Source organism: Grampus griseus (assembly GCF_964374135.1).
Source record: "Grampus griseus genome assembly, chromosome: 10".
NCBI lineage: Eukaryota > Metazoa > Chordata > Mammalia > Artiodactyla > Delphinidae > Grampus > Grampus griseus.
In genome coordinates this window covers 22,281,675-22,568,483 of record NC_139004.1, presented here as the reverse complement: position 1 = coordinate 22,568,483, position 286,809 = coordinate 22,281,675, and the positions used below count along the sequence as shown (strand labels likewise).

Sequence of the window (286,809 nt, the reverse complement as noted above, 5' to 3'; positions counted from 1 at the left end):
ACTGCTTCTTAAATTTTCCACCTGGCTATACTGCATGGTAGAGAAAACATGTATCTCCCAGAAAATGTCCTGCCTTTTTCTTCCCAGGGATGAAAGATTTCAGTGTGGGTTTAAAACCCCTCCCCACCCTGATTACTCTCTGATCCCTGACCTCAGTGGATCCCAATCTGCCTGAGCCTCAGGACTGCTTGTAGGGATTCTGACAAAGTACTCAGCCTCTTCCCCGACCCGCCATCTCAGAATGTGGGCATGAGGTCCAGGAATCCCTTATGAACAAGCCCTACAGGTGAGGCTGATGCACAGCCACGTGGGAATCCTGGTCTACATCGTTGCTACTAAATATGTGATCTGAAGCCCAGCAACATCAGCACCAAACTTGTATAAAATGCAGATTCTCACGCTCCCTTCCACCTGAGGTGTGCAGGTGGTGCACTGGAAGATCGGGAGCCCCTGGTCTCTTTGCTGTCTAGACTCGGTGTTCAGAACCGTGCGGTCTGCTTGGGTGTGTGGTCTGATCAGATCGCATAGCGCTGGGGGGTCCAGGGTTCAGTCCTTGTCCTTCCTCTTCTGTAGCCAATTCTCCCGTGGTGACCTCATCTGTTCGCAAAGCTTTAAACCTCATTTATAGGGTGTCACTTTCTCCAACTATTTCCCCAGCCAGGTTATCTCACCTGAACCCCAAACTCAGTTTGTACTTTCCTAAAGCGAATGCCAGTGCTGCTGCCTCCTCAAATATGCTGCTTCCAGAGTCTCCTCATTTCTGCAGAAGGTGCCCCACATGTCTACTTGCAAATCTCAAAATTTGGGGTCTTCCTTCATTCTGCTTTCTTATAACCCAAATTTCATCCATTAGGAATTGCTGTAAAACGCCACTTTCAGAATATATCCAGAATCCAATCAGTTACTATTACTTTCCCTCTTCACACCCCAGACAATCACCACTATCTCCTGCCTGGACACTGCACCATTTCCTACAGTTTCCTCTATGGAATCTCTTGCCCTTCACCTCCTGATTCTGCCCAGCAGCCAGATGTTTCTAGAGAGTAGTCACACCAGGTCAATCTTCTGTTCAAACCATCTTGTAGGGGCTTCCCTGGTGGCGCAGTGGTTGAGAGTCTGCCTGCTGATGCAGGGGACACGGGTTCGTGCCCCGGTCCGGGAAGATCCCACATGCGGCAGAGTGGCTGGGCCCGTGAGCCATGGCCGCGGAGCCTGCGCGTCCGGAGCCTGTGCTCCACAACGGGAGAGGCCACAACAGTGAGAAAGGCCCGCGTACCGCAAAAAAAAAAACAAAACCATCTTGTAGACTCCGCACCTTACTTAGACAAAATCAAAACCCTTCTAATATTGTCTAGGTCTATATGATCTGTCCGGACACTGCATCTCATCTCAATTCCTCTCTCCTCCAGCTACGATGGCCTCCTCACTCTTCCTTGAACACGCAGACACTCTCCTGCCCTAGTGCACTGGCACTGGAGGCTCCCCTGCCTGGAGAGAACTTGCCCCAGACATCCTCGTGGACATACCTTCATGTCCTTCACATCTCTACTCAAAGGTCACCTTCTCAATCAGGCCCACACTGACCACCCTAGTAAAACAGACATCATCCCTGTCCCCACACACTTACACGCTGGGTCACCTTCCTCAAAGCACTTACCAACTTTTAATGTAAACACTGCCCTCACTTACTAGTCTCATAGTGCACACTCTGCCCTTTCCCCTAGAGCATATATTCCACATGGCTGACAAGTTTTGTCTATTGTTAGTTCCCTGAGGTTTCCTAGAGGCAAAAATAGTGTGTCATGTACCTGGCACACAAAAATATCAATTGAATGATCAGTGTAGAGCACCTCCCTATTCTAGAGACAGTGTCTTTATTAACGTGACCTCAGGCCACATGCTGTCTTGTGGCAGCTACAGCACAACGTCCATTTGCAATGACATCAATGCCGCCTGTACTTTTCTCAGAAGGGCTGATCTCCCCTCCCTCCCACACCAATCAGTCTGCACACCACACACCATGCTCCTTCTCGCTTCAGAAAAGAATATCCTGCACTTATGCGTCCTATATTCCAACGCACCCTGACTCTGTTAGACTCTGCTTTCTAAATCCATCAGTTTGGATTGGAGTCAGCACTGGGCTTAGAAGATCTAAGGGCAGAAGAGGGGCCAGGCTGCAGAGAAGAGAGATCCAGCAAGAATTAAGTCAAGATGAGAGACTATTGGGTCCCTTCTGTTTGCTAATTCCAGAATCTGGTTCCTTTTAAAAGATGGGGAAAAGTTGGAAAGAAGAATCCAGCAGACATCTCTAGAAGGAGGGCAAGAGCTGGATGAGGCTGAAAATTGCTCTCTTGATACTGAGAATCCGGGGTGCAGGGCGCCCTTGGACTTGTGGGGACAAGACAGGCAAAATGACTCCAGCTGCTGTCAGAGATGCGGACACACAGAGAAGAATGAGACCAACCTCTGCACGTGAAAAACAAGTCATTATTCCAACGACAACAACAACTAAATAAGCAAAATATAAACACGCACGATAAAGACAGGGTCCGAGGATGGGAGCAAGGCCCGAGCCAAGGCTACCTGGTTACAGGAAGCCCTTGCTGCCCACAGTCCTGGAGACAGTACGAGGCCCAGCTGATTTATGAGCCTCTGAGATCACAGGTCCTGGTGGGACAAGGTTCTACTGAAGTGACGAGGACAAAGGAACAGAGCAGATGACCTGGCAGAGCAGTGACCCCATCAAAGCCCACGATGCAGTGAGCACGGAGTGGGCACAGGCCGCGTCCACACTCAGCTCACCGCCTCCTTCTGTCCCACCTGCATCAGACAGAGCACAGCAAGCACACAGATTCTGGAGGTTTCTCAGCACTTCCATTTATTTTCTCTCTCAAACTTTAGGAATCCTTTCCTTTATTATCCCATCAACGCCTCATGGCAGGAATTAGAAAAAACAAAATTCATATACAGATTTTATTTTCAACAGGCAAGTTAAGACATTATTATTCAGTGCACCACGAAGTTAAGACAGGGATGGAGGTGGCCCAGCCCTGCCTCTGCTGGAACAGGCAACTGGATCAGGGAAGAGAACGCAGGTCAGGGTGGGGAGGGGTCATGGTGGGCAGGGGTGGGCCAGTCTCCCCACTTCCTCACAAGGAACACAAACACATTCAGATGCAGCTGCAGAAAGAGGAGTCACGGGATCTGAAGCCACACAAGTAGGACGGTGCATCACTCAGTCCCCACGAGGCTGCTGCCTCACACTGTGAAAGAAAATAATCATGAACAAATTCAGGTCAGTCATGTAAGTGCTGACCTTCCCAACAGCCCCCCACATGCTCAAATGTCCCATTCAAGGATCCCCACCACCCGGGGCATCTCCTCCACCCCAACACCTCTCCCAGTCTAGGCCCTCCAGGGTCTCACCTTTAGGATCCGTGAGAGACACATCAGAGCCCTGAGCACTGTCACTGTCTGGGGGAGAACAAAACCAGGACGTGGTCAGAACCCACAGGAGAGAAACTAGAGAAGGAACTTTAGGAGGGTGAGCCCCCTAAGGCCTCCTGTCTGCACCCTCACAAGGGTCTCAGGAATCACAGCCCCTGCACACTTACTTGCAGCCTGAGCGTAGCTCCCTCCTTTTTCACCTGTAAGAAGAAAACATCACGTGAGAGGCCAGGGAGAAGACTGAGTTGTGAGGTCCTAGAGGAACCCCCTAGTCCTGGACCACAGAGAACTTTCCAGAACTGATGACCAAAACCCATGATAGGATCAGGAACACGAAGAAAGGAGATGTGCGGGGACTGGATCAACTTCTTCCCTCCTGGGGGTCCGTCCTCAGCAGGAACCTTCCCTCTCTGACCTTTAAGTGCTGGTAACCTGGTCCCCAACTGGAATTATGAAGGTGAAAAAACCTGTCTTTCATTTCCACACGTGCTGTACAAAAGGGTAAGTGCCAGTCTGCACACTGACAAGCAATGTCTCTGAATGGTGCTGCCCAATACACACGCAGGCAAGCTTCCACCTGGGCTTGAACCCCCCTGTGACACAAGAAAACTCAGATCCCTGCCCCCCTTCCCTACCTGAGTGCTTCTTCCTCCAGATCACAGCTCCAGCCACCACGGCTCCAGTGACCAAGAGAACCAGGCCAACAATGACGCCTATGATGGCGATGGTGGGCTGAGGAGGTTCTGTAGAGGAAAGGAAAGGGGCCCTGACCTCAGGCATGAATCGCGACCTTGCTGAACGTGTCCAGAAGAGCTCCTGCTTTATCTGAGAGGAAGCTCCACCCCACATGTCCCTCCTTACCCCATCTCACGGTGAGGGGCTCCTGAAGCCCCTCGTGCTGCACATGGCACGTGTATCTCTGCTCCTCTCCAGAAGGCACCACCAGGGCCGCCCACTTCTGGAAGGTTCCGTCCCCTGAAGGCCTGGTCTCCACAAGCTCCATGTCCTGGGTCTGATCCTCCCCATCACGCTGCCAGGTCAGTGAGATCTCCTTAGGGTAGAAGCCCAGGGCCCAGCACCTCAGGGTGACCTCACGGTCAGAGATGGGGTGGTGGGTCACGTGTGTCTTTGGAGGGTCTGAGGAGGAAGAATCAGAAAATTCACACTTAGTGTTACCTTCATGGGCCACTGAAGCAGCATCATGTGACCATCCTGAGAAGGAACAGCACAACAGGTTTGAAAAGCAGCAGCAAAAACACCAGACACCAGCCTGGACTCCGGGGTCTGGGAAAATCTTCCAGTCCTTGGAAAGTTCTATAATAAGGATGAAAGCCAAGGTAGGAGGCTCCATGTAAAGGGGAGAATACAGAGCAATGGTCCTGACTTTGGTGGAGGCTGAATGACTCAGAAAAGCTGGAGTCAGGCCTCCTAAGATGTTCTCAGGCTGAGAACAGGCTTGAGAGAGAAAGTCATGGTTCACAAGATGGGGGTCAGGGTCAAAGGGCGCCGCTGGTCAGTTATTTCAGGGCTGGTTTCCTGTTTCTTCCCCAAAGAGACTGGATTCCTTCACTGTCTTTCCGAGAAGTGAGGCCACCGGCGAGTCACTGTCTTGTACCGAATATGAAAACCTGGGCGGATTCCTCCCTCTCCCGACAAGAAGTTGGGGCAGTGTTCCCACAGGGACCCCATTTCCTCCCCTTGTGGGAAGCCAGCTCCAGCCCGAGGGGAGACCAGGGAGGCCCCGCGGCCCCTCGTACCAGCGCGCTGCAGCGTGTCCTTCCCGGTCCCCAGGTATTTGAGGAGCCCCTCCACGCAGGTGCCCTCCAGGTAGTTCCTGCGTTGCTCCGCAACACCAGCCGCCTCCCACTTGCCCTTGGTGATCTGAGCCGCCGCGTCGGCCGCGGTCCAGGAGCGCAGGTCCTCGTTCAGGGCGATGTAATCGGCGCCGTCGTAGGCGTCCTGTTTGTACCCGCGGAGGAGGCGACCGTCCGGCCCCACGTCGCAGCCGTACATCTGCTGGACGGTGTGAGACCCTGACCCCGCCCCGACCAGCCGCAGCGATTAAACCCAAACTGAAAATGAAACCGGGTAAAGTCCCGCCGTTTCCTCCCGAGTCGGGGGGCCGGGCGGGTCCCGCAATGTTGGGGTTGCCCTCGGACCCGGAGACTCGGGGCGACGCCGGCCCGTCCCTGGGGATGGGGGTCGTGACCCGGACCCGGGCCCGCGTCGCTCACCGGCCTTGCTCTGGTTGTAGTATTCGAGCGCGGTGTTCAGGTTCCCTCGGAAAATCTGTGCGGCGTCCTTGAAGTTCCGCGTCTCCCGATCCCAGTACGCCGGCCCCTCCTGCTCCACCCACGCCGCCCGCGGCTCACACCTCGGATTCGGGGCGTCGCTGTCGAACCGCACGAACTGCGTGTCGTCCACGTAGCCGACGGCGATGAAGCGGGGCTCCCCGCGGCCGGGCCGGGACACCCCGGTGTAGAAATACCTCAGGGAGTGGGAGCCTGGGGGCGGGGAGGGGTGAGACCCGGTCCGACCCTCCTCCCGGCGCGGGTCCCCGGGTCCGAGGTGACGGGGCCGGCAGGGGGGAGGGGGCGAGGGGCTCGTGAGACGGAAAAGGTGTGGAGGTCGGAGAAGGGCCGGCACCCCGGGGGGAGAGAAGAGGGGGCGGGAAGCAAGGGAGGGACAGGCGGGGACCGGGGTGAGGGGGCGGGTCTGTACCGGGTGGGGGGGGCAGAGGCGTGGCTCCTTCCCTGGGAGTCCTGACCCCCGACCCCCGGGGTCTCCTCGCTCCTCCCCGCAGAGGCCGTTCCCTCCCGACCCCGCACTCACCCGCCCAGCTCTCGGTCAGGGTCAGGGCCCCCGTGAGGAGCAGAAAGAGGCTTCCCGGCGCCATGACCCACAACTTCGGCGTCTGAGGAGAAACTGCGTGCGGCGAGTCGGTGGAGACTTTATAAGCGGGAACCGCGGGGACGCTGATTGGCTTCTCCAGAAACCGGACACGCAATGGGAGTGAGAAGTGGGGACGCGTCACGAGTGTCCAGGCAGGAGGGCCCGACACAGGTTGTGAGAGAGAAAGTGAAACTCCGGGAGACTGGGAATCCCCACCGCGGAGCGTCCCCGCCCCAGAGACCGCCTGACACCCTGAGAGCCTGAGAGCCTGCCCCTCCCGGGACCTGGGACTCTGCCTGATCCCTCCCCTCCTGCACCGAGAGCTCTTTGTCACAGTGTCTCCCTGAGTCCTGGCCCAGGGACTGTGTAGTCAGCGATTTTCACAACATTGTGGTCAGAATATTTATACAGTCTTACAAACTAGTGACGACCCCCCAGATAATTTTACGTGGATACTTCTATCGGTACTTTCCAAAGTAGAAATAATAAAGTTTAAAATTTTAAATTAATTTATTTAGAATAATATTAATAACCCATGATTTAATATGAAAAATAACTACTTCCCAAAATAAACACGGTAGTGGGAAAAGTGGAGCTTTTCAGATTTTTATATTTTTGCAAGTCTCTCTGTTTCTTGTCTGTCTCATTAGAAGACCCCTGGATGTTCATGTTTGCTTCTTCAATGAATCCGTTCTTTTGATTGAAGTCTATGAAAATAAACAGGCCCACACATATGTAGGAGTAGTATTTTCAAAAACCTTTTCAGACAGTCATGGATGTTAGTCTTTGATACAAAACGAAAACTACACAAGTGGTAGTTTCTCAAAGGTTATTTTCAAAGTGGACCTGAAACAATATTATTAACTATTTCCTATTCTGTTACGTTAAACTCCATAACCCTATTTTGCACATTGAATGTCTCTTGGACTAAGGTAAGATTTTAAAGAAGTAATACGTTGTTTCACTAAGTTATATAGATCTTCCAGTGTCATTCATTCGTTCAAGTAAACATTGTACTCCATGAAGAAGAGGGTAGTTCAGGTCACACAAATTATTTTCCTTGGGACATAGTACTTTGGAATGTAGCAGAAGGGCTTGATGGGTACTTCTCATGTCATCTTAGAAGGTACTTTTAAAATGTGGATTTAAGGGAGTTCCCTGGCCGTCCAGTGGTTAGGACTCAGAGCTGTCACTGCCATGGCCTGGGTTCAAGGGTTCAATCCCTGTTCAGGGAACTAAGATCCCACATGCTGTGGGACGTGGCCCCCAAAAAAGAAAAAGTGGATCTAAGGATGATTTAGGAAACAAAAGAATTTTAATGTATTTTTTAAAGTTTTTTTTAATGAGGTATAGTTGGTTTACAATGTTGTGTTAATTTCTGTTATACAGCAAAGAGATTCAGCTATACATGTGTATATACATTCTTTTTCATTTTCTTTTCCATTATAGCTTATTAAGGAAAGATAAAAATTTGTAATGCATCAACCAGAATGTTTTAAAGCAAACCTGCTTTTTTTTTTCTGCAAGTAAGTTGTGGTGAAAATAATTATATTGCAGTTTGCTACAGTAGTCTCCATCACTGCTAAGTTATACCTCAAAGCAAATGTCAACATAATGGAAAGTCAAATAATATCTTAGTAATGCTATGAAAGTAGGTTTCACCTCATGGATCTCATGAAAGGGTCTCAGTGACTTCAAGCGTTCCACAGATCACACTCTGAGAACTGCTGTTCGAATAAACCTGGGAAAATCTCCTAACTGACCCTTGCCTTTGCCTCCTGTTCGTTTTGGAGAATCCCTCTCCCTGAGCTGGACTCCCTGCCTCCCCACACTTAGCTGAGGGCCCTGCCCCCAGGGCTCCTCTAGGAGAGAACTTACCCCTTGGAAATTGATCCCAGAGAGTGTCTTCAGTCCGGGAAGGGAGGTAGGGGGACAGGTGTTTTCCGTTTGGACCTGGAAACAGTTTGTGCCTGAAGGTACCATACCCACTCATAACCTAGTTTGGTTTTTTACACACTAGCTAAATATGTAATCATATCCCAGACAGAAATCTGACATCATCTCTAAGAGAAATAATATTGGCCATTTCATGGGTCCAGTATATCTGACTTGAGGCCCAGAAAGCATGAAGAGCAGTCCTGTCCAATAGAATGTTCTGTGGTGAAGGAATTGTTCTATATCTGTACTGTCAAAATCAGGTAGCCACTAGCTACAGGTTGCTCTTTAGCACCTCAAAAGTGGTTACTGTGCTGAGCACCTTAATGTTATTTAGTTTAAATAACATTAAATATGTGGCTAGTAGCTAGCCTATTGGGCATTGCATATCTATAATGTTCTTAATTTCCAGTCTCTTCCCCCAAAAAGATACTGTGTGACTCATAAGTTGATGCATATTAAAATAACCTTCACATGGAAATCATGGATTTGTCTATGTGGGTCTTAGATATATCCTTAAAATGCAGCATGCGCAGAAAGTTTCATTAACATGTATTTTAACAACTAGAGTGTTCAGACATTAAGGACACCATGGTTTATAACCTTAAGGTCATATGTGTTCAAGACTGCCCATCGCTGGGCTAATTCTTGTCTTTATAACCTTGAGCTCTTGCTGTTCTTTTCATTAACCTGGTAAATATAAGCAGACACTGAAGTCTTCACTTAGCCTAAGAGAAAGTATTCACTGAACACAGCATATATCAAATACCTTGCAGGACCTGTACATACTTGTGAAATGATAAAGCAGGAGATGTAAACCTTAGAATCCACCAGCTTAGAATTCTTTACTGACTGCTCCTGCTATTCGTTCCTCCCAAATTCAGTCAGTTCTGTTTCTCTTCACCCTTGCACCCCTCTCTCCTAGACAAAAAAATACATGAATTTTTTACATTTGGGGAATGAAGAGTTGTATGATCCAAAGAAGAAAAACCACTAAAAAATGATAAATTTTCTCTATGTCAACCAGACATTCACAAAGATACTGACACATGCCCTTGTCAAACTCAAAGACAAAAACATTGACAAACAGGTTGCAATGTTTTTCGGCCAAAGACCACCAGAAGAAAGTCTGTGGGCAAACAAGTTGGATTTATTACTGGATGCAGCGAGGGAGATGACACACCATCGGGGACCACGGTGTCTTAGTGTGAGGTGTTAGAACATATACAGGATGTGGGCTCTGGTTGGGTGATTTGGAGGAGGGTGTATGGAGGAGGGGCTCACTCTAGATTGGGTGTTGTCAGGAAGTGGGGCCAATTCTGTGACTGGGCATGTCGGTGAATCTTCCCTGTAAGGAGGAAAGACTAGAGTGAGGATGCAGCTGTGATTGGAAAGAAGCCGTGGTCGCTGGTATCAGCACAGGGAGAGGTTTGATACATTGTGAGGTGCATAGTGTTGCCTTGTTTGGTCTGTGCTTGGAGAAAATGATGTTGTGGTCTTGTTTTGTCTCACTGTGTCATGGTCTCAGGTGTCCTTGTCTGATGTTGATGTTCTGTGAGGTGACATATGTCCAACAGGAAAAGAACACGGCTGCGTGGTGAGCACCAGCCCAGCTTCTGGCTACGCTGAGGCCTAAGGTAAACGTCAGACCAGCTTCTGATGTTGGAGGCTGCTTTGTCCTTCCTGAATTCAGTGTTTAAAATAACTAAATCCCAAACAAAACATAATTAAAGTGTATTAGAAAACAATTTGGAAAATAAGAAATGCAAATGTCAAACAAATATATAACAAATAAATGTAAAGAAAAATGCAAATGTGGAATAAGAAATGGGAATAAATTAAAATCTATCATCTTGTCAAAGATAATAGTATGAGGAGAGTATTGACAGGAATTTAGGGAGAATATACTGTCATAAAGATTGATGGGATTGAAAACTGGTCGAAAAATTTTAAAGGTCACTATGCAGAATGTCTCAATTTCATTATATTTACATTAAAAAAATTTATTTATTTTGTATTGGTGTATAGGTAATTTACAATGTTGCGGGGCGTTTTGTTTTTTTAGGTGTACAGCAACTTGACTCACTTATGCATAGACGTATATATGTCCTTTTTGGGTTCTCTTCCCATATAGGTTATCATAGAGTGTTGAGTAGGGTTCCTTGTGCTATACAGTGGGTCCTTGTTGATTATTTTATAAATAATAGTGTGTATATGTTCATCTCAACCTGCTCATTTTTCCCTGCCCACCACCTTTCCCTTTTGGCAACCGTAAGTTTCTTTTCTAAGTCTGTGAGGCTGTTTCTCTTTTGTAAAGAAGTTCATTTGTATCCATTTTTAGATTCCACCTGTAAGTGATATCATAGGATACTTGTCTTTTCCTGTTTCGCTTCCTTCCTTGTGGCTGGAAATGGCATTATTTCATCCTTTTTATGGCTGAGTAATATTCCATTGTGTATATGTATCCTATCTTCATTATGCATTCATCTGTCCTTATACACTTAGGTTGCTTCCATGTCTTGGCTATTGTACATAGTGCTGCCATGATCGTTGGGGTGCCCGTGTCTTTTAAAACCACGGTTTTCTCCGGATCTAGGCCCAGGATTGGGATTGCTGGGTCACATGGTACTTGTATGTTTACTTTTTTAATCAACCTCCATACTGTTCTCCCTAGTGGATGTAGCGATTTACATTCCCACCAACAGTGTAGGAGGGTTGCCTTCAATATTGTCTACATTATGACAGAAATTTCTCTTTCAGAAATTTATCCTGCGAAGATAATCACACATGTTCTCAAAAATATATATTCAAGGATGTTCTTGAATTGTGGTTTATAAAAGCAAAGAATGGAAACAAGCTAAATGCTATATTCATTGTAATGATGGTAACTATGAATAGAGGAACACTTAATAAGAATTAAAGCAATAATGCCATGTGATTTACATAGTGGGTCAAATTTATTCCTCAAAGCAAACCCACGAGGGGACTTCCCTGGTGGTCCAGAGGCTAAGACTCCAAGCTCCCAATGCAGGGGCCCAGGTTCGAACCCTGGTCAGGGAACTAGATCCCGCGTGCCGCAATGAAGACCTGGTGCAGCCAATAAATAAATAAATTAATTAATTAAAACGAAAAGCAAACCCATGAGGCACCCAACATGTGATGCCTTTGTATAGACACAGAGAGAGAGACTCAGAGAGAGGAGACACAGAAGTGGAGACTCAGAGAGGTTAAGGAGTGTATATTTCAAGGCCACTTTCAATCAGGATCTGGAGACACTGGAGAAAAAATGAAGAACAACAGTTAGGACCTGGGTGATATGCGACAGGCACTGTGGTGAGGGAGATGGACAGAAATGACAAAGATAAATGTAAATCACTACTGAGCTAAGTGCTGTGAGGAAGAAGTTCATGATATCATGAAAGTAGATAACCAAGAGGCCTGACAGCTCCCCTACCACTGTTAGCAATAATATTTGAAAGATGTGAAAGATATATGGTATATTAAACAAAAACAGAATTCTATACAATTATATAAAATCATAGAACCAAAAAAGGGCTCTGTGAAATTAAAAATAATGTCATAGAAGTGTATAATTCAGTAGATGAATTGAAAAATTACAGTCATACCCACAGTAAGTAATAGGAATAGAAAAGTAATGGCAAGGAGGAGAGAAGACCTGTAAGAATATTCCTCTATCAATCAAGAGATTCCAGCGAGTAAGCAATACAAGTTTCAAAAATAAGGGAGAGTAGGAAATAATAAAAAATTATTTTCAACGAAACCTCTCGGAGTTTACAGACAAAAATTTACATCTGGAATGGCCTAAGCAAACTCTTACTGCAGTAGATGAAAACAGACCAACACTAAGAAACATCACAGTGAAATTGCAGAAAGGATGGAAAAGAAGAGAGACCTTGAAAACTTCAAGAGGCAAAAAACATGGGCCTGGAGGCTAGAAGACAGTGAATCAACGCCTTCCGAATTCTAAGGAAAATAATCAGTATTTCCAACACAGAATTCTATATTGAGTCAAGATGAGAGTAAGTCCTAGGGTAGCCTAAGACATTTCAGAGTTACAATGTTTTCCTTTCCATGTTCCCTTCTTCAGGATACTGTTAGACAAAGTGCGGGGGAAATGATGGAGAAAACCAACAGCAGGGAAACATGGGATCCAGGCAACAGGGAAGCCTTGTAAAATTATACAGTAGGAGAGAGAGGCAGAGGGCTGCCCAGAATGAGGAGAAGGAGATCCGGGACGTCAGCCCTGCCCCAGGTGTGCAGGGAACCAGTCTCCGTGTGGCAGCACAGAGGGCTGTGGGAGAGTCTGTGCAAAGAGGTGAAGTTGGTGGAATATCCGATGTGCTTGAATGTATTCAGAAAGACTTAGATTCTGCACAGAGTTTTAGAATGATTTAAAATGAGTACAATATGGGGCTTCCCTGGTGATGAGGTGGTTAAGAATCCACCTGCCAGTTCAGGGGACAAGGGTTTGAGCCCTGGTCCGGGAAGATCCCACGTGCTGTGGAGCAACTAAGCCCGTGGGCCACAACTACTGAGCCCGCCTGCTGCAACCACTGAAGCCCGCACACCTAGAACCCATGCTCCGCAACAAGAGAAGCCACCACAATAAGCCCGCGCACAGCAACAAAGAGTAGCCCCGCTCGCTGCAATTAGAGAAAGCCCATATGCAGCAATGAAGACCCAAAGCAGGCAAATAAACTAAAAAAAAAAAAAAAAAAAAATGAGTACCACCAAAGTAAGACATTATTTATTCCAGCGAAATCTTAAATATCCATTCAAGAAAAGTGATCTTAGTCTACTAAATGCTCACTTGTGACTAGCATTTCTGTCATCATCATAAGGCAAATATTGCACAGCGAGCTAATCAAAATTACAAAACTGATAGATGTATAATTATAACTATTTTGGGAAGACAGGGGTGTGTGAAAGAAAAACCAATTAACTAAAGATGATACATAAAACTGAAAGCAAAGGAGTATTAAAGGCATGCTTTTTAGAGACATAGAAGAAACAATTAGAGAATCCGCTTAAGAACTAAAAGAGCTTCTCTCTGAGATTCAAGAGACAGGGGACATGGAAGATTGGGGACATCGGTCCAGATATCAAGTCTTATAGAAGTATTTTACTTTTTAAAACTATGTGCACATATCCATTAGCTAAAAATAAAAAGACAACCTAGTAGATGAGACAATGGCCTTTGGCCTTAGGAAGTGTTCTGTTAAGAAGAGTCATAGAAATGGTGCAGTAGTTGGGAGGAAACTGTACACAGAGTGGTGGATGTTTATGGGAGAATTTTGTTTTGATTTATTTATTTTTGTTTGATTAATTTTAATGGGAGGAATTGCAGCATGTTTGTAGGCAGGGATGAAGGAGCAGTAGAGAGTGGGGAACTGATGACACAGGGGAGGATGGAGTCGGATCCTGTACCCACGCTGAGGGGCAGCCTCAGACAGGAGGGGACCATCCATCATCACTGGTGGGAAGGTGAGATACAGGTGCAGATATGGGAATAGTGGAGGAGGAGGATGTAATTCTCACCCGAGTGATTTTTTTTTCTGAGTGAAAAAAAAATGCTCATCATTAAGAACAGGGAGTGAGGGATGAGTGGCGGGGTCTGAGGGAAAAGGAGGAAATGAGAAATCGCCCTCTCAGGGGTGTGAGAGTGAGCTGACTGGGCAATGGCGTCTGCAGAGTGCAGGGTGGGGGCCACTGAGGTCTGGGCTGTTCAGCTTAGAGAAATTTCCAGCTCTTGGGCAACAACAGGAGGATGTATAAGAAACGAAAGAAAAATGCAACAAAATATCTGCAAATGTGAGGATTACATTCTTTTTACTTTGTCATTTACCACTTTCGACACTTTATTACTTACTTTACAGTGAACATACATTATATCCTATATTATACGTTACACATATACATCATAATAAGAATTCAAAAGCTTTGTTTAAATTTTTAAAAGGAAGGCAAGTGGGCAGAAAAAGTGAAGAGCTGTGGGCCCAGAGCTGGACGTGCTGGGCTCCGTGCCTGAGCTCTGGGCAGTGAACTCACACAGCCTTTTCTCCTTTTCTCAGGACTGTGTTTTCTTTGGAGGGCAAGCAGGATTTTTCCCTTCTTTTTTCAGTGTGGTCACTTATTAGGACCTTGTCACCTCTTTGATGCTTCTAAGATAGTTTTTATATTTTACATGGCATTTTCAGCTATTTTCAGTGAGCAGAATTCTCCCTACAATCCAGCCCATCTTCTCCAGTAATGGAATTTCTGTGGCAGAATAGCTCAGTTAAAAGACTTTGGGTGCCAAAGTAGGGAATGTGTTTCCTAATGCATGATCTGAAGAGGATGTGTCAGGTGTTTTACAAGTGCAAGGGATTTTAATGTAATTTTTGAAAGCATATTTACCTACACAGAAGGGGACTGAAAAGGTACTCACGGGTATACAAAATAAATAATTCACGTTCTCCCTCTCGTCCCCCATTTGCCCAAGTCCTCTACTTGGAAACCACTGCGGCTGGCAATTTCTCATTTTCCTTCTCCCCAAATATATCTCTGCATTTATGAATACTCTTATGTCAGTGAAAGAGCTCAGGCCACAGACTGGGAGAAATTATTTGCAAATTCACATATCTGATGGAGGACTTGTTTTAGAATATACATAGAATGCTTAAACTCAATAATATGAAAACAATTAAAAAATGAAGGAAAGTCTGAACAGACACCTCTTCAAGAAGATCTATCCATGGAACTGCATATGAAAAGATGCTCAACATCATATATTATTAGGAAATGTAAATTTTAAAAAATGATGTATCATCACACCTATTAGAATAGCTAGAATCCAAGAACTGGTGATACCAAGTGCTGTCCAGGATGTGGAGCGACGGAAACCCTCACTCACTGGGGCAGGAATACGAAGCAGCACAGCCCCTAGAAATGATGGTCAGCAGTTTCTTATAAAGCTGCACATAGACCCTCCATCCAGTCTACTGAGCGCTCTAGTCCTCATGCAACTCATCTGAAAACTTATATATGCACAAACCCCTGCACACCAAAGTTTATAGCAGAGCGCCCCTCAAGTGTGGGCTGCACGTAGTGACTTCCTTCTAAAGGCTACAGTACGGAAAGTAGGGAAGTAAAAATAAAAGTTCACATGGAAAAACCTGGGAAATGTACCTTCGCTAGGTGATAAGGTGAACTTATTACTGATTATCAAGTGAAGAGTATACACCCTTGTTGTGTGGAGAATGTCACTTCATCTCTGTCGTCTTCTTCCCCAAAATACTTTGCCCCAGTCAACCAACTTGAATAGAGGGACATTCTACAGTATCCCTGAGCAGTACTCAAAAACATCAAGGTCATCAAACACAAGGGACCTCTGAGAGACTGTCAGCCACAGGAGCCTGAAGGAGACATGATTGGGACTTAACACAATGTGTCTTTGATAGGATCGTAGATCAGGAAAAGGAAAAACGAATGAAGTCCAAATAAATTCTGGAGTTTAGTAATAATGTATCAACATTGCTTCATTAGCTGTGACAAATGTATGATGGTGATATAAGATATTACCACAGGGAGACTGACCGTGGGATTTACAGGAACTCTCTACTAACTCTGCTACTGTTTTTGTGAATCTCAAACTACACTGAAATGAAAAAAAAAAAAGAGAATATCTGCCAGAAACGAACAGGGAGTGAAATAATAATCGACTTTGAGTTTTCCAGAGTGTTTTCATCAATGAGCTGGAGAGATGGGTTGTGGAGAGGAAAGATGGAAACCTCAGACACAAGGCAGGGCTCCAGGGCTCTCCTCCCCTCTAATCCCCGCCGCATCCCCGAGCCCGACCCCAGAGCTGCTCAGGCAGCATCTTCATCCCCCCATTGCTGACCAGCCTCCAGGGCAGCCATCTCTGTCGGACTCAGACCACAGCCCATTCTCTCCCTTCCCTGTGCTGAATAGGAGAGGGCGGAGTGGTGGCGCCCCCGGGAGCTGGCCACAGTTGCTGATGACAGGAGACCTGAGCTCCCCTTTGACCCCCTTACAAAAGACCTGCCCAGGGTTTCCTTGGGCTCCTAGCAGTGGGTCAGTGCTGCGCACACAAGTTGGAGTTCATCCAGTGTCAAGTTCAAAGTCTGAACTGTTACCCAGAATACATGCTGACACGGACCTTTTTCTCCCCATCAAACCACCAAGGACTAAGGCCTCAGGGAGGATCAGATTTCAAGGCCATTAACAGCTGGTTCCCAAGTCCAGGGTGGACCCCACAAACAGACTGGGTGTCCTCAGTCTCCAGGGGTGGGACCTTGAACCCCAAGTCCTTGTCACTTCTTGCAGCTGCTGACAGGGTTATAGACTCTTCCTCTAGGGAATCAACTCTGGAACCTCCATCCCTAGAATGGGGTAGAAGGGGGGAGGGGGAGGGGGAGGAGATCCCCTAAGATATCTGCCTATGAAGATGGGGAGGCTCCTGGAGAAGTGAGGAGAGGAAGGAAACAGTGACATTAGGGGATGGAGGCCAACAGGAGCGGAGGGGGAGGAATGAGTGGGGAGGGGGCAGGGCGGCTCACTCAGTGGACACGTGTGCGGGGAGGGTGGGGTCTGTGTGGGGAGAGGCTCAGGGGCTTCTGGCCTGGGCGCTGGTAGAGGCTCTGTTTTTCACCTGGATGATAAGTACACAGGTGTCAGCTCTCTATTTTGCTGGTAAACTATGCTTAAGTTTTCGGTGTTTTCCTGTCCTTACAGGTATGGTATAACTCAAATACACCTGGAAGAAAGAGAAAAGAGAAAAGGAGAGAGGGGAGGTGGTTAAAGGAATTCCTCTCTTCCAGAGAAATAGCCTCACCCCCAGTCCTCACTCCACCCTACACACACATGGTGCTGGGGGCAGCAGGGAGACTCAAGGAAGGGAGAGTCCATCCCAGCTCACAGCCCGGGGCTACCTGGACATCGTCTCCCTGTGAGCTGAGACAGCGGTGACCACCGTGCCAAAAAGACTGGCTAAAGACCTTTGGAAAAAGACGGGCCCAGCTGGTGGAGGTGGAGAGCAGAGGACAGGAGAGCAGAGGACAGGTCATGGAGTGGAGCCTGGAGACCACAGTGGGACAAGGAGATCAGCCATGAGTCTGGGCCGGGGGTCCCCCTAACATTTCCCTGAGACACAAAAACCACCTCCCCCCTCCCCAGACCTACAGGACCCAGGCGTCCCAACACCGTACCCAAGGACACCAAGCATGGCCCCTCCTGTCCAGGCATGAAATCCGCCACCGTTTGAAGCCTCAAGGGTCCTCTCCTCTCCTCCCCAGTCCCGAGAGCCCAGGACACCCCAGTGTCCTGCCTCTTCTTCCCCTCCGTGGACCTAATAATAGACAGGGACCTGCTGTCTGGATCCCTCCAGCCACTTCCCAGCCTGAATTTAAAGGCTCTGTGGTCCTGGACTCAGATCTAATTTCTGGCGCTGATGTTGACCCAGGACTTCGGGGTCAGGGGTAGGGGAGGCTCCCCAGGGCCCCACAGGCTGCAGCTGAGCCAGGCTTCCAGCTGAACAGGATCGGCAGATTCTGGACATAAAACTGCGACCTGGAGGAGACACATCAGCCACACGGAGGAGTGAAAAGCTGCCTTTGTCTCTCCCCCCTTCCATCTGCAACCAGGAAACATCCACGACACACCACAGGTGACTCTGCCCAACACACCAGGACTCCGGAGAATGCCACCCAGTGTGCATGGAAAGGTGGGTGGGCTGGGACACAGAGACGAGGCAGAACCGAGGGAAGAGCAGAGGCGGAGCCTGCGATCCTGTTCTCCACCTGCAGCCACTGAGCTGGAAGCCCCAGAACACCCAGTAGCAGCCGCAACAGGACACAGGAATCCAGCCTTCCAGCCTCAGCAGTGCCCAGGGCCCCAGGTAACTAGGCAGCAGCAGAAGTGGGTCCTGGGGCCCCAGCCACCAGCCCCTGAGACGCCCATGACTTTGGCCCCTCCAGCCACCCACTGGCAGCAGCAGAGCCGGAGAACCTTACAGCACGGGACATGGCAGAGGTGCCTGCACCACCCCAGCTACCCACGCCCCCCTCTTCCCCCGTGGTTCAGGGGATCCCGGACACGAGGGAAGAGCCCACTATCCCAGGTCACAGGCAGTGATGCCAGTGGCACAGGCAGCAACAAGGCAGCAAAATCCCTGGAGGCACAAGAAGCAATAAGAGGGCATGGGACCACACCCCTGATGGGGGTGGAAAGTGCCAACTCTCCCAAGCAGGTAACGCAGGTAGTAGAACCCCAAACCTGTGCTCTAGCGCCACCTCCTGGAAGAGAAGCGAAAAGCCTCTGCTCTCTAATTTGTTGAATGGTTAGAATGAAGCAGAAAAGTGCTCCCCACTTCACCAGTGCTGGCAGAGGAACAGCACAGCAAGCACACGAAGAACCACAGTAACACTGCATCACGAAAAGTAAAGGACAGTTCTCCAGAAACCAAACTTAAGGTCATGGAATACTGTGACATAACTGATAGAGATTTCAAAACAGCTCATGAGGAAACGCCACAAGCGACAAGAAAATTCAGAAAGGCAGTATAACGAGCTCAGGAATACTATGAACGAACAGAAGGAATACTTTACCAAAGAGATTGAAACGCTAAGCAAAACTATATAATTTCAGTGTACTTATGTGGCGCACTTTCTTTAAATTGATACCTAAATATTTTATCCTGATGCTATTATAAATTGAATTTAAACGTATTCGTTTTCCGAGTCCCGCGCTCCGGTGTGCTCCCGCCCAGCCACCCGCCCCGGACCCGGCGCCACCGTGCCCAAGTGCCCCAAGTGTGACAGGGAGGTGTACTTGGCTGAGCGGATGACGTCCTGGGGAAGGACTGGCATGGCCTTGCCTGAAGTGTGAGAAATGTGGAAAGACGCTGACCTCAGGGGGAGGGGACACACTGAGCATGAAGGCAAGCCCTACTGCAACCAACCCTGCTACTGGGCCATGTTCGGACCCAGAGGCTTTGGGCGCGGTGGAGCGGAGAGTCACACTTTCAAGTAAACCCAGGTTTTGGAGACCCCATCCCCGGCTGCCCCCGGGGCCGCGGCCCTCCAGGCCGATGGCGGGCCTTCTCCACAGGCACCTGGGGCTGTCCTGTAGACCCCCATGCCCTCAATAAACCCGTACACTTGGAAGAAAACAAATTCATTCATTTTCCTAATTTTATATTTCTGGCACAGAACTCTTAAAATCCTTCGAATCTCCTAAGTGATGAGAGCCACAGAGGTGTGTTTTGTTATGTTAAAGGTTGGCTTTTGGACTGAACCTAAGGATGGGGGCTGGTTACCAGGAGAAGCAACCATGTTAATAGGCAGTTGGAATTTCCGGTACCACCGCATCCCCCACGTCCTGGGAGCTGAGAGGGGCTGGCGGTTTCAGCTACTGCAATGGCCCATGATGTAATCAATCGTGCCTATTTAATGAAGCCTCCATAACACCCCAAAATGATGAGGTTCAGAGAGCCTCCACGCTGGTGAATACACGGAGATTTGGGGAGAGTGTCCCAATCGGAGAGGACACGGAAGCTCCACACACTTCCCACACACTTGCCCTTTGTGTCTCCTCCGTCTGGCTGTTCCAGAGTTACACCCAGTAGTCAAGTAAGGAAAGTGTTCCTGTGAGTTCCGTGAGCCGCTCTAGCAAATTAATCAAACCCGAGTGGGGGATCATTAGAACATCCAATCTGTAGCCAGTCGGTCAGAAAGACAGGTGACAACCTGGACTCGAGATTGGCATCTTAAGGAGGGGGCGGGCGTGCAGGACTGAGCACTAACCTGTGGGGTCTGACGGTGCCCGCGGTAGAGTCAGAGTTGAGTGAATGGGGTCGCAGGGGAAATCCAAACATGGGAATATTGTAATCTGATGATCGCAATATTAATGGTAAGGAAAGAAGGACGGGAGGGTGGGAGAAAAAGCCTGGGTTTTGCCTGCGATCATCTGTCTCCTGCTACACAGAATGGCCAGCCTGGGAGAGATGGGAGAGCTCCAGAAAAGGGAAGGAAACAATAGTTTTACCCACTGTAATCTTATACCTTCCCCCAAGGAGCTGAAATAGACACTTTGATTTCACTCCTCCCTTCCTAGAGTTTTAGACAAAGTTTCAACTAAGTAATTGGTGTCGACCTGTGCAGGTGTACCGCATTTTATTGCATTTTGAAGATACTGCATTTTTTACTAATTGAAGGTTTGTGCCAACCCTGCAGTGAGCAAGTCATCAGCGCCACTTTTCCAACAGCATTTGCTCACTTCATGTCTCTGTGTGTTGGGCTGCACCCCGCAGGCCTACAAGGCCTGTGCTTGCCCAGCTTCAAGACAGAAGAAAGGCTCGGAGTCAGCAACAAAGGCATCAGTGGTGTAATGGATGGGGAAGCTCACACGTCTGAAGCAAGATCCTGGAGCGACACCCGGCCGTGTGCGGGGGCCAGGGGGTATATTACCAGTTATAGGGGAATTGACATCAGGTGGGCTCATTAGTTACCAGGGAAACCAGTAGAGGGCACACCCCTCACATCCTCCCTGATAAGAACAATCACCAGCTAGGGCTAGGGGCAAGTATGTAGCAGGTCAGTCATGTGTAGGTGGAGCAGGCCTTGGTGGGACAGGGGATGTACAAGAGAACAGGAGAACAGCCGTCCTGAGTGGCCTGACCATACACTGTATCAGAGTTTGGTAATTCTCACAATATTTCAAACTTTTCATTATTATTATATTTATTATGCTGGTCTGTGATCAGTGATCTTTGATGTTATTATTGTAATTGTTTGAGGGCACCAGGAACCACTCCCATAGAAGACAACAAACTTATGGATAAATCTGTGTGTGTTCTGACTGCTCCACCGACCAGACGTTCCCTCATCTCTCTCCCTCTCCTCAGGCCCCCCGATTCCCTGAGACACAACAACATGGAAATTAAGCCAATTAAAAACCGTGCAATGGCTTCTAAATGATCAAGTGAAAGGAGAGTAGCACATGTTTCACTTTAAATCAAAAGCTAGAAATGATTAAGCTTAGTGAGGAAGGCATGTCAAAAGCCTAGATAGGCTGAACGCTAGGCCTCTTGCACCAAACAGTTAGGCAAGTTGTGAAAGCAAAGGAGCAGTTCTTGAAGAAAATAAATAGTGCTACTCCAGTGAGCACACGAATGGTGAGAATGCAAAACAGCCTTATCGCTGATATGGAGAAAGTTTTAGTGTTCTGAATAGAAGATCAAACCACCCACAGCATTCTCTTCAGCCAAATTCCAAACCACAGCAAGGCCCTAACTCTCTTCAATTCTATGAAGGCCGAGAAGGTGAGGAGCTGCAGAAGAAAAGTTTAAAGCTAGCAGAGGTTGGTTCATGAGGTTTAAGGAAAGAAGCCGTCTCTGTAACATGGAAATGCGAGGTGAAGCAGCACGTGCTGACGTAGAAGCTGCAGCAAGTTATCCAGAAGGTCTAGCTAAGACCATTATTAAGGCAGCTACACTAAATAACAAATTTTCTGTATAGATGAAACAGCCTTCTATTGGAAGAAGATGCCATCTAGGACTTCCATAGCTAGAGAGGAGAAGTCAATACCTGGCTTCAAAACTTCAAAGGCCAGGCTGACTCTCTTGTTAGGGGCTAATGCAGCTGGTGACTTAAACTTGAAGCCAGTGCTTATTTTCCATTCCTCAAATCGCAGGCCCTTTAAGGTTTATGCTAAATCTACTCTGCCTGTGATCTGTAAATAGAACAACAAAGCCTAGATGAGAGTACATCTGTTTACAACATGGTGGACTAAAGGTTGTCAGCCCACTATTGAAACTTACTGCTCAGAAAAAGATTCCTATCAAAATATTACTGCTCATTGATGATGCACTTGGTCCCCCAAGAGCTCTGATGGAGATACACAATGAGACTTTCCCTTCTCTCCTGCTTTCGCTGGTTGCTCATGGACCAATGACATGGTCTTAGGTATGTTGAGTCGTGCTGATAAGGGCAACATCCCAGGGACAGCAGAAAACAAAGGTCAAGGAGACCTGGATGCTTGGACATCCTCGTGGTGCAGAGCCACCCTAGCAGCCCTGGAACTGCCTGCCTCACTGTCATGGGAGCCACACACTAGCTTCCATCCTGTGAGACCACTGTTTTTTGGGTTTCTGCTGCACATACTGAATTAATACATATCGAGAGAGTAGGACTTCCCAGGAGTGTGTGGCCATGGTGGTCTGTTCTGGAGATGAGCAGAGATATATTTCGTGTCACCTCTGTGGGCTCTTGGGACATTACTGTGAGTTAGAGAAAGGGAGAACTGGGCCAGAGGGGGCAGCACAGGGAGATTGGAGATTGTTACCCTCCTCATCTTTCTAGCCATGGGGTCTGGCCTAGGGAAGTGTTTGGGTCACCGGGTGTCAGATTTGGCAGTCCTTGTTTCTTCACTTCCTGTCCTCCTTGCGGACCAGACCTCCTGCTCATCCTACCTAGGACCAGAATCACTGCTGGTCACCTCCTCATCACCCTGTCTGATGAGAGGGACTGTGGAGGTGGAAATCTAGAGGATTAACCCCTCAGGTAGAAAAGGAGTGCAGGGTCATTCCGCCTCAGATTCCGTGAGTAGTGTGTGCTTCCCCCAACTGGTTTGAACAGCTGACCTCATTCCCTGTGCCCTGGTGATCATAAAATTCTATCACTTCACTGTATTCTCTTTATTACAAATGAGTCACTAGGTCCAGCTTATACTCCAAAGGTGGGAATTACACAAGTGCATGAACACCAGGAGATGGGAATCACATCTTAGAAGTGTGCTCACCACAAGGGGGACTCTGGCAACCACCTGAAAGTGTGGCATCTCACAGGGCTGTAGCCAGGAGTGCAGAGATCAGAGCTGAGGTCCAAGGGATTTTGTGTTCATCCCACAGGAATACAGGACAAAATTATGATGCCAGAAAGGTAGCCCAGTCTTCTAGGTAATTTGGGGAATGGAAGAGGCAAAAGGCTAGGTAGAAATATAAAGGAGAGGAAATAAAAGGACACCCAGCAGTTCTAATAGTTAATGTTCTCACTTATTTTCTTATGTTTCTGAGAATTTGCAAAAGTCATTTTGTTTAATCGTTACATGGTTTAATAATCAGCATGACCTTAAATAACTTAGGAAATATAATGAACCGAGGGATGAGGAAATCACATGACTCAGGCCTGACAAGTCAGATTACCACGTTGTACCACATCCACCTAGCAACAGGGACTGGTCCAAGGGTAGTCTTTCCTCTCCAGTACTTTATGTATGGTCAGTGTGAGAAAGATGTTTATCTTTCTGCTAAAGTTGTGAAAGTGGGTAATGTGAGGGGCTTAGAGATCATATTGTCTGTCTTCCCCAGGAACAGTGAAAGAGAAGAGAAATTGAGGTCTGATGACAAGTTTGAGTCTCCGGGTCCAATCATGTATCTAACTGGCCTCACCCCCGGCCTTCCCTGGTAAATCAACATGTTAAACCTCTTTTGCCAAAGATAGATTAATTCGACTTTTGTTAACTTGTAAGTGAAAGAGTCCTCTCACAAGAAGGCAGACTTTTCTGTGATGCTGGATATTTAGATAACACTCGTTCACATATTATTAAGACTTTATTTTTATAGAGTAGTTTTTTTTGTTTTTTGTTTTTTTTTTTTGCGGTACACGGACCTCTCACTGTTGTGGCCTCTCCCACTGCGGAGCACAGGCTCCAGGCGCGCAGGCTCCGCGGCCATGACTCACGGGCCCAGTCGCTCCGCGGCATGTGGGATCCTCCCGGACCGGGGCACGAACCCGTGTCCCCTGCATCGGCAGGCAGACTCTCAACCACTGCGCCACCAGGGAAGCCCTTGTAGAGTAGTTTTAAGTGCACAGCAAGATTGAGGGGGATATACAGAGATTTCCCATATACTCCCTGCCCCCATACATGCATAGCATGCCCCATTATCAATGTCCCCTGCAGAGTGGTGCGTTTGTACCGCTGATGAACCTACACTGACACATCATCATCACCCACAGTCCGTAGTTTATATTATGATTCACTCTTGGAACTCTACATTCTGTGGGTTTGGACAAATGTATAGGAACATGTGTCCATTATTATAGTATCAGACAGAGTGTTTCACTACCCTAAAAATCCTCTATTTTCTGCCTACTTATTCCTCCCCTCACTCCCCAACCCCTGGCAACACATCTTTTTACTGTCTCCAGAGTTTTGCCTTTTCCACAATGTCATATGCTTGGAATCATACAGTATATAGATTTTTCAGATTGGCTTCTTTCACATGGTAGTATGCATTTAAGGTTCCTCCAAGTCTTTACAAGTCTTGCTAGTTCATTTCTTTTTGACACTGCATAATATCCCATTGTCTGGATGTACCACAGTTTATTTATCCCTTCACCTACCGATGGATGTCTGAGTTGCTTCCGAGTTTTGACAATTATGAATAAAAGTGCTATAAATATTCATATGCAGATTTTTGTGTAGACAGGTTTTTAACTCCTTTAGGTAAATACCAAGGAACACAACCGCTGGATTGTCTGCTGGATTGTCTGGTAAGAGTACATGTATTTAGTTTTGTAAAAAACTGCCAAACCGTCTTCCAAAGTAGCTGTACCATTTTGCCTTCCCACCAGCAATGAATGAGAGTTCTTGTTATTCCACATCCTCTCCAGCATTTGGTCTTCTTAGTGTTCTGGATTTTGGCCATTCCAATGCGTGCGTAGTAGTATCTCATTGTTTTAATATGCATTTCCATGATGACATAAAATGGGAACATCTTTTCATATGCTTATGTGCCATGTGTATATCTTCTTTGGTAAGGTGTCTATTAAGGTCTTTGGTACTTTTTTTGTTTTTTGGCTGCATTTGGGTCTTCATTGCTGCGCGCAAGCTTTCCTCTAGTTGTGGCGAGCGGGGGCTACTCTTTGTTGCAGTGCGTGGGCTCCTCATTGCAGTGGCTTCTCTTGTTGTGGAGCACGGGCTCTAGGCACACGGGCTTCAGTAGTTGCAGCACGTGGGCTCAGTAGTTGTGGCTCACGGGCTCTAGAGTGCACGCTCAATAGATGTGGCGCACGGGCTTAGTTGCTCCGTGGCATGTGGAATCTTCCCGGCCCAGGGATTGAACCCGTGTTCTCTTCATTGGCAGGCGGATTCTTAACCACTGTGCCACCAGGGAAGTCCCTTTGGCCCATTTTTAAATGAGACTGTTTTCTTATTGTTGAGGTGTAAGTGTTCTTTGCCTATTTTGAATAAGAGTTCTTTAACAGATGCGTCTTTTGCAAATTTTTCTCCCAGTCTGTGTCTTGTCTTCTCATTCTCTTGACATTGCCTTTCTGTGAGCAGATATTTTTCATTTCAATGAAGTCCAGCTTATCACTTGTTTCTTTTATGGATTGTGCCTTTGGTGTTTTGTCTAAAAAGTCACTGCCATACTCTAGGTAATCTAGGTTTCTTCCTATGTTACTTCTAGGTGTTTTACACTTTTGCATTTTACCTTTAGGTCTGTGGTCCATTTTGATTTAAATTTTGTGAAGGGTGTAAGGTCTACATCTAGATTCTGTTTTTTTTTTTCGCATGTGCACGTCCAGTTGTCCCAGCCCCATTTTTCGTTTTAACATCTTTATTGGAGTATAATTGCTTTACAGTGGTGTGTTAGTTTCTGCAGTATAACAAAGTGAATCAGCTATATGTATACATATATCCCCATATCTCCTCCCTCGAGCTTACCTCTGGGCTTTCTGTCTTGTTCCGTTGATCTGTGTTTGTGTTTGTGCCAGTACCATATTGTCTTGATTACTGTAGCTTTGTAGTATAGTCTGAAGTCAGGGGGTCTGATTCCTCCAGCTCCGTTTTTTCCCCTCAAGTCTGCTTTGGCTATTGGGGGTCTTTTGTGTCTCCATACAAATTTTAAGATGTTTTGCTCTAGTTCTGTAAAAAATGCCACTGGTAATTTGATAGGGATTGCATTGAATCTGTAGATTGCTTTGGGTAGTATAGTCATTTTCACAATATTGATTCTTCCAATTCAAGAACATGGTATTTCTCTCCATCTGTTGCCATCATCTTTAATTTCTTTCATCAGTGTTTTATAGTTTTCTGCATACATGTCTCTTGTCTCCCTAGGTAGGTATATTCCTAGGTATTTTATTCTTTTTGTTGCAATGGTAAATGGGAGTGTTTCCTTAATTTCTCTTTCAGATTTTTCATCAGTATTGTATAGGAATGCAAGAGATTTCTGTGTATTAATTTTGTATCCTGTAACTTTACCAAATTCATTAATTAGCTCTAGTAGTTTTCTGGTGGCATCTTTAGGATTCTCTATGTATAGTATCCTGTCATCTGCAAACAGTGACAGTTTTACTTCTTCTTTTCCAATTTGTATTCCTTTTTCTTCTCTGATTGCCGGGGCTAGGACTTCCAAAACTATGTTGAATAATACTGGTGAGAGTGGACATCCTTGTCTTTTTCCTGATCTTAGAGGAAATGCTCTCAGGTTTTCACCATTGAGAATGATGTTTCCTGTGGGTTTGTTGTATATGGTCTTTATTATGTTGAGGTAGGTTCCCTCTATGCCCACTTTCTGGAGAGTTTTTATCATAAAGGGTGTTGTGTTGAATTTTGTCAAAAGCTTTTTCTGCATCTATTGAGATGATCGTATGGTTATTATTCTTCAATTTGTTTATTATGGTGTGTCACATTGATTGATTTCATGTATTGAAGAATCCTTGCATCCCTGGGATAAATCCCACTTGATCATGGTGTATGATCCTTTTAATGTGTTGTTGGATTCTGTTTGCTAGTATTTTGTTGAGGATTTTTGCATCTATATTCATCAGTGATATTGGCCTGTAATATTCTTTTTTTGTAGTATCTTTGTCTAGTTTTGCTATCAGGGTGATGGTGGCCTCACAGAATGAGTGTGGAAGTGCATCTTCCTCCACAATTTTTTGGAAGAGTTTGAGAAGGATGAGTGTTAGCTCTTCTCTAAATTTTTGATAGAATTCACCTGGGAAGCCATCTGGGTCCTGGGCTTTTGTTTGTTGGAAGACTTTTAATCACAGTTTCAATTTCCTTACTTGTGATTGGTCTGTTCATATTTTCTATTTCTTCCTAGTTCAGTCTTGGAAGGTTATACCTTTCTAAGAATTTGTCCATTTCTTCCAGGTTGTCCATTTTATTGGCATAGAGTTGCTTGTAGTAGTCTCCTAGGATGCTTTATATTTCTGCAGTGTCTGTTGTAGCTTCTCCTTTTTCATTTCTAATGTTATTGGTGTGAGTCCTCTCCCTCTTTTTCTTCATGAGTCTGGCTAATGGTTTATTGATTTTGTTTATCTTCTCAAAGAACCAGCTTTTAGTTTTATCGATCTTTGCTATTCTTTTATTTTTTTCTATTTCATTTATTTCTGCTCTGATCTTTATGATTTCTTTCCTTCTGCTAACTTTGGGTTTTGTTTGTTCTTCTTTCTCTAGTTCCTTTAGGTGTAAGTTTAGATTATTTATTTGAGATTTTTATTGTTTCTTGAGTTAGGCTTGTATAGCTATAAACTTCCCTCTTAGAACTGCTTTTGCTGCATCCCATAGGTTTTGGATTGTCGTGTTTTAATTGTCATTTGTCTCTAGGTATTTTTTGATGTCCTCTTTGATTTCTTCAGTGATCTCTTGGTTATTTAGCAATGTAGTGTTTAGCCTCCATGTGTTTGTGTCTTTTACATTTTTTCCCCTGTAATTCATTTCTAATCTCATAGTGTTGTGGTCAGAAAAGATGCTTGATATGCTTTCAATTTTCTTAAATTTACTGAGGCTTGATTTGTGACCCAAGATGTGATCTATCCTGGAGAATGTTCCGTGAGCACTTGAGAAGAAAGTGTAATCTGTTGTTTTTGCATGGAATGTCCTATAAATATCAATTAAATCTAACTGGTCTATTGTGTCATTTAAAGCTTGTGTTTCCTTATTTATTTTCATTTTGGATGATATGTCCATTGGTGTAAGTGAGGTGTTAAAGTCCCCCACTATTGTGTTACTGTCGACTTCCTCTCTTACAGCTGTTAGCAGTGGCCTTATTTATTGAGGTGCTCTTATGTTGGGTGCATATATATTTATAATTGTTATATCTTCTTCTTTGATTGATCCCTTGATCATGATGTAGTGTCCTTCCTTGTCTCTTGTAACATTCTTTATTTTAAAGTCTATTTTATCTGATATGAATATTGCTACTCCAGCTTTCTTTTGATTTCCATTTGCATGGAATATCTTTTTTCCATCCCCTCGCTTTCAGTCTGTATGTGTCCCTAGTTCTGAAGTGGGTCTCTTGTAGACAACATATATGTGTTCTTGTTTTTGTATCCATTCAGCAAGCCTGTGTCTTTTGGTTGGAGCATTTAATCCATTCACGTTTAAGGCAATTATTGACTTGTATGTTCCTATGGCGATTTTCTTAATTTTTTGGGGTTTGTTTTTGTTGGTCCTTTTCTTCTCTTGTGTTTCCGACTTAGGGAGTTCCTTTAGCATTTGTTGTTGAGCTGGTTTGGTGGTGCTGAATTCTCTTAGGTTTTGCTTGTCTGTAAAGCTTTTGATTTCTCCATTGAATCTGAATGAGATCCTTGCCAGGTAGTGTAATCTTGGTTGTAGGCTCTTCCCTTTCATCACTTTACATATATCATGGCACTCCCTTCTGACTTGCAGAGTTTCTGCTGAGAAATCAGCTGTTAACCTTATGGGAGTTACCTTGTATGTTATTTGTCATTTTTCCCTTGCTGCTTTCAATAATTTTTCTTTGTCTTTAATTTTTACCCGTTTGATTACTATGTGTCTTGGCGTGTTTCTCCTTGTGTTTATCCTACAGGAGACTCACAGCACTTCCTGGACTTGGGTGGCTATTTCCTTTCCCATGTTAGGGAAGTTTTTGGCTATAATCTCTTCAAATATTTTCTCGGGTCCTTTCTCTCTCTCTTCTCCTTCTGGGACCCCTATAATGCGAATGTTGTTGCATTTAATATTGTCCCAGAGGTCTCTTAGGCTGTCTTCATTTCTTTTCATTCTTTTTTCTTTATTCAGTTTTGCAGCAGTGAATTCCACCATTCTGTCTTCCACGTCACTTAACCGTTCTTCTGCCTCAGTTATTCTGCTATTGATTCCTTCTAGTGTAGTTTTCATTTCCGTTATTGTATTGTTCATCTCTTTTTGTTGTTCTTTAATTCTTCTATGTCTTTGTTAAACATTTCTTTCATCTTCTCTATCTTTGCCTCCATTCTTTTTCCGAGGTCCTGGATCATCTTCACTATCATTATTCTGAATTCTTTTTCTGGAAGGTTGCCTATCTCCACTTCATTTAGTTGTTTTTCTGGGGTTTTATCTTGTTCCTTCATCTGGTCCATAGCCCTCTGCCTTTTCGTCTTGTCTATCTTTCTGTGAATGTGGTTTTTGTTCCACAGGCTGCAGGATTGTAGTTCTTCTTGTTTCTGCTGCCTGCCCTCTGGTGGATGAGTCTGTCTAAGAGGCTTGTGCAGGTTTCCTGATGGGAGGGGGTGGTGGTGGGTAGAGTTGGGTCTTGCTCTGGTGGGCAGAGCTCAGTAAATCTTTAATCCCCTTGACTGCTGATGGGGGGGGCTGGGTTCCCTCCCTGTTGGTTGTTTGGCCTGAGGCAACCCAACACTGGAGCCTACCTGGGCTCTTTGGTAGGGCTAATGGCAGACTCTGGGAGGGCTCATGCCAAGGAATACTTGCCAGAACTTCTGCTGCCAGTGTTCTTGTCCCCACGGTGAGCAAGAGCCACCCCCCACCTCTGCAGGAGACCCTCCAACATTAGCAGGTAGGTCGGGTTCAGTCTCTTATGGGGTCATTGCTCCTTCCCCCAGGTCCTGATGCACACATCACTTTGTGTGTGCCCTGCAGGAGTGGAGTCTCTTTTTTACCCAGTCCTGTCAAAGTCCTGCAATCAAATCCCACTAGACTTCAAAGTCTGTTTCTCTAGGAATTCCTCCTCCCATTGCCGGAACCCCAGGTTGAGAAGACTGATGTGGGGCTCAGAACCTTCAATCCAGTGGGTGGACTTCTGTGGTATAAGTGTTCTCCAGTCTGTGAGTCGCCCACCCTGCGGTTATGGGATTTGATTTTGCTGTGATTGTGTCCCTCCTACCATCTTATTGTGGCTTCTCCTTTGTCTTTGGATGTGGGATATCTTTTTTGGTGAGTTCCAGGGTCTTCCTATCAGTGATTGTCCAGCAGCTAGTTGTGATTCTGGTATTCTCAAAGAGGGAGTGAGAGCATGTCCTTCTACTCCTCCATCTTGGTTCAGGCTCTGTATGACTTCTAATCTTCCAAATTTGTTAAGTGGGGACTTCCCTGGTGGAGCAGTGGTTAAGAATCCGCCTGCCAATGCAGGGGACACGGGTTCGATCCCTGGTCTGGAAAGATCCCACATGCCGAGGAGCAAGTAAGCCCGTGTGCCACAACTACTGAGCCTGCACTCTCGAGCCCGTGAGCCAGAACTATTGAAGCTTGTGTGCCTAGAGCCCGTGCTCTGCAACAAGAGAAGCCACCACAATGAGAAGCCCGTGCACCACAATGAAGTGTGCCCTCCGCTTGCTGCAACTAGAGAAAGCCCGTGCACAGCAAGGAAGACCCAACGCAGCCAGAAATAACATAAATAAATTTATTTTAAAAAAATTTTGTTGAGGTGTGAATTATGGCCCAGAATGTGGTGTATCTTTGTGAATGTTTAATGTGAGCTTAAGAAGACTGTGTATTCTGCTGTTGTTGGCTGAAGTAGTCTATAGATATTGATTATATCCAGTTGATTGATAGTGTTTTGAGTTCAATTATGTCCTTGCTGATTTTCTGCCTGCTTGCTCTGTCCATTTCGGAGGGAGGGATGTTGAAGTCTCCAACTAAAAGATTGGATTCATCTATTTGTCTTATCAATTCTATCAGTTTTTGCCTCACATCGTTTGACCCTCTGTTGTTAGGTGCATTCACAGTAAAGATTGTTATGTCTTTTTGGAGAATTGACTCTTTTATCAGTATGTGACGCCTTTCTTGCTATTTCTGATAACCTTCCATGTGTTGAAGTCTGCTGTGTCTGAAATCAATATAGCTACTCTTGCTTTCATTAGACTAGTGTTATCATGGTATATTTTTCTCTATCTAGAAGCTCTGTGCCATGAGTTGGGTTCTCCCCGTCATGCTGCCAGATCAGTGTTATTCTACAAGGTAGAAGCCCAGGGCCCATGTTCTTAGGGTGACCTCACGGTCAGAGATAGAGTGGTGGGTTGCATGTGTCTTTGGGGGAATACGAGGGGATGAATCAGAAAATTCAGACATCTTGCAACCCTCATGGGACATTCCAGCAGCACTCATGTGACCATCCTGGGAACAGACAAGACAGTTGAGTTGGGGGGAGAAAGACACCAGCCTGGACGTGAGGTCTGGGATAATCTCCTGTTCCTTGGATAGCTGTAAGTTCAGGTTGAGACAACTCAGAGTAAGAGGCTCCAGGTTTCTGGGTTGGAGAACACCATTTTTCGTCCTGACCTTTGTGGGGGCCGAGTAACTCAGAAAAGCTGGAGTCAGACCTCCAGACAGATTGAGGGTGAGGCAGAGAGCAAGGCCTGAGAGAGAGAAAGTCGCCCAGAGTATAGTGCCCATTGCTGCCGCCGGGGTCAAAGGGAACTGCTAATCAGTTACTTCGGGGATTGTCTTCCCCTCCATACCTGGAGAGACTGGATGCCTTAGTTGTCCTGAGAGAAGGGCGGGCCCTCAGAGTCACTCTCTTGGCACAGAATCTGGAATCCCCAGAGGACTCTTCCTGTGGTTCTACTATCAGACATAATTTCTTTTCTTGGCTTCTTTTTTCTGACTTCTTTTCTATTTATCTGTCTATTAAGTATCTTATTAACATTAATCTTTGACTTAAGAAACATTCTAAGGAGGAACAGTTTCAACATTGTCTTGCTAAATTCTGACCCTGTTCTTTAGTAATTACTCACATTTCATCTCATAATTACTTCTAACCAAAAGCACTGCAACATCCTCTATCTACATCCTTAACCTATAAAATCTGTTCCCTTCAGTCCTGTAAGTGAAACATGGACTGCACTGTCATTGAATATAATAGTTAAAACCTTTGGCCACTCACCATATAGAAAAAATCTGTTTGCACGTTGCTTTGTCCCTTCTATAGTGAGGATCTGAACATACAACGTCAGCACTCGACTTGTACTTGCTTTTATTGATAGATACAGCTATAGGGTATAGGAATCTTCTGTTGTTTGGTCATATTTTTTTGACAAAACATTCTTATACAACTGAGCTATCAGAGCAAGTATACCCACATCTCTTGAACCCAGCAATTTAAATAAGGGACGTTCTTCTTAGGCAACTAGCATCTGCTCCCATGTCTTGAGAATGCTAAACGACATGAGTCTTGATGAGACCACCTCTCATTACAGAAGCCAAAAGCACGCTTTCCTAACCTTTAATGTTTCTGGGGTACAGGCAGGCATCCTATTCTCTGGCAATCTGGTGCACTTATGCCAGATTTTTCTTTAGGAGTTACTTACATGAAGAACTACGGCCTGTTCTATCCACTAATTTCCTGAGACCATTCCCTCCTCAACTCTTCATTCTCATCTCTATGTCCAGGAGAACTATACCCATCAGCTGGGTCTATGAATCCACCAGGATAGCTGCTGCCAAACCCAGCTCTGGCTCCACCCCTGTGTGTGTTCATTACTTCTTCCTCCTCTGATCCCCACCAGATCACACCCGCTCTCCACTAGCTTGTCCTCATGCGTGGTATGTTCTGTTTAGGTGCTGCCAACCCCAACCATCCTCTCAACACCTGCGACCCCCCAGCTGCTCCTCCTTCTCACTGCAGCGCCCACAGTGACTCCCAGCTCTCTTGGGGCAGAATTTGCAAGCAGGTAGGCACACATATCCCTCCCTCTTTACACTCTACAAGCCCCAGTAATGTTTAATAAATATCCTTTTTCTAAAATTAGCCAAGTTTGTTTTCTTCTGCTTATACTTAAGACTACTAATTTAATATTAAGCTAAGTATCTATTTCTACCACCTCAAAACACAGCTGACATAAGACTGAACTTCAGGTCCAAGTGACTTCCAAAAACTCATATACACCTGAACCTCACATGGCTTCCACTCCCCCCTTCTTATTGCAAAAATTATCAGAGCATAACAGAAAGAAATAAACCAATTCCCACTCCAGATATCTCAAGTCTCATAATGTGTCAATGGTAAGCAGGTATGAGTTGCAAAACATTTACTGTTTCCTCAGCTGCTTAGAAGGATGGCAGGAGAAATTATGTGACAGAAAAGGTGCTCTAGAAATGGATATGGATGTTATAATCAATTCCTATTCGTGGCAGGGGCTGCAGTCCTATGATATAGTCACTCGTTCTCATACCTTTGTCTCCGTGGCAGGTGAAGAACCAAATCAAAGGCAACTGAAGAGAAAAATTAATAATTAACACGCATTTTAATAAGTACTTTAAAGACATTTCACCCATTCCCTTGTAGAGAAAGCAGATCAAGCGTTACTACTCCCATTTTAGAGACAAAGCGGTGAGGACAAGAGAGTCCTGACTACCGTAAGGCTCCAGTCATCTAAGCACATTCAGAAACCCAGCAGGACCACCCAGCTGAGGCAGCGAGTTGGGAATGAGGTAAAGGAGCAGAGGATCAATGCAAACACCCAGGGCTGTGCCCAGGACATCTCCTCTCAGGGTCTCAGCGTAAGTCTGGATCTCATGCAGTCAAGCCACAGGAAAGGGGAAATTCTCCCAGTGAAGGAAGCTGAGAATTCAAAGAGAAACTCTTGAGTTCTGGCATTGGTAAAGGTTACCTTCCCACCCTCATAATCCAGAGCAGCTCCAGTCAGCCTTGGACAGTAGGACAGGATCTGGCAAGGCTCAGGGCCGGTGCGTATATAGACCCCAGCTGAAGACAGCTGCGGAGTCCAGAACCCCTCCTCGGGGGTGAAGCTGAGAAACCCTCTTCTCACCACTGACTCTCCTGCCGCCCTCAGCAGGCAGAATTCTGGCCACATTCCATTGTCCTGCGACCATTCCCCTCCGACTGCTCCTTCTCACCTCTATATCCAGGAGAGCTAGACCCATCAAGGATGCCTAGAAATCCACCAAGATAGCCACTGCCAAACACACCTCTGCTTCCACCCCCGTATTTCACTGCTTCTTCTTCCTCCCCGGCTCCCTACCAGATCCTGTCCACTGTCACTTCCTGATACACTTTGCCCCGCGTGAAGCCCTTACTGCCCAGCACACCAGGCTCCGGATCAAATCGCTGACCATGCTGCTTTGTGTTCATCCACAAGCCAGTGAATATCATGCTCTTCCCATTTGGAAACACTGAGAGGTAGCCTTTGGCTGTCTGGGAATCAGGATGATCCTCATTGTGGGGACAAGGAGACGAAGGTGTGGCATCACAAGAGACAGCAATTGAGATTTATCCCATAGGTTCTGGGGCCTTTATGACAATGGGGGTGGACTCCTCAGGGGAGCAGGCCAGAAACTGCTTGTGACCTTGTGCTCATACGATTAGCAACCATATCTGGAAAATGAAGAGAACACAGAAAATTCAAGGGCACAGGCAGTGTGATGAGACTTGAGAGGGCAAAACGGTAAGGACTGAGATCACTGCAGCTGCACAAATCTGGGGAAAGGTTTGTGGGTTTGAAATCTGAATTCTTGGGATAAAGAATTTGTATACATTAGTCACACGAAGACCTTCCTCTTTAAAACGAAAGAGCTGACCCGTAAGTAATGGAGCTTCATAGGAAAGCTGCAATTAGCAAACTTCAGCCACTATCCCCTCCAGATGCTCACTTGTTTTATATTCCAGATCTCTCAACAATTTTCCTGGAATAAAAGTACCAAAGGACAGTAAGCAATTCTGACACCACATCTTCTAGGTTAAATTCTCTTACTGTTGGCTAATATAACTTTAGAAGGTGACAAAGCACCGTGAAAACTCAAGTGAAATAGAGAAATCAATTCAGGAGACACCCAGAGCTGTCCAGTCTAAAGTGGTTCATGTAAGTATCCTGGCCAACATCTGCTGAACCCACCTGGCGCTTCATTAAAGAGCACCTTCGGGCATATTCCCTGTTTTTAAACTAAGCCCTAAACTTCTAGTCCTAGACAATACTATTTCTCTCCACTCTCAAAGATACCTCTTTTAGATTCATTCTCCCAGTACTCTTTAAATTAAAAAAAAAATTTTTTTTTTAGGTACGCAGGCCTCTCACTGTTGTGGCCTCTCCCATTGCGGAGCACAGGCTCCAGAAGTGCAGGCTCAGCGGCCATGGCTCACGGGCCCAGCCGCTCCGCGGCATGTGGGATCCTCCCGGACAAACCTGTGTCCCCTGCATCGGCAGGCGGACTCTCAACCACTGCGCCACCAGGGAAGCCCCTAAATATACATTTTTTAAAGCTTTAAAGTTAAAATTAAGGAAGTGCTGGGCAGAGATGTGTAAGCTAAATACGAAATGAAAGAAATCTGAGGTCTTGATCTTATTTTCGAACAGGATTGTATTCAAAGCAAAAAATTATTAAGTGAGACTACAGAGGGTGTTTTATGCTACTAAGAAAATTATAATCCACAATTAAGATATAACTCTCCCTAAAGGTCATACAGAAAAAAAGCATCAAAATATAAAAAGCAAAAACTATAAGAATACAAGTAAAATGGGCAAAAACTCATTGCTAATAGGAATCTTTGAGTGATTTCTTCTAGTCCATAACATATCAAGAAGTCAAAAAATAAGTGTCAATACAAAATACCTAAATAACAAAACTACTAAGGAAAACTTCATGGAGATATAGCAAATCCTATTCCAAGAACACAGAGAATGTACCTTCTTTTCAAATGTTTGGAACTGTCCAAAAGTTTACAACGTACAATACTGAAAGCCTCAATAAAGTCCAGAATGGTAGAAATGGCAACAAACTTGTCTGGTCACAAGGTTTAAAAACTATGAAACATAAAACTATTAGAAAAAACCCTGCACACCACTGACAGGAAAAAAAAAAAAAAAGAGGGAGGGGAGTCCTTGAAGAGGATCTTATCCTGGAGGAGAATGTTGGACAGAGTTCTCACCTCCGTGTCCTGGACCTGGCTGTCTAGTGCTCGTTCCCTTCACCCGCTGCCTCGTGCTGGTTGGCAGCCAAACCATCAGGAGTTATGGTGTCTTGATCTTTGGAGTCGATGCTACTCAGCAAGCCCCTGTCTGAGCCCTCCCTGCTTTGTCTACCACAGAGCCTCCAGAGCACAGGTGACACACCATCCCAGCCCTGACAGAGATGTCACCCTGAGATCTTGGGCCCTGGGCTTGTACCCTCAGAGGTCACCGTGACCTGGCAGTGTGGTGAGGAGGACCAGACCCAGGCCGTGGAGCCTGTAGAGACCAGGCCTTCAGAGGACAGAATGTTCCAGAAGTGGGCGGCCCTGGTGTTGCCTTCTGGAGACGAGCAGAGACACACGTGCCATGTGCAGCACCAGGAGCTGCCTGAACCCCTCTTCCTGAGGTCTGGTGTGGAGGGATCTGAGGGGGAACCTTCTTCTCAGGGAAGTAGGAGCCCTTCTGGGGACTTTCAGCAGGGTCAGGGCTCAGGTGTGAGGTCAGGGCCCCTCCCTCTCCTTTCCTCTTCAAAGCCATCTTCCCAGCCCAACATCCCTGTCAAGGGAGCATTTGCTGGCCAGGTTCTGCTTGCAGCTGCTGTCAGTGGGGTTGTGTTTGCAGGAGTTTAGATGGGTCGAACTTTGCCTGCAACAACTGTGCTCTAGAACAACAAGAGCTCAGCTTAGGAAGGGATTCTGGGTTTCATGGTTCTGACCCAAGGGTCTCTCGCCTCAGGGCTTGAACTGCAGCTCCTGTGCTCGTGACTTCTGCAGCCAACGTGCAGACATCCTGTTGCGCAGCAAAGCCTGGAGGGACCCTGGCTGGTGGGAGGCCAGCTGAGGAAGTGCAGGTGAGCTGGGAGGCTGGGGACCTGCTGGATCCCCCGAGCCCCAGTTCCAGGTCCGGCCAGTGTACGTGGCTGCCTTTGGACTCCAGGACCTTGATCTAAGTTCAGCTCCCCTTCTCCCCTGTGAGGGTTCTAGGAGCAGGGCCACATGAGGCCCAGAAAGTACCAGATTGCCTGGGGAATGAGTCTCTCTCTAGTGGGACAAAAATTCTCAGGTCGGTCTCCAGCAGGATCCTAAATGTTTTTACAAAGATGAAGTAGTATTAAGCCCAGTCCTACAATGAACTGGCAAATCTGAAGGGAGAGTGTAACCTGCCTGTGTGTCTGTCTGTGTGTGTTCACATGCGGATAGAAATGTGTGTGGATGTCTGTGTATATGTGTGTGGGTGAGTGTACACAAGCATGTGTGGGCCTCTGTATGTGTATGTGTGTTTTTGTGGTGTGCGGGTGTGCATTGCTCTGATGCGTCTTCATCCTGGCCCCCACCCTGGCCTTCTCCAGGGTCCCCTCCCACCTCAAGGATATAAGAGACAGGACAGCTCTCCATCTGCACATGAGTAAGAAGAGGCTGAGGTGATGAGTGTTGGGGAGAAGTGGTCCTCATCCTCTCGGAAGAAAGAACAGGAGCTGCATGCGTGGACTCTCTTCCTCCCCAGGATTTTGCCTTAATAAATGTGTCAGATACCATTTTAAGGGACTTACATGAAGCAAATCATTTAAATCTCATCAGAGTCCTCTGAGATAGGGACAGCTATCAACCCCATTTTACAGACAAGGAAACTGAGGCCTCAGAGAGCTTGGCTGGCTCTCAGTTGGCTGAGCCATGACTCCAAGGAAGCGGTCTGACCGCTGTGCCCAGGTCTGTACTCACTCTGCTGTGTTGACTCCCATACACTGTTCACCAGCCTCACTAAGGGTCACCTCCTCTGGGGGCTCTGACAGCTTCCCTGTCCGCTCTGGGCTCTGAGACTGGCTGGGAGTCTATTGCGTTTCTCACACTCCCTATAGGTGTGTCCATGGGGTCTGAAGTGACAGGAGAGTTGGGTCTACATTGGCTGCTGGAGTGTGTTTGCCGGAGGTTGGGGGAAGTGAGGGTCACATCTGGGCTGGAGGGCCTCAGTGGTGTTTGCATCTGGGTGTGAGCTGGGCTTTCCAGATGCTGAAGGGTGACGACCAGCAGGGCCCATGCAGAGTTTACTCATCACTGTGTTATTCCACAGCCTGAAACCACGGCCCCTCATGGGCCTGAGAGTCACAGGGGTGCTCACGCATCTCCTTCCCATCCCTGCTGCCCTGACTGCTCTTCTGCCAGCTGACTTCCTGGGAACATCTGCTGTCCAAGGTGACACATGAGGAGGGGTCTGGCCACAGCCCTGCTCACCAGCACTTCCTCCCACCCTGCCTGCTGCTCCCTTCTGGGGCCTCCTGGATGAACTGAGAGGACAGCAACTAGGATAGACAGAGAAGCTGACATTACGCTGCTAAAGAGAAAGCAGAATGTCTGTCACCAAGGGAAGGAAAGCGTTGCCTTAGGGAAGAAGACTGAGTAGTTTCTTGTGGGCTGTTACACTGGCAGCCTCAGACTTCTGCTGCATGTCGACAGGAGGCTGACCTTAATTTCCTGCCATGTAGGACTTGCCAACGCGGCTGCTTCCTTCCTCAGAGCTTGCAAGCAGTGAAGACAGTAGAAAGTCAGCCAGCAAGATGCGGTCTTGCTCTTCTATGATCTAATCTCAGGAGTGACATCCCCGTTGTCATATTCTATTGATCAGAAGCAAGTCACAGGTCCCACCCACACTCAGGGGCAGAGAGCCACAAGGTGTGAACCCCAGGAGGCAGGGATCCTTGGGTAGCTTCTCAGAGTCTGTCTGCACTGGGACATTCCAGGTCAGAGAAACAGGAGCACGAGGTAGTGAGGACTCTGCCCTGGCCGTGTTCACACACGGATTGCACAGTCACTGAACAGTCATTGTCACTGTGGGTCCGCCTCAGGCAGGATGATCTGCAGAACTGACTTGTGTTTATCTGGGCACCGACCTGGATACAAGAATCAATGTTTTCATCGGAAAGGTTTCTCTCCAGGTCTGTGGGAATCTGAGAGGGTCCGCTCTGAATATTTCCCGCTTACTTTTCAAACCTCCTACACCTCTAGGAAAGTGCTGTCACTAAAGTCACCCACATTTTCTTCCCTGTGTCATCCTGCCAGCAAACCCTGGGCTCCCACTATTCCTCACATCTTACTTTCATACAGGATCCCAGAGTCACTGCTTGTGATTCTAGTTTGTTGGTTTCCTCCCCTTCATCCAGATTATTTCTTAGTGATTTTCTCTTGTGTTGATTACTCAGTTTCATTAGGAAATTGTGTTCTCTAACTAACCCTTTCCACTAATTTTTGGACCAAATGGGCCAAGGTCGTCTCTCCATTCCTCAGCTCACGTCCCACACAGGGACAGGATAAGAGTGGGGCTCCTGGGAAATCATGGACTGGCACAGACCCTCATCGGGGTGAGACATTTAGGTACCAAGGCATAGACCTTAGCTTTCTTTATGTCCCCGGCAGGGGGCAGCACACCCGGCACACAGTATGCTCTCAATCAGCCCCCTCCCTCCTGGAAGCTGTTTCCCCAACAACTAATTATAGACTATGTTGCATTTGCCAGGTCATTTCACTCCATCGTGAGTTCCTTGATGTGTCACTCACTGAGGCCCAGCACAGGGCCTGACATCTAGTAACCGCCTAGTAAATGATTACTAAATGAGTGTGGGGTTTTCTTTGGTCATTCAACATTTATTTCAACTTACTAATACATGCATAAAGTTAAAAAAATTCATAGGACATAGAAGACATACAGTGAAATGTAAATTTCCTCCTCCATCCCATCCAAAACCCTTCCAAATTCCCTCCCTGGACACAGTAACTGTTACCAGTTTCGACAGTGTTATAGAGAGCGATTTCATTTTATCAGGTGGTATTTATCACATATTCTATCTGCAATTTTGTTATCAATTAGCAATATATTGTAAGATTATTCTATTTTTAAACTACAAATCTGGCTCAGCTTAAGATATTGATAATAACAATTCTCCACTGCTGATTTAAAAAAATTTAAGTATAGGGCTTCCCTGGTGGCGCAGTGGTTGAGAGTCCGCCTGCCGATGCAGGGGACACGGGTTCGTGCCCCGGTTTGGGAAGAACCCACATGCCACGGAGCGGCTGGGCCCGTGTGCCATGGCCGCTGGGCCTGCGAGTCCGGAGCCTGTGCTCCGCAATGCGAGAGGCCGCAACAGTGAGAGGCCCGCGTACCGCAAGAAAAAAAAAAAAAAATTAAGTATAGCAAAAATCATCTCTCTTGCATTATAATAGAGTTCTTTTTCTGGACAAAGTCACCTAGAATAAAAACACATTCGAGACTTTCCTCATGGCGCAGTGGTTTAGAATCTGCCTGCCAATGCAGGGGACACGGCTTCGATCCCTGGTCGGCGAAGATCCCACATGCCGCGGAGCAAATAAGCCCGTGCGCCACAACTACTGAAGCCTGTGCGCCTAGAGCCCGTTCTCGCAACAAGAGAAGCCACTGCAATGAGAAGCCCCTGCAATGCAACTAAGCGGAACTAGAGAAAGCCCAGCAGCGAAGACTCAATGCAGCCTAAATTAATTAATTAATTAATTAATTAAAGTAAAAAAAAATACCATTCAATCTCCACTACTTGTATCCTTTTGATTAAGTTCTGGCCAATATGATGAAGCAGATGTGAACTTTATAATTTTGATCTTAAAGGGAAGAAACCTTTTTTCCTTCCCTGCTTTCCCTGGTTGCTCATGGACCATGAACATGGTCTTAGGTACCTTGGGTCATGCCAACAATGGTAACATCCCAGGGACAGCAAAGAAGGAAGGTCAAGGAGACCTGGACGCCTGGACATCCTCGTGGTGCAGAGCCACCCTAGCAGCCCTGGAACTGCCTGCCTCACTGGCATGGGAGCCACACACAAGCTTCCATCCTGTGAGACCACTGTTATTTGGGTTCTGCTGCACATACTGAATACATATCGGGAGAAAAGGACTTCCCAGGAGTGTGGGGCTGTGGTGGTCTGTTCTAAGATGAGCAGAGATATATTTACAGTGCCACCACTTGGGCTCCTGGGACATTATTGTAAATGGAGAAAGGGAGAGCTGGGCCAGGGCTGGGGGCGCAGCACATGGAGACGGTTACCCTCCTCATCTTTCTAGCCATGGGGTCTGATAGGGGAGCGTTTGGGTCACCAGGTGTTAGAGATTTGGGAGCCTTCGTTTCTTCACTTCCCTTCTTGTCCTTTTCACAGACAGTTCTCTTGACATTCCAGCCAGGATGAGAATCCCTGCTGGTGGTCTCTTCCTCCTCCTCCTCCTGTCTGATGACAGTGACTGTGGAGGCTGACATCTAGAGGAGAAACTCCTCAGGTAGGGAGAGAATGCAGCATCGGTTGTCATTGTGTTCCATCAGGAATCTCTGCTTCCCCAGCCAGGCCTGGACAGCCAGCCCTGAGACAGCGGACCCCAGGTCCCTCATATCTTTTTCCCTGGTGATCCCCAAATATACATTCATCACTTCCCCTATTTCATTTGTTACCAATGAGTCACTAGGTCCAGCTTATGTTCCAAAAGTATTAGACAGGGGCATAGATACCAGAGGAGGAAGCATCGGGGACCAACTTAGAGTCTGCCGACCACAGGATGACTTTTGGACCATGTGACTACATGGCCTGTTACACGGCTGAGGGTAGCAATGCAGAGACCAGAATAAATAAGGAGTTCAAGTCAAAGGTTTTGGGGCTCACTTCACAGGAATCCAGATCAAAATTATATTCCCCAAAAATTGGCCCGATCTTCCAGGTAATTGGGGATTTTTAAAAGAGAGAACTTTGTAGGTAGAAACATAAACGTAGGAAATGAAAAGCCAGGTAGCAGCGCTGAGCGTTAGCGCTGTCTCACTGTCATTGACAACGATGCTTCCAGTTTCCGCAAGAACCACAGTGGTGAGTTAACTGGTACGTGATGTGACCACCACCCCTGCATCCTTTAAGTCTGTGAGGATGACGTTAACTTCCTTCATTATCCCAAGACACAATATTGTCTTTAATGTTCTGTCATAGCTGAGCTTGGGAGGCTTTTTCAGGGGATTCCACTAAGCCTTTCTGACTAAAAGCTTTTACTTCACAGATTAAAAAAAACAATATGAGGGGCTTCCCTGGTGGTGCAGTGGTTGAGAGTCCGCCTGCCGATGCAGGGGACACAGGTTCATGCCCCAGTCTGGGAGGATCCCACGTGCCGTGGAGCGGCTGGGCCCGTGAGCCGTAACCGCTGGGCCTGCGCATCTGGAGCCTGTGCTCCGCGACGGGAGAGGCCACAACAGTGAGAGGCCCACGTACTGCAAAACAAACAAACAAACAAAAAACAACAATATGAGCTCTCTGGGTGACATTTCCAATTACAGCTCATAAGCTTGAGAAAACCAAAGGTAAGATTTTTCCAGATTTCGCTGATGCCCTAAGGATAAAAACAACTTTTCCCTCTGGGTTATTACCCACGTTTATATTTTGGCCTAAACAATTATTCTCTTGATACTGTACTTATGGAAGCTTTTTATACTTTATTATTTGTTTTCACTGGAAGAGGCAGCCTTAAAACAAGTTCTATCGCGGTACTGGGAATGGAGTCTCCATGACCTATTTTTTCACTCCTGCTATTTATCTGGCACCATGGTAGGTGTGAGAATACAAGTCCACCCAAACCAATGATTCTTTATCACTTGTGTGAGCCAGTGCTGGTTTGTGAAATGTTTGCTCTCAGCTCACAATAAGAAACACACAGACATTAAAAGTGAGTGTAAGCGAGTAAACTTCTACCTTTATCTTGTCCCAGACTGATAATTGCCAAGAAAAAGATGAGCATGTATATCATGTCATTGGATCTGCTAGGACAGTTGGATCATTAGTTCCTCATGGACCAGAGATTGAGGAACTTGGTGTCTAAACTCGTACTGATACTTTTTAAAGACTTTTGTGGGGATCACATGTAAACTGATAAGTGATATGGATACTTTCCCTAGAAAGATGTGCATGTACAAAGAAATATGAAACAGGATAAAATGTCAGTGTTTATGTATGGATCCCATGAAGACTTATAGATCTTGTTTTTTTAAGCTTAGAAAGAGACAAAGGTAGGGAGAGGACATTTTGAGTAATCATTTCATTATTGAAAAATGCACTCTGCTTATCTGAGTATAAACTGGAGTAGACAGAAGCTGGACCCCATAACAGAACATCACAGAAGAAGTTGAAAGATGTCATTTATTACTTATTCATCCATCCAATCTGATTGCTTACAATGTACCAGGTCAAGTGCTCGTCTAGATCACTGCTGCAAAAACTGAAATTTGTCATTCTTTTTCCCTTCCTCACCTTCAACCTCCACCCCTAGAATCTCTACCCTCTTCCCAAGTTAGGGGAATTTCAAATTTGAAGATCTTGGTAGGAGGTAGAGACCACCACCTTCTATAGGAGAGAAAAACCTGCTTCCAAACATTCTGGCAGGTTGAAACAGCCTGAGGCTCCACCAGGCAGGTGACCCCATGCTGGACTCTGACTCAGGACGTGGTGACACAGAGAGGCGGGAACTGTGCTGAACGCTTTGGCACATGTGGCAGAGGCGGCAGTAGTGTCATCCAGTTGTCAGGAGCAGCAGAGACAGCAGGATGAGCCGCAGGGCACGCTGTCCAGCATCCGGGCTGACAGTGCTGTGAAAAGTGGCATGTGTGCCCACCTGCAGGGGCAGCGGTTCCTCTGTGGGACCCGACCTGGGTGGGATTGTGGATTCTGTTCCTGGCTGTGTAGTCTCAGGGCTGTTCTGTGGCTTTTTCCTGAAATAAAACAAAACTACAATCAATCTCTCTTTCCCTCTCTCTCTCTCTCTCTCTCTCTCTCTCTCTCGTTCCATTTAGAACAATTTGAAACCCTTTTTTGCCCATAAAGAATTGCATGAGAATACCATGTAGCGAAACTCTGAGAGAGCAGGGGTTCAGAGACTCTTCCCCGCTGCTTTATTGAGATATGATTGATCTACAATATTGAGTAAGTTTATGGTGTACAACTTGACTTGATACACTTAATATTGCAAAATAATTACCACCGTAGCATTAGCTTACAACTGTATTATGCCACGTTATCACCTTTTTCGTGTGTGTGGAGAAAATTTAGGTCTACCCTCTTAGAACTCAAAAGATTTTCTTTATGCTGAGTGGATAACTGCTTCTTAAATTTTCCACCTGGCTATACTGCATGGTAGAGAAAACATGTATCTCCCAGAAAATGTCCTGCCTTTTTCTTCCCAGGGAAGAAAGATTTCAATGCAGATTTAAAACCCCTCCCCACCCTGATTACTCTCTGATCCCTGACTTCAGTGGATCCCAATCTGCCTGAGCCTCAGGACTGCTTGTAGGGATTCTGACAAAGTACTCAGCCTCTTCCCTGACCCGCCATCTCAGAATGTGGGCATGAGGTCCAGGAATCCCTTACGAACAAGCCCTACAGGTGAGGCTGATGCACAGCCACGTGGGAATCCTGGTCTACATTGCTGCTACTAAATGTGTGATCTGAAGCCCAGCAACATCAGCACCAAACGTTTAAAATGCAGATTCTCACGCTCCCTTCCACCTGAGGTGTGCAGGTGGTGCACAGGAAGATCGGGACCCCCTGGTCTCTTTGCTGTCTAGACTCGGTGTTCAGAACCGTGTGGTCTGCTTGGGCGTGTGGTCTGATCAGATCGCATAACGCTGGAGGGTTCAGGGTTCAGTCCTTGTCCTTCCTCTTCTGTAGCCAATTCTCCCCTGGTGACCTCATCTGTTCGCAAAGCTTTAAATCTCATTTATAGGGTGTCACTTCCTCCAACTATTTCCCCAGCCAGGTCATCTCACCTGAACCCCAGACTCAGTTTGTACTTTCCTAAAGCGAATGCCATTGCTGTGGCCTCTTCAAATATGCTGCTTCCAGAGTCTCCCCATTTCTGCGGAAGGTGCCCCACATGTCTACTTGCAAATCTCAAAATTTGGGGTCTTCCTTCATTCTGCTTTCTTATAACCCAAATTTCATCCATTAGGAATTGCTGTAAAACGCCACTTTCAGAATATATCCAGAATCCAATCAGTTACTATTACTTTCCCTGCTCACACCCCAGACAAGCACCAGTATCTCCAGCCTGGACACGGCACCATTTCCTACAGTTTCCTCTATGGAATCTCTTGCCCTTCACCTCCTGATTCTGCCCAGCAGCCAGATGTTTCTAGAGAGTAGTCACACCAGGTCAATCTTCTGTTCAAACCATCTTGTAGGGGCTTCCCTGGTGGCGCAGTGGTTGAGAGTCTGCCTGCCGATGCAGGGGACACGGGTTCGTGCCCCTGTCCGGGAAGATCCCACATGCCGCAGAGTGGCTGGACCCGTAAGCCATGGCCACGGAGCCTGGGCGTCCGGAGCCTGTGCTCCACAACGGGAGAGGCCACAACAGTGAGAAAGGCCCGCGTACCGCAAAAAAAAAAAAAAAAACCAAAAAAAACATCTTGTAGACTCCGCACCTTACTCAGACAAAATCAAAACCCTTCTAATATTGTCTAGGGCTATATGATCTGTCCGGACACTGCATCTCATCTCAGTTCCTCTCTCCTCCAGCCACGATGGCCTCCTCACTCTTCCTTGAACACGCAGACACTCTCCTGCCCTAGTGCACTGGCACTGGAGGCTTCCCCGCCTGGAGAGAACTTGCCCCAGACATCCTCGTGGACATACCTTCATGTCCTTCACATCTCTACTCAAAGGTCACCTTCTCAATCAGGCCCACACTGACCACCCTAGTAAAACAGACATCATCCCTGTCCCCACACACTTACACGCTGGGTCACCTTCCTCAAAGCACTCACCAACTTTTAATGTAAACACTTCCCTCACTTACTAGTCTCATAGTGCACACTCTGCCCTTTCCCCTAGAGCATATACTCCACATGGCTGACAAGTTTTGTCTGTTCTTAGTTCCCTGGGGTTTCCTAGATGCAAAAATAGTGTGTCATGTACCTGGCACACAAAAATATCAATTGAATGATCAGTGTAGAGCACCTCCCTATTCTAGAGACAGTGTCTTTATTAACGTGACCTCAGGCCACATGCTGTCTTGTGGCAGCTACAGCACAACATCCATTTGCAATGACATCAATGCCGCCTGTACTTTTCTCAGAAGGGCTGACCTCCCCTCCCTCCCACACCAGTCAGTCTGCACACCACACACCATGCTCCTTCTCGCTTCAGAAAAGAATATCCTGCACTTATGCGTCCTATATTCCAACGTACCCTGACTCTGTTAGACTCTGCTTTCTAAATCCATCAGTTTGGATTGGAGTCAGCACTAGGCTTAGAAGATCTAAGGGCAGAAGAGGGGCCAGGCTGCAGAGAAGAGAGAAATCCAGCAAGAATTAAGTGAAGATGAGAGACATTGACTCTCTCATCTCATATTGGGTCCCTTCTGTTTGCTAATTCCAGAATCTGGTTCCTTTTAAAAGATGGGGAAAAGTTGGAAAGAAGAATCCAGCAGACATCTCTAGAAGGAGGGCAAGAGCTGGATGAGGCTGAAAATTGCTCTCTTGATACTACTGAGAATCCGGGGTGCAGGGCCCCCTTGGACTTGTGGGGACAAGACAGGCAAAATGACTCCGGCTGCTGTCAGAGATGGGGACACCCAGAGAAGAATGAGACCAAACTCTGCACGTGAAAAACAACAGTCATTATTCCAACGACAACAACAACTAAATAAGCAAAATATAAACACGCACAATAAAGACAGGGTCTGAGGATGGGAGCAAGGCCCGAGCCAAGGCTACCTGGTTACAGGAAGCCCTTGCTGCCCACAGTCCTGGAGACAGTACGAGGCCCAGCTGATTTCTGAGCCTCTGAGATCACACGTCCTGGTGGGACAAGGTTCTACTGAAGTGACGAGGACAAAGGAACAGAGCAGATGACCTGGCAGAGCAGTGACCTCATCAAAGCCCACGATGCAGTGAGCACGGAGTGGGCACAGGCCGCGTCCACACTCAGCTCCTCACCGCCTCCTCCTGTCCCACCTGCAGCAGAGCACAGCAAGCACAGAGATTCTGGAAGGTTCTCAGCACTTCCATTTATTTTCTCTCTCAAACTTTAAGAATCCTTTCCTTTATTATCCCATCAACGCCTCATGGCAGGAATTAGAAACAACAAAATTCATATATAGATTTTATTTCCAACAGGCAAGATAAGACATTACTATTCAGTGCACCACGAAGTTAAGACAGGGATGGAGGTGGCCCAGCCCTGCCTCTGCTGGAACAGGCAAGTGGATCAGGGAAGAGAACGCAGGTCAGGGTGGGGAGGGGTCGTGGTGGGCAGGGGTGGGCCAGTCTCCCCATCTCCTCACATTATGCTACAAGGAACACAGACACATTCAGATGCAGCTGCAGAAAGAGGAGTCACAGGATCTGAAGCCACACAAGTAGGACGGTGCATCGCTCAGTCCCCATGAGGCTGCTGCCTCACACTGTGAAAGAAAATAATCATGAACAAATTCCGGTCAGTCATGTAAGTGCTGACCTTCCCAACAGCCCCCCACATGCTCAAATGTCCCATTCAAGGATCCCCACCACCCGGGGCATCTCCTCCGCCCCAACATCTCTCCCAATCTAGGCCCTCCAGGGTCTCATCTTTAGGATCCGTGAGAGACACATCAGAGCCCTGAGCACTGTCACTGTCTCGGGGAGAACAAAACCAGGACATGGTCAGAACCCACAGGAGAGAAACTAGAGAAGGAACTTTAGGAGGGTGAGCCCCCCCCAAGGGCCTCCTGTCTGCACCCTCACAAGGGTCTCAGGAATCACAGCCCCTGCACACTTACTTGCAGCCTGAGCGTAGCTCCCTCCTTTTTCACCTGTAAGAAGAAAACATCACGTGAGAGGCCAGGGAGAAGACTGAGTTGTGAGATCCTAGAGGAACCCCCTAGTCCTGGACAACAGAGAACTTTCCAGAACTGTTGACCAAAACCCATGATAGGATCAGGAACATGAAGAAAGGAGATGTACGGGGACTGGATCAACTTCTTCCCTCCTGGGGGTCTGTCAGCAGGAACCTTCCCTCTCTGACCTTCAAGTGCTGGTAACCTGGTCCCCAACTGGAATTATGAAGGTGAAAAAACCTGTCTTTCATTTCCACACGTGCTTTACAAAAGGGTAAGTGCCAGTCTGCAGACTGACAAGCAATGTCTCTGAATGGTGCTGCCCAATACACACGCAGGCAAGCTTCCACCTGGGCTTGAACCCCCCAGTGAGACAAGAAAACTCAGATCCCTCCCTCCCTTCCCTACCTGAGTGCTTCTTCCTCCAGATCACAGCTCCAGCCACCACGGCTCCAGTGACCACCAAGAGAACCAGGCCAACAATGAGGCCTATGATGGGGACGGTGGGCTGAGGAGGTTCTGTGGAGGAAAGGGAAGGGGCCCTGACCTCAGGCACGAATCCCGACCTTGCTGAACGTGTCCAGAAGGGCTCCTGCTTTATCTGAGAGGAAGCTCCACTCCACGTGTCCCTCCTCACCCCATCTCACGGTGAGGGGCTCCTGAAGCCCCTTGTGCTGCACATGGCACGTGTATCTCTGCTCCTCTCCAGAAGGCACCACCAGGGCCACCCACTTCTGGAAGGTTCCATCCCCTGAAGGCCTGGTCTCCACAAGCTCCATGTCCTGGGTCTGATCCTCCCCATCACGCTGCCAGGTCAGTGAGATCTCCTTAGGGTAGAAGCCCAGGGCCCAGCACCTCAGGGTGACCTCACGGTCAGAGATGGGGTGGTGGGTCACGTGTGTCTCTGGAGGGTCTGAGGAGGAAGAATCAGAAAATTCACACTTAGTGTTACCTTCATGGGCCACTGAAGCAGCATCATGTGACCATCCTGAGAACGAACAGCACAACAGGTTTGAAAAGAAGCAGCAAAAACACCAGACACCAGCCTGGACTCCGGGGTCTGGGAAAATCTCCCAGTCCTTGGAAAGTTCTGTGATAAGGATGAAAGCCAAGGTAGGAGGCTCCATGTAAAGGGGAGAATACAGAGCAATGGTCCTGACTTTGGTGGAGGCTGAATGACTCAGAAAAGCTGGAGTCAGACCTCCTAAGATGTTCTCAGGCTGAGAACAGGCTTGAGAGAGAAAGTCATGGTTCACAAGATGGGGGTCAGGGTCAAAGGGCGCCGCTGGTCAGTTATTTCAGGGCTGGTTTCCTGTTTCTTCCCCAAAAAGACTGGATTCCTTCACTGTCTTTCAGAGAAGTGAGGCCACCAGCGAGTCACTGTCTTGTACAGAATATGAAAACCTGGGCGGATTCCTCCCTCTCCCGACAAGAAGTTGGGGCAGTGTTCCCACAGGGACCCCATTTCCTCCCCTTGTGGGAAGCCAGCTCCAGCCCGAGGGGACACCAGGGAGGCCCCGCGGCCCCTCGTACCTGCGGGCTGCAGCGTGTCCTTCCCGTTCTCCAGGTATCTGAGGAGCCCCTCCACACACCTGCCCTCCACGTAGTTCCTGTAGTGCTCCGCTTCACCGGCCTCCTCCCGCTTGCGCTTGGTGATCTGAGCCGCCGCGTCGGCCGCGGTCCAGGAGCGCAGGTCCTCGTTCAGGGCGATGTAATCGGCGCCGTCGTAGGCTAACTGTCTGTACCCGCGGAGGAGGCGACCGTCCGGCCCCACGTCGCAGCCGTACATCCCCTGGAGGGTGTGAGACCCTGACCCCGCCCCGACCAGCCGCAGCGATTAAACCCAAACTGAAAATGAAACCGGGTAAAGTCCCGCCGTTTCCTCCCGAGTCGCGGGGCCGGGCGGGTCCCGCAATGTTGGGGTGACCCTCGGACCCGGAGACTCGGGGCGACGCCGGCCCGTCCCTGGGGATGGGGGTCGTGACCCGGACCCGGGCCCGCGTCGCTCACCGGCCTTGCTCTGGTTGTAGTAGCCGCGCAGGGTGTCCAGGCCCGCTCGGAAACTCTGTGCGGCCTCCTTGGAGATCCGCGTCTCCCGATCCCAGTACTCCGGCCCCTCCTGCTCCACCCACGGCGCCCGCGGCTCCTTCCTCGGATTCGGGGCGTCGCTGTCGAACCGCACGAACTGCGTGTCGTCCACGTAGCCGACGGAGATGAAGCGGGGCTCCCCGCGGCCGGGCCGGGACACCCCGGTGTAGAAATACCTCAGGGAGTGGGAGCCTGGGGGCGGGGAGGGTGAGACCCGGTCCGACCCTCCTCCCGGCGCGGGTCCCCGGGTCCCAGGTGACGGGGCCGGCAGGGGGGAGGGGGCGAGGGGCTCGTGAGACGGAAAAGGTGTGGAGGTCGGAGAAGGGCCGGCACCTCGCGGGGAGAGAAGAGGGGGCGGGAAGCAAGGGAGAGAGAGGCGGAGACCGGGGTGAGGGGGCGGGTCTGGACCGGGGGGTGGCGGCGGCGTGGCTCCTTCCCTGGGAGTCCTGACCCCCGACCTCCGGGGTCCCCTGGCTCCTCCCCGCAGAGGCCGTTCCCTCCCGACCCCGCACTCACCCGCCCAGGTCTCGGTCAGGGTCAGGGCCCCCGTGAGGAGCAGGAAGAGGGTTCGCGGCGCCATGACCCACCACCTCGGCGTCTGAGTAGAAACTGCGTGCGGTGGGTCGGTGGAGACTTTATAACCGGGAACCGCGGGGACGCTGACTGGCTTCTAGAAACCGGACACGCAATGGGAGTGAGAAGTGGGGTCGCGTCACGAGTGTCCAGGCAGGAGGGCCCGACACAGGTTGTGAGAGAGAAAGTGAAACTCCGGGAGACTGGGAATCCCCCCCGCGGAGCGTCCCCGCCCCAGAGACCGCCTGACACCCTGAGAGCCTGAGAGCCTGAGAGCCTGCCCGTCCGGGACCTGGGACTCTGCCTGATCCCTCCCCTCCTGCACCGAGAGCTCTTTGTCACAGTGTCTCCCTGAGTCCTGGCCCAGGGACTGTGTAGTCAGCGATTTTCACAGCATTGTGGTCAGAATATTTATACAGTCTTACAAACTAGTGACGACCCCACAGAAATTTTATGTGGATACTTCTATCGGTACTTTCCAAAGTAGAAATAATAGAGTTTAAAACGTTTAAATTAATTTATTTAGAATAATGTTAATAACCCATGATTTAATATGAAAAATAACTACTTCCCAAAATAAACACGGTAGTGGGAAAAGTGGAACTTTTCAGATTTTTATATTTTTGCAAGTCTCTCTGTTTCTTGTCTGTCTCATTAGAAGACCCCTGGATGTTCATGTTTGCTTCTTCAATGGATCCGTTCTTTTGATTGACGTCTATGAAAATAAACAGGCCCACACACATGTAGGAGTAGTATTTTCAAAAACCTTTTCAGACAGTCATGGATGTTAGTCTTTGATACAAAACGAAAACTACACAAGTGGTAGTTTCTCAAAGGTTATTTTCAAAGTGGACCTGAAACAATATTATTAACTATTTCCTATTCTGTTACGTTAAACTCCATAACCCTATTTTGCACATTGAATGTCTCTTGGACTAAGGTAAGATTTTTAAAAAGTAATACGTTGTTTCACTAAGTTATATAGATCTTCCAGTGTCATTCATTCTTTCAAGTAAACATTGTATTCCATGAAGAAGAGGGTAGTTCAGGTCACACAAATTATTTTCCTTGGGACATAGTACTTTGGAATGTAGCAGAAGGGCTTGATGGGTACTTCCCATGTCATCTTAGAAGGTACTTTTAAAATGGATTTAAGGGAGTTCCCTGGCCGTCCAGTGGTTAGGACTCAGAGCTGTCACTAACATGGCCTGGGTTCAAGGGCTCAATCCCTGTTCAGGGAACTAAGATCCCACATGCTGTGGGGCGTGGCCCCAAAAAAGCAAAAAGTGGATCTAAGGATAATTTAGGAAACAAAAGAATTTTTATGTATTTTTTAAAGTTTTTTTTTAATGAGATGTAGTTGGTTTACAATGTTGTGTTAATTTCTGTTATACAGCAAAGAGATTCAGCTATACATGTGTATATACATTCTTTTTCATTTTCTTTTCCATTATAGCTTATTAAGGAAAGATAAAAATTTGTAATGCATCAACCAGAAAGTTTTAAAGCAAACCTGCTTTTTTTTTCTGCAAGTAAGTTGTGGTGAAAATAATTATATTGCAGTTTGCTACAGTAGTCTCCATCACTGCTAAGTTATACCTCAAAGCAAATGTCAACATAATGGAAAGTCAAATAATATCTTAGTAATGCTATGAAAGTAGATTTCACCTCATGGATCTCATGAAAGGGTCTCAGTGACTTCAAGGGTTCCACAGATCACACTCTGAGAACTGCTGTTCGAATAAACCTGGGAAAATCTCCTAACTGGCCCTTGCCTTTGCCTCCTCTTTGTTTTGGAGAATCCCTCTCCCTGAGCTGGACTCCCTGCCTCCCCACACTTAGCTGAGGGCCCTGCCCCCGGGGCTCCTCTAGGAGAGAACTTACCCCTTGGAATTGATCCCAGAGAGTGTCCTCAGTCCGGGAAGGGAGGTAGGGGGACAGGTGTTTCCCTTTTGGACCTGGAAACAGTTTGTGCCTGAAGGTACCATACCCACTCATAACCTAGTTTGGTTTTTTACACACCAGCTAAGTATGTATTCATATCCCAGACAGAAATCTGACATCGTCTCTAAGAGAAATAATATTGGCCCTTTCATGGGTCCAGTATATCTGACTTGAGGCCCAGAAAGCACGAAGAGCAGTCCTGTCCAATAGAATGTTCTGTGGTGAAGGAATTGTTCTATATCTGTACTGTCAAAATCAGGTAGCCTCTAGCTACAGGTCGCTCTTTAGCACCTCAGAAGTGGCTACTGTGCTGAGCACCTTAATGTTATTTAGTTTAAAAAACATTACATGTGTGGCTAGTAGCTAGCCTATTGGGCATTACATATCTATAATGTTCTTAATTTCCAGTCTCTTCCCCCAAAAAGATACTGTGTGACTCTGAGGTTGATGCATATTAAAATAACTTTCATATGGAAATCATGGATTTGTCTATGTGGGTCTTAGATATAGCCTTAAAATGCATCATGCGCAGAAAGTTTCATTAACATGTATTTTAACAACTAGAGTGTTCAGACATTAAGGACACCGTGGTTTATCACCTTAAGGTCATATGTGTTCAAGACTGCCCATCGCTGGAGCTAATTCTTGTCTTTATAACCTTGAGCTCTTGCTGTTCTTTTCATTAACCTGGTAAATATAAGCAGACACTGAAGTCTTCACTTAGCCCAAGAGAAAGTATTCACTGAACACAGCAGATATCAAATACCTTGCAGGACCTGTACATACTTGTGAAATGATAAAGCAGGAGATGTAAACCTTAGAATCCACCAGCTGAGAATTCTTTACTGACTGCTCCTGCTATTCGTTCCCCCCAAATTCAATCAATTCCGTTTCCCTTCACCCTTGGACCCCTCTCTCCTAGACAAAAAAATACATGAATTTTTTACATTTGGGGAATGAAGAGTTGTATGACCCAAAGAAGAAAAACCACTAAAAAATCATAAATTTTCTCTATGTCAACCAGACATTCACAAAGATACTAACACATGCCCTTGTCAAACTCAAAGACAAAAACATTGACAAACAGGTTGCAACGTTTTTCAGCCAAAGACCACCAGGAGAAAGTCTGTGGGCAAACAAGTTGGATTTATTACTGGATGCAGCGAGGGAGATGACACACCATCGGGGACCACGGTGTCTTAGTGTGAGGTGTTAGAACATATACAGGATGTGGGCTCTGGTTGGGTGATTTGGAGGAGGGTGTATGGAGGAGGGGCTCACTCTACATTGGGTGTTGTCAGGAAGTGGGGGCAAATCTATGACTGGGCATGTCGGTGAATCTTCCCTGTAAGGAGGAAAGACTAGAGTGAGGATGCAGCTGTGATTGGAAAGAAGCCGTGGTCGCTGGTATCAGCACAGGGAGAGGTTTGATACATTGTGAGGTGCATAGTGCTGCCTTGTTTGGTCTGTGCTTGGAGAAAATGATGTTGTGGTCTTGTTTTGTCTCACTGTGTCATGGTCTCAGGTGTCCTTGTCTGATGTTGATGTTCTGTGAGGTGACATATGTCCAACAGGAGAAGAACACGGCTGCGTGGTGAGCACCAGCCCAGCTTCTGGCAACGCTGAGGCCTAAGGTAAACGTCAGACCAGCTTCTGATGTTGGAGGCTGCTTTGTCCTTCCTGAATTCAGTGTTTAAAATAACTAAATCCCAAACAAAACATAATTAAAGTGTATTAGAAAACAATTCGCAAAATAAGAAATGCAAATGTCAAACAAATATATAAGAAATGTAAAGAAAAATGCAAATCTGGAATAAGAAATGGGAATAAGTTAAAATCTATCATCTTGTCAAAGATAATAGTAAGAGGAGAGTATTAACAGGAATTTAGGGAAAATATACTGTCATAAAGATTGATGGGATTGAAAACTGGTCCAAAAATTTTAAAGGTCGCTATGCAGAATGTCTCAATTTCAGTATATTTACATTTAAAAATGTTTAAATTTTGTATTGGTGTATAGGTAATTTACAATGTTGCGGGGCGTTTTGTTTTCTTAGGTGTACAGCAACTTGACTCACTTATGCATAGACATATATATGTCCTTTTTTGGGTTCTCTTCCCATATAGGTTATTATAGAGTGTTGAGTAGGGTTCCTTATGCTATACAGTGGGTCCTTGTTGATTATTTTATAAATAGTAGTGTGTATATGTTCATCTCAACCTGCTCATTTTTCCCTGCCCACCACCTTTCCCTTTTGGTAACCGTAAGTTTGTTTTCTAACTTTGTGAGGCTGTTTCTCTTTTGTAAAGAAGTTCATTTGTATCCATTTTTAGATTCCACCTGTAAGTGATATCATAGGATACTTGTCTTTTCCAGTTTCGCTTCCTTCCTTGTGGCTGGAAATGGCATTATTTCATCCTTTTTATGGCTGAGTAATATTCCATTGTGTATATGTATCCTATCTTCATTATGCATTCATCTGTCCTTATACACTTAGGTTGCTTCCATGTCTTGGCTATTGTACATAGTGCTGCCATGATCGTTGGGGTGCCCGTGTCTTTTAAAACCACGGTTTTCTCCGGATCTAGGCCCAGGATTGGGATTGCTGGGTCACATGGTACTTGTATGTTTACTTTTTTAATCAACCTCCATACTGTTCTCCCTAGTGGATGTACCGATTTACATTCCCACCAACAGTGTAGGAGGGTTGCCTTCAATATGTTTACATTATGACATAGAAATTTCTCTTTCAGAAATTTATCCTGCGAAGATAACCACACATGTTCTCAAAAATATATATTCAAGGATGTTCTTGAATTGTGGTTTATAAAAGCAAAGAATGGAAACAAGCTAAATGCTATAGTCATTGTAATGATGGTAACTATGAATAGAGGAACACTTAATAAGAATTAAAGCAATAATGCCATGTGATTTACATAGTGGGTCAAATTTATTCCTCAAAGCAAACCCATGAGGGGACTTCCCTGGTGGTCCAGAGGCTAAGACTCCAAGCTCCCAATGCAGGGGCCCAGGTTTGAACCCTGGTCAGGGAACTAGATCCCGCATGCCACAATGAAGATCTGGTGCAGCCAATAAATAAATTAATTAATTAATTTAAAAAAAAGCAAACACATGAGGCACCCAACATGTGATCCCTTTGTACAGACTCAGAGAGAGAGACTCAGAGAGAGGAGACAGAGAAGTGGAGACTCAGAGAGGTTAAGGAGTGTATATCTCAAGGCCACCTTCAATCAGGATCTGGAGACACTGGAGAAAAAATGAAGAACAACAGGTGGGACCTGGGTGATATGTGACAGGCACTGTGGTGAGGGAGATGGACAGAAATGACAAAGATAAATGTAAATCACTACTGAGCTAAGTGCTGTGAGGAAGAAGTTCATGATATCATGAAAGTAGATAACCAAGAGACCTGACAGCTCCCCTACCACTGTTAGCAATAATATTTGAAAGATGTGAAAGATATATGGTATATTAAAGAAAACAGAATTCTATACAATTATATAAAATCATAGAACCAAAAAGGGCTCTTTGAAATTAAAAATAATGTCATAGAAGTGTATAATTCAGTAGATGAATTGAAAAATTACAGTCATACTCACAGTAAGTAATAGGAATAGAAAAGTAATGGCAAGGAGGAGAGAAGACCTGTAAGAATATTCCTCTATCAATCAAGAGATTCCAGCGAGTAAGCAATACAAGTTTCAAAAATAAGGGAGAGTAGGAAATAATAAAAAAATTTTTTCAAGAAAACCTCTTGGAGTTTACAGACAAAAATTTACATCTGGAATGGCCTAAGCAAACTCTTACTGCAGTAGATGAAAACAGACCAACACTAAGAAACATCACAGTGAAATTGCAGAAAGGATGGAAAAGAAGAGAGACCTTGAAAACTTCAAGAGGCAAAAAACATGCGCCTGGAGGCTAGAAGACAGTGAATCAACGCCTTCCGAATTCTAAGGAAAATAATCAGTATTTCCAACACAGAATTCTATATTGAGTCAAGATGAGAGTAAGTCCTAGGGTAGCCTAAGACATTTCAGAGTTACAATGTTTTCCTTTCCATGTTCCCTTCTTCAGGATACTGTTAGACAAAGTGCGGGGGAAATGATGGAGAAAACCAACAGCAGGGAAACATGGGATCCAGGCAACAGGGAAGCCTTGTAAAATTATACAGTAGGAGAGAGAGGCAGAGGGCCGCCCAGACTGAGGAGAAGGAGATCCGGGACATCAGCCCTGCCCCAGGTGTGCAGGGAACCAGTCTCCGTGTGCCAGCACGGAGGGCTGTGGGAGAGTCTGTGCAAAGAGGTGAAGTTGGTGGAATATCCGATGTGCTTGAATGTATTCAGAAAGACTTAGATTCTGCACAGAGTTTTATAATGATTTAAAATGAGTACAATATGGGGCTTCCCTGGTGATGAGGTGGTTAAGAATCCACCTACCAGTTCAGGGGACAAGGGTTTGAGCCCTGGTCCGGGAAGATCCCACGTGCTGTGGAGCAACTAAGCCCGTGAGCCACAACTACTGAGCCCGCCTGCTGCAACCACTGAAGCCCGCACACCTAGAACCCATGCTCCGCAACAAGAGAAGCCACCACAATAAGCCCGCGCACAGCAACAAAGAGTAGCCCCGCTCGCTGCAATTAGAGAAAGCCCGAATGCAGCAATGAAGACCCAAAGCAGGCAAATAAACTAAAAAAAAAAAAAAAAAAAAATGAGCACCACCAAAGTAAGACATTATTTATTCCAGCAAAATCTTAAATATCCATTCAAGAAAAGTGATCATAGTCTACTAAATGCTCACTTGTGACTAGCATTTCTGTCATCATCATAAGGCAAATATTGCACAGTGAGCTAATCAAAATTACAAAACTGATAGATGTATAATTATAACTATTTTGGGAAGACAGGGGTGTGTGAAAGAAAAACCAATTAACTAAAGATGATACATAAAACTGAAAGCAAAGGAGTATTAAAGGCATGCTTTTTAGAGACATAGAAGAAACAATTAGAGAATCAGCTTAAGAACTAAAAGAGCTTCTCTCTGAGATTCAAGAGACAGGGGACATGGAAGATTGGGGACATCGGTCCAGATATCAAGTCTTATAGAAGTATTTTACTTTTTAAAACTATGTGCACATATCCATTAGCTAAAAATAAAAAGACAACCTAGTAGATGAGACAATGGCCTTTGGCCTTAGGAATTGTTCTGTTAAGAAGAGTCATAGAAATGGTGCAGTAGTTGGGAGGAAACTGTACACAGAGTGGTGGATGTTTATGGGAGAATTTTGTTTTGATTTATTTATTTTTGTTTGATTAATTTTAATGGGAGGAATTGCAGCATGTTTGTAGGCAGGGATGAAGGAGCAGTAGAGAGTGGGGAACTGATGACACAGGGGAGGATGGAGTCGGATCCTGTACCCACGCTGAGGGGCAGCCTCAGACAGGAGGGGACCATCCATCATCACTGGTGGGAAGGTGAGATACAGGTGCAGATATGGGAATAGTGGAGGAGGAGGATGTAATTCTCACCCGAGTGATTTTTTTTTCTGAGTGAAAAAAAAAATGCTCATCATTAAGAACAGGGAGTGAGGGATGAGTGGCGGGGTCTGAGGGAAAAGGAGGAAATGAGAAATCGCCCTCTCAGGGGTGTGAGCGTGAGCTGAATGGAAATGGCGTCTGCAGAGTGCAGGGTGGGGGCCACTGAAGTCTGGGCTGTTCAGCTTAGAGAAATTTCCAGCTCTTGGGCAACAACAGGAGGATGTATAAGAAACGAAAGAAAAATGCAACAAAATATCTGCAAATGTGAGGATTACATTCTTTTTACTTTGTCATTTATCACTTTCGACACTTTATTACTTACTTTACAGTGAACATACATTATATCCTATATTATACGTTACACATATACATCATAATAAGAATTCAAAAGCTTTGTTTAAATTTTTAAAAGGAAGGCAAGTGGGCAGAAAAAGTGAAGAGCTGTGGGCCCAGAGCTGGACGTGCTGGGCTCCGTGCCTGAGCTCTGGGCAGTGAACTCACACAGCCTTTTCTCCTTTTCTCAGGACCATGTTTTCCTTGGAGGCCAAGCAGGATTTTTCCCTTCTTTTTTCAGTGTGGTCACATATTAGGACCTTTTCACTTCTTTGATGATTTTAAGATAGTTTTTATATTTTACATGGCATTTTCAGCTATTTTCAGTGAGCAGAATTCTCCCTACAATCCAGCCTATCTTCTCCAGTAATGGAATTTCTGTGGCAGAATAGCTCAGTTAAAAGACTTTGGGTGCCAAAGTAGAGAATGTGTGTCCTATTGCACGATCTGAAGAGGATGTGTCAGGTGTTTTACAAGTGCAAGGGATTTTAATGTAATTTTTGAAAGCATATTTACCTACACAGAAGGGGACTGAAAAGGTACTCAAGGGTATACAAAATAAATAATTCATGTTCTCCCTCTCGTCCCCCATTTGCCCAAGTCCTCTACTTGGAAACCACTGCAGTTGGCAATTTCTCATTTTCCTTCTCCCCAAATATATCTCGGCATTAATGAATACTGTTATGTCAGTGAAAGAGCTCAGGCCACAGACTGGGAGAAATTATTTGCAAATTCACATATGTGATGAAGGACTTGTTTTAGAATACACAAAGAATGCTTAAACTCAATATTATGAAAACAATTTAAAAATGAAGGAAAGTCTGAACACACACCTCTTCAGGAAGATCTATCCATGGAACTGCATATGAAAAGATGCTCAACATCATATATTATTAGGAAATGTAAATTTTAAAAAATGATGTATCATCACACCTATTAGAATAGCTAGAATCCAAGAACTGGTGATACCAAGTGCTGTCCAGGATGTGGAGCGACAGAAACCCTCACTCACTGGGGCAGGAATACGAAGCAGCACAGCCCCTAGAAATGATGGTCAGCAGTTTCTTATAAAGCTGCACATAGACCCTCCATCCAGTCTACTGAGCGCTCTAGTCCTCATGCAACTCATCTGAAAACTTATATATGCACAAACCCCTGCACACCAAAGTTTATAGCAGAGCGCCCCTCAAGTGTGGGCTGCACGTAGTGACTTCCTTCTAAAGGCTACAGTGCAGAAAGTGGGGAAGTAAAAATAGAAGTTCACAAGGAGAGACCTGGGAAATGTACCTTAGCTGTGTGATGAGGTGAACTTATTACTGATTATCAAGTGGAGAGTATACACCCTTGTTGTGTGGAGAATGTCACTTCATCTCTGTGGTCTTCTTCCCCAAAATACTTTGCCCCAGTCAACCAACTGGAATAGAGGGACATTCTACAGTATCCCTGAGCAATACTCGAAAACATCAAGGTCATCAAACACAAGGGACCTCTGAGAGACTGTCACAGCCACAGGAGCCTGAAGGAGACATGATTGGGACTTAGCACAATGTGTCTTTGATAGGATCGTAGATCAGGAAAAGGAAAAACGAATGAAGTCCAAATAAATTCTTGAGTTTAGTAATAATGTATCAACATTGCTTCATTAGCTGTGACAAATGTATCATGGTGATATAAGATATTACCACAGGGAGACTGAGCGTGGGAGTTACAGGAACTCTCTACTAACTCTGCTACTGTTTTTGTGAATCTCAAACTACACTAAAATGAAAAAATATATATTTATCTGCCAGAAACGAACAGGGAGTGAAATAAGAATCGACTTTGAGTTTTCCAGAGTGTTTTCATCAATGAGTTGGAGAGATGGGTTGTGGAGAGGAAAGATGGAAACCTCAGACACAAGGCAGGGCTCCAGGGCTCTCCTCCCCTCTAATCCCCGCCGCATCCCCGAGCCCGACCCCAGAGCTGCTCAGGCAGCATCTTCATCCCCTGATTGCTGACCAGCCTCCAGGGCAGCCATCTCTGTCGGACTCAGACCACAGCCCATCCTCTCCCTTCCCTGTGCTGAATAGGAGAGGGCGGAGTGGTGGCGCCCCCGTGTGGCCACAGTTGCTGATGACAGGAGACCTGAGCTCCCCTTTGACCCCCTTACAAAACACCTGCCCAGGGTTTCCCTGGGCTCCTAGCAGTGGGTCAGTGCTGCGCACAGAAGTTGGAGTTCATCCAGTGTCAAGTTCAAAGTCTGAACTGTTACTCAGAATACATGCTGACACGGACCTTTTCCTCCCCATCAAACCACCAAGGACTAAGGCCTCAGGGAGGATCAGATTTCAAGGCCTTTAACAGCTGGTTCCCAAGTCCAGGGTGGACCCCACAAACAGACTGGGTGTCCTCAGTCTCCACGGGTGGGACCTTGAACCCCAAGTCCTTGTCACTTCTTGCAGCTGCTGACAGGGTTATAGACTCTTCCTCTAGGGAATCAACTCTGGAACCTCCATCCCTAGAATGGGGTAGAAGGGGGGAGGGGGAGGGGAGGGGGAGGAGATCCCCTAAGATATCTGCCTATGAAGATGGGGAGGCTCCTGGAGAAGTGAGGAGAGGAAGGAAACAGTGACATTAGGGGATGGAGGCCAACAGGAGCGGAGGGGGCAGGGCGGCTCACTCAGTGGACACGGGTGCGGGGAGGGTGGGGTCTGTGTGGGGAGAGGCTCAAGGGCTTCTGGCCTGGGCGCTGGTAGAGGCTCTGTTTTTCACCTGGATGATAAGTACACAGGTGTCAGCTCTCTATTTTGCTGGTAAACTATGCTTAAGTTTTCGGTGTTTTCCTGTCCTTACAGGTATGGTATAACTCAAATACACCTGGAAGAAAGAGAAAAGAGAAAAGGAGAGAGGGGAGGTGGTTAAAGGAATTCCTCTCTTCCAGAGAAATAGCCTCACCCCCAGTCCTCACTCCACCCCACACACACATGGTGCTGGGGGCAGCAGGGAGACTCAAGGAAGGGAGAGTCCATCCCAGCTCACAGCCCGGGGCTACCTGGACATCGTCTCCCTGTGAGCTAAGACAGCGGGGACCACTGTGCCAAAAAGACTGGCTAAAGACCTTTGGAAAAAGACGGGCCCAGCTGGTGGAGGTGGAGAGCAGAGGACAGGAGAGCAGAGGACAGGACGTGGACTGGAGCCTGGAGACCACAGTGGGACAAGGAGATCAGCCATGAGTCTGGGCCCGGGAGTCCCCCTAACATTTCCCTGAGACACAAAAACGACCTCCCCCCTCCCCAGACCTACAGGACCCAGGCGACCCAACACCATACCCAAGGACACCAAGCATGGCCCCTCCTGTCCAGGCATGAAATCCACCACCGTTTGAATCCTCAAGGGTCCTCTCCGCTCCTCCCCAGTCCCCAGAGCCCGGGACACCCCAGTGTCCTGTCTCTTCTTCCCCTCCGTGGACCTAATAATAGACAGGGACCTGCTGTCTGGATCCCTCCAGCCACTTTCCAACCTGAATTTAAAGGCCCTGTGGTCCTGGACTCAGATCTAATTTCTGGCGCTGATGTTGACCCAGGACTTCGGGGTCAGGGGTCAGGGGAGGCTCCCCCAGGGCCCCACAGGCTGCAGCTGAGCCAGGCTTCCAGCTGAACAGGATCGGCAGATTCTGGACATAAAACTGCGACCTGGAGGAGACACATCAGCCACACGGAGGAGTGAAAAGCTGCCTTTGTCTCTCCCCCCTTCCATCCACAACCAGGAAACATCCACGACACACCACAGGTGACTCTGCCCAACACACCAGGACTCCGGAGAATGCCACCCAGTGTGCATGGAAAGGTGGGTGGACTGGGACACAGAGACGAGGCTGAACCGAGGGAAGAGCAGAGGCGGAGCCTGCGATCCTGTTCTCCACCTGCGGCCACTGAGCTGGAAGCCCCAGAACACCCAGTAGCAGCCACAACAGGACACAGGAATCCAGCCTTCCAGCCTCAGCAGTGCCCAGGGCCCCAGGTAACTAGGCAGCAGCAGAAGTGGGTCCTGGGGCCCCAGCCACCAGCCCCTGAGAAGCCCATGACTTTGGCCCCTCCAGCCACCCACTGGCAGCAGCAGAGCCGGAGAACCTTACAGCACGGGACATGGCAGAGGTGCCTGCACCACCCCAGCTACCCACGCCCCCCTCTTCCCCCGTGGTTCAGGGGATCCCAGACACGAAGGAAGAGCCCACTATCCCAGGTCACAGGCAGCGATGCCAGTGGCACAGGCAGCAACAAGGCAGCAAAATCCCTGGAGGCACAAGAAGCAATAAGAGGGCACGGGACCACACCCCTGATGGGGGTGGAAAGTGCCAACTCTCCCAAGCAGGTAACGCAGGTAGGAGAACCCCAAACCTGTGCTCTAGCGCCACCTCCTGGAAGAGAAGCGAAAAGCCTCTGCTCTCTAATTTGTTGAATGGTTAGAATGAAGCAGAAAAGTGCTCCGCACTTCAGTGCTGGCAGAGGAACAGCACAGCAAACACACGAAGAATCACAGTAACACTGCATCACGAAAAGTAAAGGACAGTTCTCCAGAAACCAAACTTAAGGTCATGGAATACTGTGACATAACTGATAGAGATTTCAAAACAGCTCATGAGGAAACGCCACAAGCTCCAAGAAAATTCAGAAAGGCAGTATAACGAGCTCAGGAATACTATGAACGAACAGAAGGAATACTTTACCAAAGAGATTGAAACTCTAAGCAAAACTATATAATTTCAGTGTACTTATGTGGCGCACTTTCTTTAAATTGATACCTAAATATTTTATCCTGATGCTATTATAAATTGCATTTAAACGTATTCATTTTCCGAGTCCCGCGCTCCGGTGTGCTCCCGCCCAGCCACCCGCCCCGGACCCGGCGCCACCGTGCCCAAGTGCCCCAAGTGTGACAAGGAGGTGTACTTGGCTGAGCGGGTGACGTCCTGGGGAAGGACTGGCATGGCCTTGCCTGAAGTGTGAGAAATGTGGAAAGACGCTGACCTCGGGGGGAAGGGACACACTGAGCATGAAGGCAAGCCCTATTGCAACCAACCGTGCTACTGCGCCATGTTCGGACCCAGAGGCTTTGGGCGCGGTGGAGCGGAGAGTCACACTTTCAAGTAAATCCAGGTTTTGGAGACCCCATCTCCGGCTGCCCCCGGGGCCGCGGCCATCTAGGCCGATGGCGGGCCTTCTCCACAGGCACCTGGGGCTGTCCTGTAGACCCCCATGCCCTCAATAAACCCGTACACTTGGAAGAAAACAAAAGAAAACACATTCATTCATTTTCCTAATTTTATATTTCTGGCACAGAACTCTTAAAATCCTTCGAATTTCCTAAGTGATGATAGCCGCAGAGGTGTGTTTTGTTATGTTAAAGGTTGGCTTTAGGACTGAACCTAAGGATGGGGGCTGGTTACCAGGAGAAGCAACCATGTTAATAGGCAGTTGGAATTTCCGGTACCACCGCATCCCCCATGTCCTGGGAGCCGAGAGGGGCTGGCGGTTTCACCTACTGCAATGCACCATGATGTAATCAATCGTGCCTGTTTAATGAAGCCTCCATAACACCCCAAAATGATGAGGTTCAGAGAGCCTCCACGCTGGTGAATACACGGAGATTTGGGGAGAGTGTCCCAATCGGAGAGGACACGGAAGCTCCACGCCCTTCCCACACACTCGCCCTTTGTGTCTCCTCCGTCTGGCTGTTCCAGAGTTACATCCAGTAGTCTAGTAAGGAAAGTGTTCCTGTGAGTTCCGTGAGCCGCTCTAGCAAATTAATCAAACCCGAGTGGGGGATCATTAGAACATCCAATCTGTAGCCAGTCGGTCAGAAACACAGGTGACAACCTGGACTCGAGATTGGCATCTTAAGGAGGGGGCGGGCGTGCAGGACTGAGCACTAACCTGTGGGGTCTGACGGTGCCCGCGGTAGAGTCAGAGTTGAGTGAATGGGGTCGCAGGGGAAATCCAAACATGGGAATATTGTAATCTGATGATCGCAATATTAATGGCAAAGAAAGAAGGACGGGAGGGTGGGAGAAAAAGCCTGGGTTTTGCCTGCGATCATCTGTCTCCTGCTACACAGAATGGCCAGCCTGGGAGAGATGGGAGAGCTCCAGAAAAGAGAAGGAAACAATAGTTTTACCCACCGTAATCTTACACCTTCCCCCAAGGAGCTGAAATAGACACTGTTTGATTTCACCCCTCCCTTCCTAGAGTTTTAGACAAAGGTTCAACTAAGTAATTGGTGTCGACCTGTGCAGGTGTACCGCATCTTATTGCATTTTGAAGATACTGCATTTTTTACTAATTGAAGGTTTGTGCCAACCCTGCAGTGAGCAAGTCATCAGCGCCACTTTTCCAACAGCATTTGCTCACTTCATGTCTCTGTGTGTTGGGCTGCACCCCGCAGGCCTACAAGGCCTGTGCCTGCCCAGCTTCAAGACAGAAGAAAGGCTCGGAGTCAGCAACAGAGGTGTCAGTGGTGTAATGGATGGGGAAGTTTACACATCTGAAGCAAGATCCTGGAGCGACACCCCACCGTGTGCTGGGGGCCAGGGGGTATATTACCAGTTATAGGGGAATTGACATCAGGTGGGCTCATTAATTACCAGGGAAACCAGTAGAGGGCACACCCCTCACATCCTCCCTGATAAGAACAATCACTAGCTAGGGCTAGGGGCAAGTATGTAGCAGGTCAGTCATGTGTAGGTGAAGCAGGCCTTGGTCGGACAGGGGATGTACAAGAGAACAAGAGAACAGCCGTCCTGAGTGGCCTGACCATACACTGTATCAGAGTTTGGTAATTCTCACAATATTTCAAACTTTTCATATTATTATATTTATTATGCTGGTCTGTGATCAGTGATCTTTGATGTTATTATTGTAATTGTTTGAGGGCACCAGGAACCACTCCCATAGAAGACAACAAACTTATGGATAAATCTGTGTGTGTTCTGACTGCTCCACCGACCAGACGTTCCCTCATCTCTCTCCCTCTCCTCAGGCTGCCCGATTCCCTGAGACACAACAACATGGAAATTAAGCCAATTAAAAACCGTGCAATGGCTTCTAAGTGATCAAGTGAAAGAAGAGTAGCATATGTTTCACTTTAAATCAAAAGCTAGAAATGATTAAGCTTAGTGAGGAAGGCATGTCAAAAGCCTAGATAGGCTGAACGCTAGGCCTCTTGCACCAAACAGTTAGGCAAGTTGTGAAAGCAAAGGAGCAGTTCTTGAAGAAAATAAATAGTGCTACTCCAGTGAGCACACGAATGGTGAGAATGCAAAACAGCCTTATCGCTGATATGGAGAAAGTTTTAGTGCTCTGAATAGAAGATCAAACCACCCACAGCATTCTCTTCAGCCAAATTCCAAACCACAGCAAGGCCCTAACTCTCTTCAATTCTATGAAGGCCGAGAAGGTGAGGAGCTGCAGAAGAAAAGTTTAAAGCTAGCAGAGGTTGGTTCATGAGGTTTAAGGAAAGAAGCCATCTCTGTAACATGGAAATGCGAGGTGAAGCAGCACGTGCTGACGTAGAAGCTGCAGCAAGTTATCCAGAAGGTCTAGCTAAGACTATTATTAAGGCAGCTACACTAAATAACAAATTTTCTGTATAGATGAAACAGCCTTCTATTGGAAGAAGGTGCCATCTAGGACTTCCATAGCTAGAGAGGAGAAGTCAATACCTGGCTTCAAAACTTCAAAGGCCAGGCTGACTCTCTTGTTAGGGGCTAATGCAGATGGTGACTTAAACTTGAAGCCAGTGCGTATTTTCCATTCCTCAAATCCCAGGCCCTTTAAGGTTTATGCTAAATCTACTCTGCCTGTGATCTGTAAATAGAACAACAAAGCCTAGATGAGAGTACATCTGTTTACAACATGGTGGACTAAAGGTTTTCAGCCCACTATTGAAACTTACTGCTCAGAAAAAGATTCCTTTCAAAATATTACTGCTCATTGATGATGCACTTGGTCACCCAAGAGCTCTGATGGAGATACACAATGAGACTTTCCCTTCTCTCCTGCTTTCGCTGGTTGCTCATGGACCAATGACATGGTCTTAGGTATGTTGGGTTGTGCTGATAAGGGCAACATCCCAGGGACAGCAGAAAACCAAGGTCAAGGAGACCTGGATGCTTGGACATCCTCGTGGTGCAGAGCCACCCTAGCAGCCCTGGAACTGCCTGCCTCACTGTCATGGGAGCCACACACTAGCTTCCATCCTGTGAGACCACTCTTATTTGGGTTTCTGCTGCACATACTGAATTAATACATATCGAGAGAGTAGGACTTCCCAGGAGTGTGTGGCCATGGTGGTCTGTTCTGGAGATGAGCAGAGATATATTTCGTGTCACCTCTGTGGGCTCTTGGGACATTACTGTGAGTTAGAGAAAGGGAGAACTGGGCCAGAGGGGGCAGCACAGGGAGATTGGAGATTGTTACCCTCCTCATCTTTCTAGCCATGGTCTGGCCTAGGGAAGTGTTTGGGTCACCGGGTGTTAGATTTGGCAGTCCTTGTTTCTTCACTTCCTGTCCTCCTTGCGGACCAGACCTCCTGCTCATCCTATCTAGGACCAGAATCACTGCTGGTCACCTCCTCATCACCCTGTCTGGTGACAGGGACTGTGGAGGTGGAAATCTAGAGGATTAACCCCTCAGGTAGAAAAGGAGTGCAGGGTCATTCCGCCTCAGATTCCGTGAGGAGTGTGTGCTTCCCCCAACTGGTTTGAACAGCTGACCTCATTCCCTGTGCCCTGGTGATCATAAAATTCTATCACTTCACTGTATTCTCTTTATTACAAATGAGTCACTAGGTCCAGCTTATACTCCAAAGGTGGGAATTACACAAGTGCATGAACACCAGGAGATGGGAATCACATCTTAGAAGTGTGCTCACCACAGGGGGACTCTGGCAACGACCTGAAAGTGTGGCATCTCACAGGGCTGTAGCCAGGAGTGCAGAGATCAGAGCTGAGGTCCAAGGGATTTTGTATTCATCCCACAGGAATACAGGACAAAATTATGATGCCAGAAAGGTAGCCCAGTCTTCTAGGTAATTTGGGGAATGGAAGAGGCAAAAGGCTAGGTAGAAATATAAAGGAGAGGAAATAAAAGGACACCCAGCAGTTCTAATAGTTAATGTTCTCACTTATTTTTTTATGTTTCTGAGAATTTGCAAAAGTCATTTTGTTTAATCGTTACATGGTTTAATAATCAGCATGACCTTAAATGACTTAGGAAATATAATGAACCGAGGGATGAGGAAATCACATGACTCAGGCCTGACAAGTCAGGTTACCACGTTGTACCACATCCACCTAGCAACAGGGACTGGTCCAAGGGTAGTCTTTCCTCTCCAGTACTTTATGTATGGTCAGTGTGAGAAAGATGTTTATCTTTCTGCTAAAGTTGTGAAAGTGGGTAATGTGAGGGGCTTAGAGATCATATTGTCTGTCTTCCCCAGGAACAGTGAAAGAGAAGAGAAATTGAGGTCTGATGACAAGTTTGAGTCTCCGGGTCCAATCATGTATCTAACTGGCCTCACCCCCGGCCTTCCCCGGTAAATCAACATGTTAAATCTCTTTTGCCAAAGATAGATTCATTCGACTTTTGTTAACTTGTAAGTGAAAGAGTCCTCTCACAAGAAGGCAGACTTTTCTGTGATGCTGGATATTTAGATAACACTCGTTCACATATTATTAAGACTTTATTTTTATAGAGTAGTTTTTTTTGTTTTTTGTTTTTTTTTTTTTTGCGGTACACGGACCTCTCACTGTTGTGGCCTCTCCCGCTGCGGAGCACAGGCTCCAGGCGCGCAGGCTCCACGGCCATGACTCACGGGCCCAGCCGCTCCGCGGCATGTGGGATCCTCCCGGACCGGGGCACGAACCCGTGTCCCCTGCATCGGCAGGCAGACTCTCAACCACTGCGCCACCAGGGAAGCCCTTGTAGAGTAGTTTTAAGTGCACAGCAAGATTGAGGGAGATATACAGAGATTTCCCATATACTCCCTGCCCCCATACATGCATAGCATGCCCCATTATCAATGTTCCCTGAAGAGTGGTGCGTTTGTTACCGCTGATGAACCTACACTGACACATCATCATCACCCACAGTCCGTAGTTTATATTATGATTGACTCTTGGAACTCTACATTCTGTGGGTTTGGACAAATGTATAGGAACATGTGTCCATTATTATAGTGTCAGACAGAGTGTTTCACTACCCTAAAAATCCTCTATTTTCTGCCTACTTATTCCTCCCCTCACTCCCCAACCCCTGGCAACACATCTTTTTACTGTCTCCAGAGTTTTGCCTTTTCCACAATGTCATATGCTTGGAATCATACAGTATATAGACTTTTCAGATTGGCTTCTTTCACATGGTAGTATGCATTTAAGGTTCCTCCAAGTCTTTACAAGTCTTGCTAGTTCGTTTCTTTTTGACACTGCATAACATCCCATTGTCTGGATGTACCACAGTTTATTTATCCCTTCACCTACCGATGGATGTCTGAGTTCCTTCCGAGTTTTGACAATTATGAATAAAAGTGCTATAAATATTCATATGCAGATTTTTGTGTAGACAGGTTTTTAACTCCTTTAGGTAAATACCGAGGAACACAACCGCTGGATTGTCTGCTGGATTGTCTGCTAAGAGTACATTTATTTAGTTTTGTAAAAAACTGCCAAACCGTCTTCCAAAGTAGCTGTACCATTTTGCCTTCCCGCCAGCAATGAATGAGAGTTCTTGTTATTCCACATCCTCTCCAGCATTTGGTCTTCTCAGTGTTCTGGATTTTGGCCATTCCAATGCGTGCGTAGTAGTATCTCATTGTTTGAATATGCATTTCCATAATGACATAAAATGTGAACATCTTTTCATATGCTTATGTGCCATGTGTATATCTTCTTTGGTAAGGTGTCTATTAAGGTCTTTGGTACTTTTTTTGTTTTTTGGCTGCATTTGGGTCTTCATAGCTGCGCGCAAGCTTTTCTCTAGTTGTGGCGAGCGGGGGCTACTCTTCGTTGTAGTGCGTGGGCTCATCATTGCGGTGGCTTCTCTTGTTGTGGAGCACGGGCTCTAGGCGCACAGGCTTCAGTAGTTGCAGCACGTGGGCTCGGTAGTTTGGCTCACGGGCTCTAGAGTGCAGGCTCAGTAGATGTGGCGCACGGGCTTAGTTGCTCCGCGGCATGTGGAATCTTCCCGGCCCAGGGATTGAACCCGTGTTCTCTTCATTGGCAGGCGGATTCTTAACCACTGCGCCACCAGGGAAGTCCCTTTGGCCCATTTTTAAATGAGACTGTTTTCTTATTGTTGAGGTTTAAGTGTTCTTTGCCTATTTTGAATAAGAGTTCTTTATCAGATGCGTCTTTTGCAAATTTTTCTCCCAGTCTGTGTCTTGTCTTCTCATTCTCTTGCATTGCCTTTCTGTGAGCAGATATTTTTCATTTCAATGAAGTCCAGCTTATCACTTGTTTCTTTTATGGATTGTGCCTTTGGTGTTTTATCTAAAAGGTCACTGCCATACTCAATGTAATCTAGGTTTCCTCCTATGTTACTTCTAGGTGTTTTACACTTTTGCATTTTACCTTTAGGTCTGTGGTCCATTTTGATTTAAATTTTGTGAAGGGTGTAAGGTCTACATCTAGATTCTGTTTTTTTTTTTTTTTCGCATGTGCACGTCCAGTTGTCCCAGCCCCATTTTTCTTTTTAACATCTTTATTGGAGTATAATTGCTTTACAGTGGTGTGTTAGTTTCTGCAGTATAACAAAGTGAATCAGCTATATGTATACATATATCGCCATATCTCCTCCCTCAAGGCTTACCTCTGGGCTTCCTATCTTGTTCCGTTGATCTGTGTTTCTGTGTTTGTGCCAGTACCATATTGTCTTGATTACTGTAGCTTTGTAGTATAGTCTGAAGTCAGGGGGTCTGATTCCTCCAGCTCCGTTTTTTCCCCTCAAGTCTGCTTTGGCTATTGGGGGTCTTTTGTGTCTCCATACAAATTTTAAGATGTTTTGTTCTAGTTCTGTAAAAAATGCCGTTGGTAATTTGATAGGGATTGCATTGAATCTGTAGATTGCTTTGGGTAGTATAGTCATTTTCACAATATTGATTCTTCCAATTCAAGAACATGGTATTTCTCTCCATCTGTTGCCATCATCTTTAATTTCTTTCATCAGTGTCTTATAGTTTTCTGCATACAGGTCTTTTGTCTCCCTAGGTAGGTATATTTGTCTCCCTAGGTAGGTATATTCCTAGGTATTTTATTCTTTTTGTTGCAATGGTAAATGGGAGAGTTTCCTTAATTTCTCTTTCAGATTTTTCATCAGTATTGTATAGGAATGCAAGAGATTTCTGTGTATTAATTTTGTATCCTGTAACTTTACCAAATTCATTGATTAGCTCTAGTAGTTTTCTGGTGGCATCTTTAGGATTCTCTATGTATAGTATCCTGTCATTGGCAAACAGTGACAGTTTTACTTCTTCTTTTCCAATTTGTATTCCTTTTTCTTCTCTGATTGCCGGGGCTAGGACTTCCAAAACTATGTTGAATAATAGCGGTGAGAGTGGACATCCTTGTCTTTTTCCTGATCTTAGAGGAAATGCTCTCAGGTTTTCACCATTGAGAATGATGTTTCCTGTGGGTTTGTTGTATATGGTCTTTATTATGTTGAGGTAGGTTCCCTCTATGCCCACTTTCTGGAGAGTTTTTTATCATAAAGGGTGCTGTGTTGAATTTTGTCAAAAGCTTTTTCTGCATCTATTGAGATGATCGTATGGTTCTTATTCTTCAATTTGTTTATTATGGTGTGTCACATTGATTGATTTCATGTATTGAAGAATCCTTGCATCCCTGGGATAAATCCCACTTGATCATGGTGTATGATCCTTTTAATGTGTTGTTGGATTCTGTTTGCTAGTATTTTGTTGAGGATTTTTGCATCTATATTCATCAGTGATATTGGCCTGTAATATTCTTTTTTTGTAGTATCTTTGTCTAGTTTTGCTATCAGGGTGATGGTGGCCTCACAGAATGAGTGTGGAAGTGCATCTTCCTCCACAATTTTTTGGAAGAGTTTGAGAAGGATGAGTGTTAGCTCTTCTCTAAATTTTTGATAGAATTCACCTGGGAAGCCATCTGGTCCTGGGCTTTTGTTTGTTGGAAGACTTTTAATCACAGTTTCAATTTCCTTACTTGTGATTGGTCTGTTCATATTTTCTATTTCTTCCTAGTTCAGTCTTGGAAGGTTATACCTTTCTAAGAATTTGTCCATTTCTTCCAGGTTGTCCATTTTATTGGCATAGAGTTGCTTGTAGTAGTCTCCTAGGATGCTTTATATTTCTGCAGTGTCTGTTGTAGCTTCTCCTTTTTCATTTCTAATGTTATTGGTGTGAGTCCTCTCCCTCTTTTTCTTGATGAGTCTGGCTAATGGTTTATCGATTTTGTTTATCTTCTCAAAGAAGAAGCTTTTAGTTTTATTGATCTTTGCTATTCTTTTATTTTTTTCTATTTCATTTATTTCTGCTCTGATCTTTATGATTTCTTTCCTTCTGCTAACTTTGGGTTTTGTTTGTTCTTCTTTCTCTAGTTCCTTTAGGTGTAAGGTTAGATTATTTATTTGAGATTTTTATTGTTTCTTGAGTTAGGCTTGTATAGCTATAAACTTCCCCTTAGAACTGCTTTTGCTGCATCCCATAGGTTTTGGATTGTCGTGTTTTAATTGTCATTTGTCTCTAGGTATTTTTTGATGTCCTCTTTGATTTCTTCAGTGATCTCTTGGTTATTTAGCAATGTAGTGTTTAGCCTCCATGTGTTTGTGTCTTTTACATTTTTTCCCCTGTAATTCATTTCTAATCTCATAGTGTTGTGGTCAGAAAAGATGCTTGATATGCTTTCAATTTTCTTAAATTTACTGAGGCTTGATTTGTGACCCAAGATGTGATCTATCCTGGAGAATGTTCCGTGAGCACTTGAGAAGAAAGTGTAATCTGTTGTTTTTGCATGGAATGTCCTATAAATATCAATTAAATCTAACTGGTCTATTGTGTCATTTAAAGCTTTCGTTTCCTTATTTATTTTCATTTTGGATGATATGTCCATTGGTGTAAATGAGGTGTTAAAGTCCCCCACTATTATTGTGTTACTGTTGACTTCCTCTCTTACAGCTATTAGCAGTTGCCTTATTTATTGAGGTGCTCTTATGTTGGGTGCTTATATATTTATAATTGTTATATCTTCTTCTTGGATTGGTCCCTTGATCATGATGTAGTGTCCTTCCTTGTCTCTTGTAACATTCTTTATTTTAAAGTCGATTTTATCTGATATGAATATTGCTACTCCCGCTTTCTTTTGATTTCCATTTGCATGGAATATCTTTTTTCCATCCCCTCGCTTTCAGTCTGTATGTGTCCCTAGTTCTGAAGTGGGTCTCTTGTAGACAACATATATGTGTTCTTGTTTTTGTATCCATTCAGCAAGCCTGTGTCTTTTGGTTGGAGCATTTAATCCATTCACGTTTAAGGCAATTATTGACTTGTATGTTCCTATGGCGATTTTCTTTATTTTGGGGGTTTGTTTTTGTTGGTCCTTTTCTTCTCTTGTGTTTCCCACTTAGAGAAGTTCCTTTAGCATTTGTTGTAGAGCTGGTTTGGTGGTGCTGAATTCTCTTAGGTTTTGCTTGTCCGTAAAGCTTTTGATTTCTCCATTGAATCTGAATGAGATCCTTGCCGGGTAGTGTAATCTTGGTTGTAGGCTCTTCCCTTTCATCACTTTACGTATATCATGGCACTCCCTTCTGACTTGCAGAGTTTCTGCTGAGAAATCAGCTGTTAACCTTATGGGAGTTACCTTGTATGTTATTTGTCATTTTTCCCTTGCTGCTTTCAATAATTTTTCTTTGTCTTTAATTTTTACCCGTTTGATTACTATGTGTCTTGGCATGTTTCTCCTTGTGTTTATCCTACAGGAGACTCACAGTGCTTCCTGGACTTGGGTGGCTATTTCCTTTCCCATGTTAGGGAAGTTTTTGACTATAATCTCTTCAAATATTTTCTCGGGTCCTTTCTCTCTCTCTTCTCCTTCTGGGACCCCTATAATGCGAATGTTGTTGCATTTAATATTGTCCCAGAGGTCTCTTAGGCTGTCTTCATTTCTTTTCATTCTTTTTTCTTTATTCAGTTTTGCAGCAGTGAATTCCACCATTCTGTCTTCCACGTCACTTAACCGTTCTTCTGCCTCAGTTATTCTGCTATTGATTCCTTCTAGTGTAGTTTTCATTTCCGTTATTGTATTGCTCATCTCTTTTTGTTGTTCTTTAATTCTTCTATGTCTTTGTTAAACATTTCTTGCATCTTCTCGATCTTTGCCTCCATTCTTTTTCCGAGGTCCTGGATCATCTTCACTATCATTATTCTGAATTCTTTTTCTGGAAGGTTGCCTATCTTCACTTCATTTAGTTGTTTTTCTGGGGTTTTATCTTGTTCCTTCATCTGGTACATAGCCCTCTGCCTTTTCGTCTTGTCTGTCTTTCTGTGAATGTGGTTTTTGTTCAACAGGCTGCAGGATTGTAGTTCTTCTTGTTTCTGCTGTCTGCTCTCTGGTGGATGAGTCTGTCTAAGAGGCTTGTGCAGGTTTCCTCATGGGAGGGAGTGGTGGTGGGTAGAGCTGGGTGTTGCTCTGGTGGGCAGAGCTCAGTAAATCTTTAATCCACTTGACTGCTGATGGGTGGGGCTGGGTTCCCTCCCTGTTGGTTGTTTGGCCTGAGGCAACCCAACACTGGAGCCTACCTGGGCTCTTTGGTAGGGCTAATGGCAGACTCTGGGAGGGCTCATGCCAAGGAATACTTGCCAGAACTTCTGCTGCCAGTGTTCTTGTCCCCACGGTGAGCCACAGCCATCCCCCGCCTCAGCAGGAGACCCTCCAACATTAGCAGGTAGGTCGGGTTCAGTCTCTTATGGGGTCATTGCTCCTTCCCCCAGGTCCTGATGCACACATCACTTTGTGTGTGCCCTGCAGGAGTGGAGTCTCTGTTTCCCCCAGTCCTTTCAAAGTCCTGCAATCAATCCCACTAGACTTCAAAGTCTGTTTCTCCTGGAATTCCTCCTCCCATTGCCGGAACCCCAGGTTGAGAAGCCTGACGTGGGGCTCAGAACCTTCAATTCAGTGGGTGGACTTCTGTGGTATAAGTGTTCTCCAGTCTGTGAGTCACCCACCCAGCGGTTATGGGATTTGATTTTGCTGTGATTGTGTCCCTCCTACCATCTTATTGTGGCTTCTCCTTTGTCTTTGGATGTGGGATATCTGTTTTGGTGAGTTCCAGTGTCTTCCTGTCAGTGATTGTCCAGCAGCTAGTTGTGATTCTGGTATTCTCAAAGAGGGAGTGAGAGCATGTCCTTCTACTCCTCCATCTTGGTTCAGGCTCTGTATGACTTCTAATCTTCCAAATTTGTTAAGTGGGGACTTCCCTGGTGGAGCAGTGGTTAAGAATCCGCCTGCCAATGCAGGGGACACGGGTTCGATCCCTGGTCTGGAAAGATCCCACATGCCGAGGAGCAAGTAAGCCCATGTGCCACAACTACTGAGCCTGCACTCTCGAGCCCGTGAGCCAGAACTATTGAAGCTTGTGTGCCTAGAGCCCGTGCTCTGCAACAAGAGAAGCCACCACAATGAGAAGCCTGTGCACCACAATGAAGTGTGCCCTCCGCTTGCTGCAACTAGAGAAAGCCCGTGCACAGCAAGGAAGACCCAACGCAGCCAGAAATAACATAAATAAATTTATTTTTAAAAAATTTTGTTGAGGTGTGAATTATGGCCCAGAATGTGGTGTATCTTTGTGAATGTTTAATGTGAGCTTGAGAAGACTGTGTATTCTGCTGTTGTTGGCTGAAGTAGTCTATAGATATTGATTATATCCAGTTGATTGATAGTGTTTTGAGTTCAATTATGTCCTTACTGATTTTATGCCTGCTTGCTCTGTCCATTTCTGAGAGAGGGATGTTGAAGTCTCCAACTAAAAGATTGGATTCATCTATTTCTCTTATCAATTCTATCAGTTTTTGCCTCACATCGTTTGACCCTCTGTTGTTAGGTGCATTCACAGTAAAGATTGTTATGTCTTTTTGGAGAATTGACTCTTTTATCAGTATGTGACGCCTTTCTTGCTGTTTCTGATAACCTTCCATGTGTTGAAGTCTGCTGTGTCTGAAATTAATATAGCTACTCTTGCTTTCATTAGACTAGTGTTAGCATGGTATATTTTTCTCTATCTAGAAGCTCTGTGCCATGAGTTGGGTTCTCCCCATCATGCTGCCAGATCAGTGTTATTCCACAAGGTAGAAGCCCAGGGCCCAGGTTCTTAGGGTGACCTCACGGTCAGAGATAGAGTGGTGGGTTGCATGTGTCTTTGGGGGAATATGAGGGGATGAATCAGAAAATTCAGACATCTTGCAACCCTCATGGGACACTCCAGCAGCACTCATGTGACCATCCTTGGAACAGACAGGACAGTTGAGTTGGGGCGACAAAGACACCAGCCTGGACGTGGGGTCTGGGATAATCTCCTGTTCCTTGGATAGCTGTAAGTTCAGGTTGAGACAACTCAGAGTAAGAGGCTCCGGGTTTCTGGGTTGGAGAACACCACTTCTGGTCCTGACCTGTGTGGGGGCCGAGTAACTCAGAAAAGCTGGAGTCAGACCTCCAGACAGATTGAGGGTGAGGCAGAGAGCAAGGCCTGAGAGAGAGAAAGTCGCCCAGAGTATAGTGCCCATTGCTGCCGCCGGGGTCAAAGGGAACTGCTAATCAGTTACTTCGGGGATTGTCTTCCCCTCCATACCTGGAGAGACTGGATGCCTTAGTTGTCCTGAGAGAGGGCGGGCCCTCAGAGTCACTCTCTTGGCACAGAATCTGGAATCCCCAGAGGACTCTTCCTGTGGTTCTAATATCAGACATAATTTCTTTTCTTGGCTTCTTTTTTCTGTCTTTTTTTCTATTTATCTGCCTAATAAGTATCTTATTAACATTAATCGTTGACTTAAGAAACATTCTAAAGAGGAACAGTTTCAACACTGTCTTGCTAAATTCTGACCCTGTTCTTTAGTAATTCCTCACATTTCATCTCATAATTACTTCTAACCAAAAGCACTGCAACATCCTCTATCTACATCCTTAACCTATAAAATCTGTTCCCTTCAGTCCTGTAAGTGAAACATGGACTGCACTGTCATTGAATATAATAGTTAAAACCTTTGGCCACTCACCATATAGAAAAAATCTGTTTGCACGTTGCTTTGTCCCTTCTATAGTGAGGATCTGAACATACAACGTCAGCACTCGACTTGTACTTGCTTGTATTGATAGATACAGTTATAGGAATCTTCTGTTGTTTGGTCATATTTTTTTGATAAAACATTCTTATACAACTGAGCTATCAGAGCAAGTATACCCACATCTCTTGAACACAGCAATTTAAATAAGGGACGTTCTTCTTAGGCAACTAGCATCTGCTCCCATGTCTTGAGAATGCTAAACTACGTGAGTCTTGATGAGACCACCTCTCGTTACAGAAGCCAAAAGCACGTTTCCTAACCTTTAATGTGCTGGGACACAGGCAGGCATCCTATTCTCTGGCAATCTGGTGCACTTATGCCAAATTTTTCTTTAGGAGTTACTTACATGAAGAACTACGGTCTGTTCTATCCACTAATTTCCTGAGACCATTCCCTCCTCAACTCTTCATTCTCATGTCTATGTCCAGGAGAACTATACCCATCAGCTGGGTCTATGAATCCACCAAGATAGCTGCTGGCAACCCCAGCTCTGGCTCGACCCCTGTGTGTGTTCATTACTTCTTCCTCCTCTGCTCCCCACCAGATCACACCCGCTCTCCACTAGCTTGTCCTCATGTGTGGTATGTTCTGTTTAGGTTCCGCCAACCCCAACCATCCTCTCAACCCCTGCGACCCCCTAGCTGCTCCTCCCTCTCACTGCAGCGCCGACACTGACTCCCAGCTCTCTTGGGGCAGAATTTGCAAGCAGGTAGGCACACATATCCCTCCTTCTTTACACTCTACAAGCCCCAGTAACGTTTAATAAGTTTCCCTTTCTCTAAAATTAGCCAAATTTGTTTTCTGCTGCTTATACTTAAGACTACTAATTTAATATTAAGCTAAGTATCTATTTCTACCACCTCAAAACACAGCTGACATAAGACTGAACTTCAGGTCCAAGTGACTTCCAAAAACTCATATACACCTGAACCTCACATGGCTTCCACTCCCCCCTTATTAATGCAAAAATTATCAGAGCATAGCAGAAAGAAATAAACCAATTCCCACTCCAGATAGCTCAAGTCTCATAATGTATCAATGGTAAGCAGGTATGAGTTGCAAAACATTTACTGTTTCCTCAGCTGCTTAGAAGGATGGCAGGAGAAATTATGTGACAGAAAAGGTGCTCTAGAAATGGATATGGTTGTTGTAATCAATTCCTATTCGTGGCAGCGGCTGCAGTCCTATGATATAATCACTCGTTCTCATACCTTTATCTCAGTGGCAGGTGAAGAACCAAATCAAAGGCAACTGAAGAGAAAAATGAATAATTAACACGCATTTTAATAAGTACTTTAAAGACATTTCAACCATTCCCTTGTAGAGAAAGCAGATCAAGCGTTACTACTCCCATTTCAGAGACAAAGCGGTGAGGACAAGAGAGTCCTGACTACCGTAAGGCTCCAGTCATCTAAGCGCATTCAGAAACCCAGCAGGACCACCCAGGTGAGGCAGCGAGTTGGGAATGAGGTAAAGGAGCAGAGGATCAATGCAAACACCCAGGGCTGTGCCCAGGAGGTCTCCTCTCAGGGTCTCAGAGTAAGTCTGGATCTCATGCAGTCAAGCCACAGGAAAGGGGAAATTCTCCCAGTGAAGGAAGCTGAGAATTCATAGGGAAACTCTTGAGTTCTGGCATTGGTAAAGGTTACCTTCCCACCATCAAAATCCAGAGCAGCTCCAGTCAGCCTTGGACAGTAGGACAGGATCTGGCAAGGCTCAGGGCCGGTGCGTATATAGACCCCAGCTGAAGACAGCTGCGGAGTCCAGAACCCCTCCTCGGGGGTGAAGCTGAGAAACCCTCTTCTCACCACTGACTCTCCTGCCGCCCTCAGCAGGCAGAATTCTGGCCACATTCCATTGTCCTGCGACCATTCCCCTCCGACTGCTCCTTCTCACCTCTATATCCAGGAGAGCTAGACCCATCAGGGATGCCTAGAAATCCACCAAGATAGCCACTGCCAAACACACCTCTGCTTCCACCCCCGTATTTCATTGCTTCTTCTTCCTCCCCTGCTCCCCACCAGATCCTGTCCACTGTCACTTCCTGATACACTTTGCCCCACGTGAAGCCCTTACTGCCCAGCACACCAGGCTCTGGATCAAATCGCTGACCATGCTGCTATGTGTTCATCCACAAGCCAGTGAATATCATGCTCTTCCCATTTGGAAACACTGAGAGGTAGCCATTGGCTGTCTGGGAATTCAGGATGATCCTCATTGTGGGGACAAGGAGACGAAGGTGTGGCATCACAAGAGACAGCAATTGAGATTTATCCCATAGGTTCTGGGGCCTTTATGACAATGGGGGTGGACTCCTCAGGGGAGCAGGCCAGAAACTGCTTGTGACCTTGTGCTCATACTATTAGCAACCATATCTGGAAAATGAAGAGAACACAGAAAATTCAAGGGCACAGGCAGTGTGATGAGACTTGAGAGGGCAAAACGGTAAGGACTGAGATCACTGCAGCTGCACAAATCTGGGGAAAGGTTTGTGGGTTTGAAATCTGAATTCTCAGGATAAAGAATTTGTATATGTTAGTCACACGAAGACCTTCCTCTTTAAAACGAAAGAGCTGACCCATAAGTAGTGGAGCTTCATAGGAAAGCTGCAATTAGCAAACTTCAGCCACTATCCCCTCCAGATGCTCACTTGTTTTATATTCCAGATCCCTCAACAATTTTCCTGGAATAAAAGTACCAAAGGACAGTAAGCAATTCTGACACCACATCTTCTAGGTCAAATTCTCTTACTGTTGGCTAATATAATTTTAGAAGGTGACAAAGCACCGTGAAAACTCAAGTGAAATAGAGAAATCAATTCAGGAGACACCCAGAGCTGTCCAGTCTAAAGTGGTTCATGTAAGTGTCCCGGCCAACATCTGCTGAACCCACCTGGTGCTTCATTAAAGAGCACCTTCGGGCATATTCCCTGTTTTTAAACTAAGCCCTAAACTTCTAGTCCTAGACAATACTATTTCTCTCCACTCTCAAAGATACCTCTTTTAGATTCATTCTCCCAGTACTCTTTAAATTAAAAAAAAATTTTATTTTTCGGTACACGGGCCTCTCACTGTTGTGGCCTCTCCCGTTGCGGAGCACAGGCTCCAGACGTGCAGGCTCAGCAGCCATGGCTCACGGGCCCAGCCGCTCCGCGGCATGTGGGATCCTCCCGAACCAGGGCACAAACCCATGTCCCCTGCATCGGCAGGCGGACTCTCAACCACTGCGCCACCAGGGAAGGCCCTAAATATACATCTTTTAAAGCTTTAAAGTTAAGATTAAGGAAGTGCTGGGCAGAGATGTGTAAGCTAAATACGAAATGAAAGAAATCTGAGGTCTTGATCTTATTTTCGAACAGGATTGTATTCAAAGCAAAAAATTATTAAGTGAGACAACAGAGGGTGTTTTATGTTACTAAGAAAATTATAATCCACAATTAAGATATAACTCTCCCTAAAGGTCATACAGAAAAAAAGCATCAAAATATAAAAAGCAAAAACTATAAGAATACAAGTAAAATGGGCAAAAACTCATTGCTAATAGAAATCTTTGAGTGATTTCTTCTAGTCCATAACATATCAAGAAGTCAAAAAATAAGTGTCAATACAAAATACCTAAATAACAAAACTACTAAGAAAACTTCATGGAGATATAGCAAATCCTATTCCAAGAACACAGAGAATGTACCTTCTTTTCAAATGTTTGGAACTGTCCAAAAGTTTACAACGTACAATACAGAAAGCCTCAATAAAGTCCAGAATGGTAGAAATGGCAACAAACTTGTCTGGTCACAAGGTTTAAAAACTATGAAACATAAAACTATTAGAAAAAACCCTGCACACCACTGACAGGAAAAAAAAAAAAAAAAAAAGAGGCAGGGGAGTCCTTGAAGAGGATTTTATCCTGGAGGAGAATGTTGGACAGAGTTCTCACCTCCGTGTCCTGGACCTGGCTGTCTAGTGCTCGTTCCCTTCACCCGCTGCCTCGTGCTGGTTGGCAGCCAAACCATCAGGAGTTATGGTGTCTTGATCTTTGGAGTCGATGCTACTCAGCAAGCCCCTGCCTGAGCCCTCCCTGCTTTGTCTACCACAGAGCCTCCAGAGCACAGGTGACACACCATCCCAGCCCTGACAGAGATGTCACCCTGAGATCTTGGGCCCTGGGCTTGTACCCTCAGAGGTCACCATGACCTGGCAGCGTGGTGAGGAGGACCATACCCAGGCCATGGAGCCTGTAGTGACCAGGCCTTCAGAGGACAGAACGTTCCAGAAGTGGGTGGCCCTGGTGTTGCCTTCTGGAGACGAGCAGAGACACACGTGCCACGTGCAGCACCAGGGGCTGCCTGAACCCCTCTTCCTGAGGTCCGGTGTGGAGGGATCTGAGGGGGAACCTTCTTCTCAGGGAAGTAGGAGCCCTTCTGGGGACTTTCAGCAGGGTCAGGACTCAGGTGTGAGGTCAGGGCCCCTCCCTCTCCTTTCCTCTTCAAAGCCATCTTCCCAGCCCAACATCCCTGTCAAGGGAGCATTTGCTGGCCAGGTTCTGCTTGCAGCTGCTGTCAGTGGGGTTGTGTTTGCAGGAGTTTAGATGGGTCGAACTTTGCCTGCAACAACTGTGCTCTAGAACAACAAGAGCTCAGCTTAGGAAGGGATTCTGGGTTTCATGGTTCTGACCCAAGGGTCTCTCGCCTCAGGGCTTGAACTGCAGCTCCTGTCCTCGTGACTTCTGCAGCCAACGTGCAGACATCCTGTTGTGCAGCAAAGCCTGGAGGGACCCTGGCTGGTGGGAGGCCAGCTGAGGAAGTGCAGGTGAGCTGGGAGGCTGGGGACCTGCTGGATCCCCCGAGCCCCAGTTCCAGTTCCGGCCAGTGTACGTGGCTGCCTTTGGACTCCAGGACCTTGATCTAAGTTCAGCTCCCCTTCTCCTTTGTGAGGGTTCCAGGAGCAGGACCACATGAGGCCCAGAAAGTACCACATTGCCTGGGGAATGGGTCTCTTTCTAGTGGGACAAAAATTCTCAGGTTGGTCTCCAGCAGGATCCTAAATGTTTTTACAAAGATGAAGTAGTATTAAGCCCAGTCCTACAATGAACTGGCAAATCTGAAGGGAGAGTGTAACCTGCATGTGTGTCTGTCTGTGTGTGTTCACATGCGAAGAGAAATGTGTGTGGATGTCTGTGTATATGTGTGTGGGTGAGTGTACACAAGCATGTGTGGGCCTTTGTATGTGAATGTGTGTTTTTGTGGTGTGCGGGTGTGCATTGCTCTGATGCGTCCTCATCCTGGCCCCCACCCTGGCCTTCTCCAGGTGCCCCTCCCACCTCAGGGGATATAAGAGACAGGACAGCTCTCCATCTGCACATGAGTAAGAAGAGGCTGAGGTGATGAGTGTTGGGGAGAAGTGGTCCTCGTCCTCTCGGAAGAAAGAAACAGGAGCTGCATGCGTGGACTCTCTTCCTCCCCAGGATTTTGCCTTAATAAATGTGTCAGATACCATTTTAAGGGACTTACATGAAGCAAATCATTTAAATCTCATCAGAGTCCTCTGAGATAGGGACAGCTATCAACCCCATTTTACAGACAAGGAAACTGAGGCCTCAGAGAACTTGGCTGGCTCTCAGTTGGCTGAGCCATGACTCTAAGGAAGCGGTCTGACCGCTGTGCCCAGGTCTGTACTCACTCTGCTGTGTTGACTCCCATACACTGTTCACCAGCCTCACTAAGGGTCATCTCCTCTGGGGGCTCTGACAGCTTCCCTGTCCGCTCTGGGCTCTGAGACTGGCTGGGAGTCTATTGCGTTTCTCACACTCCCTATAGGTGTGTCCATGGGGTCTGAAGTAACAGGAGAGTTGGTTCTCCATTGGCTGCTGGAGTGTGTTTGCCGGAGGTGGGGGAAAGTGAGGGTCACATCTGGGCTGGAGGGCCTCAGTGGTATTTGCATCTGGGTGTGAGCTGGGCTTTCCAGATGCTGAAGGGTGACGACCAGCAGGGCCCATGCAGAGTTTACTCATCACTGTGTTATTCCACAGCCTGAAACCACGGCCCCTCGTGCGCCTGAGAGTCACAGGGGTGCTCATGCATCTCCTTCCCATCCCTGCTTCCCCGACTGCTCTTCTGCCAGCTGACTCCCTGGGAACATCTGCTGTCCAAGGTGACACATGAGGAGGGGTCTGGCCACAGCCCTGCTCACCAGCACTTCCTCCCACCCTACCTGCTGCTCCCTTCTGGGGCCTCCTGGATGAACTGAGAGGACAGCAACTAGGATAGACAGAGAAGCTGACATTACGCTGCTAAAGAGAAAGCAGAATGTCTGTCACCAAGGGAAGGAAAGCGTTGGCTTAGGGAAGAAGACTGAGTAGTTTCTTGTGGGCTGTTACACTGGCAGCCTCAGACTTCTGCTGCATGTCGACAGGAGGCTGACCTTAATTTCCTGCCATGTAGGACTTGCCAACGCGGCTGCTTCCTTCCTCAGAGCTTGCAAGCAGTGAAGACAGTAGAAAGTCAGCCAGCAAGATGGGGTCTTGCTCTTCTATGATCTAATCTCAGGAGTGACATCCCCGTTGTCATATTCTATTGGTCAGAAGCAAGTCACAGGTCCCACCCACACTCGGGAGGAGATCCACAAGGTGTGAACCCCAGGAGGCAGGGATCCTTGGGTGGCATCTCAGTCTGTCTGCACTGGGACATTCCAGGTCAGAGAAGCAGGAGCACGAGGTAGTGAGGACTCTGCCCTGGCCGTGTTCACACACGGATTGCACAGTCACTGAACAGTCATTGTCACTGTGGGTCCGCCGCAGGCAGGATGATCTGCAGAACTGACTTGTGTTTATCACGGCACTGACCTGGATACAAGAAGCAATGTTTTCATCGGAAAGGTTTCTCTCCAGGTCTTTGGGAATCTGAGAGGGTCCCCTCTGAATATTTGCCCCCTTACTTTTCAAACCTCCTACACCTCTAGGAAAGTGCTGTCACTAAAGTCACCCACATTTTCTTCCCTGTGTCATCCTGCCAGCAAACCCTGGGCTCCCACTATTCCTCACATCTTACTTTCATACAGGATCCCAGAGTCACTCCTTGTGATTCTAGTTTGTTGGTTTCCTCCCCTTCATCCAGATTATTTCTTAGTGATTTTTCTCTCGTGTTGATTACTCAGTTTCATTAGGAAATTGTGTTCTCTAACTAACCCTTTCCACGAATTTTTGGACCAAATGGGCCAAGGTCGTCTCTCCATTCCTCAGCTCACGTCCCACACAGGGACAGGATAAGAGTGGGGCTCCTGGGAAGTCATGGACTGCCACAGACCCTCATCGGGGTGAGACATTTAGGTCACCAAGGCATAGACCTTAGCTTTCTTTATGTCCCCGGCAGGGAGCACCACACCCGGCACACAGTATGCTCTCAATCAGCTCCCTGCCTCCTGGAAGCTGTTTCCCCAACAACTAATTATAGACTATGTTGCATTTGCCAGGTCATTTCACTCCATCGTGAGTTCCTTGATGTGTCACTCACTGAGGCCCAGTACAGGGCCTGACATCTAGTAACCGCCTAGTAAATGATTACTAAATGAGTGTGGGGTTTTCTTTGGTCATTCAACATTGATTTCAACTTACTAATACATGCATAAAGTTAAAAAAAATCATATGACATAGAAGACATACAGTGAAATGTAAATTTCCTCCTCCATCCCATCCAAAACCCTTCCAAATTCCCTCCCTGGACACAGTAACTGTTACTAGTTTCGACAGTGTTATAGAGAGCGATTTCATTTTATCAGGTGGTATTTATCACATATTCTATCTGCAATTTTGTTACCAATTAGCAATATATTGTAAGATTATTCTATTTTTAAACTACAAATCTGGCTCAGCTTAAGATATTGATAATAACAATTCTCCACTGCTGATTTAAAAAAATTTAAGTATAGGGTTTCCCTGGTGGCGCAGTGGTTGAGAGTCCGCCTGCCGATGCAGGGGACACGGGTTCGTGCCCCGGTGCGGGAAGATCCCACATGCCGCGGAGCGGCTGGGCCCATGAGCCATGGCCGCTGGGCCTGCGTGTCCGGAGCCTGTGCTCCGCAATGGGAGAGGCCACAACAGTGAGAGGCCCGCGTACCGCAAAAAAAAAAAAAAAAAAATGAAGTATAGCAAAAATCATCTCTCTTGCATTGTAATAGAGTTCTTTTTCTGGACAAAGTCACCTAGAATAAAAACACATTCGAGACTTTCCTCATGGCGCAGTGGTTTAGAATCTGCCTGCCAATGCAATGGACACGGGTTCGATCCCTGGTCGGCGAAGATCCCACATGCCGCGGAGCAAGTAAGCCTGTGCGCCACAACTACTGAAGCCTGTGCGCCTAGAGCCTGTTCTCGCAACAAGAGAAGACACCGCAGTGAGAAGCCCCTGCAATGCAGCTAAGCGGAACTAGAGAAAGCCCAGCAGCGAAGACTCAATGCAGCCTAAATTAATTAATTAATTAATTAAAGTAAAAAAAAATACCATTCAATCTCCACTACTTGTATCCTTTTGATTAAGTTCTGGCCAATATGATGAAGCAGATGTGAACTTTAAAATTTTGCTCTTAAAGGGAAGAAACCTTTTTTCCTTCCCTGCTTTCCCTGGTTGCTCATGGACCATGAACATGGTCTTAGGTACCTTGGGTCATGCCAACAATGGTAACATCACAGGGACAGCAGAGAAGGAAGGTCAAGGAGACCTGGACGCCTGGACATCCTCGTGGTGCAGAGCCACCCTAGCAGCCCTGGAACTGCCTGCCTCACTGTCATGGGAGCCACACACAAGCTTCCATCCTGTGAGACCACTGTTATTTGGGTTCTGCTGCACATACTGAATACATATCGGGAGAAAAGGACTTCCCAGGAGTGTGGGGCTGTGGTGGTCTGTTCTAAGATGAGCAGAGATATATTTATAGTGTCACCACTTGGGCTCCTGGGACATTATTGTAAATGGAGAAAGGGAGAGCTGGGCCAGGGCTGGGGGCGCAGCACAGGGAGACGGTTACCCTCCTCATCTTTCTAGCCATTGGGTCTGATAGGGGAGCGTTTGGGTCACCAGGTGTTAGAGATTTGGGAGCCTTCGTTTCTTCACTTCCCTTCTTGTCCTTTTCACAGACAGTTCTCTTGACATTCCAGCCAGGATGAGAATCCCTGCCTGTGGTCCTTTCCCCCCTCCTCCTCCTGTCTGATGGCAGTGACTGTGGAGGCTGACATCTAGAGGAGAAACTCCTCAGGTAGGGAGAGAATGCAGCATCGGTTGTCATTGGGTTCCATCGGGAATCTCTGCTTCCCCAGCCAGGCCTGGACAGCCAGCCTGAGACAGCGACCCCAGGTCCCTCATATCTTTTCCCCTGGTGATCCCCAAATATACATTCATCACTTCCCCTATTCCATTTGTTACCAATGAGTCACTAGGTCCAGCTTATGTTCCAAAAGTATTAGACAGGGGCATAGATACCAGAGGAGGGAACATCGGGGACCAACTTAGAGTCTGCCGACCACAGGGTGACTTTGGGACCATCCGACTACATGGCCTGTCACACGGCTGAGGGTAGCAATGCAGAGACCAGAATAAATAAGGAGTTCAAGTCAAAGGTTTTGGGGCTCACTTCACAGGAATCCAGATCAAAATTATATTCCCCCAAAACTGGCCCGATCTTCCAGGTAATTTGGGATTTTTAAAAGAGAGAACTTTGTAGGTAGAAACATAAACGTAGGAAATGAAAAGCCAGGTAGCAGCGCTGAGAGTTAGCGCTGTCTCACTGTCATTGACAACGATCCTTCCTGTTTCCGCAAGAACCACAGTGGTGAGTTAACTCGTACGTGATGTGACCACCATCCCTGCATCCTTTAAGTCTGTGAGGATGACGTTAACTTCTTTCATTATCCCAAGACACAATATTGTTTTTAATATTCTGTCATAGCTGAGCTTGGGAGGCTCTTTCAGGGGATTCCACTAAGCCTTTCTGACTAAAAGCTTTTACTTCACAGATTAAAAAAAAACAATATTAGGGGCTTCCCTGATGGCGCAGTGGTTGAGAGTCCGCCTGCCGATGCAGGGGACATGGGTTCGTGCCCCAGTCCCGGAGGATCCCATGTGCTGCGGAGCGGCTGGGCCCGTGAGCCGTGGCCGCTGGGCCTGCGCGTCTGGAGCCTGTGCTCCGCAACGAGAGAGGCAACAGCGGTGAGAGGCTCGCGTACCGCAAAACAAACAAACAAACAAACAAAAATACAACAATATGAGCTCTCTGGGTGACATTTCCAATTACAGCTCATAAGCTTGAGAAAACCAAAGGTAAGATTTTTCCAGATTTGGATGATGCCCTAAGGATAAAAACAACTTTTCCCTCTGGGTTATTACCCACGTTTATATTTTGGCCTAAACAATTATTCTCTTGATACTGTACCTATGGAAGCTTTTTATACTTTATTATTTGTTTTCACTGGAAGAGGCAGTCTTAAAACAAGTTCTATCGCGGTACTGGGAATGGAGTCTCCATGACCTATTTTTTCACTCCTGCTATTTATCTGGCACCATGGTAGGTGCGAGAATACAAGTCCACCCAAAGCAATGATTCTTTATCACTTGTGTGAGCCAGTGCTGGTTTGTGAAATGTTTGGTCTCAGCTCACAATAAGAAACACACAGACATTGAAAGTGAGTGTAAGCGAGTAAACTTCTACCTTTATCTTGTCCCAGACTGGTAATTGCCAAGAAAAAGATGAGCATGTATATCATGTCATTGGATCTGCTAAGACAGTTGGATCATTAGTTCCTCATGGACCAGAGATTGAGTAACTTGGTGTCTAAACTCGTACTGATACTTTTTAAAGACTTTTGTGGGGATCACATGTAAACTGATAAGTGATATGGATACTTTCCCCAGAAAGATGTGCATGTACAAAGAAATATGAAACAGTATAAAATGTCAGTGTTTATGTATGGATCCCATGAACACTTATAGATCTTGTTTTTTTAAGCTTAGAAAGAGACAAAGGTAGGGAGAGGACATTTTGAGTAATCGTTTCATTATTGAAAAATGCACTCTGCTTATCTGAGTATAAACTGGAGTAGACAGAAGCTGGACCCCATAACAGAACATCACAGAAGAAGTTGAAAGATGTCATTTATTACTTATTCATCCATCCAACCTGACTGCTTACAATGTACCAGGTCAAGTTCTCGTCTAGATCACTGCTGCAAAAATTGAAATTTGTCATTCTTTTTCCCTTCCTCACCTTCAACCTCCACCCCTAGAATCTCTACCCTCTTCCCAAGTTAGGGGAATTTCAAACTTGAAGATCTTGGTAGGAGGTAGAGACCACCTCCTTCCATAGGAGAGAAAAACCTGCTTCCAAACATTCTGGCAGGTTGAAACAGCCTGAGGCTCCACCAGGCAGGTGACCCCATGCTGGACTCTGACTCAGGACGTGGTGACACAGAGAGGCGGGAACTGTGCTGAACGCTTTGGCACATGTGGCAGAGGCGGCAGTAGTGTCATCCAGTTGTCAGGAGCAGCAGAGACAGCAGGACGAGCCGCAGGGCGCGCTGTCCAGCATCAGGGCTGACAATGCTGTGAAAAGTGGCATCTGTGCCCACCTGCAGTGGCAGCGGTTCCTCTGTGGGACCCGACCTGGGTGGGATTGTGGATTCTGTTCCTGGCTGTGTAGTCTCAGGGCTGTTCTGTGGCTTTTTCCTGAATAAAACAAAACTACAATCAATCTCTCTTTCCCTCTCTCTCTCTCTCTCTCTCTCCCGTTCCATTTAGAACAATTTGAAACCCTTTTTTGCCCATAAAGAATTGCATGAGAATACCATGTAGCGAAACTCTGAGAGAGCAGGGATTCAGAGACTCTTCCCCGCTGCTTTATTGAGATATGATTGATCTACAATATTAAGTAAGTTTATGGTATACAACTTGACTTGATACACTTTATATTGCAAAATAATTACCACTGTAGCATTAGCTTACAACTGTATCATGCCCCATAATCACCTTTTTCGTGTGTGTGGAGAAAATTTAGGTCTACCCTCTTAGAACTCAAAAACTTTTCTTTATGCTGAGTGGATAACTGCTTCTTAAATTTTCCACCTGGCTATACTGCATGGTAGAGAAAACATGTATCTCCCAGAAAATGTCCTGCCTTTTTCTTCCCAGGGAAGAAACATTTCAATGCGGATTTAAAACCCCTCCCCACCCTGATTACTCTCTGATCCCTGACCTCAGTGGATCCCAATCTGCCTGAGCCTCAGGACTGCTTGTAGGGATTCTGACAAAGTACTCAGCCTCTTCCCCGACCCGCCATCTCAGAATGTGGGCATGAGGTCCAGGAATCCCTTATGAACAAGCCGTACAGGTGAGGCTGATGCACAGCCACGTGGGAATCCTGGCCTACATCGTTGCTACTAAATGTGTGATCTGAAGACCAGCAACATCAGCACCAAACTTGTTTAAAATGCAGATTCTCACGCTCCCTTCCACCTGAGGTGTGCAGGTGGTGCACAGGAAGATCGGGACCCCCTGGTCTCTTTGCCGTCTAGACTTGGTGTTCAGAACCGTGCGGTCTGCTTGGGTGTGTGGTCTGATCAGATCGCATAGCGCTGGGGTGTCCAGGGTTCAGTCCTTGTCCTTCCTCTTCTGTAGCCAATTCTCCCCTGGTGACCTCATCTGTTCGCAAAGCTTTAAACCTCATTTATAGGGTGTCACTTCCTCCAACTATTTCCCCAGCCAGGTCATCTCACCTGAACCCCAGATTCAGTTTGTACTTTCCTAAAGCGAATGCCATTGCTGTGGCCTCCTCAAATATGCTGCTTCCAGAGTCTCCCCATTTCTGCGGAAGGTGCCCCACATGTCTACTTGCAAATCTCAAAATTTGGGGTCTTCCTTCATTCTGCTTTCTTATAACCCAAATTTCATCCATTAGGAATTGCTGTAAAACGCCACTTTCAGAATATATCCAGAATCCAATCAGTTACTATTACTTTCCCTGCTCACACCCCAGACAATCACCAGTATCTCCAGCCTGGACACTGCACCATTTCCTACAGTTTCCTCTATGGAATCTCTTGCCCTTCACCTCCTGATTCTGCCCAGCAATCAGATGTTTCTAGAGAGTAGTCACACCAGGTCAATCTTCTGTTCAAACCATCTTGTAGGGGCTTCCCTGGTGGCGCAGTGGTTGAGAGTCTGCCTGCCGATGCAGGGGACACGGGTTCGTGCCCCGGTCTGGGAAGATCCCACGTGCCGCGGAGTGGCTGGGCCCGTGAGCCATGGCCGCGGAGCCTGCGCGTCCGGAGCCTGTGCTCCACAACGGGAGAGGCCACAACAGTGAGAAAGGCCCGCGTACCGCAAAAAAAACAAAAACAAAAAAAAACATCCTGTAGACTCCACACCCTTACTCAGACAAAATCAAAACCCTTCTAATATTGTCTAGGTCTATATGATCTGTCCGGACACTGCAACTCATCTCAATTCCTCTCTCCTCCAGCTACGATGGCCTCCTCACTCTTCCTTGAACACGCAGACACTCTCCTGCCCTAGTGCACTGGCACTGGAGGCTCCCTTGCCTGGAGAGAACTTGCCTCAGACGTCCTCGTGGACATACCTTCATGTCCTTCACATCTCTACTCAAAGGTCACTTTCTCAATCAGGCCCACACTGACTGCCCTAGTAAAAGAGACATCATCCCTGTCCCCACACACTTACATGCTGGGTCACCTTCCTCAAAGCACTTACCAACTTTTAATGTAAACACTACCCTCACTTACTAGTCTCATGGTGCACTCTGCCCTTTCCCCTAGAGCATATACGCCACATGGCTGACAAGTTTTGTCTGTTCTTAGTTCCCTGAGGTTTCCTAGATGCAAAAATAGTGTGTCATGTATCTGGCACACAAAAATATCAATTGAATGATCAGCGTAGAGCACCTCCCTATTCTAGAGACAGTGTCTTTATTAACGTGACCTCAGGCCACATGCTGTCTTGTGGCAGCTACAGCACAACATCCATTTGCAACGACATCAATGCCGCCTGTACTTTTCTCAGAAGGGCTGATCTCCCCTCCCCTCCCACACCAGTCAGTCTGCACACCACACACCATGCTCCTTCTCGCTTCAGAAAAGAATATCCTGCACTTACGCGTCCTATATTCCAACGTACCCTGACTCTATTAGACTCTGCTTTCTAAATCCATCAGTTTGGATTGGAGTCAGCACTGGGCTTAGAAGATCTAAGGGCAGAAGAGGGGCCAGGCTGCAGAGAAGAGAGAAATCCAGCAAGAATTAAGTCAAGATGAGAGACTATTGGGTCCCTTCTGTTTGCTAATTCCAGAATCTGGTTCCTTTTAAAAGATGGGGAAAAGTTGGAAAGAAGAATCCAGCAGACATCTCTAGAAGGAGGGCAAGAGCTGGATGAGGCTGAAAATTGCTCTCTTGATACTACTGAGAATCCTGGGTGCAGGGCCCCCTTGGACTTGTGGGGACAAGACAGGCAAAATGACTCCGGCTGCTGTCAAGAGATGGGGACACCCAGAGAAGAATGAGACCAAACTCTGCACATGAAAAACAAGTCATTATTCCAACGACAACAACAACTAAATAAGCAAAATATAAACACGCACGATAAAGACAGGGTCTGAGTATGGGAGCAAGGCCCGAGCCAAGGCTACCTGGTTACAGGAAGCCCTTGCTGCCCACAGTCCTGGAGACAGTACGAGGCCCAGCTGATTTCTGAGCCTCTGAGATCACAGGTCCTGGTGGGACAAGGTTCTACTGAAGTGACGAGGACAAAGGAACAGAGCAGATGACCTGGCAGAGCAGTGACCCCATCAAAGCCCACGATGCAGTGAGCACGGAGTGGGCACAGGCCGCGTCCACACTCAGCTCCTCACCGCCTCCTCCTGTCCCACCTGCATCAGACAGAGCACAGCAAGCACACAGATTCTGGAAGGTTCTCAGCGCTTCCATTTATTTTCTCTCTCAAACTTTAAGAATCCTTTCCTTTATTATCCCATCAACGCCTCATAGCAGGAATTAGAAAAAACAAAATTCATATACAGATTTTATTTCCAACAGGCAAGATAAGACATTATTACTCAGTGCACCACGAAGTTAAGACAGGGATGGAGGTGGCCCAGCCCTGCCTCTGCTGGAACAGGCAAGTGGATCAGGGAAGAGAACACAGATCAGGGTGGGGAGGGGTCGTGGTGGGCAGGGGAGGGCCAGTCTCCCCATCTCCTCACATTATGCTACGAGAAACACAGACACATTCAGATGCAGCTGCAGAAAGAGAAGTCACGGGATCTGAAGCCACAGAAGTGGGACCGTGCATCACTCAGTCCCACGAGGCTGCTGTTTCACACTGTGAAAGAAAATAATCATGAACAAATTCAGGTCAGTCATGTAAGTGCTGACCTTCCCAACAGCCCCCCACATGCTCAAATGTCCCATTCAAGGATCCCCACCACCCGGGGCATCTCCTCCACCCCAACATCTCTCCCAATCTAGGCCCTCCAGGGTCTCACCTTTAGGATCCGTGAGAGACACATCAGAGCCCTGAGCACTGTCACTGTCTGGGGGAGAACAAAACCAGGACGTGGTCAGAACCCACAGGAGAGAAACTAGAGAAGGAACTTTAGGAGGGTGAGCCCCCCCCAAGGGCCTCCTGTCTGCACCCTCACAAGGGTCTCAGGAATCACAGCCCCTGCACACTTACTTGCAGCCTGAGCGTAGCTCCCTCCTTTTTCACCTGTAAGAAGAAAACATAACGTGAGAGACCAGGGAGAAGACTGAGTTGTGAGATCCTAGAGGAACCCCCTAGTCCTGGACCACAGAGAACTTTCCAGAACTGTTGACCAAAACCCATGATAGGATCAGGAACAGGAAGAAAGGAGATGTGCGGGGACTGGATCAACTTCTTCCTTCCTGGGGGTCCGTCCTCAGCAGGAACCTTCCCTCTCTGACCTTCAAGTGCTGGTAACCTGGTCCCCAACTGGAATTATGAAGGTGAAAAAACCTGTCTTTCATTTCCACACGTGCTTTACAAAAGGATAACTGCCAGTCTGCAGACTGACAAGCAATGTCTCTGAATGGTGCTGCCCAATACACACGCAGGCAAGCTTCCACCTGGGCTTGAACCCCCCAGTGAGACAAGAAAACTCAGATCCCTCCCTCTCTTCCCTACCTGAGTGCTTCTTCCTCCAGATCACAGCTCCAGCCACCATGGCTCCAGTGACCACCAAGAGAACCAGGCCAACAATGAGGCCTATGATGGCGATGGTGGGCTGAGGAGGTTCTGTGGAGGAAAGGGAAGGGGCCCTGACCTCAGGCACGAATCCCGACCTTGCTGAACGTGTCCAGAAGGGCTCCTGCTTTATCTGAGAGGAAGCTCCACCCCACACGTCCCTCCTTACCCCATCTCACGGTGAGGGGCTCCTGGAGCCCCTCGTGCTGCACATGGCACGTGTATCTCTGCTCCTCTCCAGAAGGCACCACCAGGGCCGCCCACTTCTGGAAGGTTCTGTCCCCTGAAGGCCTGGTCTCCACAAGCTCCATGTCCTGGGTCTGATCCTCCCCATCACGCTGCCAGGTCAGTGAGATCTCCTTAGGGTAGAAGCCCAGGGCCCAGCACCTCAGGGTGACCTCACGGTCAGAGATGGGGTGGTGGGTCACGTGTGTCTTTGGAGAGTCTGAGGAGGAAGAATCAGAAAATTCACACTTAGTGTTACCTTCATGGGCCACTGAAGCAGCATCATGTGACCATCCTGAGAATGAACAGCACAACAGGTTTGAAAAGAAGCAGCAAAAACACCAGACACCAGCCTGGACTCCAGGGTCTGGGAAGATCTCCCAGTCCTTGGAAAGTTCTATGATAAGGATGAAAGCCAAGGTAGGAGGCTAAAGGGGAGAATACAGAGCAATGGTCCTGACTTTGGTGGAGGCTGAATGATTCAGAAAAGCTGGAGTCAGGCCTCCTAAGATGTTCTCAGGCTGAGAACAGGCTTGAGATAGAAAGTCATGGTTCACAAGACGGAGGTCAGGGACAAAGGGCGCCGCTGGTCAGTTATTTCAGGGCTGGTTTCCTGTTTCTTGCCCAAAAAGACTGTATTCCTTCACTGTCTTTCAGAGAAATGAGGCCACGGGGGAGTCACTGTCTTGTACAGAATATGAAAACCTGGGCGGATTCCTCCCTCTCCCGACAAGAAGTTGGGGCAGTGTTCCCACAGGGACCCCATTTCCTCCCCTTGTGGGAAGCCAGCTCCAGCCCGAGGGGACACCAGGGAGGCCCCGCGGCCCCTCGTACCTGCGCGCTGCAGCGTGTCCTTCCCGTTCTCCAGGTATCTGAGGAGCCACTCCACGCAGGTGCCCTGCAGGTAGTTCCTTTCTTGCTCCGCAGCACCGGCCGCCTCCCACTTGCGCTTGGTCTTCTGAGCCGCCGCGTCGGCCGCGGTCCAGGAGCTCAGGTCCTCGTTCAGGGCGATGTAATCGGCGCCGTCGTAGGCTAACTGTCTGTACCCGCGGAGGAGGCGACCGTCCGGCCCCACGTCGCAGCCGTACATCTCCTGGAGGGTGTGAGACCCTGACCCCGCCCCGACCAGCCGCAGCGATTAAACCCAAACTGAAAATGAAACCGGGTAAAGTCCCGCCGTTTCCTCCCGAGTCGCGGGGCCGGGCGGGTCCCGCAATGTTGGGGTGACCCTCGGACCCGGAGACTCGGGGCGACGCCGGCCCGTCCCTGGGGATGGGGGTCGTGACCCGGACCCGGGCCCGCGTCGCTCACCGGCCTCGCTCTGGTTGTAGTATTCGAGCGCGGTGTTCAGGTTCCCTCGGAAAATCTGTGCGGTGTCCTTGCAGATCCGCGTCTCCCGATCCCAGTACTCCGGCCCCTCCTGCTCCACCCACGCCGCCCGCGGCTCTTCCCTCGGATTCGGGGCGTCGCCGTCGAACCGCACGAACTGCGTGTCGTCCACGTAGCCGACGGAGATGAAGCGGGGCTCCCCGCGGCCGGGCCGGGACACCCCGGTGTGGAAATACCTCAGGGAGTGGGAGCCTGGGGGCGGGGAGGGTGAGACCCGGTCCGACCCTCCTCCCGGCGCGGGTCCCCGGGTCCGAGGTCACGGGGCCGGCAGGGGGGAGGGGGCGAGGGGCTCGTGAGACGGAAAAGGTGTGGAGGTCGGAGAAGGGCCGGCACCCCGGGGGGAGAGAAGAGGGGGCGGGAAGCAAGGGAGGGACAGGCGGGGACCGGGGTGAGGGGGCGGGTCTGGACCGGGGGTGGCGGCGTGGCTCCTTCCCTGGGGGTCCTGACCCCCGATCCCCGGGGTCTCCTCGCTCCTCCCCGCAGAGGCCGTTCCCTCCCGACCCCGCACTCACCCGCCCAGGTCTCGGTCAGGGTCAGGGCCCCCGTGAGGAGCAGAAGGAGTGTTCGCGGCGCCATGACCGACAACCTCGGCGTCTGAGGAGAAACTGCGTGCGGCGGGTCGGTGGAGACTTTATAACCGGGAACCGCGGGGACGCTGATTGGCTTCTCCAGAAACCGGACACGCAATGGGAGTGAGAAGTGGGGTCGCGTCACGAGTATCCAGGCAGGAGGGCCCGACACAGGTTGTGAGAGAGAAAGTGAAACTCCGGGAGACTGGGAATCCCCACCACGGAGCGTCCCCGCCCCAGAGACCGCCTGACACCCTGAGAGCCTGAGAGCCTGCCCGTCCCGGGACCTGGGACTCTGCCTGATCCCTCCCCTCCTGCACCGAGAGCTCTTTGTCACAGTGTCTCCCTGAGTCCTGGCCCAGGGACTGTGTAGTCAGCGATTTTCACAGCATTGTGGTCAGACTATTTATACAGTCTTACAAACTAGTGACGACCCCCCAGATAATTTTATGTGGATACTTCTATCGGTGCTTTCCAAAGTAGAAATAATAGAGTTTAAAATTTTTAAATTAATTTATTTAGAATAATATTAATAACCCATGATTTAATATGAAAAATAACTACTTCCCAAAATAAACACGGTAGTGGGAAAAGTGGAACTTTTCAGATTTTTATATTTTTGCAAGTCTCTCTGTTTCTTGTCTGTCTCATTAGAAGACCCCTGGATGTTCATGTTTGCTTCTTCAATGGATCCGTTCTTTTGATTGACGTCTATGAAAATAAACAGGCCCACACATATGTAGGAGTAGTATTTTCAAAAACCTTTTCAGACAGTCATGGATGTTAGTCTTTGATACAAAACGAAAACTACACAAGTGGTAGTTTCTCAAAGGTTATTTTCAAAGTGGACCTGAAACAATATTATTAACTATTTCCTATTCTGTTACGTTAAACTCCATAACCCTATTTTGCACATTGAATGTCTCTTGGACTAAGGTAAGATTTTTAAAAAGTAATACGTTGTTTCACTAAGTTATATAGATCTTCCAGTGTCATTCATTCTTTCAAGTAAACATTGTATTCCATGAAGAAGAGGGTAGTTCAGGTCACACAAATTATTTTCCTTGGGACATAGTACTTTGGAATGTAGCAGAAGGGCTTGATGGGTACTTCTCATGTCATCTTAGAAGGTACTTTTAAAATGTGGATTTAAGGGAGTTCCCTGGCCGTCCAGTGGTTAGGACTCAGAGCTGTCACTGCCATGGCCTGGGTTCAAGGGTTCAATCCCTGTTCAGGGAACTAAGATCCCACATGCTGTGGGGCGTGGCCCCCAAAAAAGAAAAAATGGATCTAAGAATAATTTAGGAAACAAAAGAATTTTAATGTATTTTTTAAAGTTTATTTAATGAGGTATAGTTGGTTTACAATGTTGTGTTAATTTCTGTTATACAGCAAAGAGATTCAGCTATACATGTGTATATACATTCATTTTCTTTTCCATTATTGCTTATTAAGGAAAGATAAAAATTTGTAATGCATCAACCAGAATGTTTTAAAGCAAACCTGCTTTTTTTTTCTGCAAGTAAGTTGTGGTGAAAATAATTATACTGCAGTTTGCTACAGTAGTCTCCATCACTGCTAAGTTATACCTCAAAGCAAATGTCAACATAATGGAAAGTCAAATAATATCTTAGTAATGCTATGAAAGTAGGTTTCACCTCATGGATCTCATGAAAGGGTCTCAGTGACTTCAAGGGTTCCACAGATCACACTCTGAGAACTGCTGTTCGAAAAAACCTGGGAAAATCTCCTAACTGACCCTTGCCTTTGCCTCCTCTTCGTTTTGGAGAATCCCTCTCCCTGAGCTGGACTCCCTGCCTCCCCACACTTAGCTGAGGGCCCTGCCCCCAGGGCTCCTCTAGGAGAGAACTTACCCCTTGGAATTGATCCCAGAGAGTGTCCTCAGTCCGGGAAGGGAGGTAGGGGGACAGGTGTTTCCCTTTTGGACCTGGAATCAGTTTGTGCCTGAAGGTACCATACCCACTCATAACCTAGTTTGGTTTTTTACACACCAGCTAAGTATGTATTCATATCCCAGACAGAAATCTGATATCGTCTCTAAGAGAAATAATATTGGCCCTTTCATGGATCCAGTATATCTGACTTGAGGCCCAGAAAACATAAAGAGCAGTCCTGTCCAATAGAATGTTCTGTGGTGAAGGAATTGTTCTATATCTGTACTGTCAAAATCAGGTAGCCACTAGCTACAGGTCGCTCTTTAGCACCTCAGAAGTGGCTACTGTGCTGAGCACCTTAATGTTATTTAGTTTAAATAACATTAAATATGTGGCTAGTAGCTGGCCTATTGGGCATTGCATATCTATAATGTTCTTAATTTCCAGTCTCTTCCCCCAAAAAGATACTGTGTGACTCATAAGTTGATGCATATTAAAATAACCTTCATATGGAAATCATGGATTTGTCTATGTGGGTCTTAGATATATCCTTAAAATGCAGCATGCACAGAAAGTTTCATTAACATGTATTTTAACAACTAGAGTGTTCAGACATTAAGGACACCGTGGTTTATCACCTTAAGGTCATTTGTGTTCAAAACTGCCCATCGCTGGAGCTAATTCTTGTCTTTATAACCTTGAGCTCTTGCTGTTCTTTTCATTAACCTGGTAAATATAAGCAGACACTGAAGTCTTCACTTAGCCCAAGAGAAAGTATTCACTGAACACAGCATATATCAAATACCTTGCAGGACCTGTACATACTTGTGAAATGATAAAGCAGGAGATGTAAACCTTAGAATCCACCAGCTTAGAATTCTTTACTGACTGCTCCTGCTATTCGTTCCCCCCAAATTCAATCAGTTCTGTTTCCCTTCACCCTTGGACCCCTCTCTCCTAGACAAAAAAATACTTGAATTTTTTACATTTGGGGAATGAAGAGTTGTATGACCAAAAGATGAAAAACCGCTAAAAAATCATAAATTTTCTTTATGTCAACCAGACATTCACAAAGATGCAAACACATGCCCCTATCAAACTCAAAGACAAAAAAATTGACAAACAGGTAGCAATGTTTTTCAGCCAAAGACCACCAGGAGAAAATCTGTGGGCAAACAAGTTGGATTTATTACTGGATGCAGTGAGGGAGATGACACACCATCGGGGACCACGGTGTCTTAGTCTGAGGTGTTAGATAGAACACCTATCTAGATAGAACATATACAGGAAGTGGGCTCTGGTTGGGTGATTTTGAGGAGGGTGTATGGAGGAGGGGCTCACTCTAGATTGGGTGTTGTCAGGAAGTAGGGCCAATTCTGTGACTGGGCATGTCAGTGAATCTTCCCTGTAAGGAGGAAAGACTAGAGTGAGGATGCAGCTGTGATTGGAAAGAAGCCGTGGTCGCTGGTATCAGCACAGGGAGAGGTTTGATACATTGTGAGGTGCATAGTGCTGCCTTGTTTGGTCTGTGCTTGGAGAAAATGATATTGTGGTCTTGTTTTGTCTCACTGTGTCATGGTCTCAGGTGTCCTTGTCTGATGTTGATATTCTGTGAGGTGACATATGTCCAACGGGAGAAGAACACGGCTGCGTGGTGAGCACCAGCCCAGCTTCTGGCAACGCTGAGGCCTAAGGTAAACGTCAGACCAGCTTCTGATGTTGGAGGCTGCTTTGTCCTTCCTGAATTCAGTGTTTAAAATAACTAAATCCCAAACAAAACATAATTAAAGTGTATTAGAAAACAATTTGGAAAATAAGAAATGCAAATGTCAAACAAATATATAACAAATAAATGTAAAGAAAAATGCAAATGTGGAATAAGAAATGGGAATAAATTAAAATCTATCATCTTGTCAAAGATAATAGTATGAGGAGAGTATTGACAGGAATTTAGGGAGAATATACTGTCATAAAGATTGATGGGATTGAAAACTGGTCGAAAAATTTTAAAGGTCACTATGCAGAATGTCTCAATTTCATTATATTTACATTAAAAAATTTATTTATTTTGTATTGGTGTATAGGTAATTTACAATGTTGCGGGGTGTTTTGTTTTCTTAGGTGTACAGCAACTTGACTCACTTATGCATAGACGTATATATGTCCTTTTTTGGGTTCTCTTCCCATATAGGTTATCATAGAGTGTTGAGTAGGGTTCCTTGTGCTATACAGTGGGTCCTTGTTGATTATTTTATAAATAATAGTGTGTATATGTTCATCTCAACCTGCTCATATTTCCCTGCCCACCACCTTTCCCTTTTGGCAACCGTAAGTTTCTTTTCTAAGTCTGTGAGGCTGTTTCTCTTTTGTAAAGAAGTTCATTTGTATCCATTTTTAGATTCCACCTGTAAGTGATATCATAGGATACTTGTCTTTTCCTGTTTCGCTTCCTTCCTTGTGGCTGGAAATGGCATTATTTCATCCTTTTTATGGCTGAGTAATATTCCATTGTGTATATGTATCCTATCTTCATTATGCATTCATCTGTCCTTATACACTTAGGTTGCTTCCATGTCTTGGCTATTGTACATAGTGCTGCCATGATCGTTGGGGTGCCCGTGTCTTTTAAAACCACGGTTTTCTCCGGATCTAGGCCCAGGATTGGGATTGCTGGGTCACATGGTACTTGTATGTTTACTTTTTTAATCAACCTCCATACTGTTCTCCCTAGTGGATGTAGCGATTTACATTCCCACCAACAGTGTAGGAGGGTTGCCTTCAATATTGTCTACATTATGACAGAAATTTCTCTTTCAGAAATTTATCCTGCGAAGATAATCACACATGTTCTCAAAAATATATATTCAAGGATGTTCTTGAATTGTGGTTTATAAAAGCAAAGAATGGAAACAAGCTAAATGCTATATTCATTGTAATGATGGTAACTATGAATAGAGGAACACTTAATAAGAATTAAAGCAATAATGCCATGTGATTTACATAGTGGGTCAAATTTATTCCTCAAAGCAAACCCACGAGGGGACTTCCCTGGTGGTCCAGAGGCTAAGACTCCAAGCTCCCAATGCAGGGGCCCAGGTTCGAACCCTGGTCAGGGAACTAGATCCCGCGTGCCGCAATGAAGACCTGGTGCAGCCAATAAATAAATAAATTAATTAATTAAAACGAAAAGCAAACCCATGAGGCACCCAACATGTGATGCCTTTGTATAGACACAGAGAGAGAGACTCAGAGAGAGGAGACACAGAAGTGGAGACTCAGAGAGGTTAAGGAGTGTATATTTCAAGGCCACTTTCAATCAGGATCTGGAGACACTGGAGAAAAAATGAAGAACAACAGTTAGGACCTGGGTGATATGCGACAGGCACTGTGGTGAGGGAGATGGACAGAAATGACAAAGATAAATGTAAATCACTACTGAGCTAAGTGCTGTGAGGAAGAAGTTCATGATATCATGAAAGTAGATAACCAAGAGGCCTGACAGCTCCCCTACCACTGTTAGCAATAATATTTGAAAGATGTGAAAGATATATGGTATATTAAACAAAAACAGAATTCTATACAATTATATAAAATCATAGAACCAAAAAAGGGCTCTGTGAAATTAAAAATAATGTCATAGAAGTGTATAATTCAGTAGATGAATTGAAAAATTACAGTCATACCCACAGTAAGTAATAGGAATAGAAAAGTAATGGCAAGGAGGAGAGAAGACCTGTAAGAATATTCCTCTATCAATCAAGAGATTCCAGCGAGTAAGCAATACAAGTTTCAAAAATAAGGGAGAGTAGGAAATAATAAAAAATTATTTTCAACGAAACCTCTCGGAGTTTACAGACAAAAATTTACATCTGGAATGGCCTAAGCAAACTCTTACTGCAGTAGATGAAAACAGACCAACACTAAGAAACATCACAGTGAAATTGCAGAAAGGATGGAAAAGAAGAGAGACCTTGAAAACTTCAAGAGGCAAAAAACATGGGCCTGGAGGCTAGAAGACAGTGAAGCAATGCGTTCCGAATTCTAAGGAAAAAAATCAGTATTTCCAACGCAGAGTTCTATATTGAGTCAAGATGAGAGTAAGTCCTAGGGTAGCCTAAGACATTTCAGAGTTACAATGTTTTCCTTTCCATGTTCCCTTCTTCAGGATACTGTTAGACAAAGTGCGGGGGAAATGATGGAGAAAACCAACAGCAGGGAAACATGGGATCCAGGCAACAGGGAAGCCTTGTAAAATTATACAGTAGGAGAGAGAGGCAGAGGGCTGCCCAGAATGAGGAGAAGGAGATCCGGGACGTCAGCCCTGCCCCAGGTGTGCAGGGAACCAGTCTCCGTGTGGCAGCACGGAGGGCTGTGGGAGAGTCTGTGCAAAGAGGTGAAGTTGGTGGAATATCCGATGTGCTTGAATGTATTCAGAAAGACTTAGATTCTGCACAGAGTTTTATAATGATTTAAAATGAGTACAATATGGGGCTTCCTTGGTGGTGAAGTGGTTACGAATCCGCCTGCCAGTGCAGTGGACAAGGGTTTGAGCCCTGGTCCGGGAAGATCCCACGTGCTGTGGAGCAACTAAGCCCGTGGGCACTGCTACTGAGCCTGCGCTCTAGAGCCCGTGAGCCACAACTACTGAGCCCGCCTGCTGCAACCACTGAAGCCCGCACACCTAGAGCCCATGCTCCGCAACAAGAGAAGCCACCACAATAAGCCCGCGCACAGCAACAAAGAGTAGCCCCACTCGCTGTAACTAGAGAAAGCCCGCATGCAGCAATGAAGACCCAAAGCAGGCAAATAAACTAAAAAAAAAAAAAAAAAATCAGTACAACCAAAGTAAGACATTATTTATTCCAGCGAAATCTTAAATATCCATTCAAGAAAAGTGATCATAGTCTACTAAATGCTCACTTGTGACTAGCATTTCCGTCATCATCATAAGGCAAATATTGCACAGCGAGCTAATCAAAATTACAAAACTGATAGATGTATAATTATAACTATTTTGGGAAGACAGGGGTGTGTGAAAGAAAAACCAATTAACTAAAGATGATACATAAAACTGAAAGCAAAGGAGTATTAAAGGCATGCATTTTAGAGACATAGAAGAAACAATTAGAGAATCAGCTTAAGAACTAAAAGAGCTTCTCTCTGAGATTCAAGAGAAGGGGGACATGGAAGATTGGGGACATCGGTCCAGATATCAAGTCTTATTGAAGTATTTTACTTTTAAAACTATGTGCACATATCCATTAGCTAAAAATAAAAAGACAACCTAGTAGATGAGAGAATGGCCTTTGGCCTTAGGAATTGTTCTGTTAAGAAGAGTCATAGAAATGGAGCAGTAGTTGGAAGGAAACTGTACACAGAGTGGTGGATGTTTATGGGAGAATTTTGTTTTGATTTATTTATTTTTGTTTGATTAATTTTAATGGGAGGAATTGCAGCATGTTTGTAGGCAGGGATGAAGGAGCAGTAGAGAGTGGGAAACTGATGACACAGGGGAGGATGGAGTCGGATCCTGTACCCACGCTGAGGGGCAGCCTTAGACAGGAGGGGACCATCCATCATCACTGGTGGGAAAGTGAGATACAGGTGCAGTTGTGGGAATAGTGGAGGAGGAGGAGGATGTAATTCTCACTCGAGTGCTCTTTTTTTTCTGAGTGAAAAAAAAATGCTCATCATTAAGAACAGGGAGTGAGGGATGAGTGGAGGGGTCTGAGGGGAAAGGAGGAAATGAGAAATCGCCCTCTCAGGGGTGTGAGGGTGAGCTGACTGGGAAATGGCGTCTGCAGAATGCAGGGTGGGGGCCACTGAGGTCTGGGCTGTTCAGCTTAGAGAAATTTCCAGCTCTTGGGCAACAACACGAGGATGTATAAGAAACGAAAGAAAAATGCAACAAAATATCTGCAAATGTGAGGATTACATTCTTTTTACTTTGTCATTTATCACTTTCGACACTTTATTACTTGCTTTACAGTGAACATACATTATATCCTGTATTATACGTTACACATATACATCATAATAAGAATTCAAAAGCTTTGTTTAAATTTTTAAAAGGAAGGCAAGTGGGCAGAAAAAGTGAAGAGCTGTGGGCACAGAGCTGGACGTGCTGGGCTCCGTGCCTGAGCTCTGGGCAGTGAACTCACACAGCCTTTTCTCCTTTTCTCAGGACCGTGTTCTCTTTGGAGGTCAAGCAGGATTTTTCCCTTCTTTTTTCAGTGTGGTCACTTATTAGGACCTTTTCACTTCTTTGATGCTTTTAAGATAGTTTTTATATTTTACATGGCATTTTCAGCTATTTTCAGTGAGCAGAATTCTCTTTACAAACCAGCCCATCTTTTCCAGTAATGGAATTTCTGTGGCAGAATAGCTCAGTTAAAAGACTTTGGGTGCCAAAGTAGAGAATGTGTGTCCTAATGCACGATCTGAAGAGGATCTGTCAGGTGTTTTACAAGTGCAAGGGATTTTAATGTAATTTTTGAAAGCATATTTACCTACACAGAAGGGGACTGAAAAGGTACTCAAGGGTATACAAAATAAATAATTTATGTTCTCCCTCTCGTCCCCCATTTGCCCAAGTCCTCTACTTGGAAACCACTGCAGTTGGCAAATTCTCATTTTCCTTCTCCCCAAATATATCTCTGCATTAATGAATACTGTTATGTCAGTAAAAGAGCTCAGGCCACAGACTGGGAGAAATTATTTGCAAATTCACATATCTGATGAAGGACTTGTTTTATAATACACATAGAACGCTTAAACTCAATAATATGAAAACAATTTAAAAATGAAGGAAAGTGTGAACACACACCTCTTCAGGAAGATCTATCCATGGACCAGCATATGAAAAGATGCTCAACATCATATATTATTAGGAAATGTAAATTTTAAAAAATGATGTATCATCACACCTATTAGAATAGCTAGAATCCAAGAACTGGTGATACCAAGTGCTGTCCAGGATGTGGAGCGACAGAAACCCTCACTCACTGGGGCAGGAATACGAAGCAGCACAGCCCCTACAAATGATGGTCAGCAGTTTCTTATAAAGCTGCACATAGACCCTCCATCCAGTCTACTGAGCGCTCTAGTCCTCATGCAGCTCATCTGAAAACTTATATATGCACAAACCCCTGCACACCAAAGTTTATAGCAGAGCGCCCCTCAAGTGTGGGCTGCACGTAGTGACTTCCTTCTAAAGGCTACAGTACGGAAAGTTGGGAATTAAAAATAAAAGTTCACAAGGAGAAACCTGGGAAATGTACCTTAGCTGGGTGATAAGGTGAACTTATTACTGATTATCAAGTGGAGAGTATACACCCTTGTTGTGTGGAGAATGTCACTTCATCTCTGTGGTCTTCTTCCCCAAAATACTTTGCCCCAGTCAATCAACTGGAATAGAGGGACATTCTACAGTATCCCTGAGCAGTACTCAAAAACATCAAGGTCATCAAACATAAGGGACCTCTGAGAGACTGTCAGCCACAGGAGCCTGAAGGAGACATGATTGGGACTTAGCACAATGTGTCTTTGATAGGATTGTAGATCAGGAAAAGGAAAAACTAATGAAGTCCAAATAAATTCTGGAGTTTATTAATAATGTATCAACATTGCTTCATTAGCTGTGACAAATGTATGATGGTGATACAAGATATTACCACAGGGAGACTGAGCGTGGGATTTACAGGAACTCTCTACTAACTCTGCTACTGTTTTTGTGAATCTCAAACTACACTAAAATGAAAAAAAAAAAAGAATATCTGCCAGAAACGAACAGGGAGTGAAATAAGAATCGACTTTGAGTTTTCCAGAGTGTTTTCATCAATGAGCTGGAGAGATGGGTTGTGGAGAGGAAAGATGGAAACCTCAGACACAAGGCAGCGCTCCAGGGCTCTCCTCCCTTCTAATCCCCGCCGCATTCCCGAGCCCTACCCCAGAGCTGCTCAGGCAGCATCTTCATCCCCTGATTGCTGACCAGCCTCCAGGGCAGCCATCTCTGTCGGACTCAGACCACAGCCCATCCTCTCCCTTCCCTGTGCTGAATAGGAGAGGGCGGAGTGGTGGCGACCCCGTGTGGCCACAGTTGCTGATGACAGGAGACCTGAGCTCCCCTTTGACCCCCTTACAAAAGACCTGCCCAGGATTTCCTTGGGCTCCTAGCAGTGGGTCAGTGCTGCGCACAGAAGTTGGAGTTCATCCAGTGTCAAGTTCAAAGTCTGAACTGTTACCCAGAATACATGCTGACACGGACCTTTTTCTCCCCATCAAACCACCAAGGACTAAGGCCTCAGGGAGGATCAGATTTCAAGGCCATTAACAGCTGGTTCCCAAGTCCAGGGTGGACCCCACAAACAGACTGGGTGTCCTCAGTCTCCAGGGGTGGGACCTTGAACCCCAAGTCCTTGTCACTTCTTGCAGCTGCTGACAGGGTTATAGACTCTTCCTCTAGGGAATCAACTCTGGAACCTCCATCCCTAGAATGGGGTAGAAGGGGGGCAGGGGGGGGAGGAGATCCCCTAAGATATCTGCCTATGAAGATGGGGAGGCTCCTGGAGAAGTGAGGAGAGGAAGGAAACAGTGACATTAGGGGATGGAGGCCAACAGGAGCGGAGGGGGAGGAACGAGAGAGGAGAGGCGCAGGGCAGCTCACTCAGTGGACACGTGTGCAGGGAGGGTGGGGTCTGTGTGGGAAGAGGCTCAGGGGCTTCTGGCCTGGGCGCTGGTAGAGGCTCTGTTTTTCACCTGGATGATAAGTACACAGGTGTCAGCTCTCTATTTTGCTGGTAAACTATGCTTAAGTTTTCGGTGTTTTCCTGTCCTTACAGGTATGGTATAACTCAAATACACCTGGAAGAAAGAGAAAAGAGAAAAGGAGAGAGGGGAGGTGGTTAAAGGAATTCCTCTCTTCCAGAGAAATAGCCTCACCCCCAGTCCTCACTCCACCCCACACACACATGGTGCTGGGGGCAGCAGGGAGACTCAAGGAAGGGAGAGTCCATCCCAGCTCACAGCCCGGGGCTACCTGGACATCGTCTCCCTGTGAGCTAAGACAGCGGGGACCACTGTGCCAAAAAGACTGGCTAAAGACCTTTGGAAAAAGACCTGCCCAGCTGGTGGAGGTGGAGAGCAGAGGACAGGAGAGCAGAGGACAGGACGTGGACTGGAGCCTGGAGACCACAGTGGGACAAGGAGATCAGCCATGAGTCTGGGCCCGGGGGTCCCCCTAACATTTCCCTGAGACACGAAAACGACCTCCCCCATCCCTAGACCTACAGGACCCAGGCGTCCCAACACCGTACCCAAGGACACCAAGCATGGCCCCTCCTGTCCAGGCATGAAGTCCGCCACCGTTTGAAGCCTCAAGGGTCCTCTCCGCTCCTCCCCAGTCCCGAGAGCCCAGGACACCCCAGTGTCCTGCCTCTTCTTCCCCTCCGTGGACCTAATAATAGACAGGGACCTGCTGTCTGGATCCCTCCAGGCACTTCCCAACCTGAACTTAAAGGCCCTGTGGTCCGGGACTCAGATCTAATCTCTGGCGCTGATGTTCACCCAGGACTTCGGGGTCAGGGGTCAGGGGAGGCTCCCCAGGGCCCCACAGGCTGCAGCTGAGCCAGGCTTCCAGCTGAACAGAATCAGCTGATTCTGGACATAAAACTGCGACCTGGAGGAGACACATCAGCCACACGGAGGAGTGAAAAGCTGCCTTTGTCTCTCCCCACTTCCATCCACAACCAGGAAACATCCACGACACACCACAGGTGACTCTGCCCAACACACCAGGACTCCGGAGAATGCCACCCAGTGTGCATGGAAAGGTGGGTGGACTGGGACACAGAGACGAGGCTGAATCGAGGGAAGAGCAGAGGCGGAGCCTGCGATCCTGTTCTCCACCTGCAGCCACTGAGCTGGAAGCCCCAGAACAACCAGTAGCAGCCGCAACAGGACACAGGAATCCAGCCTTCCAGCCTCAGCAGTGCCTAGGGCCCCAGGTAACTAGGCAGCAGCAGAAGTGGGTCCTGGGGCCCCAGCCACCAGCCCCTGAGACGCCCATGACTTTGGCCCCTCCAGCCACCCACTGGCAGCAGCAGAGCCGGAGAACCTTACAGCACGGGACATGGCAGAGGTGCCTGCACCACCCCAGCTACCCACGCCCCCCTCTTCCCCCGTGGTTCAGGGGATCCCGGACACGAGGGAAGAGCCCACTATCGCAGGTCACAGGCAGTGATGCCAGTGGCACAGGCAGCAACAAGGCAGCAAAATCCCTGGAGGCACAAGAAGCAATAAGAGGGCACGGGACCACACCCCTGATGGGGGTGGAAAGCGCCAACTCTCCCAAGCAGGTAACGCAGGTAGGAGAACCCCAAACCTGTGCTCTAGCGCCACCTCCTGGAAGAGAAGAGAAAAGCCTCTGCTCTCTGATTTGTTGAATGGTTAGAATGAAGCAGAAAAGTGCTCCCCACGTCACCAGTGCTGGGAGAGGAACAGCACAGCAAGCACACGAAGAACCACAGTAACACTGCATCACGAAAAGTAAAGGACAGTTCTCCAGAAACCAAACTTAAGGTCATGGAATACTGTGACATAACTGATAGAGATTTCAAAACAGCTCATGAGGAAACGCCACAAGCTCCAAGAAAATTCAGAAAGGCAGTATAACGAGCTCAGGAATACTATGAACGAACAGAAGGAATACTTTACCAAAGAGATTGAAACTCTAAGCAAAACTATATAATTTCAGTGTACTTATGTGGCGCACTTTCTTTAAATTGATACCTAAATATTTTATCCTGATGCTATTATAAATTGCATTTAAACGTATTCATTTTCCGAGTCCCGCGCTCCGGTGTGCTCCCGCCCAGCCACCCGCCCCGGACCCGGCGCCACCGTGCCCAAGTGCCCCAAGTGTGACAAGGAGGTGTACTTGGCTGAGCGGGTGACGTCCTGGGGAAGGACTGGCATGGCCTTGCCTGAAGTGTGAGAAATGTGGAAAGACGCTGACCTCGGGGGGAAGGGACACACTGAGCATGAAGGCAAGCCCTATTGCAACCAACCGTGCTACTGCGCCATGTTCGGACCCAGAGGCTTTGGGCGCGGTGGAGCGGAGAGTCACACTTTCAAGTAAATCCAGGTTTTGGAGACCCCATCTCCGGCTGCCCCCGGGGCCGCGGCCATCTAGGCCGATGGCGGGCCTTCTCCACAGGCACCTGGGGCTGTCCTGTAGACCCCCATGCCCTCAATAAACCCGTACACTTGGAAGAAAACAAAAGAAAACACATTCATTCATTTTCCTAATTTTATATTTCTGGCACAGAACTCTTAAAATCCTTCGAATCTCCTAAGTGATGAGAGCCGCAGAGGTGTGTTTTGTTATGTTAAAGGTCGGCTTTTGGACTGAACCTAAGGATGGGGGCTGGTTACCAGGAGAAGCAACCATGTTAATAGGCAGTTGGAATTTCCGGTACCACCGCATCCCCCACGTCCTGGGAGCCGAGAGGGGCCGGAGGTTTCACCTACTGCAATGGCCCATGATGTAATCAATCGTGCCTGTTTAATGAAGCCTCCATAACACCCCAAAATGATGAGGTTCAGAGAGCCTCCACGCTGGTGAATACACGGAGATTTGGGGAGAGTGTCCCAATCGGAGAGGACACGGAAGCTCCACGCCCATCCCACACACTTGCCCTTTGTGTCTCCTCCGTCTGGCTGTTCCAGAGTTACATCCAGTAGTCTAGTAAGGAAAGTGTTCCTGTGAGTTCCGTGAGCCGCTCTAGCAAATTAATCAAACCCGAGTGGGGGATCATTAGAACATCCAATCTGTAGCCAGTCGGTCAGAAAGACAGGTGACAACCTGGACTCGAGATTGGCATCTTAAGGAGGGGGCGGGCGTGCAGGACTGAGCACTAACCTGTGGGGTCTGACGGTGCCCGCGGTAGAGTCAGAGTTGAGTGAATGGGGTCGCAGGGGAAATCCAAACATGGGAATATTGTAATCTGATGATCGCAATATTAATGGTAAAGAAAGAAGGACGGGAGGGTGGGAGAAAAAGCCTGGGTCTTGCCTGAGATCATCTGTCTCCTGCTACACAAAATGGCCAGCCTGGGAGAGATGGGAGAGCTCCAGAAAAGGGAAGGAAACAATAGTTTTACCCACTGTAATCTTATACCTTCCCCCAAGGAGCTGAAATAGACACTCTTTGATTTCACCCCTCCCTTCCTAGAGTTTTAGACAAAGGTTCAACTAAGTAATTGGTGTCGACCTGTGCAGGTGTACCGCGTCTTATTGCATTTTGAAGATACTGCATTTTTTACTAATTGAAGGTTTGTGCCAACCCTGCAGTGAGCAAGTCACCAGCGCCACTTTTCCAACAGCATTTGCTCACTTCATGTCTCTGTGTGTTGGGCTGCACCCCGCAGGCCTACAAGGCCTGTGCTTGCCCAGCTTCAAGACAGAAGAAAGGCTCGGAGTCAGCAACAGAGGCATCAGTGGTGTAATGGATGGGGAAGCTTACACATCTGAAGCAAGATCCTGGAGCGGCACCCCGCCATGTGCGGGGGGCCAGGGGGTATATTACCAGTTATAGGGGAATTGACATCAGGTGGGCTCATTAGTTACCAGGGAAACCAGTAGAGGGCACACCCCTCACATCCTCCCTGATAAGAACAATCACTAGCTAGGGCTGGGGGCAAGTATGTAGCAGGTCAGTCTTGTGTAGGTGAAGCAGGCCTTGGTGGGACAGGGGATGTACAAGAGAACAAGAGAACAGCCATCCTGAGTGGCCTGACCATACACTGTATCAGAGTTTGGTAATTCTCACAATATTTCAAACTTTTCATTATTATTATATTTATTATGCTGGTCTGTGATCAGTGATCTTTGATGTTATTATTGTAATTGTTTGAGGGCATCAGGAACCACTCCCATAGAAGACAACAAACTTATGGATAAATCTGTGTGTGTTCTGACTGCTCCACCGACCAGACGTTCCCTCATCTCTCTCCCTCTCCTCAGGCCGCCAGATTCCCTGAGACACAACAACATTGAAATTAAGCCAATTAAAAACCGTGCAATGGCTTCTAAATGATCAAGTGAAAGGAGAGTAGCACATGTTTCACTTTAAATCAAAAGCTAGAAATGATTTTGAGGAAGGCATGTCAAAAGCCTAGATAGGCTGAACGCTAGGCCTCTTGCACCAAACAGTTAGGCAAGTTGTGAAAGCAAATGAGCAGTTCTTGAAGAAAATAAATAGTGCTACTCCAGTGAGCACACGAATGGTGAGAATGCAAAACAGCCTTATCGCTGATATGGAGAAAGTTTTAGTGCTCTGAATAGAAGATCAAACCACCCACAGCATTCTCTTCAGCCAAATTCCAAACCACAGCAAGGCCCTAACTCTCTTCAATTCTATGAAGGCCGAGAAGGTGAGGAGCTGCAGAAGAAAAGTTTAAAGCTAGCAGAGGTTGGTTCATGAGGTTTAAGGAAAGAAGCCGCCTCTGTAACATGGAAATGCGAGGTGAAGCAGCACGTGCTGACGTAGAAGCTGCAGCAAGTTATCCAGAAGGTCTAGCTAAGACCATTAATGAAGGCGGCCACACTAAATAACAAATTTTCTGTATAGATGAAACAGCCTTCTATTGGAAGAAGGTGCCATCTAGGACTTCCATAGCTAGAGAGGAGAAGTCAATGCCTGGCTTCAAAACTTCAAAGGCCAGGCTGACTCTCTTGTTAGGGGCTAATGCAGCTGGTGACTTAAACTTGAAGCCAGGGCTTATTTTCCATTCCTCAAATCCCAGGCCCTTTAAGGTTTATGCTAAATCTACTCTGCCTCTGATCTGTAAATGGAACAACAAAGCCTAGATGAGAGTACATCTGTTTACAACATGGTGGACTAAATGTTTTCAGCCCACTATTGAAACTTACTGCTCAGAAAAAGATTCCTTTCAAAATATTACTGCTCATTGATGATGCACTTGGTCACCCAAGAACTCTGATGGAGATACACAATGAGACATTCCCTTCTCTCCTGCTTTCGCTGGTTGCTCATGGACCAATGACATGGTCTTAGGTATGTTGGGTCATGCTGATAAGGGCAACATCCCAGGGACAGCAGAAAACAAAGGTCAAGGAGACCTGGATGCTTGGACATCCTCGTGGTGCAGAGCCACCCTAGCAGCCCTGGAACTGCCTGCCTCACTGTCATGGGAGCCACACACTAGCTTCCATCCTGTGAGACCACTCTTATTTGGGTTTCTGCTGCACATACTGAATTAATACATATCGAGAGAGTAGGACTTCCCAGGAGTGTGTGGCCATAGTGGTCTGTTCTGGAGATGAGCAGAGATATATTTCGTGTCACCTCTGTGGGCTCTTGGGACATTACTGTGAGTTAGAGAAAGGGAGAACTGGGCCAGAGGGGGCAGCACAGGGAGATTGGAGATTGTTACCCTCCTCATCTTTCTAGCCATGGGGTCTGGCCTAGGGAAGTGTTTGGGTCACCGGGTGTCAGATTTGGCAGTCCTTGTTTCTTCACTTCCTGTCCTCCTTGCGGACCAGACCTCCTGCTCATCCTACCTAGGACCAGAATCACTGCTGGTCACCTCCTCATCACCCTGTCTGGTGACAGGGACTGTGGAGGTGGAAATCTAGAGGATTAACCCCTCAGGTAGAAAAGGAGTGCAGGGTCATTCCGCCTCAGATTCCGTGAGGAGTGTGTGCTTCCCCCAACTGGTTTGAACAGCTGACCTCATTCCCTGTGCCCTGGTGATCATAAAATTCTATCACTTAAGTGTATTCTCTTTATTACAAATGAGTCACTAGGTCCAGCTTATACTCCAAAGGTGGGAATTACACAAGTGCATGAACACCAGGAGATGGGAATCACATCTTAGAAGTGTGCTCACCACAAGGGGGACTCTGGCAACCACCTGAAAGTGTGGCATCTCACAGAGCTGTAGCCAGGAGTGCAGAGATCAGAGCTGAGGTCCAAGGGATTTTGTATTCATCCCACAGGAATACAGGACAAAATTATGATGCCAGAAAGGTAGCCCAGTCTTCTAGGTAATTTGGGGAATGGAAGAGGCAAAAGGCTAGGTAGAAATATAAAGGAGAGGAAATAAAAGGACACCCAGCAGTTCTAATAGTTAATGTTCTCACTTATTTTCTTATGGTTCTGAGAATTTGCAAAAGTCATTTTGTTTAATCGTTACATGGTTTAATAATCAGCATGACCTTAAATAACTTAGGAAATATAATGAACCGAGGGATGAGGAAATCACATGACTCAGGCCTGACAAGTCAGATTACCACGTTGTACCACATCCACCTAGCAACAGGGACTGGTCCAAGGGTAGTCTTTCCTCTCCAATACTTTATGTATGGTCAGTGTGAGAAAGATGTTTATCTTTCTGCTAAAGTTGTGAAAGTGGGTAATGTGAGGGGCTTAGAGATCATATTGTCTGTCTTCCCCAAGAACAGTGAAAGAGAAGAGAAATTGAGGTCTGATGACAAGTTTGAGTCTCCGGGTCCAGTCATGTATCTAACTGGCCTCACCCCCGGCCTTCCCCGGTAAATCAACATGTTAAACCTCTTTTGCCAAAGATAGATTCATTCCAGTTTTGTTAACTTGCAACTGAAAGAGTCCTCTCACAAGAAGGCAGACTTTTCTGTGATGCTGGATATTTAGGTAACACTCGTTCACATATAATTAAGACTTTATTTTTGTAGAGTAGTTTTAAGTGCACAGCAAGATTGAGGGGGATATACAGAGATTTCCCATATACTCCCTGCCCCCATACATGCATAGCATGCCCCATTATCAATGTCCCCTGAAGAGTGGTGCGTTTGTACCGCTGATGGACCTACATTGACACATCATCATCACCCACAGTCCGTAGTTTATATTATGATTCACTCTTGGAACTCTACATTCTGTGGGTTTGGACAAATGTATAGGAACATGTGTCCATTATTATAGTGTCAGACAGAGTGTTTCACTACCCTAAAAATCCTCTATTTTCTGCCTACTTATTCCTCCCCTCACTCCCCAACCCCTGGCAACACATCTTTTTACTGTCTCCAGAGTTTTGCCTTTTCCACAATGTCATATGCTTGGAATCATACAGTATATAGACTTTTCAGATTGGCTTCTTTCACATGGTAGTATGCATTTAAGGTTCCTCCAAGTCTTTACAAGTCTTGCAAGCTCGTTTCTTTTTGACACTGCATAATATCCCATTGTCTGGATGTACCACAGTTTATTTATCCCTTCACCTACCGATGGATGTCTGAGTTGCTTCCGAGTTTTGACAATTATGAATAAAAGTGCTATAAATATTCATATGCAGATTTTTGTGTAGACAGGTTTTTAACTCCTTTAGGTAAATACCGAGGAACACAACCGCTGGATTGTCTGCTGGATTGTCTGGTAAGAGTACATGTATTTAGTTTTGTAAAAAACTGCCAAACCGTCTTCCAAAGTAGCTGTACCATTTTGCCTTCCCACCAGCAATGAATGAGAGTTCTTGTTATTCCACATCCTCTCCAGCATTTGGTCTTCTTAGTGTTCTGGATTTTGGCCATTCCAATGCGTGTGTAGTAGTATCTCATTGTTTTAATATGCATTTCCATGATGACATAAAATGGGAACATCTTTTCATATGCTTATGTGCCATGTGTATATCTTCTTTGGTAAGCTGTCTATTAAGGTCTTTGGTACTTTTTTTGTTTTTTGGCTGCATTTGGGTCTTCGTAGCTGCGCGCAAGCTTTTCTCTAGTTGTGGCGAGCGGGGGCTACTCTTCGTTGCAGTGCGTGGGCTCCTCATTGCGGTGGCTTCTCTTGTTGTGGAGCACGGGCTCTAGGTGCACGGGCTTCAGTAGTTGTATCACGTGGGCTCAGTAGTTGTGGCTCACGGGCTCTAGAGTGCAGGCTCAGTAGATGTGGCGCACGGGCTTAGTTGCTCCGCGGCATGTGGAATCTTCCCAGCCCAGGGATTGAACCCGTGTTCTCTTCATTGGCAGGCAGATTCTTAACCACTGCACCACCAGGGAAGTCCCTTTGGCCCATTTTTAAATGAGACTGTTTTCTTATTGTTGAGGTTTAAGTGTTCTTTGCCTATTTTGAATAAGAGTTCTTTATCAGATGCGTCTTTTGCAAATTTTTATCCCAGTCTGTGTCTTGTCTTCTCAGTCTCTTGACATTGCCTTTCTGTGAGCAGATATTTTTCATTTCAATGAAGTCCAGCTTATCACTTGTTTCTTTTATGGATTGTGTCTTTGGTGTTTTATCTAAAAAGTCACTGCCATACTCAAGGTAATCTACGTTTCCTTCTATGTTACTTCTAGGTGTTTTACACTTTTGCATTTTACCTTTAGGTCTGTGGTCCATTTTGATTTAAATTTTGTGAAGGGTGTAAGGTCTACATCTAGATTCTGTTTATTTTTTCGCATGTGCACGTCCAGTTGTCCCAGCCCCATTTTTCTTTTTAACATCTTTATTGGAGTATAATTGCTTTACAGTGGTGTGTTAGTTTCTGCAGTATAACAAAGTGAATCAGCTATATGTATACATATATCGCCATATCTCCTCCCTCAAGGCTTACCTCTGGGCTTCCTATCTTGTTCCGTTGATCTGTGTTTCTGTGTTTGTGCCAGTACCATATTGTCTTGATTACTGTAGCTTTGTAGTATAGTCTGAAGTCAGGGGGTCTGATTCCTCCAGCTCCGTTTTTTCCCCTCAAGTCTGCTTTGGCTATTGGGGGTCTTTTGTGTCTCCATACAAATTTTAAGATGTTTTGTTCTAGTTCTGTAAAAAATGCCACTGGTAATTTGATAGGGATTGCATTGAATCTGTAGATTGCTTTGGGTAGTATAGTCATTTTCACAATATTGATTCTTCCAATTCAAGAACATGGTATTTCTCTCCATCTGTTGCCATCATCTTTAATTTCTTTCATCAGTGTCTTATAGTTTTCTGCATACAGGTCTTTTGTCTCCCTAGGTAGGTATATTTGTCTCCCTAGGTAGGTATATTCCTAGGTATTTTATTCATTTTGTTGCAATGGTAAATGGGAGTGTTTCCTTAATTTCTCTTTCAGATTTTTCATCAGTATTGTATAGGAATGCAAGAGATTTCTGTGTATTAATTTTGTATCCTGTAACTTTACCAAATTCATTGATTAGCTCTAGTAGTTTTCTGGTGGCATCTTTAGGATTCTCTATGTATAGTATCCTGTCATTGGCAAACAGTGACAGTTTTACTTCTTCTTTTCCAATTTGTATTCCTTTTTCTTCTCTGATTGCCGGGGCTAGGACTTCCAAAACTATGTTGAATAATAGCAGTGAGAGTGGACATCCTTGTCTTTTTCCTGATCTTAGAGGAAATGCTCTCAGGTTTTCACCATTGAGAATGATGTTTCCTGTGGGTTTGTTGTATATGGTCTTTATTATGTTGAGGTAGGTTCCCTCTATGCCCACTTTCTGGAGAGTTTTTATCATAAAGGGTGCTGTGTTGAATTTTGTCAAAAGCTTTTTCTGCATCTATTGAGATGATCGTATGGTTCTTATTCTTCAATTTGTTTATTATGGTGTGTCACATTGATTGATTTCATGTATTGAAGAATCCTTGCATCCCTGGGATAAATCCCACTTGATCATGGTGTATGATCCTTTTAATGTGTTGTTGGATTCTGTTTGCTAGTATTTTGTTGAGGATTTTTGCATCTATATTCATCAGTGATATTGGCCGGTAATATTCTTTTTTTGTAGTATCTTTGTCTAGTTTTGCTATCAGGGTGATGGTGGCCTCACAGAATGAGTGTGGAAGTGCATCTTCCTCCACAATTTTTTGGAAGAGTTTGAGAAGGATGAGTGTTAGCTCTTCTCTAAATTTTTGATAGAATTCACCTGGGAAGCCATCTGGTCCTGGGCTTTTGTTTGTTGGAAGACTTTTAATCACAGTTTCAATTTCCTTACTTGTGATTGGTCTGTTCATATTTTCTATTTCTTCCTAGTTCAGTCTTGGAAGGTTATACCTTTCTAAGAATTTGTCCATTTCTTCCAGGTTGTCCATTTTATTGGCATAGAGTTGCTTGTAGTAGTCTCCTAGGATGCTTTATATTTCTGCAGTGTCTGTTGTAGCTACTCTTTTTTCATTTCTAATGTTATTGGTGTGAGTCCTCTCCCTCTTTTTCTTGATGAGTCTGGCTAATGGTTTATCGATTTTGTTTATCTTCTCAAAGAACCAGCTTTTAGTTTTATTGATCTTTGCTATTCTTTTCTTTTTTTCTATTTCATTTATTTCTGCTCTGATCTTTATGATTTCTTTCCTTCTGCTAACTTTGGGTTTTGTTTGTTCTTCTTTCTCTAGTTCCTTTAGGTGTAAGGTTAGATTATTTATTTGAGATTTTTATTGTTTCTTGAGTTAGGCTTGTATAGCTATAAACTTCCCTCTTAGAACTGCTTTTGCTGCATCCCATAGGTTTTGGATTGTCGTGTTTTCATTGTCATTTGTCTCTAGGTATTTTTTGATGTCCTCTTTGATTTTTTCAGTGATCTCTTGGTTATTTAGCAATGTAGTGTTTAGCCTCCATGTGTTTGTGTCTTTTACATTTTTTCCCCTGTAATTCATTTCTAATCTCATAGTGTTGTGGTCAGAAAAGATGCTTGATATGCTTTCAATTTTCTTAAATTTACTGAGGCTTGATTTGTGACCCAAGATGTGATCTATCCTGGAGAATGTTCCGTGAGCACTTGAGAAGAAAGTGTAATCTGTTGTTTTTGCATGGAATGTCCTATAAATATCAATTAAATCTAACTGGTCTATTGTGTCATTTAAAGCTTTGTTTCCTTATTTATTTTCATTTTGGATGATATGTCCATTGGTGTAAATGAGGTGTTAAAGTCCCCCACTATTATTGTGTTACTGTTGACTTCCTCTCTTACAGCTGTTAGCAGTTGCCTTATTTATTGAGGTGCTCTTATGTTGGGTGCATATATATTTATAATTGTTATATCTTCTTCTTGGATTGGTCCCTTGATCATGATGTAGTGTCCTTCCTTGTCTCTTGTAACATTCTTTATTTTAAAGTCGATTTTATCTGATATGAATATTGCTACTCCCGCTTTCTTTTGATTTCCATTTGCATGGAATATCTTTTTTCCATCCCCTCGCTTTCAGTCTGTATGTGTCCCTAGTTCTGAAGTGGGTCTCTTGTAGACAACATATATGTGTTCTTGTTTTCGTATCCATTCAGCAAGCCTGTGTCTTTTGGTTGGAGCATTTAATCCATTCACGTTTAAGGCAATTATTGATTTGTATGTTCCTATGGCAATTTTCTTAATTTTTTGGGGTTTGTTTTTGTTGGTCCTTTTCTTCTCTTGTGTTTCCCACTTAGAGAAGTTCCTTTAGCATTTGTTGTAGAGCTGGTTTGGTGGTGCTGAATTCTCTTAGGTTTTGCTTGTCTGTAAAGCTTTTGATTTCTGCATTGAATCTGAATGAGATGCTTGCCGGGTAGTGTAATCTTGGTTGTAGGCTCTTCCCTTTCATCACTTTACATATATCATGGCACTCCCTTCTGACTTGCAGAGTTTCTGCTGAGAAATCAGCTGTTAACCTTATGGGAGTTACCTTGTATGTTATTTGTCATTTTTCCCTTGCTGCTTTCAATAATTTTTCTTTGTCTTTAATTTTTACCCGTTTGATTACTATGTGTCTTGGCATGTTTCTCCTTGTGTTTCTCCTACAGGAGACTCACAGCGCTTCCTGGACTTTGGTGGCTATTTCGTTTCCCATGTTAGGGAAGTTTTTGACTATAATCTCTTCAAATATTTTCTCGGGTCCTTTCTCTCTCTCTTCTCCTTCTGGGACCCCTATAATGCGAATGTTGTTGCATTTAATATTGTCCCAGAGGTCTCTTAGGCTGTCTTCATTTCTTTTCATTCTTTTTTCTTTATTCAGTTTTGCAGCAGTGAATTCCACCATTCTGTCTTCCACGTCACTTAACCGTTCTTCTGCCTCAGTTATTCTGCTATTGATTCCTTCTAGTGTAGTTTTCATTTCCGTTATTGTATTGTTCATCTCTTTTTGTTGTTCTTTAATTCTTCTATGTCTTTGTTAAACATTTCTTGCATCTTCTCGATCTTTGCCTCCATTCTTTTTCCGAGGTCCTGGATCATCTTCACTATCATTATTCTGACTTCTTTTTCTGGAAGGTTGCCTATCTCCACTTCATTTAGTTGTTTTTCTGGGGTTTTATCTTGTTCCTTCATCTGGTATATAGCCCTCTGCCTTTTCGTCTTGTCTATCTTTCTGTGAATGTGGTTTTTGTTCCACAGGCTTCAGGATTGTAGTTCTTCTTGTTTCTGCTGTCTGCCCTCTGGTGGATGAGTCTGACTAAGAGGCTTGTGCAGGTTTCCTGATGGGAGGGAGTGGTGGTGGGTAGAGCTGGGTGTTGCTCTGGTGGGCAGAGCTCAGTAAATCTTTAGTCCCCTTGACTGCTGATGGGTGGGGCTGGGTTCCCTCCCTGTTGGTTGTTTGGCCTGAGGCAACCCAACACTGGAGCCTACCTGGGCTCTTTGGTAGGGCTAATGGCAGACTCTGGGAGGGCTCATGGCAAGGAATACTTGCCAGAACTTCTGCTACCAGTGTTCTTGTCCCCATGGTGAGCCACAGCCATCCCCCGCCTCTGCAGGAGACCCTCCAACATTAGCAGGTAGGTCGGGTTCAGTCTCTTATGGGGTCATTGCTCCTTCCCCCAGGTCCTGATGCACACATCACTTTGTGTGTGCCCTGCAGGAGTGGAGACTCTGTTTCCCCCAGTCCTGTCAAAGTCCTGCAATCAAATCCCACTAGACTTCAAAGTCTGTTTCTGTAGGAATTCCTCCTCCCATTGCCGGAACCCCAGGTTGAGAAGCCTGATGTGGGGCTCAGAACCTTCAATCCAGTGGGTGGACTTCTGTGGTATAAGTGTTCTCCAGTCTGTGAGTCACCCACCCAGCGGTTATGGGATTTGATTTTGCTGTGATTGTGTCCCTCCTACCATCTTATTGTGGCTTCTCCTTTGTCTTTGGATGTGGGATATCTGTTTTGGTGAGTTCCAGTGTCTTCCTGTCAGTGATTGTCCAGCAGCTAGTTGTGATTCTGGTATTCTCAAAGAGGGAGTGAGAGCACGTCCTTCTACTCCTCCATCTTGGTTTAGGCTCTGTATGACTTCTAATCTTCCAAATTTGTTAAGTGGGGACTTCCCTGGTGGAGCAGTGGTTAAGAATCCGCCTGCCAATGCAGGGGACACGGGTTCGATCCCTGGTCTGGAAAGATCCCACATGCCGAGGAGCAAGTAAGCCCGTGTGCCACAACTACTGAGCCTGCACTCTCGAGCCCGTGAGCCAGAACTATTGAAGCTTGTGTGCCTAGAGCCCGTGCTCTGCAACAAGAGAAGCCACCACAATGAGAAGCCCGTGCACCACAATGAAGTGTGCCCTCCGCTTGCTGCAACTAGAGAAAGCCCGTGCACAGCAAGGAAGACCCAACGCAGCCAGAAATAACATAAATAAATTTATTTTAAAAAAATTTTGTTGAGGTGTGAATTATGGCCCAGAATGTGGTGTATCTTTGTGAATGTTTAATGTGAGCTTGAGAAGACTGTGTATTCTGCTGTTGTTGGCTGAAGTAGTCTATAGATATTGATTATATCCAGTTGATTGATAGTGTTTTGAGTTCAATTATGTCCTTGCTGATTTTCTGCCTGCTTGCTCTGTCCATTTCTGAGAGAGGGATGTTGAAGTCTCCAACTAAAAGATTGGATTCATCTATTTGTCTTATCAATTCTATCAGTTTTTGCCTCACATCGTTTGACCCTCTGTTGTTAGGTGCATTCACATTAAAGATTGTTATGTCTTTTTGGAGAATTGACTCTTTTATCAGTATGTGACGCCTTTCTTGCTGTTTCTGATAACCTTCCATGTGTTGAAGTCTGCTGTGTCTGAAATTAATATAGCTACTCTTGCTTTCATTAGACTAGTGTTATCATGGTATATTTTTCTCTATCTAGAAGCTCTGTGCCATGAGTTGGGTTCTCCCCATCATGCTGCCAGATCAGTGTTATTCCACAAGGTAGAAGCCCAGGGCCCAGGTTCTTAGGGTGACCTCACGGTCAGAGATAGAGTGGTGGGTTGCCTGTGTCTTTGGGGGAATCTGAGAGAATGAATCAGAAAATTCAGACATCTTGCAACCCTCATGGGACACTCCAGCAGCACTCATGTGACCATCCTGGGAACAGACAGGACAGTTGAGTTGGGGCGACAAAGACACCAGCCTGGACGTGAGGTCTGCGACAATCTCCTGTTCCTTGGATAGCTGTAAGTTCAGGTTGAGACAACTCAGAGTAAGAGGCTCCAGGTTTCTGGGTTGGAGAACACCACATCCGGTCCTGACCTGTGTGCAGGCCGAGTAACTCAGAAAAGCTGGAGTCAGACCTCCAGACAGATTGAGGGTGAGGCAGAGAGCAAGGCCTGAGAGAGAGAAAGTCACCCAGAGTATAGTGCCCATTGCTGCCGCCGGGGTCAAAGGGAACTGCTAATCAGTTACTTCGGGGATTGTCTTCCCCTCCATACCTGGAGAGACTGGATGCCTTAGTTGTCCTGAGAGAGGACGGGCCCTCAGAGTCACTCTCTTGGCACAGAATCTGGAATCCCCAGAGGACTCTTCCTGTGGTTCTACTATCAGACATAATTTCTTTTCTTGGCTTCTTTTTTCTGTCTTTTTTTCTATTTATCTGTCTATTAAGTATCTTATTAACATTAATCGTTGACTTAAGAAACATTCTAAAGAGGAACAGTTTCAACACTGTCTTGCTAAATTCTGACCCTGTTCTTTAGTAATTCCTCACATTTCATCTCATAATTACTTCTAACCAAAAGCACTGCAACATCCTCTATCTACAACCTTAACCTATAAAATCTGTTCCCTTCAGTCCTGTAAGTGAAACATGGACTGCACTGTCATTGAATATAATAGTTAAAACCTTTGGCCACTCACCATATAGAAAAAATCTGTTTGCACGTTGCTTTGTCCCTTCTATAATGAGGATCTGAACATACAACGTCAGCACTCGACTTGTACTTGCTTGTATTGATAGATACAGTTATAGGAATCTTCTGTTGTTTGGTCATATTTTTTTGATAAAACATTCTTATACAACTGAGCTATCAGAGCAAGTATACCCACATCTCTTGAACACAGCAATTTAAATAAGGGACGTTCTTCTTAGGCAACTAGCATCTGCTCCCATGTCTTGAGAATGCTAAACTACGTGAGTCTTGATGAGACCACCTCTCGTTACAGAAGCCAAAAGCACGCTTTCCTAACCTTTAATGTGCTGGGGCACAGGCAGGCATCCTATTCTCTGGCAATCTGGTGCACTTATGCCAGATTTTTCTTTAGGAGTTACTTACATGAAGAACTACGGTCTGTTCTATCCACTAATTTCCTGAGACCATTCCCTCCTCAACTCTTCATTCTCATGTCTATGTCCAGGAGAACTATACCCATCAGCTGGGTCTATGAATCCACCAAGATAGCTGCTGCCAAACCCAGCTCTGGCTCGACCCCTGTGTGTGTTCATTACTTCTTCCTCCTCTGCTCCCCACCAGATCACACCCGCTCTCCACTATCTTGTCCTCATGTGTGGTATGTTCTGTTTAGGTTCCGCCAACCCCAACCATCCTCTCAACCCCTGCGACCCCCCCAACTGCTCCTCTCTCTCACTGCAGCGCCCACACTGACTCCCAGCTCTCTTGGGGCAGAATTTGCAAGCAGGTAGGCACACATATCCCTTCCTCTTTACACTCTACAAGCCCCAGTAATGTTTAATAAGTTTCCCTTTCTCTAAAATTAGCCAAGTTTGTTTTCTGCTGCTTATACTTAAGACTACTAATTTAATATTAAGCTAAGTATCTATTTCTACCACCTCAAAACACAGCTGACATAAGACTGAACTTCAGGTCCAAGTGACCTCCAAAAACTCATATACACCTGAACCTCACATGGCTTGCACTCCCGCCTTATTAATGCAAAAATTATCAGAGCATAGCAGAAAGAAATAAACCAATTCCCACTCCAGATAGCTCAAGTCTCATAATGTATCAATGGTAAGCAGGTATGAGTTGCAAAACATTTACTGTTTCCTCAGCTGCTTAGAAGGATGGCAGGAGAAATTATGTGACAGAAAAGGTGCTCTAGAAATGGATATGGTTGTTGTAATCAATTCCTATTCGTGGCAGCGGCTGCAGTCCTATGATATAGTCACTCGTTCTCATACCTTTATCTCAGTGGCAGGTGAAGAACCAAATCAAAGTCAACTGAAGAGAAAAATTAATAATTAACACGCATTTTAATAAGTACTTTAAAGACATTTCAACCATTCCCTTGTAGAGAAAGCAGATCAAGCGTTACTACTCCCATTTTAGAGACAAAGCGGTGAGGACAAGAGAGTCCTGACTACCGTAAGGCTCCAGTCATCTAAGCGCATTCAGAAACCCAGCAGGACCACCCAGCTGAGGCAGCGAGTTGGGAATGAGGTAAAGGAGCAGAGGATCAATGCAAACACCCAGGGCTGTGCCCAGGAGGTCTCCTCTCAGGGTCTCAGCGTAAGTCTGGATCTCATGCAGTCAAGCCACAGGAAAGAGGAAATTCTCCCAGTGAAGGAAGCTGAGAATTCATAGGGAAACTCTTGAGTTCTGGCATTGGTAAAGGTTACCTTCCCACCATCATAATCCAGAGCAGCTCCAGTCAGCCTTGGACAGTAGGACAGGATCTGGCAAGGCTCAGGGCCGGTGCGTATATAGACCCCAGCTGAAGACAGCTGCGGAGTCCAGAACCCCTCCTCGGGGGTGAAGCTGAGAAACCCTCTTCTCACCACTGACTCTCCTGCTGCCCTCAGCAGGCAGAATTCTGGCCACATTCCATTGTCCTGCGACCATTCCCCTCCGACTGCTCCTTCTCACCTCTATATCCAGGAGAACTAGACCCATCAGGGATGCCTAGAAATCCACCAAGATAGCTACTGCCAAACACACCTCTGCTTCCACCCCCGTATTTCACTGCTTCTTCTTCCTCCCCTGCTCCCCACCAGATCCTGTCCACTGTCACTTCCTGATGCACTTTGCCCTGCGTGAAGCCCTTACTGCCCAGCACACCAGGCTCCGGATCAAATCGCTGACCATGCTGCTATGTGTTCATTCACAAGCCAGTGAATATCATGCTCTTCCCATTTGGAAACACTGAGAGGTAGCCATTGGCTGTCTGGGAATTCAGGATGATCCTCACTGTGGGGACAAGGGGATAAAGGTGTGGCATCACAAAAGACAGCAATTGAGATTTATCCCATAGGTTATGGGGCCTTTATGACAATGGGGGTGGACTCCTCAGGGGAGCAGGCCAGAAACTGCTTGTGACCTCATACTATTAGCAACCATATCTGGAAAATGAAGAGAACACAGAAAATTCAAGGGCACAGGCAGTATGATGAGACTTGAGAGGGCAAAACGGTAAGGACTGAGATCACTGCAGCTGCACAAATCTGGGGAAAGGTTTGTGGGTTTGAAATCTGAATTCTCGGGATAAAGAATTTGGATACATTAGTCACACGAAGACCTTCCTCTTTAAAACGAAAGAACTGACCCATAAGTAATGGAGCTTCATAGGAAAGCTGCAATTAGCAAACTTCAGCCACTATCCCCTCCAGATGCTCACTTGTTTTATATTCCAGATCCCTCATCAATTTTCCTGGAATAAAAGTACCAAAGGACAGTAAGCAATTCTGACACCACATCTTCTAGGTTAAATTCTCTTACTGTTGGCTAATATAATTTTAGAAGGTGACAAAGCACTGTGAAAACTCAAGTGAAATAGAGAAATCAATTCAGGAGACACCCAGAGCTGTCCAGTCTAAAGTGGTTCATGTAAGTATCCCGGCCAACATCTGCTGAACCCACCTGGTGCTTCATTAAAGAGTTCCTTCGGGCATATTCCCTGTTTTTAAACTAAGCCCTAAACTTCTAGTCCTAGACAATACTATTTCTCTCCACTCTCAAAGATACCTCTTTTAGATTCATTCTCCCAGTATTCTTTAAATTAAATTTTCTTTTTTATTCGGTACGTGGGCCTCTTACTGTTGTGGCCTCTCCCGTTGCGGAGCACAGGCTCCGCCCGTGCAGGCTCAGCGGCCATGGCTCACGGGCCCAGCCGCTCCGCGGCATGTGGGATCCTCCCGGACCAGGGCACAAACCCGTGTCCCCTGCATCAGCAGGCGGACTCTCAACCACTGCGCCACCAGGGAAGCCCCTAAATATACATTTTTTAAAGCTTTAAAGTTAAAATTAAGGAAGTGCTGGGCAGAGATGTGTAAGCTAAATACGAAATGAAAGAAATCTGACGTCTTGATCTTATTTTCGAACAGGATTGTATTCAAAGCAAAAAATTATTAAGTGAGACAACAGAGGGTGTTTTATGTTACTAAGAAAATTATAATCCACAATTAAGATATAACTCTCCTTAAAGGTCATACAGAAAAAATGTATTAAAATATAACAAGCAAAAACTATAGGAATACAAGTAAAATGGGCAAAAACTCATTGCTAATAGGAATCTTTGAGTGATTTCTTCTAGTCCATAACATATCAAGAAGTCAAAAAATAAGTGTCAATACAAAATACCTAAATAACAAAACTACTAAGAAAAACTTCATGGAGATATAGCAAATCCTATTCCAAGAACACAGAGAATGTACCTTCTTTTCAAATGTTTGGAACTGTCCAAAAGTTTACAACGTACAATACAGAAAGCCTCAATAAGTGGAGAGTGGTAGAAATGGCAAAAAACTTGTCTGGTCACAAGGTTTAAAAACTATGAAACATAAAACTATTAGAAAAAACCCTGCACACCACTGACAGGAAAACAAAACAAAAAAAAGAGGCAGGGGAGTCCTTGAAGAGGATCTTATCCTGGAGGAGAATGTTGGACAGAGTTCTCACCTCCGTGTCCTGGACCTGGCTGTCTAGTGCTCGTTCCCTTCACCCGCTGCCTATAGGACGGTCCCTGCCTTGTGCTGGTTGGCAGCCAAACCATCAGGAGTTATGGTGTCTTGATCTTTGGAGTCGATGCTACTCAGCAAGCCCCTGCCTGGGCCCTCCCTGCTTTGTCTACCAGAGCCTCCAGAGCACAGACGACACACCATCCCAGCCCTGACGGAGAGGGCACCCTGAGATCTTAGGCCCTGGGCTTGCACCCTCAGAGGTCACCCTAACCTGGCAGTGTGGTGAGGAGGACCAGACCCAGGCCGTGGAGCCTGTAGAGACCAGGCCTTCAGAGGACAGAACGTTCCAGAAGTGGGCGGCCCTGGTGTTGCCTTCTGGAGACGAGCAGAGACACACGTGCCACGTGCAGCACCAGGGGCTGCCTGAACCCCTCTTCCTGAGGTCCGGTGTGGAGGGATCTGAGGGGGAACCTTCTCAGGGAAGTAGGAGCCCTTCTGGGGACATTCAGCAGGGTCAGGGCTCAGGTGTGAGGTCAGGGCCCCTCCCTCTCCTTTCCTCCTCAAAGCCGTCTTCCCAGCCCAACATCCCCGTCAAGGGAGCATTTGCTGGCCAGGTTCTCCTTGCAGCTGCTGTCAGTGGGGTTGTGTTTGCAGGAGTTTAGATGGGTCGAACTTTGCCTGCAAGAACTGTGCTCTAGAACAACAAGAGCTCAGCTTAGGAAGGGATTCTGGGTTTCATGGTTCTGACCCAAGGGTCTCTTGCCTCAGGGCTTGAACTGCAGCTCCTGTGCTCGTGACTTCTGCAGCCAACGTGCAGACATCCTGTTGCGCAGCAAAGCCTGGAGGGACCCTGGCTGGTGGGAGGCCAGCTGAGGAAGTGCAGGTGAGCTGGGAGGCTGGGGACCTGCTGGATCCCCCGAGCCCCTGTTCCAGGTCCGGCCAGTGTACGTGGCTGCCTTTGGACTCCTGGACCTTGATCTAAGTTCAGCTCCCCTTCTCCTCTGTGAGGGTTCCAGGAGCAGGGCCACATGAGGCCCAGAAAGTACCACATTGCCTGGGGAATGGGTCTCTTTCTAGTGGGACAAAAATTCTCAGGTTGGTCTCCAGCAGGATCCTAAATTTTTTTTACAAAGATGAAGTAGTATTAAGACCAGTCCTACAATGAACTGGCAAATCTGAAGGGAGAGTGTAACCTGCATGTGTGTCTGTCTGTGTGTGTTCACATGCGGATAGAAATGTGTGTGGATGTCTGTGTATATGTGTGTGGGTGAGTGTACACAAGCATGTGTGGGCCTTTGTATGTGTATGTGTGTTTTTGTGGTGTGCGGGTGTGCATTGCTCTGATGCGTCCTCATCCTGGCCCCCACCCTGGCCTTCTCCAGGTGCCCCTCCCACCTCAGGGGATGTAAGAGACAGGACAGCTCTCCATCTGCACATGAGTAAGAAGAGGCTGAGGTGATGAGTGTTGGGGAGAAGTGGTCCTCGTCCTCTCGGAAGAAAGAAACAGGAGCTGCATGCGTGGACTCTCTTCCTCCCCAGGATTTTGCCTTAATAAATGTGTCAGATACCATTTTAAGGGACTTACATGAAGCAAATCATTTAAATCTCATCAGAGTCCTCTGAGATAGGGACAGCTATCAACCCCATTTTACAGACAAGGAAACTGAGGCCTCAGAGAGCTTGGCTGGCTCTCAATGGCTGAGCCATGACTAAAGAAGCGGTCTGACTGCTGCGCCCAGGTCTGTACTCACTCTGCTGTGTTGACTCCCATACACTGTTCACCAGCCTCACTAAGGGTCACCTCCTCTGGGGGCTCTGACAGCTTCCCTGTCCGCTCTGGGCTCTGAGACTGGCTGGGAGTCTATTGCGTTTCTCACACTCCCTATAGGTGTGTCCATGGGGTCTGAAGTGACAGGAGAGTTGGTTCTCCATTGGCTGCTGGAGTGTGTTTGCCGGAGGTTGGGGGAAGTGAGGGTCACATCTGTGTGTGAGTAGGCTTTCCAGATGCTGAAGGGTGACGACCAGCAGGGCCCATGCAGAGTTTACTCATCACTGTGTTATTCCACAGCCTGAAACCACGGCCCCTCGTGGGCCTGAGAGTCACAGGGGTGCTCACGCATCTCCTTCCCATCCCTGCTGCCCCGACTGCTTTTCTGCCAGCTGACTTCCTGGGAACATCTGCTGTCCAAGGTGACACATGAGGAGGGGTCTGGCCACAGCCCTGCTCACCAGCACTTCCTCCCACCCTACCTGCTGCTCCCTTCTGGGGCCTCCTGGATGAACTGAGAGGACAGCAACTAGGATAGACAGAGAAGCTGACATTACGCTGCTAAAGAGAAAGCAGAATGTCTGTCACCAAGGGAAGGAAAGCGTTGGCTTAGGGAAGAAGACTGAGTAGTTTCTTGTGGGCTGTTACACTGGCAGCCTCAGACTTCTGCTGCATGTCGACAGGAGGCTGACCTTAATTTCCTGCCATGTAGGACTTGCCAACGCGGCTGCTTCCTTCCTCAGAGCTTGCAAGCAGTGAAGACAGTGGAAAGTCAGCCAGCAAGATGGGGTCTTGCTCTTCTATGATCTAATCTCAGGAGTGACATCCCCGTTGTCATATTCTATTGGTCAGAAGCAAGTCACAGGTCCCACCCACACTCAGGGGCAGAGAGCCACAAGGTGTGAACCCCAGGAGGCAGGGATCCTTGGGTAGCATCTCAGAGTCTGTCTGCACTGGGACATTCCAGGTCAGAGAAGCAGGAGCACGAGGTAGTGAGGACTCTGCCCTGGTCGTGTTCACACACGGATTGCACAGTCACTGAACAGTCATTGTCACTGTGGGTCCGCCTCAGGCAGGATGATCTGCAGAACTGACTTGTGTTTATCTGGGCACCGACCTGGATACAAGAATCAATGTTTTCATCGGAAAGGTTTCTCTCCAGGTCTGTGGGAATCTGAGAGGGTCCGCTCTGAATAATTGCCCGGTTACTTTTCAAACCTCCTACACCTCTAGGAAAGTGCTGTCACTAAAGTCACCCACATTTTCTTCCCTGTGTCATCCTGCCAGCAAACCCTGGGCTCCCACTATTCCTCACATCTTACTTTCATACAGGATCCCAGAGTCACTCCTTGTGATTCTAGTTTGTTGGTTTCCTCCCCTTCATCCAGATTATTTCTTAGTGATTTTCTCTTGTGTTGATTACTCAGTTTCATTAGGAAATTGTGTTCTCTAACTAACCCTTTCCACTAATTTTTGGACCAAATGGGCCAAGGTCGTCTCTCCATTCCTCAGCTCACGTCCCACACAGGGACAGGATAAGAGTGGGGCTCCTGGGAAGTCATGGACTGGCACAGACCCTCATCGGGGTGAGACATTTAGGTCACCAAGGCATAGACCTTAGCTTTCTTTATGTCCCCGGCAGGGGGCACCACACCCGGCACACAGTATGCTCTCAATCAGCTCCCTCCCTCCTGGAAGCTGTTTCCCCAACAACTAATTATAGACTATGTTGCATTTGCCAGGTCATTTCACTCCATCGTGAGTTCCTTGATGTGTCACTCACTGAGACCCAGCACAGGGCCTGACATCTAGTAACCGCCTAGTAAATGATTACTAAATGAGTGTGGGGTTTTCTTTGGTCATTCAACATTGATTTCAACTTACTAATACATGCATAAAGTTAAAAAAAATCATATGACATAGAAGATATACAGTGAAATGTAAATTTCTTCCTCCATCCCATCCAAAACCCTTCCAAATTCCCTCCCTGGACACAGTAACTGTTACCAGTTTCGACAGTGTTATAGAGAGCGATTTCATTTTATCAGGTGGTATTTATCACATATTCTATCTGCAATTTTGTTATCAATTAGCAATATATTGTAAGATTATTCTATTTTTAAACTACAAATCTGGCTCAGCTTAAGATATTGATAATAACAATTCTCCACTGCTGATTTAAAAAAATTTAAGTATAGGGCTTCCCTGGTGGCGCAGTGGTTGAGAGTCCGCCTGCCGATGCAGGGGACACGGGTTCGTGCCCCGGTTTGGGAAGAACCCACATGCCACGGAGCGGCTGGGCCCGTGTGCCATGGCCGCTGGGCCTGCGAGTCCGGAGCCTGTGCTCCGCAATGGGAGAGGCCGCAACAGTGAGAGGCCCGCGTACCGCAAGAAAAAAAAAAACAAATTAAGTATAGCAAAAATCATCTCTCTTCCATAGTAATAGAGTTCTTTTTCTGGACAAAGTCACCTAGAATAAAAACACATTCGAGACTTTCCTCATGGCGCAGTGGTTTAGAATCTGCCTGCCAATGCAGGGGACACGGCTTCGATCCCTGGTCGGCGAAGATCCCACATGCCGCGGAGCAAATAAGCCCGTGCACCACAACTACTGAAGCCTGTGAGCCTACAGCCCATTCTCGCAACAAGAGAAGACACCGCAATGAGAAGCCCCTGCAATGCAGCTAAGCGGAACTAGAGAAAGCCCAGCAGCGAAGACTCAATGCAGCCTAAATTAATTAATTAATTAATTAATTAAAGTAAAAAAAATACCATTCAATCTCCACTACTTGTATCCTTTTGATTAAGTTCTGGCCAATATGATGAAGCAGATGTGAACTTTATAATTTTGATCTTAAAGGGAAGAAACCTTTTTTCCTTCCCTGCTTTCCCTGGTTGCTCATGGACCATGAACATGGTCTTAGGTACCTTGGGTCATGCCAACAATGGTAACATCCCAGGGACAGTAAAGAAGGAAGGTCAAGGAGACCTGGACGCCTGGACATCCTCGTGGTGCAGAGCCACCCTAGCAGCCCTGGAACTGCCTGCCTCACTGGCATGGGAGCCACACACAAGCTTCCATCCTGTGAGACCACTGTTATTTGGGTTCTGCTGCACATACTGAATACATATCGGGAGAAAAGGACTTCCCAGGAGTGTGGGGCTGTGGTGGTCTGTTCTAAGATGAGCAGAGATATATTTACAGTGCCACCACTTGGGCTCCTGGGACATTATTGTAAATGGAGAAAGGGAGAGCTGGGCCAGGGCTGGGGGCGCAGCACAGGGAGACGGTTACCCTCCTCATCTTTCTAGCCATGGGGTCTGATAGGGGAGCGTTTGGGTCACCAGGTGTTAGAGATTTGGGAGCCTTCGTTTCTTCACTTCCCTTCTTGTCCTTTTCACAGACAGTTCTCTTGACATTCCAGCCAGGATGAGAATCCCTGCTGGTGGTCTCTTCCTCCTCCTCCTCCTGTCTGATGACAGTGACTGTGGAGGCTGACATCTAGAGGAGAAACTCCTCAGGTAGGGAGAGAATGCAGCATCGGTTGTCATTGGGTTCCATCGGGAATCTCTGCTTCCCCAGCCAGGCCTGGACAGCCAGCCCTGAGACAGCGGACCCCAGGTCCCTCATATCTTTTCCCCTGGTGATGCCCAAATATACATTCATCACTTCCCCTATTGTATTTTTTACCAATGAGTCACTAGGTCCAGCTTATGTTCCAAAAGTATTAGACAGGGGCATAGATACCAGAGGAGGGAACATCGGGGACCAACTTAGAGTCTGCCGACCACAGGGTGACTTTGGGACCATCCGACTACATGGCCTGTCACACGGCTGAGGGTAGCAATGCAGAGACCAGAATAAATAAGGAGTTCAAGTCAAAGGTTTTGGGGCTCACTTCACAGGAATCCAGATCAAAATTATATTCCCCCAAAACTGGCCTGATCTTCCAGGTAATTGGGGATTTTTAAAAGAGAGAACTTTGTAGGTAGAAACATAAACGTAGGAAATGAAAAGCCAGGTAGCAGCGCTGAGAGTTAGCGCTGTCTCACTGTCATTGACAACGATGCTTCCAGTTTCCGCAAGAACCACAGTGGTGAGTTAACTGGTACGTGATGTGACCACCACCCCTGCATCCTTTAAGTCTGTGAGGATGACGTTAACTTCTTTCATTGTCCCAAGACACAATATTGTCTTTAATGTTCTGTCATAGCTGAGCTTGGGAGGCTTTTTCAGGGGATTCCACTAAGCCTTTCTGACTAAAAGCTTTTACTTCACAGATTAAAAAAAACAATATGAGGGGCTTCCCTGGTGGTGCAGTGGTTGAGAGTCCGCCTGCCGATGCAGGGGACACAGGTTCATGCCCCAGTCTGGGAGGATCCCACGTGCCGTGGAGCGGCTGGGCCTGTGAGCCGTGACCGCTGGGCCTGCGCATCTGGAGCCTGTGCTCCGCGACGGGAGAGGCCACAACAGTGAGAGGCCCACGTACCGCAAAACAAACAAACAAACAAAAAACAACAATATGAGCTCTCTGGGTGACATTTCCAATTACAGCTCATAAGCTTGAGAAAACCAAAGGTAAGATTTTTCCAGATTTGGCTGATGCCCTAAGGATAAAAACAACTTTTCCCTCTGGGTTATTACCCACGTTTATATTTTGGCCTAAACAATTATTCTCTTGATACTGTACTTATGGAAGCTTTTTATACTTTATTATTTGTTTTCACTGGAAGAGGCAGCCTTAAAACAAGTTCTATCGCGGTACTGGGAATGGAGTCTCCATGACCTATTTTTTCACTCCTGCTATTTATCTGGCACCATGGTTGGTGCGAGAATACAAGTCCACCCAAAGCAATGATTCTTATCACTTGTGTGAGCCAGTGCTGCTTTGTGAAATGTTTGCTCTCAGCTCACAATAAGAAACACACAGACATTAAAAGTGAGTGTAAGCAAGTAAACTTCTACCTTTATCTTGTCCCAGACTGATAATTGCCAAGAAAAAGATGAGCATGTATATCATGTCATTGGATCTGCTAAGACAGTTGGATCATTAGTTCCTCATGGACCAGAGATTGAGTAACTTGGTGTCTAAACTAGTACTGATACTTTTTAAAGACTTTTGTGGGGATCACATGTAAACTGGTAAGTGATATGGATACTTTCCCCAGAACGATGTGCATGTACAAAGAAATATGAAACAGTATAAAATGTCAGTGTTTATGTATGGATCCCATGAAGACTTATAGATCTTGTTTTTTTTTTTTTTTTTTTTCTTGTTTTTTTAAGCTTAGAAAGAGACAAAGGTAGGGAGAGGACATTTTGAGTAATCATTTCATTATTGAAAAATGCACTCTGCTTATCTGAGTATAAACTGGAGTAGACAGAAGCTGGACCCCATAACAGAACATCACAGAAGAAGTTGAAAGATGTCATTTATTACTTATTCATCCATCCAACCTGACTGCTTACAATGTACCAGGTCAAGTGCTCGTCTAGATCACTGCTGCAAAAATTGAAATTTGTCATTCTTTTTCCCTTCCTCACCTTCAACCTCCACCCCTAGAATCTGTACCCTCTTCCCAAGTTAGGGGAATTTCAAACTTGAAGATCTTGGTAGGAGGTAGAGACCACCTCCTTCCATAGGAGAGAAAAACCTGCTTCCAAACATTCTGGCAGGTTGAAACAGCCTGAGGCTCCACTAGGCAGGTGACCCCATGCCGGACTCTGACTCAGGACGTGGTGACACAGAGAGGCGGGAACTGTGCTGAACGCTTTGGCACATGTGGCAGAGGCAGCAGGAGTGTCATCCAGTTGTCAGGAGCAGCAGAGACAGCAGGACGAGCCGCAGGGCACGCTGTCCAGCATCAGGGCTGACAGTGCTGTGAAAAGTGGCATCTGTGCCCACCTGCAGGGGCAGCGGTTCCTCTGTGGGACCCGACCTTGGTGGGATTGTGGATTCTGTTCCTGGCTGTGTAGTCTCAGGGCTGTTCTGTGGCTTTTTCCTGAAATAAAACTACAATCAATCTCTCTTCCCCGCGCACCGCCCCCTCCCCCGTTCCATTTAGAACAATTTGAAACCCTTTTTTGCCCATAAAGAACTGCATGAGAATACCATGTAGCGAAACTCTGAGAGAGCAAGGATTCAGAGACTCTTCCCCGCTGCTTTATTGAGATATGATTGATCTACAATATTGAGTAAGTTTATGGTATACAACTTGTTGACTTGATACACTTTATATTGCAAAATAATTACCACCGTAGCATTAGCTTACAACTGTATCATGCCACATTATCACCTTTTTCGTGTGTGTGGAGAAAATTTAGGTCTACCCTCTTAGAACTCAAAAGCTTTTCTTTATGCTGAGTGGATAACTGCTTCTTAAATTTTCCACCTGGCTATACTGCATGGTAGAGAAAACATGTATCTCCCAGAAAATGTCCTGCCTTTTTCTTCCCAGGGAAGACACATTTCAATGCAGATTTAAAACCCCTCCCCACCCTGATTACTCTCTGATCCCTGACCTCAGTGGATCCCAATCTGCCTGAGCCTCAGGACTGCTTGTAGGGATTCTGACAAAGTACTCAGCCTCTTCCCCGACCCGCCATCTCAGAATGTGGGCATGAGGTCCAGGAATCCCTTATGAACAAGCCCTACAGGTGAGGCTGATGCACAGCCACGTGGGAATCCTGGTCTACATCGCTGCTACTAAATGTGTGATCTGAAGCCCAGCAACATTAGCACCAAACTTGTTTAAAATGCAGATTCTCACGCTCCCTTCCACCTGAGGTGTGCAGGTGGTGCACAGGAAGATCGGGACCCCCTGGTCTCTTTGCCGTCTAGACTCGGTGTTCAGAACCGTGCGGTCTGCTTGGGTGTGTGGGCTGATCAGATCGCATAGCGCTGGGGGGTCCAGGGTTCAGTCCTTGTCCTTCCTCTTCTGTAGCCAATTCTCCCCTGGTGACCTCATCTGTTCGCAAAGCTTTAAACCTCATTTATAGGGTGTCACTTCCTCCAACTATTTCCCCAGCCAGGTCATCTCACCTGAACCCCAGACTCAGTTTGTACTTTCCTAAAGCGAATGCCAGTGCTGTGGCCTCTTCAAATATGCTGCTTCCAGAGTCTCCCCATTTCTGCGGAAGGTGCCCCACATGTCTACTTGCAAATCTCAAAATTTGGGGTCTTCCTTCATTCTGCTTTCTTATAACCCAAATTTCATCCATTAGGAATTGCTGTAAAACGCCACTTTCAGAATATATCCAGAATCCAATCAGTTACTATTACTTTCCCTGCTCACACCCCAGACACTCACCAGTATCTCCTGCCTGGACACTGCACCATTTCCTAGTTTCCTCTATGGAATCTCTTGCCCTTCACCTCCTGATTCTGCCCAGCAACCAGATGTTTCTAGAGAGTAGTCACACCAGGTCAATCTTCTGTTCAAACCATCTTGTAGGGGCTTCCCTGGTGGCGCAGTGGTTGAGAGTCCGCCTGCCGATGCAGGGGACATGGGTTCGTGCCCCAGTCCCGGAGGATCCCATGTGCTGCGGAGCGGCTGGGCCCGTGAGCCGTGGCCGCTGGGCCTGCGCGTCTGGAGCCTGTGCTCCGCAAGGAGAGAGGCAACAGCGATGAGAGGCTCGCGTACCGCAAAACAAACAAACAAACAAAAATACAACAATATGAGCTCTCTGGGTGACATTTCCAATTACAGCTCATAAGCTTGAGAAAACCAAAGGTAAGATTTTTCCAGATTTGGATGATGCCCTAAGGATAAAAACAACTTTTCCCTCTGGGTTATTACCCACGTTTATATTTCGGCCTAAACAATTATTCTCTTGATACTGTACCTATGGAAGCTTTTTATACTTTATTATTTGTTTTCACTGGAAGATGCAGCCTTAAAACAAGTTCTATCGCGGTACTGGGAATGGAGTCTCCATGACCTATTTTTTCACTCCTGCTATTTATCTGGCACCATGGTAGGTGCGAGAATACAAGTCCACCCAAACCAATGATTCTTTATCACTTGTGTGAGCCAGTGCTGCTTTGTGAAATGTTTGCTCTCAGCTCACAATAAGAAACACACAGACATTAAAAGTGAGTGTAAGCAAGTAAACTTCTACCTTTATCTTGTCCCAGACTGATAATTGCCAAGAAAAAGATGAGCATGTATATCATGTCATTGGATCTGCTAAGACAGTTGGATCATTAGTTCCTCATGGACCAGAGATTGAGTAACTTGGTGTCTAAACTCGTACTGATACTTTTTAAAGACTTTTGTGGGGATCACATGTAAACTGATAAGTGATATGGATACTTTCCCCAGAAAGATGTGCATGTACAAAGAAATATGAAACAGTATAAAATGTCAGTGTTTATGTATGGATCCCATGAAGACTTATAGATCTTGTTTTTTTAAGCTTAGAAAGAGACAAAGGTAGGGAGAGGACATTTTGAGTAATCATTTCATTATTGAAAAATGCACTCTGCTTATCTGAGTATAAACTGGAGTAGACAGAAGCTAGACCCCATAACAGAACATCACAGAAGAAGTTGAAAGATGTCATTTATTACTTATTCGTCCATCCAACCTGACTGCTTACAATGTACCAGGTCAAGTTCTCGTCTAGATCACTGCTGCAAAAATTGAAATTTGTCATTCTTTTTCCCTTCCTCACCTTCAACCTCCACCCCTAGAATCTGTACCCTCTTCCCAAGTTAGGGGAATTTCAAATTTGAAGATCTTGGTAGGAGGTAGAGACCACCTCCTTCCATAGGAGAGAAAAACCTGCTTCCGAACATTCTGGCAGGTTGAAACAGCCTGAGGCTCCACCAGGCAGGTGACCCCATGCTGGACTCTGACTCAGGACGTGGTGACACAGAGAGGCGGGAACTGTGCTGAACGCTTTGGCACATGTGGCAGAGGCGGCAGGAGTGTCATCCAGTTGTCAGGAGCAGCAGAGACAGCAGGGCACGCTGTCCAGCATCAGGGCTGACAGTGCTGTGAAAAGTGGCATCTGTGCCCACCTGCAGGGGCAGCGGTTCCTCTGTGGGACCCGACCTGGGTGGGATTGTGGATTCTGTTCCTGGCTGCGTAGTCTCAGGGCTGTTCTGTGGCTTTTTCCTGAAATAAAACAAAACTACAATCAATCTCTCTTTCTCTCTCTCTCTCTCGTTCCATTTAGAACAATTTGAAACCCTTTTTTGCCCATAAAGAACTGCATGAGAATACCATGTAGCGAAACTCTGAGAGAGCAGGGGTTCAGAGACTCTTCCCCGCTGCTTTATTGAGATATGATTGATCTACAATATTGAGTAAGTTTATGGTGTACAACTTGACTTGATACACTTAATATTGCAAAATAATTACCACCGTAGCATTAGCTTACAACTGTATCATGCCACGTTATCACCTTTTTCGTGTGTGTGGAGAAAATTTAGGTCTACCCTCTTAGAACTCAAAAGCTTTTCTTTATGCTGAGTGGATAACTGCTTCTAAAATTTTCCACCTGGCTATACTGCATGGTAGAGAAAACATGTATCTCCCAGAAAATGTCCTGCCTTTTTCTTCCCAGGGAAGAAACATTTCAATGCAGATTTAAAACCCCTCCCCACCCTGATTACTCTCTGATCCCTGACCTCAGTGGATCCCAATCTGCCTGAGCCTCAGGACTGCTTGTAGGGATTCTGACAAAGTACTCAGGCCTCTTCCCCAACCCGCCATCTCAGAATGTGGGCACGAGGTCCAGGAATCCCTTATGAACAAGCCGTACAGGTGAGGCTGATGCACAGCCACGTGGGAATCCTGGTCTACATTGTTGCTACTAAATGTGTGATCTGAAGACCAGCAACATCAGCACCAAACTTGTTTAAAATGCAGATTCTCACGCTCCCTTCCACCTGAGGTGTGCAGGTGGTGCACTGGAAGATCGGGAGCCCCCGGTCTCTTTGCTGTCTAGACTCGGTGTTCAGAACCGTGCGGTCTGCTTGGGTGTGTGGTCTGATCAGATCGCATAACGCTGGAGGGTTCAGGGTTCAGTCCTTGTCCTTCCTCTTCTGTAGCCAATTCTCCCCTGGTGACCTCATCTGTTCGCAAAGCTTTAAACCTCATTTATAGGGTGTCACTTCCTCCAACTATTTCCCCAACCAGGTCATCTCACCTGAACCCCAGACTCAGTTTGCACTTTCCTAAAGCAAATGCCAGTGCTGTGGCCTCTTCAAATATGCTGCTTCCAGAGTCTCCCCATTTCTGCGGAAGGTGCCCCACATGTCTACTTGCAAATCTCAAAATTTGGGGTCTTCCTTCATTCTGCTTTCTTATAACCCAAATTTCATCCATTAGGAATTGCTGTAAAACGCCATTTTCAGAATATATCCAGAATCCAATCAGTTACTATTACTTTCCCTGCTCACACCCCAGACAAGGACCAGTATCTCCAGCCTGGACACTGCACCATTTCCTACAGTTTCCTCTATGGAATCTCTTGCCCTTCACCTCCTGATTCTGCCCAGCAGCCAGATGTTTCTAGAGAGTAGTCACATAAGGTCAATCTTCTGTTCAAACCATCATGTAAACTCTGCATCTTACTCAGACATAATCAAAACCCTTCTAATATTGTCTAGGTCTATATGATTTGTCCGGACACTGCATCTCATCTCAGTTCCTCTCTCCTCCAGCCACGATGGCCTCCTCACTCTTCCTTGAACACACAGACACTCTCCTGCCCTAGTGCACTGGCACTGGAGGCTCACCTGCCTGGAGAGAACTTGCCCCAGACATCCTCATGGACATACCTTCATGTCCTTCACATCTCTACTCAAAGGTCACCTTCTCAATCAGGCCCACACTGACTGCCCTAGTAAAAGAGACATCATCCCTGTCCCCACACACTTACATGCTGGGTCACCTTCCTCAAAGCACTTACCAACTTTTAATGTAAACACTACCCTCACTTACTAGTCTCATGGTGCACTCTGCCCTTTCCCCTAGAGCATATACGCCACATGGCTGACAAGTTTTGTCTGTTCTTAGTTCCCTGAGGTTTCCTAGATGCAAAAATAGTGTGTCATGTATCTGGCACACAAAAATATCAATTGAATGATCAGCGTAGAGCACCTCCCTATTCTAGAGACAGTGTCTTTATTAACGTGACCTCAGGCCACATGCTGTCTTGTGGCAGCTACAGCACAACATCCATTTGCAACGACATCAATGCCGCCTGTACTTTTCTCAGAAGGGCTGATCTCCCCTCCCTCCCACACCAATCAGTCTGCACACCACACACCATGCTCCTTCTCGCTTCAGAAAAGAATATCCTGCACTTATGCGTCCTATATTCCAACGCACCCTGACTCTGTTAGACTCTGCTTTCTAAATCCATCAGTTTGGATTGGAGTCAGCACTAGGCTTAGAAGATCTAAGGGCAGAAGAGGGGCCAGGCTGCAGAGAAGAGAGAAATCCAGCAAGAATTAAGTCAAGATGAGAGACTATTGGGTCCCTTCTGTTTGCTAATTCCAGAATCTGGTTCCTTTTAAAACATGGGGGGAAAAAAAATGATGGGAAAAAGTTGGAAAGAAGAACCCAGCAGATATCTCTAGAAGACGGGCAAGAGCTGGATGAGGCTGAAAATTGCTCTCTTGATACTACTGAGAATCCTGTGTGCAGGGCCCCCTTGGACTTGTGGGGACAAGACAGGCAAAATGACTCCGGCTGCTGTCAGAGATGGGGACACCCAGAGAAGAATGAGACCAAACTCTGCACATGAAAAACAACAGTCATTATTCCAACAACAACAACAACTAAATAAGCAAAATATAAACACGCACGATAAAGACAGGGTCCGAGGATGGGAGCAAGGCCCGAGCCAAGGCTACCTGGTTACAGGAAGCCCTTGCTGCCCACAGTCCTGGAGACAGTACGAGGCCCAGCTGATTTCTGAGCCTCTGAGATCACAGGTCCTGGTGGGACAAGGTTCTACTGAAGTGACGAGGACAAAGGAACAGAGCAGATGACCTGGCAGAGCAGTGACCCCATCAAAGCCCACGATGCAGTGAGCACGGAGTGGGCACAGGCCGCGTCCACACTCAGCTCCTCACCGCCTCCTCCTGTGCCACCTGCAACAGACAGAGCACAGCAAGCACACAGATTATGGAAGGTTCTCAGCGCTTCCATGTATTTTCTCTCTCAAACTTTAAGAATCCTTTCCTTTATTATCCCATCAACGCCTCATGGCAGGAATTAGAAAAAACAAAATTCATATACAGATTTTATTTCCAACAGGCAAGACATTATTATTCAGTGCACCACGAAGTTAACACAGGGATGGAGGTGGCCCAGCCCTGCCTCTGCTGGAACAGGCAAGTGGATCAGGGAAGAGAACACAGGTCAGGGTGGGGAGGGGTTGTGGTGGGCAGGGGTGGGCCAGTCTCCCCACCTCCTCACATTATGCTACGAGGAACACAGACACATTCAGATGCAGCTGCAGAAAGAGTCGTCACGGGATCTGAAGCCACAGAAGTAGGATGGTGCATCACTCAGTCCCCACGAGGCTGCTGCCTCACACTGTGAAAGAAAATAATCATGAACAAATTCAGGTCAGTCATGTAAGTGCTGACCTTCCCAACAGCCCCCCACATGCTCAAATGTCCCATTCAAGGATCCCCACCACCCGGGGCATCTCCTCCGCCCCAACACCTCTCGCAATCTAGGTCCTGCAGGGTCTCACCTTTAGGATCCGTGAGAGACACATCAGAGCCCTGGGCACTGTCACTGCCTGGGGGAGAACAAAACCAGGACGTGGTCAGAACCCACAGGAGAGAAACTAGAGAAGGAACTTTAGGAGGGTGAGCCCCCCCCAGGGCCTCCTGTCTGCACCCTCACAAGGGTCTCAGGAATCACAGCCCCTGCACACTTACTTGCAGCCTGAGCGTAGCTCCCCTCTTTTTGACCTGTAAGAAGAAAACATCACGTGAGAGGCCAGGGAGAAGACTGAATTGTGAGATCCTAGAGGAACCCCCTAGTCCTGGATCACAGAGAACTTTCCAGAACTGTTGACCAAAACCCATGATAGGATCAGGAACACGAAGAAAGGAAATGTGCGGGGACTGGATCAATTTCTTCCCTCCTGGGGGTCTGTCAGCAGGAACCTTCCCTCTCTGACCTTCAAGTGCTGGTAACCTGGTCCCCAACTGGAATTATGAAGGTGAAAAAACCTGTCTTTCATTTCCACACATGCTTTACAAAAGGGTAAGTGCCAGTCTGCAGACTGACAAGCAATGTCTCTGAATGGTGCTGCCCAATACACACGCAGGCAAGCTTCCACCTGGGCTTGAACCCCCCAGTGAGACAAGAAAACTCAGATCCCTCCCCCCTTCCCTACCTGAGTGCTTCTTCCTCCAGATCACAGCTCCAGCCACCACGGCTCCAGTGACCACCAAGAGAACCAGGCCAACAATGAGGCCTATGATGGGGACGGTGGGCTGAGGTGGTTCTGTGGAGGAAAGGAAAGGGGCCCTGACCTCAGGCCTGAATCCCGACCTTGCTGAACGTGTCCAGAAGCGCTCCTGCTTTATCTGAGAGGAAGCTCCACCTCACACGTCCCTCCTTACCCCATCTCACGGTGAGGGGCTTCTGAAGCCCCTTGTGCTGCACATGGCACGTGTATCTCTGCTCCTCTCCAGAAGGCACCACCAGGGCCGCCCACTTCTGGAAGGTTCCGTCCCCTGAAGGCCTGGTCTCCACAAGCTCCATGTCCTGGGTCTGATCCTCCCCATCACGCTGCCAGGTCAGTGAGATCTCCTCAGGGTAGAAGCCCAGGGCCCAGCACCTCAGGGTGACCTCACGGTCAGAGATGGGGTGGTGGGTCACGTGTGTCTTTGGAGGGTCTGAGGAGGAAGAATCAGAAAATTCACACTTAGTGTTACCTTCATGGGCCACTGAAGCAGCATCATGTGACCATCCTGAGAATGAACAGCACAACAGGTTTGAAAAGAAGCAGCAAAAACACCAGACACCAGCCTGGACTCCGGGGTCTGGGAAGATCTCCCAGTCCTTGTCAAGTTCTATGATAAGGATGAAAGCCAAGGTAGGAGGCTCCATGTAAAGGGGAGAATACAGAGCAATGGTCCTGACTTTGGTGGAGGCTGAATGACTCAGAAAAGCTGCAGTCAGGCCTCCTAAGATGTTCTCAGGCTGAGAACAGGCTTGAGAGAGAAAGTCATGGTTCACAAGATGGGGGTCAGGGTCAAAGGGCACCGTTGGTCAGTTATTTCAGGGATGGTTTCCTGTTTCTTCCCCAAAGAGACTGGATTCCTTCACTGTCTTTCAGAAAAGTGAGGCCACCGGCGAGTCACTGTCTTGTACAGAATACGAAAACCTGGGCGGATTCCTCCCTCTCCCGACAAGAAGTTGGGGCAGTGTTCCCACAGGGACCCCATTTCCTCCCCTTGTGGGAAGCCAGCTCCAGCCCGAGGGGACACCAGGGAGGCCCCGCGGCCCCTCGTACCTGCGCGCTGCAGCGTGTCCTTCCCGGTCTCCAGGTATCTGAGGAGCCCCTCCACGCACCTGCCCTCCACGTAGTTCCTGTAGCGCTCCGCAACACCGGCCTCCTCCCACTTGCGCTTGGAGATCTGAGCCGCCGCGTCGGCCGCGGTCCAGGAGCGCAGGTCCTCGTTCAGGGCGATGTAATCAGCGCCGTCGTAGGCGTCCTGTTTGTACCCGCGGAGGAGGCGACCGTCCGGCCCCACGTCGCAGCCGTACGTCTCCTGGAGGGTGTGAGACCCTGACCCCGCCCCGACCAGCCGCAGCGATTAAACCCAAACCGAAAATGAAACCGGGTGAAGTCCCGCCGTTTCCTCCCGAGTCGGGGGGCCGGGCGGGTCCCGCAATGTTGGGGTGACCCTCGGACCCGGAGACTCGGGGCGACGCCGGCCCGTCCCTGGGGATGGGGGTCGTGACCCGGACCCGGGCCCGCGTCGCTCACCGGCCTCGCTCTGGTTGTAGTAGCCGCGCAGGGTGTTCAGGTTCACTAGGTACATCTGTGCGGCGTCCTTGAAGTTCCGCGTCTCCCGATCCCAGTACTCCGGCCCCTCCTGCTCCACCCACGGCGCCCGCGGCTCACACCTCGGATTCGGGGCGTCGCTGTCGAACCGCACGAACTGCGTGTCGTCCACGTAGCCGACGGCGATGAAGCGGGGCTCCCCGCGGCCGGGCCGGGACACCCCGGTGTAGAAATACCTCAGGGAGTGGGAGCCTGGGGGCGGGGAGGGGTGAGACCCGGTCCGACCCTCCTCCCGGCGCGGGTCCCCGGGTCCCAGGTGACGGGGCCGGCAGGGGGGAGGGGGCGAGGGGCTCGTGAGACGGAAAAGGTGTGGAGGTCGGAGAAGGGCCGGCACCCCGGGGGGAGAGAAGAGGGGGCGGGAAGCAAGGGAGGGACAGGCGGGGACCGGGGTGAGGGGGCGGGTCTGGACCGGGGGCGGCGGCGTGGCTCCTTCCCTGGGAGTCCTGACCCCCGATCCCCGGGGTCTCCTCGCTCCTCCCCGCAGAGGCCGTTCCCTCCCGACCCCGCACTCACCCGCCCAGGTCTCGGTCAGGGCCAGGGCCCCCGTGAGGAGCAGAAGGAGGGTTCGCGGCGCCATGACCCACCACCTCGGCGTCTGAGGAGAAACTGCGTGCGGCGGGTCGGTGGAGACTTTATAGCCGGGCACCGCGGGGACGCTGATTGGCTTCTCCAGAAACCGGACACGCAATGGGAGTGAGAAGTGGGGACGCGTCACGAGTGTCCAGGCAGGAGGGCCCGACACAGGTTGTGAGAGAGAAAGTGAAACTCCGGGAGACTGGGAATCCCCACCACGGAGCGTCCCCGCCCCAGAGACCGCCTGACACCCTGAGAGCCTGAGAGCCTGCCCCTCCCGGGACCTGGGACTCTGCCTGATCCCTCCCCTCCTGCACCGAGAGCTCTTTGTCACAGTGTCTCCCTGAGTCCTGGCCCAGGGACTGTGTAGTCAGCGATTTTCACAGCATTGTGGTCAGAATATTTATACAGTCTTACAAACTAGTGACGACCCCCCAGATAATTTTATGTGGATACTTCTATCGGTACTTTCCAAAGTAGAAATAATAGAGTTTAAAACTTTTAAATTAATTTATTTAGAATAATATTAATAACCCATGATTTAATATGAAAAATACTTCCCAAAATAAACACGGTAGTGGGAAAAGTGGAGCTTTTCAGATTTTTATATTTTTGCAAGTCTCTCTGTTTCTTGTCTGTCTCATTAGAAGACCCCTGGATGTTCATGTTTGCTTCTTCAATGAATCCGTTCTTTTGATTGAAGTCTATGAAAATAAACAGGCCCACAGATATGTAGGAGTAGTATTTTCAAAAACCTTTTCAGACAGTCATGGATGTTAGTCTTTGATACAAAACGAAAACTACACAAGTGGTAGCTTCTCAAAGGTTATTTGCAAAGTGGACCTGACAATATTATTAACTATTTCCTATTCTGTTACGTTAAACTCCTTAACCCTATTTTGCACATTGAATGTCTCTTGGACTAAGGTAAGATTTTAAAAAACTAATACGTTGCTTCACTAAGTTATATAGATCTTCCAGTGTCATTCATTCTTTCAAGTAAACATTGTATTCCATGAAGAAGAGGGTAGTTCAGGTCACACAAGTTATTTTCCTTGGGACATAGTACTTTGGAATGTAGCAGAAGGGCTTGATGGGTACTTCCCATGTCATCTTAGAAGGTACTTTTAAAATGTGGATTTAAGGGAGTTCCCTGGCCGTCCAGTGGTTAGGACTCAGAGCTGTCACTGCCATGGCCTGGGTTCAAGGGTTCAATCCCTGTTCAGGGAACTAAGATCCCACATGCTGTGGGGCGTGGCCCCAAAAAAGGAAAAAGTGGATCTAAGGATAATTTAGGGAACAAAAGAATTTTAATGTATTTTTTAAAGTTTATTTAATGAGGTATAGTTGGTTTACAATGTTGTGTTAATTTCTGTTATACAGCAAAGAGATTCAGCTATACATGTGTATATACATTCTTTTTCATTTTCTTTTCCATTATAGCTTATTAAGGGAAGATAAAAATTTGTAATGTATCAACCAGAATGTTTTAAAGCAAACCTGCTTTTTTTTTCTGCAAGTAAGTTGTGGTGAAAATAATTATATTGCAGTTTGCTACAGTAGTCTCCATCGCTGCTGAGTTATACCTCAAAGCAAATGTCAACATAATGGAAAGTCAAATAATATCTTAGTAATGCTATGAAAGTAGGTTTCACCTCATGGATCTCATGAAAGGGTCTCAGTGACTTCAAGGGTTCCACAGATCACACTCTGAGAACTGCTGTTTGAATAAACCTGGGAAAATCTCCTAACTGACCCTTGCCTTTGCCTCCTGTTCGTTTTGGAGAATCCCTCTCCCTAAGCTGGACTCCCTGCCTCCCCACACTTAGCTGAGGGCCCTGCCCCCAGGGCTCCTCTAGGAGAGAACTTACCCCTTGGAATTGATCCCAGAGAGTGTCCTCAGTCCGGGAAGGGAGGTAGGGGGACAGGTGTTTCCCCTTTGGACCTGGAAACAGTTTGTGCCTGAAGGTACCATACCCACTCATAACCTAGTTTGGTTTTTTACACACCAGCTAAGTATGTATTCATATCCCAGACAGAAATCTGACATCGTCTCTAAGAGAAATAATATTGGCCCTTTCATGAGTCCAGTATATCTGACTTGAGGCCCAGAAAACATGAAGAGCAGTCCTGTCCAATAGAATGTTCTGTGGTGAAGGAATTGTTCTATATCTGTACTGTCAAAATCAGGTAGCCACTAGCTACAGGTCGCTCTTTAGCACCTCAGAAGTGGCTACTGTGCTGAGCACCTTAATGTTATTTAGTTTAAATAACATTAAATGTGTGGCTAGTAGCTAGCCTATTGGGCATTGCATATCTATAGTGTTCTTAATTTCCAGTCTCTTCCCCCAAAAAGATACTGTGTGACTCATAAATTGATGCATATTAAAATAACCTACATATGGAAATCATGGATTTGTCTATGTGGGTCTTAGATATATCCTTAAAATGCAGCATGCGCAGAAAGTTTCATTAACATGTATTTTAACAACTAGAGTGTTCAGACATTAAGGACACCGTGGTTTATCACCTTAAGGTCATATGTGTTCAAGACTGCCCATCGCTGGAGCCAATTCTTGTCTTTATAACCTTGAGCTCTTGCTGTTCTTTTCATTAACCTGGTAAATATAAGCAGACACTGAAGTCTTCACTTAGCCCAAGAGAAAGTATTCACTGAACACAGCAGATATCAAATACCTTGCAGGACCTGTACATACTTGTGAAATGATAAAGCAGGAGATGTAAACCTTAGAATCCACCAGCTTAGAATTCTTTACTGACTGCTCCTGCTATTCGTTCCCCCCAAATTCAATCAGTTCTGTTTCCCTTCACCCTTGGACCTCTCTCTCCTAGACAAAAAAGTACTTGAATTTTTTACATTTGGGGAATGAAGAGTTGTATGACCCAAAGAAGAAAAACCACTAAAAAATCATAAATTTTCTCTATGTCAACCAGACTTTCACAAAGATACTAACACATGCCCCTATCAAACTCAAAGACAAAAACATTGACAAACAGGTAGCAATGTTTTTCAGCCAAAGACCACCAGGAGAAAATCTGTGGGCAAACAAGTCGGATTTATTACTGGATGCAGCGAGGGAGATGACACACCATCGGGGACCACGGTGTCTTAGTGTGAGGTGCTAGATAGAACACCTATCTAGATAGAACATATAGAGGAAGTGGGCTCTGGTTGGGTGATTTGGACGAGGGTGTATGGAGGAGGGGCTCACTCTACATTGAGTGTTGTCAGTAAGTGGGGGCAATTCTATGACCGGGCATGTCGGTGAATCTTCCCTATAAGGAGGGAAGACTAGAGTGAGGATGCAGCTGTGATTGGAAAGAAGCCGTGGTCGCTGGTATCAGCACAGGGAGAGGTTTGATACATTGTGAGGTGCATAGTGCTGCCTTGTTTGGTCTGTGCTTGGAGAAAATGATGTTGTGGTCTTGTTTTGTCTCACTGTGTCATGGTCTCAGGTGTCCTTGTCTGATGTTGATGTTCTGTGAGGTGACATATGTCCAACAGGAGAAGAACACGGCTGCGTGGTGAGCACCAGCCCAGCTTCTAGCAACGCTGAGGCCTAAGGTAAACGTCAGACCAGCTTCTGATGTTGGAGGCTGCTTTGTCCTTCCTGAATTCAGTGTTTAAAATAACTAAATCCCAAACAAAACATAATTAAAGTGTATTAGAAAACAATTTGGAAAATAAGAAATGCAAATGTCAAACAAATATATAACAAATAAATGTAAAGAAAAATGCAAATTGGGAATAAGAAATGGGAATAAGTTAAAATCTATCATCTTGTCAAAGATAATAGTAAGAGGAGAGTATCGACAGGAACTTAGGGAGAATATACTGTCATAAAGATTGATGGGATTGAAAACTGGTACAAAACTTTTAAAGGTCACTATGCAGAATGTCTCAATTTCAGTATATTTACATTTAAAAATTTTTTAATTTTGTATTGGTGTATAGGTAATTTACAATGTTGCGGGGCGTTTTGTTTTCTTAGGTGTACAGCAACTTGACTCACTTATGCATAGACGTATATATGTCCTTTTTTGGGTTCTCTTCCCATATAGGTTATTATAGAGTGTTGAGTAGGGTTCCTTGTGCTATACAGTGGGTCCTTGTTGATTATTTTATAAATAGTAGTGTGTATATGTTCATCTCAACCTGCTCATTTTTCCCTGCCCACCACCTTTCCCTTTTGGTAACCGTAAGTTTCTTTTCTAGGTCTGTGAGGCTGTTTCTCTTTTGTAAAGACGTTCATTTGTATCCATTTTTAGATTCCACCTGTAAGTGATATCATAGGATACTTGTCTTTTCCAGTTTCGCTTCCTTCCTTGTGGCTGGAAATGGCATTATTTCATCCTTTTTATGGCTGAGTAATATTCCATTGTGTATATGTATCCTATCTTCATTATGCATTCATCTGTCCTTATACACTTAGGTTGCTTCCATGTCTTGGCTATTGTACATAGTGCTGCCATGATCGTTGGGGTGCCCGTGTCTTTTAAAACCACGGTTTTCTCCGGATCTAGGCCCAGGATTGGGATAGCTGGGTCACATGGTACTTGTATGTTTACTTTTTTAATCAACCTCCATACTGTTCTCCCTAGTGGATGTACCGATTTACATTCCCACCAACAGTGTAGGAGGGTTGCCTTCAATATGTTTACATTATGACATAGAAATTTCTCTTTCAGAAATTTATCCTGCGAAGATAATCACATATGTTCTCAAAAATATATATTCAAGGATGTTCTTGAATTGTGGTTTATAAAAGCAAAGAATGGAAACAAGCTAAATGCTATAGTCATTGTAATGATGGTAACTCTGAATAGAGGAACACTTAATAAGAATTAAAGCAATAATGCCATGTGATTTACATAGTGGGTCAAATTTATTCCTCAAAGCAAACCCACGAGGGGACTTCCCTGGTGGTCCAGAGGCTAAGACTCCGAGCTCCCAATGCAGGGGCCCGGGTTCGAACCCTGGTCAGGGAACTAGATCCCGCGTGCCGCAATGAAGACCTGGTGCAGCCAATAAATAAATAAATTAATTAATTAAAACAAAAAGCAAACCCATGAGGCACCCAACATGTGATCCCTTTGTACAGACACAGAGAGAGAGACTCAGAGAGAGGAGACAGAGAAGTGGAGACTCAGAGAGGTTAAGGAGTGTATATCTCAAGACCACCTTCAATCAGGATCTGGAGACACTGGAGAAAAAATGAAGAACAACAGGTGGGACCTGGGTGATATGTGACAGGCACTGTGGTGAGGGAGATGGACAGAAATGACAAAGATAAATGTAAATCACTACTGAGCTAAGTGCTGTGAGGAAGAAGTTCATGATATCATGAAAGTAGATAACCAAGAGACCTGACAGCTCCCCTACCACTGTTAGCAATAATATTTGAAAGATGTGAAAGATATATGGTATATTAAACAAAAACAGAATTCTATACAATTATATAGAATCATAGAACCAAAAAGGGCTCTTTGAAATTAAAAATAATGTCATAGAAGTGTATAATTCAGTAGATGAATTGAAAAATTACAGTCATACTCACAGTAAGTAATAGGAATAGAAAAGTAATGGCAAGGAGGAGAGAAGACCTATAAGAATATTCCACTATCAATCAAGAGATTCCAGCGAGTAAGCAATACAAGTTTCAAAAATAAGGGAGAGTAGGAAATAATAAAAAATTATTTTCAAGGAAACCTCTCGGAGTTTACAGACAAAAATTTACATCTGGAATGGCCTAAGCAAACTCTTACTGCAATAGATGAAAACAGACCGACACTAAGAAACATCACAGTGAAATTGCAGAAAGGATGGAAAAGAAGAGAGACCTTGAAAACTTCAAGAGGCAAAGAACATGGGCCAGGAGGCTAGAAGACAGTGAAGCAATGCCTTCCGAATTCGAAGGAAAAAAATCAGTATTTCCAACACAGAGTTCCATATTGAGTCAAGATGAGAGTAAGTCCTAGGGTAGCCTAAGACATTTCAGAGTTACAATGTTTTCCTTTCCATGTTCCCTTCTTCAGGTTACTGTTAGACAAAGTGCGGGGGAAATGATGGAGAAAACCAACAACAGGGAAACATGGGATCCAGGCAACAGGGAAGCCTTGTAAAATTATACAGTAGGAGAGAGAGGCAGAGGGCTGCCCAGAATGAGGAGAAGGAGTTCCGGGACGTCAGCCCTGCCCCAGGTGTGCAGGGAACCAGTCTCCGTGTGGCAGCACGGAGGGCTGTGGAGGAGTCTGTGCAAAGAGGTGAAGTTGGTGGAATATCCGATGTGGTTGAATGTATTCAGAAAGACTTATATTCTGCACAGAGTCTTAGAATGATTTAAAATGAGTACAAAATGGGGCTTCCCTGGTGGTGAAGTGGTTAAGAATCCGCCTGCCAGTGCAGGGGACAAGGGTTTGAGCCCTGGTCCGGGAAGATCCCACGTGCTGTGAAGCAACTAAGCCTGTGTGGCACTACTACTGAGCCTGCGTTCTAGAGACCGTGAGCCACAACTACTGAGCCCACCTGCTGCAACCACTGAAGCCCACGCACCTAGAGCCCATGCTCCACAACAAGAGAAGCCACCACAATAAGCCCGCGCACAGCAACAAAGAGTAGCCCCGCTCGCTGTAACTAGAGAAAGCCCGCATGCAGCAATGAAGACCCAAAGCAGGCATTGAACTAAAAAAAAAAAAAAAAAAAAAAATCAGTACAACCAAAGTAAGACATTATTTATTCCAGCGAAATCTTAAATATCCATTCAAGAAAAGTGATCATAGTCTACTAAATGCTCACTTGTGACTAGCATTTCCGTCATCATCATAAGGCAAATATTGCACAGCGAGCTAATCAAACTTACAAAACTGATACATGTATAATTATAACTATTTTGGGAAGACAGGGGTGTGTGAAAGAAAAACCAATTAACTAAAGATGATACATAAAACTGAAAGCAAAGGAGTATTAAAGGCAAGCATTTTAGAGACATAGAAGAAACAATTAGAGAACCAGCTTAAGAACTAAAAGAGCTTCTCTCTGAGATTCAAGAGACAGGGGACATGGAAGATTGGGGACATCGGTCCAGGTATCAAGTCTTATAGAAGTATATTACTTTTAAAACTATGTGCACATATCCATTAACTAAAAATAAAAAGACAACCTAGTAGATGAGACAATGGCCTTTGGCCTTAGGAATTGTTCTGTTAAGAAGAGTCATAGAAATGGAGCAGTAGTTGGAAGGAAACTGTACACAGAGTGGTGGATGTTTATGGGAGAATTTTGTTTTGATTTATTTATTTTTGTTTGATTAATTTTAATGGGAGGAATTGCAGCATGTTTGTAGGCAGGGATGAAGGAGCAGTAGAGAGTGGGAAACTGATGACACAGGGGAGGATGGAGTCGGATCCTGTACCCACGCTGAGGGGCAGCCTTAGACAGGAGGAGACCATCCCTCATCACTGGTGGGAAAGTGAGATACAGGTGCAGATGTGGGAATAGTGGAGGAGGAGGAGGATGTAATTCTCACCCGAGTGCTCTTTTTTTTCTGAGTGAAAAAAAAATGCTCATCATTAAGAACAGGGAGTGAGGGATGAGTGGAGGGGTCTGAGGGGAAAGGAGGAAATGAGAAATCGCCCTCTCAGGGGTGTGAGAGTGAGCTGACTGGGAAATGGCATCTGGAGAGTGCAGGGTGGGGGCCACTGAGGTCTGGGCTGTTCAGCTTAGAGAAATTTCCAGCTCTTGGGCAACAACAGGAGGATGTATAAGAAACGAAAGAAAAATGCAACAAAATATCTGCAAATGTGAGGATTACATTCTTTTTACTTTGTCATTTATCACTTTCGACACTTAATTACTTGCTTTACAGTGAACATACATTATATCCTATATTATACGTTACACATATACATCATAATAAGAATTCAAAAGCTTTGTTTAAATTTTTAAAAGGAAGGCAAGTGGGCAGAAAAAGTGAAGAGCTGTGGGCACAGAGCTGGACGTGCTGGGCTCCGTGCCTGAGCTCTGGGCAGTGAACTCACACAGCCTTTTCTCCTTTTCTCAGGACCGTGTTTTCTTTGGAGGCCAAGCAGGATTTTTCCCTTCTTTTTTCAGTGTGGTCACATATTAGGACCTTTTCACTTCTTTGATGCTTTTAAGATAGTTTTTATATTTTACATGGCATTTTCAGCTATTTTCAGTGAGCAGAATTCTCCTTACAATCCAGCCCATCTTTTCCAGTAATGGAATTTCTGTGGCAGAATAGCTCAGTTAAAAGACTTTGGGTGCCAAAGTAGAGAATGTGTGTCCTAATGCACGATCTTAAGAGGATGTGTCAGGTGTTTTACAAGTGCAAGGGATTTTAATGTAATTTTTGAAAGCATATTTACCTACACAGAAGGGGACTGAAAAGGTACTCAAGGGTGTACAAAATAAATAATTTATGTTCTCCCTCTCGTCCCCCATTTGCCCAAGTCCTCTACTTGGAAACCACTGCAGTTGGCAAATTCTCATTTTCTTTCTCCCCAAATATATCTCTGCATTAATGAATACTGTTATATCAGTGAAAGAGCTCAGGCCACAGAATGGGAGAAATTATTTGCAAATTCACATATCTGATGAAGGACTTGTTTTAGAATACACATAGAACGCTTAACTCAATAATATGAAAACAATTTAAAAATGAAGGAAAGTCTGAACACACACCTCTTCAGGAAGATCTATCCATGGAACTGCATATGAAAAGATGCTCAACATCATATATTATTAGGAAATGTAAATTTTAAAAAATGATGTATCATCACACCTATTAGAATAGCTAGAATCCAAGAACTGGTGATACCAAGTGCTGTCCAGGATGTTGAGCGACGGAAACCCTCTCTCACTGGGGCAGGAATACGAAGCAGCACAGCCCCTAGAAATGATGGTCAGCAGTTTCTTATAAAGCTGCACATAGACCCTCCATCCAGTCTACTGAGCGCTCTAGTCCTCATGCAACTCATCTGAAAACTTATATATGCACAAACCCCTGCACACCAAAGTTTATAGCAGAGCGCCCCTCAAGTGTGGGCTGCACGTAGTGACTTCCTTTTAAAGGCTACAGTACGGAAAGTAGGGAAGTAAAAATAAAAGTTCACAAGGAGAGACCTGGGAAATGTACCTTAGCTGGGTGATAAGGTGAACTTATTACTGAAAATCAAGTGGAGAGTATACACCCTTGTTGTGTGGAGAATATCACTTCATCTCTGTGGTCTTCTTCCCCAAAATACTTTGCCCCAGTCAACCAACTTGAATAGAGGGACATTCTACAGTATCCCTGAGCAGTACTCAAAAACATCAAGGTCATCAAACACAAGGGACCTCTGAGAGACTGTCACAGCCACAGGAGCCTGAAGGAGACATGATTGGGACTTAGCACAATGTGTCTTTGATAGGATCGTAGATCAGGAAAAGGAAAAATTAATGAAGTCCAAATAAATTCTGGAGTTTAGTAATAATGTATCAACATTGCTTCATTAGCTGTGACAAATGTATGATGGTGATATAAGATATTACCACAGGGAGACTGAGCGTGGGAGTTACAGGAACTCTCTACTAACTCTGCTACTGTTTTTGTGAATCTCAAACTACACTAAAATGAAAAAAAAAAAAAATATCTGCCAGAAACGAACAGGGAGTGAAATAATAATCAACTTTGAGTTTTCCAGAGTGTTTTCATCAATGAGCCGGAGAGATGGGTTGTGGAAAGGAAAGATGGAAACCTCAGACACAAGGCAGGACTCCAGGGCTCTCCTCCCCTCTAATCCCCGCCGCATCCCCGAGCCCGACCCCAGAGCAGCTCAGGCGGCATCTTCATCCCCTGATTGCTGACCAGCCTCCAGGGCAGCCATCTCTGTCGGACTCAGACCACAGCCCATCCTCTCCCTTCCCTGTGCTGAATAGGAGAGGGCGGAGTGGTGGCGCCCCCGTGTGGCCACAGTTGCTGATGACAGGAGACCTGAGCTCCCCTTTGACCACCTTACAAAAGACCTGCCCAGGGTCTCCTTGGGCTCCTAGCAGTGGGTCAGTGCTGCGCACAGAAGTTGGAGTTCATCCAGTGTCAAGTTCAAAGTCTGAACTGTTACTCAGAATACATGCTGACACGGACCTTTTTCTCCCCATCAAACTACGAAGGACTAAGGCCTCAGGGAGGATCAGATTTCAAGGCCATTAACAGCTGGTTCCCAAGTCCAGGGTGGACCCCACAAACATACTGGGTGTCCTCAGTCTCCACGGGTGGGACCTTGAACCCCAAGTCCTTGTCACTTCTTGCAGCTGCTGACAGGGTTATAGACTCTTCCTCTAGGGAATCAACTCTGGAACCTCCATCCCTAGAATGGGGTAGAAGGGAGGGGAGGGGGAGGGGGAGGGGGAGGAGATCCCCTAAGATATCTGCCTGTGAAGATGGGGAGGCTCCTGGAGAAGTGAGGAGAGGAAGGAAACAGTGACATTAGGGGATGGAGGCCAACAGGAACAGAGGGGGAGGAATGAGTGGGGAGGGGGCAGGGCGGGTCACTCAGTGGACACGTATGCGGGGAGGGTGGGGTCTGTGTGGGGAGAGGTACAGGGGCTTCTGGCCTGGGCGCTGGTAGAGGCTCTGTTTTTCACCTGGATGATAAGTGTCAGCTCTCTATTTTGCTGGTAAACTATGCTTAAGTTTTCGGTGTTTTCCTGTCCTTACAGGTATGGTATAACTCAAATACACCTGGAAGAAAGAGAAAAGAGAAAAGGAGAGAGGGGAGGTGGTTAAAGGAATTCCTCTCTTCCAGAGAAATAACCTCACCCCCAGTCCTCACTCCACCCCACACACACATGGTGCTGGGGGCAGCAGGGAGACTCAAGGAAGGGAGAGTCCATCCCAGCTCACAGCCCGGGGCTACCTGGACATCGTCTCCCTGTGAACTAAGACAGCGGTGACCACCGTGCCAAAAAGACTGGCTAAAGACCTTTGGAAAAAGACCTGCCCAGCTGGTGGAGGTGGAGAGCAGAGGACAGGAGAGCAGAGGACAGGACATGGAGTGGAGCCTGGAGACCACAGTGGGACAAGTGTCTTGTCTTCTCATTCTCTTGACGTTGCCTTTCTGTGAGCAGATATTTTTCATTTCAATGAAGTCCAGCTTATCACTTGTTTCTTTTATGGATTGTGCCTTTGGTGTTTTATCTAAAAGGTCACTGCCATACTCAATGTAACTAGGTTTCCTCCTATGTTACTTCTAGGTGTTTTACACTTTTGCTTTTTACCTTTAGGTCTGTGGTCCATTTTGATTTAAATTTTGTGAAGGGTGTAAGGTCTACATCTAGATTCTGTTTTTTTTTTTTCGCATGTGCACGTCCAGTTGTCCCAGCCCCATTTTTCGTTTTAACATCTTTATTGGAGTATAATTGCTTTACAGTGGTGTGTTAGTTTCTGCAGTATAACAAAGTGAATCAGCTATATGTATACATATATCCCCATATCTCCTCCCTCGAGCTTACCTCTGGGCTTTCTGTCTTGTTCCGTTGATCTGTGTTTCTGTGTTTGTGCCAGTACCATATTGTCTTGATTACTGTAGCTTTGTAGTATAGTCTGAAGTCAGGGGGTCTGATTCCTCCAGCTCTGTTTTTTCCCCTCAAGTCTGCTTTGGCTATTGGGGGTCTTTTGTGTCTCCATACAAATTTTAAGATGTTTTGTTCTAGTTCTGTAAAAAATGCCACTGGTAATTTGATAGGGATTGCATTGAATCTGTAGATTGCTTTGGGTAGTATAGTCATTTTCACAATATTGATTCTTCCAATTCAAGAATATTGATTCTTCCAATTCAAGCCCATCTGTTGCTATCATCTTTAATTTATTTCATCAGTGTCTTATAGTTTTCTGCATACAGGTCTTTTGTCTCCCTAGGTAGGTATATTCCTAGGTATTTTATTCTTTTTGTTGCAATGGTAAATGGGAGTGTTTCCTTAATTTCTCTTTCAGATTTTTCATCAGTATTGTATAGGAATGCAAGAGATTTCTGTGTATTAATTTTGTATCCTGTAACTTTACCAAATTCATTGATTAGCTCTAGTAGTTTTCTGGTGGCATCTTTAGGATTCTCTATGTATAGTATCCTGTCATCTGCAAACAGTGACAGTTTTACTTCTTCTTTTTCAATTTGTATTCCTTTTTCTTCTCTGATTGCCGGGGCTAGGACTTCCAAAACTATGTTGAATAATAGCGGTGAGAGTGGACATCCTTGTCTTTTTCCTGATCTTAGAGGAAATGCTCTCAGTTTTTCACCATTGAGAATGATGTTTCCTGTGGGTTTGTTGTATATGGTCTTTATTATGTTGAGGTAGGTTCCCTCTATGCCCACTTTCTGGAGAGTTTTTATCATAAATGGGTGTTGTGTTGAATTTTGTCAAAAGCTTATTCTGCATCTATTGAGATGATCGTATGGTTATTATTCTTCAATTTGTTGATATGGTGTGTCACATTGATTGATTTCATGTATTGAAGAATCCTTGCATCCCTGGGATAAATCCCACTTATTCATGGTGTATGATCCTTTTAATGTGTTGTTGGATTCTGTTTGCTAGTATTTTGTTGAGGATTTTTACATCTATATTCATCAGTGATATTGGTCTGTAATATTTTTTTTTGTAGTATCTTTGTCTGGTTTTGCTATCAGGGTGATGGTGGCCTCACAGAATGAGTGTGGAAGTGCATCTTCCTCCACAATTTTTTGGAAGAGTTTGAGAAGGATGAGTGTTAGCTCTTCTCTAAATTTTTGATAGAATTCACCTGGGAAGCCATCTGGTCCTGGGCTTTTGTTTGTTGGAAGATTTTTTAATCACAGTTTCAATTTCCTTACTTGTGATTGGTCTGTTCATATTTTCTATTTCTTCCTAGTTCAGTCTTGGAAGGTTATACCTTTCTAAGAATTTGTCCATTTCTTCCAGGTTGTCCATTTTATTGGCATAGAGTTGATGTAGTAGTCTCCTAGGATGCTTTGTATTTCTGCAGTGTCTGTTGTAACGTCCCCTTTTTCATTTCTAATTTTATTGGTGTGAGTCCTCTCCCTCTTTTTCTTGATGAGTCTGGCTAATGGTTTATCGATTTTGTTTATCTTCTCAAAGAACCAGCTTTTAGTTTTATTGATCTTTGCTATTCTTTTATTTTTTTCTATTTCATTTATTTCTGCTCTGATCTTTATGATTCTTTCCTTCTGCTAACTTTGGGTTTTGTTTGTTCTTCTTTGTCTCGTTCCTTTAGGTGTAAGGTTAGATTATTTATTTGAGATTTTTATTGTTTCTTGAGTTAGGCTTGTATAGCTATAAACTTCCCTCTTAGAACTGCTTTTGCTGCATCCCATAGGTTTTGGATTGTCATGTTTTTATTGTCATTTGTCTCTAGGTATTTTTTGATGTCCTCTTTGATTTCCTCAGTGATCTCTTGGTTATTTAGCGATGTAGTGTTTAGCCTCCATGTGTTTGTGTCTTTTACATTTTTTCCCCTGTAATTCATTTCTAATCTCATAGCGTTGTGGTAAGAAAAGATGTTTGATATGCTTTCAATTTTCTTAAATTTACTGAGGCTTGATTTGTGACCCAAGATGTGATCTATCCTGGAGAATGTTCCGTGAGCACTTGAGAAGAAAGTGTAATCTGCAGTTTTTGCATGGAATGTCCTATAAATATCAATTAAATCTAACTGGTCTACTGTGTAATTTAAAGCTTTTGTTTCCTTATTTATTTTCATTTTGGATGATATGTCCATTGGTGTAAATGAGGTGTTAAAGTCCCCCACTATTATTGTGTTACTGTTGACTTCCTCTCTTACAGCTGTTAGCAGTTGCCTTATTTATTGAGGTGCTCTTATGTTGGGTGCATATATATTTATAATTGTTATATCTTCTTCTTGGATTGGTCCCTTGATCATGATGTAGTGTCCTTCCTTGTCTCTTGTAACATTCTTTATTTTAAAGTCTATTTTATCTGATATGAATATTGTTACTCCAGCTTTCTTTTGATTTCTATTTGCATGGAATATCTTTTTTCCATCCCCTCGCTTTCAGTCTGTATGTGTCCCTAGGTCTGAAGTGGGTCTCTTGTAGACAGCATATATGTGTTCTTGTTTTTGTATCCATTCAGCAAGCCTGTGTCTTTTGGTTGGAGCATTTAATCCATTCACGTTTAAGGCAATTATTGATTTGTATGTTCCTATGGCGATTTTCTTTATTTTTGGGGTTTGTTTTTGTTGGTCCTTTTCTTCTCTTGTGTTTCCCACTTAGAGAAGTTCCTTTAGCATTTGTTGTAGAGCTCGTTTGGTGGTGCTGAATTCTCTTAGGTTTTGCTTGTCTGTAAAGCTTTTGATTTCTCCATTGAATCTGAATGAGATCCTTGCCGGGTAGTGTAATCTTGGTTGTAGGCTCTTCCCTTTCATCACTTTACGTATATCATGCCACTCCCTTCTGACTTGCAGAGTTTCTGCTGAGAAATCAGCTCTTAACCCTATAGGAGTTACCTTGTATGTTATTTGTCATTTTTTCCTTGCTGCTTTCAATAATTTTTCTTTGTCTTAATTTTTGCCCGTTTGATTGCTATGTGTCTTCACATGTTTCTCCTTGTGTTTCTCCTACAGAAGACTCACAGCACTTCCTGGACTTCGGTGGCTATTTCGTTTCCCATGTTAGGGAAGTTTTTGACTATAATCTCTTCAAATATTTTCTCGGGGCCTTTCTCTCTCTCTTCTCCTTCTGGGACCCCTATAATGCGAATGTTGTTGCGTTTAATATTGTCCCAGAGGTCTCTTAGGCTGTCTTCATTTCTTTTCATTCTTTTTTCTTTACTCTGTTTTGCAGCAGTGAATTCCACCATTCTGTCTTCCAGGTCACTTACCTGTTCTTCTGTCTCAGTTATTCTGCTATTGATTCCTTCTAGTGTAGTTTTCATTTCAGTTATTGTATTTTTCATCTCTGTTTGTTGTTCTTTAATTCTTCTATGTCTTTGTTAAACATTTCTTGCATCTTCTCGATCTTTGCCTCCATTCTTTTTCCGAGGTCCTGGATCATCTTCACTATCATTATTCTGAATTCTTTTTCTGGAAGGTTGCCTATCTCCACTTCATTTAGTTGTTTTTCTGGGGTTTTATCTTGTTCCTTCATCTGGTACATAGCCCTCTGCCTTTTCATCTTGTCTATCTTTCTGTGAATGTGGTTTTTGTTCCACAGGCTTCAGGATTGTAGTTCTTCTTGTTTCTGCTGTCTGCTCTCTGGTGGATGAGTCTGTCTAAGAGGCTTGTGCAGGTTTCCTGATGGGAAGGAGTGGTGGTGGGTAGAGCTGGGTGTTGCTCTGGTGGGCAGAGCTCAGTAAATCTTTAGTCCCCTTGACTGCTGATGGATGGGGCTGGGTTCCCTCCCTGTTGGTTGTTGGGCCTGAGGCAACCCAACACTGGAGCCTACCTGGGCTCTTTGGTAGGGCTAATGGCAGACTCTGGGAGGGCTCATGCCAAGGAATACTTGCCAGAACTTCTGCTGCCAGTGTTCTTGTCCCCACAGTGAGCCACAGCCATCCCCCGCCTCTGCAGGAGACCCTCCAACACTAGCAGGTAGGTCGGGTTCAGTCTCTTATGGGGTCATTGCTCCTTCCCCCAGGTCCTGATGCACACATCACTTTGTGTGTGCCCTGCAGGAGTGGAGTCTCTGTTTCCCCCAGTCCTGTCAAAGTCCTGCAATCAAATCCTGCTAGCCTTCAAAGTCTGTTTCACTAGGAATTCCTCCTCCCGTTGCCAGAACCCTAGGTTGGGAAGCCTGATGTGGGGCTCAGAACCTTCACTCCAGTGAGTGGACTTCTGTGGTATAAGTGTTCTCCAGTCTGTGAGTCACCCACCCAGCGGTTATGGGATTTGATTTTGCTGTGATTGTGCCCCTCCTACCATCTTATTGTGGCTTCTCCTTTGTCTTTGGATGTGGGATATCTGTTTTGGTGAGTTCCAGTGTCTTCCTGTTAGTGATTGTCCAGCAGCTAGTTGTGATTCTGGTATTCTCAAAGAGGGAGTGAGAGCACGTCCTTCTACTCCTCCATCTTGGTTCAGGCTCTGTATGACTTCTAATCTTCCAAATTTGTTAAGTGGGGACTTCCGTGGTGGAGCAGTGGTTAAAAATCCGCCTGCCAATGCAGGGGACACGGGTTTGATCCCTGGTCTCAAAAGATCCCTTATGCCGAGAAGCTTGTAAGCCCGTGTGCCACAACTACTGAGCCTGTGCTCTAGAGCACGTGAGCCACAACTATTGAAGCTCGTATGCCTGGAGCCCATGCTCTGCAACAAGAGAAGCCACCACAATGAGAAGCCCGTGCACCACAATGAAGTGTGCCCTCCGCTTGCTTCAACTAGAGAAAGCCCATGCACAGCAAGGAAAACCCAACGCAGCCAGAAATAAAATAAATAAATTTATTAAAAAAAATTTGTTAACATGTGTTTTATGGCCCAGAATGTGGTCTATCTTTGTGAATGTTTAATGTGAGCTTGAGAAGACTGTGTATTCTTCTGTTGTTGGCTGAAGTAGTCTATAGATATTGATTATATCCAGTTGATTGATAGTGTTTTGAGTTCAATTGTGTCCTTACTGATTTTATGCCTGCTTGCTCTGTCCAATTCTGAGAGAGGGATGTTGCAGTCTCCAACTAAAATAGTGGATTCATCTATTTCTCTTATCAATTCTATCAGTTTTTGCCTCACATCGGTTGACCCTCTGTTGTTAGGTGCATTCACATTAATGATTGTTATGTCTTTTTGGAGAATTCACTCTTTTATCAGTATGTGACGCCTTTCTTGCTATTTCTGATAACCTTCCATGTGTTGAAGTCTGCTGTGTCTGAAATTAATATAGCTACTCTTGCTTTCATTAGACTAGTGTTAGCATGGTATATTTTTCTCTATCTAGAAGCTCTGTGCCATGAGTTGGGTTCTCCCCGTCATGCTGCCAGATCAGGGTTATTCCACAAGGTAGAAGCCCAGGGCCCAGGTTCTTAGGGTGACCTCACGGTCAGAGATAGAGTGATGGGTTGCATGTGTCTTTGGGAGAATCTGACGGGATGAATCAGAAAATTCAGACATTTTGCAACCCTCATGGGACACTCCAGCAGCACACATGTGACCATCCTGGGAACAGACAGGACAGTTGAGTTGGGGGGAGAAAGACACCAGCCTGGATGTGGGGTCTGGGATAATCTCCTGTTCCTTGGATAGCTGTAAGTTCAGGTTGAGACAACTCAGAGTAAGAGGCTCCAGGTTTCTGGGTTGGAGAACACCACTTCTGGTCCTGACCTGTGTGGGGGCCGAGTAACTCAGAAAAGCTGGAGTCAGACCTCCAGACAGATTGAGGGTGAGGCAGAGAGCAAGGCCTGAGAGAGAGAAAGTCGCCCAGAGTATAGTGCCCATTGCTGCCGCCGGGGTCAAAGGGAACTGCTAATCAGTTACTTCGGGGATTGTCTTCCCCTCCATACCTGGAGAGACTGGATGCCTTAGTTGTCCTGAGAGAAGGGCGGGACCTCAGAGTCACTCTCTTGGCACAGAATCTGGAATCCCCAGAGGACTCTTCCTGTGGTTCTACTATCAGACATAATTTCTTTTCTTGGCTTCTTTTTTCTGACATTTTTTCTATTTATCTGTCTATTAAGTATCTTATTAACATTAATCGTTGACTTAAGAAACATTCTAAAGAGGAACAGTTTCAACATTGTCTTGCTAAATTCTGACCCTGTTCTTTAGTAATTACTCACATTTCATCTCATAATTACTTCTAACCAAAAGCACTGCAACATCCTCTATCTACAACCTTAACCTATAAAATCTGTTCCCTTCAGTCCTGTAAGTGAAATATGGACTGCACCGTCATTGAATATAATAGTTAAAACCTTTGGCCACTCACCATATAGAAAAAATCTGTTTGCATGTTGCTTTGTCCCTTCTATAATGAGGTTCTGAACATACAACGTCAGCATTCGACTTGTACTTGCTTGTATTGATAGATACAGTTATAGGAATCTTCTGTTGTTTGGTCATATTTTTTTGACAAAACATTCTTATACAACTGAGCTATGAGAGCAAGTATACCCACATCTCTTGAACCCAGCAATTTAAATAAGGGACGTTCTTCTTAGGCAACTATCATCTGCTCCCATGTCTTGAGCATGCTAAACGACATGAGTCTTGATGAGACCACCTCTCGTTACAGAAGCCAAAAGCACGCTTTCCTAACCTTTAATGTTGCTGAGGCAAAGGCAGGCATCCTATTCTCTGGCAATGTGGTGCACTTATGCCAAATTTTTCTTTAGGAGTTACTTACGTGAAGAACTACGGCCTGTTCTATCCACTAATTTCCTGAGACCATTCCCTCCTCAACTCTTCATTCTCATCTCTATGTCCAGGAGAACTATACCCATCAGCTGGGTCTATGAATCCACCAAGATAGCTGCTGCCAAACCCAGCTCTGGCTCCACCCCTGTGTGTGTTCATTACTTCTTCCTCCTCTGCTCCCCACCAGATCACACCCGCTCTCCACTAGCTTGTCCTCATGCGTGGTATGTTCTGTTTAGGTGCTGCCAACTCCAACCATCGTCTCAACCCCTGCGACCCCCCCAGCTGCTCCTCCCTCTCACTGCAGCGCCGACACTGACTCCCATCTCTCTTGGGGCAGAATTTGAAAGCAGGTAGGCACACATACCCCTCCCTCTTTACACTCTACAGCCCCAGTAACATTTAATAAATTTCCTTTTTCTAAAATTAGCCAAGTTTGTTTTCTTCTGCCTATACTTAAGACTACTAATTTAATATTAAGCTAAGTATCTATTTCTACCACCTCAAAACACAGCTGACATAAGACTGAACTCAGGTCCAAGTGACCTCCAAAACTCATATACACCTGAACTTCACATGGCTTCCACTCTCCCCTTCTTTTTGAAAAAATTATCAGAGCATAGCAGAAAGAAATAAACCAATTCCCACTCCAGATAGCTCAAGTCTCATAATGTATCAATGGTAAGCAGGTATGAGTTGCAAAACATTTACTGTTTCCTCAGCTGCTTAGAAGGATGACAGGAGAAATTATGTGACAGAAAAGGTGCTCTAGAAATGGATATGGATGTTGTAATCAATTCCTATTCGTGGCAGGAGCTGCAGTCCTATGATATCGTCACTCGTTCTCATACCTTTATCTCAGTGGCAGGTGAAGAACCAAATCAAAGGGCGTGAAGCCCTTACTGCCCAGCACACCAGGCTCCGGATCAAATCGCTGACCATGCTGCTATGTGTTCATCCACAAGCCAGTGAATATCATGCTCTTCCCATTTGGAAACACTGAGAGGAAGCCATTGGCTGTCTGGGAATTCAGGATGATCCTCACTGTGGGGACAAGGAGACGAATGTGTGGCATCACAAGAGACAGCAATTGAGATTTATCCCATAGGTTCTGGGGCCTTTATGACAATGGGGGTGGACTCCTCAGGGGAGCAGGTCAGAAACTGCTTGTGACCTTGTGCTCATACAATTAGCAACCATATCTGGAAAATGAAGAGAACACAGAAAATTCAAGGGCACAGGCAGTGTGATGAGACTTGAGAGGGCAAAACGGTAAGGACTGAGATCACTGCAGCTGCACAAATCTGGGGAAAGGTTTGTGGGTTTGAAATCTGAATTCTCATGATAAAGAATTTGGATACATTAGTCACACGAAGACCTTCCTCTTTAAAACGAAAGAGCTGACCCATAAGTAGTGGAGCTTCATAGGAAAGCTGCAATTAGCAAACTTCAGCCACTATCCCCTCCAGATGCTCACTTGTTTTATATTCCAGATCCCTCATCATTTTTCCTAGAATAAAAGTACCAAAGGACAGTAAGCAATTCTGACACCACATCTTCTAGGTTAAATTCTCTTACTGTTGGCTAATATAACTTTAAAAGATGACAGGGCACCATGAAAGCTCAAGCGAAACAGAGAAATCAATTCAGGAGACACCCATGTAAATATGCATGCCTACATCCGCTGAACCCACCTGCTGCTTCATTAAAGAGTACCTTTGGGCATGTTCCCTGTTTTTAAAGTAAGCCCTAAACTTCTAGTCCTGAACCACACTATTTTTCTCTACTCTCAAAGATACTCTTTTAGATTAATTCTCCCAGTATTCTTTAAATTTTTAATTGTGGTAAAAACACATAATGTTTACCATCTTTACCATTTTTAAGTGTACAGTTCATTAATATTAAGTATATTTAAATTGCTGTACAACCATTTTCCAGAACTTTTCCATTCGGTTTTTTTGGTATTTTAATTAATTAATTAATTAATTATTACATCTTTATTGGAGTATAGTTGCTTTACAATGGTGTGTTAGTTTCTGCTTTATAACAGAGTGAATCAGCTATACATATTCATATATCCCCATATCTCCTCCCTCTTCCGTCTCCCTCCCACCCTCCCTATCCCACCCCTCTAGGTGGTCACAAAGCACCAAGCTGATCTCCCTGTGCTATGCGACTGCTTCCCACTAGTTATTTTACATTTGGCAGTGTATATAGGTCCATGCCACTCTCTCACTTTAAATAAATAAATTTATTTATTTATTTTTGGCTGCGTTGGGTCTTCACTGCTGAGTGCGGGCTTTCTCTAGTTGTGGCAAACGGAGGCTACTCTTCGTTGCGGTGCACAGGCTTCTCACTGCAGTGGCTTCTCTTGTTGCGGAGCATGGACTCTAGGAGCATGGACTTCAGTAGTTGTGGCTCACAGGCTCTTGCGCGCAGGCCCAGTAGTTGTGGCGCACGGGCTTAGTTGTTCCGCGGCATGTGGGATCCTCCCGGCCCCCGGCTGGAACCCGTGTCCCCTGCATTGGCAGGGAGATTCTTAACCACTGTGCCACCAGGGAAGCCCCAGAACTTTTCCATTCTTAAAAACTCCAACTCTATACCCATTAAACAACAGCTCCTCATTTCCCCGTCCTTCCAACCACTAATCTACTTTCTGTTCCTATGGATTTGACTACTTTAAAGACCTCAAAAAGGAATCATACAGTACTTATCTCTTTGTGACTGGCTCACTTCACTTAATATAATGTCCTCAAGATTCATCCATCTTGTAGCATGTGTCAGAATTTCCTTCCTTTCTTAAGCTGAATAATGTTCCATTGTCTACACATTCCACATGCCACATTTTGTTCATCCATTCATGCACTGATGGACATTTGGGTTGCTTCTACCACCTGGCTATAGTGAATAATGCTGCTATGAACATGAGTGTGCAAATACCTCTTTGAGATCCTGCTTTTAATTCTTTGGAAAGTGGAAATGCTGGATCATATGGTAATTATATTTTTAATTGTTTGAGGAAATGCCACACTGTTTTCCATAGCCTTCCAATTTTCTTTTACCTCACTGTTAAAGGTGAGGTATCTTTTTACCAACTCTGAGACCTATTGACTATGATTCTACTTTAGTCTAGGTAACATTGTTAGACTCTCATGTGGAATCCTCTCTGGTTTGGACTTGCTTAGATTCCCTCCCCGATGTCCCTGCATGGTGTAAGTGAGGTGCACAAGAGCAAGGAACTCTGAGAAGCCACCGCCACAATCAAAACCTAAGGAAACATTATAGAGAAAGTAAGAAGTTTTTCTAGGCTCAAACCCCTTCCTTTACCATGGAATCCTTTGAGTCCTTTCTCTAAAGAAAGAAGTTTATCTGAAAATTCTTCTGTCTGCTTTTTGATTGGAGGACTGGTAGACTTTTCAATCCAGAACTTCTTCCGGGGATATCTAGAGAAAATGAAGTCACAGTTAGAACTCCTGAGAGAGAGGCATGATTTCCCATCGTCAGCACGTGCATGTGCACAAACACCAACAATAGACCAAAGGGGCAGAGAGTAAAAGCTTCATTTCCAAGTGCTCAGTTTCAACATCAGACTCAAAGAGTAGATATATAGAGTTCTGAAGAATGGGCCATGATCCAAGGATTCTCTACCCACCAATATGTCATTTATAGACAATGTTAAAAAAAGAAAGAAAGCCATTTTCTGCCTTTGAAAGTCTTTGAAACAGGCTACTAATACTACAACCTCTAAAGAAATTACCTGAGGATATAAACTAGATAAATAAAATTAAAATGAAGCCTTTTTTGTTTGTTTTTTTTAGCCGCACTGTGCAGCATGTGTGATCTCAGTTCCCTCACCTGGGATCAAACCCGGGCCCCCTGCTATGGAAGTGTGGAGTCGTAACCACTGGACCACCAGGGAAGCCCCAAAATTAAGCTTTAAATATACATTTTTAAAAAGCTTTAAATTTAAAATTAAGGTATAGCTGGGCAGACATATATAAGCTAAATACAATATGAAAGAAATATGAGGTCTTGATATTATCAAACAGGATTAAATTCAAGGCAAAAAAATATTAAATAAGACAACAGAGGATATTTTATGTTACTAAGAAGATTACAATTCACAATTAAGCTATAACTCTCTTTAAATGAAAAGAAAGCATCAAAATATAAAAAGCAAAAACTATAAGAATACAAGAAAAATCAGCAAAAATTCATTGCTAATAGGAATCTTTGAGTGATTTCTTTTAGTCCATGACATGTCAAGAAGTAAAAAAGTAAGTATCAATACAAAATACCTAAATAACAAAATTACTAAGGAAAACCTCATGGAGCTATATCAAATCCTATTCTAAGAACCCAGAGAATGTACTTTCTTTTTAAGTGTTTAGAACTGTACAAAAAATCTACAACATACAATACAGAAAGCCTCAATAAAATCCAAAATGGTAGAAATGGCAACCAACTTGTGTGATCACAAGATTTAAAAACTATGAAGGCTGAAACTGCTAGAAAAAGAACCCAGCGCCACTGACAGATATCCTCTTTCTTAAATCTTATGTTAAATAGCAAATCAAATTTAAAATTTCAAAATAGCTAGAAAACAATAAAAATACCAAATACTAGAAATTTTGGCCTATGACAAAAGCAGGGCTCATAGATATACACACACAAAAATAAAAAAATATTAAAAATGGAAAAAAGGGAGAGGCAAGTAGAGGAGTCAAAAGTAGAAATACACAAAACAAACAAATACATTGACATAAAAAAATTAAATTTAAGGACATTATTTGGCAAATTATGTAACTATTTTTGAAAATATAAATGAAAATTGTGATATTCCAGGAGCTATAAATACTAAATATTCCAATTAAAAAGTGTCAGAATGAAGTTATTTAAAAAGAAAAAAAAATTATGTTCTTATAAGAGGTACATAAAAATAACAACCGAGAAAGGTTGAGAGTTAAAGGATAAAAAGTTAAATAGCATGCAAACACTAATCAAAAAAAAACTAGGATACCTCTACTAATATCAGACAAAATGCTTTCAGGCAAGAAGTCTTACCCATTCTGTATCACTCTCATTTCTTATATAATTACTCATCTCTAATTGTCTCTGTCTAGTCTCCCCAGCCAGAATCTGGTAACCTATCTCATTACACCCCTTTCTACCAGTAACTGGTCCACAGTAAACGTTCAGTATATGCCAATAGTCCTGGATGTCTCTGGGATGAACAGTGTATTATCAAATACCTCCCTTTTATCTCTGTTCAAAGCTTCTGAGTATCGTGTGGGTATAATTTTTGAAAACTGTCAATGTTAAATGCCTAACACACATTCCCTCAGACCCACTGTTCAAGAACCCATTATCTCTATGACTCATATAAATGTCCCTCTTCTTACGGTCAGGCAGAGAGCAGGAAACCATCACTAGCAAGCATGGAGGACAATCTGATGATGAAATGTGCTCTACAGAATATGAGGGAAGCTGTGGCCAGGAGAAGCAGCTGGGAATCAAGTACAGAAAGAACAAGAGGAAATCGGGTTTTAGAAACAAATGTGTATTCTAAATTTTCTCTAATACTCTCCCATAATCTCCTCCCATTTCATTTCTCCCTAACCCATTACCATCCTAACATAAGTTCCATGCCAATAATTTTTCTAGAACTCCCTCCCTCATTCTATGGAACACCTTTCAACTTACCCTTTCTAGAAGAACCTCTCTTCCTCCAAACAACCCCTTTCCAGCCCTTGCCAGATTTCAATAAGTTATGGTGACAGAAAGAAAAAACAAAGGAACACATAAGTGGTTAAAAAAAAAAAAAAAAGCAAGCAGCACTTACCTGCTTATTATGTTGCTTGGGTCCTAGAAAGGAAGAGAAGACAGACTGTCATGGAAATAAGGTTCCCAGGATCTGACACCATTCCCTACGATGGGCTTGCTGGGGAATGGGTACACAACAGGACTGTACAGAGAATTTTCTGATGAGCCTGGACCTGTTCTGTTCTCCACTGTAGTATCAGTTTATGTGGACATATGTTTCCCCATCCTTTTCTCTATTTGAGTGCTAGACTATCCCCTCCAAGAAACCTTCCTTGATCTGTCAAGAATCCTATTGTCTACCAGGTTAAGACTGAAATCTCAGCCTGCCTTGGAAAGCCTCTACTCATTTGACCCCATCTTACCTGTCTCATCTTCCCTCTAACTTCTTCCTCACTTAAGCTGACTCCTCCAGAAAGGTAGCTCCGTTCACTCTATGTACCCTTTCTACCTTCCAAACTATCTTCCTCAGCACCCACACCCACCCTTTTATTATCACACTCATTAAGTTTATTATCACATTCATTTATTTCATTCTAACCAATGCACCTCCACCAAATGGAATGTTCAACTCCTCCTTCCTGCTAATCCAAATCTTTACATTTTCTTCAAGGCTGCCATTAAGAGCTGCTTCTTCCTTGAAGACTTCCCTGACTAAACCTAGTCTTTTCCAGAATTCCTGGGGCTTCCTGTCTGACCACAAGATTTAACACGCGATTATTTCTTATAATTATAAATGTATAGATCTTACTATCTCATTGTAAGATCTGGGTCTATTACAGTCCCTTGCCCACCGCAATTTGGGACTTAAAACCTATTGCTTTGCTGATTAACTTATTAAAGAACTCAACAAATGAGAACAAAACCTTGTCTCTCCTGACTCCTTGTCCAAATCTCATGCTAATGGAGGGCTACACCGCATCCTGGAGCAAGGGGACCCAGGTATAGTTTAGTTGGTCACTCACCTGCAAAAGTTCAAGTGCTGGCTGCCGAGCCTTCTTCTCTAACTCAGAAATCAGGGTCTCAAGCTGGATGACCTCCTCAGAGCCCTTGGTGACATGGCTGTTCCTCCCTTCAGTGAGCTCTTGCTCCATCCCATCCAGCCACTTCAACAGGTACTGCTCCCTTTCTCTCAGGGACTGATGGCCCTGCTCAAACACTGATGCTATGTCTTGCTTGTGGTTCTGGAATTTTGCCTGCAGTAAAGGCAGAAAGGGGAAGAGGATTTCTTCTGAGAGGCTAGGAAACACCAGAACATTTGTGAGATCTGGAAATGAGTTCAGAACAAGAATCCCTTTCATCACACCCTCCTTCTCCCCATCCTTCAATATACCCCCTCCCCCTGACACACACACACACACTCTCCCACCCAACAGAGGTACACAGAACATTCACTTGAGACTTCTCTTACCAGCAGGGCCTGAATCTCATCTTGTCCCGTAGACTAAAAAATTCCGAATCCTGTCCCTGTCTCCCTTCAGAATCTTCAGATGGTTTAGAATTTTACCCTATGGAAATAAACATGGGTAATATTAAGATGAAGATGAAAATGCCCTCAATAAGAAAAGAGATCTGCAAAATGATTCCAGAGTGAAATCAGATAGTGTTTGACCTTATGTAGTATAATAAGGTAACTAGGATGGAATAGTTTCTATCCTACTTAATGAAGAAGAAACAAAGTGAGTGCTATGTTAACTTAGAGCAGTTTCTCAGAAGTGAGATAAAATGAATATTAAACTTATACTGTACCGTATGTTAATTACATCTCAATAAAACTGGAAGAAATTAAGTGAGATAAAATAATGATTTATTATCATTGCAAGTACTAAGACTTATAGTGTAGTATTTATTTATACTTACTCTTTCCACCACAAATATAGACAATTTATATTAAAATTAATTGATAACATGGAAGTAAAAAAGAAAATCAACACAAAAAGTGAAGGAAAGTATATGTACTAACTCCAAATCATTAAGAGAATGACTAAACTGGTTTGAAGAGTCCCATCAACCAAGGAGAAAAGGGAAATACTGAATCACATTAATTATTCAGCTGACAGGAGAAAAAATACTACTATGTCAGAAAAAATAATAGTTTCCCTGAGATTAAATTCTGAAAGAAAACTTATACAAGATATATTCTCAAATATTCTCAAAAATATTTTTATAACAATAATGTGCTAGAAACACACAATTCGAAGCTACGTATCCAGAGGGCTATCAAGAGCGCTGGTATTCTGTACTGCTGGTTGAGACTTGATTGATTGCCTCAGAAACCAAAACATCAAGGCAATGGGACAGACTTGCTATTATAAAAGATATGAAAACAAACCAGTTTATTATCCAAATGCAAAAGATAACATGTTGCCAAGAACTTTCCATGCTACAGAATTTGAACCTTCACCTACACCTGTTACAATGGCTATTATTTAAAAAACAAAAGATAAGTATTGGTGAAGATGTGATGAAAAGGAAACCCTGGTACACTACTGATGGGAATGGAAACTGGCACAGTCATGGAAAACCCAATGGATGTTTCTCAAAAAAATTAAAAATAGAACTACTATATGATCCAGCAATCCCACTTCTAGATATTTATCTGAAGGAATTGAAATCAGGATCTCGAAGAGATATCTACCCTCCCATGTTCATTGCAGCATTATCCTCAATAGCCAAGATATGGAAACAACCTAATATCCAATGGATGAATGGATAAAGACAATGTGGTATATACATACAATAGAATATTACTTGGCCTTAAAAAAGAAGGAAATCCTGCATTTGCAACAACACAGGTGGACCTGGAGGACATTATGCAAAGTGAAATAAGCCAGACACAGAAATTCTACAAATACAGTAGAATCTCACTTATATGAGAAATCTAAAAATAGTCAAACTCATAGAAGCAGACCATAGAATGGTGGTTGCCAACAGCTGGAGGTGAAGGAAAAGGGTAATAGTTTGGTCAAAGGGTAATGGTTTCAGTTATGCAAGATAAATAAGTTCTGAAGATCTACTCTACAGCATAGTGCTTATAGATAACAATACTGTGTTATATAATTAAAATTTGCTAACAGGATAGATCTTATGCTAAGTGTTCTTATCTCACACACACACACACACATACACACAATAACATAATAATAATAATAAAGCGGGTGGGAGGAAACTTTGGGAGGTGATGGATATGTCTATGGCCAGCTACTGAGCTCGTGCGCCCCTAACTAGAGAGCCTGCGTGCCGCAAAACTACTGAGCCCACGCACTCTGGAACCCACGCACCACAACTACAGAGCCCACGGGCCCTGGAGCCCGCGCATCACAACTAGAGAGAGAAAACCTGCACGCCACAACTAGAGAGAAGCTCGCGTACCACAGTGAAAGAGCCCACATGCCTCAACAAAGATCCCACGTGCCGCAACGAAGACCCAACGCAGCCAAAAATAAATAAATTAAATAAATACATAATAAATCTTTAAAAAATTGGACTGCAATTTTAAAAATCAGTATATTACATATAATAAAGAGTAAATGGTATTTAACAAAACTTGTGTTTTAGTGTGTGTGTATGCGTGTGTGTATGCGTATGCATGTATATTAGACTGGATTGTGAATTAATTTCTTACTGTGATGTTTCAAAAAAATGTTTGAAAACCCTTAGTTTAAACCATGATGATGAGCTTTTCCAGGCAGAGTATGAATAACAGACCTATGATTGAACATAGTGGTTTCTAATAATCTAACTCTCATACTCTCAAATGAGTTTTAAAATATAGCCCTAAATTTTTGTAATTCTTATTCTCTACTGTTGAATCATTTAAAGCAATTTATTTTTATTTTTAATATTTTATTTATTTATTTATTGGCTGCATTGGGTCTTAGTTGCCACATGCAGGATCTTTTGTTGTGGTGTGCAGGCTTCTCTCTAGTTGTGGCACCCGGGCTCCAGAGTGCATGGGTTCATTAGTTGGCGCACTGGGTCTTAGTTGTGGTACATGGGATCTTTCGTTGCAGCATGTGGGCTTCTCTCTAGTTGTGGCACGTGGGCTTAGCTGCCCCACGGCATGCGGGATCTTAGTTCCCTGACCAGGGATAGAACCCATGTGACCCGCATTGTAAGGTGGATTCTTTACCATTGGAAAGTCCCTATGGTCCATTTTTTAAAAATGCCGTTATAACCCACAAAATTGATGCCATGATACAAGGTATTGCAGTCTACACTTTGAAAAACATTGATTTAAACCACAACAACTTTATCACTAACCCTGACCTCTACCCAGAAATGCAAACTCTAGGGAGCTACAGAAGTCTACTGTATTACCACTTGAATATACCACTTGCACCTCAAATTCACACCTCCAAATGCATTATCTTCCTCATTGTTCCTACTCCTCAGTAAAAGGTACCAACAACCACTCTATGACCCAAGCCAGAAGCTAGGTGTGATTTTAGACAGCTCATTCTCTTTCACTACTACCTCCGATATCTGGTCACTGAATTAAATAATACAATGTCTGAAATAAAAATTTCACTGCATGGCCTTAACAACAGAATGCAGATAATAGAAGAAAGAGCCAGTGTCCTTGAAGATAGTGCAATAAAAATTATCAAGTCTTAATAAAAGAGAAAAAAAAAAGATTTTTTTTAAAAAAGGAGAAATTCAGTGACCTATGAAATATTAAAAGGTCTAACATTCATGTCATTAGAGTCCCAGAGAAGGGAGAGAAATTGGTAAAGGAAAAAAATGTTTAGAGAAAAAATGGCTGAAAACTTTTCAAATATGGCAAAAGACATAGATTTATAGATTCAAGAAGCCCAGCAAATGCCAAACAGAATGACTTTAAGGAAAACCGCCCCAGATACATCATAATCTAACTTCTGCAAACCAAAGATGAAGAAAAAATCTTGAAAGCAATCAGAAGAAAATAACATATCACAATGAGGGGAAGAACGATTCAAATCGTTCAGATTTGAATCCGAACAGATTTCTCATTAGAAACCATAGAGGCCAACAGACAGTGGGGCAAACATCTGTAAAGTCCTGGAGGAAAAAAACCTGTCAGCCCAGTGAAATGTGCTTCAGAAATGAAAGCAAAATATAAATATTTTTAGATGAAGGTAAACTGAGAGAATGTGTCACCAGCAAACCTGCCCTAAAAGAATTGTTAATGGAAGTTCTTCAGGCTGATGTGAAATTCCAAAGGGACATTTGGAACTTCAGCAATAGCAACAGAACAGAAGAAAGAGCAACAGAAATGGTAAATATTTGGATAAATACAGTTGTCTATTTTATACCTCACACATTCTTCAAAATATGTAGGACTGTTGGAAGCAAAAATTGTAACATTGTTAGTGAGATAATGTATGTAGATGTAATACATATGAGAACAATAGGGAAAGCAACCTATATGGTTGTAAGGCTTCTACATTTTACTTGAAGTTGCAAACTTTTAACTCGAAGTAGATTTTTAACTCTAAGGTATGTATATTGTAACCCAGAGACCACTACCAAAAAGGTAATATGAAGAGATATAGCCAAAAGCCAATAGGTAAGTTGATGTGGAATATTAAAAATATTAGAATAAAAGAAGAGAAGGCAGGAAAAGTGAAATAGAAGATGGTGGACCCAAGTTCAACAATGTTAATAATTACATTAAATGTGAATAGTCTAAACACACCCATTAAAAGAGATTGTCAAATTGGTTTAAAAAAAGACCAAACTATATTTTATCTCCAAAAAAACCCACACTAAATATCAATATAATAATATACTAAAAGTAAAAGCAAAGTATACTAAAAGTAAAAGAATTGAAAAAGATGTACCATGCAAACACTAACCAAAATAAAGCTGAAGTAGCTATATTAATATTAGATAAAGTAGACTTCAGAACATGGTATGTTACAAGGGATAGATAGGGCTATTACTTAATGATAAAGGGGTCAATTCTCCAAGAAAACATGCTAATCACAAATGTGTGTGCAACAACAGAGCTGCAAAACACATGAAGCAAAGACTGATGGAACTGATGTGAGAAATAGACAAACCCAAAATTGTGTCGGAGACTTCAACACTCCTTTCTCCAAAACTGAGAAAAATTAGACAGAAAATCAGTAAGGATAAAGAAAACCTGAACAACATATCAACTAGCTGGACCTAATGGCAATGACGAAACACGCTGCCCAACAAAAACAGAATATACATTCTTTTCAAGTGCATATGAAATATTCATATAAAGGAACATATTCTGGGCTGTAAAACAAACCTTAACAATTTAAAAGAATTGAAATTATACAAATTATACAAAATATGTTCTTTAACCATGATGGAATTAAACTAGGAATAGAGAACAGAAAAATATTTATAAAATCTCCAAACATTTGGGGATTAAACAATGCACTTTTACATAAGCCATGGTCAATAGTATTGTATCAATGTCAATTTCTTTGTCTCCTAAGATGTTATCACTGGCAGATGATGGGGAAAAGGGTACACAGAGGTCCTCTGAGCTATTTTCATAACTTTTTGTAAATTTTAAAACTATTTAAAAATAAAAACTATTTAAAACTTTAAAAAAGAGAAATAAATAAAAATGAGTGAAGAAAGCCTATGTGATCTATGGGACACCATCCAGAGAAACAAAATCTGAATCACTGGTGTTCCAGAAGAAGAAGAAAGGGAGACAGGGACTGAAACACTATTTAAAAGAAATAATGGCTAAAATTTTCCCAAACCTGCGAGAAATTTGAATATTCAAGTTCGTGAAACTATTAGATCACTCCATTATTTCAGTCTAAAATGATCTTCTCTTAGACGCATTATAATAAAACTGCCAAGAATATAAGATAAAGATAGAATCTAAAATAAGCAAGAAAGAAGATTGTAAACTACAAAGGCACCCCTATTAGGCTATCAGTGGATTTCTTAGCAGAAATCCTACAGGCCAGGAAAGAGTGGGATGATATATTCAAAGTGCTGAAAGAAAAAAATTGCCAACCAAGAATTCTCTATCTGACACAGTTGTCCTTTATTTAGGAGAAATAAAGACTTTAACAGACAAACAAAAATTGAGGGAGTTCATCACCACTAGATCTGCCTTACAAGAAATGCTAAAAGGAGTTCTTCAAGTTGAAATGAAAAGATGCTAATTAGTAACATGAAAACATACATATATATACAACACACAGGTAAAGGTAAGTATACAGTCAAATTCAGAAAACTCTATTACTGTAATATGATGGTGTGTTAACCACTTAACTATAATGTAAAGGTTAAAGGACAAGAGTACTAAAAATAACTATAGCTACTATAATTTTTAATGAATATACAATATAAAAAGAGGTAAATTTTGGCATTAGAAGTATAAATGGGTGAGAAGTAAAAGGGCAGAGTTTTTGCATGCTAGTGAAATTAAGTTTTTGCATGCTGATACATCTAATAAGAGGTTTTATGTAAGCCTCATGGTAACTAAAAAGCAAAAAAAAACTTACAGTAGATTCACAAAAGGCAAAGAGAAGAAAATCAGAGCATACCACCACAGAAAATCACCAATTCACAAAGGAAGGCAGCAAGACAGGAAACAAAGAGAACTACAAAACAGCCAGACAGAAATCAATAAGATGGTATTAGTTAGTAAGTCTTTACATATCAATGATTACTCTAAATGTAAATGTATTGAATTCTTCAGTCAAAAGTCACAGAGTGGCTAGAAAAAAAGATCCAACTATAAGCTGCCTACAACATACTCACTTTCAGCTTTAAGGACACTCATAGGCTTAAAGTGAAGGGATGGAGAAAGATATTCCATGCAAGTGGAAAACAGGAGAGCAAAGGTAGCTTTACTTATATCAGATAATATAGACTTTAAGCTAAAAACAATAACAATAGACAAAGAAGGTCATTATATAATAATAAAGGGATCAACTCATCAAGAAGATATAACAATTATAAATATATATGCACCAGGGACTTCCCTCGTGACCCAGTGTGTAAGACTCCACGCTCCCAATGCAGGGGGCCCGGGTTCGATTCCTGGTCGGGGAACTAGATCTCACGTGCATGCCGCAACTAAGAGTCCACATGCCGCAACTAAGAAGTCCACATACCCCAACTATGAGCCCACATGCTGCAACTAAAAAAGATCCCGCATACCGCAACTAAGACCCAGCACCGCCAAAATAAATAAATAAAAATATATTTTAAAAATATATATATATATATGCACCCAACACCAGAGCACCTAAATATATTAAGCAAACACTAACAGATCTGAAGGGAGAAATAGACAGCAAAACAATAACAGCAGGGAACTTCAATACTCCACTTCAAGCAATGGACAGATCATCCAGAGAGAAAATCAACAAGAAAACGTTCGACTTGAACCATACTTTAGTCTAAATGGAACTAACAGACATCCAACAGCAGCAGAATACACGTTTTTGTCACCATGCTGTATAATACAACTCTAGAACTTATTTGTCTTGTAACTGGAAGTTTGTACATTTTGACCACCTTCACCCATCTTGCCCACCCCCACCCCCACCTCTGGAAACCGCCAATCTGTTCTTCATATCTATGAGTTTGGGTTTTTTAGATTTCTCAAACAATTAGAAATAGCACTACCATACAATCCAGCAATCCCATTTTTGGGTATATATTCAAAGGAAATAAAAACAGGATATCAGAGAGATACCTGCACTCCCGTGTTCATTGCAGCATTATGCACAGTAGCCAAGATATGGAAACAACTTACAAGTTCATCTATGAATGAATGGATAAAGAAGATATGATAGATCTATATAATGGAATATTATTCAGCCATGAGAAAGAAGGAAATTCTGCCATTTGTGACAACCTGGATGGACCTTGAGGCATAGCGCTAAGTAAACATAAATCAGACAGAGAAAGAGAAATACTATATGATATCACTTACGTGGAATCTAAAAGAAAAACAACTCACAGAAATAGAGAGTAGAATTGTGGTTACCAGGGGCTAGGAGAGTGGGGGAATTGGGAAGATATTGGTCAAAGAGTACGAGCTTCCAGTTATTAGGTGAACAATTTCTGTGAACCTAATGCATTGCATTGTTCTTATAGTTAACGGTACTGTATTGTATAATTGAAAACTGCTAAGAGAGTAGATCTTAAATGTTCTCACCACAAAAAATAAATGGTAATTATGTGATGCGATGGAGGTGTTAGGTAACACAGTGGTGGTAATCATATCGTAGTATATGTGTTTCAAATCAACATGATGTACATTTTAAACTTACACAACATTATGTATCAATTATATCTCAATAGAGTTTGGGGGAAAAAAAAGAAATGCCAAAGATTCTACAAACAGGAGCAGAACTAATAAATGAGTTTAACAAAGCCACAGGATACAAGGTCAATATTTTAAAAATTGTTTGTTAATACACATAAATAAATAAACTACTGAAGATTGAAATTTAAAACAGTATCATTTACAACAATACCATAAAATGTGAAGTACTTAGGTATAAATCTTACAAAATATCTGTAAGATATCTATGCTGTAAGCTAAAAAAAAAAATGGAAGAAATCAAAGAAGATCCAAATAAATGGTGAAATATATTAATGGCTTGAAGGACTCAGTATTCTTTAGATGTTATGTTAAACCATGGAAAGGCCAAGGAGGCACCACTGTAGAGCTGTTCTTAGGGCATCAGTTGGCCTTAACCCAGCCATGAAGCTCCTTCCAACACCACCATCACCCCCATTATCTCCCATAAAAGGGAGATAATAATAATAACCCCCACATCCCAGAGGACTGCAGAAAGGATTCAGTGAGATCAGGTAAATAAATGAACCTCACTCTGCAAAGCAAAATGCCCTATAGAATGTTGGTTATGGGCTTCCCTGGTGGCGCAGTGGTTGAGAGTCCGCCTGCCAATGCAGGGGGCACGGGTTCGTGCCCCGATCCGGGAAGATCACACATGCCGCGGAGCGGCTGGGACCGTGAGCCATGGCCACTGAGCCTGCGCGTCCGGAGCCTGTGCTCCGCAACCAGAGAGGCCACAGCAGTGAGAGGCCCGCGTACCGCAAACAAACAAACAAAAAAAATTCATGAAGATCGGGATAATTATTTAATAAGTACTTCAAGATAGAGAATGTGTCCATACTGAGTGGAGAGGAAGGAGGTGGGGTGAATGGCATTGTCTACAGCATCATATTCCCGCAGCTTGCTCTGCTCAATTACATTTGCTACTTTGCATTCAGCTGCTGCTACTCAGAGCAAAACATTCACATACTGGGACAGTTGCATGCGACACAATGCAGCTTCCGCATTATGCTGACACCATTTCCTTATTTATCCATTTGTCTGAAGAAGCGCTCATTGCCACAGTAGAGACAGTGAAGGCTCTTGCTCCCAATCCCGCCCACCATCTGCCTAGTTCAAGCCTCATCCCCAAACAGGGAACCACCTTCTTTAGTTTCTTGTGTACCTTCCAGTTTATGAAAATATCAAGTGATTCTTGGTTCCCTCCTCTTTTTTTTTTTAAACACAAAACTAGCCTATTATACACAATGTTTTTCACCTTGCTCTTTCCACTTGCAATATATCTTGGAGATCTTACCAAAAGTACACAGAGAACTCCTGCATTGTGATTAGTTTTTCATTGCATAATATTCCTGTGTGTGTGTGCGTGTGTGTGTGTGTGTATAAAATTTTAGCCAGTCCAAAACTGATGGATGCATGGATTATTCCCAATCTTTTGTTAAAGACAAACTGCAATGAACAAAATAGTACAATTTTTTTGCATGTGTATAAGCATATCTGTAGGATGAATGCCAACAAATGGAATTGTGGAATTGCAGGGTTTAAGAGTATATACACCTACAATTTTGACACACATTGCCAATTGTTTTTCAAAAGGTTTGTCCTAAGTTGGATTCTACAAGCAATAAATGAAAGGGCCTGTTTCTTCACAGTCTTGCCAATCAAGCGTATGCCAAGCTTTTCGATTTTTGCTATTCTGACAGGTGCAAAATAAAATCCCTGTGTAGTTATTTGCTCCTTCTTTATTATGAGTGAGGTTGAGCATTTTTTCATGTTGAAGGCTATTTTGTTTCCCTTTCTGTGTGAACTGTCCATAGGGATCCTTTATCAACGTGTAACATAACAAATATTTAATTTATTTATTTTGTCCATTATTTGTCTTCCCCCAGTAGAATGTAAGCCCCCCTGAAATTTTTGTCTCTCTTGTTCTGCTGGAGCCCCAGCATCTATAAAAGTACTTAGCACAAAGTAGGTGCTCAATAAGTATTGGAGGATGAATAAATGGATAAAGAGCATATGCAATAGATGATCCTGGGATAATCAGATAACCATCAAGAAAAGAGAAACAAATCCATATCTGGCTCCAAACATAAAAATGAATTAATCAAGGTATACTAAAGGCTTAAATTTGAAACACGAGACTTTTAAGTGTTTATAAAATAATACTGGAGATTAACTATGTGATCTCGGGACAGGCAGAATTTATTAAACTAGACCCAGAGTCCACAACATAAAGAATGATAAATTTGGCTCCTTTAGAATGAAGAACTTGTCTTCATCAAAAGACACCATCAAGACAAGCCAGAAACTCTGAGAATATATGTGTAACACATACAATCAACAAAGAATTAGTCCCCAGAATATATGAAAAAACAAATATCTCCCATAAATCCACAAGATAAATTTAAAAACAGCCCAATAGAAAAATGGATAAAAGACATAAGAGGCATTATACAGAAGGAGGCATACAAATAGAAAAAAAAAAGGAGAAGGAAAAATGAAAAATTCTCATCCTCATTAATAATTAGGCAAATGGAAACTAAAACTAAAATGAGATAACATTTCACACACATCAGATTGGCAAAGAGTTGAAAGTCTGACAATACCAAGTGATGCTGAGGATGTGGTTCAATTGCAACTTCATCTGCCAGCGGAGGAACAGTAAGAAATACAACCCCTGGGGGATAGTCTTGCCTCACTGAGTAACATGACATATATGCACATTCTAAGACTCAGAAATTCTACTCTTGGTCACGTACCCTAAAAAGTCTTGCAGGTGTGTGCCAGGATACATGTATGAGAATGTTTATAGCAGCATTACCCATAATAGCAAAAAGATGGAGACAAACCAAATTCCAGGAACAGTAGAGTGGAGAAGAAAAAAATGTAGACTGTTCATATTTGAAATACTACACAGCAGTGAAAATGAATGAGCCAAAGCTAAATGCATCAAGATGGTGGATCTCAAAAACAAAGACAACGAGTCACAGAACACATACAGTGTGATTCCATGTATATAACGTCCGAAAACTGGCAAAACTAGGTAATGTACTGTTTAGGGATATCTACATGTGTAAAACAATTACAAAGAAAAGCTAATGACTATCACAGAAAAGCACATTGAAGCTTACCTCTAGAGGAGAGAGGGAGTGATACATCCGTTAGGGGCACACAGTGAAAGATGATGGAAATCTGATTTCCTAGAATGAGAGATGAGTGCAAATGTCTACTTTATTATCTTCTTCTTATTTTAAAACATATACATGCATTATATGTACTCCTTCTAACAGATGATATATTTTGATATATTTCACAGTCTTTGGGAGGAAGGAAAAGAAATGAAGCAATCAAGTACAAACAAGATTTCCAGTCATGGGAGCAGAGAAATGGAGGGAGGGGTTGGCTAAGCAAAAATCCTTGAAAAACTTATCAAGGAATTTTTTTTTTAAGTGAGGGATATTATAATATGTGTGTATGCTTATGAGACTAAGTCAGTGAAAAGGTAAAAAGTGATGATACAGGACGTGGGACATCACAGAGGCATAGTCTTCGAGAAAACAGAAGGGATGGGATCTGGCCTTGTTAGTGAAGGTGCCAACGAGGCTCACTGGACAGGAGGGAAGTCAAGGTGGTTCTGCCACAGTAGAACTTGCTGGAAATATGATGTCTAGAGTTTCCTGGAAATCTGCCCTCTGGAACTTCCCAGAAATCCACCCTCTTGGGTGCAGGAGAAAGCTGTTCACACCAGGGTGAACAATATAAGATCTCCCGAGGGGTTGCTGCTGGCGCTGTTTGTTGATGACCACCATGCATGGCAGAAGCTGGATGGTAGGGAGATTTCCTGTGCTTCAGGAGCTGGTGCTGGAAAAGCCGGGCGCTAGCTTTAGGAGCCTGGCAAGGAGCATACCAGAACCAGGAAGCAAAAATCGTTTTCCCTGTAATGACTCTCTAGTGCCCTCTAGTGACAAAGATCAGTGCCTGCTGGCAAAGGAAAAATATTTAAATGGCTCAGGTGCATTTCGGAGCTGAGAAACAATAAATACATAACCAATCCCATGGGGAAAGAGTAATCAGGATGACAATATCTGAACCTTCCATCAAACTTCCCATCACTCAAAGTGGGGTGGAGATCATATATTTCTTCGTGTGATGCAATAGGTACACAGCAGCACTTATGGAATATTTCTTGCCTTAAAAAATGGGACTCGAGGGACTTCACTGGTGGTCCAGTGGTTAAGAATCTGCCTGCCAATGCAGGGGACTCGGGTTCGATCCCTGGTTGGGGAACTAAGATCCCACATGCTACACGGCAACTAAGCCTGGGTGCCGCTACTACTGAGCCCAGGCCCGTGAGCCACAACTAGAGAGAAGACCGCGCGCCGCAACGAAAGATCCCACGTGCCGCAACTAAGACGGAACGCAGCCAAATAAATAAATAAATAAATATGGCACCCAAATCTGATAAAGCCTCTAGATCTAACTACCAGTTACAAGAAATACAGGGGATAGAGAAACAAGTTAATTGACACTATGAGGAAACCAGGCAAATCCAAAATGTAGAACATTTTACAGGATAAATGAACAGTTTTCTCCAACATATTAATAGTATAAAACTAAAGGGAGGGTGGATTGCTATAGATAAGAAAAGGATTAAAAGACATAATAATAAAATGCAATGTATTGTCAAAGTATAATTTTCAAAAACTTAAAAACAGTGGTCTTAGACAAATATAAAGAGCATTTATCAAGGAAGTATTAACAAGGGGACCAGTAAAAAAGAACTATTTCAAAGAGATTTTAAAAAACTTAATATACATGGGCACTGGACATACATCTTTTATATCTCTACTGACTAATATTCATGTACATTGTTATTGACCAAGAATCATTTGTATCTATATTATTTTTCTATAAATTCACATCTACCCTTAAAGAATATGCTAAATACCCAAAAATAATAAGTCAAAGTAAAACCTCCCTAGAGAATGAGATAATTCTTTCATGGGCCTGTTGGAAAATGCTCCAGTGTTACACAGAAAGGACACACAGTCATCATTTTGTCTATGCCCAAGTTTGGAATTTTCTTTTTCTTAATAGTATGGACTTTGTTTGCATCTGGATTCATACAACTCAAATGCAAAAAGACATCTTTAAGAAAATCAGGGAATTTGAATATGGTCTGGGTACTAAATGACATTATGAAAATATTGAATAATTAAATGAATAATTTTGCTTGGTGCAGTAATGGCTTTTTGGTTATGTAAGCAAAGTCCCTATCTGTTAGAAAAGCATGTGGAAGTATTTACAAGTAAAGTAAAACATGTCTGTGATTTGCTTTAAAATACCCCAGTTAAAAAAGAAAGTGGGAGCAGGGAATAGATGAAACAAAACAACATGTTAATAACTGTTGAGGCCAAGTGGTTCACGATATTTTCTCTACTTTTGTGTAGGTTTGAAAAATTCCATAATAATTTTAAAAAATGTAATGATAGTATTCTGCTTCACACTCTGGGGTAACTGCACCTTCACCACATAAGGTTTAGAATTCTTAGTTTTAAAGTTAAAAGTTGAATTTCTCATTGTTTACTATACAGCATATTTTCACTAACTTTTGAACAAAAAGACGTTTATATAAACATCCCTAAAGTTGGAATATAAAGTATTTTAAAGAACAACTCAAGTCGTATAAGAGATTGGCTCAGCCTATGCCTTCTTTCTGTTTAAAACTCGGCAGTCAATGCTGTTAGCATTCAAAATGCCTTTCTTTTTCCTTTTGAAAGGGACCGTGAAGCCTGTTATTTTTTTAGCCCATAGCCAGGTCTTAGCACAAAAGCAGTCGGTTCTTAGTAGCATACATTTATTTCTCTGTTAAACCTTTGCTAGAAAACAGACATATAGGCTTAAAACCAGTTTAGCTCATGTAACTTTTAGCTTTTCCTTTAGAGACAGTCATTTATTCTGGCCCTGATAACAAGGTATCCTTCATATGAAAGATTCAAACAAATTCTTTGCCTCTTTACCAGTGGGAGCTTCATATTTTTAAGTATTTTTGTTCAGAGGCCTCTTTCCAAGCACTCTAACATTCTTCAGACCTTGAGATTTCTGAAAGCCATATTTTAACTCAATAAATATGGTAAATAGTAGGAACATACCTACTAAATTTTCTTGCTTGATTTAAGATTCTCATTTCAAATGCAAGTAATTATATCCTTTGGGCTAGTCAATACTTATAGACAGTTTCAAAGGTTTTACATGTATTATCTCATTTAAGCCTCACAATGATTCTATGAAGTGGATATAATTATTATCTCTATTTTTCAGAGAAAGAACCTGTGGCACATAGAGGCTGAGCAACTCCGCAGAATCACAAAGAAAGTGGCAGAGAGGAGGATCCCAGCCCATGCAGAGCCAAGCAGAGACTTGACTTGAAAGCTAAACTCCTAACCAGCCCCATATGATGTTCTGGTCTCCAGCTGGTATGAACACTGGGCTGGAGGGCTGGAGGAAGGAATTTTGGCTCTGCCCTCAGAAAATTGGGGCAGTGAGTCTGAGCACCCAGTAGCTATAGGGGCGGATACCACTGTGTGCGACTACAAAACTGCCTTTGACTGTACAAAGCAAGCCTTGGAGTCACCATTGCCCTTATTTGGGCTTGAGAAGCCGCATCAACCAAGGTGTAGTGTGGTGGGAGAGGGGAGTGCATAACTGACACTGCAGCCAAGCAGGGCCATAGGGCTTTAGAAAGCTTCTAGAAATGCCCAAGCAGAGCCCATTCATTCAATATACATTTATTGAATGACAGTCATGTGCAGGGGAGACAGGTGATGTCTCCACCCTCATGGGGCTTACATTGCTCAGGGGTGGGTGGCGAGTGGGGAGTATAAACACATTGACAAAGAAGTGAACAAGATGCTTTGGAATGATGGAAAATGTATGACAAAAGTGAAACAGACTGGATGGTGGAGGAAGGCCTTTCTGAGATGTCAAGGGAGCAGAGACATGACTGACAAGAAGGGGGCAGCCATGCCAGGGGCTAGGGCAGGGAGTTTCAAGACCAGAGGGGTTGAAGCACAGGGACTTAGGGAGAAGTGGCAAGAGGGAAGTCAGAGTGATAATCAGGGCGGTTATGTCAGCCCCGCAGGCCCTGCAGAGGCCTTCCTGTCTCTCTAAGTGGGCTGGGAAGTTATCAGAGAATTTCAAGCAGGGGAAAGTACCTCTGTGGCTGGAGGATGCACGAATGGCCTGTGGGTGGGGCAAGTCCCTCCTAGAGACAAGGAGAGGACAAATTAGTAGCACGAAATCATTTAAGGAGCATTTTAAACATTTCCTCCAAAACACCAACTAAAAGAGTAGGTAGCTGGAGGGCCTATGTGCTGAACGCGGTGACTCTCCCGCTGGCCCAGGGAGACTGGGCGATTTTCATGCGGCGGTGCCTGGGACACGACTACACAGGAGTCGAGCGAGCGGCCAGGGACGCTTGGCGTCGTCAGCTTCCCGGGCCCCGGGTGGCGTGGACGCTCGGAAGCCTCAAGGAAATCTCCCCACCGAGGATCCCAGGAACCCGAGTGTCCGTCCACTTTTCGGGCTGTGTGGTTTCTGAATCCAACGCCGAAGAGGGAAACAGCCCAGGCCCCTAAACTCTTGGGATCTCTGTCGAATGGGGACAAAAATGCCTGACTGGTTTAAAGATATTTTATGTAAAGCGCCTCATCGTAAGCGCCTCGGAAATTGTAGTTAATTTCTGCAAATAGCCCCCTGAGACTATCTGCTTGGTAAGATTCTGCCTGGTCCAGGAAGCAAATTTAGGCCACGTTGCGGGCAGAGTCATATTTAATGTTGAGCACCTGGTAAACTCGCTTCGCCGCCTAGTGCCCTCCGACCCTCGTCCAGACCGGGGCGGGAATTGGGAGAGGAGGGATTCTGGGGTCCCAGAGTCCTACGGAGATGTCTCATTAGGCCTCAAATTTCGACTCCCTTCCACCCCGTAGAGCGGGAGCGCGCACCACGCACCAAACTCCGGCTGCGGCAGCCGCTAAGCCTCAGCTCCGCAAGATTTCAGTTTCCCTTTCTCAGCCCCTGCTGCCCCACCCACCGCTGCGGCCCAGGGATTTGCCCAGTGATCAGTGACGAAGAGGGAACTAAGGCTCCCATTGGGAGGCGGCGTTCGGCAGGGGCCAATCCGGGCGCTGGTCCGGGGGAAATCTCGGTGGAGGGCTCCAAAGAACCCGGAGATTACCGGGCGGGGACGCGCCGTCGCGCTGGGTGCTGGCGGAGGAGAGCGACCCGGAACTGACCGCCGCGGGAAAGAAGCGACACCAGCCCGGGATTCGCGGCTCGGAGCTGGGGACCGGTGAGTAGGGGGCGCCCGGTGAGAAATGCAGCAAAGCAGCAGTCACACACGCGCCCCGGGGTCCGGGCAACCGAACGCGGCCGCACGAGCGGAACGAGGCCGGGCCGCCGGGCCGGCTTGGGAGAAGGGTGAAGTTCGCGGCGTCCTCCCTCCCGGCCTAATCCTCCTGCTTGCTTGGGCCACCATTCGCTCCCTCCTCTTGGGTCTTCCTCGCTTTCCCATGTCCAGCTCAGGCACCCATCCATTCTTGTCTCCAGAGCCAGAAGTAAGCGGGGCCCAGATGACGGTCTCGTCGATTGGAGCCGCGTAGAGTGCCAGTCAGGCTCCAGGACCAGAGCCATGGTGTTTTGTTGTTGTTTTTTGTTTTTTAATTGGTCAGAATAAACCGGTTTAGCCACGTATACTTGGAGCTGTGCATTCACTTCCTCCTCCAGCCCATTAGCACATCAGCATTTTCCCTGCTGCTTTTCACCCTGTATGGCCTTAGAAAAGTGTGTAAATTTGCCTTTGTGGAGCTTATGAGAGGCAAACACTTCCAAATTCCCAGTACATTCCAGATTTTGACACCACGCCGCTTTGTGTGCACTTCCAGAGAATGATATTCGTTCGTGCATGCAACAAATATCAGTGTCAGGGACCGTGCCTGGGCTAAAAATCAATCCCTAGAGTTACTCACCCCCCAAGCTTAAAAGAATCAGCTTTTTTAAAAAATAGACTTTATTTTGTATATTCTTCAAACTGCAATTCCGTATTTTTGAAAAAAGACTATTTTTTAGAACAGTTTTAGATTTATAGAAAAATCGTAAAGCTAGTGCAGAGTTCCATGTACCCCAAACCTTGTCCCCATTCATTTATTAACACCTTACATTAATATGGAACATTTGTTAACAATTAATGAACTTGTATCGATACGTTATTATTGGCCTGCATCCATAATGTATTCAGATTTCCTTAGTTTTTACCTAAGTACTTTTTCTGTTTCATTATCCCACCCAGGTTACCATATTCCAGTTAGCTCTCATTATGCTCCCCGTGGCTGTGGCAGTTTGTCAGACTTTGTTTTTTGTTTTGTTCTGTTTTGTTTTTTTTGTGGTACGCGGGCCTCTCACTGCTGTGGCCTCTCCCGTTGCGGAGCACAGGCTCCGGACGCGCAGGCCCAGCGACCATGGCTCACGGGGCCAGCCGCTCCGCGGCATGTGGGATCTTCCCAGACCGTGGCACGAACCCGTGTCCCCTGCATCGGCAGGCGGACTCTCAACCACTGCGCCACCAGGGAAGCCCCTCAGACTTTGTTTTTGATGATCTTGAGAGTTTTGAGGAATACCCCCCATGTGTATTATAGGATGCCCCTCTATTGGAATTTGTCTGTTGTTTTTCTCCTGAATCTGGGCTTATGGGTTATTGGGAGGAAAACCACAGAGGTAGATTGCCGTTTTCATCACTTCACATCAAGGGAACATGCTTTATAACTTGATGCTGATCTTGATTACCTGGCTGAGAAGTCAGGCTTCTCCACTGTAAAGTTACTCTTCCTCCCCTCCCCGCCCCGAGCCCCACCCCCACCCCCTTCCATACTGTACTCTTTGGAAAGTAGTCAAACTGTGTGCAGCCCTGACCTAAGGAATGGGATTATCTCCTGCCTCCTTAAGGGCAACTCCATACATATATTATCTGGAATTCTTCTGTGTGGGAGATTTGTCTCTTTTGCCTTATTTAATCAGTTATTCAATCATTTATTTGTATCAGTATGGACTCATGGATATTTATTTTATACTTAGGGTTATAATTCAGTACTACTTTGTTTTGTTACAACTTTAGCCATTGCGAGTTCTTTTAAGTTGGCTCCTGTGCTCTTTTCTAGCATGTATTTTTATAGAGTTTTTTGCTGTTGAAAACACTTTCACTTACGTGACCTCGATTGAAATTCAAAACAGCCTGGCGAACTTGACAAGACATTATTCTTACCTTGTAAAGCAGTAAGGAAACTGAGGCCCAGGGGCAGTAGGTGACTTCTTAGATGTCACTTCCCCCAAAGGGAGTGATAGGCTGGGCTCAGACTGGGGTGACCACTGCAGAAGACACTGCGAGCTGCAGAGGAGAGCCCGTAGTTGGAATTGAGGCTTCTTGGGGTGACTTCAGACTTATACCCCCCAGGATCAGAATAGGAAACGACATGGAGAATGGGAAGAAATTGGTTTTGGAAAACAAAGGTTTAATTTAGCTGGCATCCAGGATGAATTAAAACTTGCCAACTTGGTAAAATGCAGTGACCTTTCCCCCCAAACTATATGTGCAGAGGGAGGAGATCTGGGTAATGTTTGTGGCCAAGAATGTCTAATCTGAGGGGAGCCCTTGGAGCCTCCTGCTGAAGCGAGATTGCAAAGTGGGAAGGGGAGTGTGGTGAGGGGGAGAATGAAGAAGATATGGGGCTCTGGAATCATGGGATAACATTTAGCCTCACAAACATTTACAGACTTTGTGCCCGATACTGGAGATACGAAAAGATAGGTTTGACATGACCCTTGGGTTCACATCCTGGTTGGAAGAAAGATGGGTAAAAATATCAATTAGGAAGTGGTATGATAGTGCTATAATAGAAATGTAGTATCTGCAGGAGCTTCCCAAGGGAGGGAATTCATTCAGCTCAGAGGTGGGATGGGCACAGGAAGGACCTCACAGATAAGGGGGCATCTCTGATTCAGGCTTTCAAGGTTGAGCTGGGACTGAGAAGCTCATGTACAAGAGCAAGGGGTGGGGAGAGGGGCTGGTGAAGAAGGGGCTGTCTTTCCAGTTCAGTGTCTCTAGCGTTAGGATTCAAGGCTGGATGGGTAAGTGGGGGGCAGATTATAGGGGGCCTGTGTGCCCTGCTGTGCAGCTTGGACCTCAGGAGCTTCGAAGCAGGAGGGTGACGGGATGAGTTCCATGTGTTAGAGGACCCCAGCAGCACTTTGTACGAGATATGCTACATTTCACCACATCTAAGATGTCATCAATTATTTTATTTCCACATAGAAAAAATATCTTGCCAGTTAAATCATGGCATGCCATTTATCACATTGCAGAGATGCAAACATGTAATGACATGGGTGTCTCAAATTTGATTAAAGTAGTAACTTCCTAGCTGGTGGTTTAGGGCCCTCCTTCCCCTGGGGAATGAATGGTTAGACTGTCTCCATCTCACTAACCCATAGATTTTGAGTTCACTGACTCCATTTATGATCTTGAAGAAACTAAATTTGATAAACTGGTTTTTTCCTGCCGGATAACCAATTGTCAAAACAAACAAACAAAACAATAAAACTGGGATACCTGATCCAAAGATACCATCTATGTCTATTCTGCTTTGGTGGCTCTTGATCACAGCAGTGACTTTATGTTGCGCAGTAAATATTCTGGTATGCTTGCCAAACCTTTATTTCAGTTTGTCCTGTGAATTGCCTGGATGTTACCTCCTACCACTATTACTTCACGGTGATATTGAGACCCAGAAAGGTCAAGAATCTAGCCCTGGGCTGCACAGCAGAGTAGCTGAGGCTGGGTGGTAATCTGGGTTTTCATCCTAACCCAGGACTCTTCACTTTAGGCGTTGGTTAGAATGACAGCTGGGGTGGAAGAAGATCTGCCTGCTCCTCACTCACAGTGGAGCAGGTTGGAGATCTGTTATGTCCTGGCAGGTTGTATTCTACCTGTGGGGCCCAGAGAGAACAGAATTGCCACTTAGTATCTACCTTTGCCCAATGCTTTGTCTAGATGAAGAGGCTGATTTTTCTGCATGAGCTCTTTGTATATTTCAGCCCAGTAACCATCAATAACTTCCTCTGCTGTATCTGGCAGGAATTTGGGGTGGGGATGGGGGAGGGCAGATGATAGACAAGTCCAAGCTGGCTGGGCAGAAAGGGCATTTATTGCCTCCAGTGACAGAAAAGTTCAAGGTTAGGCTAGCTTCAGGCACAGCTCGATACCGGTTTCACCGGATGCCATCAGGACCTGGTTTCTTTCACTTCATCCCTGGGTTGGCTTCATTCTCAAACAGGCTAACCCTCTGGCTAGCTGCTCTAGCAGCTCCAAACTGTTGGACCTCACTTCTTGCAAGTTCTAGAGAAAAAGTTCTCAAGAATCTTTTTTCCCCCGTGACTCAACTAGGTCTCCTTGTGACTGGCTGCAATTGAGTCATGTTCTCAACCCTGAAGCAAGCACTGTGGCCAGGGGGGCTTACGACTCTTTCTCTTGTTCCACCTTTGAGCTGGGAGGAGAGCTCTGCCCCAAGCACGTGATCCCCAGAAAGGAACTGGGTAAAGTTAGCAGAGGAAGGAAGAATGGAAGCTGGTGGACCCCTTCCTGCAAAAGATAAACATTTACAGCACTTACTAGTTGGATCAAGGGACAATCTGATCTGCTGCTTTAGGGCTGATTCCCTGGCCTGTTACTGGGCCTTTCTTCATGCTGTTTTTTTTATTATTTGTTTAAAGCATTAAACATACATACACATAATGGGATTCTATTTCCCGTTCACCAGATTGACAATTTTTTTTTTTTTTAGAGTGTGACTAATCTATTGCGTATTTAATTGTTTTTTTTTAAATTGAGGTATAATCGACATATAACATTACATTAGTTTCAGGTGTACAACATAATGATTTGATATTTGTATATATTGCAAAATGATCACAATAGTCCTGTTAACATCTGTCACCATGTATAGTTACAAAGTTTTTTCTTCTTGTGTTAAGAGCTTTTAAGATCTACTCTCCTAGCTACTTTCAAATATGCAATTCAGTATTATTACCTATAGTCACCTTGGCAGAAATATAAAAGATGAAAATATCAGGTATTGGTGAGGCTGGAGCAACATGGGCGCTCGGAGCCTGCTAGTGGGGACACGCGATGGTACAACCGCTTTGGAAACAGTTTGGCCTGATCTAGGTAAGTTGGGGATGCATCCTGCTTGCCTGGGTGTACAAGGGCACGTGAGCAGAGATGTTCACAGAGCAGTGTTTGTAATTGTCCCAAACTGGAAACAACTCAGGGGCCATAAGAAGTAGACTACATCAGGGAGTTCCCTGGCAGTCCAGTGGTGAGGACTCAGCACTTCCACTGCTGAGGGCCGGAGTTCGATCCCTGGTTGGGGAACTAAGATCCTGCAAGCCGCATGGCGTGGCCGAAAAACAAAATTGGCTACATTAGAAGTAAAATTATACAGTCATAAAGCAATGAAAATGAACAAAATCGGCTCATAATCGTGTGAGTGAACCTCACAGACTTGACGTAGATAGTCTCCCCCCCGCCCGCCCCTCCCCCCCCAATGCAGTATGATTCCATTCATTTGAAACGCTCAAAACCAGGATAAATAAACTGTTTTGTTCATGGATGCATACCCAGTGTAAAATGAAAGAAGAGGGAAGGAGCGATTATCACCATTATAATCACAACCATTTCCCGGGACACAGCTTTTTCTTCTCTCCTGGTTTCTGTACGTTCCTGGAGCCAAACCTTGGATACCATGACTGGGGGTGTGCTGGTGATTGCAGCCCACTGTTCTGCAGGGAATCTGAAGAAATCACTTCTGTCTAGTGCTTTCTCATCTTGCTGGAGGGCAAGGACAAGTGGCTGAGATTTCTTGCACTCGTTCAGCAGATACTTAGGAAGCATTTTGTGGGCATCAGACGCTCTGTGCCTGTGCTTTATTCACTTCCTCAGCCAGTTTTTCATGTTTCCTCTGTCAGGCATTGTGCTAGATTCTGGGGATAAGGCGGACACAGTCTCTGTCCAATGCAGCGGGAAAAGCTGGTGTTAAATAAGTAATTATAATAATAAGTAGGGACTCAACGATTGCATAGAAGTATCCAGTGCAGTGTGGAGTGCTGGGGGGCTGTATAAGGGAGAGAGCATGTGGCCTCAGTGTGACAGGTCAGGAAAGAGGAGGTGGCTTTCAGCTGAGACTTCAAGCTGGAAAAGGAGTCTACTAAGAAGGAAAGGAATGGTGTTCTATTCAGAGGGAACACCATTTTCAAAGGGTTCAGGCAGGAAAGAGCATGGCACTTTTGGAGGCTTAGAGAGGGGTTTGGTTTGTCTGTGGGGTCGAGTTTGAAGTGGGCAATGACAGGAAATGAGCCTGGAGACAAGGCCTGGGCCTAGATTATCAGCGGCCTCACAGAGCGTGGGAAGGAGTTTTCACTTTATCCCTGGAGCCTGGGAACTAACCAGGGTGGTTACATGAGCGAACCTGTGTTTTAACACGTGGCAGGGTATGTTTGAGGGACGAAAGGAAGGCTGCGGTGCCTGGAACACTAGGCAATGAAGAGAGGAGGTTTAAGTAAATCGGGAAAGCCTTGAGGATTGTATAATCCCCACAGTTAGCTCTGATTGCAACTTCCAAAGGATCACTCAGTTATGTAACTAGATGTAAGCTCTGGGAGGGCAGGGACTTTCCCATTTTTGTTCTCTGTTGTATCCTCAGTGCCTGGCGCTTAGTAAATACCTATTACCTGTTGAATGAATTTTGACACCCTCCTACTTAAAAGCCTCAGCAGCACTTCAAAGCCTTGTCCCATCCAACTCCCAGTGGCTGCTGCTTCCATGCCCCACCCTGGGCCCTGTGGGGATTTCCACTGTTCAGAGCATGTCGTCTTGGCCTGGCCCTGGGGGTGTGCATGGCCTGCACTGTGCCTCAGAGCACCAGTGATGCTTGACCTGTGGGGGAAAAGTAACCCATGTGTGACCTCAGCAATGCACCGCCCACCAAACTGGCATCACCTGAGATTGCCTGGTGCCCAGCCCACAGCCAGGCCTGTAAAGATATTGGGAGTCCAGGTGTTGGCAACAGGGGCATGGCCACTCCTTCTAGTGTCCAGATCCAGATCACTTGCTTTTTGCCCTGAATTTTGTCCTTTCCTGCTTTGTTTGAGGTGTCTCACAGAAGTTTACTTCTAAGAGAATTTGGTTATTTCAGATTAAGAAATGAGGCTTAATCTGGAGCCCCAAGAGCCCTTAAATGCCTTCCCACAGGGCACGGAGCCCTAGGCTAAGCACTTTAGGATCACAAGGAAGAAGGGGCTCTTGTTTGGAGCCCCATGCGTGGACTTGAGAAGCAGCCTGGAGACCAGGGTGCAAACCCAGCCCCCTCCATTCACCTTCCTGGGCCTTGGAGTCCACATCTGGGATTCGGTGTCTTCTAGGGTCCCTTGCTGTGGCATGTAGGAGCCCAAGGCAGCAGGAAGGAGGGACGAAGGTGTGGGGCATCAAAAGCCATGGGAAGTTGAGGGAAGGTTTAGAACCTGCTAGGGTAGAAGTTGGCAACTGTTAAGAAACAGGGGTCTTGAGTTAGATCCTCTCCCTCTGGGATGGGTGAGGAGTGTAAGTACCTGCCCCTTACAAGGTGTGGGCATTTGCGGCGTTGCTTCCCTCAGCTAGTTTTTTTTTTTTTTTTTTTAACCTGAATCAAACTGTTTATTAAAATTACACATAATACATCATAATCAAGTAGGGTTTATTCCTAAATAAAGATGACTTATAAGAAAATATTTTAACACAATTCGTCACATTAATGAATTAAAGAAAAAACACGTGACTATATAAAGAAGAAAAAATCATGTATCAAGTTATATATATATATATATATACACGTATGTATAATATATATATAGAATTCTCTAAATAGTAGGAATAGAAGTTTCTTTTCATAACTTGATAAAGTCTATCGACCAGAATTCTAACCATGAAAAGAGAAACCTCAGCTAGTTTTTACAACTCACAGTGGTTCTTGCAGCCAACACTTGTGCATGGCATCTACATCCTGAAATGTGTGCCAGAAATTACGTGGTGTCACCTCAGCCAGTCTGTTGACATATGCAGAGTAGGTATTTAGGAGATGCGGAGAGCTGTAGGGGACAGGTGGTTGGTGGGGCAAGGGGGACTCAAAAAGTTCGGGAGTGTCTCCAGTTCTGCCTGGTTCTGTGGAATTGAAACCAGCTTCTGGTTTATTGAAAGGACAGAAGACCTGTCCACCCCAGAGCGGGGGTGAGTGGCTTCTGGTAGAAGGTAATCCATGAAACGACTTGCTCAGGTTTCAGAATTCTCATTTGGGTAAAGGACGTAGGGTGGACCATGTCGTTGTGAAGACTTTCTGGCTCTGGCTTTCTATGGTTTCTGTCCACCCGAGAGCCAGGAATGGAGAGGAGTATGGTAGTTTTACCCCTTATTGTGAAAACCTGTCGAGATCATCAGAATGTGCTAAAGGCACAAATGATAGAAAAGCAGAATCACAGGGGAGCGTGGTAAGTTGGGGAGGGGTTTTGGAGAGGGTCAGTCTTGCGTCGGCTCGAAAGGGTTGGCTGTGCGGTGTGAGCCCAGGTCCGCCCGCGTCTCATACAGGAGCCCTGCTGCCTGTCGAATCTAAGGCAAGGGTGCTTTCGCTCAGCGTCAGCAGTAATACATGCCCCTTTACTTTTGTCAGCACTCTCCAGTTTACAAAGCCCTTCCATTGAGATGACCTCATGCGAGCTTCCTGACAAAGGAGCTGGTATTAGGCCCTGTTTTACAGTTTGCCTGGGCAGAGAAGAGAGTGTAATGGATTGGGCTGAGGCATCGGCACCAGACACTGCTTCCTAGCCACGTGCTCTTGGGCAAGTTGCTTCCCTCCCTGAGCCTCAGTTTCCTCAGAAAAGTATCCTGAGCATTAAATAACATAAGATGTGTAAATGGCCGGTAAGGTGGGTCCTACAGAAATGCTGTCACCAAGAAGTTGTTAGTCGCTGGGCTATTGGGTTAGAGCCCTGACTTGAACCTGGTTTCAACCCACAGATTTACACCTCGAGTCTTATACGTAGTCAGCAATGCCAGAGTAAGCCATCTTCAATATTTGTTATATATTCAGGATGGAGCCTATATAACCAAGCAATGGGATTGAACATAGAACTGTACTGTGTTTCATTTGTTAGTTTCAGCAGACTCTCAAACAAATGCATATGCAATTAACATTGCCTTCCTTCCTCTGAATCCATTCATTTGTTCAGCACCTATGTATTGAGCTTCTACAAGTGTTGGGCACGATCATCTCTCTATTAGAGATTTTCTGACTTTTTATTTTGTTTTGTTGAACCATTTAAAAGTAAGTTGTAGTCATACAGTCCTAAATACTGCAGCATGTGTTGCCTGAAAATATGTACATACATACATAACTTCAATAAATGCTATTAAAAAATCAATAATAATTTCTTAATATGATGCAATACCTAGTCTTTTGTCTAATTTCCTCTAATTGTCCCCAAACTGTTTTTAATAGCTTTTTTTAAAAAACCAGGATCCAATCAAAGTATTTGCGTTTGATTGTTATTTCTCTTTAGTCTTTTTAACTCAAGAACAATCCTGTTTTATTTTTTATGACTGACTTTTTAAAAGTCCAGGCCAGTTGTCTTGTGGAATGTCTCCTATTCTGGATTTATCTGTCTCCTGATGATGGGCTTTAACTCATTCTTCTAACCCTCATATTTTCTATAAACTGGAAGGTAGGTTGAAAGAGGTGATTGGATTCATTCACATCAAACTTTTTTTTATTTTTTATTTTTGGCTGCGTTGGGTCTTCGTTGCTACACATGGGCTTTCTCTAGTTGCGGTGAGCAGGGGCTACTGTTCGTTGCAGTGCGCGGGCTTCTCATTGTAGTGGCTTCTCGTTGCAGAGCACGGGCTCTAGGCATCAGTAGTTGTGGCACATGGGCTCAGTAGTTGCAGTGCGCAGGCTCTGGGGTGCACAGGCTTCAGTAGTTGTGGCGCACGGGCTCAGTAGTTGTGGCGCATGGGCTTAGTTGCTCCGCGGCATGTGGAATCTTCCCGGACCAGGGATCGAACCTGTGTCCCCTGCACTGGCAGGCAGATTCTTAACCACTGCGCCACCGGGGAAGTCCCACCTCAAACATTTTTGGCACGACTACTGCAAAGGTGACATTGTGCAATTCATATGGTGCCACATTGGGAACCATATGCCAGAAACACCTGTCCCTCTATTAGCGATGCTGGATTTGGTCACTGACTAAGGCCATCACCAGATCTCTCCCTTATCAAGGTACATTAGGGAGTAACCCACTGGGCGGTACTTAGCACCATGGGACTGTCCTGTCCCCTAGTACCTCCTGGTTTTAGTATCTGATGATGATCCTTGTCTTATACAATGGAGCTTGCAAGATGGTGTTTTTCTAGTTCTATCATCCCTCCTACACTTACTTACCAGCATTCTTCTGTAATCCCTGGACAGGCTTTTCATCTAGTACATTAGTGACCATTTTCATACAGTGTTGGGGGTTTAAATATCTGTGGAAGTCCAGCATGGAGCCTGGGTTAAGAACTCCTGCTCCAAGTGATGAGGGCGCCTGATTGTGTCAGGTTTTGTGTGGATGGGGAGCTGTAGCTGAGCTCTTCCTAGTCCTTTTATTCATCTGGTCATTTGCAACAGAATTAAATTCCCAGCCCCAAAGATAAACACATGCCATCCCCCTACAACAATAAAAGAAACAAATAACCTTAGCCTTTGAACTTCCAAGCCCCTCAGCAAAGTGAGTTGGTGAAGGGCTGCAGCACCCATAGGAATCACCAGCACCAGGACCCTTTCCTGTGTTACACCTCCAAGTGGCTGGGTCAGGCTCGCTTCCTCAACAGACAAACGAGCGAGTTGACCAGGCAATTCCTAGGATTTTTACTACCCTTATTAACATTCTAAAAACTTTATTACCTTCATTTACCAGTTAAATTCCTTGATTCTTTCATTTGAGCTTTGTAGGTACAGGTTTTTTCCACACTCTTAAAGTCACACATCTCTAAATCCATTGGAGCTTCCAGTTGGAGTTCATTGTCAGCAGAAAGATAATCCCTTACATTTGTACAGTACTTTCACTTTATAAAGCACTTTTTATATATTGCTGCATTAGATCCTCAAGAAGTAGACTTTGTATTCCTGTGTCGTTTTCTCTTTGGGGCTTTATTTCTAGCTCATTCATGTCACTACAGTGAAAGACCTTGAAGGCCACTGAACTCTGCTGTAATGGACTTTCACGTACATAGCCAGTAATCGGATTGATTTGCCTGCGGTTCCAAGGGCTTCATTCCAGCCTCGCAGTTACCTGCGTGCCCTGTCTGCTGGCTGTCTTCCCAGCGACTGCTTATTGCCTCCCGTGGGTCCTTCTGTGGGTCTGCGGCAGAGCAGGTTCCCCAGTTTGCCCCACGAGTCTCTCGTCTGCTTTAACTCTGGAGCTCGTGTGTCATTATGGCGGTTCATCCTCACTTTAAATTTCCACTCTTGCTCTACTTGTGCTTTGAACACTCACTGGATTTGGAAACCGTGGGTTCTGGGTTCTCTCCTAGATTCCCCCTCTATACCGCACTTATGCTTAGTATCTTCAACATAATTCTTTTACTCAACCCACTTAGAAACCCTTGAAGGTAAGTATCACTCTCCCCATTTTACAGATGGATAAACTGAGGCTCAGAGTACTTAAATGAGTTCTATCTTGTCACACAGTGTCAGGGGCAGGAGGAAGCTGTTGGGTTAAGTGTGCTAAGGCTCCTAACCTCAGACAGGAAGTGGGCCAGGGCTGCAGAGGTAAACAGGACAAAAGTCCTCTCTGTGCTCAGCTTCTGTGCTCCCTCTTACGGCCAAGCCCTCATCAGCACATCACGGTCGCAAGCCACCTGAGGCTTCCTCCCACGTTGGTCTCAGTCGCCCTTGTTAGCAGTAGAGCAGCCAGGCCAGCTGCACAGGGGGGCACAGCTGAGAACGAGTCCGGTGTGGTCAGGTCGTGCTCTGCCGGCAGGCTGAGTCTGGGTAGAGACCTGCTTTCTGGGGGAAGTGAACCAAGCCAAAACTTCAGCACAGCCCAAGGAAACATCTATAAAGGAGAACACCAGAACTCAGACTCTTGACACTTCTTGAGTCTTGGTAAAGAACCTTAATGCGCTTAGTCCTTGGCACCTGAGATCTACAGGGAAGACAAAGGAGTCTCTTGACTCTGTCAGGGCCCCCCATGAACAGTTGTGCAGCCCATGCACTGCAGAAGTGAGGCAGCACTGTGCACATAATAGACATGGTAGATTTGTATGTTATGACAGTTTTTCAGCAGGTAGTTATCTGGTGCCTTGTTCTATCATAATTGGTATACTAGAGCAATTTCCCAACAGATGGAAGGAAAGGGTCTTGAGGTAGGAGTGCTTTCCCAACAGCGTGGCATGGGCTGGTGGCAGCTCTGCTCTCCCTTCTACCAAGCTACCCTCTCTGGGCCTCAGTTTCCTCATCTATAAAATGAGGGCGTTGGACTTGAGGATCGGTAAGGTCCTTTCGCTCTGATTCTGTGTGAGCCTCGTAGGAGCTGCTAAGTATCTATTGATTGACTGATCGATCGCTGGGGCTGGCAGCTTTGTGCAAGGCTGCCATTTCTGCCCCTCTGCTGTGCCTGCTCTTGACTCCGTGTCTGGTCTCCAAGGAGGAGAAGTCCCCACCAGTGAACAGGGACCCCTCTGAGCTCAGGACACCATGGCTGCGTTGGCACCACTGCGGAGCCTGGAAGAGGAGGTGACCTGCTCCATCTGCCTCGATTACCTGCGGGACCCGGTGACCATTGACTGTGGCCACGTCTTCTGCCGCAGCTGTACCACCGACGTCCGCCCCGCATCAGGGGGCCGCCCTGTCTGCCCCCTGTGTAAGAAGCCTTTTAAGAAGGAGAATATCAGGCCAGTGTGGCAGCTGGCCAGCCTGGTGGAGAACATCGAGCGGCTGAAGGTGGACAAGGGCCGGCAGCCGGGGGAAGCGGCCCGGGAGCAGCAGGACACGAGGCTGTGCGAGCGGCACCAGGAGAAGCTGCACTACTACTGCGAGGACGATGGCAAGCTGCTGTGTGTCATGTGCCGGGAGTCCCGGGAGCACAGGCCCCACTCGGCCGTCCTCGTGGAGAAGGCAGCCCAGCCCCACAGGGTAAGCCCTCCTCACCCCCGCAGGGAGGGATGCTCTGCTTGGCACCCACCCGGAGGCGAGGCCTGGCGCAGACCCCTCAGAAGGCTTCTCGCTGGCCGAGGACTCAGCCCGAGTCCACCCTCCTGCCTCAGCCCAGAGCATCCCCACTGCTTGTCTTTCTACAGGAAAAAATCCTGAACCACCTGAGTACCCTAAGGAGAGACAGAGACAAAATTCAGGGCTTTCAGGCCAAGGGAGAAGCTGATATCCTGGCTGTGCTGGTAAGTGAGGCTGTTGAGGGAAAGCTCTGAGGCAGGCAGCTGGCTCCCTGGGAGAGGGAGCCCCGACTGGACTGACGGCCGGGAAGCCTGGGCTTTAGCCCAGGCCCTGCCGGTCTGAGCTCTATGGCTCTGGCCTGCTTCCTCGTCTCACAAGTGACTGGGTTGCCTGGATGTCAGCTAAGGTCCTTCTCGTTCTGTGACTCACCGCAGCTGCAGGGTGTGTCTGCTCAGCAGGGCCAGAGTGTAGGGAACTGAGGAAGGCCTGGCTTCGTTCTTCCTTTCAAAGAGAGGGAGAAAGACATGGTTCCTGAGAGTGAGGGGAGCAGGGGGCTTGGAAGGAGGGAGCTGGCTCCAGGACGAGAAGTGAGAGGGGTGGGCTCGGCAAGGCCCGACCAGCTCTGAAGACGCTGTGTCTAGCGAGTCCTGCGCCTGTGGTTGCCCGTAGTTTGGAAACAGGCAGCGCGTTGTGTGCTTGATGAGAGATGGGATCAGAGGGAAAAAACTGATAAGAGGTTCCAGTTTTCTGGGGGAACGTCTGTTCGGGAAGTGGGCATTGGAGGGTGGAGGGATGCTGGGGCCAGTCCCGGTGGTGAGCAGTTAGGCCCTGGGAGAGGGACAGAGTGAAGCAGGAGACGGCCCAATCCAAGGAGTGCCTCCAGGCGCTCAGTGTGCGAGGATGCTGACCAGATCCCAGCCTGGACTCGGCAGCTAGACTTGGGGGCAAGAAAGGACATGGTCCCTGAGCATAGACGTTCCACAGTTTCACTGAGGGAAGAGGATATAGGCCTACATGGCAGGGATGGGGTACACGCAGATATTTTACACATAATGGGGAGGATGCTGAAGAGAGGATTGGTCAGGCTTGGATAAAATTAATCAAGGAAAACTTCCTGGAAGAGGCAGCACACGGCAATTGGTGTCCAGGAGGGGAAAATGTGTTTGCTCATAATGTTCCTCAAAGGGCCCCAGAACATACTGGTTTACCTAGAACAGATAATGGCAGGCAGTCGGGGTTCCAATCCCATGGTGTCTGAGGGAACTGACCTGACTGACTTACCATGTCTTCTTTGAGGAAAGGAGGTTGCCACAGGAGAGCTCTAAAGCCCCTTCCAGCCCAAACACTGTAGAATTCATGAATGGGGTCAGCGAGGGGCACGAGAGGCAAAGAGCCAGCCTGTGCACCCCTACACCAGATCCTGGAGGGATCTTCTACCCCGGGGTGGAGGTGTCACCCCCTTCTCCCCCTTCCCACCCCTGCAGAAGAAGCTCCAGGACCAGAGGCAGTGCATCGTGGCTGAGTTTGAGCAGGGCCACCAGTTCCTGAGGGAGCGGGAACAGCGCCTGCTGGACCAGCTGGCGAAGCTGGAGCAGGAGCTCACAGAGGGCAGGGAGAAGTACAAGACCAGGGGCGTCGGGGAGCTTGCCCGGCTGGCGCTGGTCATCTCCGAGCTGGAGGGCAAGGCACAGCAGCCGGCTGCAGAGCTCATGCAGGTGAGAGACCTCCCTGGGGCAGGGAGCCGGGAGACCAGGACAGTAGGTCTTGGCCCTGCCACTCACTTTACAGGACCTTTGGAGAGTCACTTCTTCTCGGGGCCTCAGTTTTCTGATCTAAAGCATGGAGATGATAATCTTTATCCCCACCACTTATTGCAATGATTGCATGAGCATAAAATAACTGGCATGTTGTCACTTCAAAAAGTAAATTTTCTACATGAAAGAGTTTAAAATTTTGAAAAGTGTTGTAGAAATGGAAGAGAAGGTTATTAGTATTTTTGTTACTGTCCTCCATGCTCATCACTACCGTCACGAGCCTGTCTTCTAACAAGTCATTGGCAGACACTGGTCCAGGGGAAGCTGTTTATGGTTCTGGAGATGAAGAAGCCTGTGGGATCAGGGGTCACTGAGGGAGGGCTGAGCGTGGGTTCTGTCAAGAACCCAGAGGGTCTGGAGGAGATGGGTAGCTGGGGAAGGGAGACTTCTCGAAGGCAGAGGTTTTCTCTGGGACTGTGGAATCAGCCTCAGAGAATAAGGTGGAAAGCAGGCAGGGGGCCTCTGGAACACCTCCCGGAAGAGGCAGCTTTGGCCCCGAGAAAGGGAGGGTCATGGATTGGAGAAAAGGCTGCCACGTTGAAATGACACCACAGCTCCTTCCACCCCAAGCCTCTCAGAGGAGTCACACTGCCTTAAACAGGGCTCAGCGGCCTTTGGAGGGAGCATGCTCGATCTTTCTGCCCTTGCAGGCCAGGAGAAGGCCTGTGTGATGAGCTCCTCCACTTGCATGGTGGGGCTGCTGGCCGGCAGCGGAACCGCCCAGGACCTTCTCTAGGGAAGTGCTGTCCCTGGCCAGTGGCAGGGCGAGTCAGAGATGGGATGCTGGGGAGAGATGGCGAGTCCGCCGGGTACACGGGCCGGCACAGGTAGCCTCTGCCTGCCTCTCTATCATTGAGGATTCCGACTCATGCCTCTGGACTGGCGGGGACTTAGAACTCTTCCGGTCGAGCCCCTGCTGATGAAGTCCCTGACGACCAGAGAGAGAAAGAGTTTGTCCCAGGCCGTGGGGCAGGTCAGGAATCACGTCAGAGCTCCAGCTCGGGTGTCCTGACTCACAGGCCTCTGGCCTCTTGCTCTTCTTTTCTCTCACTTTGTCCAGAATGTCTCTCTGGTTCCTTCCTTTCCTCCAGAAGTCATTCAGTTCCCTAGAATTTCTCTCTCAGCCTCTGACTGGGTCACTTGCTGCCTCTCCACCCCCTCCCCCCTCTCCAGGAGCGCGCATCCTTCCTTTCCCCACAGCCGCTGCCACCACGTGGATGTGTACTTGCTGTGGAACAGAGCGGGGACATAGCTGGGGTACTGGGGGGGCTGAGATCCAGCCGTGTCTGCCTGGAGGGGAGCCTCTCCACGGTCTGCCCAGAAGAGCTTTGTGGGCCAGCAGAGGCCCAGCCTTCAGTGCCTCTGAGACCACTCAGATTGAAGACATCCCTGGGGCCAGGTGGGAGGAGGGAAAGGAGAGAAGGTGGGTGTCTGCTGAAAGTCAGTAAAGGAAATGTTGGTGCTGGTGGGTTTTGTCTGTGTGTTTTGTTTGGGTTTGCTTTTGCCGCAAGGGAACTGGACTGCTCACTCCTGAACTGTCATTAGTATTTTACCAGAGATTAGTTGATTGTCAATGGAGAGTAAAGATGAGGCCCTACTAAGATAGGGGCCCTGATCTAAAAGTCTGGTAGAGAAATACACGTGAGAGAGAGAAGCGACAGGACGAGAGATAAAAACAGGGAATTCCCTGGTGGTCCAGTGGTTGGGACTTGGCGCTCTCACTGCCTAGGGCCCGGGTTCGATCCCTGGTTGGGGACCTAAAAATCCCACAAGACACGCGGTGCGGGAAAAAAAAAAAAAAGAAACAGAGGCCTTTTGACAAAGGCGATAGAAAAGGGAAGATCTCTGGACTGGGACTATCAGGAAGACAATAAAGGGAACTAGGGGATAGGAGAGCCCCTCTGGAGGGAATTATGAAGCCCCCCTGGTTCAGCCCTGGGCAGGCCTTGCAGGGTCTGGTGGCAGGTCGTACCTCTGCCTGTTCCACTGTCGGTCGCCATCCACACCCATGAAGAACCTTAGCGTTCTTAATACCCAGCATTGCTGTGATTCCTGCCGCAGCCTCTCTGCTCTGACTGCCTCTTTCACCACAGCCCCAGGAGTCTGGGGGGTGAGAGACCCTCCAGGCGCCTTGGGCAGGTTGCGTCCCTCTGGAAGGCCCAGTGTGTGGGACTGCAGGTTGCCTCGGTACTCCCCAGTCTCCCATTCTGCGTCCTTTGAGAGAAGGGTTCCTGCACTTGTGCTCCGGGTCCCACCCTCTCTGGGCCACTCACAACCTTCAGCCCTTAGATGGGCCTCATTCTGTCTCTGTTCTAGCAGCTCCTGTGTCACAGAATATGCCCTCTTGGCTCCCTAACCGCACCCACCTACTGCTCATTTATTTGCCTTTTTATGTCACGTATCCCAGCAGAGCTGTGGCATACACTGTCTCAAGATTTGTCCCCCCGTTCTCTGAAGCTGGCTTGGACTTACTAGTTTTGAGAGACAGAGTAGAAGGATTTGCCAGCAACTCACAACCAGTCTCTGGTCAGTTGCTTCATGGTGGGGGCGAGGTGTAGCTCTGACCTCTTGGATGGCCTCCCCTCGAGCAAAACCCCAAGTTCCTGAGACTTGCTGAAACAGTCCACAGCAGCCACAGTTTGGCGATTCCATTTGTTTCCCAAATCCCACTCTCTCAAAGAGGTCACTGCCCCCACCCTTACCCAGTCCCCCTCCACACTACTGTCTTCTTCCTGTAGCACCTATCACTTAATAGCATCATATAATAGATTTGTTATGTTGATTCTTTGCTCTCTGCTTCCCGCTGCTAGGGATTTGTGTGTGTGTGTGTCTCTCTCTCTTTCTTTTTCCTGCTCTATCTCAGGCTTCTAGAGTGGTGTCTGACATAAGAAGCACTTAAAATTTGTGGCATGAGTAAAAGGAAGGCAAAAATTACTATAGAGTATTATGGAGGATTTAGACTTACAAAAGGGAAATAACCAGTATCTCGCAAGAACCTCCTCCCTGTTCTACCCCCTCCTATCACTCAGATAGCACCATCCTCCCTCCTGTGCAAGCCGTGGGCTGTCCTTGATTATCTCTCACCAGTATGCCCAGTCTGTCTCAAACATACCTAGAATGTGCTGCTTCCCTGGCTCCACTGTACTGCCCTAGTCAGGGCATCATTATCTCTTGCCAGGTCCATAAACGGCCTCCAGACTGCCCCCTGATGTTGGCGTTGCCTCTCTTAATCCATTCTGTACAGGATGCCCAAGTGATTGATCACTTGGGATTTTGGCTAGCGACTATATCAAACAAGTTATTTCCCTCCCAGAAACAGTTCAGACATGAGGAGTCTAGAGCTGTCAGGGCAGCTGTCCATGAGGTCATCCAGAAAGCTGGTTACTTCCATCTGGTTGTTTCACTAACCTCAAGGGACGTTGTCCTCAGCTGTTTTGTCAAAGTTGGGCTCACCATCATATCCAAAACTGAGCCAAGGAAAAAGAGGAAGTAGAATGGAATTTCTTTTTTTAAAGGATGTGACCCCAAAATTATAGTCATTGCTTCCTTTTGCATCCCATTGGCTGGAGCTTAGTCACATGACCAAACCTGGTTACAAGGGGATCTGGGAAGTGTAGTTTTCTGTTGGGTGGCCCTCTGCCCAGCTATTACTCCACAGGTTCTATTAACTAAAAGGAAGAAGGGGAGAATAGATCCTGGAGGACACTTAGCAGTCTCAGCCACTTGAAAAGCAGATCACATACATCACTCCCCTACTTGAAACACTTTGGTGGCTTTCTACTGAACATAGAACAAAATTTGAACTCCTTGCTATATACCTGTCCAGCCCTGCATGATGTGGCCCCTGCCCCCTTTGCCAAGCCCTTTCCCACCTTGCTTTCCTCCCATTCTTCACCTGGCCAGTACTGAGTTCTTCAAATCTCAGCACAGGTGTCATCCTCTCAGAGAAGCTGGCCTGTCATCCCCTTCTACCGCCCCCTCCATTTGCTCTGTCATTGTGATTATTTTGTTTGTTTTCTTTTTGTTTTATCCATTGCTGCCACTAGAATGTCATTTCCATAAGGAAGAACCGCATTTGTTTTGTTCACTGATGTGTCCCGGTCTCTAATAGTGTTGGTACATGTGAATGAAGTCTTCTTTGATTCACATTGACTCTTGTACTTTCTTCCCTTCCAGGACACCAGAGACTTCTTAAACAGGTAAAAGAGTTTCCTTTCCATGATGCACCTCATTCCCCTGTGCCTTTGTCCCCTCCCCTGTTCCTTGACCATGATCCATCTGAATTAATGGCTGTGTGATACGAGGCCAGAGGTTCCCGCATCGCATGGTTCATCCTGATAACCTTCTCTCCTGGGAAGCAAGAACACGTCCTTGAGAACTGGTGGAGACTTGCTCTGCACCGGAGCAAGTTCTCTGTATAATCCCCACTCCAGTGTCCACTATCCTTGTCTGAGACGGGACAGGATGGTGTGAGAACACATGTTGGTAGACAAAAGGGATCTGAATGTTGAGTCTGCTGGTGGTTGTAAGTCTTGGCTCAGCCTTGGGCAGTTCACTTAGAACCTCTGAGGCCCTGTTTTTCCATTACCTGGGGGTAATCATACCTTTCCCTCCCTCTTCATAAATTGTCATGAGGATTGAGAGAAATGTAGGAAGAGCTAAGTAGCAGGTTTGTCTGTCATCTTCTCAGGTATCCACGGAAGAAGTTCTGGATTGGGAAACCCATTGCTCGTGTGGTTAAAAAAAGGACAGGAGAATTCTCAGATAGACTTCTGTCTCTGCAGCGGGGCCTGAGAGAATTCCAAGGTAGGGGTTGGGGAGGGCCTTGAGGTGGGAGTCAGGAGCTGGGGTGCCGCTTTGAGAAGAGGGTACCTGGCTCCTTCGTTTCGGATTCTCTGACCTCATTCCTCCGAGGTCTCCTGGTGGTTTTTCCCTTCTTGGGATCTCAGGGATGGAGCCTTGTCACGAAATTAATACTGTCCAAGTGAGAAACAGGTTCATAGGTTTGCTGGGCTTGAGGGTCATTGCTGTCCTTTTTTTCTCCCCAGGGAAGCTGCTGAGAGACTTAGAATATAAGACAGGTGAGTATCCAAAGGATTGTTCCTAGATTTGTCTCAAATAAAGAATACTCTCCCCACAGAATCCTTCTGCCCCCAGGTAGCCCGTCCTCTTGTACAGCAGGGAGAGTTTCCCAGCTGCACTTCTGAAGTCCCCACCTTGCATTTTCTGACTCTTCTGCTACCCTTCGTCTGCAGTAGAGCCCTCCACTGGAGCCTCTGACCCTTCCTGCCCATGTTTGGTCATTCTGTCCTCAGAGGTCCTGCCGCCAGTCCTTTTCCCTGTGACTGAGTTCCTTCTCATCTGCCCTGTCATGTGGCTCCTGTATTCGGAGCGAACTCTCTGCCCCAGGCCCCGCTGCTGTACTGCCTCTGGCCCTGCAGTCAGGCCGCGGTCACATACCCCTGAGGGGCTTGTTCATGCTGCCACGGGTGTGGAGCGCACCCCTTGGATCGTGCGGTGTGGCAGCCCTGCTGTGGGACTGGGGGGTCCCCTCCTGGTCCGCCGGCGACACCGCTGCTTCTTCCTTTGTCCCCGCAGTGAGTGTCACCCTAGACCCACAGTCGGCCAGTGGGTACCTGCAGCTGTCGGAGGACTGGAAGTGCGTGACCTACAGCGGCCTGTACCAGAGAGCGTACTTGCATCCCCAGCAGTTTGACTGTGAGCCGGGGGTGCTGGGCAGTAAGGGCTTCACCTGGGGCAAGGTGTACTGGGAGGTGGAGGTGGAGAGGGAGGGCTGGTCCGAGGATGAAGAGGAGGGGGACGAGGAGGAAGAGGGGGAAGAGGAGGAGGAGGAAGAGGAGGCCGGCTACGGGGACGGATATGATGACTGGGAAACGGATGAGGACGAGGAATCGCTGGGGGATGAAGAGGAAGAAGAGGAGGCGGCGGAGGAGGAGGAAGTTCTGGAAAGCTGCATGGTGGGGGTGGCCAGAGACTCGGTGAAGAGGAAGGGCGACCTCTCCCTGCGGCCGGAGGACGGCGTGTGGGCGCTGCGCCTCTCGTCCGCGGGCATCTGGGCCAACACCAGCCCTGAGGCCGAGCTCTTCCCAGCACTGCGGCCCCGGAGAGTGGGCATCGCCCTGGATTACGAAGGGGGCACCGTGACTTTCACCAACGCGGAGTCGCAAGAACTCATCTACACCTTCACTGCCACCTTCACCCGGCGCCTGCTCCCCTTCCTGTGGCTCAAGTGGCCAGGAACACGCCTCCTGCTGAGACCCTGAGCCCCACACCCACCGATGCTTCACTGCTCTGGGATTCCTGGGCTCTGTGATGGGAGGGGCGGGGCCTGGCTGGAGCACCTGGAGCAGGCAAGGGGAGGGACCCCGTGTCGCTGCCGCTCCCTCCTTGTGGCTGTGGCCCCCTTGGGGCCTCACTCAGTGCTGTTCCACCCATCCTGCTCTCGGGCTCCTCTCCCGCCCCCTGGGGTTCCCGTGCTGACTTCTGACCCTGAAGTCCACAGGGCTTCTCCCTCCCTCCTGCCCACTGCCTTTGACCCAGCTCTGCCCTCCTTGTTGAGTAAGAGGCGAGGCAGCACCTTCTTGCCCTGTGTGGCATCCCATGCCAGCTGCTCTTGGGAGAGACCAGTTGACTATTGCACCCAAGGCCATTTTACTGCCTTCCAATCCCATGGCTTCTCCTTTGCCCAAATCCACTCTGCTGCCTACCTCCCCTGGCACTTTAAACATGCCTACTGCCACCCCAACGCAGAGTTAAACATACATGAAAATGTTGGAAATGAACTGAATGAAAATCCACTGAGGCTTCCCAGGCCGTTTAAGCCGCCTGGAGTGCGAGTGGAAAGCATCTCTTCACAAGGTCCAGAGCGGAGTCCATGCTTCTCTGAGACCAGGGCTGTGCATGTGAGGTTTCCATTGCCAGGAGGTGGGACTCCCTGAAGCCATCTGTGGTCTGAGGGGAAGGATCTAGATAGATGTGGCTTTGGGGTAACAGTTGTGATTGGTGATCATTGAATTATCTCTGGGTTGGTCCTCTCGAGGAGAGTTTTTAAAAGAATCCCAGATACCCTCCTCTTGGTCAGTTCATATGAAAGCACCAGGGCAAATATCCAGCCAAGCAAAAACTCCCCTGCCTTGGAAGCCCTGATCAGTTTTTGCAGCAGGGTATGTATGAAACTTGTGTCACTGGCTCTACTCAACATCCAGCTTCCATTTTCCTAGGAGAGGGGCTGGGGAGGGCAAGACAGGGCTGTGCCGGGAGAGGAGAGGAGGGCAGCAGGGGTCCCCAGCAAGCCATCAGGTCTTCATATCAAGAGAGGGATCAAAGCGTATCCTCATCGCCCACGGGCCCAACCCAAGTCCCAGCCTCTGTCCAGGCTCCGCTAGTGCCCACAGTTGAGCACAAGCTCCTGCTCCAGCTAGATTACCTCGCAGCCTTTGTCCTTGCCCATTCCAGGCACTCTGCCAGTCCCTCCCGCTTAGCCAGTTTTAACTCCTCCCCTGATCTAAGAGACTCTTCCCAGCCGCTGTGGATCTCGGGCGTCTCTTAGCCACTACATTATCTGTAGTTGTACTCTTTGTATATATCACATGCTGCCTGAGTCACATGTACATCTGATTTCTGCCTCTAGTTTTGTAAGCTCCTTGAGGGCGGACACTGTATCTTATACTTCTCTTGTATTCTCCATGGCACCTAGTGCAGTGCTGGGCACAGAGTAGGTGCTCAATAAAAACTTGGTGACTGAACAGCCTGGATTCGTATATATTTTATTGTAACTCAAATATTACTGACCTTCACAGTCTATGGCTACAGAGAGGTTCCGTCGATAGCAGTAGCCCAGGGCTTTTCTACTGTGCCCCTTCTGGGTCCTTTAGAACTCTGCAACTCTGCTTGCACACATGCTGTCATTTGTAGAAGTCCCCAAAGAAGAGCTCCTCATGGGACACAGATCAGCCAACGCCAAGGTTCCACCTTGCTCTTCCCCTCCTGCAGTGGTGGCCCTGTGCTGAGATCCAGCACTTGGGGAGCATGGGGCTCCTGCAAGAAGGGTAATGTCCAGCACGGCACACCCACAGTCCTTCCCTGGAAAATAAGCAGTACCCCAAAGGAAGTATAACCTACGGAGATTCAATTCTGCCTCCTAACATTCAATCATCTCACCATTTTTTGTCTGTGTTTTTTGATTTTTTAAAAATTGCCATCTGAGGGCTTCCCTGGTGGCGCAGTGGTTGAGAGTCCACCTGCCGATGCAGGGGACACGGGTTCGTGCCCCGGTCCGGGAAGATTCCACATGCCGCGGAGCGGCTGAGCCCGTGAGCCATGGCCGCTGAGCCTGCGCGTCCGGAGCCTGTGCTCCGCAACAGGAGAGGCCACAGCAGTGAGAGGCCCGTGTACCGCAAAAAAAAAAAAAAAAAAAAAATTGCCATCTGAAAGGTAGAAGAGGGAGGATTACAGGAAGTACCTCTAAGATTATACTAATGGCAAAGAGCATATTTCCTCCCTGAGCTCTCATTTGTGGACTCATTAATGTTTTCCCTCTTAAATTTATTTTTTCTTTCTAAATACATATATGTAAAATGTGTCAGTTATTAGAAATGACATGCATAATTATAATAAAGTCTTAATTTACTTTTGAATCTTGAGAGACAATATTTATTAGCATAATCTGTTTTAAATTTTTTATTTTATGTTGGAGTATAGTTGATTCACAGTGTTGTGTTAGTCTCAGGTGTACAGCAAAGTGATTCAGTTATACATATATCCATTCTTTTTCAGATTCTTTTCCTGTATAGGTTATTACAGAATACTGAGTGAGGTTTCCTGTGCTCTACAGTAGGTCCTTGTTGCTTATCTATTTTGTATATAGTAGTGTATACATTAATCCCAAACTCCTAATTTATCCCTCCCCGCCTCTTTCCCCTTCGATAACCATAAGTTTGTTTTCTAAGTCTGTGAGTCTGTTTCTGTTTTGTAAATAAGTTCATTTGTATCATCTTATTCCACAGATAAGTGATATCATATAATGTTTGTTTTTCTGCATCTGATTACTAGCATATTCTTGAAAATTTAAATTTATTTTGTTGGTTGATGTGAACTGTCCCCTAAAATTATACACTACTAACCCTTTATTTATGAAAGAATTTCATATTCTCAAAATGCCTTTTACCCTTTCTTGGAAAGAGTTTTTATACAACAATGAGGGGTTTTTGAAACTTTTAGGTGATTATTGTATAATTAAAAGCTAATAGTTATTAAAATGGGAACATTTCCATTTGAACAAAGTATTAATGCATTCAGGTCATTGTTGCTTTGATGAGTTTTATGAGTGTCATACTTCTACAATAAGCTGTAGAAGATAAAGTGTCAGCATAGAAGACCCTTGCAAAATAATAAAAATGTGTAATAATAAAAATGTATGATGCCATCCTAGTACAGAAAGTTGCCAGCAAGATTTATTCAACAGATTTTAAAAAATTTTTATATTCATATTTTTAAGTTGTTTTTTATGAGCTACACCTGCACATATGGTCAAACATCTACAGTGCTTATTACAGAGGAAAAAAGAACAGTGCCCTGCCCTATTCCTCTCCCCAGTCGCCTAGTTAATCCTTTTTAGCAGACTATTTTGGTGTTCACCTTCATTTTTTGTAAATAACATGAGTTTGGGGCATTATCCTCTAATTTTACACTGTGGAGAAGGAAGATTTAGCTCTGTTCTCCCTGTTTCCCACCGCACACACACACACACACTCCCCACGCATTCCCATCCCTTCAGTGTAGGCCTAACATCAGGTAAGTATAGGGTTGGTCAAAAAGTTCGTTCAGTTTAAGTAAAAATAAGACACATTTTTCATTTTCACCAAGAACTTTTTTTTTTTTTAACATCTTTATTGGGGTATAATTGCTTTACAATGGTGTGTTAGTTTCTGCTTTATAACAAAGTGAATCAGTCATACATAAACACATGTTCCCATATGTCTTCCCTCTTGCGTCTCCCTCCCTCCCACCCTCCCTATCCCACCCCGCCAAGAACTTTCTTGAGCAACGTATTCATTAACTGAACGAACTTTTTGGCCAATGCAGTACTTGAATATGTTCATTACCATGTGTATGTCCAAGCGACTTACACCATGAGGTAAACCATGATTAATTTTACTTCTCATACAGGTTTTCCTTCATATTTAAATTTTTTTTCTTTTTTTTAAAAAAATTTATTTATTTTTGGCTGTGTTGGGTCTTGGTTGCTGTGCGGGCTTTCACTAGTTGCAGCGAGCGGTGGCTACTCTGGTTGTGGCTCATGTACTTCTCATTGCGGTGACTTCTCTTGTTGTGGAGCACGGGCTCTAGGTGCGCGGGCTTCAGTAGTTGTGGCTCACAGGCTCTAGAGCACAGGCTCAGTAGTTGTGGCGCACGGGCTTAGTTGCTCTGCGGCATGTGGGATCTTCCCAGACCAGGGCTCGAACCCGTGTGCCCTGCGTTGGCAGGCGGATTCTTAACCACTGGGCCACCAGGGAAGTCCCTTCCTTCATATTTTGATGTCTGAAAACAATCTTGTACACGCCTTGTCTTAATATACCTCCAATTAGTCACTATTATCGTTGTTCTACGGACTCAATGCTTCCTTCTGCTTCTCACACGTTCATCAGTGCCCCTTCTTATGGCTGCCTCTTGCATCCCCGCACCGCCCCCCCACTTCCTCCTGGGTTTAACTTCCCTCTTCCTGAGAGGGAAATGTGAGGAGATCTCTCAGCAAAGGTTTGTGGTAAACTACCTTTTTTTCTCTGTGAATTTCATTTCCTCCTCATTCTGGAGCTAGAATTTAACTGAGAACGGAAATTTAGTTTAATGGCAATTCTTTCAGAAGTTCGAGGGTCAGCAGTGCCACCGACGTGTCCTGCCTGCCGGGTCCTTGACCGGACAGGAGCTCCCAGGCTTCCTCCGTGTGGCCGCGAGAAACTCCCTGCACTCCTATAATGAGCCCGGCACAGTAGTCAACCGCTTTCCCTGTTGTCCGTGTCCAGGTGAATCTTCCAGACAGTCCTAGAGATAATGATGATGTTTGAACTGAACAATTAAAGGTTCTGAAATCAGAGATCTTGAGATTAATAATGGCAGGAAAATCATCGCTTTTTAAAGTAATTCTCCTTGGAGATGGTGGAGTTGGAAGAGTTCTCGAATGAACAGATACGTGACTAATAAGTTTGATACCCAGCTCTTCCATACAATAGGTGTGGAATTTTTAAGTAAAGATTTGGAGGTGGTTGGACATTTTGTTACCATGCAGATTTGGGACACGTCCGGTCAAGAGCGATTCAGAAGCCTAAGGACGCCATTTTACAGAGGTTCTGACTGTTGCCTGCGTTGATGATTCTCAAAGCTTCCAGAACTTGAGTAACTGGAAAAAAGAATTCATATGCGGAAGTGAAAGAGCCCGAAAGCTTTCCTTTTGTGATTTTGGGTAACAAGGTTGACATCAGAGAGCGGCAGCTGTCTGCAGAAGAAGCACAAGCCTGGTGCAGGGACAACGGCGACTATTCTTACTTTGCAACAAGTGCAAAAGATGCCACGAATGTCGCAGCGGCCTTTGAGGAAGCAGTTCGGAGAGTGCTTGCTACCAAGGATAGGTCAGATCACTTGATGCAGACAGACACGGTCAGTCTGCATCGAAAGCCCAAGCCCAGCTCCTCTTACTAGTGAAGTTAGAGAGGTTGCCTGTGCGATCTAACCAGCTCACATACATGCACAGATAAGCACAGGGTGGAGAAGAGAATTAGCGTTTGCAGCAATGGATCATGTACTCATGAAATTAAACTAACCATATTGCTGCCTTGTTGGTGGGAGAAGGGACACATCCACTCACAGGAGAAGCTACTTACTCAGTAATGGCACCTTACCTTTATAAATTGTTAACGGTTGTCTAATAATGTTTAAATATGCATGTTACAGAGCTAATAAATGAGATGACCAAGGCTTTATAATTAAAACACTTGAGTATTCTAGAAGTTACTGTCTTTTCCCCGGGAAAATGGAGAACTATTTTTTCTATGTGTATATTTTTATGCAATTAGCATTCTGTTTCTGGTTCAGAGAAAACATGTCCTAAAGCAATGTTAGATATTAAAGATTAAAATCCAATGCATTTGCACTGTAAAAAAAAAAAAAGGGGGGGCTTCCCTGGTGGCGCAGTGGTCAAGAGTCCGCCTGCCGATGCAGGGGACACGGGTTCGTGCCCCGGTTCGGGAAGATCCCACATGCCGCAGAGCGGCTGGGCCCGTGAGCCATGGCTGCTGGGCCTGCGCGTCCGGAGTCTGTGCTCCGCAACGGAAGAGGCCACAACAGTGAGAGGCCCGCGTACCGCAAAAAAAAAAAAAAAAAAAGAAGAAGAAGAAGGTCGAGGGTCTATTTCATGGCCTACGTTGTTGCTGTTGAGAAGTCTGCTTTCGGTTAACTGGCTCCTTGGGACGTCTTCTCCTTGCTACTTTTCAGATTTTTCTGTCTTTCTTTTGTTCAGTTTCTGTGTCTAGGGGTAAGTTTGTCATTATTTATCCTGTTCAGTACCTGTGTTTCTTGAATCTATGCTTGCTACCTCTTATCAGTTCTGGAAAACTCAGACTCAGTGTCTCCTAAAATACTGCTTCTCTCAATTTTCTCTCGTCTCTCTTCCTGGAACTCCGGTAAGTCATATTTTGGAGCTTCACGTTCCACTCTTCAGGTGTCTTAATTTTTCTCCGCTTTTCCATTTCATTATCTGTCTGTCATTTACATTTATTTCCTCAATTCATAAACTGTCTCTGCATCTGCATTTAATCTATCGTTTGACCAAGTCAATAAGACTATTTTCATTTATATTTTTATGTCTAGTTCTACTTGGTTCTTAGCACTAGATTTTCGTGTTCTTTTCTTTCCTTTTCGTTCTTTAATCATTTAAAAATTCCCATTTTTAGTCTCTTTTAGATTGTTCTATAGTTGAAGTTCTTGGGGTTGTACTCGTCCAGTTTGTGTCTTCCGGTGTGGAAGGGGATCATTTCTTCATGTGTTTTTAGTAACTTATTTTGAGCTCCTCTTCAGCAGGGCTTTTTGAGAGCATTCTATGCAGTGCTTCAGCCAGGGAACCCAGATGTAATACCGGTCTAATACCATTTTATATTTATTTTTTGGCTTGGGGGTTCGTACCCATAAACGAAAACATTATCCATACATTAGGCCAGGGATTCTGTTTCTCAGAAGGATTCCCAGGAAAAGCTCCCCTCCTATCTCCTGTGCCACTGGGTGGTTTTCCCCCAACTTATCCTTTCTCGGAATATGCATTCCTCACAGGGACCTGGCTGTATTCCAGTCTCAGTCTCGACTCTCACAGCCACTCAGGCTTTAAAGAGTAAAAAAAAAAAATTCCTTGAGTAGGTCAGTGTACTCATCCGTTTTCTTGTGAAACTGGAAAAAAAAAAAAATTCTGACCACTCATAGTGCCACTGGCAGAAATGTAATTGTTTTTTAACATGATAGCTTACCATATGGTGAAGCTCAGGGCGAGTTATACTCATCAGCTATAAACTTAAGATGAAAATTTCAAAAACTCCCATAGCAAACCTGCAGTGCCTCTCTGAATTTACCCCAGAAGGTAGCATAACAAGGAAGGTGATGTGATCCTGGTGCATGCTTCAGGAGGAGAGAACGAGGCCTTTGAGGAAAACATAGCCCCTGATAGCTCTTGACCTTCTTGGGGGAAAAAAAAAAGAGGAACCCCCCCCCCGGGGTCTCATTTATTGGAGGAAATAGCCATTTTCTCATTTCTTTAATTTTCTGTATTTATGTATTTTGCCTTATCTGTAAGAGGACATCCTTAGATTCTGCCTAAAGATAGAAACCTGGATCTGATCATCCCTTGAGGCTCTTCCCAGCTCCAAGATTTTAAGTCATTGTTAGCAGCGGCAGCATTGTTGATACTTAACTGCACTAGGCAATGTGCTCGGCACTTTTACGTGTATTGTCTCATTTATTCCTGATAACAATCCTAAGGTGGGTTCTTGTTCCCAGTTTTCAGACCAGGAGTCTAGAAGCTCAGGGAGATTAAGGTCTCACCACTAAAGGTCACACAACTAAAACCTGAGTCAGGGTATGAATCAAGGTCTTCCTGTTTCTAGAGCCCATGGTTTTCACTGAGCACAAAGGTGTGAGGTCATTGCTCTCCCAAGAGACCTAGAAGGAAGTATCTGAAATTAGTCCCCATTCCTATGAGATACAAGGTGATACTTAGAGGGTAGAAGCAGTACTCGCTCTTCACTCCCTTAGATGGACAGCTCCCTGAGGAGAGGAGGTAAGTCACGAGGTCTCAGAGTTAGAAGGGATCCCATTGCTCTTTAGGCCCTGGGAAAATTGGATGATTTTTCCAAGGTCAAGGTCATTGACTGAGCCAAGATCAGAACAGTAGGCATTCCCATCTCCAGGGGGGCACCTTGACTTGTTTGCATTCACTGTTTCTTCTGCATAGTTCTTAGAGCCACTCACCCAGTCTCAGAATCCCTATACAAAGAGACTGCTGTGAGGGGATGGTGCTGGTGGCAATGGCTTTATTGTGATCATAAGGATGATTAGCTCTTGTGTCTTCTTTCTAATGGCGTGGGAGAGAATTTACAAAAATAATATTCACTGGTGATAGCCCCGTAGTCCCCAATTAAAGATAATCTACACGGCAGTTCTCATTAGTTTAATTTTTTTGTTCTTCTGTGAATTAGAATACATTTATTTTTTTTTTAATTGCCTACTCTGACCCCCGGCAATGAAGCTGCACTTCTTTATGAATTCAGGGGACATCCAGCCCTAGAGATGCAGGAAAATTGGCCGTGATCAGAGGCCACTCCTAGCTCCACTCCTTCCTTCACCCGTGGCTCTGAGTGTCTGAGGTTCTAGTTCTGCTACCTCGGTTATGTTTGTCCTAGAGTGCTGGACTTATCCCAAGTTTTGGACTTTGACCACAGACTTCTTTATCACACATGAGAAAAAGAAAGGATAATTGAGGATTTCCTTACTTCTATTGATAAATAGGTTCTGTTTGGTGCACATTTGAGTGGTTTATGCCAGTGTAATTCTGACTCTGCAGACCAGTCATCTGAGACATCAATCACTGAGCTTCCTTCCAGGGTCTCATTCTAAGGGAATTTGCCCCAACTTCACGAGCAACCTTAGCTGCTTACTAAATGCCAAGCGCTGTACCAGGCCTATTACATGTTGCGATATTGTGATTTATAGGAAATATATAGGGCTTCCCTGGTGGCACAGTGGTTAAGAATCTGCCTGCCAATGCAGGAGACACAGGTTTGAGCCCTGGCCCGGGAAGATCCCACATGCCGCGGAGCAATTAAGCCCGTGTGCCACAACTACTGAGCCTGCGCTCTAGAGCCCACGAGCCACAACTACTGAGCCTGCATGCCACAACTACTGAAGCCCGCGTGCCTAGAGCCTGTGCTCTGCAACAAGAGAAGCCACCGCAACGAGAAGCCCGTGCACCGCAATGAAGAGTAGCCCCCGCTCTCCACAACTAGAGAAAGCCCGCGTGCAGCAACGAAGACCCAACACAGTCAAAAATAAATAAATAAATACATTTATTTAAAAACAAATATATATGTATATATATTCGGTCATTCAGATGTATTTCTCATATATGTTTGGTCTTTGTACACAGTTTCTGGCTCACAGCTCCCCAAACCCTCAGAATTTCCTGAAGGATAAAAACAATGGTAGCATCTTTTGTTATAATATTTGATCTTTTGTCCTCAGTTCCTGAAAATGCTTCAGAGCCATAAAGGTGAAATGGGTGGCTTGTTATGAATAACAAGCGGCTTTATGTTAATGAGGTGACTTTTGGAAATCAACTAAGGATTGGGGCTGGTTGCCAGGGAAACCAACCAGGAAAAGGGGTGGAACTTTCAGTCTCTTCCCCTGATTTCCAGGGAGGGGAGAGGGCCTAGAGGTTGAATCAATCACCAATGGCCAGTGAGTTAATCAATTGTGCCTGTGTGATGAAGCCTCCATAAAAACCCAAAAGGGAGGGAGTTTGGAGAGCTTCCAGGTGGGGAACAAGAATGCTTCCATGTGCCACTGTGCTGGGCCCCAAACTCCACAAGAACAGAAGCCCCTTTGTCTGAGACCTCACCCTATGTATCTCTTCAACTGGATATTGATTCATGCCCTTTAACATCCTTTGTAATAAATCAGTAATCTAGTGAGTGAGCAGATTTCCTGAGTTCTGTGAGCCACACTAGAACGTTGATTGAACCCAAGGATGGGGTCATGGGAACCTCTGATTTATAGCCAGTGGGTCAGATGTACAGGTAACAACCTGGACTTGCAACTGGCCTCTGAAGTGGAGGATGGTCCTGTGGGACTGAATCCCTAACCTGTGGAATCTGATGCTATCTCCAGGTAGATAGTGTCAGAATTGAGCTGACTTGTAGGACACGCGGCTAGTGTCCAGAGAATTGCTGGTGATGTGGGGAAACCATCCCATCCCCCCGCTGCTGCCCCACATTGGAATTGGGTTCCAGAACCATAGTACGTTGATAATCCATTTAAAACTCATAATAATCTGATAGAACAGGTTTTTTTTTTTTTTTTAAATCTCTTTTTCACTTGAGGAGACTAAGATTCAGAGGCATTAAGTAACTTACCAGGTACCTTGGCCACAACGATTGGCCCTGAGATGGATATCTTATCAAGTGTCATCCAGACACACTGGCTAGTGACTTGCAATCTGGCACAAAAATCAGCACTGAGCCAATCAAAAGCCTTTCTCTGGAATTTGGAGTTGGAATAGCTACGGTAGGCTCTGAAGGGTGAGAGTTGTGATCTTGTGGTGGTGAAAAAGACCTTAAAAACATAAATCACAAAGTGAAAATTTATGAAATTTATTACAAAATTCGAGATTTTAACCTAATGAATAACACCATTATCAAAGTTAACAAATGAGTCGTATTTTCAAGTCTAAAATGAGCAGGTTAATGTCTAAATATGCAAGAAATTCCTGGAAGTCAACAAAAGGAAGATTGAAAACTGAATAATGAATGAAAGATAGAAAATTCCAGAAGATAATGCACCCTCACGGGAAGTCAGAAAAAAACAAAAATAAAACAGTAGAGATCACTTTACAGTCAGCAGGTTTCCAGAAATTAGCAAGTTCGATAGTACCTATTGTTGAGGTGAGGTGGGGTGTTACCGAGTCCAAGCTCCCGCTCGCCACCCCACTACAGGCCGAGGAATCAGGAGGCGAGGTATTGAGGTAAAGAATACGACTATTCGGAAAGCCGACAGACTGAGAAGATGGCAGACTAGTGTCTCTGAAAAACCATCTTATCGGGGTCTGGATGCCAGTTTCTTTTATAGAATCAGAGAGGGAAGTAAAGCAGAAAGGCAAAATAGAGAGGGAGAGGCAGTGAGGAAGTAAAGTAAAAAGGGCCATCAGTCTTGCAAAACGTGTCCTGGAATGGCCAGCCTCGGTGAGGGGATGTGTTAATTTCAACCATTTACAGGTGGGCAGGGTCAGATTGTCTCCTTGTGAGCTGAACAAAGGCACTTTAGTTTAAGTGCCAGGCAGAGGAGCAGGGTTCCCTGAGTCCGGCCATTATGTGTGAAAGTCAAAGAAACAGATCCAACATGGAGTCTGATTTAGCTCTTCCCTGTTACAGGGGAGCAGAAATCTCAGAGCCCCTCTGGCGGAAGTGTAAATGGATATAGCCATTCTGGGGAGCAATTTGGTGGTAATTAAGGAAATTAAGTGTGCAAATACCAGCCATCCTCTCCTGGGCTGTATCTTAGGCTCTTACACGGGGAAGAGTATTAGGCTGTTCATCACAGCATTGCTTTTTTCTCCCCCCTCCACACTGCGAGGCATGTGGGAACTTAGTTCCCTGACCAGGGATCCAACCCGTGCCCCCTGCAGTGGAAGCGCAGAGGCTTAACCACTGGGCCACCAGGGAAGTCCATCACAGCATTGCTTGTTGTCATAGGCAGATGGAGGTAACCCAGAAGCCCTTTGCCAAAAGAAAATATAATAAAATGTGGTGATGTGTATTGTAGAATACGATTCTGCAATTAGAAGCTATAAACCAGATGTATATACAGCAACACAATTAGATCTTAAAAATCATGGCACTGGGTTTTAAAAAGTAAGAAACAGATCTAGTGCCATACTATTTATATATTCAAAGATCCCTCTGTATCCAAGGATACATGGAAAACACTAGAGTAGCTGCCTGCAGGGGTGAGGACAATGTGAATGAGAATTGGAGATAAATGAGAAAATATAAATAAAACAAGAAGACCTTGCACGGGCTGATGATTGTGTACCTAGAATGAAGGAGTATTATTGAGTTAACTCTAAACTGGAAGCCAGAATAAAAGAAAGAACTGAAATGAGCAGGAAAATAAAGGACACGAGTAAAGCCAGCAAGCCCGCCCATAGACTGAAAAATGCGCCCCACACGCAGAGCCAAGCAAGTGGACCAGAGATGATGCATTGCCGCGGCTCCAGTTCCCATCACATCCAGCCTGCTTTAATCACCGTTCTTGGGCTTCGGAGAGATGCCCCTCAAGTTCCCTATAATCACTCCTCTGGTCCTCTAAGGCACCTCAAGTGTATGTAATCCAGCAGACTGGCAGCTCTTATGAGGGCTCTCTCTCTCTCTGTCATTTTTTTTTTTTTTTTTTTTTTGCGGTACGCGGGCCTCTCACTGTTGTGGCCTCTCCCGTTGCGGAGTACAGGCTCCGGACGCGCAGGCTCAGTGGCCATGGCTCACGGGCCCAGCCACTCCGCGGCATGTGTGAACTTCCCGGACTAGGGCACAAACCCGTGTCCCCTGCATCGGCAGGCGGACTCTCAACCACTGCGCTACCAGGGAAGCCCTCTCTGTCATTTTTTTTCATCCCAATCTCCCAATTCATCCCCCCCCATACACACACACCCCTTTCCCCCTTGGTATCCATACATTTGTTCTCTACATCTATGTCTTTATTTCTGCTTTGCAAATAAGATCATCTTTACCATTTTTCTAGATTCCACATATATGCGTTAATATATGATATTTGTTTTTCTCTTCCTGACTTACCTCTCTCTGTATGACAGTCTCTAGGTCCATCCATGTCTCTGATGATACAATTTCATTCCTTTTTATGGCCAAGTAATATTCCATTGTATATATGTACCACATCTTCAGAATGACCATCATCAAAAAATCTACAGACAGTAGGGCTTCCCTGGTGGTGTAGTGGTTGAGAATCTGCCTGCCAATGCAGGGGACACAGGTTCGAGCCCTGGTCTGGGAAGATCCCACAAGCCGCGAAGCAACTAGGCCCGTGAGCCACAACTACTGAGCCTGCGCATCTGGAACCTGTGCTCCGCAGCAAGAGAGGCTGCGACAGTGAGAGGCCCGCGCACCGCGATGAAGAGTGGCCCCCACTCGCCGCAACTAGAGAAAGCCCACGCACAAAAATGAAGACCCAACACAGCCAAAAAAAAAAAAAAAAATCTACAGACAGTAAATGCTGGAGAGGGTGTGGAGAAAAGGGAACCCTCTTATACTGTTGGTGGGAACGTAAATTGATACAGCCACTATGGAGAACAGTATGGAGGTTCCCTAAGAAACTAAAAATAGGACTACCGTATGACCCAGCAATCCCACTCCTGGGCATATACCCAGAGAAAACACAATTCAAAAGCATAATTCAAAAATATACACACACCCTAATGTTCATTGCAGCACTATTTACAATAGCCAGGACATGGAAGCAACCTAAATGTCCACCAACAGAGGAGTGGATAAAGAAGATGTGGGATCTCTTTTTGCCTCCTGCCCAATAGTGGACAGAACACATCACTCTCACGTTCCCAGAAAACAGCAGTGCTAACAGAAGTATTGAGATCAACGGAGATTGTGCTGAGGAACCTGTAGAGGAGATACAAGGACGGATTTACAGCACAAACACTGCAACACAGATATCCTCAGACTCTCCAGGGGGGCCACCAAATGGATTATTTTCCTCCAGGCAGCTCTCAGTCCTCATTCTCGGGTCTTGGCTACTCCTAAACCTTCCCCTCGGGCTTCTAAATTCTCTTTTATTTATACAGGGCATGTTATTTTGGCCCAGAGCCTCTAAACGTGCATATCCACGCCCCTGTTTCCTGGACCACCCTAAAATGAGAAGTACTAGAGGCTTGGAGATACAGTGTAAGTCGTTCATTTGTTTTTTCTCTTTCATACTCAACCAAAAAGTCTTGTCTGACAAAAACACTAGCTCAGGGCAGAGAAAATGAAACAAAGCCCCATATGACCTGTCTGGAAAGTCTGAGCTTCTTCGTAAGGTCACTGGACTGAGGCACTGAGGACCAGGACCTTTGGATTCCACTTCCTGAAGATTACAAAGACCAGCTGGGAAACCTGTCAGACAAGTTCCTTTAACTTGTGCCAGTTTTCTCAACCACAGAACGAGAAAAACAAAGTAAGTCCTCTGTATTTCACAGGTTTGTTAAAAGGTTCAAAGGAAGATGTGTATTTTTGAAAAATAACTTTTGACTTGGGTAATGTTTGACAAGTGTTACAATGAGGCATGTGCTGCATATCGTTCTTCTTTGAGGGGGAGGATTGCGAAGAGTATTTATGGTATAATCTCATATCTGTTAAAAAAAAGAAAGCTAAATACACTTGTCTACAAAACTGGCAGGATAAACAAAAATGTTTTACCAGTGGTTGCCTACAAGATGTGATAAGAGTAAGTGAATTGGAGAGAGGGACTTTTAACTCTTTGAAAACGTTTGAATCTTTTTAAAACCAGGAGTACAGTATATACTACTTTTATAATAAACATTAGGCAATACTGCTACTGTTACTACTACTACTAGGTTGGACTACCAAACAATTTGATTTTTTTTCTGGGTTAAACACAGCATGGTTCTGCCTGTCACACAAGGTGACAGAAGAAACCCTAATACCTCTGGCTTCATTTGTATCAAGGACTTCTATTTGCTCAGTTAAATTAGGGGTAATTATTCACATCCCAGTGATTCGTATTACAATTTTGTAATGAAATTCACATATGGTACCTGCGCTTAGAGTATCTTTAAGCCATCTGACCCCACACTTTAGGAGCAGGGCTCATACTACACAAAAGGTAATCGTGCCGGTAGATCTATACTAGAGGGAACCTGACTGGGGATGAATGTAGATTTTTTCGGAGCTTGCGGTGGGAGGGTGGGAATGTAAGTGTTAAACTTGAAAGAGAGCTAGAATCAGAAAGGGTGGAGGTGGTGTGAGAATCATCATTACAGAGATTCATACTTTGTGAAGGTATTTTAATGTGTGGTTAGTTTCTGTGTCCAATAATAGTAACAACAGTAACAATAATAAATATTTAAGAGGTTAGTTAAGAACTGAACACAAGCCTCGCTTTATTGAAGAACGGGATCTGGCTAGACTGCCCTCAGGCAAGTCCTGAGTAAAAGAACCGGCAGGATGTGTCTGGGTCACAGAGATTCCACTGGCTTTAAACCTTTCCTTCAGCCCCATCAGCACTGATTAGACACATGAAACGCGGGCGTCTGGGTGGGTGGCGCACTTAATTAGGACATTCTCTGTGAGAAAGAGAAACGAGCGGAAAGGAAGGTGACCTGGGTCCACCCAGGGCTGGATGAAGAGGCCCTAAGGTCTGTAAAGGTGGAAGTACCTCCATGTGTAAGCCCCAATAAAAACAGGCAACTGAAAAAATTAGTGCAAACTCCACAAAATTCTGCTTTTTCCCATGACGGTTATTCTGAAGCTTTAAACAGTTTTTAGATTTTTTTCCTCTTAAAAACCTACTGGCTCCCCAGCTTTGCTGGTGTCCTGGGCACAGCCTCGCCTGCCTCTGGTTCTCCACTCGGAGGCGCACAGAAGGCGGGAGCGTCAGCAGAGGGGACCAGGAACGTCAGGGAGTTGAAGGACATAAGATAAATAAAGTGAAAGAATTACAAAGCCACAGGGACGGAGATCCTGTGTCCTCCCGCAGTCTTGGGCACGACGACTCGCCCAGGGGTTGGAGCTGGATCCCCGGGCGCTGCACCGCACTTCGGAGGCTGAGCCTCAGCCTTTCAAAGTAAGGCAAGAACCTTTTTTCCAGACAGCGAAAAAAGGATAGACTTTGCCGGAGAAGGAGGCGGTGAAGGTGAAGATGGGCTCCTGGGTCTCGGCGTTGAGCAGGGCCAAGTGCCCCGCCTCGTAGTCCAGGGAGACGCCCACGAGGCGCGGGATCTCGCTCAGCGGCAGGTCGGTGCCCGGCGAGGTGCTGGCCCAGCACTGCTGGTGGGAGAGGATCACCGCCCAGACGCCCTCCTCGGCGCTCAGACCCTGCTTCCCTTTCCCCATCCCCTCCTCCCCGACCACCCCCACCGTGCAGCCGCCGCCGTCCCCCAGCTGCACCTCCACCTGCCAGCGGTGGCGCCCCGACGAGAAGCTGGGGGAGCCCAGCACCACCGGGAGACCCTCGAAGGGCAGGCGGCTGTCGGGCAGGTTCTGCTTCCGCCGGGTGTACTTCACAGACTTCCTGTCCTCGGAGAGGACCAGGCTCTGGCTGGCGGTCTGAGGGTCCAGAGTGACAACCCCTGTTGGGAGGAAGGTGTGGCCATCAACAGAGCTGGCAGCACAAAAAATGCCCCTAGAGCACGTGTGCTGTGAGTGCGAGGCAGAAGGAGCACCGGCCTTGTGCAGCCTGCCATTGTCCCGGCTCCTCAGAACCTCAGTTCCCCCTTTTGTTCCAGGAGGCAGAAGATGACAGCTCTACCTGACCCGCAAGTGGTGCTGTGCTATAAGGCTTTGCTTCTCAAAGTGAGGTCCATGGACCAGGGGCATCCGCTGTTGCTGGGAGCTTGTTAGAAATGCAGAATCTTGGGCCCCATTCCAGGCCTAGTGAATCAGAATCCACATTTTAACAAGATCCCCAGGTGAGTTTTCTGCACATTAATTTGAGAAGCAGAATGAGATGATGTTTTGGGAATAGTTTCTAAATTAAGCACCAATTTAAAAGTAAATGCTATTTTAAAAATTGTTCAGTATTTGTCAAAGTCAATAAAGAGTCCAGCACAATGCTGGACAAAAAAAAACAAGCACTTGATAAATATTTTTGAATAAATAATATCTATACAAGTAACTAATATTAATTACTATGTGCCAGGTTTCATACTAAGCTTTTTGCATACATGAATTCATTTATCTTCAGCTACTTGTGGGGTGGTACTATTATATTTTCTATTTTATAGATAAAGAAACTGGGACAAAGGGGCTTAATGACTTGTTAGTGTCTCATAACGAGCAAAGAGAACCCAAGCAATCGGGCTCCAGAGTTCATATCTTTAATTGCTCTGTTTGCTGCCTTGGATTGAAAGGATGAATTCACAAACGGATAAAGGAAAGAATGGCTCCCGAAGCCCCCAAGTGTTTACCTGTATCTGTTTCCAGATGATGCACCAAGTTTTCTGAGGGAAGCAAAAATAGAAAGATCTGTGACTTATTATTTCTTATAGGCACCCAAAAGGGTGGTGTGGTCTGGGAACAATGTGACATCAGGGACAGAAGAAGGCTCGGCTTCTGCTATGAAAGAGATGTAGTCCTCACCTTCCTGCCTCTCAGTGCAGTGCCCGTCCTTGGGGAGAGGAGATGCTCGAGGGAATGGTCTCCCTGGGCAGAGGGGGATCACTAAAGGAGGGCCTAAGAGATGGAAGATGTCTTGAGCCAGGTTTGGAAGGTGGGGAAAGATGGAGCTGGATGGAAGGCAGATGGGCAACTGATGGGAATGGGGAGAGCTGCTGCCCCTTCCTGTTTACCTGAGAACGCCCTCATCATCTCTGGGAGGGTGAGTATTTTCCTGTGGAGATCGCGGATCTTTTCGACAAGGTCAGGAGAAATGGCCTCTGGACTCACAAAAGTCTTCATCTCATACCTGCAGACAAATTGGTAACCAGTTAGGTTCTAATTCCAAAAATAATGTTTGGGTCATCCAGACCCAATGAGGCTAAAATCAGACTAAAGAATGTTGGCATCTGTGGTGAATAATTAGATTGAGTATCATCCCTTTATCTTTGCTGGACATGTGTAGCTACTAAAGCAAGAGCATTTCAGCTAGACCTAAGAGGAACACATGGTAACCACTCCTCAAGAATTAGAGGTAGGTGCTTTAAGAGAATGGACCTGTGGGGACCAAAAGGGAAGAGATCATTAGCCTCTAGAGGGCGGTACAGTACCATTTGAAAAACAGCCTTACACAGTCTTTCTAATTTGTTGTGCTGTTCAGTACAAAGGGAAAGAGATTGTGCAGGGATGAAAAAAGGAGATGAAAGAAATCCTATACTGCAGTGAAAAAGCCCTCAATTCTGGTTCCAGCTCAGTCTTTGCTTGTCAGTCTCTGTGTGACCTGGAGCAAGCACTTCGCCTCTAGGTTTTAGTTTCTTCACCCGACCAGAAGACCTTGAAGGCCCTTCTAGATCTAAATCTCTGACACTCTTTGAGAGTATGTTTAGAGAACTTCCTGATTCATGGACAGCTGAGTTCAGCCCCCCTACCCATACATGCGCACACAGTATATGAGAAGTCTTCCCTAGCTGCTGTGTCTCTGCTCAGCCCACGGCAGACTGCTGATGCTTAGAAAGGAACGGAGCCCTGCTATTAGTAATGCCTCTCAGCTGCTGGTTGCTGTCCTTTTATTGTAGCATTTGAAATTTTGAAGAAATTGGAAAGTTGAGTGGGAAAAATGATTGAAAGAACAGACTGGTCTTCCCAAGTTTTGTGCTTATCATATTCTATACAAAATATTTCCCCTAGGCTATTTTTTTATTTATTATTTTTTTAGACTGACATTTTAAACGGTGTTAAATACTGACTTAAGCTCTAATAATTTCAGGGATTAAATAAAATGTTCCTGGATCAGCCTAACGTAATTATTATTTTTAACTTCACTTCTCAGGGAAAAAAGTACGTCCCCAATACCAAACAATCAGTTTTAAAAGGAACCTTAGAATACAAACCTTAGTAAATTGGGGCTGTTTATGTATGAGTGGATGAGAGAGTGTATCTGTCGGAGTGCTTTTGCTTTTCTGAGTAGCCACCTGTGGGGGCGGGGTGGGGGGAGTCAGTGAGTGCCCCTCCCCCTTCGGTCTCAAGGTCAAGTGTAAAGCAGGTGGGACTGGGCAGTGGGCCCTACCTGCTCTGGTTGACTCTGACATCCTACAAAAGAAAAAGATACACTTAGTTTCCATACATCCTCCCCATCAGGGATTCTGTACATCCTTTCTTCCTTAGCATATCAGCTCAAAACTCTCCTCCTCCAGAGAGGTGATCTTTCTAATTACCTACTCATCAGACTGTTCATTTACATCATGCTTCCGTACTAATGTGGGACTGTGTTGTCAGTTCATTTGAGCTGCTTTCTCTGTCTCAGCCTCATCCTAGGAGTGTGTTCTGCCTCCAACAATTAGGAGATGGTGGTTAGCAGGGACCAGGCCTTCAGTTATCAGCCAGACCTGATGTGAAACAGGATAATATAATGATAATCACAACAGGCACTGTTTACTGAGTCCTTTCAGTGAAGCAGAGACTACGCTAAACATTTTGCATGAATTTGTTTTTTCACGGTCTTTGCAACAACCCTATGAAGGAGGTGCTATGATTATCCCCATGTTTAGAGAGGTTACAAGATTTGCCAATGTCACACAGCTAGATGAGCTGACGCTCAAGCCCTTGACTACAAAGTTCACTCCAAAGCCCTTGGCATGACCATGGTGCGTGACATGGGAAAGTCATCCAACCTTTTTGGGACTACATCTCCGTAACCTCTCTGGGCCGAAGGAACCCAATAACCATCAGTCCCTCTCATTAGAAGTAATCTCCCCTTCCCTTTCCTGTCTTTCTCCAGCATCTTCCAGCCCCCAGTATGGTGTCCCCTTCCTGTGGACTCCCTCTCCTTTCCCATGAGCTGGTGGGCTGTCTCTCACTTGTAGAAGCTCACTTGCTGGTTGCTGACACTTCTCCTCCAGCTCTTTGACCTGGGCTCCAAGCCGGGCGACTTCCTCAGAGAGCTTCGAGATATACTCGTCCCTCTCCTTCCAGATCTGCTGCTCCAGCTCCGTCAGCCTGGCCAGCAGGAGATGCTGATATTCCCCCAGCTCCTGCTGCAACCTCTCAAAAGCCACTTCCACCTGCTGCTTCTTGCTTTCAATCTGAGTCTACGAGGGGTAGAAAGACAGGCCTGGTTAGGGAGAAGCTCACAGAGCTGGGTTCCCAGAGGATCATCTATGAACTTGATTAAAAGGGATAAGGAGTAACTAGTTCCAAGATTCATTCTCCCAAATAATACTGTGGTACAAGGAGGTAGGTGTCACGATAAACTTACCAACGATGAGGGCGATGCTCTTGTCTCACCTAGAGATTCTAATAATAATGCACATTATACTCTCAGAGCCATGTTGAACTTTTCAAACATCCTTCCACATCTGCAATACCATCCTAACCCTCCCATACCATCCCTAGAGTCAGGTGGAGATGATCTCTTAGAGAGCAATCGAAGCGAAAGGAAGCTGTGATTAGAGCATGGTGTGGCATTGTTCTTAGCCACCGAGGTCGCCATCTACAGGGCGTATTTTTTTTTTTTTTTTTTGCGGTACGCGGGCCTCTCACTGTTGTGGCCTCTCCCATTGCGGAGCACAGGCTCCGGACGCACAGGCTCAGCGGCCATGGCTCACGGGCCCAGCCGCTCCGTGGCATGTGGGATCCTCCCGGACCGAGGCACGAACCTGTGTCCCCTGCATTGGCAGGTGGACTCTGAACCACTGCGCCACCAGGGAAGCCCTACAGGGTGTATTTTGATGGGAGATGAGGGATGCTGGAGACATCTTCCTGTCCCCAAACTCTGTCTCCTTGGTCAAGGGACCAGAAATTCCCACACTGTGGATTTCCTCCCAGAAAATTTTGTAGCACGAGAGAAGAGATGGGCGGGAGGCAGATATTGCCTCACCATCAACCTACTGTCCTCGGGGTCAGCCTTGTGGTCAGTACTGGAATGCAGACACTGATATACACTTTCTGGCCCCAAGCTTCCTATCTGAAGGCAATGCTTTCAGGCGGACAGACTGTAATGGGAAGAGCAATGGACTAAGGGTCAAGAGACCCAGGTTCTAGCCATTTCATTATGAGACGGCTTTGCCGTCTGACCTTGGGAGCAGCACTTTTCTGGACATCAATTTTCTGCTCTGAAAAATAATGGCTGGCAAGACGGATTCGGGATTAGAAGATGTCAGAACCACTTCCCGCTCTCATGTTCTGGGATTCCATAACCTTGACCCCAAATGCCCTTCTGCCGAGGCAGGGAGGTGAATAAGAACAGTCAGCCCGTTCTTCCCAGCTCAGCAACGGATACTAGACAACAGGCTTCCCCAGAGTCTGTTAAGAAAACCCCTAGATGGGTATTTCCAAGTGGGAGAAATGGATAAATTGTTTTTGTTTAAATAAAGTGAATTTTAAAAACAAATAAAGTGTCAAATAACTTTATTCTGAAGTTTGACTACACAGGTAGACTTATGAAATGCATTTTTGAGCACTAAACGGAGTATGGACATAATTTTCAAATACTATTTGAAAATTATTATTTTCAAATAATAATTAAGTTATTAAATTAAATTATTATTTTCAAATAATATTATTTAACACTTAATATTTCAGAAAACATTATTTAACATTGCAAGGTTTTAGGCCTAAAAAATGTGCCATTAACTTTATGAAATCCTACAGGTCATATTTTCTCAGCACTGGGAATAATAATTTTAAAAACCATCAGTTAATGTATAACCAATAAATACTACCTAGCTGTATGAAAATTGAACTTAGGATCATTTTAAATAGCTACTGCATTAGACAGAAAATCCAAACTGAGATTACTTTTACAGAGTCAAAGAAGTGCTAAGGAGGAAGCATTGAAACTAGAGACAAAAGACTAAATTCACCTAATTCTACCAAAACTACCTTAATGTTACAGGAAACAATGTATACATATGTGAAAACATCATGTTGCACACCTTAAGCATATGCATTTTTATTTCTCAATTATACCTTAATAAAACTGGAGTTGGGGGAGAAAAATGCACCCTTACAAGAAAGGAAAGAAAAACAGTAATTCTGGCCATGTACATGTGTTATTCATTAGAGTGGAGGATTATCACTTCAGAAATTTGTGCAAAACATAAAAACACTTTCAAGAATTAAGAAAATAGTTACACTCTACAAATAATGACGTTATATGATATATGGGGGGGGAGTGGTGTTCTAAATGAAGAAAATCAGGATTTCTTACAAGACACTGTTCTGTCACAAATGTCTGTGTGAAATATTTTACTCATGGATGCTACGTGGATTTTTGATGTTTTAGAACAAAATTATATATATTCCCAAAAGTTATTTAATGCAGACAACTAAAAACTCTCAAAAGTTACAGGAATCCTTAAAACGTCCAACAGAGCTGATGGGAAAATTTGGGAACTTCTTAGGACCAGAAGTAAACAAGAGAAGGATCCAGAGGAGTGATCAAACTGAGAAGCCAGTGTTCCTTCCAGATACTGGCTGATCACATGGCCCTCACTGCTGTTTGGACCATCCACCCTGCCCGCTTGGAACAAAGAAAGAAAGGTGCTGACTGGAGACATCCCAGATGTGGGATCCCCAAATGTGAGAACCGCAAGGAAAGCTCACAAGAAAATAAGCTAACAGGATGAAGGGTCAGAAGAAATTAAACATCACCTAAACTTCAGATATTAGAAATATGTTTAAAAAAGGTTTAAAGACAATGGGAATAATAGGAAAAATAATTAATTTGAAAGAGAAAAAAAAAAAGAAAACTGAAAAAGCATATTTGGAAAACAACCAAATAGAAATCAAACAGTTGAAAATTAATTAAAAAGAAAAGAAAAAAAAAGAAAACCCCCAAAGGAGAAGGTGGCCAGTAATGTGGCCTTTACCAGGAGCACTTGGAGCTTCCGGTCTTCCTGACTCTTCATGTCTTCAATGTCATCTCTCTCCATTCTCAGGGCTTCCAGCCGACTCCTGAGACGGTCCTGTGGAGAGAAGAGTGGGCAGAAAGTGGCGGCTTAATTCATAATTCAACTCACAGGTATTAATTGTCTACCATGTTCCAGGCACACCGTTAAGTGCTGAGGAATTCAAAGGTGAAAAAGGCCCAGTTCCTGTCCCTACAAGACCACCATCGGGACTTCCCTGGCGGTCCAGTGGTTAGGACATGGTGCTCTCACTGCCCGGGCCCTGGGTTCGATCCCTGGTCGGGGAACTAAGATCTCACAAGCTGCACAGCACGGCCAAAAAATAAAATAAATAAACAAATAAAAATAAATAAATTAGAAAAAAAAAGACCACCCTCTAGAGATGGAGTCAGTCACAAGTGATTAAAATACAAATGGACAGGGCTTCCCTGGTGGCGCAGTGTTGAGAATCTGCCTGCCAATGCAGGGAACACGGCTTCGAGCCCTGGTCTGGGAGGATCCCACATGCCGTGGAGCAACTAGGCCCGTGAGCCACACTACTGAGCCTGCGCGTCTGGAGCTTGTGCTCTGCAACAAGAGAGGCCGCGAGAGTGAGAGGCCCGCGCACCGCGATGAAGAGTGGTCCCCGCTCGCCACAACTAGAGAAAGCCCTCGCACAGAAATGAAGACCCAACACAGCCATAAATAAATAAATAAATAAAATTTTTAAAAAAAGAAACTTGTTTAAAAAAAAAATACAAACGGACAAATGCAATAATCAAGGTGTGCACACAGTGAGATGGGAGCACAGTGGAGGGGACAATTCTGCCTGTAGGGACAAGGGAAATTTGTCCAAAGCAGAAACCGGTTACAGTGGACCTTGAAAGATAAATTTCCAGTTGGGTAAGAGAGGGGGAGGAGAGTACTTAATGCTTCTGAACTGTACACTTAAAAATTGGTAAAATGGCTAAAAAAAAAAAAAGAGGAGAGAGGAGAGCTTTCCAGGAGGAAGGAACTGCATGTGAAAAGTATTAGAAGCAGGAAAGAGTGTTAATTCAACAAACAGCAGGTACATAACGGTCAGTTTGTCTGGACACATGGTGCCCGGGCAGGGTGGCTGACAGATAAAGGCAGGATCCCGACTCCAAGGGGCCTTGAATGCCTTGCTAAAGACTTGAGATTTCTTTGGGCAGTAGGGATCCACGGAATGATTGTGAGCAGGGCAGCGACATTACGGGCTTTGTGTTTTGGGAAGCTCTGCCTCGCAGCAGATTGGAGGGTGAGGGGAAAGGTAAGAATGCAGACAGGGACCTTGTTGGAGCCTCTGGGTGACAGATGGTGAGAGCCTGGATTCGGCAGTGGGGGAAATGCAGAGGGAAAGATGAGAGATATTTCTGCGGAGGCCACTTCCAGACCTGGTGACTGAGTGACAAGAGAGAGATCTGAGGGGCAGACAGGAGTGCATAATGTCCCCAAGACCACATGGGCTGTGTACTGCCACACCTCCCTTTCTCAAAAAGAAGAGCAGTGCTCGTTGGATGCCTTCCCCATCCCTATCTTCCCTCTGAGCTCCGGCAGTCAGGGCCTTGCTAGACCCCATATCCAGTCTGGATCCAGGGAGACAAAGGCCACCCTGCCCATGACCTGCAGGACAGCCTGCTCTCCTTCCTTCCCTAGAGAGTGAAGCCATGGCTACAATTCTCTGTGCTCCATCACCGCAAGGTCTTCTCGGGGCTGGAGCTGAATTTCCCCAAGACGTGAAAGGCCACGCATCCAAGTGGAAGGAACCACGTCCCCCTCAGTCTGAGACTGCCCCAGGGTCCCAACAGCCTTGGGGTCCCCTGATGTGGAAGCTGTGCCCTTCATGAAGATCCCCGCCCTATTCCCTTCACCACCTTGGGGTACTGTCCTGCCTCAAACAGTCCCAAGCTGACCCTACCTTTCTTACCCGGTAGGGCTGGATGGCGTCGTCCAGGAGGCCCACAACGTGGCCCTGGTGGGAGGGACCCTCCCGGCAGAACACACAGAGGAATTTGGCATCGTTCTCGCAGAAGAAGTAGATCTTCTCACCATGCTCCTCGCAGTAAGTCTCCCCCAGAGGGCCCAGGGGCACGGGGACCAAGAGGGTCTCGGCCTGCTTCTTCTCCTTGCAGAGGGGACAGAGCAGGACCCTGCCGGAGGGCTGGGCACCCATCTGGGAGGGTGGGGGGAGACAGTGCCAGCAGAAGGTGTGTCCACAGGTGGCGGTCACTGCATCCTCCAGGGGCCCTTTGCACTCAGAACAGGCGGCCCCTTTGTGGGAGGGGGTAGAGGGCATCATGGTGCCTTCCCCAGCCCGTCTACTGAGGCTTCTGTCTCAGTCCACATGAATCCTCTTTCCCTGAAATGGAGTCACTTTTACGAGTCACAGAGGGAAAGGAATGAGAGGCTGAGAGAGGGGAAGGCAGGAGTGTCTGGACAGAGGAGCCACCTGGCTCCACCTCTTGTGCTTCCCAGAGTCCTGGCCACCACCTATCAGCTGAGTGGGTCCAAACTCCAGGGCATCTCAAATTACCCAGCATTTCCCAACAGTGGCCCCGTCATCCAGTTCTCCACTCCTTCTGGTCCTTCCGGTTCCTGGGGTGGGGAGCAGAGTACGCCATGAGGTCACAGGGAGATGGGGTTTCCTGGAACCCCTCCCTTGACCACAGTGGGGTGGGGGGAATTGGGGAGGAGACGCTGCTTCCTGTCTGGCTGAGCAGGTGGGAGCCATAAACTTCTGGCTTCGAGGTGTGCACACAGCGGCAAAGTCCAGACGGAGTGGGAGATGCTGACTTCCGGGGGCTCTGCTCGGATGCCGCAGGTGTGATGGTCACTCACCGGGTCCCTTCCTCCGCCCTCCTTTCCTTGTCTCAGCTCCTCGACTCTGGCTGGTCTCTCCTAAACTCCTACCCCCCCCACCTCCCAGTGCCTGTGTCCCCACTGGAGTTTGGGTAACATTGTACTTCAATTTTAGTTTTTAACTGCAGCGGGGAGAAGACGAGAAAGCATAACACAATGTTGATATAATTTAGAAAACTCAGTTAATCAGAAAGATAAACAGGTTCAACCACGTTTATCTAAGGCTTAGTATTTTCATATTATTACATCCAATCTGAAAACAGTACTCGGGGGCAGGAGATGATTACAGGAAAAGTAAACTGAAAGGTAAAGTGACTTCCCCAAGGTCACAGACCTAGAAAGTTGCAAGGCTAGGTCAATCCAAGTCTCCTGGCTTCCAGCCCGTGCCCTTCCTGAACTGCCAGCCAAGACAATGATCAAACAGCCATGGTTCTTCATCCACTCACCTTCATCTGTGGATAAAACCAAGGAAATCTCCTTCCGTTCTCCCACTGGAGGATCAGCACCCCACCGTGTTTCGCTCCCTTTCCACTCCAACTATTTTGTACATCACCTCCCCTCTGCCCCAAAGAGTGCAGCCCCTGGAGCTGCACTGTCCAGCACAAGAGCCTCCAACTGCACGAGGCTGCTGAGCACTGAGATGTGGCTGGTCCCGTATGTGTAAAATATGCCCCTTCTTAAAGACTTAACACCAAATAAAAAGGGTGTAAAATGTCTCATGACTAATTTTTTCTGATTACATATTGATACTACTTGGGGCTAAATAACATATTAGTTAATTTCACTTTTTGCTTTTGAAAATATGGCTACTGGGAATCTTTTATTTGTACACGTGGCTCACATTGTATTTCTGTTGGACAGCACGGCTCGGAGACTCACAGATCTGAGTGTAAATTATGGCCTCCCACCTCCCTACCTGTGTGCCTTGAGCAAGCTAAGTAACCTGGCTGAGCCCAGCTAATATCTTAATAGCACCAAGGTTACAGAGCAGACAGGAGGAATAAATAAGATCGTATGTTTACATCGCTTATGTTAGCGTGAGGAACATGGCCATCGTAAATAAATGATGGCCGCTGTTATCTTTCTTTCTCCTCCCCCAGACAGAGTACATTCCAACCCCTTTGGAAGCCTATGGCAGGCCGGTTGGTGAAGCTGCTTGTGCCCTGTCTCACCACCCCTGCCCTGGGCACAGCGCCTTATCTGGGTCCCCACACTCCCCTGGGTTGGCTGATACCTCCAATCTCCCTGGAGACAGCTGGTCATACTGCAGGGAGGCTGGGGTGGCATTACTGCTCTGTGACCCAGTCTCCCTCCTGCTCCCAAAAGAAGAACAGTCTCTTCCAATTGTGGATGGTTAAGATACGACCACTTTCCTTCTACTGCAAGTGTCTCTGGATGGACGGGAAAGAGCAGGAACCCCCAGGTCGTGGGCACCAGTCCAGAGAGTAACTGAGGTCATATCTGGAATGCTGTGACTGCTTCTTCTGCCCCTCCTCTGCTATTTCTCTGTCTCTGCTGTTGGAGGGTGTGTGTCTGTTCTTTAGGGAGGGGGACAGCAGAACCCTGGCTGCCAGAGATGCAAGTGGGTACCTTGCCCTGTGTGCACACGTATGTGTGTGTGACCATGAGGGCGTCACTGGGTATGTAAGATGCCCCTGTGTCTGGCCATGTGCACATGTAGGTGTGTGAGTGTGAGGTGTGTGTCCTCATTGTTCTCCCAGCCCTTCTCCCCAAGCTGAGCAGAGAGGGTGACCTTGAAGAGGCCACAAGCGCAGCAGCACTATGGCTTCGGCTGCCTCTGTGACCAGCCTGGCAGATGAGGTCAACTGCCCCATCTGCCAAGGGACCCTCAGGGAGCCGGTCACCATTGACTGTGGCCACAACTTCTGCCACATCTGCCTCACCCGCTACCTTGAGATCCCCAGCCCAGACCCCGAGGAGCCCCCAACCTGCCCACTCTGCAAGGAGCCTTTCCGCCCAGGGAGCTTCCGGCTCAATTGGCAGCTGGCCAGCGTGGTGGAGAACATTGAGCGTCTCAAGCTGGTGTCCCGGCTGGACATAGAAGAGGAGGACATCTGCCCCGAGCACGGGGAGAAAGTCTACTTCTTCTGCGAGGATGATGAGATGCAGTTGTGCGTGGTGTGCCGGGAGGCCTGGGAGCACCGTGCCCACACTGTGCGCTTCCTGGAGGACGCGGCTGGGCCCTACAGGGTAGGAAAGGGGAAACTGAGAGGTTCCCAGGGTGGGTCTGGAATTGGACTGGACTGAAAGAATCAGAGCAGAGCTGTGGATTATTTGGGTCACTCTGAAACTTAATTCCATCTCCCTGCTTCTGTGATTACCCAGGCAATAGACCCAGGCATGGAAGATCATGTGTTTGTGTTTTAAGTATGCCCTATGTTGTTTACTTATGGCCAATACATAATAATAGCTCAATAAATACATGTTGAATGAATGAGTCACCAAAACATGAACGTATGTGTCTGAACCATGCATCAGTCAGGTGTGTCTGAGGATGTCTGGGTTTGCACTTGAGGAAATGATTGCACAGTGTGTATGTGTATTAATGTTTGCACGTTTACCAGCGTGTGCAGTGTGTTTGGGGGGATCTGACTACTTGGGTGTGCATGTGTAACTGACTGCTCGTGTTTGTAGGTAAATTAGTGTTTACATATATGCAGGTTGGGTAAATATATATGGTGTATAATTTTATCTGTCATTAAATGAGTGTGTACTGGTTTTAGCTGTTTATGCATTGTGTTTTATTACAAGTGGGAGTCTATGTATATGTGTCAATTAGTTAATTAGCATGTATTGTTAAGAGTTCTAAATATATTTTGCAATGTGCTTATATGGACATTTATGTGTGTATACCTGTTCTTTATTCTACAGCAAGCAATTTTTGTTGTTGTTGTTTGTTTGTTTTGGTGGGGGGTTGGCCACACCTTGCGGCATGCAAGATCTTAGTTCCCCAACCAGGGATCGAACCTGTGCCCCCAGCAGTGGAAGCTTGAAGTCTTAACCACTGGACCATCAGGGAAGTCCCCTAGAGCAAGCAATTTTTAAAACAATTCATTGGTTATTTTTTGCGTTATCCAAGTTTCTTGTTCCCTCCGGAATCATACCCAGAAAGTTGATTCCATTTATAAGAGAGCTTGTTTGGATGTGTTCTGTTTGGGATATGTGAGAAAGTTGGGATAATTTCGAAGAAGGGCGTATCAAGCTCAGGACAGATCCTCGATACCATTCATTAAGGCAAAAGAAGTTAGGGTGTTTAGCCTGAAGACAGGAAGGCTCAGATGAGAACACAGAGTCATAGCTTATGATGGCACAGAGCTAAAAGCGGAAAGCCCTAATCAAAATTCTTGGAGGACAAAACAAGAGGAAGAAGACCCAAAGAGAGTAAGCTGTCAAGGACCATAACGGCCCAGGCTTGTCAGCTAAGAGAACGACTCCTTCCCTTGGGTCATTCCATTCCTGGAGGCAGAGATGACATCTCTTAACAAATCATTGTTTCCGTCTTAAATATTTTTAAAAAATTAATTGAAGTATAGTTGATTTACAATGTTGTGTTAGTTTCTAGAGTACAGCAAAGTGATTCATATTTTTCAGATTCTTTTCCATTATAGTTTATTACAAGATATTGAATTTAGGGCTTCCCTGGTGGCGCAGTGGTTGAGAGTCCGCCTGCCGATGCAGGGGACACGGGTTCGTGCCCCAGTCTGGGAAGATCCCACATGCCGCGGAGCAGCTGGGCCCGTGAGCCATGGCCGCTGAGCCTGCGCGTCCGGAGCCTGTGCTCCACAACAGGAGAGGCCGCGGCAGTGAGAGGCCCGTGTACCACAGAAAAAAAAAAAAGATATTGAATTTAGTTCCCTGTTCTGTACAGTAGGTCCTTGTTGTTTATCTATTTTATATATAGTAGTTTGTATCTTCTAATCCCAAACTACTAATTTATCCCTGCCCCCATCTTAAATATTTTATGCTCCTTCTTCCCAGGAACAAATACAGAAGTGTCTTGAGTGTCTAAGAAAGGAGAGAGAGGAGATTCAAGTAATTCAGTCAAGAGAAAATCGAAGGATACAAGTCCTCCTGGTAAGTCATCATCCCTTGCCTGGTCCTTTTCCCTTCCTCAGGGTCCAGTGCCTTTCTGAAACCAAGGCAACATAGCATAGAGGGCTCTGAAGTCATTCTGCGTTTTTGTTTTATTATTTATTTATTTTTGGCTGCATTGGGTCTTCGTTGCTGTGCGTGCAGGCTTTCTCTAGTTGTGGTGAGCAGGGGTTACTCTTCGATGTGGTGCGTGGGCTTCTCATTGCGGTGGTTTCTCTTGTTGTGGAGCATGGGCTCTAGGCTCATGGGCTTCAGCAGCTGTGGCACTTAGGCTTCACTAGTTGTGGCTCATGGGCTCTAGAGTGCAGGCTCAGTAGTTGTGGCACATGGATCTTCCCGGAACAGTGCTTGAACCCTTGCCCCCTGCATTGGCAGGCGGATTCTTAACCACTGCGCCACCACGGAAGCCCCATTCTGAGTTTGAATCCTGAAATGAATTAGCTCTATGACCTCAAACAGCTCTCTATGCTCAGTTTATTTTTCTGTGAAGTGGAGATTAAAAATTATCACTATCGGGCGTCCCTGGTGGTGCAGTGGTTGAGAGTCCGCCTGCCGATGCAAGGGACACGGGTTCATGCCCCAGTCTGGGAAGATCCCACATGCCGCGGAGTGGCTGGACTCGTGAGCCATGGCCACTGGGCCTGCGCATCCGGAGCCTGTGCTCCGCAACGGGAGAGGCTACAACAGTAAGACGCCCGCGTACCGCAAAAAAAAAAAAAAAAAAAAAAAAAAAAAAAAAAAAATCATCACTATCTCACTGAATTGCTGTAAGGACAGTAATGTACCTTAGTGCCCCGCACATTGTGTGCACTTTGTAAATGGCAGGAGGTGGGGTGTCCTCACCACCTCCCATACACCTCCTCCTGGAAATGGGATGGCAGGTGTAAAGGAAACTATGCCATGGTTCCAAGTCTATCTGGGGACCTGGGGAGTGGGGGGCTCTGACTTTACCACCAAACCTTGGAGAATGTGGATCTGGAGGGAGACGGGAATGAATTAAGGGAAAAGAAGGAAAAGGAAGTGGAGGAAGAGGAGGAATAACTTCCTGCCCTCTCCTCCTGCCCCCTCAGACTCAGGTGGCCACCAAGAAACAAAAAGTGATTTCTGAGTTTGCACATCTGAGCCAGTTCCTGGAGGAACAGCAGAGCATCCTCTTAGCCCAGTTGGAGAGGCTGGATGGGGACATCTTAAAGCATCGGGATGAGTTTGATGTCCTGGTCACTGGGGAAATCTGCCGGTTTAGCACCCTCATTGAAGAACTGGAGGAGAAGAAGGAGAGGCCAGCAAGGGAGCTCCTGATGGTGAGATCTGAGCCCCGCCCCCATCCACCTGTGCTCACCTATGATTTGTTGCATCTTTACCTGTCTAAGCCATCTCTTCTTCACTCACACATCCTTGTATCCCAAGTGGAAGATGGGTCACAGGACCAGAAGTTCTGAATTCTAAGAGTCCTTGCTTCCCCAAGAGCTCCCTGGTTGCTTTGCTCTCTGGTCTTGGTCTCTTCATCCTATCCATCAAATAGGGAGATACTTTGTTTATTTATCTCAAAAATACTTTATTTGTGAGATTCCAACAGTAAAATGCAAGTGAAATTAGCACTCTGAGAAGCATCAAGCACTATGCGAACAAATGTCAGGTGCTATTTCCGAGGCAAACTATTCTGTGTCACCGCCCACCAGCAGGAAGTTCTTCTTGTTCTGTTTCTCTTCCTCACACTGGAGGAGAGATACTGGGGTCCCAATTAGGCATCAGAAAGGCAGCATGATTTAGGCGGACGCGTTGGGGACTGAGAAGCTGGAGACATTGGGATGGGACTTGCCTTTGCCTCTAAGGGGCAGGTCACTTCACTGTCTGGATCTTATAAAATGAAGGGGTTGGGCTCTAAGATCCCTGAAGCCTCGTAAACCTGAAAACGCTGTGACTCCATGGATCTGGTGTCCTTTTTCTATCTAGGGCTGAGAATACGGTATTTTGTCTTTTCTTGTGGGAGGGAGAAATGGAAACTGAATCCCTGCTTTCTCTCTCTTTCTCCTAGGATATCAGAAGCACTCTAATCAGGTAAGATTTTCTCTTCTCTTTTCCCACATACATAAACATACACGCACCACATGCTGGTTATTACCACACAAATATACATTCTCACATTAAGGAAAATAACTCACATGTAAACTTTCACATACTCAAATGCATTCCCATGTACAGCCAGCTGTAGATACACACCCCCGCATGACACTGCCCAAGAGGGGACAGTGTGGGGAGGGAGTGGATCCATCCCAGAGGAATCACGTCTGTCCATGGGAACTGGCACCTCCAAGACAATTAGAAGGTGACCAGCTGAGTCTGGAGGCATCATTAAGAAGGATAATTCCCAGACCCCACCATTTCTGTGCCCCTAGGTGTGAAACCAGAAGGTGCCGGAAACCAGAGGCTGTATCCCCTGAGCTGGGCCAGAGGATTCGGGACTTCCCCCAGCAGGCCCTCCCGCTGCGAAAGGAGGTGAAGATGTTTCTGGGTAAGCGGACCCCACGAAGCACAGGTGGCTGTGAAGCCTGGATTTAGGAATGGCCTCCATGCCCCGCTGCCCGACGTTTGTGTGACCTTTGACAAGGCTTGCACTCTCCCAGTGCCTTGGTTTCCTTATTTGCAGATCTTTATAAAATCTGCTTATCAGGATGTGACAATGAAGTGAGATAATAAAGGTGAGGATTTCTGGAAAAAAATGTAACTGGTTTGAAAAATAATGAAATAGATCTAACCGCTTGCCATGAAGTGATATATAAGATAACGATGAACAAAATCTGTCATTGTCAGTCATTTTAAAAATCCATAAAAATCCACAATCTGTCATTGTCAGTAATTTTAAAAATCCACATTTGTAATACATGATAAGTTTTTGATGATGAACATTGTTAATTAATAACCAGCAAGGGTATTTCTCTGTGCCCTGTGGTAGCTGACTTCCCTCCCTCCTCTTTTCCTTGGCTTCCCCGCCCCTGTTAGTTTGGTCCTTCCTCAGAGTTGAATTGCCCCTGTGGGGACCATGACCCTGTTTTCCGGGACAGGGAGTGGTGGTAGGAGAGGGTGTGGAGGGTTTGAAATGAGAGTCAGGAATGTGGCTCCTCGCCAACACTTCCCTCTCCTCCTACGTGACATCACGAATGATGCCACCTAGTTCTAAATGACCCACCCACAAAAATGTCACCTTAGAAGAGCTTTCCCCCAAGTCCACTTCCTACAAGTAAATGGCCTGGCAGTGAAGGAAATTTTACTCTAATCAAAGGCTAACCTTTGACTATCCCCAAAATTATTTCCAAGTAGAACGAGAAATAAATTAACTCACTTATCTGTTCATTAGGTCGATGTTTCTTGAGCATTTACTGTATCCTAGGCTCTGTGCAAGGCACTGGTCGCTGCCCGCTCAGAGCTAGGCAGTGCGGCTCAAAGTGGGGCTCCCAGCCAGCAGCATCAGCATCCCCTGGTAACTTGCCAGAAATGCGAATCTCAGCCCCACCCCAGGCCACCTGAATCAAAAACATGTGTGTTTTAGCAAGTGTTCTGGGGGCTCTGATGCAAGTTCAAGTTCAGAACCACTGGTCTAGAGGATTCCAGCTTCCATTCCTCTCTTTGTCTCTTCCCTTTTGGGGTCTCAGTTTCCTCATCATTAAATGTTCTATGGTTCGGTAAGACTAATGACATCGCATCCTGTTTTATTTCCTCTTTACAGAAAAACTCTGCTTTGAGTTGGATTATGAGCCAGGTAAGCAGCCTCTGTCAGGATGGGAGGGAGTGAGGATTCTAATCTTGAAATGGGCAGATAATTTTGCAGGGTTCTACACTGGGCACTGTAATAGTCAAATACATATATATCACATATATAAATGTACATATACACATAATGTCACACGTGACACTGATATGTGTCACTGCCTTTGTAACGCTTGTGGGAGAACCATGAAGAAGGGACAGGCACACACACATACCACATCCCTGGCAGGAAGCTCATGTTCTGATCTGCACGTGATGATGGGATAGAAAGATTAAATCAGGATGGGACAAGGTCTATTGGGAAGGGCTTCCTGGATGAGTGGAATTTGATCTGGGTTTAGAATCACATTCTTAGAATTGTCAGGAACCCCTACTCTCTCTCAGGTGTTATTATATTTCATAGATGATAGGAGTGCAGCCTGCAGGTAGGAAAGGAATGAAGAATGGACCCCACTCAAGGGCACTGTTCCCAGTCTATCAGCCGAAGAGCCTGGGAAGTCACAGAGCTCTTGGCAGGGATCCTAACTCATGGACATATCTGAATTTATGAATTTGTCCCAATTTATGGATACTAAAAGTAACACTATGCAGGGGTCCGCAGAAGTGTTTTTGTTAAAAGGTGATCCTCAGACCCTGCCTGATTTTAGAATTACTGAGACAGAATGAATAACCCGTGGGTGAGCCAGAGAGTCTGGGTGGAGTGGAGACTGTATAAATGAGTCATAAGTGCCCAGGGAGTGATCATGAAGTTTGGACTGAGGGAAGAATATTTCCACCCTCCGAGATACAGGAGGGGGAGGATGTGATGTGTCAGCAGCAGGAGATCAGAGCAGGCATGCACAGCTTTGGGAGTCAGCCAGTTTGCAGGGAGAAGAAGTGCTTTCCAGGGGAAGACACAGAACCAGATGAGAGCCCGGATGTCCAAACTAACGAACTAACCAACACATCCTCTGAAGCAGGCATTAACAAGCACAGGAATCAGTTGCGGATCTTGCTAAAAATGCAGATTCCATCTCAGGTGGTTTGGGGTGGAACCTGAGAGTCTGTTACTAACAGGTTTCCAGGTGATACCCATACTGCAGGTCTTTGTAGGCACTATATACTTTGTTGGTAGTAACACTAACGCAGGTGTCAAGGGGAGTATTTAGGCCTTTCCTGAAGGTGATAGCATGTCTGCTGACATCTGTGGCCCTTTTGGTTTTCCCCACAGCTCACATCTCTCTAGACCCCTGGACTTCCCACCCGAAGCTCCTCTTGTCTGAGGACCACCAGCAGGCTCGCTTCTCCTATAAATGGCAGAAGTCACCAGACAGCCCCCAGCGTTTCGACCGGGCCACCTGTGTCCTGGCCCATGGTGGCTTCACTGGGGGGAGACACACGTGGGTGGTGAGTGTGGACTTGGCTCCCGGGGGCAGCTGCACCCTGGGTGTGGTCAGTAAGGACATCCGGCGGAAGGGGGAGCTTCGGCTGCGGCCAGAGGAGGGGGTGTGGGCGGTGAGACTGGCTTGGGGCTTCGTCTCGGCCCTGGGCTCCTTCCCCACACGCCTGGCCCTGGAGGAACAGCCCCAGCAGGTGCGTGTGTCTGTTGACTACGAGGTGGGCTGGGTGACCTTTGCCAATGCCGTCACTCAGGAACCCATCTACACCTTCACTGCCTCCTTCACCCAGAAGATCTTTCCCTTCTTTGGGCTCTGGGGACGAGGGTCCAAGTTCTCCCTGAGCTCCCTAGAGGGTGCAGCTAACCTCCCCTAAGCACAGGGTCCAAAGAGAGGACCCAAGGACTTGACCCTGGCTGGGTCACCTGTAAGATTCAGAACAGTAGTCACTGCTTTAGATGATGTGATAGAGTCGGGACTTTGGCAAGGGACAGGTGGGATGACCTTCAGTCTGCTGATCAAGCCCTTGCCTCAATGACCAGTGGGTGGGACTCAGACCACTGCCAGCCCTCCTCACCACCATCCCCACCAGGCACAGAAGTAGCTGTGTAGTGGAAGGAATACCGGATTTGGGGCCAGAAGACTTGGGTTCTAGATCCAGCCTTGTAATCAACGAATTATATGATCTTAAACTAGGCATCTCACCTCTCTTCATCTTGTTTTCTCCCCCCAAAATATTAGAGTTCATTTACTCATATCCTTAAGAAATATTTATTGTGTGCTAATTATGAGCCAAGCAGTATGGTAGCCACTGGTGATATGAAAAGAAAAAGAAAAAAAATTTTGTCCTGTATCTAAAGGAGCTCAAGAGAAGAGCCAGAGACATAAGGAGGAAATGACAGCACAGTGTGATGGGCGCTGTGATGGGGTCTGACCTGGATACTAGGGAAGCCAAGAGGAGGGGCATAACCCACCTTGGAGGTAACAGGAGGTGAGTTGGAGAGGACTTTCTGGAAAGGATGAGTCTAAAAGATGAGTATAATGAATGATGAAAGGAGGGGAATAAGCCTCTTAGGAAGAAGAGACAGCAGAGAACTAGCTGGATGATCTGTGACCCCTGGGACGCTGGGTCACCTCCACTGTCCTCACAAACAGATGTGCTGCCACCCCCACTCTTGACACCACTCAATGCCTCCTTCTGGCTGAGATGAAAATTCAGGGCCTTGGTGGGAAGGGCACAGGGGAGGTATCGCTATAAGCCACAACCCAAGGACCACACTCAACCCCTGGGGAAAAGCGTCTTCCTGATCACCATCTGAGGTTGAGAAGTGAGACGAAAGGAATGAGATGGTGGAAAGGACTGAGTCTCAAATAGCTCAGCTGTGGGAGCAGAAATAGCACCATCGTAAGCTCTGTGCTGGGTAAAGAATCCCAGGTGGAGGCAGGGGGTGAACTGCATGACCTGTGACTTTTAGCCCAAAGCACTGGGACTGCTCTAGGGCTGGACAAGAAGTACCATCTGAGGGATGGGGCAGAAGAAGGGAGAGAATTAGGGATTTGTAGATGTGTGGATTTGGGTGGTGAGCCGCGGGGGAGCAGGTTGCATTTGCAGAAGCTGTGGCCACGGGTGGTGTGAAGAAGTTGATTATCCGTGACTCCAGAAATCCCCCTGCCTGGTGTGATTCTGGGACAGGAACAAGCACTAACACGTGGCTGCCTAGAATTTGTAAAATGACTTCCCTCCTCCCAAGGAATTTAAAATCCTATGCATAATAAAAGCATTGTCTTAACATATTTTATTTTCTAGTTCTTATTGGAGGTGTCATTTATTCTGCTTAAACATACCCTTTACTGTCAATCTTTTTAATACTATGTCTGTTGAATCTGCTTGGATGTAAACTAAAATGTTCTATCATCTCCCCACTGAGGTCCCTGGGAGGAGCAAACCATCCAGGTGCAACCTCTAGGGGGTGAGCACAATGTATTGAGGCCCAGGGTTTGAGGTCACCACAAAAGTTCTGTTGTTCATCCTCAGTTTAGCAGGTAGAAAAGACGTGGAGACCAGCAGCCAAGGATCGGAGGGAGGTTCAATTGCTTTCCCTGGGAGTGTTCAGTATTTCATATAAAACGTATATTTAAAAAAAGACACACACAAGTCCCTAAGTAATGCTAAAACATACCCAAAGCCCCCAGACTTGGGATTCCAACAAAGAGTGGGTTGTATTTTTCTGTTGATTTTTCGTAGGTTTTAGCTGGGTCTTTTCAAATGACTATTAGCCTCTAGGGTATGTATGTATGAAGATCCTGGCCTGTTGGAGGTCTTTACATGTATTATGTCACTTAAGCTTGGTAACCCCACCAGGTAGCTCCTATTATTATCCACATTTTAAAGTTAAAAAGCTGAGGCCAGGTGAATTTGGGTTACTTCCTCAGCCAGATCAGGCAGCCAGGATTTTGATCCATGGCGGACTTTAGCGTTCTTAACCACTGTGCTGCCCTGTTCAGAAATGTGTGCCTTGGTGTGAATATTTTACTGCGGCCACACTTCCCGTGAGGGGTTTGGATTTCAGGAAAAAATGTTATATTTCTTACACTGAGAAGTAAAAGTGCTAGTGAGTGAAAATATTCATGTCGGTCTATCAGCACTTGCTCCCCTCCCAGGGTAATTTTACTTGAAATTCACTTGTTTGGATTGTGGACTCAGCGCAGAGGAAGTGGATAGATCCTAAAACATGATAAGGCAGCTCCGTGAGCCTCCATGCTCTGCTTGTCACAGAGTCTGAACGCAGGGTTCCCTCCCCCAGGGAAGTGCTGAAGTCCAGAACCCCAAGCTCCCAGTCGCCCTCTCCAAGACTCCAAAGGAAACGTGCACACCTGTTGGGACATGCACAGGTTTAGCCGACTTTTTCACAACTTACGCTGTAGCAGCTTCTTCTACTACAGGGAATGGAGACTCACTCAAGTTAGTTCAAATATTAAGAAAGTTTATTATAAGATTGGACATGCAAATAAGGAAAATGGGATTTTTCCACTGTTAGGACTCAAGCCTTGTGGGAAGCTCTGGTGGGGTGGCGGGAGTGGTGGGAGATACAAGTAGTTCCCAAAGGAAGAACTGGAGATTAAAAAATGCTAATAATAATAATCAACACATAGAGAGTTCACTCTGGCCAGTCACTGGAGTAAATATTATTTTATATATTAACTCATTTAATCCTCACAACAACCCTATGAGGTAGGTACTATTATTAATAGCCCCGTTTTGTTTTTTAACAGCCCCGTTTTATACATCAGAGAAGCGAGATGTATGGAGGTTGGGTAACTGGTCCCACGTGAGCAGCTAGTAAATAGCACAGCGATAATACACATTAGACACTAGACATTAGACAGATGGTTTGGCTCCCACGTCTGTGCTCATGACCATTAAGTCATACTGCCTCTGTACATCCAAGAACGGTGGGAAGGGGACTTGAGGCCCAAGGCAGCTTAGAGACTGGACTAGCCTGTGGCCACTGAGCAACGTGGTCAATGACACTTGCTTCAGGACACAGTCACGTGTGTGGCTCTGATCCCCTATGTTGCTGCTCTTCCTGCCAACCAATGATGCCTTCATCACAGATCCATTTTGAATTTCTTAGAGAACCTAATTATCATTGTCTTTCTTTGATAAGACCTTTCTCGGCAGGCCACCTTATAGGCTCCACTGGCCAACCATCTGCTGGTCAGATGCCCACCCGGCCTGATCATCTGCAGGGCCTGGCAGGCACCTGCAGGGTAACTGACTCTCCAGTGGAGACAGGCCCTCGGAGCTTGTCAGTCTCCTCCCAGTGCTGGTAGGATGCTTCTGGACCAATTCTCTGTTTGACGTTAACCACAGCTAGGACACAGGAATTGTTAGCTGTCACATCCAGGGGTGCTCTTTCCTTGGCTAATGTCTTATTCTTAGATTTGGGGTCTCACGTTTCTCTGAGACATACAGCTTCCTGCCTAGTAGCTATACCCTTCTTTTTCTGAACATCCACACTAGGCACTTTCTCCTTCCCCTCCCTTAACCCCCTGACTTCCTGCCCCCAATCCATCTGGCAACAAGAGTCCAGACTGGTTTTCCTTAAACACCACTTGTTCCTTTCACTCCTGACTCAAAACCCTTTGATGACTGCCTATGTTTTGGTGTCACTCATCTAACCCTCTGCTTGACTTCTGGTCTTCCGCATTCCCGAATATTCCAGACTGACTGGGTCGGTCTTTTCGTACTCCTACAAACGTGCTGAGACCTTTTCCTACCTCCGCGCTTTCATCCGTGGAGCTGTCCTGACCTGGATGCTCTCCACCTTTCTCTCCTGCCTGTCCAATTCCACCCCCACGAAGCCAACCCCGACTTTGCCAGCCTCACTCGTGTCTCTCCTCTGAATCTCCACTGCCCTTAGCAACTAGGACACTTAATAACCCATCACACTCTCTTGTTATTCCATCTGTGTTTATTCTGGTTCCATAGCTAGATTATAAGCTTTTGGCTGGAGACGTAGAATAAGAAGATGGAATTAACACATTTAAATGTTTCCAACGTGTTAGGCACTGCAGCAGGCATATATAATAACATTTAATTCTTACAACAATCCCAGGCCATGAGTATGATTATCCTCATTTTAGAGGGGGTAGGACTGAGGTGCAGAGAGGCTAAGTAACTTGTACAGGGTTACAGAGGTATTAGGTGTCAGGACTGGGATTGAACTCAAGTCTGACTTGTGAGTTTTTACTCTTTACACCGCAATGCAGCATCTCCTTGTAGCCATGTTTTATTCTTTGTATCCTTCAGTGCCAAGTATACTATTGACCATTTCTGCAAGGGCTCAGTAATACTAGTTAAAGGTCCCCTTTGTTAATCATGGAGCATCAGGAAGGGCCCTTAGGACTTCCCTGGTGGCGCAATGGTTAAGAATCTGCCTGCCAATGCAGGGCACACGGGTTTGAGCCCTGGTCTGGGAAGATCCCACATGCCGCGGAGCAGCTAAGCCTATGCGCCACAACTACTGAGCCTGCGCTCTAGAGCCTGAGAACCACAACTACTAAAGCCCGCGCGCCTAGAGCCCGTGCTCTGCAACAAGAGAAGCCACTGCAATGAATAAGCCCGCGCACCATTACGAAAAGTAGCCCCCACTTGACACAACTAGAGAAAGCCCGCGCTCAACAACGAAGACCCAACGTAGCCATAAATAAATACATTTATTAAAAAAGAAAAAAGAAGGGTCCTTATACTTTCTATTAATTTATTCATGCATCCACTTAATAAATTTCACTGGACACCAACTATGAGACTGGCACTGTCCTAAACCCTGGGGACACAAAGACAGTGTGCTGTCTTTACTCACCCAAAGAAGTGATGCACAAATAATTAATATACAAAGGTATTATTCATTGCTCCATAAAAATTTCCACAAATTTAGTGTCTTAAAACAACACAGATTTATTATATCATAGTTTCTATGACATCTATTGCCTCACAGTTTCTGTGGGTCAGAAATTTGGGTTCTCTGCTTAGGGTCTCACAAGGCTGCACTCAAGATGTCAGTTGGTCTGGGTTCTCCTCTTGAGGCTCGACTGGGGAAAAGTCCATTTCCAAGTTCACTTAGGCAGTTGGCAGAATTAATTTTCTTGCAGCTGCAAGACTGAGGGCCTCTGCTTCTTGTTGGCTGAAGGCTGGAGTCTGCTATCAGCTCCTAGAGGCTGCCTGCTGGCCACAGGGCTATCCACGTCATGAATCCAGCAAGGAGAGTTTCAAGAGTGAGCGTGTTAGCAAGGAGGCATCCCATCCATGTAATACAGTCTGCGAAGGGACAGCCCATCCCCTTTGCCATATTCCATTGATTAGAAGCAAGTCACAGGTTCTGCTCACACTCAAAGAGAGGGGATCATACAAAGGCATGAACACCACGAGGGGAGCATTATGGGAGGTCCCTGTAGAGTCTGTCCACCACAAAAGTAATGTAAGCTCCAGGTGCGTTGTACAGATAACAGGTGCTACAGGAGCTCAGAAGGAATATTTCTGCCAACCGACGTGCCAGCTCCATAGGCAGAGGTGGCCTCAGCACTGTGAACTCATGCCATCCAGGTACTCCCATTTTAATATGAGATTGTGAGAGGTGGGTGCTACCGTCAGTTCACAGGCAAAAAGGAGGTCTTGAATCCTGACTTCTGCAGTGGGAGCCTGGTTCAGGAGAGAGGCTGTGACTATTGTCCAGGTATCAGAGGGTCAGGCATCTGATCACAGCTGTGGCATGTTCAGGAGGTGGCAGGCCTGAGGGTGCACTGGGCAGACCTAGTGGGAGGCTGGACAGGTTGGGGGAAGGAGAGCCAGGAGGTTGAGGTGAGTCTGAGAGGAGCTGGTCCAGGGATGAACTGGTCAGAGCTGCTGAGGATGACTGGTTAAGTGATTCATTGATTCTTTTCTCTAAGTTGGGATAAATAACCTCTAACTGCTCTGGAGCACTCCTAGAAACAAAGAAATCCCTCAGTATATTCTGTTCAATCTTCCACTTTCCATGTAGTCTGAAGATGCAAGTTAATGGAGCAGTGGAGCTCCTTGACCGTGAGAAAGCCCATACACACATCTATGTTTGTGTGGGTTTGTGCTGTGTAAGCACATGTGGGAAGGGAGATGGGACGGCTCATACCTGTTCAATAAGTCACTGGCATCCTAGGAGAGAGAAAGAGAGTGAGAGTCACAACCAGTTCTCAGGTTCCTGTCCCCTCCAATTCCCTCCCCAACCAACTAGTGGATGGCACTCTGGGCTGTCACCTTGAGAACCGGAGAGGGTAGCACCCCTTCTGTGTACCCGCCTCTGCTGCAACAGCATTGTGCAGCCTTGGACAAGTCACCACCACGTGTCACAGAGAAGACTCTCCTTACACCTCCCAGAGGGATGCTACACGTAGGCTGCCCACTATTTGGGGAGAATCCCAGGCTTCGGGAGGCACCTCAGGGTGTGCACCTTCAGCAGGCTGGCATCCAGTTTCTTAGCCATCCCCTCCAGTTCAGTGACCAGGCTGCTGAGTTGAATCATTGCCCTGGAGATGCCAGGGATTCTGGACGCCTCTGCTGGCATGTCCTCCAGCTGGCCTGGCCGCTGCTGAGGGAGGGCATCCAGCTGTCTCCTGGCTCGGTGTTGACGCTCCAGTTCAGCCTCCAGCCTGTGGGTCCTAAAGTCTGCCTGAAATTCCAGAAAAGGGGCTCCCTAAGATTCAATGTCAGATGGCTCCCTCTGGACCTTCAGTCTCTGAACGTTCCGAGCGAGAATGCTGATTTCTCGGTCCTCCTCCCCTCATGGCATTGCCTCTGCATGTTATGGGTATTACAGGGGGAGCCGTGTTCCTCAAAAATGAAGGGACACCTCCCCGCGCACCTCACACCCTTGTGAACATCCACAGATGCCATGTCTCTCACACACACACACACACACACACACACACCCCACTCGGCTATATCGTTCCACTGACTTCTTTTTTTTTTTTTTTTTTGGCGGTACGCAGGCCTCTCACTGCTGCGGTCTCTCCCATTGCAGAGCACAGGCTCCAGACGCACAGGCCCAGCGGCCATGGCTCATGGGCCCAGCCACTCCGAGGCATGTGGGATCCTCCCGGACCGGGGCACGAACCCGTGTCCCCTGCATCGGCAGGTGGACTCTCAACCACTGCGCCACCAGGGAAGCCCTTCCACTGACTTTTAACCCCCTTCATGTCATAGGGTGAGGAGAGACCCCACATCAAAGTGAGCAAGCAACAGAAAGGTAGATGGTCAGAGACAGAGAAAGAGACCTATGGTTTGTGGAGTAGTTTTCAGTTGATGGGCTGCTTGTCTCCTTTGATCTTCACCGAGAACCAGGTGGAACACGACTGGCTTTCACTGAACATATAAACCACATGAAGGTCAGAGGGTTTGACTTGCCCCAGGTCACTCAGCCAGCAAACCCCAAGGCCGAGCCCAGCACTTGTGTTTCCAGCCTCCAGGCCCTCCCCCCACAGCAGGCTGCTCCAGACAGACAGATGATCAGACCGGAGTCCTTCCTGGGACTCTGCGAAGCCCACCTGCATAGCCTGCAGTCTCTCCTCCTCCTGAGCCCTGAGCCGCTGGAGCTCGCAGATGTCCTTTCTGAGCTTCCTGATCCTGCGGTTGAGTCGTTCCTAGAGAGACAGACACCCCTGCTGGTCAGACTGGGGGTGAGGGTGGTGCCCGTGGAACACATGGCAGGGAGGGGGTGTCCTGATCCCAGGATGAGGCTAAAGTAAGATTCTGCCTAAAAATAGGCAGCCTTCTATGCATCATGCTTGGGTTAAGGAACACAAGAGTTTATTTAATGGATAGTGATGGCAAAAAGCAATAGGTAATTTTTAAAAAAGACTTAACTACATAAAAATAACAGATAGTAAGAGAACCTTTTCTACTTGACTTCAGGGTGTTTTTCTCCCGACATCTAAGAGTTATGTGCTGATCACTGGCAACCCTCACTATTTCTCATCAACAAGTGAAGCCAATCTGGAGAGACCTGACTTACAGAGGACATGAAAAACCTCTGGTACCACTCCCCTACCCTGGCTGGGAGGGACAAGAACTCTCTATTAGAGCAAACCCACAGCCCAGGAAGGCATGGAACCTCTCTCTAAATCTTAAATCAGTGTCTGGATGGGTCACGGTGTCCTGGAATCTAAGGATATAATGAATCATTTCAGTTTCTAAAACATTTACTTTCAGATCTTGGGTAAACTATGTAGAAAGCAAATATAAACAAAGCTGATACTGATATCAGCATAAGCCTTTAATGAATCAAAATGGAAGAAAGGCGCAGGGTGGGGGGTGTCAGCAAAAGAGTCTGGAAACGTTCTTCTTGTAACCCTTGTTACCTTAGTTACAAAATATATTTGTGTACCAGATAAAAGGGTGTACAAAGCCATAGTAATAAAACAGTATGGTACTGGGACAAGGACAAATAGAAAATGGAAGAAGAGAGAGCTCAGGGACAGACCCATGTTTACAAAAGAATTTTAAAAGAAAAAAAAGTAAAAAGAAATGAGTCACAGGTATGAAATGTGCAATGTGGAGAATACAGTCAAAAACTGCGTAATATCTTTGTATCGTGACATACTGTAAGTAAACTTATCGTAGTGATCATTTTGAAAGGTATAGAAATATTGAATCACTATGTTGTGTAAGAGGAACTCTCATGATATTGCAGGTCAATTATGCTTCCAAAACAAACAAACGAACAAACATAGAAAAAGAGATCAGATTTGTGGTTACCAGAGGTGGGGAGTGGGAGGACGGGGAATTGGATAAAGGCAGTCACAAGATACAAACTTCCAGTTATAAGATAAATAAGTACTAGGGATGTAATGTACAACATGATAAATATAATTCCCACTGCTATATGTTATATATGAAAATTGGTAAGAGAGTAAATCTTGAGTTCTCATCACAATAAAAAATTTTTTTCTATTTGTTTAATTTCGTATCTATATGAGACAATGGGTGTTCATTAAACTTATTGTAATAATCGTTTCATTTGGTATGTAAGTCAAATCATTATGCTGTACACCTTAAACTTACATACTACTGTATGTCAATTATAACTCAATAAAACTGGGAAAAATAAGATAAAATAAAAATAAAAAGCAATACACAGTTCAGTAAGAGAAGGGACAAAATCTGTAGGAGATGGTGTTGAGAAAACTGGCTACAACAACAGGGAAAAATGAAGTCAGATCCCTATCCAGAACCATATGCGAAGGCAGACTCTAGCTGGATTAAAGACAGTGTGAAAGGAAAACCACAAAGTTAATAGAAAATAATGTTAAAGAATAAATTTGTGACCTGGCGGTAGGGAAAAATGTCTTAGATAAAACCCCAAAAGCACAAACCATGAGAGAATGATTTAATTTGATTACCTCAAAATTAAATATCTCTGTTCAATGACAACTCCATGGACAAACCTAACAGAGAAATGACAGACTAAGAGATAATATCTGCAAAGTCTAAAACCAACAAGAGACTTATATATAGAATATAAAAGGAAAGCCTAGGGAATTCCCTGGTGGTCCAGTGGTTAGGACTCAGTGTTTTCACTGCCACGGACCGTTTCAATCCCTGGTCGGGGAACTAAGATCCCTCAAGCTGCAAGGCACAGTCTAAATAAATAAGTAAAGGAATAAATAAATAAAAGGAAAGCCTAGACATCAATAAGAAGACAGGAACCCAAGAGAAAAATTGGCAAAGAATATGGACAGTTAATTCACAGACGAGGCGATGCCCAAACTCACCTGTGATTAGAGAAATGGAAACTAATACAATGAAATGTTATTTGACCCCCATCAGAGTAATAAAAATTAGACAACTGGATAACACCTGGGGGAGGTGGGATGTGTGTGGATATAAGGACCACACTGTGGGCTGGTGAGATGTGCACCGGCACAGCCCTTCTGGCAACGGTTCCGGCCACCTAGGTGTGCTTTCCTCTGTGATCCAGTGATCCTGTTTCTGAGTAAAAACCCCAGAGAATTCCTAGGTTCTAAGAGAACATGTCCACTACAGCACTGGTTGTGGTAACAGAGAATCGGAATCACATAAAGTCCATTCCTGGGAAATGGATGGGTAAAATATGGCAGGTGCCCACTATGGAACACAGTGCATGTGTCAGAAGAAATGGACTATGGGACCCACAAAACATGGACTGATCTCAAAAACGTGGTAGAGTGAAAAGCAAGAAATAGCATGAAGCCCATCATATAATTTTGTTAATTCAATATACAAGCACACCGTTTGTGTGTTTTACCAAACTGTCTACAAATAAAAATACAACAAACACTTTAAGTGGTTGTCCATGGAAGAGGGAGGAATGATGATTAAATGGAACAAACAAAACATGAACAGGATTTGTGGACTAAAGATAAGAGTGTGCTATTGACTGAAGCGTGTGTGTTTCATTAAGTAAATCCTTCTCACCTCAGGTCAAAAAAAATTGGGGGGGGTGGATTTTGTTGTTGTTGGCTGTTTATGGGGAATGTTTCTTCTTTTTGTCATTTTGCCTCATTTTCTCTTATAAACTCTTAAAATGTATTGCTTTTGGGAAAGAAGAGTCCCACATCACTGGAGATGTACAGGTAAGGCTGGGGGTGGACGAGATGACTGTGAAAGTTTTTTCTGGCCCTGAGATTCAGAGGGTGAAACCAAGGTCAAGGGGCTGTGGGTGAGACTTCAGCGAGGACATTCAAGTAAACAAACAGAAAACAGAGGAGACAATGATGTCACTAGGAAATTATTATAAAATGTTTCATGTCACTGGTGTTACCTGCAGGCATTTCCCAGCAGACAAGGAATAAAACAGTCATAGAAGGAGGGGGAGGAAGTAAATGGGCATCTTGGATTTCACTCAAGGGCCTCAACGGTGAAGGCGGAGGCTGGAGTGTGGCAGGGAATTGTCTGTGTGAGCACGAAAGTTCAGGTCTCGAAAAGCTCAAACAAGCAAGCAACTTTCACCTTGCTACCCCTTCCATCTACTCTCTCTGTTCTCACAACTACATCTCTTGAAGTAGTTGGTTCTTGCTGTCTTCACGTCCTCGTGGCCCCTTTGCTCCTCAGCATCTGCTTTTGTTTCTCATCATTCTTTTGGAACTGCTCTCTCCAAGGTCACGGTGATCCCCAGGAAGGAAACCCACAGGCGCCTTCTTCTCAGGCCTCCTCTTCTTGGATGTGATTCTACCCACCCCACTCCCCTGACCTCCCACCCCCGTCCTTCCTTGACCTTCCTGAGGTTGTTTCTTTAACCCTCCTCTTTCTCTAAATGATGTCCTTAATTTCAGGCTTCAGATTTTATCATAATTCCCAAAAGCTCTTTGTCCTAACAGTCAATCCCATGTTTCCAGCTGAGATTTAAGTATCTCCTACTGCCCTACGGACAGCTCAAACTCAGTTTGGAGTAATCAAACTTATCTTCCTCTTCCCCACCCTCTTCCACAAGTCACTACTCTTGACCACCATATTTCTGTCCTTGGACTCACCCTTCTGTCTGTCATTCAGCTTGAAACCTCAGTCATATTTTATTTTTTACCTGTGCTACTACTGTCTTCAAAAGGGTTTCTCATTATCAAAGATAAGCCCGAACTCCTCAACTCAATATCCAAGGCCCTCTGTAACCCAATTTACATTTCCTGGGTTACCTCTCTCTACTCCCTCCCTGTTCTCCGCACTAGCCAAACAGAGCTGCTTGTGGTTTCCTGGACACACCCCCACGCAGCCATGCCTCTTCATGGCTTTTCTTTTACTTCCTTCTGCCAGGAATGCTGTCTATTGCTGCCTGTCAAAGTCAGGTCTGTTCTTAAGATCCGGTTCAAAATGTCAGAGTCCTGTCTTCTGGAGTAGTTTAAAATTTAATGAAGAGTTTAAAGTCAACTACAGAGATTGTGTAAATGAAAAAAGAAAGCAAAGATAACAGCAATAAAGATAATGCATGAAAAACGAGAATAATTCAGATCTATCATTTAAAATATTCAAAATGAGTAAGGTAAAGTCCCTCGTTTTTCAAAAAATATTTATTCATCCATTTTTGCATTAAGGTAATATTTGTGTAAATAAGGTACTCATTAGAATTAGAAAGCAAAATTCTACAAACTTTTATCTTCCTAAAATATTCCTCAGGGGGAAAAAAAGACAAATTGAAATATAGGGAATAGTGCAAGACCTGTTTTGTCTTGATAAATATTTTTTAAAGTCTGTGATCCTATTAGATATCAGATAAAATGTGATTTCACAGTAAAAAAATTGACCGAAAAAGACATTAAGTAGTGAGGAAACATGAGAACATAGCAACATTTAAAATCCTTCTCAAATGGCTTACTAGGACTTCCCTGGTGGTGCAGTGATTAAGAATCCACCTGCCAATGCAGGGGACACAGGTACGATCCCTGGTCGGGGAAGATCCCACATGCCACGGAGCAACTAAGCCCATGCACCACAACTACTGAGCCTGCACTCTAGAGTCCACGAGCCGCAACTACTGAAACCTGCACCTAGAGCCCGTGCTCTGCAGCAAAGAGAAGCCACTGTAATGAGAAGCCTGCGCACCACAACGAAGAGTAGCTCCCGCTCGCTGCAACTAGAGAAAGCCCATGCGCAGCAATGAAGACCTAATGCAGCCAATAAATAAATTTAAAAAATTTTAAAAAGGCTTACAAAATGCATCAAAGAAAAAGTGGTTAACAGGCAAAAAGGTATCTTTCCACCAATACAGTCACACACACACAAAAAAAGAGCAACTTTCAAAATACATGCTCCTCACAGAACAAAAAGTGCCCAAAAATATGGATAAGAATGATATCACCCATTATATTTTATGAGGAAAAACGGTGTTGATGACTAAACCTGACAATGTCCACATGATCGTGCATCTAGAAAATGTCAGGAAATTAAGTTAAAGGATATATGAACTCAGCAAAGACTCTCAGCGGCCATGGCTCATGGGCCCAGCCACTCCGCGGCATGTGGGATCTTCCCAGACCGGGGCACGAACCCGTGTCCCCTGCATCGGCAGACGAACTCTCAACCACTGCGCCACCAGGGAAGCCCCAAAAGTCATAATTCTTAATGTAATCAACAAATTTAATGCAATGCCAATTAAAATTTCAGGGATTCTCCATAAAACTTAGAAACATTATATAAGAAAATCCTTCTGGAGACTTCCCTGGTGGTCTGGTGGTTAAAACTCCTCATCCCCAATGCAGGGGGCCTGGGTTCGATCCCTGGTCAGGGAACTAGATTCCGCATGCCGCAACTAAGAACCTGCATGCCGCAAGTAAAGATCCCACATGCCACAACAAAGATCCTGCATGCAGCAACAAAGATCCCACGTGCTACAAGTAATACCCAGCAGAGCCAAATAAATTAAATTAAATTAAATTAAATTAAATTAAATTTAGAAAAAAGAAAATCCTTCTGAAAAGACAGCAAGACCATCAGGTTACAAAAATTATTATTTGACAAAGATGCTACTAAATTTAAAAATAAACCATAAAGCAATAAGTATCAAAACTATATAATAACTTTAGAACAGAAAAAAATAATCAATGGACTAGAGTAAGAAAAATACCACTATTATAAGAATTTAATTTATGTCAAACCAAAAAGAACATATAGATGTGAAAAGGACTCACAGAAATGTTTGAGGGACAACTGTATACCAGAATAAAGAAAAAATAACTTTATTGTTTGATAAAGGAGTCATCCTTCACACAACACAGTATATTAAATTCCAAATAAGCCAGGAATTACTTAACCTTTAAAAATGATACAGACCTAATATCTATCTATCTATCACCATATTAGGTAAATTTCTGAGTAAGACATGGAGATTTTATTTCTTAAAAAGAATAGAACTGATTCAAGTACAAATTCTTAAAATTTTTGCCCCAAAAATGAAATAAAAAGAAAAGAAATATCGGAATAGGAAAAATGAAGGTTAAACATAATTAGTATAGCTTATTATCCAAAAGATAAACTACTCTGATGCACTTATGTAGAATTTATGCCCTGATTATAAGGGGAAATGTAGACGGTGAGTCTCCATGTGGAGAGAAACCTCACCGCCAGCATAGTAAAACAACTTCAATCATTGTCACGCACTTGGAAAACCAGCAAACCACATTGAAAAAAGTGATTGACAACAACATGAGTTGGGCAGTAGGGAAACAGATGTACAAAAAAGACATTGCAAATTTTTCAGTCTTCTGGAGTGCGGTCAGGCAATACGTAATTCCTTTAAAAAGGGCACAATTTACAATATTTACAATTTAAAATATTTAATTTACAAAATTTAACTCAAAGGAATAGAGGCATAGTGAGAAATCATAAGAAATCTTTATTTCAAAACTATGCTGTCAACATCTACAAACACACTCAGGGTCTCCCATTGTAATCAGTCCTTTGAAAATACCTTCAACTCCCCAGACTTTGGCTGTCCTCAGGCAGCCTCATGAAACTCACTAAATCCCTAGTTTCAAAACTCAAACGGGTGCTCTATGCTGCCTGCCAATTCCACTGTTTCACTTGTAGGTTCGCTTTTCCAAATTCTACCGCGGCTTCTCTTCTCTTTTCAAACCTTTCACACCTCCACCTCTACCCGCACTGCTGATGTCCTTCCCTCACATATTATTGAGGAAATATACCCAAACACTCGGGTGCTCTCCCAAACTGCAAGACTCCCTCCCCTTGCAGAGGCCTTCTTTTGTTCCCCACTGTTACAACGGAAGAAGTGTGCCTCCTCCCAGCCCAGCAACCACTTCTCTGCTGCCCATCTTACTGGATGGCCCAGCATCATTCAATGCACTCCACCATTGCTTCTTCTTCTTTTTTTTTTTAATATTTATTTATTTGGCTGCATCGGGTCTTAGTTGCGGCACGCGGGATCTTCCTTGCGGCATGTAGTGTCTTTCGTTGCAGTGGGCTCAGTAGTTGCAGCTCACGGCCTTAGTTGTCCCTCAGCATGTGGGATCTTAGTTCCCTGACCAGAGATCGAACCCTCGTCCCTTGCATTAGAAGGCAGATTCTTAACCACTGGACGACCAGGGAAGTCCTTCTACTGTCACTTCTTAACAGATTCTTCTCTCTTAGCATCTAGACCACCACTCCCCTTGCTTTTCTCCTGCCTTGCTAGTGGCTTGCTTTCAGTCTCCTTTGCTGGGTCCCCCTCCACCTTACATCTAAATGATGGCCTTTCTAAGGACCTTGCCCTGGAACTTCTTTTCTCTCTAGGCTCTCTCCTGAGGATATTGCATCCGTTCCCTTGGATTTAAATATTATCTTTATTCTGATGGAACCCTGTCTTAAGTTCTGGGAATACTAACCCAGACTCTCTTTGGAGATCCAGATTTCAAAGCCAGCCACTTAACTAAGATCCTACTTTGATGTGTCTCAACTTGGACTTGACTCGTCCTAAATGAAACTTGATGTTTCATTCAAACCTGTTCTCCCCAGTCCTTATCGTTCCATCATTCATCCAGTTTCTCAAATGAGAAACTCATGAAGTCATCTTTGATTCCCTTCATTCCCTCACCCCACTTTAATCTGTCAGTAAATCCTGGCAATTCACACTCTAATTATAAACTCTTCAAATATAACAAGGCTTTTCCGGATCTGGGACTCTCAAATCTGTGCTTCCCTTCTGCCCAGTCTTTACATTGGCCACCTTCCCTTTTTCCTGATCTCAGCACCGGTGCCACCTCCTCCATGAGGCCCTCACCAACCACAGGGGTCACCCATTACTCTCCATCTCAGACTCTTGTTTGTTTTCTTCTTAGCTCATACGAGACTTGTAGTTTGTTTGATTTCGTGTCTGTCTTTCTTATTAAACTGCAAAGTCCCTGGCAGGAGGGATGGTATCTGACTTGTTCATCATTGTACTCCTAGCATGTATGGTAGTTCCTAATAAGGAACATAAGTCTTTCTTAAAGAACAAATATTGTTATTTATTTATTTTAGTTTTCCTGTCATAATTTAAAGGTAAACTTGAGGACAAAGATTATGAATCATATTTATACTTCCTACAATACCTAGCATGGCATCCTATACAAAGCACAGGCCTGAATAAATCATTGAGTGAGTGAATAGATTTTTCCATCTATTCACTGGCCCATCAGCAGGTGGGAGAGCTCTCCCTGCCCTCCTGTGGTGCCTTGCACTTAAAGGGAATGATGTTAGAACCAGAGAAATTTGCCTCTTTGGCTTTCTGAGTTATTTCTCTACCTTCCCATAGTCACCCTCAATCTGGACTCCCCAGTTTCTCATCCTGTATTATAACATGTTCAAAAAGCCAAGTAACTAAAAGAAGACTTGGAAATTCATCCTTCATTATTGGATAGAAAGACACCATGGTGAAAATATGTCAATTGTCAATCCAATCAAATACTAACTGAATTGGGGATGGGGGTAGAGGATAGTTGGGAAAAAAATGCTAAAGCTAACTGGCAAAATAAATATATCTGAATATCCACAAAAATTCTGAAAAATAAGAATATTGTGAGGGTTCCAAGAGCTACCTGACATTAAAACACATCGCAAAGGTACAGTGCTTAAAATGGTTTGACACACAAGCAGGAATGGATAGAAGAATAGAACGGAATGGAGAGTCAAGAAAATGTGCAAGTCTATACGTACCCATGGCAGATTAAGAAGTCGGCATTCAAATCAGTGTGGGAACTATGGATTATTCAGTAAATAGTGATAGGAAAAATTGATCAAAACTTGGAAGTTAGGTTATTCTTTCACCAAAATACAGCTTGGATATCCTAAGTCCTCCAAAATATATGTTGAAGGATACTCATTACAATATTCCATGAGACCTCAAAACAAAACAATAACCTGGAAATAGCTCAATATCTGGCAATTTATAGTACATTCACAGAGTTGAACACCATGCAGTTGTTGAAAAGAATTAATAAGATCTAGATGTACTGATGGGAAAATGGGATAATGTCCAAGATGTATTTTTAGATGATAAAAACGAGTTACAGAAAAATATATAGAGAATCCGTGTGTGTGTGTGTGTGTGTGTGTGTGTTTTAGAGACTGCATTCATACACACACACACACAAGTTTCTGGAAGAATGATACACAAAAATCTAACAGTGGTTACCTCCGGGGACTGAGAATGGGGGAACGCAGGAAGAAAGATTTTTAGTTTTGACTTTATACCTTACAGTGTTGTCTGAATGTACTAGTTTTATGATAAAAAAATTTAAAAATAGGATAAAAATAATCACTATAGAAAGGAAGAAAAGAAAAGACGAAGAAGGAAGAGAGAGAGAGAATCATGTACTAATTTCCAGGTTTCAATGTATTTACAGTTAATCATTAGGATATGTAAAACCTGATTATATTTCTAGCCAATTTTCTAGTACTATCAAACAGCGGAACCATACAGTCTTAGTACTAAAAGAGTTTTGTATTATTTAGTTCAACTCCTTTGCGCTACAGATGAACAAAATGCAAGGAGCTCATGCTTCCTGGGAATCTGACATCGTGTGACCGTATCTCCTCTTAGACTCCTATTAATGCATTGAAACTTTAACATTAGTAGCAAGATAAACACAGAAAAGTGAAGACAAGGGTCCAAAATAGAATAAAGCAGAAGAAACAAAGAAAAGTGTCAGTTACTGAGCCTCTATGATACGTCAGGCATAAAGGACAGGGAGTAGGAAGGAGTAACTCAGGGAGGTGGTGGCAGAGGGATGGCTGTGATGACCCCACCTTACCTTGTAGTGGCTGATGGCATTTTCAATGGCCAGTTCACAGTGAGACTTGTGTTCAGGGGACACCCGGCATTCCACACACAGAAGACATCTGCTCTCCTCACAGAACCAGCACACCTTCTTCTGGTGGCTGTCGCAGGTATAGCCGGCCCCCAGGACCCCTTCGGAACAGGGCTTCCGGCAAAGCGGGCAGCTGAGGACCCCGGAGGCTGAGGCCTTCTCCAGGTGCTGGGCCAGGCATGCTCGACAGAAGAGGTGTCTGCAGTCAGTGCGCACCGCCTCCTTCAGGCACTCCTGGCAGATGGGGCAGATGCCCTCTTCCCGGCTGTCCTCCCGCAGAGGGATCATGGCCTCCACCTCACACTGCCAGCCTCCCATCTATAGGGCCTCCTTCTCCACTGGAGCTTTGGACAGCCTGCCACCCTAGACAGTCCAGGTAAGATGGCCCAGCTGGAAGGAGGCGGCCCTGGAACAGCTCAGAGGACCTGATTCAGCCCTCCAACTGCAGGCAGCTGCCCACTCTCCATCAATAGAACTTTAGCACGGACAACAGAAACCACCATTCTGCAACAAGTTTCAGAAATCAATCATCAACTTTGACACACACCCTCTGGTTTCCATGTCTTTACTAAACTTGAAATCACTCCTTTTCACGCACCTGGAGGAAGCAGGTGATTCAAAGACCAGTTTTCCTCTTCAGAGCTTTCTGTGCATATTTTTACAGCTCAAAGTTAAAAGGCCAGAGTATCCTGGTCAGAAGCCAGAGATTCATAAACTTAAAAGTTGAACGTCTTCTCTGATTTGCCCTCAGTTGAGAGAAGCTGGCAGGAGTTTATCAAGTACCACACTGTGATACTTGCAGGCTCGCGGTCACACTCTAAGAATTTGGCTACTGCTGTCAATTAATACCCGACTATTTGCATCAGCATCTCTGTCAGCTGTTCATTCCCCCAACCAGCATCGCTCTCACGGTTATACAGATTCTGCAATGAAAGGGAAAGAGAAGGAGAACAGGACATAGGGCAGTTTGGAGACCTTTTCCCTTCCTTTCAAGCCATCTCCAAAGAAGACCCAAAGAAGAAAGTACTCCCCCATCCCCACTTCACTTAAACACTGCATTCAACACTCAGTCCCTAAGCCTCTTGCCTAGTCCTCCTCCAGAAAAGCTCCCCTGGTATCCTACTTCAATTTCTCTTGCCACGACATCAGGCCATGATCTCATGCTCCAGATCTGGAGAGATGGCCAGCAGGTGAATGGTTTTTAGACCGTGCCGATTATATATGCTCCCGCGTTAGTAAACATGGGGGAGAGGTGACAAGGCCCATCTTCCCATGGCTGCGTGACTGATCTAGGGGAGGTGGAAGGTGAGATGGACTTTGGCTGGTGAAAGGTGTGGCTTGTTTGCACATGGGGAGGAGGAAAGTCTTGGTGCCTGTGATGTAAGTATGACATGAAATGAGAGTCAACGCACAGAATGAAGACCTCCCAGAGCCTCCGCCTAGGTACCTCGGGATCCAGGCGTCAGAGAACCACGGCAGCTGCTCAGGATACCAGAAAACCAAGTGCCCAGCCACTGTCTTCCAATTTCCCTCCAGTCAGTGGTTTCAGCACCGACGCTGGGGCCCCACAGGGGACAACACTAATGAGAGTTGCCAGCTGAGGCTGTATTAGAAGGTCCAACATTCTTGTTCAAATCTCACTCCATACTATCCTTCCTTAATCCCACTTGACCACTGTCTGCTGTAGGGTTTCTATTAAAAAGTCACTTTCCCCATAAGTCATAGTTCCCTGGCCTTTTTATCAAAGGGGATGGCTCCCTCGAATCTCAGGGTCACGGGTGGGGTGAGCATCTTCCTCACTCCATACACCACCTCCTAAGCGTGAAGTCCCCAGAGCCAGATAAAAGCCCCTATGTGTGGAGCTCTGGTCGCCCACGCTCTCCCTCTGCCTTGCTGTTCTCCACAGAGCCAATTCCCTTGATTTGCTGAGGATGAGCCATTGAGCCCTGTGAGCCACCCATGTCCTGCCACCATCCTGGGTGATTTCAAGGACGATGTAGATGACCATCAACACTGAGGTCTTTCAGCTCATTGACATGCTCACATCCAGCGACCTTTACTTTTGCTGCCCACACTAGTGACCATTGTCTTGTCCTTGTCAGAACAGACTTCACCACCTGACATCACAAATCTAGGCATCGGACTCATCTTACATCTCTCTCCCTAAGCTTCTCACTAACACATCTGTTCATCAGTCTCTAATCCTTGACCCCTCCACATTCCTCATTTGTCACATCTTAGGAGATAATATGAGAAACAAAAATGAGGAGAGATTAAGTAACCCGCCCAAGGCCACAGAGGGGTAAACAGAGAGTTGGGATTCAGATCTGGATCTCTGTCATTTTAGCCCACATGCCTCATCACCACAAAATGTCATCTGTTCACACCTTTCCTGGCCCTTAGAAGGAGTTAAGTAAAGCCTTAATAAATGGAAAGGTGAATTTTCAGATAGATTGATAACTGGATTCTGGATAGACAGATGAAGAAATTTAGAGTACTGACCATATGGTAATTTCTTTTATAGTTATTTAGGTACTTTTCTTGATTTTCCTACTTTCTTATTGAGCAAGTTGAAGGCAAGGACCCACTGTACTTAACACCAATTTAAGAATGATTCAAATATAGGGACTTCCCTGGTGATCCAGTGGTTAGGAGTCTGCGCTTTCACTGCCGAGGGCCCCGGATTCAATCCCTGGTTGGGAAACTAAGATCCCACAAGCCACGCAGCATGGCCAAGAAAAAAAACAAAACAAAATGAAAAAAAAAGAATGATTCAAATATAGAAATCATACAAGGATAGAGAGATAAATTCAATCATATTTTAAAAGATCTGCATGGGGGAAAAATCTACAAAAACAATGTCAAGAGACAAATGACCAAAGGAAAGCGTAAAAAGAAAACATATTAACAGCTACCACCCAAATCAAAGGGCTAAAAAAAATAATAAATCAAAGGGTTAATCCCCCTAATGCATAGAGAGCTCTTACAAAAGAAAAAAAAATTAACTACCAAGGATGAAACTGGACAGAGGAAATGAACAGATACTTCATAGGAAAAAATATCTCTAAAACATATGAAAAGATGCTCAGTCTCTCCCACATGAAGAAAACACACATTAAAATGCACTAAAATTAGATGTCTGGCTGTCTGGAGAATGGGGGTTGGAGGTTCCCATTGTACCTTTTAAATTTGGAACCAAGTAAGGGTATCATCTATTTAAACAATTACTTACATTTAAAGAAGAAGAAGCATCAGTGGTTAGAATGAAAGGAATTCTGAACTACCCAAAAGATCCGGATTATGATCCTAATTCTGAGATTTAGAGCTTCATGTTCTGAGACAACCACGACCACAGTCTCCTTGCCAGGAAAGGGGATCAAACGTCACAGCTGGGAATGGAGGTTCTTTATAAATTATAAACCAATGCACAATTGTTAGGGGTTATTATTATTCCCCTGCCTCACAACCTATTCAGATAGCTCCTTGCATATAGCAGGCCATCGATAGTTTTTTGTTTTTTTGTTTTTTGTTTTTTTTTTTTTGCGTTACGCGGGCCTCTCACTGTTGGGGCCTCTCCCGGAGGCGCAGGCTCAGTGGCCATGGCTCATGGGCCCAGCCGCTCTGCGGCATGTGGGATCTTCCCGGACCGGGGCACGAACCCGTGTCTCCTGCATTGGCAGGCAGACTCTCAACCACTGCGCCACCAGGGAAGCCCCATCGATAGTTTTTGCATGAGTGATTTTACCTGATTTTGCCTACTTCAAAGTATTGGAGCCAGGGCCCCGGTGATTTGCATCTTTTCCCTCTCCTTCATCACTTCTTTCCTGGCTCTGCTCGACACTTTCCAGCAGAGAAGCCCTTCTACCTCTTCTTGCAGCTGCTCTAAATTCTCACATCAGTTTAAGTCCAGCTCAACATCCCAGTTTCCTGCATGAAACTTTCCTAGCTACTCAGTCGTCATCCTTCCGGGGCCTCCACTTACAGTGGGCAGGTTGTTCACTGTTACAAGAGCAGCCAGGAGAGTGGATGAGTCGGAACTGGGACCCAGCCCACAGTCTACTTACCAAGCCATGGGCCTCTGCTGCCAAGAGCATGACTGGCCCTGAGGAAGGGGAGGGGCTTATTCTAATTTGCACAAAGGTTTCAGAGGGACTTGCAGGTCTATATACCTCTCTCCCTTTTATGAACCACCTCCTAATTTATTACCATTACATTTTTTGCCAACTTCCCTGACTTTGGCTCATGCATAGCTCCGTGAGGGATGGGACTATATCTTCCCATCTTTGCTTACCCTCTGATGCCTTGCCCAATGCTGGGCATCTTAAGCCACTCTTTCAAGTCTCCAACTAAATCCTAGTGATGCTTTCTCAGCCCACATCCAAACTGATGACTCTGAAACATGAGATCGTCAGCAGTCCCTTCCTTGAAATTCTCGTCTCTGCTGGCTGTTGGGTTCCCTATCACCTCTCTTACCATTCATTACCAGAGATCCGCTCCCTCCTAGCACAATGAGGTGGAGCTACATGGACTTTGAAGGTAGATGGGCCAGATTCAGACCTCCACTCCACCACTTTGCAGCTGTTAACCTTAAGCAGGTCCTGTAACCTCCCTGAGCCCCAGGACCATCCAGATCCTTATCTATGGTCTTCATGTACTTACCAAGTTTAAATTCCTGTGCATCCTTGAATGTCTCATCACCACCTCAACTTCAATTCTAAATTATTCTAACCTGGATTATTTGCGACCTTACCCAGAACAGGCAATAAAAAGTGTCCTTCAGCTGTGTGTTTGGCAGCTCTCAGTGGGCAGTAGGTGGCGTTGTCTCCCAAGACAGGACCTTATTTTCACGTCTCTGGGAGGGAGAACGACTCAGGGCACTGGGACATTTCATTAAAAAATGATAGTTTCAAATCTGGCCTTGACATTCCTCAGAGCAAGGAATACCTGGCGGTGGAAAGTTAGCTCTGAAATATGCAGATCCAGGAGGAGGGAGAGAGGAAGGAGAAAGGGCCTTCAAACTATGTAAGAGGAAGAGGGGTACAGCCCAGGAGAGACAGCCTGCAGAGCAGCAGAAGGCAGGGACCAAGGAAGAAAGTTCGCCAGTGAAAGATGTCCTGTGGCAGAAATTGCCAAGAATTTTAAAACACAAAATGTAATATTGAACCTTTATCTGCTCCACGATTATGAAAAAGGAGGTAGGGGTGGGGGGAACAGGAGCTCAAGATTTGAAACTCAGGAGACATGGAGAATTCAGCAGAGGCCTTAGGAGCTGCTAATGAAAGTAACACGTTCTTGGTGGGACCTCCTGGATTCTACCCAATGGCATGGAGGAAAGTACAGCCTGAAATGTACTGAGGCTATTAGTCATTCAGCAGGTTGATAGAGTCCTTATTTTGAGTCCTACAGAACAGCTTCTCCTGAGAAGCACAGCCAGATGGACCTGTATGGATGCTTTGGTTGTAGAGGTTGCAGAAAGGGCTGAATCCACCCTGAGTGGAAAGTGTACAAGTGGCTGACTTACCATCAGTACTTGGTTGGACACACCTATTTTCAACAAAAGGATGGAGCTATACAATTAGCAAAATAGGGGAATTTATGAAATTCCAAGCTCACTGAGGCAGGGAGAAGAATGAAAAGGAGCTAGCAAGAGCAGAGCGTGACATTAGGTGAGGTGTTGAGTGAGGGGCAGACAGAAGCGAGACCCCAGTAGAGAGAAGACTTCAGAGACAGTGTCCCTGAGTGGAGCTGGGCTGAGGGAGGTGGGGGTAGTGTTGACGCTTTGGAGAAGGAAGAGGGGGTTCTCAAGCAAAAAGAGGAAGATGACCTGGAAGCCCCAGCTTGGCTTCTGCTTATTGCTTTGGCTGTGGTACCCCCTAGTGGATAAAGGAAGTCACTATAGTTGACTGCTCCGGTCCCCTTTTTTTTTCTTTTTTTAAAACTATTTACCTAGGCATCAGTTCAGCCAGGGTAGACTCTAGAGACCAGTAAGGACTGCCTGGGCCACAATTCACCTAACTCATCCCCATGAACCTGGTCACTCTTTCTCCTCTTCCCCACATTCCCACATTCTCCATCTCTCCCCACCCCCCATCCAGCAGGAAAAATTAAGTAATATTACAGTAAGAGGGTGTGAGATTAGATGACAAATCAGACAACAGATCAGACAACAAATCAGACAACATATCAGACAACAAAGTAGACAACAAATGAGACAACAAATTAGACAACAGGCAGAATGAGGCCCCCATTCCTAAGTCTTTGGCAAAGACTGGAACCACAGCCACTCAGGCAATTGGAGAGGGCAGATGGGGGCCTTCTAGCCTTGACAAACTATAACTTAATGTCCAAATCCAATTAAAAGTGTGCATGTTTTGGGACCTCCCTGATGGTCCAGTGGCTAAGACTCCACGCTTCCACTGCAGGGAGCGTGGATTCGATCCCTGGTGGGGGAACTAAGATCCCCCATGGCCACGCGGACATAAAAAAGAAAAAAAAATAATAATAATGGGGACTTCCCTGGTGGCGCGGTGGTTAAGAATCCGTCTGCCAATGCAGGAGACATGGGTTCGAGCTCTGGTCTGGGAAGATCCCACATGCCACGGAGCAACTAAGGCCGTGTGCCACAACTACTGAGCCTGCGCTCTAGAGCCTGCGAGCCACAACTACTGAGCCCACGTGCCACAACTACTGAAGCTCGCGCGCCTAGAGCCCGTGCTCTGCAACAAGAGAAGCCACCGCAATGAGAAGCCCGCACACTGCAATGAAGACCCAACACCGCCAAAAATAAGTAAATAAATTAAATTTAAAAAAAAAAAATGTGTGCTTCTGTGGTGAGACCGGGGCTGACTATCCCTCCTTCTGCATTCCACCCTTCCATTTATGCCTGTTTTTGAGGGGCTGCACTTTAGAAAATTACTCGAGCTCAGATAGCCTGAGCTTCGACAACTCTTATACAAGCCTCAAATCTTCTTCTAGATATGAGGACCACAGGAAACGGGGAAGGAAGAGGAGATAGTCTCAGCTGAGTGTTGAAATGACACCCCCCTCACCACCAATGGAGAGCACCCTCAGAGCGGCATATGGTGAAATTTAGGAATTAACTTCGAAGAGGGGGAGGGAGGGATAGGACTTCTCTGGGGACAAAGAGGACTGTGACTATGAAGAGAAAGCCATCCTAAAGGGGGCTGGACGACTTGACCTGGGGCTGCCCCTCTTTCTCCTCCTTATCTTCCCGCAGCCTCAGTGACCCTAGATGCGGCCTCGGCTCACGCGGATCTCATCATTTCCCAGGATCTGAAGACAGTGACGCTGGACCAGGTTTCTCAAAGCGGCTGGACTGAGCCCACCGACCCTGAGCGCTTCCGTCCGTTCCGCTGTGTCCTTGGGCTTGCCAGGCTTCTCCTCCGGCTGCCAGGCCTGGGAGGTGGAGCTCCAAGGGCCCGGGGGCGGGGGCTGCGTGGTGGGCGTGGCCTCAGAGCCAGTACCACGGAGGGGCATGCTGGCGTTGGAGCCCTTAACCGGCTTCTGGGCGCTGCGCATCGCAGGCTCCGAGTGCCAGGCGCTCACCAAGGCCGGCACCCGGGAGGATCTCTCGGTCTGTCCCAGGAAAGTGGGCGTCCGCGTGAATCACGAATGCGGGGAGGTAGTCTTCTACGACGCCACTACCAGCAACCACATCTACACCTTCCAGGCCTCCTTTCCAGGGCAGGTCTTCCCCTTCTTCCGGCTCTTGTTTCCCTTGAGTCCCTAGAGTTGTTCCTTTGCCTTTCTCTCCGTCTCCTCCCCGTTCCTTCCTCTCTTTGGGATATGCTGCAGCTGGCAGGTAGGGTTGAAGCTAGACTTCCAGGAGCAACTTAGGAAGGTTACACTCTTCGGGCTTCTTGATCCAGGCCTGATGCCCCAGTACACCTCGGTCGAAAAGAAAGCTTCAAATCCACGAAAAGACTCCACACAAGGCTATTTATTGTCGCACTGTAAATCGATAGGTGATAGTTGAAAACTCTGCAGTGAGAAAGTTGGTTGAGAACCAGATACAGGGGACCAGACAACTGACTTTGGGCTGCGGCTTTCTCCTCCTCCAACTCATTCCCCGAAGCCCCTGGGTGCCCACGCGGGCTTGACCCATCTGACCTCATCCTTTCTGGGGATCTGAAAAACACGGCGCTGGACCGCTGGATGTTGTCTCCCCAGGCGACTGAGTCAGGTCTGCCCCCTCGCCTTCTAGCCATTTTGCAAATGAGGACTATCTGTGTATTATTTTATGATGACCTCCAGGATATATTAAGTGAAAAAAACAAGGTGGAGAACAGTGCACACCGCATGCTACATTTTACCTAAGGAAAGGGGAAATGTAAATATACATTTTGGGGGGCTTATATTTATTTTTTAAGTGGAAGGATAAACCAAAACCTAACAAAAACAGTTACCTGTGGGGAGGAAAGGAAAACCAGGTGGAAGAGATGGAAATTAGTCATTTCTAAATGTACTTTGTTTTGTATGTTTGGCTTTGGAATCATGTAAATGTTTTACATCACTATAAAACAAAATTAAGTTAAGACAAAATGAAACTAACTGTGTGTGTAGTTGGTAGCTTAAACTCTCGGAAGTTGGTTACTCCTTAGAGAGGAGTTATTTTAGGTGACTTTAAAATGCAGTAATTTAGCTGTTTATCCCCAGTGGGATGTAGCCTAATGACAAAAAGAGGTGAAAATAAAACTTAAATTTTTCAGTTATCATCTGGGTAATAATATTTTTGTTGTTATTCTGAATATATTATATATTATGTACATGTACATATATACACATATATAATAGGATAAAAAAAATAAGCAATTATGTTAATGTTACCAGGAACCAAGATTTTCAACCTGAAAGATTAGGTTTTCTCTTATGATTATGACATAAAAGAAGAGAAATAAAAACACAGTGATCCCAAATTTGAATTGGAAAATCAGTATAAACTCATGATGTGTTTTCTCTTAAAACATAATAAAATGTATTTCTTAGTTCCCTTCATAAAGAAGGCCTAATATTAATAGCCTATCTGGATACACTGAGCAAAAGCACTGCTTACATCCAGATGGTGATCTTATTATTTCCCACCAAAAAGAAAACGGCTCCTTGGGACTTCCCTGGTGGTCCAGTGGTTAAGACTCCTTGCTTCCATTGCAGGAGGCATGGGTTCGATCACTGGTCGGGGAGCTGAGATCCCACATACCCCGCAGTGTGGCAGGAAAAAAAAAAAAAGTTTCCTTAAAGAACTGGCTAATTCTAGGTCTGGGAGGAAAAATATACAAGATGATTCCGGAGCATCTTGTCACATCAGATTGTGAGAAAGCTACTGGGGTCATGTCAAAAATGATTCAGGAGCCAACATGAAGGGTTAAAGATGGGATACTTTTGGCATGAATAAGGATAACTGCAATTGATTGAGACACGTCATATATGCAAAAAATTCCATCAGTTCATCATGACAACTAAAAACTAAACTCATTGGTCATTTTTTGGAGAATGCTAGGAAACTATACCACTATCTGAACACTGGTAAATACTCAGTTTTTTATGCTATCATTCTTGTACAAATATATCTAAGAATACCAAATGGTTGAGGGACAGTTTTTATTACAAACTCCAGCTAATAAATGAAGACAGAATGGAAGAATATCATTCTTTCATAACACCCAATGAAATAATGGACCTATGCAATAATCATCAACAGCTGCTAGAAGCATATGTGAAAAGCCTATGGGGAATCTTACAATGATGAATCAGGCTGACAACCCCTGAACGCACTGATCAATCCTAACATCATAAAAAGAAAGACAATCCAACATGATGTGCCTTCCAATGTAATACAACAGGAGGTAATGACTTGATACTTGCCGAAAATGATGAATCTAAAACCCATCGCAGTTCTGGATCTACCAGAATCATTTAAAAAACGCTACAGAGATGCAGTCAGCAAATTCCAGTCTGGGAAAATTCACAGGACAAAGGACCAGTTTTCTTCATCAGATAAATTTCCAGAAGAAAAAGGGTTGGGGGGGTGATGAGAGAAAGGGAACCTATAGATTAAAAGAGACTTGACGTATCAAAAGAACGCAGTGATAGACTTGTTTGCATCCCGGTTTGAACAAATTAATTGTAATCTAATGTTTAAAACATGAGACAGAAATTTTAACATTGACTGTACATTTATATTAAACCTCTTTAAAAATGAGGTTTTGGTATACTGAAGTTTTTTTTTTTTTAGGCTCCTCTGGGTCTTAGTTGTGGCACGCGGGATCTTCCTTGTGGCATGCAGACTCTTCAGTTGTGGCATGCATGTGGGATCTAGTTCCCCATCCAGGGAAGTCCCTGAAGTTTTATTAATAAAATATGTCTGAGATTTGCTTAAAAATAACACACTGGGAGGGCTTCCCTTGTGGCGCAGTGGTTGAGAGTCCGCCTGCCGATGCAGGGCACATGGGTTCGTGCCCCGGTCCGGGAAGATCCCACATGCCACAGAGCGGCTGGGCCCATGAGCCATGGCCGCTGAGCCTGCGCGTCCGGAGCCTGTGCTTCGCAGTGGGAGAGGCCACAACAGTAAGAGGCCCGCAAAAAAAAAAAAAAAAAAAAAAAACCACACTGGGAAAAGGGGAAGGATGAGTGGGAGGTAATTGATGAAATAAAATTGGTCATGGGTTGATCATTGTTGAAGGGGTTGATGGGTGCACAAGAGTTCATCATATTATTGTCTCTACTTCATGTATGTTTGCATTTTTCCATATGAAAAAAGTTGACACAAAAATTTAAAGACATCCTGTAAGTGTGGTCTCCCACAGTCAATACTTAGGAGTGAATCTGACTCAGAACACAAACATCCTTTCAAAGGTGTGAAAAGATTTTGATTCTTACCAAAGTTTGGCTTAACCTGGAGGTTAAGAGGATGTATCAATAGTTTCCCTTCCAAAGGCAAACCGTCTGCATTTTCTTCTTCCTCAAAATTAATCTCAAGACCAGATGCATCCTCCTCTCTAACCCTCACCACCACCACCACGAGCAGCAAAAATCTTAATATAGTGTTGTCACGTGAGGGATCGAAGTTTGACTCAGAGAAGGACCGCCCCTGTTTCCAGGATGATCCCGAAAAAGTAAAAGGGGCGAGAGGCTTGGAAACCCGAGCCAACGGGGTGACAAGATGACCTACGGAGAGCAAGACCCAGGATTTGCGCCAGAGTTCAAGATTATTATCGGTTTCCTCCTCTTCGACTCCCTCCAACCGGGTGGAGAGCGGGGTAGGCGGGTGGGGCGGGCTCCCCGGGCATTTACAGCCGCCCGGTACCAGTTGGGAGATGGCTGGATTACAGGAGGCTTGGCGAGCCGCCCGCCGACCTCTCGGAGGCCGCGCGCCAGTCTCCGCAGTGGGAGGGCGGACCCAGGTGTCGGGCCTGGGAGAGACAACACCCCAGCGCGGATTCCAGGAGCGCGCACTCAGCCCCGGCCGGCTCCCCCATCCTGTTCCCCCGGTCGCCTGCGAGGCGCCGTCGATTATATAAACAGCCGTCATCTGCCTGTTAGGTGACGACTGGGGACACGGGGACCAGGACGCACAACCCTCCACGCCCCCAACATTAATTCAGAATCATCCCTGACACAGTCCACATTCGCTATATCCGGTATTCAAAGCCCGAGTCGTTGACGTCACACTATCTCGTAGTTTCCTTTAATTGTATGCAGATTTAGTTTCCTTACTAGAACAGGGGAGCTTCCCGGATTGACGTATGTTGATTTCATACTTTCTTTCTCCCTCCCCTAACCCCTGACGCTTAGCGCAGATCCTCAGTGAGGTAGTTGATAACATTTACTAAATTGAAACCATCCTCTAATTCCTCTTTCCCACAAAGGACGTCTTGGCAATCCCACTCAGTTGTCGTGGACCAGCTTCACCTCACCTCCTCCAGGATGCCTTCCCCAGTCCGGTTCCCGGCTCCTTCTGTTAGGAAGGTGCACACTCCCAAAGTGGTAGCACTGACCTCAGGAGACTGTGAACTTGAGGGCAGAAGCAGCCTCTTACTCATTCTGGCTTCACCCTCCCACCCTTCCTGCACAGTTCTTAGTGAATGAAGGGACACTGTGTGGCACGGTTTAAATCTGGGGAGGTCTTCCCAACGATCCCTGACCTTGAACTGCGACCACTCCCTCTTCTGTCCCTTTCCGAGAGGAGCACTGTTGAATCTTTCAGAAGCTGACTAACCTGAAGAGGGTGCTGGCCACTCACACAGTGATACGGCTGGGAAGCCAAGTGGTCACTGAGGTCGAGGGCCTAGATTTCCATTCTCTAATTCAAGGTGTTTTCTGCTCCTCCACGCGCTGATAACAGTACTAACAACAACTTGTTTACAGAGTTTAACAGTTTACCAAATAGTTTTATACACATTACTCCATTTGTTCCTCAAAAGCTCTTGAATTAGGTTTCATTACCTCCCCATATTCCAGATACGGCACACTGATGCTCAGACTCAGGTCTGTTAACCCAAAGCACATACAAAAGCCATCTTGAAAAGATAAAATACTATAAAATATATGATAGTGTGGTATAACAAATAATAACCTTTCCATGGTATTGCCTTCTACCTTGACACCCTCAACTCCTGTATTATTTTCTTTGGTCTGCTATAACAAATTGCCGCAAACTAGGTGGATTAAAACAAGAAAAACTTTCCTCTCGCAGTTCTGGAAGCTGAATGTCTGAGATCAAGGTGTCAACAGGGCCGTGCTCTCTCAGAAGGGTCTAAGGAAGAACCTTCCTTGCCCCCTTCAAATTCCTGTGTTCGCTGGCAATCCTTGTCCTTCCTTGGCTTTCTACAAGCATCAATCCAGTCTCCCTGCCTCTAGACTTACGCTGCTCAATCCATTCTCCATGATGGAGGCCAACATAATTCCCCCCCCCAAATTTTATTACCAACATTTTCAAACAGAAGAGTTGGAATATTTTACAGGGGCCACCCAAATACCCACCACTTAGATTCTATCATTAGCATTTTACTATAATCACTTTATCAAGTGCTTTTTCCATCTATCCGTCCCTTTATCCATCCATCAGTCCATTTTATAATTTTATGCATTTTCAAGTAAGTTGCAGACATTCAAATGATGTTTAAAAACATAATCTCATCACGTCAGGACTTGCAGAACTTTCAATGGACTTTCCATGATGCACCATTTGTTAAAGGTAAAGCCCAAACGCAACTCCGTATCATGATTGCAAGTGCCTGCAGCCTAATTCCTCCTGCAATGTGCTTCCTACTTTTCACTCCAGTGAGATCAAAAAATTCCCCAATCACCATCTAGTTTGTCACCTCCATGCCCTGCTCTTCTTGTCCCTTCTCATGAGATTGGCCTCAGCCTCCAGGACCTCAAGTATCCCCTTTCCCAGAAAGCCTTTCCTGATACCCCACCTGCCTTTTACCACATTAGTATAGATGCACTTCTTCTTGAGCAGTCAACAGTCCCCAGGGCATCCCTCCCTTAATCACTGCACTTAGCTCTATAAATCATAATGATCTGTTTATGTGTCCTTCCCACCTCTGCCCCCAAATGAAAGCTTCCTGAAAAATCATGGATCCTGCTTTATTTGCCTATTGTCCTTGGCACCTTGATAGGTGTGTGGCATATGTGGGTGGGTCCCCAATAAATATTTGTTGAGTGAATGCATGTTTTGTTTTGTCCCTTCTGACAGCACCTCCTGCCTTTGTCCCATCTTCTCCCACACAGCCTGGGTCCAGATCCTCAAGGTAGATCTCAGAGGCTAAGAATGAAGAAAAGAAACACTGGATGTTATCAATGTCCTCCAGCCAAAGACCCCCAGAAACACACCTGTAGTTGAACAAGTTGGGTTTATTACTCTTGGCATCAAAAGAGAATGCACACCATAGGGAACTGTAGAACATCTCAGTAAGAGAGTGTTAGAACGAAAACCTATGATAGGATTTGGGCTTTGGTTAGGTGATTTGGGGGAGGGTCTGAGGAAGTAGGGATTTGCTCTAGATAGAATGCTGTCAGAAAGCAGGGTAGATTCTATGACTATCTCAGTCAATCCTCTCTACAGGGAGGGGAGACCAGAATGAGGGTAAAGAAGTAGTAGCATTTTTTTTTTTTTTTTTTTGGCCAAAGGAAGGTGTGTTTGGTATTTTGTGGGTGGCATAGTGACTGTTTTTTCATCTGTGCTCGGATAGAATTACGAGCTGGGCTTGCTTTGTCTCATATGATTTCAGAGTGAACTTGTCTGAGGTCATTGTTTTGTAAGATAGTTTATGCCTAATAGAAGAATAACATGGTTTACCTGTGGGTGTCAAGCCAGCTTCTGAACGTCAGAGGCGGCTCTTTTGTTCATTCTCCATGTTTAGGTGGGGAATTGGGCAAAGGATGAATTAGTGGGGCTGGGGCATGTGTGTTTATCTTTGCAGAATCCGGTTCAATGCAAGAAACTTTTCAAATAGAGCGAGGCTTGAGTTTATCTCCAGTGTCCAACCCCCAACTCAGCCATATGATCCCACGTCACAGGGCTGACACATTCAGCCCTTACGGTCATCAGCCCCATGGCCATGGGAGGGGACTGGTAACCGCTGGCGCGCTGGTGAAGCTGAGTCCTGATTAGGGAGGGGCCGGCTGCCTTGGCTGGCCTGGGCTGCGACCTCTCCCGACATCCTTCATTCTCCCAGGACAGAGACTCTGCAGTTGTTTCCTTGGCCTGGCTGTTTTTGCTTGTCATCCTGCCTGGTATCACAGCCTCACAGTTACTCCCCTACCTATTCATTTTAGCCCTGAGGAAAACTTATCAGACATGAACTTTTTGTTGGTTTTGTGACAGTGGCCTCTGACCAGACAGGTTGAACTCCCTGGACCCCAAGGGGGCCTTGTTGTCTCTGCTCCCTGCCTTTTGATGATCTCACTCATGCCATCAGTTTCTGGTATCCAGTGACTCACTGCAGATGCCTGGTACCTGAGTTCTCTGGGGATACTCTCTAAGGACAGGCGGGCATGAGGCTGTGACCTTGCCTCCTTCGGTCCACTGCTCCTGTCTGTTAGTGAGTCCTCTTCCCCCACAGAGCCCTTAACATCTCCTTCCAAACAACAGCTACGATGCTGCTGCCTCCCGCCTCCTGCCTTCTTGAGGCCTTTCTGCCAAAGATGGCACCTCTCCCGTTAAATGTTCCCGGCTTTCGCTTTCACTTCCCTTTGTCCTGCTCTGATGCTTGTTCCTTCTCTTCCTTCAGGCTCAGTTCTGGTTTTTACCAGTTGTGCTTGCTTGCTGTAAGACTGAACAGATTAATTAAGTCTCTGGGATTCAGTTTTTGCGTCTGTAAACTGTGGGTAATGATAATTACCTCTTACTATTGTTGTGTGATTTAGTTTTTTTTTTTTTTAACTACACATGTAATTAATGTATACATTCACTTGTAAAGAGTTTAAACCAGACCGGTAGAATGAAAGTCTCCTTTAGTCAGTGTCCCCCTAGATCCTAGTTAGCTGTGGTCCTTCAGGACATTTTTCTGTGCATTTACATACATATTTAGGTGAATGTGTGTGTATATATTTTAAAAAGAGGTATAAAGTGAGGATGGTGGGGATGGTGAGGATATCTGTTTGTGGACCAAATGAGGTTGATGGTTAAAAAAAAAGCTGTGTCGGGCTTCCCAGGTGGCGCAGTGGTTGAGAGTCCGCCTGCTGATGCAGGGGACACGGGTTCATGCCCCGGTCCGGGAAGATCCCACATGCCGCGGAGCGGCTGGGCCCGTAAGCCATGGCCGCTGAGCCTGCGCGTCCGGAGCCTGTGCTCCGCAGTGGGAGAGGCCACAACAGTGAGAGGCCCGTGTACTGCAAAAAAAAAAAAAAAAAAAAAAAAAGTTGTGTCTTTGTAAAAGCAAATCAAAAGATCATGCCTAAAATGGAAAAAGCATGCAGTAATAATATAATCTTGTTTACAGATATGGAGACAAATACCAAAAAGCAAATCAGCTAAAAGAGTTGAAAGTGGTGCATATGGGTGGGGCTGTGAGTTTTTCTCATTAACTCATTGTTTGCCTTTTCACGTGCAGGTATAACTTCGATCACACTCCCCCAAAATAACCTGTGTTCTGTGTTCCTTGTTTTTTTTTCCCTCAGACCAGTTCACACACTTCCTTCTTCCTCCTCCTCTCCATTCCCACGCTCCAGCCTTGTACAGCCCTCGTGGTCTCCCTCCCCGCTCTGGTCCATTCTCCACCTGCAGCCAGAACCGCCTCTGTAACGTGCTTCATCAGGGTGTGTTTCTCCCCACTTAAAAATTCTCTGAAAACAAACTAGTGGTTACCAGTGGGGAGTAGGGAAGAGGGAAGGACAAGATAGGGGTAGGGGATTCAGAGGTACAAACTGTTATGTATAAAATAAATAAGCTACAAGGATACATTGTACAGGGATTGTAGCCAATGTTTTATAATAACTATAAATGGAGTATAACCTTTAAACATTGTGAATCACAGTGTTGTTCACCCTTAATTTATATAATATTGTACATCAACTCTATCTCAATTTTTTAAAAAATAAAGAAAAAATGTCTCTGAGACTCACCTAGGAGAGCAGGGTTAATATTAAGCCTTTTGCATGGCAAGCTCCATGTCCCTCTCAGCTCCAGCCCCAGGCACGAAAACATCGGTACCATACACAACATCAAGGTTAACTACCTACCTTTCTCCAGACACACCTTGTTCTCTTGGGCTTCCCTGGCTCTGTACTCCCTGTTCCCTCTGACCAAAACTTCCCTGTGTGTCTTTAGTATGGATCATAACTCATCTTGCACTTTTATATTTTAAATTTTTTAAATTAATTTTTATTGGAGTATAGTTGAGTTACCGTGTTGTGTTAGTTTCTGCTGTACAGCAGAGTGAATCAGTAATACATGTACATATATCCACTCTATTTTAGATTCTATCCCCATATAGGCCATTGCAGAGTATTGAGTAGAGTTCCCTGTGCTAAGCAGTAGGTCTTTATTAGTTATCTATTTTCTATATAGTAGTGTGTATATGTCATTCCCAGTCACCCAATTTATTCCTCCACCCTTTTTCTCCCTGATAACCAGAAGTTTGTTTTCTACATCTGTAACTCTATTTCTGTTTTGTAAATAAGTTCATTTGTACCATTTTCTTTTAGATTCCACATATAAGCGATATCATATATTTGTCTTTCTCTGTATAACTTCATACAGTATGACAATCTCTAGGTCCATCCATGTTGCTGCAAATGTCATTATTTCACTTTTTTTATGGCTGAGTAATATTTTATTGTATATTTGTACCACATCTTCTTTATCCATTCTTCCATCAATGGACATTTAAGTTGCTTCCATGTCCTGGCTATTGCAAATAATGCTGCAATAAATATTGGGGTGCATGTATCTTTTCAAATTATGCTTTTCTCCAGATATATGCCCAAGAGTGGGATTGCTGGATCATATGGTAGCTCTATTTTACCTTGCACTTTTATTTTATTTTATTATTTTATTTTTCTGGCCACACCACATGGCATGTGGGATCTTAGTTCCCAAACTAGGGATTGAACCTATGCCCCCTGCAGTGGAAGCATGGAGTCTTAACCACAAGGCCGCCAGGGAAGTCCCCTGTCTTGCACTTTTAAGCTATGGATCTTAGAGATCTTCACAAGTCACTCCAAAGAGCTCTTCCACATCCTTTTTAATAGCTACATGAATTGCATTAGATAATGTATGCGAAACTGCTTTGCATGCTATCTGGCACATAGAAATTCTCAATGAATGTTTCTTTACTTCACTTACGTTCCTATTACTCCAGCATAATGGAGCACTCTCACTTTCCCTTAACTGTATAGTTGTGAGATCCCTCATCAACCCTGACAAGAGCTATGCAGTGGTTTTTATTTTTGTCTTTCAGTACCTGGTTTATTTTACTTATCATAATGTCCTCTAGCTTCATTTCCGTTGTCACAAATGGCAAGATTTTCTTCTTTTTTATGGATGAACAACATATATTCTTTATCCATTCATCTATTGACAGACACTTAGGTTGTATCCATATCTTAGCTATTGTGAATAGTGTTGAATGTGATGAAGCTATCTCTTCAAGATATGGATTTCCTTTCCTCTGGATATATAACCAGAAAGGGGATTGCTAGATTGTATGATAGTTCTATTTTCAATTTTTTGAGGAACCTCCATAATATTTTCCATAGTGGCTGTACCAGGTTACATTCCCACCGACAGGGTTCTCTTTTCTCCACATCTTTCCCATCACTTATCTCTTGCCCTTATTTTTTATTTTTTTTTTTTGCCTCACCCTGTGGCTTGCAGGATCTTAATTCCCCCACCAGGGATCGAACCTGGCTCCCCTGCAGTGGAAGCACAGAGTCCTAACCACTGGACTACCAGGGAATTCCCTTGTCTTTTTTGGTTTTCTTTTTAAATTTATTTTATTTATTTACTTTTGGCTGTGTTGGGTCTTCATTGCTGCACGCAGGCTTTCTCTAGTTGCGGTGAGCAGGGGCTACTCTTTGTTGCGGTGTGCGGGCTTCTCATGTGCAGGCTTCTCATTGCAGTGGCTTCTCTTTGTTTATGCAATGGTTTTAAATAGATCGTGAATTAAAAGTTACTGATCTCCATCCAATTCCCCTCATATCCCTCCTTTGTTCTCTTTTAACCCACTCAACTCCTTGGAGCTCTCCCAGACACTGTGTTGGCTTGCCTATGCCCCAAAGGCCCTCTCCCACCCGCCCTCCCTCCATCCACTGGGGAAATATTTCCCTTCTTTCGAGACCAGACTGTATCACTTCCCCTGTGAAAGCTGCTCTCCCCCAGAGAAGAGCCCTCAGTCATCTGGGCTGCCTTCCTGTCCCATTTGTACTGCTCACATTACTCCTCAAATAGCTCAGCCTTTTAAAAAAATATATTTATTTATTTATTTTTGGCTGCGTTGGGTCTTCGTTGCAGTGTGCAGGCTTCTCATTGCGGTGGCTTCTCTTGCTGTGGAGCACCGGCTCTAGGCTCTCTGGCTTCAGTAGTTGTGGCTTGTGGGCTCTAGAGCGCAGGCTCAGTAGTTGTGGCACACTGGCTTAGTTGCTCCGCAGCATGTGGGATCTTCCCGGACCAGGGCTCCAACCCGTGTCCCCTACATTGTCAGTCAGATTCTTAACCACTGTGCCACCAGGGAAGTCCCTAGCTCAGCCTTTTGAAGGCAGACTGTCTTAGCATCTTCAGGGCTTAGCACATTGCCTGGCACATAAAAAAGTCCCCATAAATATTTGTTGGATAAAAACCTTCAACTTCCTGAAAGTCTAATCTCTCTTTTCTATATAATATGCCACATACAGAAGCAGCAGCACTTTTAGTATAAAGGATAAAGGAGACCGTTCAGAGTCTTAGCTGTGTGATTTGGGGCAAGTCACATGACCTCTCTGAGCCTCAGTTTCTTCATCTGTAAAATGGGGGTAAAGATATCTACTTCATGAGGATGAAATAAATTAAAATATATAAAAAGTGCTCTAAAAAGTAACAAGTATTATTATTGTCCCTTCTCCAAACTCATCTCATTTCCAACTTAGTTCTGACAAATCTTCTCCCCAGGTCCAGTCACTTCTGTGAGAACATCTCTCTCCCCTCCACCTCTGTTCCCCATTCATTCCTGGTGCTATTGTTTCACTCTCCAGTCCCCTTCATCTAAGTTGATGGGCCCTGTTCTCCACTAATTCCTCCTGTGACTTCTCTGCAGCCTTTGCCTTTCTCCTCTTACGTGTAAATGAATCTTTACAGCTTCCTCGGAGCCATCCCATGAACTTTGGTGGGGTCATTTTCCTCCACCTCCTGGAAGCCCCTCCCTGTCCTTCCTGCCACACACACCACCCCTGGTGGGGGGCGGTCGGGGGGCCGCCGGGCGTGGCCGGTGGATGCCTCTACCAAGCACTGGTTTCAAGACGCTCGCAAAGGTGCTCAGAGATGGGAGATAAAAGGGTGCGAGATGCCACGCTCTACACAGGGACGGGTTTGATGAGGGAAGCCGCAGAGTCCCCAGATCCCGAAGTCAGTTTTCCTCCCAGGGACGCAGGGCAGGGCAGGGCGGGACTGTGCAGCAGGGGAGTGTTGAGGGAGGGGGAGGAAAAAGGAGTACATCTGAGGCTCTGGAGGAAGTCAGAGGGAGAGGCTCCTGAACTAATTGGCAGGCTGGATGCCAGCAGCATGCCAGTGATGTTTTGGCGACAGGTCACCTGGGAAGAGGAAGGGAGGGAGGGACAGTCCATCATGTGGGTCAAGACCTGAGAGGCACGTGAGGCTCTCTCAACAGCTCTCCAGCTCATTAGGCTTTTCTAGGTCACTCCCTGTGTTGCTGTCTCCCTCAAGGGCGCCCCTACTCTGCCTCACGCTTGCTTTCATGTTTCTGACTTGGTCTCTGTGACTCATAATCCATGTCTCTGACTCTCATTGTGTCTCTGTGTCTCTGTCCCTGGGAGTCAGGAATCAGGGTTCTAACACTGGGTTGGGAGAAGAAGCCCTTGAATCCCAGTCTTGACTGTGCACCTCGGCAGCCTTGACCTTGGGCAAGCAAGGCTGGGCCCTGGTTTCATCCCTGTAATTCCCCTGGAGCGGTTAGTGAAATTTTAAAAATAATAAGAAGCTTTAAAGATTATAAATTTCTATATAAACATGAACTATTCTTTTTGGTTCTGTCACTGCTCATAATGTCATACACTTACCTAGGGCTTGATGGAAGAAATGTTCACATGTTGAGGTATGGGGAAGTCACTCTGGCTAATACATGATTTGCTTGGTCATATGTTAACTAGAACAGCCTGTCTTACAGCCTGTCAAGCATGCATCTGCTTTAACCATTAAGGAAAAGAATGCATTTAATAAACAAAAATGGGGCTTCCCTGGTGGCGCAGTGGTTGAGAGTCCGCCTGCCGATGCAGGGGACACGGGTTCGTGCCCCGGTCCGGGAAGATCCCACATGCCGTGGAGCAACTAATCCCGTGCACCACAACTACTGAGCCTGCGCTCTAGAGCCCACGAGCCACAACTACTGAAGCCTGCGCGCCTAGAGCCCGTGCTCCGCAAGGAGAGAAGCCACCGCAATGAGAACCCCACGCACCGCAGAGAAGAGTAGCCCCCACTGGCCGCAACTAGAGAAAGCCCGCGCACAGCAATGAAGACCCAACACAGCCAAAAATAAATAAATAAATAACAAAAAAACCTTAAGACTCTGCATATCTAGTCTCTGCCTAAGTTTTTATCCACCTTATACCATCTTTACCCCCCAGCTCCCCATGCACCAGCTTTGGGTTTTTGTTTGTTTGTTTGGCCATGCTGCACAGCTTGTGGGATCTTAGCTCTCCAACCAGGGATTGAACCCATGCCCTTGACGGTGAAAGCGCTGAGACCTAACCACTAGACAGCCAGGGAATTCCCCCAGCTTTGTTTAAATTAGCCCAAATTGTTCTTGCCTTAGAGTCTTTGCAAAGCTGTTTCCTCTGCCTGGAACGCCCTTCCCTCCTCTCTGTGCCTGATGAACTCTTATTCATCTCTCAGGTCTCCTCTTAAATGTCATCTCCTCAGAGAGGCCTTCCTCAACCCCTCATCTAAATTAGAGCCCCCTGCTGTCAGTCTCTGTGCTGGATCTTTATAAAGTTGCCAGATTTAGCAGGTACAAATACAAGACACCTACTTGAAATCTGAATTTCAGATAAATAATGAATTTTTTTTTTAGGATAAGTATGCCCCCAAACATATTTGGAAGATATTTATATTTTTTTAAAATTAATTATTTACCTGAAATTCAAATTTGCTTGTATTTTACCTGGCAACTCTAGATACGTGGATTGACTTTATTCCCATTCTATCTGGTTGGACAGTAAAAAACTATTTCTCAGAGATTTTTGCAGCTAGGGTTCTGGACATGAATTAAGTTCGGCCAATTAGATGTGTTTGTTCTTTTTTTCCTAATTTTAATTATTTATTTTTTGGCTGCATTGGGTTTTCATCGTTGTGCGCGGGCTTTCTCTAGTTGCAGCCAGCAGGGGCTACTCTTCGTTGTGGTGTGCGGGCTTCTCATTGCGGTGGCTTCTGTTGTTGCAGAGCACGGGCTCTAGGCGTACGGGCTTCAGTAGTTGAAGCACGTGGGCTCAGTAGTTGTGGCTCACGGGCTCTAGAGAGCAGGCTCAGTCGTTGTGGTGCACAGGCTTAGTTGCTCCGCAGCATGTGGGATCTTCCTAGACCAGGGATCGAACCCATGCCCCCTGCACTGGCAGGTGGATTCTTAACCACTGCACCACTGGGGAAGTCCCAGATGTGTTTGTATGAGATTTGAAAGGCAGAAGTGAAGTGGAAGCCATTTTCCTATAGCAGATGGTCAGGTGGACAATCTCCAATAAACATGAGAGGTGCATGGGAGTAGGACACTTGGGGCAGTGGCTGCTATGCTATCAGTAGCTGCAGCATTTCTCGCCTATGGTGATTGACCTTGAAGCCAAGAGTCCAGTTAGGACCTAATGACTTTTAATTCTCCAGGCCTTTCAATGATTTTCTTGTCAATTACTTCCCTGTGTTAAATCTCTTGCTACTTAAAGTACCTAGAGTGATTTCTGCTTCCTGTACTGAGGCCTTCCTGGTACAGTTCTCATCACCCTGTACCTTCCTTCGTATCACTGTTTGTATACATTGTGTGATTATTCAGTATCTCTCACCCTCAGACTCTAAGCTGCCTGAGGGCAGTTGTTGTTATGCCCACCATCACACCCCAGTGCGGCTGTGAATGGACCTTGTCATTTGCTCTTCCTATTCCTTGTCGAGCTGGGCCCCAACTCTGGGCATATACTGAGTAGTCAGTTAATACCTTTTTAATTGAAATGAGTGTCTAAGAAACAGGAAGCAGTTTGCTCTTGCGCTCTTGAAGGATGAGGTCCACAAAGGCTTCCCCACTTACCAGTTATCTTGGACAAGTTAGGACACCCCCTCTAGGCCTCAATTTTCTTATCTGCAATATAAGGGTTAAAGCCCCTTTCAACTCTAATATTCTACAAATCTCTGATTCTTTGAACTCCGTAATATAGGCAGGAATCAGAGTCAAATTAGCTACACTTGGTGCACTGTACAGGTTAATACACTGTTTGTTTGGAAGACTCATTCTCCCTGATGGGGAAATGGGCAGGAAATGAGATGCTCATCTTGAATACGTGAAACAGGATGAGAGTTAGAAAAGGAAATGGAAAGAAAAGATGACTAGGACAAAGTGAATGTCTTAAATACATAAATTGGACCATGTAAATTCCCCTCTTAAAGCCCTTCAGTGGCATTGCACTTTGTAGAACAAAACTCAACTTCTTATCCTGGTCCCTAAGGTCCTGCACAGCCTGGCTCTTAGTACCTCTCCAATCTCATTTTAAACCATTCTCATCACACCTCATAGCATGTGATCTTCATCCAGATCTTTCCTACTTCAGGGCCTTTGCACCTGCTGTTCCCATTGCCTGGAAAGCTCTCCCCCAACTCTTTTTACTGCTGGCTCCCTCTTATCAGTCAGGGCTCAGCTCAAATGTCACCTCCTCAGAGAAGCTTTTTCGAACACCCTTTTAAAAGCAGTGTGCACCTCCTACAGTTAATTCCTTGTATATTACCCACTTTATATTCTCCAAAGCACTTATCACATCTATAATTATCTTGTTAATTTATTTGTTTACTTGCTTATTAGTTAGTCTTTCTCAATAGGATCTAAATTGCCAGAGGGGGACTTCACTGGTGGCAGTGGTTAAGAATCCACCTGCCAATGCAGGGCACATCGGTTCGATCCCTGGTCCAGGAAGATGCCACATGCCACAGAGCAGCTGAGTCCATGCACCACAACTACTGAGCCTGCACTCTAGAGCCCAGGAGCTATAACTACTGAGCCCAGGTGCCGCAACTACTGAAGCCCGCGCACCTACAGCCCGTGCTCCACAACAAGAGAAGCCACCGCAATGAGAAGCCTGCACACCACAAGGAAGAGTTGCCCCCGCTCGCTGTAACTAGTGAAAGCCCGCACGCAGCAATGAAGACCCAACGAAGCCTAAATAAATAAATAAAATTGCCAGAGGAAAGGGACCATGGCTGGCTTGTTCACCACTGTATCCTAACTCCTAGAACAGTGTTTGACATACAGTAGGTGCTTAGTAAATAGCTCTTGAATGATTAAATGAATGGATGAATAAATGCATGGCTCTTAAAGGAACACTGCTAAAGGACGGGGGAATAAGAAGGCTTAGGGAGCACTGAGAAGAGAAGAATGATTAGCAAATGTTTAAGGGGGAATTTAAAGGATAGATAAAGTAATGTCAGTGACATTGATGGGGGTTGTCAGAAGGAAGGAGAATAAATGAGTATCCAGAATGAACTTGAGGAGGGGCAACATCTTGGAGAAACTGTTAGCCTTAAACAGGGATTTAAACGGAGAGGGACAAAGGAGGCTTACAGGAGGGAAAATAAAGTCTCAGAAGAGACGAAGTAATTTTTAAGGGAAAGAGCACAGAATTTGGAGGCTGTAGATCTGCATTTCAGTCCTGGCTCTGCCTCTAACCAGCTGTTTGAGCCCAGGCAAATCCCTTACCGTGCTGGAATCCGACTCCTCACTGTAAAATGGCTGGACTCTCAACCCCGCAGCTGTTAAAAGGTTAAACAAGAGACCAGGCAATAAAGATGACAGTCCTATATAACCTTGGTCACATTTTTGAGCATCAGGATTGTTCGGTTAATCTGGTCAAATCCTCATCGTCTATCTCTATCTTAAGTTCACCCTTCCTGAAGCTGCCCTGAGCATCAGGGGGTGTTTTACCCAGAGTTCCTGGAGCCCTTGAATAGGAAATATTCCTATTCCTATTCCTAATAGAGCCGTGCTCTATTAGGACTTTCAGTTCTGTTAAAGCACATTGTAAACAGCAGTCTTTTTAAAAAAAGAGTCTTTCTGGAAGCAATCGAATTCGAAGAAAATCTTTGGGAAGGGGAAGAGTAAGTGGGAATTGAGAAAGAGTAATGGTCTCCTTCATTTGTGCTTCTTACCCCTGGGCCTCTTTTCCCACTTCCAGTTTTTTCCCCAAAGATGCTTCACATTCTTTGTTCAGGCTTTTTCATTTGTCTCCTGCTCAACCCAACCCATCCTTCATTTATAAGCCACCTCCTCCAGGAAGTCTTCCTGAAATCGTTTTCACTCATTCTCTGATCTGTAAACATAATCCTCCACTCACTCTTCTCCCCTCAGCACACCTTTACAATTTGGTAATGACATATCTTGGTTGATGATAGATATACCTTGTTTGCCTCATCACACTCCCTGATTCAGTAATGGCAGATTTTGGATGATGATGGATACACTTTACCTGCCTTATCATACTTCCTAAGGGCAGGGACCTTGGCTGGCTTGTCATCAGTCTCCCAAACACCTTTTCATATCTACCTCTCCCTCTTCAAGGCTCCCAAAGATTCGTAGGCTCTTTATTATTACTTTTTAAAATATTTATTTATTTGGCTGCGCCGGGTCTTAGTTGCGGCACGCGGGATCTAGTTTCCTGGCCAGGGATAGAACCCAGGCCCCCTGCATTGGGAGCACGGAGGCTTACCCACTGGACCACCAGGGAAGTCCCAAGACTTGTAGGCTGTTTAAAAAGATGGGGATGTGACTGATATGAGGGAGAGATAAACTGAAGAATAAACAAAAAGAGAGAAAAAAAGGAAGCAATGGAAAAGAAATGAGGGGATTAGGTAAGGCCTTCGCACCTCTAGCATCTCCAGTGCCATGCATGGGTGTTTAGTTGCAACATTCCACAACACCACAAGCAGATATCCTGGAGAGAGCTGGAAAGAGGTGCGAACAGTTATGTGGGAGACACCTACATTAAGAAGATGTGGTGCTAACAGAGAGGCAGGATCCAGTCACGGTCAACTAGAGCAAGCCAAGCCAAGCCAAGCCAACACACACTAAAAATCACCTCCGCCCTCCCAGCTCTCCGGAGATAGAATAAACCCAAGGGGGAATTAGAGGATCAAGTGCAGAGTTGATGGAGATTCTGGTGAGGGAGGGAGACAGTCATGAGAAGTGAGACATTTCCTGGCAACGTCTGTTTCCAAATGCCTTTTCCCTGTACTACATGTCCTAAAATCATTAAGTGTGAACTCACAGCAACTACTGCTTAAAAGCTGAGCTAAAGCATTTTTAGCAGGAATCCTCATCATCTGGTTATAGAACGCAAGTTCCAGCTGGATCATGAACTTCTTGAGCCAGACTGAACACCATGTCTCACTTCATATGAGCATCCCCCAGCACTGGGCCTGGCGTCTGCCAGTGAAGAATGACTGTTGGTTGAGAAGGATAAGAATATCTGTGTCTGTAATGGACACCAAGGGGGAAAGAGGTCGGGGGGGGGATGAATTGGGAGATTGGGATTGACATATATACACTAATATGTATAAAATAGATAACTAATAAGAACCTGCTGTATAAAAAACAAATAAAATAAAACTCAAAAATCTAAAAACAATAAAAAGAATATCTGTATCTAGCATTTAGAAGATCTAAGCAGAGTCAGTCAAAAGATCCTTTCGCGTTGCCCTATTGGTGATGGGCAGTTCAATGACTGGCTATATATTTATGGAGACCGTCTGTGTGCCAGGCACGGTTCCAGGTTCAGGGAAAACAGCAGTGACCAGGCTAGGTTCCTGTTCCTATAAAGCTACCTTCTGTTGGATAGAAACAGATCAAACCAGATAAATAGATCATTTCAGATAGTGATAAATACCATGAATCAATATATCTGGGTAAAGAGACAGTGAGCACTTTGGAGGAAAACTACTTGAGATACAGTGGTGAAAGAAGTCTCTCTGAATATGCTACCTTTGAGCTGAGACCTGAATGAGAAGGTGGAGACAGCCATGGATATTGCTAGAGGAAGGAACATGAGTGCAAAGGCCTGGCGGTAATGTCAGTCTTGTTATGCTCAAGGAACAGAAAATATAAGGCACTGCAGGTAAAGCATAAGGAGCAAAATGGGGAGGGGAAGGTCCACCTGTAACCTCAACATGTAAGACAGTGGGTCCCCCCTTGGTTAAACATTGGAATCACCTGGAGAGCTTTTAAAACTCCTGATTCCTGGGACCCATCCCCAGAGATTCTGTTTAATTGATCTGAGGTGTCTCCTGGGCATCAGGAGTTTCAAAGTTCCCCCAATGACTTTAATGTGCAACTAAGGATGTGAACCATCGACTAGGACTTGAAGGTCATAGAAAGGCTCTTGGATTGGTGACGATACAAGGTTCCTGATGAGACTCAGAGGCATTTCTCTGATATTCCAGGCCCAGATCCAGAAAGAACCCAATGTCCAAGAGGCCTTGGGGTGGGGATAGAGCCAAGAAAATGAAGCAGTCCAAAAAAAAAAAAAAAAAGAGAGACAGAAACAGAGACAGAGAGACAGAAGAGGACAGACAAGAAAGCCCAGAGAGGCAGAGAAATCCGAAAAACGTGACAAACTGGAAGGGGCAAAAACAAGTGCATACAGTCCCAAAGGGCCAGAGACTGAGGGAGAAAGGGAAAGCATGTGTATTAGTTTCCTATTTGCTGCTGTAACAAATTATCACAAACTTTTGTTTGAAATCTGAGAAACAACACACATTTATTATCTTATAGTTCTGTAGTTCAGAAGTCTAAAATAGGATTTACAGGGCTAAAATCAAGCC

General features: G+C 45.6%; 8 protein-coding genes and 4 pseudogenes across 19 annotated transcripts; 6 read left to right on the top strand and 6 right to left on the bottom strand.

Annotated features, from left to right (window-relative positions):
• Positions 1-2,866: 2,866 nt before the first annotated feature.
• Positions 2,867-51,127, bottom strand: LOC309828038 (BOLA class I histocompatibility antigen, alpha chain BL3-7-like). 6 transcript variants are annotated; one of them, XM_082663082.1, is made up of 8 exons: positions 50,900-51,125; positions 50,306-50,575; positions 49,829-50,104; positions 48,933-49,208; positions 48,704-48,814; positions 48,239-48,271; positions 3,427-3,474; positions 2,867-3,263 (listed from the first exon to the last, which is right to left on the bottom strand). In XM_082663082.1, exons 1-8 carry the CDS (start codon positions 50,961-50,963, stop codon positions 3,259-3,261), a joined length of 1,083 nt encoding a protein of 360 aa, XP_082519208.1. In that variant the 5' UTR covers positions 50,964-51,125; the 3' UTR covers positions 2,867-3,258. The 6 variants fall into 6 exon arrangements, with proteins under 6 accessions (XP_082519208.1, XP_082519212.1, XP_082519209.1 ...); XM_082663086.1 differs by lacking the exons at positions 48,239-48,271; positions 48,704-48,814; positions 48,933-49,208; ... (1 more) ...; positions 50,306-50,575; positions 50,900-51,125 and adding exons at positions 3,615-3,647; positions 4,083-4,190; positions 4,309-4,584; ... (1 more) ...; positions 5,682-5,951; positions 6,280-6,417; XM_082663083.1 differs by lacking the exons at positions 2,867-3,263; positions 3,427-3,474 and adding exons at positions 47,571-47,886; positions 48,050-48,095 and having other exon boundaries at positions 50,900-51,126.
• Positions 17,744-19,323, top strand: LOC309829065 (cysteine-rich protein 1-like; annotated as a pseudogene). Its single transcript has 4 exons — positions 17,744-17,771; positions 17,937-18,016; positions 18,270-18,324; positions 19,061-19,323. The product of its transcript is annotated as a cysteine-rich protein 1-like (transcript).
• A 27,533-nt stretch (positions 51,128-78,660) lies between the features above and the next one.
• LOC309828037 (tripartite motif-containing protein 26-like) lies at positions 78,661-184,408 on the bottom strand (annotated as a pseudogene). The gene is made up of 9 exons: positions 184,240-184,408; positions 183,610-183,659; positions 179,527-179,595; positions 168,506-168,602; positions 168,060-168,290; positions 167,117-167,139; positions 164,602-164,717; positions 124,220-124,252; positions 78,661-79,351 (listed from the first exon to the last, which is right to left on the bottom strand). The product of its transcript is annotated as a tripartite motif-containing protein 26-like (transcript).
• Positions 92,189-95,662, bottom strand: LOC309828039 (BOLA class I histocompatibility antigen, alpha chain BL3-7-like). Of its 2 annotated transcripts, XM_082663088.1 has the most exons (8): positions 95,510-95,662; positions 94,920-95,189; positions 94,443-94,718; positions 93,553-93,828; positions 93,324-93,434; positions 92,856-92,888; positions 92,665-92,712; positions 92,189-92,501 (listed from the first exon to the last, which is right to left on the bottom strand). In XM_082663088.1, the coding sequence occupies exons 1-8, from the start codon at positions 95,571-95,573 to the stop codon at positions 92,497-92,499; spliced, it is 1,083 nt and encodes a 360-aa protein (XP_082519214.1). In that variant the 5' UTR covers positions 95,574-95,662; the 3' UTR covers positions 92,189-92,496. The 2 variants fall into 2 exon arrangements, with proteins under 2 accessions (XP_082519214.1, XP_082519213.1); XM_082663087.1 differs by lacking the exon at positions 92,665-92,712 and having other exon boundaries at positions 95,510-95,638.
• LOC309829064 (cysteine-rich protein 1-like) lies at positions 107,591-108,598 on the top strand (annotated as a pseudogene). Its single transcript has 2 exons — positions 107,591-107,687; positions 108,336-108,598. The product of its transcript is annotated as a cysteine-rich protein 1-like (transcript).
• LOC309828040 (BOLA class I histocompatibility antigen, alpha chain BL3-7-like) lies at positions 139,522-143,020 on the bottom strand. 2 transcript variants are annotated; one of them, XM_082663090.1, is made up of 8 exons: positions 142,841-143,020; positions 142,250-142,519; positions 141,773-142,048; positions 140,877-141,152; positions 140,648-140,758; positions 140,184-140,216; positions 139,994-140,041; positions 139,522-139,830 (listed from the first exon to the last, which is right to left on the bottom strand). In XM_082663090.1, the coding sequence occupies exons 1-8, from the start codon at positions 142,902-142,904 to the stop codon at positions 139,826-139,828; spliced, it is 1,083 nt and encodes a 360-aa protein (XP_082519216.1). In that variant the 5' UTR covers positions 142,905-143,020; the 3' UTR covers positions 139,522-139,825. The 2 variants fall into 2 exon arrangements, with proteins under 2 accessions (XP_082519216.1, XP_082519215.1); XM_082663089.1 differs by lacking the exons at positions 139,522-139,830; positions 139,994-140,041; positions 140,184-140,216 and adding an exon at positions 140,267-140,456 and having other exon boundaries at positions 142,841-142,989.
• A 233-nt stretch (positions 184,409-184,641) lies between the features above and the next one.
• Positions 184,642-207,270, top strand: TRIM26 (tripartite motif containing 26). Its single transcript, XM_082663075.1, has 8 exons — positions 184,642-184,745; positions 197,210-197,697; positions 197,862-197,957; positions 199,218-199,448; positions 203,724-203,746; positions 204,238-204,353; positions 204,596-204,628; positions 205,146-207,270. Exons 2-8 carry the CDS (start codon positions 197,260-197,262, stop codon positions 205,829-205,831), a joined length of 1,623 nt encoding a protein of 540 aa, XP_082519201.1. The 5' UTR covers positions 184,642-184,745; positions 197,210-197,259; the 3' UTR covers positions 205,832-207,270.
• A 3,406-nt stretch (positions 207,271-210,676) lies between these two features.
• On the top strand, positions 210,677-211,262 carry LOC309829125 (ras-related protein Rab-9A-like; annotated as a pseudogene). Its single transcript has one exon. The product of its transcript is annotated as a ras-related protein Rab-9A-like (transcript).
• A 10,409-nt stretch (positions 211,263-221,671) lies between these two features.
• Positions 221,672-230,917, bottom strand: TRIM15 (tripartite motif containing 15; the record flags this gene model as incomplete). The annotated part of the gene is made up of 7 exons (XM_082663079.1): positions 221,672-222,189; positions 223,027-223,059; positions 223,408-223,523; positions 224,781-224,803; positions 225,571-225,801; positions 228,583-228,678; positions 230,549-230,917. The coding sequence occupies 7 exons, from the start codon at positions 230,915-230,917 to the stop codon at positions 221,672-221,674; spliced, it is 1,386 nt and encodes a 461-aa protein (XP_082519205.1).
• A 2,345-nt stretch (positions 230,918-233,262) lies between these two features.
• LOC309829124 (tripartite motif-containing protein 10) lies at positions 233,263-241,110 on the top strand (the record flags this gene model as incomplete). The annotated part of the gene is made up of 7 exons (XM_082664817.1): positions 233,263-233,691; positions 235,480-235,575; positions 236,664-236,894; positions 237,629-237,651; positions 237,990-238,105; positions 239,318-239,350; positions 240,569-241,110. 7 exons carry the CDS (start codon positions 233,263-233,265, stop codon positions 241,108-241,110), a joined length of 1,470 nt encoding a protein of 489 aa, XP_082520943.1.
• Positions 241,111-247,290: 6,180 nt separating this feature from the next.
• On the bottom strand, positions 247,291-259,364 carry TRIM40 (tripartite motif containing 40; the record flags this gene model as incomplete). The annotated part of the gene is made up of 4 exons (XM_082663091.1): positions 247,291-247,425; positions 247,721-247,945; positions 248,814-248,909; positions 259,020-259,364. The coding sequence occupies 4 exons, from the start codon at positions 259,362-259,364 to the stop codon at positions 247,291-247,293; spliced, it is 801 nt and encodes a 266-aa protein (XP_082519217.1).
• Positions 259,365-263,584: 4,220 nt separating this feature from the next.
• On the top strand, positions 263,585-266,826 carry LOC309829123 (E3 ubiquitin-protein ligase TRIM31-like; the record flags this gene model as incomplete). Its single annotated transcript, XM_082664816.1, is given in 3 exon segments — positions 263,585-263,612; positions 266,314-266,456; positions 266,458-266,826. Coding segments are annotated over 3 exon segments (540 nt in total).
• Between the last annotated feature and the right edge of the window lie 19,983 nt (positions 266,827-286,809).

What these genes read in the sequence shown, in the direction of transcription:
- LOC309828039 (XM_082663088.1), bottom strand. Translation starts at nt 95,573, where the DNA reads ATGGCGCCGCGAACACTCCTTCTGCTCCTCACGGGGGCCCTGACCCTG. An exon ending in CTACAACCAGAGCGAGGCCG is followed by an intron (nt 94,719 to 94,919) that starts GTGAGCGACGCG and finishes GGGCGGGGTCAG; the next exon opens with GGTCTCACACCCTCCAGGAG. An exon ending in CTGGAGGAAGAAGCACTCAG is followed by an intron (nt 92,889 to 93,323) that starts GTAGGGAAGAGA and finishes TTCTTCTTACAG; the next exon opens with GTGAAAAAGGAGGGAGCTAC.
- TRIM26 (XM_082663075.1), top strand. Translation starts at nt 197,260, where the DNA reads ATGGCTGCGTTGGCACCACTGCGGAGCCTGGAAGAGGAGGTGACCTGC. An exon ending in CTGATATCCTGGCTGTGCTG is followed by an intron (nt 197,958 to 199,217) that starts GTAAGTGAGGCT and finishes CCACCCCTGCAG; the next exon opens with AAGAAGCTCCAGGACCAGAG. An exon ending in GGGCCTGAGAGAATTCCAAG is followed by an intron (nt 204,354 to 204,595) that starts GTAGGGGTTGGG and finishes TTTTCTCCCCAG; the next exon opens with GGAAGCTGCTGAGAGACTTA.
- LOC309828038 (XM_082663081.1), bottom strand. Translation starts at nt 50,963, where the DNA reads ATGGCGCCGCGAACCCTCTTCCTGCTCCTCACGGGGGCCCTGACCCTG. An exon ending in CCTGACCGAGACCTGGGCGG is followed by an intron (nt 50,576 to 50,899) that starts GTGAGTGCGGGG and finishes CCCCGCCCCCAG; the next exon opens with GCTCCCACTCCCTGAGGTAT. An exon ending in GCCCCTCACCGTGAGATGGG is followed by an intron (nt 48,815 to 48,932) that starts GTGAGGAGGGAC and finishes TTTCCTCCACAG; the next exon opens with AACCTCCTCAGCCCACCGTC.
- LOC309828040 (XM_082663090.1), bottom strand. Translation starts at nt 142,904, where the DNA reads ATGGCGCCGCGAACCCTCCTTCTGCTCCTCACGGGGGCCCTGGCCCTG. An exon ending in GGACACGCTGCAGCGCGCAG is followed by an intron (nt 141,153 to 141,772) that starts GTACGAGGGGCC and finishes CTTCCTCCTCAG; the next exon opens with ACCCTCCAAAGACACACGTG. An exon ending in GAGCTACGCTCAGGCTGCAA is followed by an intron (nt 140,042 to 140,183) that starts GTAAGTGTGCAG and finishes GTTCTCCCCCAG; the next exon opens with GCAGTGACAGTGCCCAGGGC.